We start from the raw sequence: 220,324 nt of genomic DNA on the forward strand, positions 1-220,324 counted from the left end.
ATGATAGCGTAAATATAGACAAATTAAAGAGCCAAGTGCCACGTCGTGTCTCTGCATCATTGCCAAACTCATACTATTTAAGATTTTAACAAGTCGAAGAAAAAAATCCTAAATACACTACAATGTAAGTTTTATTAAATAATTTAAGAGTATGTATACATAATTCGTAAATATTACTTTTTAAAATTACGTGTTCCACATGCACAATATTTGTTTTTTTTTTTTTTTTTTTTTGTAGTTTATATTTTTAATAATAAAAATATTGCATTTGGCAAACTTCACTCATCCGGAAAATATGGTTACGACACACAAAAACGCCAAACAAATAAAAATTAAATTAAACAAAAAATTTAAAAAATTCTCCACCTACTCAAATCGAGTAGCTTTTTAGATCTTCTTTTTTGACTTAGAAATATCATCCAGCTCCTAAAATAATATCATTAAACTACAGAGTAACTCTACTGCATCATGGCGCATTCTTCATCATCGATCTCGTCAATTTGAATTTCATAAAATTGATGTTTTTCTAAAAATTTTGTATAAGTTGGTCTCTTAAACGAAATCCTCTTAAAAACTCCAATTACAGAAGAAGGTATCAAAGCGTTAAGTTAAGAGTGACTAGTTGAACTTTCTGTAAAATATGGATGCTGCATCGCCTGTTCGGCACTTATTCTCTGATTGGGACGACAAATGAGTAGTTTTTGCAGCAGATCACGTCCTTTGGAATTCAGTCGGGGAACAATTTGACTCCATGAAGTTATTGGAGGAAATGCTGAAAGAAAAAAATGTAAATTTTTAATTTTGATCTAAAAGAATTTTATTTTATACTCACATGGCAGCGATACGTAATCGGATAGATGCGTAACTCCTGGCCAAGATTCTTCTGTTGGTGTACCCAACACTCGGAATATACGCAACAATTGATCAAGAACATCCGAACCTGGGAAGAGTGGACGTCCAGCATCGGCAAGCTCAGCAAATATACAACCCGCTGACCACATATCAATGCTGGTGGTGTAGAGCTTTGCTCCGAATAGAACATCTGGTGGACGATACCACAAAGTCACAACCTCGGCTGAGTAACATTTTACTGGAATACCAAAAGCTCGCGCAAGACCTTAAAGTTATTAAAAAATACAAAAGAAAAAAGTAATGAGAATTAATTTAAGAAAGAAACCATAAGCATCTTGGCATTAAAGTGCTATATAATACACATTTAACTTTATTTGTAATTTAGCAGGGCAGATATTCAACTTCAATCAAAGAAAACTTTGGATCTTGTATAATTTCGGATTGTAAATTTCCATAAATATCGAAATAAGAAAACAAACACTTTTAGAGTCGGGAAACCAAGATGGAAAAAACCCGACTATAGCAATAATTTTATTTATAATAAATACCGTTACATAAGGATTTTGTACTCTGTACGTTTCTTAATTACTTCGCATTATAAATTCTATATTCTGTACGTTAAATCACATTATATATATTCTATATTCTTATATTATTATATTTCTGTACTCTGTACGCTATTAACTTTATACAACTTTTTATTTAATTATAAAAACTCGACCGACATGCTTAATACGTCTAGTCGGTACCGGGCTATAGAGAGAACTGAACTGAACTGAATTATATAGAAGTAAGAAAAGGTAGATTTACTAATATTATCACAAACAAACATGGTAGACATTATTTAATACAGATACAGATACAAATACAAATACGTTTACATTCTTTTGTATTGCATGTCGGTTCGATACAGATCTATTAACACTTGAAATTCCAGCTATATTTTCTCAAAACGAGGAATACTAAATTCATCCAAGCAGTTTCATAAAGTTCACTGGAAAACAATGCCAACATAGGACACGACGGTTTTTCGTCAAAGTAGAGAAAGACAAAAACAAAATGTCGCATACTTCGCTTATATTACTTATGCTAGGTGAATAACAAAAGTGTGAATAACAAAACTATCACCACCTGTACATTTTGATGTTTTCACGAAAAGTTGGCCTTGAGTATTTTAAATAAACTTTTGGAAACAAATCTCCTAAGCATTTCTTCTTTTTGAGCGGCTATTTTGAAGATAGTTGCCCTTTTATTCGTTTTTCGTCGTCGCAGCACTAGCAGTCGGGGTAGACATTTTTATCCAGCTCCCAGTACAAGTCTTTTTTTTATTCTTTTGTTGAATTTAGGCGCTCTTCTTCTTCTCTTCTTTCTTGGATCTATATTCTACTTCGAGGCGTAACTTTTCATCTGTATGATGAGAAAAGACCAATTTTGAATACCATTTTCTTTATACTTATAACTGCTTTAGCTTCATCATTCCACCATGTTTCTGCTTTGCTTGTTTGTTTTGTTCTTTTAAACCATCTCTTTGGGGTTTTTTTTTTACTAATATTGCACTGGCCAACGCATACAAATTTTGCAAAGTGTTGTTTATCATTTCCTACTAAATTAAGGGTGCGGATTCCGAAAACAACATTAGTTTTTTTCTAGCAGCTCTAGTTCTTGAGTTATTCATACATGAAAAGGCATAGAAATGCATACAAATTTTTTTTTGTTAAATTTTTTTGTATGTAAAAAAATTTTTTGTATTTTTATTTTACTTACTGATCCAAAATACAATACATTCAAAATAAATTTTTCCTGCTGAACTTTAAAAACGCTTGTAATAATAAAATCTAATAAAAATAGTATGAAATCACCCCAAAATGTGTAAAATGAAAATATCTAAAAAAAACTAGAGCTCCTAGAAAGCAACTAGTGTGATTTTTAAGCTTAGCAAGCCCAAATGCAATAGGTTCGACAAAAAATTTTCTGGAAAATCTTAACAAACATTTAAATTGAGCATAACTTTAAAATAAGTACGAAATTACTGTGATTTTTAGGTTTACTAACCCTTTATACATTGATTTTAATATAAATTTTTCTTGAAAATTCGAATAAACGCTCAAAATAACGAAAACTGAAAAATTTGTATGAATATTTCCCAAATATGAAAAATTAAATATTTCAAAAACTAGAGCTGCTAGAAAGAAACCAATATGATTTTTGAGTTTACTGAACCCAAATCTATAAAATTAGATACAACCATGGACAGAGAAATATCACACTATTGAGAAAAATCATGCGAATCGAATTTTAGATATTAGGAATGCTTTTTATAATTTTTTTTCTTTTGGTATATTGTCGAAATAAAGTGATGGAGACAAAAATATCTTAAAAGTACATTTATTTTCTATATTTATTTGCACTAGCAATATAATGCTTTTTTTGTCTCTTTTGCTAGTGGACAAAGAAATAGCACACATTTGTTTAACCGTTAAGTTTTTATTCCGCGTTCAAAACTTGTAGACGAAAATGCATTTATTTTATTGCTACTATTTAATTAACAAGTATTTTTGAAAAAAATAGGCAGAAAAAATTATTAAACTGCGAAAAAGGGAGAATTACTTTGATCTTCATAGTCAAGGGAAAAATCCTTTTCAATTAGCTTAAACTCTAAATTTTTCGAATAAATGATGGATAAAGCCATTTATTTAGAAAGAGCAAATAGAAATTTAAACTCTGAAATTAAATTGCGTTAACTTTTTCCCCGCAAAACTTCTATACGAGTGGATAGAGCCTGTGGGCCTTTTAAGTCATCTAAATATAGAATTCGGCGAAAAAAGTGTCAAGCAGACTTTTAAGAAGGATACTTAATGATGCTGAGTTGTACAGACAGGTAAGCAAGAAAAATCCAATGATATAAAAAGACACATGAAAGATCACCTTACATTAGCTTAAAAACATCTGAATAAAAACATGCAGTTTTGAATGAGAGTCTTTTGGAGTGATGAAATAAAGGTTAACCGCATTGGAACCGATGACAAAACATTTGTCCATCGCCTAAAATGTTAAAAGGACAAGCCAAAATATTATCTCAAGACGATGAAACTATGAGGATAGGATTTGATGGTCTGGGGCGCATTTTCCTGGCATGGTAAGGATCCATTGGTTAGGTGGATGGCAGAATTGATAAATTCTTTTGTCTTAATATTACATTAGAATACCGAGGAACCATATTTCTCGCCAGTTAATTAGATATTCATACATTACAATGACCCAAAAATGCATCAGAAATAGTACAAGATAGGTTTTCGGACGAAAAAATCGATGTTTGCACCTAGCCATCTCAAATTCACAATCTTAACCCCATAGAAAATTTATAAATTGATGTCAAGGTTAAGCGTGGGAAAAGAAAATTGAAAAATTCAAAAGATCTTTGGGCCAGAATCAAAGAAGCGTGGTACCGTACTCCACAAAGTGGATACCAAACATTAGTTGAAAGTTTAACAAAGAGGTGCGAAGGAACTTCGAAAACTGTGGTCTACTAACAAGTTACTAACTTAGTAGTATTTAATTTATTGGAAATGGTAAGAATTTTTGCTTAGAAATGATTATTTTAATGATTTTCGGAATGTGTGCTATTTCTTTGTCCACAAGAAAAAAGGATATTCTCTACAAATTATAATTTTTTAAAATTGAATTGAAATAAAATAAATTATAATTGTTAATTTTATGAATTCCCATAAGCTAATGCATGTCCTGATATAAAAATTATAATATATAAGTTAATAGGTCCCAAATAAATCCAATTTTTGTAAGAAAAATAAAAAGTGTGCTATTTCTTTGTCTATAGCTGTATAAGGCCGATTTTCTTCACTATTACTCAACTTGAAGCAAACTCGAGCGTTGGCGAACTTGAGAGTTGACATCAACTCGAAAGTTGAGACACAAGTTGAGAATTTGTTTTCTTCACTATTTTTTTCTCAACTCTCGAGTTTTAAAAACAGAAGTTGGCCAACATCAAGTTTGAAAAATATCCCTGGGATATTTGTGACAGTTAATAGAAATCTGTCAGTTTTAAATATGAAAAGCAATCGTGTATGTCATTTAAAACGAAGTTGTGCATTTTTTGTTAGTTCAAAAAGTAAAATTCGTTTTTAAATTAGAAATAAAATTATATCGTTGTTTAGAATGCATTTTTCTTTGTTTTTTTTTGCTATAAATTAATTTTAAACATATCTCTCTTTTTGTGTAAGTTTGTGCTTTGTGTGTGTGCCTCTCAATAATTTTGAAATAATGTTAAAGGAAATCGGTGGAAAAGGTGTGTCATAGTTTTTTATCTTATCATAACTGTTTGCCTTAGAAAAATATGTTTTCATAAATTTGATTTAAAGTGCATCAATGAGCGATTTAAATGAACGTGGAAGTAAACCCTTTGATACGTGCATTGCATAATGTACGTAATGTGTAAATTTTTCTTTAAAAAAAATTCCTAAGAGCCATTTCATGTATTATTTTTCAGGCATACAAAATATTTTTTTTTTGTTTTTATCGCGATATTCAGCATAAAAAAACGTTTGAAACAAAAAATTGAAAGAAAAAACATGACATTTCATAAAAAATCTCAAGTTTGCTCTCTCAACTTCTACTAATTTCGGAAGTTGAGAAAACCAGAAGTTGATCAACTCGAGAGTTGAGAAACGAAAGTTGAAACTGTCAACTTTTAGTGAAGAAAAACAAAATCACAAGTTGAGAATAAAAATCCTCAAGTTGAGTTCAACTTGTAGTGAAGAAAATGGCTCTAAATCTTTCTGCTTTCTGGAAAATTTTAAAAAGTTGAAAATTGTTGGCCAGGTCCTAGGTCCCTTCCATTTCTGCAAATTAATTACATACACTCACACAAAAATGGTTGAGAATTGTTAGCCACTAGCCCTTGCTCCTTCATGGGATGACGTGCCCAACTTTATCCCATGAAAAGCTTTACCATTGTCCACACTTTGCTACTTTACTTTGAGCATTCATTTTTATCTTCACTAAATTATCGATTTTTCTCGTTTTCTGATAAAAAGTCAAGGATTAAATTCATTATATTGAAAATTCTTACCAAAATCAGCCAATTTAAGTTCGCCATTTTTATTGATTAATAAATTCTGTGGCTTCAAATCACGATGCAGGACATTGTGGCTATGACAGAATGCCAAACCACGCAACAGTTGTAACATAAAACTCCGACAAACTGACATGTCGATGTCTCCATTCAAACTATCAAAGTATTTCTTCAGATCCTGGTCGCAATGCTCGAAGACTAGAGTTAATTTTCTGTCAGAATGGAGGACATCGTAAAGACGGACAATATTTTTGTGCTTTAATTCCTACCAAAAAAGAATCTCATTAAAATGATGAAGATTTTTATACAAATTAATTCTCAACTTTAAGGAGACAAATTTCACGCAAAGCTGAACTTGGAACACCTTCGTCGTCTTCATCTAATCGAACTCGCTTCAGAGCGACAATTTCCATAGTTTCACGATTTCGTCCTTTGAAGACTGTTCCGTAGGTGCCTTCACCGATTTTTTCTAACTTTTCATATTTTTGCATTTTTATTTTTATTGTTGATTAATTACTGGAAGTTATGGAGGGTTTTTAGTTTAAGATTTTTCTTTTATTAAATTTTTTTTAATTGGATTTTCGGCAAAATAAAATCTATTTTCAACCACTTGAGTGTGCAAAAAAAAAACAAATTTCTGTTGTAATTTTGTCTGTCAGCTGATTTGTGATGTGCGTGCGCTAGAGATGTGCTGAAGATGAACAAATAAGTAGGTTTGAGAAGTTGTGGCTTGGCAAAACGTTATCGATTTTAATCAAAAAAATAGAGGGTGTCTCAAAAACAAAATTTATTATTACAAAAGCAACATTTTTGACAGACAGCTGCCAAAGTATATGTACAGTGGTGCCAAATGTTTGCATGGATTTCAAAAATCTCGATGTCGTTTTTTTGCACAAAATCTATATAGATAAACAAAAAAACACAGCTAATAGGTGTGTTTTTTTGTTTATCTATATAGATTTTGTGCAAAAAAACTACATCGAGATTTTTGAAATCAAAACAATTTACGTGTTAAAGCCTGGTACGCTGCTCGAGCTAAATTTTAGCCGAGATAAAATTCCCATACAAGTTATCGATAATTTGTATGGGATCCATTTTAGCTCGGCTAAAAATTTTCGATAATTTATATGGGAGCTAAAATTTAGCGCGAGCAGCGTACCAGTACTAAGCCTGGTACGCTGCTCGCGCTAAATTTTAGCTCCCATACAAATTATCGAAAATTTTTAGCCGAGAATGGATCCCATACAAGTTATCGATAACTTGTATGGGAATTTTATCTCAGCTAAAATTTAGCGCGAGCAGCGTACCAGGCTTCAAGCCTGGTACGCTGCTCGCGCTAAATTTTAGCTCCCATACAAATTATCGAAAATTTTTAGCCGAGATAAAATGGATCCCATACAAGTTATCGATAACTTGTATAGGAATTTTATCTGAGCTAAAATTTAGCTCGAGCAGCGTACCAGGCTTTAAAAACAACAAAAACTTTATCTGTATAGATTTTTGAAAAATCCAGATAATTATCCAGATTTTACTTTCTCTCGATAAAAACAGTAGTGCCAAGGTAGTTTAATTGTTGTGTTCATACAGAAATATCTGAAAATATTAACAAAAAAAAAAAAAAGCGGAGAAAACGAGGTTTGGAAAAAACTCTCATAGAAAAAAATAATCAAAAATTTGTTTGACATGGTTGCATTGAAATGTTAATATCTCGAGATATACGCAATGCACTTTTCAGATAAAAGTCTTAAATGGATCCTTATAAGATTGTTGAACAGATATGTATATAAAATTACCAAAGTTTTTTCGAAAAATTAGAAATAAAAATAAAAAAGTTTTTACATTAGATTTTTTAAAAATCGACAAAAAATTCAATATGGCTACCTTAAAACGCTTATAACACAAGAACGACGCAACTAATGTTAATGGTCATGGTCTTAAAATGTAGCTAAGAATATACAGATAATTTTTGGTTGTTTTGTGAAAAAATTTTTTTTGAATCCAGCATGGATGCCATGGCCATATGAAAATTTTTGTTTGCATCCAACATGGATGAAATGGCCTTTCCACTTCGGAGTTAAAAAATAAAAAAACAAAAGCAACATTTTTGACAGACAGCTGCCAAAGCATATGTACAGTGGTGCCAAATGTTTGCATGGATTTCAAAAATCTCGATGTCGTTTTTTTGCACAAAATCTATATAGATAAACAAAAAAACACAGCTAATTATCCAGATTTTACTTTCTCTCGATAAAAACAGTAGTGCCAAGGTAGTTTAATTGTTGTGTTCATACAGAAATATCTGAAAATATTAACAAAAAAAAGCGAGGTTTGAAAAAAACTCTCATAGAAAAAAATAATCAAAAATTTGTTTGACATGGTTGCATTGAAATGTTAATATCTCGAGATATACGCAATGCACTTTTCAGATAAAAGTCTTAAATGGATCCTGATAAGATTGTTGAACAGATATGTATATAAAATTACCAAAGTTTTTTTGAAAAATTAAGCCTGGTACGCTGCTCGCGCTAAATTTTAGCTCCCATACAAATTATCGAAAAATTTTAGCTGAGTTAAAATGGATCCCATACAAATTATCGATAACTTGTATGGGAATTTTATCTTGGCTAAAATTTAGCTCGAACAGCGTACCAGGCTTAAAGCCTGGATAAATTTAAACCCATTCTATTCACCACGCTAGTGTCAAAATTTAACAAAACGTCAAATTTTAACCAACATTTTAAAGCAATTCGCACACGGCTTTAACCAGTCAAGCCTGGTACGCTGCTCGCGCTAAATTTTAGCTCCCATACAAATTATCGAAAATTTTTAGCCGAGATAAAATGGATCCCATACAAATTATCGATAACTTGTATGGGAATTTTATCTCGGCTAAAATTTAGCGCGAACAGCGTACCAGGCTTCAGGTTGTATGCAAGAGGGATAAGGATTTTCCTCTTTTTGAATTTTGTTCCTAGAAAATGTAAATTGGAACGTGATTGGGCACAACATTGGGGCCTGGCTACACCATGGTATAAAAAGAGAAATTATGATCATTAGAAAAAACTCAGTATCGAGAACTGTCAAAACTTATGGCTACTTAAGGTTTTGACAGCCCAGCCCAGCCCAGCCCATTGAAATTGTTGTTGTAAACAAATTTGTCTTGGAAGTTGTTGTTGCTTTTGACTTTGCCAAATGCCAAACGTCAAAACCTTATTACCCCATTTTGTAAGATGGCGGCTCTAATGATCATACCTTGTCTTTTTATACCATGTGGCTACGCAGTGTTGTGCCCAATCACGTTCCGATTCACATTTTTTAGGAACAAACGTCAAATCGAGGAACATCCTCACCCCTCTTGCCTACAACCTGACTGGTTAGGCAACTAAAAAATCACCGTGTAGCCCGGCACTTGTGTAGCCACGGCCTACCAGCAATAATAAAAAAAAGAATAATCTTCGACATTTTAAAAATTTTCTAATAGTAGTTACCCAGCAAACGCAGAACTACAGAAAAAACCGGTGAAATATGTACGTAAAAGAAGTACTTCTTTTCCACTGAAAAAAGATAGGAGCTCGGGAAAAAACTCAGTTATATACTTTCTGTATATAAGAATACGTGAAGCAGCTATCTCTTTCTTGCATGCAAGATGAAATAAATTTCCCCTCCATTAATAGTACAGACAAATGTACTTCAAAAGTGCATCAGCGAAGCACTTCTGGAAGTGGTTCCGATGTACATTTTCCAGTACTTTTTTACCTAAAGAAAAAGCTCTGAAACTTGTACTTTTAAAGTACTTATTTGGAGCACTTTCATGGGTTTATATCCGTACTGCTAAAATCCATAAAAAAATAAATAAAAAAATCTTCAAAACAAACAAACAATTCTTTTTAACAACTATTATTTAATATTTTTTTGGAAAAACACAAAATAGTTTTTTTTAAAAACAAAATACATAAAAAAAAGATCCTTGGGCACGCGACTGCGTGGCCTGGCCAGTTGAGAAAAATGAAAAAGAAAAAAATACTCTGCAGTCTGCACTTTGGTGGTAGTTTTTGTATCTTGTGTATTTGTATTTATGTGGCGTGCTGAAGAATTTGTGCGGTAGATTGTTTTTTTTTAGAAAATAGTTTTCACAAATAACACTGAGAAGATTATTTATTTTTTTAAGTTAAATTGTTCTATTTATCTATCAAATGGAGCACAGAAATGTTTTTTTTCTTAACAAATATGTTGCTGCGGCTATCAAGGTTTCACTAGAAAATATAAAATGCACGAAAAGTCAAATCAATGGCGCGCCGCCATTACCAAAGAGACAAAACTTTGTGCATTGCATAAATCGCGCTCTTTTCCTCCCATTTACCAAAGAGTTTATTTTTTTCAGGAGAAACAAAACTACAATACTTTGAGGGGAGAGATTTTGGTAAATAAGGAAACACATACACCTACAAAGTATAGACTTTGTTGGTGGTTGTAATTTCCCCTAAACTACTGAGGTTTGGTTTGCAGGGTAGTACCGATCCTTAACACTATACATTTTATCGATAGCTCTTATCTACTTCGATAACAAAAACAAAATCCAACTCATCACTATAAACCATCGCAATTTTTTTTTTTTTCTGATGCCCACCAAATGTCATTTTTTTTTCTTCTGATGAGTGCAATTTTTTTTTGTTGTGACTTTCTCAAATGATTTTCTGTGTAGTGGACGACAAAAAAATATCCAATAAGATTAAATTATAATCAAATTTCTTACATAAATTTATTAAAATCATCAAATATAACATTTGTTAAATGTAAATAACAATTTGCATTGTTGAATTTTATCCAAAAACATAGTCAATTTATCAATTGAAAAAAAATCTTGTCGGTTCTCCTCAATTCGGTATTTTTTTCAGTCGTGACGTTTCCTCCCCTTTTTTTTCTGATTTCGTTGTATTTTTTTTTCTTGTTCACCGTTTTTCAGAGGAGATTTCTTTCATTTTTTGCAACAACAAAGAAGAAGCGCTCATCAAAAAAAAAAAAAAAATTGATGGTGCCATTCGGGAGCCTCTATTAATCATCTCTTTCAATTATTTTTGAACAATAAATTCTTTTGAAAATATTTTTGTTTAATCATAAAGTGAAGAAATCACACAATTTTCTGTGTGGTTATCATTATCAACACGAAAAAAACGAAGACACAGATTGTTGATTTTGTCTTGATCTTTTTTTTTGTGTGAAGAAGAACGCAAAGCGAACGTGGGTCTCTTTTTTGGGTGGTGGTATATTCAATTTAATCGAGTCGACAAGTTCTATGTTGCCAACAAAATTTGCGATTAGCAAAACCGTACAGGAACTAACAAAATGGTTCCATTGAAAGACAACATCGATTTGGAGTGTTTTTTGGTAACAAAACACTCGTGGAAAGGCAAATACAAACGTATTTTGTCCATTGGAACTGCTGGTGTCTCCACTTACAATCCGGACAAGTTTGATTTGACCAATCGTTGGTCATATTCTGATATTGTTGCTGCAGTTCCCAATAAAGCATCAAGTGTAAGTGTTTATCTAGTTTGTTGTTTTGTTTCAGTTAGAGTTATGATAAGCTATTATTTGTTGTTTTTCTAGATACCCAATGAATTTGTGTTGACAATAAAGAAAGATAAAAAGCTTGACACAATTAAACTATCATCAGAATATAGGAATGATATTTTGAGTTCAATATTGAAAAATTACAAGGAATTTGCTGAAAAGCCAAAAAATGTTCAAGTAAGCATCTTCTCTCCCCGACTACTACTATAGTCCAGTCAAATTAGATTAAAAATAAAGCAAACAGACAAATTAATTAGGTAAGCGGTGAATATTGGTGGAGACCTATAAATTAAGGGATACTTTTGAACATAGTAAAAGTTCTGGGCCCTATTTCACCAACTACAAGTTACAAGCAGAAATTTGTAACTTGTAGATCACAAGTACAAAGGAGACTGGGCACTTTTGTATGGGACGTGGCCCATCGGTGTAACACATTGTGACATACATCAAATGAAAGGTCTTGATGAGTGTATTATTTTTTTATATGGTCAAAAGTGCAGTGATGCATTTTTTGTTCAAAAATGTATGTAATAAAATTCAGAAAAGTATACATTTCGACTAGATGGTCGATTAACTTGAATCAAAAACATTATAATAGCGGTGTTTTCACCCATGACCCAATGCATTTTTCGGTTTTTAGAACACATTTGGACGTGACTCATTAGTGTAACACATTGAGACATATGTACATCAGATGAAAGATCTCAATGAGCGTATTATTTCTTTGTATGGACAAAAGACTCTATCTCGTGCAGGGAAAGTGCAGTGGTGCATTTTATGTTCAAAAATGTATTCAAGGTTATTTTACATGTTTGTGTTTTTAGAACAAAAAAAGGTGAAGAAAAGACTAAATCCATGCCGTTTAAATTCATAATACCTACCAACATTTTATTAGTAATAAAACTTATAGTTTGAGTTGCATTTTTGAAAAATTAGTCACAACCTTTGTATATTTAAATTATTTTAAAACCAAACAAGGTAGTTTCGCACACGACTTCAAAGTACTGAAAATCATATAATTACTCAAACATTTTTTGTTATTGCATTTCATAAATCCATAAAAACAGATTAATGGATTTTTTTTTTGAAAATGAAAGCAGTTGATGGATTAGTCCAATAGAACATCGTTATTATAATGTTTTTGAATCAAGTCAATTGAGCATCTAGGCAAAATGTATGCTTTTCTGAATTTTATTAGATAATGCACTTTCCCTGCACGAGATACAGACTTTTGCCCATATAAAAAAATAAAACACTCATCGAGACCTTTTATTTGATGTATGTCTCAATGTGTTACACCAATGGGCCAAAATGCCCAGTCTCCTTTGTACAATGGAATTCTGTTTCACAAAGTACAAATAAGTAATTCACAAATTTGTGATTGCTGAAAAATAAAAGTTAGTAGTAACTTTTAAAAACCACAAGTTTGTAGAATTACCGTTTCACCAATTAGGTATATTTTTTTCTTGTAAACAACAAGTTTTTCTAACAAACTTGTAAAACTCGTTATAGTCTTAGCGGTGACCATCAAGTTACTTAACTCATAAGAATAGATGTTAATATTAGTTTAAAATGAAAGATAAGTTGGTAGAATTTGAACAAATAGGATTGCCACTTTTCAAACTGGAGCTCTTATGTGGCAATTCTATTTTAAACGAAAAATTGTCAAATAACTAATGTCGTTTTCGATTGGCAGTCCGGAATCATTCATAAGCCTTCTGAAAAAAAAAAAATTAATGCAAAATGCAAAATTTGTCCATACATAAGTTATTTCAACTATACTTTTCAATCTTATGTAAGACCAAATAGTCAAAATTGTAAGAAATTCGACGAATATTAGAAAAAAAAAATATTCAATGCAGAAAATTTTTTATTCGCATATAATTTTTTTTAATGCAAAAACTTTTATTTGCAATAAATGTTAATTTTTTTAAAATTTCAAATGCATTTTTTTCACATATACATACAGCCTTTCTAAATATAATAATCACTCGCTGTTCTTATATTCGTTCGAGCTTGAAAACGGAAACGAAAATTGAATCCGTACGGATTGAAAACGGTTGTTCTGATTTTCATTCGACTTTGCTACCCGTAATGAAAATGGCAAACAATTGTAGGATTGTAGCAGGCCCGTTCGTTTTTCGAAACACCTATGAATTCGACAAAATATGTTCGAATACGGAATTTAGAACAGCTAAAATTTGAAAACGGGAGAAAATAGAATTCAAACGGAAATCAGAACAGCTGTGAATTAGGGCCTTCGGCGTAGGGCCATTTTAAACACACTAATCACTCTAAATACAGTTTTTACAAATTTGTATCAAAAATGACATACGTCTTGACTCTTGTAGAAAATTTTCACAAATAAATAGAAACTTGTAATTTTTTTTGTTTGGTGAAACAGAACCCCACAAGAAACTTGAAAGCTCACAAATTTGTTACTTGTAAAATACAAGTTTCGGTGAAACAGAAAATGGATTTTTTCACAAATTTAATATTGTAGTTTACAAGTACAATTTTGCAATCACAAAAAACTTGCTAATCCCTTTGACATTTCAAAAAGTCAATGTTCTTACCCCAATACCGCAAAAGAAGTAAAACTTCAAAAACTGGCTTGACGCCTCCTTTTTGTCAATATTGCCGATCCGGACCTGGAGGTAGAGGTCAGGATTCTTACTATGTTCAATAATATGCCTTAATTTAGGTCTCCACGAATTTTCAGCTTTTACCTAATTATTTAAGCTATTTTTGCTAATTTGACTGGACTACACCTACTTGGGGAGAGAGAGAGAAATTATTTATATTTTTGATTATTTATTTATTCAATTTTTTCATCTGTTGCAGAGATTCCAAGCATACAAGTATCATTGGTCAGGTATTAGTTTGCCGGCAATGTTGGAAGTTACGCCATGTTCGTTGGATCAATTGGACCCAACGACCAATGAAGTATTGGCAAGCTATATGTACAAAGACATTGAGGGAATCATAGGTACAAAGTGTTTTGTTGATGTTTATAGGATTCATTTTCTCATGTTGCTTTTTTTTATGTTTGTTTGTTGTTTTTTTTTTTTTAATTCTTTTGGAAACTAAGAATGATTAAGATTAGTGGTGAATGAGTAGGAAGAAGAAGTAAGGGAAAGTATAACTAACTACGCACGGAATAGAAGATAGAACTTCTATATATTTTTTTAGGTTATTTTTTTTTAGAATGAGTCATTTTAGTAATCTCTTGAATTCTTACAAATTGGATTAGGTTTGTTGGAAACTAATCGTTTTTGTTTGTTATACATGGTCTCGCAAAGTATGCTTTGATAGGTTTTGTATTTAATTTGTTGCAAAGATAAATAATATGAGGTTTTGTATTTTGTTTTTGCGTTAGGTTAATCTCAATGCATCTAGTGGTTTGTTTTTGTATTGAAAACAAAATATTTACTTTTTGATTCGAGAGATGGTATCAATTTTAGGGATCGAATTACGGCACACGACTACGATTAACGTTAACGTTTGATCGTAAACGTGTGTCGTAAGTTAATCGTAATTTGGCTGTTTTTTGAAAGACAGTAAAAAAGGCTACGTAATGAAAATACTAGTAGTCTAGTCCTATTCATATGAAGCTCTTTTGTGGTATCACAATGGACCCATTTATGGCTAAGTGAGTCGAATCTTCGCTCCACAGCCACTTTAACCTAACCTACTTTTGGCAGTCATTAGTACTTATTTGTTCTAAATTCACAACACAATTCAATGACATAAATCCATTTTTAATGTTTGCTTGGAAATATGTATAGCTAGACAGGGTTTAGTTTAGAACTTCCGTTGCGTCCGTCATATCCTTAACAAACAATTTCGTTATTAAAAAACGAGTTTGGGTTACAAAAATCAATCAAATTCAAAAATTGCGGGTGTGCCGCCCTTCTTCTCCAAAACTGTTAAAAAGAAAGACATAGAATCAAGCACTAAAAGAAAATTAAAATAGCTTCATATGATGTCTCTGAACTTTTTATTCTAGATCACGTCATAACTTGTAAAGCATTAAAACTTGAACTTTCCGGTATTTTTTCAAATTTAAGTAAAGATATTTTGTGTTGTTAAAATTACCTTCAAACATGCAAAACAATGCCAAGTACCCTAACAAAGTAAAAAAAAAATCCTCTTTGTTTACTGAATTGATATTACTTAATATGAAATCCTGCCTTATATTTACGGAAATTCCAAAGGAAATTTCTGTTTTGAATTATGTTTTTGGTTGTCATAAAAAATAACATGCACGATAAGATCATAAGCAATTTTAAATTAGTTTACTTGAGGATTATAAGAACTGTCTATATAAAAAAATTTAAATACATATGGTTGACATACGGGAAGTGTATATATGTATAAGAGACACATTTTTTTTAACGAAAACACCATTTATTTGGGGTTTGAGTTTTATTAAGAAAAACTAAAAATGCAGTTTTGTTCGAATTACTTTGAATTTCATGTATGCAAAGTGTGCCGTTTTCCAGAAAATTGCAATACCTTGAAAATGTTGTATGGGAGCTACACGTTCTAAGCGAGATATAAAAAGAAAAAAATAAACTTAAAATTATTACAAAAATCATCTGCACCAAGTTTGAAGAAAATCCGCCCAACTTTTTAAGCAGTGGGAAAACCAGTGGAAAAACCATAATCGTAATATTTTTGAAATGGAACTTGACTATAGAGCAAGCAAAAATAAAATGAAAGAACAAAAATTAAAGTCAAATAAATTCAATTAAAAAATTTAACACTTCGCTATGCTAACCGTTGACCTGCATGCATGACGCAACCATACAACAAAAGAAACAATATCGAGTCAGATAAAAGAATTCAAAAAATTTCGTTCATCTGACTCGAATCATTGTAAAATAAAAAAACAATTTAAACAATGAATATTAACATTTATTTACATCTTCTTCGATCAGTTTTATACGGTTTTAAATTACTACCTAAATATTTTGTGAACGAGAAACTTAAACTGCAAAATGTATTTAAATCTTCTCTGGTGCCATTGCATGCTTTTTTTTAGTTTAAATACAAAACTGCATTTAAATAATTAAGGTAATAAGATTGGACATAATTTGATGAAGATTTTAATTAACATTTTCCAAAAATTTAATTGATTTCAACTCGTTGCACAACAAAATAATTATTTTCAGTTTAAAATGCACCTAGAGAATAGAAGATAATTATTTTAGATATCTCAATTAGGGCCAATTTTTCAATAGTCAGATAAACTTCAGATAGAGCTTATTCCTAGGAGTAAAAGTTTTTTTTATACTGACATTTATTCTTCTGATAGTCTAACTGATGATTGAAAAATCAGGGCTTAGTGAAATAAACGAAGTCAAAAACAAATTTCAAAAAAAATCCATATTTTTTAACTAGTCGTATATGGATGGTACCGGCTTGTTTCAAGCGAGAAGAGATCGTATTTTATTTGTTATTTAAAACTAACAATAGTTCAGGGACTTCAAAACAGCAACCTATAGATCTCTGTGTCGCTGTGGATCTCTGTATCTCTCGAATTAGAACACAAATTTTCATAAGCCAAAAAGTGTTGGGGATTTTATAAGTTAAGTTGAAAAGTGCACACAAGCACTTTTATAATTTCTTTTATAAAGGATGTGTTTTATAAAAACTAGTTCAATGAAAAGTCATTAATTTGACTTTTTTGAATTTTTTTTTGTGATTGTTTGTTACAAAACCCCTTTTTGAAAAATGTTAGTTTGATAATTATACTTCTAAACTACTACTCATCACCCAAATTATCGTTAATCATGTTTCAAAATTGCCGCATTTGTGTTATGTCCAACTTAGATTATTATAACTTAAATATCCGTGGTGTATTATCTTTTCGTTTTTCGAAAAATAATTTTAAGCAGGCATACAGGACTATGAGGGCGGCATTGTTATGGCCTATGGTGGCTTTTCACGTTTACATCTATTCAAAGCTTTAAATCATCATGAAATTGTTCAAAATATTGCCCAAAGATCAGCACAATTTTTGGGTATCGATACGAAAATATTAAAAAGTCAAATAACTTTGGAACAATTTGAACGACAAAGATTTGGAAAATATAGGTAAGCTACTTAAAACTTGGATAAAAAGTTTTTAACTGATATTGATTTTTCTGTCTTCTTCTAGTGGAGATCAATTCCAGACATCAATGACTGAATTTACAGTTCAAAAAGTTACTCCACGCCATCCAGAACCAGTGAAACGAATCTTATGTTTAACAGAGACTACAATACTTGAACGTGATCCACAGACTTATAGTGTAAGTTACTAAAAAATTCCCTATCATATTTTGTGAAGCTGATGGTCTTGTTTTATTTCCTCAGGTCTGCACCCTCCGACCACTTGTTGATGTATTCGCCCTAATCCGAGACAAAGACAATATTCAACAATTCTGTATCGAGTATAAAAATGGCGTTGTCCGCAAATATATCACAAACGATAGAGACTCCTTGCTAGCCACAGTATTGGATGCGGTCCGTTCGAGTGGTAATCAAGATGTACACGTTCGTATTACAAACACTCCGCGAGGCAAGCGTTTTGTTCCCCTCAATAGTTGTGTAGATGAAGAGACTGAAGCGAATCTCCTTCGTTTAGTGATAAATAATTTCCAAAATCCCTCACGTAGATATGAGATTTTGGAGAAATTCAACGCCAACATTCCTCATAGTGGTCTGAAGTATAGTGTCACACAAGACGTAGGTTTTTGATAAATGATTTTGATTGGATAAATCTGACTCTCTAACCAAAGTTTCAACTTCAGAGTTTATTTGCAGAAAACAAGGAGAAACTGATTCTAAGTGCTTTGCAGGCTTTAGCACAAAAAGAATTAGACAATCCAACAGCTCAACTAACGAATTTGGAATTAGAAGCTATATTCCATGCTTTGACAAGACTTCTGGCAAGCAAAGTTGGTTATGCTGCATTCACAAACCTTGCGGGGTAGTTTTAATTTAAAAAAATTATCGAATTTAAATTTTATTTAAGTTTAATTGAAGCTTCCGAGAAATAATTGGCACAAAAATTGTGGCATCATTGCGTCGCAAGGACTTGGCTGTCACTTATTCAGCCATCGATATGATAAACTCACTGATGCATTCAATGAATGCTGATCATGACTTGAAGCAGGAACAAATGAATAAATCATCGATTCTCTCGTCTAAGGGTTTTCTTGAGACTTTATTAAATATGTGGACTAATCATGTCGTGAGTAGAAAAATCAATTCTCTATTTAGAACCTCGGTAAAATGATTTTCTTTCAGAGTCATGGAAGCGGTGCTCTTGTCTTGTCGGCGATGTTGGATTTTCTTACTTTTGCTTTGTGCGTACCATACAGCGAAACAACTGATGGCAAACAGTTTGATATGCTTCTAGAGTTGGTTGCCGAACGGGGAAGGTATTTATACAAACTATTCCAACATCCATCTTTGGCAATTGTCAAAGGAGCTGGATTGGTATTGCGTGCCATCATCGAGGAAGGAGAAGTACCAGTTGCCAAGCAAATGCAAACTCTTGCCTTGGATGAGGCAGCATTGTGTCGTCACTTATTGGTGGCTTTGTATACACCATCTAATGATCCCACCTTGGCTACTCATCGACAGTTGTCTCGTCATCTAATTGGATTGTGGATAACTGATAATGATGAGGCAATGGAGTTGTTTAAGAGAGTATTTGTAAGTCTAAGCCCATTTCTTTGAAATTTACTCGCTTAATGATGATGATTTCTTCTCTTCTCTCTAGCCTGCTGGTTTATTAATGTTTCTTGAAAGTGAAGATGCAGTTCCACAGACTGATGTTGAAGAAGATAAATTAAATTTTCGTGATAATCTCAAATTTGCAATTCAACATTCCAATAAAACTAAGAAAAATGTGATTGGAAAGCATTTAGAGGTTTGTTCTAAACCGTGTATATTCCTTAAATATTCTTATTATTGTTTTTGTATACACAGGGTATTAAGCATTGGGGATTAAATCTGCTCGATCATCAAGAGAATCATGCACAAGCTTTAAAAAATCGCCCAGTTGTGTTGCGTAATCGTAGACAGAAAAAGAAAACTGGAGATTCTATTGTTAATTTGCCTTATTTCTTTTATAATTTTGCTAGAGATCATAGTTTACCAAATTTAATTTGGAATCATAAGGTAAGAAATATAAACACATAATATGTGCCTTTCAAAAAATACTTTTTGGTTTGATATTTGTAGACAAGAGAAGAACTGAGAATGTGTTTGGAGAATGAATTAAGACAATTTATAAATGATCGTGATTTAGCTGGAACTTTGATTGTTGCATGGAATTATCAAGAATTTGAAGTTCAATATCAGGTATTTTTTTGTAATACAATTTGATTTTATGTAATCTAAAATATTTCTTTTATTTTTTTTTATTTCATTCAGTGTTTGGCAGATGAAATACAAATTGGAGATTATTATATTCGATTAATTTTGGAAAAAGACGATTGGCCACAGAATCTTGTTAAAGATCCGTAAGTAATTGTCTTTTCAAAACAAAACGTTATATGATATCATTAGTTATATTACATTCGTTTGCCTTCATTTATTGGGGGCGTTGCTTAAAAAACTGCAATAATAATGTACATAGTTTCTTTTAATGATTAACATATGAAAAGAAATTATTAATTTAAATTGTTTTACTTGTTGTTATCTGCTTTTAAAATGCAATTAAATATTTTCATTGCATTTTGTGGACAGATTACTTCATGTAAACTTTTATAACTAAGTTCACTACCGTACTCACCCGAACGTTTCGCTTCATGAGCTTGATCAGCGGGAAACTGCCAGCGATGTGTTAGATGCCATTTTGGCTATGCAGATTGTAGCGGGGAGTCGGATTTTTGTTGTTGTTGTGGTTTTGCAAGTTGCGGTTTGTTCACTTGTTGATATGAAACGGCAATTGCATAGATTGTGAGGAGTTAATTAAGATATCCCACGTTCGAGACAGCTTTAAACTGTCGTCCATTGAAATGTTGGTGTCGTTTTATTTCAATAGTTTCACGTTCATCTGGATTACTCACATATGGCAGACTTTTCTCTTTGTTTGTTTTTGCTTACAAGGCTGGTGTGCTTTTCCAGACGTGTAGCAATGAGTCTGTTCCACATTTATGATGAACCACAGCTGCGTGGTACCGCATACTCCGGGTGTTTGGAGTAGTAATTGATCTTTGGCTGATTGCAAATAACTTATCTTTTCACCTTTTTGGTAGGTAAAAAAAAGGATTTTACACCATATCGCGTTAAGATTTTTCCTACTATATCAGTTACACCCTTAAGATACATTTGACTGGAAAGCTTTTTTTTAACGAGTTGGCTGTTGTTCTGTCCCTATGATGAAAATGGCTTCCACGATCTTCGCTTTTTATTATAGTACTAGGAATTCGTCGAAAAATGAAAGCTCTGTGTATGTGTTGAGAACACAATACATATAAACATCAACATGTAGGCAATGAAGTTAATTTCTGGGTACAACGCCGGGGAAACTTCTCAACATTCATCTGAGTGCGGAATTTTGCTTGCTTTTCTGGGGTGCCCAAGTCAACTATTTAGCACGTCTTAGCAAGCCAGTTTAAGTTTTTAAGTTTACAAACCGTTTTTGTCGTTAATAAATTTTCCCGATAACATTCCTGAGCGCTAAGTTTGTATTTCTTTTTTCAGTCCAATTTTGCTGTAAGCAACTCACAACCTATAGTAAAAAAGCCTGACTAGGTCACTACCATCAGCAGATAGCTTCTATAGGTGTGAAATTTAATGAAGAAGTCGCATGCAACAAAAATTTAGTTGGTCGTATCATTCAAACCTGCATAATTTATCGTCTATAGAAAACCAATACGAAATTAATTTGATGCTATGCCTAAATTCATCCAAAAAATTATTTTCTCGCAATGAAATCATTAATACTGAGTTTTCAAGAAAAAAAAATCAAGAGTGTCCAATTAGAGAAATTTCATGACTACCTCGAAATTATACCTATCAATAGGCGTGGAAATTGTAATCCCGTTGATGATGAACTTTTACGCTGATTTCGGAATCAAAACTAAGCCAAATTTCCGTGGTTTAATTTTTCAGCAAGGTGATCCGGAAACCGCCATTTTTACCAATTTATTTACAATGTTCTTCTCCAGTGAGAATGTTTGGGTTCTCATTATGTAGGTGAATCGAAGGCTCGTTTAACTGCGAACGATTATATTAGTGAATTTTCGCTACTCCTAATACCACGGTAAGAAAATTTGCTAGCATTTTTATAATTTAAGCCAATCTTTTCCTAGTGGATCAAGTTTGCAAGTTAGTTTTCTAGACTTGAACCTACAATGAGAAGGTTCAGTTAGACTTATAAATAGACAGTGGTGCCAGCAAGTAAAATGTAGTCAATTCGGACCAATCGAGCATAGGTTCAATCGGGAGTGGAATTTTTTTAGGGCAGATAGTATTTATTGAGGTTCCATTTGTTTGGATATACTTCGTATTTTGAAGCCCTATTTTGCACCAGTGTTATGGGGTTTTCTTTTTTTTCTTCATAGCTCTCAAGAATACATTATTTAAAAGCGATCGAAAAATACTCAAACTATTTTTTTTTTTTAATTTCAGAGTGGAATTATTCAATGCTCTCTATCGTCGAGTTCTGTGTCGTAATCGCGTCAATGATGATCAGTTAACAGTAACATCACTACAGGCATTGGCTAAAGTGTACAAACGTTATCACCAAGAAATTGGAAAATTCAGTGACATGACATACATTTTGCAACTCATTGACAGGGTAAGTTTTTCTCTAAACAAACTACTTATTAGAAATTTTAAAACTTAACTTTGATTTTTTGAAATAGTGTTTATCACCATCCTTACGGGACGCTCTCATCGGCTTAGTATCATGTTTGGTATTGGAAAAATCAAATTGTCGTGCACTTGTTGACCATGTGCAATGCCTTGTCGATTTAATAACTTTGGCTCATCTGCACAAAGGACGAGCCCAACCTAATACAAAAACCAATGTCATTGAGGCTGGTCCCAATATGCATGCGTATGAAGAAAAAGATTGGTATTATAATATTGAAAAAGATGGCATGAAACCTGAACGTCAAGGGCCAATCACATATTCAGAAGTGAGTCTTCAGAGTCCTCTCATGTAAAAGAAAGTTATTAACTTTTGTATTTTAGTTGAAAGAACTCTGGATTAAAGGTGGAATTACACCAAAAACCCGTTGTTGGGCTATTGGTATGGATGGATGGCGTTCACTTCAACAAATTCCTCAACTCAAATGGTGCCTTATCGCTAAAGGAAGTCCAATCCTTAACGAAACCGAATTGGCCTCAACTGTACTTGATGTCTTAATCAAATGTACTAGTTTCTTCCCAAGTCGAACACAAAATGGAGCTGCTGTTCTTATTCCTGGTCCTAAACTATCGAGGAAACTATCTGAATTTATATGTTTACCGCACATAGTGCAGGTTTGTTTGACTCATGATCCTGGACTTCTGGAGAGAGTTGCTACTTTACTTTGTCAAATTATGGAAGTAAGAGAAAAACCATTTTTTTTTGTGGAGAACGTTGTAATGCCAAGTTTTCTTTCTTTTTTATTTAGGACAACCCAGAGATGCCAAAGGTCTATCTAACTGGTGTATTTTACTTTATGTTGATGTACACTGGAAGCAATATTCTTCCCATAACCAAGTTCCTTAAAATGACTCACATGAAACAAGGCTTCCGAAGTGAAGAGACTTCACAATCTGGAATAATGCACCGCAGCATTCTTGGTCAGCTTCTTCCCGAAGCAATGGTCTGTTTCCTGGAAAACTATAGCGCTGAAAAGTTTGCTGAAATATTCCTCGGTGAATTCGATACACCCGAAGTAATTTGGAGCTCAGAAATGCGACGTTTGTTAATTGAAAAAATCTCGGCACACATTGCAGACTTTACACCTCGACTAAGAGGCCACACAATGGCTAGATATCCTTACTTAGCAATCCCAGTTATAAGCTATCCCCAGCTAGAGAATGAACTCTTTTGTCATATTTACTATTTAAGACATTTATGTGACATACAAAAGTTCCCTAATTGGCCAATTTCAGACCCAGTGCAATTGTTGAAGCATACGTTAGATGCATGGCGGAAGGAAGTGGAAAAGAAACCACCACAAATGACAATTCAACAGGCTTATGCCGATTTGGGAATTGATGTGACAAAGAATGCTAGACCAGACGAGTCTTTGATTAGAAAGAGCTATTACCGCTTGGCTCAGATGTATCATCCGGATAAGAATCCCAATGGAAGAGTAGGGTTTTTTGTTTACTTTAATCTTAAAGTTTGGAACTAATTTTGTTTTAAATTTCAGGAAATCTTTGAAAAAGTCAATCAAGCTTATGAATTCTTATGCTCTCGTTCAGTATTGAGTAGTGGTGGGCCAGATCCCAAGAATATTGTGCTAATTCTGAGAACTCAGAGTATACTTTTTGATAGATACCCAGATGGTAAGGTCCCTTCTAGTGTCAAATAAAAACCTTTTTTAAATAATTTTGAACTCTTTCAGTGCTGAGACCTTACAAGTATGCTGGCTATCCCCAACTAATCAAGACAATCCGTCTAGAAACCAAGGATGATCAGTTATTCTCGAAGGAATGCGAATTGCTAACAGCTTCATCAGAACTCTGCTATCATACAGTTCATTGCTCTGCTTTGAATGCCGAAGAATTGCGTCGTGAAGAAGGTATCGAGGCACTTCTTGAAGCTTACACACGTTGTGTGTCCATAATGGGTGTTGATTCGAAACCAGAATCACTTCATTATCAAGTCATTTCGAATGTGACCAAGTGTTTTGAGGTTGCATGCAAGTTTGAGAATTGTAAGCAAAAGATCATTACACTACCCCAGCTTTTGTCGGATGTCTGTCGAGTTGTGTATTTCAAAGTAAGTTTTCCAGAGTGGCTTAGAAAAAACCTGTGATTGTAATTTGATGTATTTCCAGCACACACTGTCTGTTAGTCTTGTGACAAATTTAGCAGCAAATAATTATGAATTGCAGTGCAATTTGGTGCGCAATGGTGTTCTATGGTCATTGCTTCTATTCTGCTTTGAATACGATTACACTCTTGATGAGAGTGGTGTTGAAGCTAGTGATAAAACAAATCAACAACAAGTTGCAAATAATTTGGCCAAAATGGCTGTATTGGCATGTATAGCTTTAGCTGGCTATGGCCTAGATGCTATTGAACCTAGGAAGCAAAATAGTACTGAACAGCAATCGACACCACCTCCGCCGACAGCGACGACGACCACATCAACATCAACAGTGGTCGCAACTACATCAAAAGCATCATCACCATCGTCATCGTACACACAAAATGCTCATAATGTGATTGCCTCTAAGCAATTGACTCTAAATGACCCAAGTACGTCATCGTCAGCAATTGCGAAACAAGATTCAATTGATAAGAAATCTTTGCATGAAAACGATGCTGGCTCACCGATTGAAAGAGAAAAAGAGAATGTTGTTAATAAACAGAAATATGTGATAAATAGTGAGGCGAAGAATGTTATAGTTAAACAAATACTCGATAGGCTACTGACGGCTTATATTGCCAATAAATTGGCTAAAGAGAGAGCAAGTGATGTAGGTTTTTTTTAAACATTTTAATTATAGTTGTTTTCTCTTTTTAACTTTCTTTTTGTTCTTTGTAGGTTTTGAAAATACTAACATCAAATACAAGAAACCCATATTTGATATGGGACAATGGAACTCGAGCGCAACTTATGGACTTTTTAGAACAACAGCGCACACATTCTACTAAGGAAACTTATGAGGATATTGCAGTGGTGCATGATGTAGCAAAAGAATTTGAATTTGATGCTCACAAGTAAGTCTTTTATTTTGTTAGTTTAAAAAATTTGTTTTTAAAACTTTTTTTTATATATCCTTAAATTTGATCGATAAGAGTTAAAAAAACTGTTGCCATGGAACAGTTTTATTTAAGAAGTTTATTTAACGCTATAGCTGGGAGCTAAGTAAGCCATTTTAATTTTCAATATTGGTCCTGTCCTCATTATCTGATTTTATTGCATCACCAGAAAATTATCTTTTTCGCCACTATCTGCGTCAACAGATTTAGAATTATCGTCGTCCCAACCTTGTCGTTTGTGATCGACCTGCCTTTTTTCATTATTAAGTAGTGCACGTTCTCTTTTCCTCATAATTTTTCTCTTCAAGTTTCAAAAACATATTACATCTTGAGATGTCTCATCGTGAATTAAAAGAAAGAGCTCTTGTAAGCTGCTTTTTGTTCTTATATTGTCTGTAGTATTACGGATAGCAATTAAAAAAAAAAAAATCACATCTATTATAAACAGTTGCATTAGTTTTATCCCAATAAATTTGAATTTTCATAATAAAACGGGAACATAATGTTGCCGTGGTTACTGGGATGGACTAAGAGATTTTTTTCGGAGGTACTTTTGCTTTCTTGGAATTGACAAACACTCACTGCCATGAAAAAAATGAATCTCTGCTTAGTAGTTTGGACTTGTTTTTTTTCATCCAGGCAACATTTGCATTAGACTCTATTGTCCAGAATCTTTTGGATTTTCTCGAAGTAACTATTTTCAAAATCCAATTAAAAGTTTTTTGACCATTTTCCGAATTTCTCCTTTCGTTTTAATCTTAAAAAGAAAATAATATGAACATTACCTTCGGATAGGATTTCTCTTTCACTCTTTAATTTTGAATATAAAAAAGAAACTTTTGCTAAATTTTCTATTACTCTTTGAAATCCGCAATCATATGTATTTGTTTTTTTAAAGCCAGTGTTAGTGCTTTAATTTAATTTGTCTCAAAATCCTAATCTCTAAAACTGCGTATTACTAACAAAGTTTTCAGTATACACACTTGTTGGAGACATATTTCATTATGAAATTCTTCATAGAAGGCGTTCTCATACTTTTGCTGTATTTTTTGGGCCTAAAGCTTTTAAAAAGTTTATTGTTTAACTTCACAATTGACTCGTACATAGCTTTTAGAGCCCCTATTCTGGTTCTATGAGAAACTGAAATGATAAATTTATCACAATTAAATTTAAATTGTGAAAAGTTTTTTCATTGAATGATACAGTATTAAGCACCTCGAAAGTCAACGATGCACAAAAAATTTCTTTATTCTGATGTACGAGTTGGTAGTTTTGAATAATGATAGTTTTCATGTTCCTCAGTATTTAATTTTTTCTTCTTGAAATCGAAGATTAGCACGCATGGTAAGGAAATAAATTACTCTCTATAATTGGATGCTTCATCATAGTTTCTCCTTTTTTGAACAACAATTTTTCACATTATTTCAGATACAAAAAAGTTGTCCGTTATAGAGTCTTAGTTAAATTTTTTAAATGTTAGCTGAATCGCCTATGTTGGTACAAATCTTAATATTTCCAGAAACCCTAGAAATTTATACAGCTTCTTTTTAATCGTCGTTGTTCATTAAAGGGCAGCTTGGGATTTTGTCTGAGAGAGTTATTCCTCAAAATACTGTACAACATCCCGAACGCAGGTTTTGCCTTGCGTAAACGACTTTACTAGAGAAAATATTGGAAACTCTAGTTTCTCTAGTTTCGGCTATTGATATATATTTATGTGAGGGGATGTTTGAGTACCGAAACTGATCATCTCCGTTTTTCCCGTATCGATATTTAGCCCTTTGATAACATTTGGCGGAGGTCCTTGATCTCGTCCGCGTAATGTAGATATCGGAAAAATTGTTAGGGTCCATCCAATTCCTCCGTCACCAAAAAACCAAATTGGTGACAGAATTCAGCCCTGCCTGACTCCACTTCAAATTCATCTGACAATCACAATATCAACCATACAAGACGTAACATGCAAAGCAATGAACATAAACTACCTGACGCTGGCTTAAACAATCAATGGTTTGTTTTTCGTACATTCAATATCAACACAGAATCTATCAGTTCCCCTTTTTTCCTGGAGCATTTTATATTTAAATAAATCAGTTCTTTAAGTTTTCATAAATAAATCTTAAAATTCTGTACGTATTCTATTCTGGTTTCCCATTTCTAATGTGTTAGACAGGCTATCTCGTGTTTTATTTATCTTTTTATTTGAGATAACAGAAAGAAGCTTTAACCTATCTTTTTTTCCCTTGATATAGTCCTTGCATTTATAACGAAGCAATATTTTATTTATCATTTTTGTCTTATAGAAACGAGCTTCAAATTGGTGGTGTCTTCATTCGAATCTACAATGAAATGCCAACTTATCCTATTATCAATCCAAAATCCTTCATCATTGATCTTCTGGAATACCTAAAGCAAACATTTAAATTCCTGAATGCCATTAAAACCAAACATAATCCCCAAGTAATAACCCACACTCTCGATGGCATTCTTCAACCAACTCTTGCCCCCAACCATCCCCAACTGCAACAAGAAAAAAAAGGCACAACCATCGATGATGTCCTCAACGCATACAATCGATCAAAACATCGCAAAAAGATCGAAACCAATACCATCGATGAACAAGCGCAAACCAAGTACAAATATAATTTCGAAGAGGATAAAAATATCGAAGCACATACAATAATGGTTTTGCGAGCACTAATATCTGTGATAAAAACCAATGCCGAAGTAGATATCCAGTGTATTGGTCATTTTGATATGATTTTTGGATTTTTGGCTAATAATATCTTTAGTGATGTGAGTTAAAGTGGAATTGTTGTTAAATTTTATATTTAATGGTCTTATTTGGGTTTTCTAGAACACTTTGGTGAAGACAGTTGCTCTAGAGGTTGTCGCTTTAGTCTCACGCAACAAAGAATGTGTAAGTGAGATTGCTGCTTGTGAAATTCTAGGCAATTTCTTAGTGGCACTTCGTGATCCCGATCTACGTGCAAGTCAAGTTAAAGTACTTGAAACTCTCTCTGGCCTTATGAATGTACAGGAAATGATTAAGGAAGCCCAAAATAAAGGCGCCGTCATCTACCTCCTTGATATGTTCTGCAATTCAAGAAATCCACAAATTCGTGAACTTTGTGCTGAAATAATGTCAAAAATGACTGCTGATCGATTAAGTGGACCAAAGGTAATATAATTTAAATTCTATCCAATAAAGAGATTATCTTTAATGTTCTCATATTCAAGGTTCGCATAACAATATGTAAATTCCTACCGCCACTTTTTGTTGATGCAATGATCGAATCACCACAAACTTCTGTCCAATTGTTCGAATCTATTCATGAACATCCCGAACTGATATGGAATGATACAACTCGGAGTCGAGTTTGTGATGCTGTCGGCGATATGTGTGGAGGGTAAGGATTAAAAATTAACAACTTGAATGTCTTGAAATTAAATTTCTTTTCCCTAGATTCTATAAATCTCAAAAAGTCAATTCAAAGATTCTTTGGAAGGATCCAGAAATTCTTAAAGACATTGTTACAAATGAAGTTGTTGTGGCTGGTGTTTATTTGCGACTTTTTGTTAGTAATCCTGCGTGGACACTGCGCAAACCAAAGCAATTTTTATCTGATTTATTAGATTTTGTTGTTGATCAAATAAGTAAAAGCTCCTCAGAGGTATGTTTACTTTTTATTTCAAAATCTTATGGTTTTTGGTTATTTTTTTAAAATTTTATTTTTACAGAAAGACGTTCTTGATCTCTCAACAACCGCCCTTGTTGAACTCCTACGATCTCAACCCAATTTAGCAGATGAAATTCCAGTTCTTGGCCATATACCAAAACTGTTTAATTTGCTAACCGTTCAACCAAAAAATACGTTATCAGTATTGCATCAACTTTCATTATCAGAGGTAATAAGCTTTGATTGATTCATATGGTTTTTTTTTTTTTTTATTTATAAATTTGAATTTCAACAGTTCTGTGTGAGTGCAGTTTCTCAAACGGAATGTATACTGCCACTTAAAAAGTGCATGGAATACCACAGGGATTGCATTGAAAAGGCATGCGAGACTTTAAGTCGCCTTTTCAAGTATCAACATGTAAATATAAAAAGTTGGGTAGGTTCAAAAAACTTGGGGACTAAATATTTAGTAAAGTTTCGCGTTTCTGATTGGTTAGTTGTAAAAAAAATCCTTACAATTTATGTAACTTTATTGGAAAGTGGACTGGAAATTTAGGCACTCTGCCTAACTCGAAATATTACCTTTATAAAATTCAAATAAAGGTTTTTTTTTCAAACGGTAATATTTCAAAAACGAAGGCTAATAGAATATTTCAGATTTTGGATTCTAGTTCAACAACCCTCAAACCTTTAGAAAAATATATTTTAGTTGTTGTAGCAAAAATCTTGTTGACCAATGACTTAAACTTTAGATTAAGTTTGTTTTTGGCTTATTAACTTAGACTTAAACAGTTTTTGGAAGAAGAAAATATGTTCCGGCACCGTTACAAATTTAATTGTAATGAATTACCTCACGTAAAATTATAGCCTCGAAAACGGCCAAAATTACGTTTTTGGCATTTTATAACATTTTTCAAAAACGGACGCCAATCATATTTTTGCGACCTCATATTCGAGTTCAGCACTTAAAAAACCTTCAGAAAAGTATACTTTTATTTGTATTAAAAAAAGTTCAATTTTGTCGACCAGTGATATTTAGTCCCTAATGATTTCTGAACGTGCCCAATTGTTTTGCTCTCAAAAACAGTATTTAATGATTTCTTTAAATTTAGGATTCCTTAATAAGTCAATCATTGGAAGTAAGTTTGATTCCTTTCCTACTAACCCTACTCGAAAGCCGTTTAGAATTTATCGACAATCCATCGACTGTCAAAGCTCAAATAGTCGCTGCACTAAAAGGGATGACACATAATTTAAATTACGGTGATCGTGTTACACAACTTCTTCTAAAACATCCTGTCTGGTCAGAGTTCAAAGATCAACGTCATGATCTATTTATAACTGATACTAATGTCAGAGGCTATCTGACAGGTAAATTTGAAATTCATATTCTTGTATTCCAATTCTTAAGTTAATATGATTTTTTTTTTATAGGAATAAATCCAACAGCTGGGTACCTAACGCAAGGACCTACACAAAATGTTGAAGTTCTAACATCACCACCACCGATGGATCGCGATGATCCGTCAGCAAGGCCTTCTGAATAATATTTAAAAAAATATGTTCCGTTAAAAACTGGAATAGTTAGACATATAGAATTTTTATCTGATAGTTTTGTTTCTAGATATTTAAGCGATTGTCCGTATAAAATGAGGGTAAACAAACAAAAATTTATGATTATGATGAACTTATTAAAAAAAAAAATCCCACTCGTATTTATATATAAACACAAAATGAAAAAAAAAGAGATTTAACGCAATTTTTTTTCTTTTCCATTAGTTTCCTATATCATTTTTTAGTTTTTCTTTTTTTAAATATTCTTAGATATAATTTCATTATTGCTAAGATAAATGATACAAAATAAAAAAAAAAACAAAAAAGTAAATAAATACACAATCATGGATTTTTTCATTGCGCTTTTTATATTTGTATATAATATGAGTAATTAAAGTTATTAATGCAAAAAAAAAAAAAAATGAAATATTTAAATAAATTTTTGAAACTAAATTTTTTAACAAAATTATAAAGAAATATATTCAGTGAGTTTTTTTTTATTTAATTATTATTTTTGTTTTTCTATGTAAATGATAATTAAATCTGTCTACATAAAATCATTTTTATATTTGTATGCATAATTATTATATGAGCGAAAAAAATTATATTATATATATAAAAATACACGGAATGATATAAAGAAATTGAACATAAAATATTGTTTTTATTTGAAATGTTTTTATTCGACTTTAGTTTTTTTAGAAACAAAGCTTTCGATACTGCGAAGGATTAAATTAATGCTCCAAAGAAGCAAGTGCGACAAGGGATTCGATATAGTTTGGCTATGATTTTGGTGGCAGCGATTTTTACTCGGGTGAGTAGGCGATTTCAAGCGAAAATGGTTGAAGCAAATTCACGGTACACAGTGGCCAGATTATGGAATACGCATTCGATCGTTAAAGATTCGATACCTCCCTTTCGACTCGCCTCGAAATTTCTCAATTATGGAATTCGAAGCGAATATTCCAATTTTCCAGCCAAATGACAGCTGCATTCTGTGAAATGCTGTTCTCTGAAAACACGTACATATTTTCTTTAGCTCCAAAATACAATAAATATGTACAAATAATAAATTAACAAAAATTGTAATTTGTGTATGCCGAAAGTATATAGTAATATTGGAAGTAATATTGGATCCACTCTAACCATTCCTCGCTTTCGAACTTCTAGATTTAGAAACTTTTTTTCTATCGTATCTCATAAATTGTTTAATGCCCTCCCGGAAAATATTCGAATCGTTAGAATTTTATTAATTTTTCTGAAGGAAGTTAAGTTATGGCTTTTGAGCATTGATTACACTGAAGATGAAAATTTGATGCGCTATATAGTTTAATTTAATTGTAAATTTGATTGATTATATTGTTTTTGTATCTTTTGAATTAGTTTAAAAACAAATTTGAAATGTAATTTTCTTTTTTATACTCACCCCACACTAAAAAACATATAGGGTAGAGTTGCTTATTTTCGGCCGTCTCCAGTTTCCGGCTACCTTTCGGAAAATCGTTATAACTAGTGATTTCGTAGGATTTATTCCAAAATTTTGCTCTTATGCTGTTCTCTTATATTTTAGAACAGCATACGAGCGAACATTTGGAATAAACCCCCTTGAAATCACTAGTTATAACGATTTTCCGAAAGGTGGCCGGAAACTGGAGACGGCCGAAAATAGGCAACTCTACCCTAGGTACGTAACTATCAATTTATTAAGTGGCATTAAGCTCTATTTTGAATTAATTTAACTAATGCCTTAAACTATTCCCTTTCATTCATCTTATATATATAATCTAATATATAAAAATCTCATGTCGCAGTGTTTGTTACCAAACTCCTCCGAAACGGCTGGATTGATTTTAATGAAATTTTGTACACATATGGGGTAGGTCTGAGAATCGGCCAACATCTATTTTTCATACCTATAAATTTTTAGGGTGGTCCAGCCAAATTTTTTTATATCTTCTTGGAACGATCTTTTCGAAATTTTTTGTGTACCTATGTCGGGAAGTTTGAGAATCGGCCATTCGACCAACATGAATTTTCATATGATAAATGGTTAGGGTGGTCCAACCAAAAATTTTTTTATATTTTATTGAAATGATTTTTATGAAATTTTGTATATATATCGGGTAGGTCTAAAATCAGCCAACATCTATTTTTATACCACTAAATGGTTAGCGTGGTCCACTCAAAAAATTTTTTAAACGATTTTTTCAAGTCCTGGGTTTATATTGTTTTCAAGGGGTTCAAAAAAGTTAGTTTTTCAACTCACTATAATAAAAAAAAAAGAAACTTTAGGCCTACAAACATCAATCTTGATAATGCGATCAATAGAACTCAAAAAACACATTCTTTTTATTTATAAAGACCAGTATTTGATATTGTGACCCGATTTTTTTTGGAAAAGACACCCTCCAAAATTGGAAGTAAATAACAGAAGAGGCGTAACGAAGTCCGCCGGGTCAACTAGTTATTTATAATATTTTATTTACTTTGTAATAAATTGAATTTTGTATAATGTAATGGAGTTGGAGAATAAAGAAAAAAAAATATATATATAAAAAAAATGCATATTTAACAAAAAAACACCGTTTCAAACGTTTCTTGTGATTTTCCGCGCATAAGTGAGTGTTTTTATTTTGTGTCTATTATTATTATTATTATTTTGGAGTTTATTAAATAACTATTTGATGAAAGAAAATATCTTTCAATTTTAAAGTTCAAGTGACCTCAACTCCAAAGAGTTTCGCGAACTTGAACTTTAAAATTGAATTATATTCAATTGCTCCACTTAAAATAAATATAATTTTAATAATTTTTTTATTATTTTTGTTATTTTTTCTTCGTTATGAAAATATCTTTCATCGGTCGAAATAGAATCCACAAAAAAAAAGATGTCGTAAATCCATGGGAAGGTAAAACGATACGGTCGAAAGCGAAAACAATAATACAAAACTTCAAATTTGCCTCCTTTAACGATTGACTTCGTGTTTCATAATTAGGCCACAGGTTTAATTTCTAAATGTAGCTAGATTTTTTCAACAACATTTTCCAGCCTGATTAAACAACCATCACTACCTCATCTAGCCAAAAGGGGGACATTCCAAATCGGCCTTATAAGGTGAAATTCTCCGGCAATTCTACTCTGTTTTATAAAAATGCGATAAGTGCTAATTTAAACATTTAATACTTTGGAGAGAAGGCAAACAAAATTAAAGATTGTGCAAATAAGGTGACTTGTCGCGTTGTCGCCCGAGCATGTCATGAGCATGCTTGGGACATCTTCGAGACATGTTCGGGAACTGATCGGGGCATGCTCGGGACATGTTCGGGACATGCTCGGGACAAGCTCGGGACATGCTCGGGATAAGCTCGGAACATCTTTGGGACAAGCTCGGGACATGCTTGGGACATAATCGGGACATGCTTTTTGGGACAAGCTCGGGACATAGATCGCAATAAAAAAAGATAACATGTTCTCTTTTAAAGAGATAGGATGAACACCCTACGTTATGGGACATGTCTCATGCGACATGTATGTACCTATATCCCATGAGACATTAAAGATTGTTCTCAACTAATCCGAGAGCTCACAGCTGGAAGTACCTATAATCAAAATCGAGAATATAAGAATCTATATTTAATTATTTTCTTTGAAATGCCCATTTGTATCTATATCTCTGCTAATCAATCACAACACTTTCATTTTTATTTGGCACACATTCTAAAGTGAATTTTTGTGTATAAAATTTCTTACCTCTCTCTACTTTTTCACAAAAACTCACAAATAAGCAAAAGAAAAATTGTTTGGCAAGCTAACAAACGATTTGAAAAATAGCAAACTTTTCATCAATTTGAAACCGATATTCCGTATAAGGCTTAACATAATATGAGCCAGAGGATCGAAGAGTCTGGGAAGTGGAATAAAAATGCATGACAAACAATCGATTCATTGTTCTTATTATTTTTTTTTCCTTGATAAACACAATATATCTACATCAATACATACTGTCAGAAGTCAGGATACAAAAGCCACCTCCCTCCAACAACCCACTATACCTAACCTAACCTATACCATCAGAAAAAAAAGAAACACCATGCACTTTCAATTGTATGACAAACGTGTGTCCTTGGCAGGAGTATTGATTTTGAGCCTTGATTTTCAAAAATTCTCTTGGCAAAGAAACAAGGCGCCCGTTTGGCTCTCCAAGGATGTTGATGATACGTAGTATTTCGAATTTCAGGGTTAACACGAGTAAAAAAGAAAGGGAATAGTTTGGAAAAATAAAATGCCATTTCCATGTTTGTTTTTAAGTTTTTCACAGAAAGGCAGAGAGAGTCTTTGTGTAAAGGATTAGCCAAAAAATTATTCAGAGAATATACAAATACACAATACCTACCTGCTGCTGCTCCTATAGTTTTGCAATTTAGCAGGAAAATGCTGACAACATACAACCGGAAGCTAATTTGGCTTAGGAATTTGGTTGTTAACATGATGATGATGCATTTTTTTTTGTTCTGTGAGAATGTTGAAATGTTTTTAAGTTGTTGTTTTTGAGTCCTTGTTATTAACCTATCTCGTTTCTTGGTATTTTGATGGAGCTTTGGATCAAAAACTATTTTGACTTGCACCTGACATGTAGCTATGGTAATTTGGTGTTGGAAACTATTAGTACTTGAAAATCCCTTTTAAAAAATCTAGGTTTAGGTACTTTGGGATAAAGTGTTTCTGTTTTTAACATGCAGTTTGGCAATGACACTAAATTACAGATACTTTTTTTTAATAAAGGTGGGGAACAAACTACCCTTTCCCACCTCCCCGCTCTGTTTCAAGAATTTATTTTTGAAGTGAAAACTTCTTTAGTATCTTTGTGATTTGAAACATGATAATACGAAAAATTGACAGTTAAAATTGATGATCAACGCACAGCTTGAACTATTACAGGATATAAAGATCGTTAATATTTATCTTATTCGATAGGTATAAACTTGAAAGTAAGCACTAAGAAGGGATTTTTCGTAATTCTAATATTTAATAGGGTAAATAGGGGTAAAACGACATAGCGAAAAAATGGCTATTTTCTAAATTTTTTTAATCGATAAATCGATAATAATCGATAACAAAGGTATTGAAAAAATTCTTAAAATTTGAGAACTAAGTAATGAAAGGTTTTTTAAAATAAAAACATGTGCTAGACCTTTGACAAAGTGGTTTTTATAGATAGGGAATTTTTTTTTTCACACTTTGTAAGATTCCATTAAAAAGTTAATACAAAAATTAGGTGTCTTACACGGATTTTTTTCAAAAGCGTTGCATTTTAAAATATGAATTTATGAAAAACACCTACTTCTTTAGGGGTATTTTTGAGTGTTTTTTTTTATTTTTAAGAATTTTTCTGGGCATTTGAAAAATCTCAAACTTATAGGATTACATAACGGTACATGTTGTTAGTACAAGATACATAATCTTAAATTTAAAACCCTCAAAACTATCATAAAACATCCGTGGAGATCTGTTGCCGAAAGCCAACCATCAGTGTATAGGAAGTACCGTAATCTCAGTTTGAAATTTCGACGTGGTGGGGTTTAAAAAATTGTAACTTTTTTGTAGACGTCGTATCTTTTCAGTGATATAAAATTTATTGTAGGTTGTCATATAAAAAAAAGGAACTTTAGGTAATTGATGGAAGAAAACAAAATTTGTTTTGTTGCTTTTTTTGTTGAAAATTGATTGCATTCAAAAAATTACAACTCTTTTTGTAGACTTCGTACAGACATGAATGAGGTGATTATTTTGAGCTGAAGTAAAAAGCTTTAATCTTATATATAAAAATGAGTTCGTTTAGTGTGTGTGGCCGATAAACTCGCGTTTGGCTGGTCCGATTTTGGTAATTTTTTTTTTTGTTTGAAAGGTATTAATATGTAGATGGTTTGTATCAAAAAAAATAATACCTTTCTCGCATCTTTACATAGCTGTCAATTTGTACGAGTAAAAAAACAGATTTTTGTGAAATTTTGTGTTATGACAAGGTTCATTCAAGACAAGTTTTGTTTCATGATTGGACCCAGTAGTTGGCACTGTTGTCAAGTTTTAGGAAAATTGTATATTTTGAACGAACGACTGGACAGTCGTAAGTAGCGCTGTTGTCAAGTTCTAGGAAAATTGGCTATTTTGAACGAACGACTGGACAGATTTTTGTGAAATGTTTTGCGTTTGATAAGGTTCATTCGAGACAGGTTTTGTTTTATAGTTGGACCTGGTACGTGGCGCTGCTGTCAAGTTATGAGCAAATTCAATATTTGGGGTTCAAAGAGCTCATATTCAAGGCTAATAAAAACAAACATGATTTAACTCTTTAAAATGTTATTTCCTCAATTAAAATTGTTTACAGTTGAAAATTGGTATGATAAACTGAAACTTAAAATTTGTTTAATTGCATTAATTTAAAATGATTTAACCTTTTTAAGAAAATATTTTAATATTTAGACGTATGCATAGAATTTAGACGTAATCTTTTCATTTTAAGTCGTTTTCTTTACAATTTATTAAAAGAGATCGCTACTTTTTGGATTTCCTAAATAGCCACAAAATATCAAATTTTAGTAGCGATTGCAAGTGATTGAGAGAAGTTCGAGACACATAAGATTTTGTTTTTAAAAACATTTTTTTACTATTCGACGCAAAAAAACCTTTGCCAATGCCAGAGAAGAACAGTGGCATGCATACAACATATCGCACCCTCATCTCAGTGCAAAAGAGCGAGAACTCAAAAAAGTTCATTTCGAGAAAACGCTTCTGAAAAATACATACTGACTCTAAACTTTCCCCTATAACTTTCAATGGGACAGCAATTTCCATAATGTCAAAGCTCTATTACAAGAACCATTATGTTTATTTTGTAGTTTTAATAAATTAATTTTTTAAAATTGTTTAAATTAGGAAAGAGTTTGACTTTTAATATACATAGTAGGAATTGGATAAAAACAGTCATAATCTTTCGAATTTTTCGTTTACGTTAACAACAAGCCCTTCAAAAGAAAGATATATAAAAAGCAACATTTCCTCATCATTATCTCAAAAATGTCATTTTTTGACTTATCGCTCTTCGTTTCCCGGATCATTGAGATAGAAATTTGTGAGAATGTGGTCTATAAAACTTTGTTTTTGGGTGAAAGAAGCATACCAATATGTTCTTTTGAGAATTCAGTTTTTTTCAATTTTTGTTTTATGAGATAAATACTGTATTATCTTTCCATAAACATGTCAACGTCAACGTCAAAGTCAACGTCGAAACGAAAATGGTAGATAGGGTAGGTGGTGACTGTTATCAGAAAAAATAAAAAAAAAAAATCGCAGTTATATATTTTGGGAGTTATGGGCATTCGAAAAAAAAAAAATTGAAAAAATAGTCACCCTGTGACGGTTTTTCATGTGCCGTGACTACAAATCTTAAGTTTTCTCAATTTTTTCTTTTGCTACGGAACCTTGAATAACCTTGCTAACAAGTGCATTCAAAAATTTTAACTCAGCTGCATCAGTTTTAAAGCTAATATCACTTTTTTGTCCGACTAAAAAGTCAAAAATTTTACATCACCTTAAAAGTTGGTGTGTTCAATTTTCTTTTCAAAATGGTATAACATTGTTGAGTATATTTCATTTGCTTACCCATAGCAGGTTCGAATTTTTTTTTACTTTTACCTATGATGAACAAAAGTCGAGATATTTAATAAAAACTAAAATCCAAGATAGCGGCCAAAAGTGAATTTCACCCAATTCTCTATCGAATGAGCAAATAAAATTTGGGGCAGGTACAAACTGCTGGGTCAAATACTCAAATTATAAATGCACTGGACTACCCGCACATGCACATAACAGTTTCCTCGGTACTTTGTTTGATTTAAATTTTTCAGGTATCAATCAAAAGGTTTCACTTCTACCACGTGTGAATTGCACAGATGAATTTTTTTTTATTTTAATTTGCACTTGATGCAAAGGTTAGGTACCTAATAAGGCATAAGTGGATTTCTGTTTCTCTATAAGTTTTCACCTCGTTATATTGTTCCCCACCACTTTCATTCACCTAAACACAATTATTCCATAAATAATTAAGTAGCCATGAACGTGAACGTTGGCGTTGCCTTGCCTTGGTCATGAAAACAGAGAGGTTTACCCCGTGCACCACATAAGTATCATTTCTCATGGTTGATCCTGTGAATGGGTAGGAGACGAGAACTATAGTGGAATTCTATACCAAACTAAAGCATGTGTGTGGATATGTTTTTGGAAGAAGATATAAATAAAAACGAGAACAACCTTGACCTTGTTGTCAAGGCGAACAATTTTTGCGCTCTTGTGTATTTATTTGTCGCCAGTGCGACGGACTGACTGCCAAAGAGTCACAAAACCAACAACAAGAAAAACAAAGGGAAATATAACCCATAGAATAGTTTGTAGTTAACATTGGCAGTGCCACATGTTTGAATGGAAGAATATCCTTTTCGTAATACGAAAACTATGAAATTCGGAAAAGGAGCTCGCTGGTTCTTTGTTTGTGGCTTAATAGTTTTTATGGCTTCTTGGCTTTGTTCCAAATATTTAATGGAAGAATTTTTTTTGGCGTAGGTATACCTACATTTTATAGATATGAAATTGGGAATGGGAACATACATATAAAATATTGATGTTGTTAAAACTTCGTCTTTATAGGTTATAAGTGAAAGGAATCAAGAATGTTTATAGGAAAAAAAAAAAATAGTTAGAAACAAATATAATAGGTAAGGTACAGTCAAACTTAAATAAAATAGGCTTTTTGAGATTGCAGTAGTTTTGAAAAAAAAAAATTTAACACTGATGTAATTCGACGCCACGTTTTTAACCTGTCAGTATTCAAGTATTTCAAAATGTGGAATCAACATAAAAAAGTCGTATACAAAAATACGGTTTGGTTAGACAATGATTTTCATTGCAGGCCAATGTAATTTGTAGACCGCTCCCCAATAACCCAATCTTGCCTTTTTAACTTCTTTTAAAATGATTTCAGTTTCTGTTGATCGGAGAGCGATTGTGTGATGTACGTTACGTAACGACTATTCAGCTTAAAATTTTAAACATTTGATGTCTTAAATCAATAGATCAACAAAGATCAAAAATAAAAGAAAATAAAAAAAAAAAGAAATGAAAAGAAAAGTGGTAAAGGGAAAAAATCGATTGATGGATCGCAGCAGACGACCGGAAGTAGGGTTAGGAAAGAAACGGTTTTTTTTTGACGATTTCTGGCAAAAGAACCCCTCTTATCAAAAAATGTTTGAAATTTGTAGAAAATTTAAAGATCTACAGCTTTTGTATGGATAATTATTTACATAACATAAAAAATATAGTGAAAAATGTCGAAAACTAATTTCTCGGTTTTTTATCCTTGACATACTACATATACATATGGATTTTAATAAAATTTGTAAAAATCAAATTTTTGAGTAAATGCCAGAAATGAAGTGGATTATAATTTTTTAGTAGTATATTTTATTTTTACATCATAAAAACTTTAAAAAAATAAAAATCCTTTTAGTGCACAGTTTTTAAGACAACTTTTGGAATTAGGCATTTTTCAATAAAAAAAAAATATTTTTTATTATTGCGATTTTACATATTATACAGTTTTTAATTTTTTTTTTTACTAATTAGGTAAACTCTTTTTGTATTAAAAACTTTATTTAAAATACAAAAAGAAGAAATTTAAGAATTAAAAACTAATTTCTATCCAACTTAATTAAAATTTTATCGTGGTAAAAAAAAACACTCGCCTTACTTTTTTCTTATCTGCTATACAATTACGTGCTACACGGAGAAAAAAGTGTTACCTTAAATTAAGATCATGCGCACATTAAATTTCACCACTTTAAATTGAGGTGATATCCGCTTAAAATAAGGTGATTCCACTTAAACTCAGTTAAATTTAATGCACGCACCTTAATTTAAGCGGATTTCTGCATGGTTTTTTGCTAAGATGACTGTCACTTTAAATTAAGTTGACAATTTTTTCTACATGTATAATTACTGCAACACAAAATTTGGAAAAATTGAATTTTTTAAAATAATTTGCTGAGAATATCCCTGCTTTGATATTGGGCGAAATTTATAAAAATTGAAGTCATTAAAGTCAAAAATTAAAAAAAAAAAAAAATCGGGACACTGTGGTGTATGCGCAACATTCATTTTTTTTCTGTACGATGGTACACAATATAAGCATTTTAAATTTAAATTGAAAATTCTTTTTACCGACTTCAAAAAAGGAGGAGGGTTTCAATTCATCTGTACCTATTTTTTTAAATTTTTTTTATATTTGTTGATCCATTGAATTCGGTATTGTTTTTTTTTGATAAAAATGATTATTTTAAACATTATCAGTAAGAATTTGAGTTTGATTGACACCAAAAAAGGAGTTAAAAGTTGCACTTGCAAGAAAAGTCGAACTTGACGTGAATTATACCAAAACGAAAAACACGACTGTGGGGCGCGTATGGAAGAATGTGGAGCTAAAGAAGTTAAAAATAATTGCGTTTAAGTTTTTAAAAATATGCTTACACAATTAAAAATCCTTTTTACCTTAAGCCTAGTATGCAGCTGAACTGAACCGAAAATTTTCATACAAATCGAAATGGTAAACTAAAATTTTTTTATGATTTTCATTTCACAGTACATAAAAATTAATAAGAAAAATGTAAGTGCTACTTTTTGTATGTTTATAAAAAAAACTACAAAGTCGTAAGATATCATTATTGCCTTCAGCCACTATGTCAATCTAAAAATATCTTTCGAGCTAAGCACTTTAAGAATGTCAAATGTCCACTCTTCCCACCTGTTACCTATACCCTATAAAGGTAATGCATTAAAGAAACCTCTTTCAGTCATGGGTTAAAAGTTTCAAATATATTCACACAACATTATTTAGCTGCTGGTCCTGCTACAAACTTCCGTTTCGTTTACTCAATTTAAACAAACACATATAAATGCTTCCGGCTGCATCAGCTGCCATTTACCATCATTTTAGGGAAAATGCATGCCATAGTTCCTGAGCAAAATATGTGTGTATTCTATCCCACAGTGTGATATACATGAATATCCGGTCCATAATGTTAGGTATAATAGCAGCATCCTTCCGAGTTGTGAATTCCGACAATGACGAAGGATATAATATGCAACTCTTATCATTTCAAGCAACTATTTATAAGCTTTTGGTCATCATCATCACACGTTCAAGGAGTTGGCATACACACTTGACAAAACCCTATAATCCTGAAGTGATATGCAAACGTTATTTCCGGTCAAACATCTATCTATAAGTGTTGTATATGTGTATATTGTTTATTGTAAACAATCTAACCAAATGTTATCTTTCCTCCAAAAGGATATCAAATGATACCCAATTTAAGTGTTTCTATTTATTCAACCATATTATACAAACACACACATACATAAATATACTCAGATTAAGGATTTTATATGTCAGTCTCTCAACTCAAGCTCTCTCAATAAATTGCTTTCAGCTTTAATTTTAAACCTCAAAAGTCAAAATCATTCCTTTAAGATCTGTCCCAACTGTCACTTGAACAAATTAAGTTGCCTACACAAAGGAAAAACTAATTCCCCAGATAGCCAAGCCTCAAACCAATCGAATTGCTTGGACCTTGAATTCATACAGGGGTGGGGATGGGATGTCTGTATGAAATAGATATGTGCAATCACTCACTTTAAATGCATCTTTCTGGAAAACACTTTAAACCTGTGTAACACCCATCTGAAAGGGGAAGGAATTGAATCTTTGTGTTTTTTGTTGTATAAATGACATAATAAAAGCAATAATAGTGCGCCTCCTACAAGTATGCTACATAAAATGCACCTAAATGTATGTAAAGAAAAAGATATTCACTTAAAAAAGTGTTATATGTGTGTATTTTGAGCGAGGGGGGGTAACTCACTCACCCAAAACCTAGCCCCCTCCAATTTTCAACCATTATAAATATCCTTTTATACTGTGATGTGTGCATTTTATAGTGGGTGCATCCTCTTAGGGTGTATCGTCATCGTCGTCATCATCATCAACATCGTTGTCGTCTTTATATTGCTGATGTGTTAAATGTCAACATCAGTGACACAAAAGAGCTGCCGCATATAATGTCAGTTTTTCTGATGCCGGAAATTATGGCAGCGGCTCACTGCTCAAACAGAGAAGAGAGAGAATATAGTTGTGGCATCAAAAAAAAAAAGCAAAAAAAAAATAAATAGGAAAAATGGACGACACACAAGAAAGAAAAGTACTGTGCTGGGAAATTAGGTCATAGATATAATAATGAAAATGCGGCCTTTTTTTTCTCATTTTCTTTTTTTCTACTTGCTTATTTCATTCTTTTTTTTTGACCTCGTTTTTTTTCTGCTTTTGTCTTCTATTTTTCAAGTATATTGTAGGTAGTTGTGAGAAGAAAAAAAAGAAGTGTTGAAAAAACCTATGTTATGGACATTTTTTTGCAAAAGCGGGGGAAACTATTTAAAGTGACCTTTTGGGTGATTGGGTTCTATTGGATGGAACACTGATAAAACATATCAGGGTAAATAAATCGATTAGGGTTCTTCATCAATTTTATCGTTTTTAACCTAAGGGGTTTCTTTGAAGATATAATGTTGATGATTTGTTTAAAAAAAGTTTGAGTTTGACATTTGTAAGAGAAGATTCAAAAGGAGGCAAAACTCAAATAAGAAAAAAATAAAATCTATGAGTTTTCATTTATTTTCATAGAAAAACGTATAGTTTAAGGGTGTCAAATGGCTGGACTCCCACATAGAATCTAGCCTTAAAGTTTATTGGAGATTTTTGCATGACCTTGTGACCTTGCTTATATCAGAAGCCGGTCTTTTAAAGATTCTATAATATGTACTTTAAAAGATGGCACTTTTACTTTTAAGAGTTCGTTTTTATTAGTCAAATTGGTTTGAGGCATATTTGAGGCCTAATTGCATGTTCTAGGCTCAGTTACATAACCTATGACCAGCGAGCGAGTAAGATGCTTCTAACGATTTTTCATTTGTCAAATTACGATGTTAAGTTAAGATGTTATGATGGAACAGTTGAACACATAACCCTCCTTTTGGCTTTGCCATTGTTTTTTAATTATTGTTTTTAGAATTTTAAGTCAAATGGAGTGTAGTATATAATACGTTTTGTAATTATTTTTAAGTAAATTTAAAGAAATTAATTTAATATATTATTATTATATTGTATTATTATATTGGCTTTGGTTTATATCCTGGGATGGTAAAAAAAAACAACATTTTCTGAAATAAAACATAACAAAATAAAAAAAAGTTAATCCATAATCGTATACATTTATAATGTTTCACACCACTGAACCGAATTTCCACGTTTCATTGGTTTCCCAAAAATAAAAGCTTTATACTATAGTAGTTTGATACAAATTTGCTCCATATGACCAACAACTCATCATTTATTTATTATTTTTATTTGACTTGCCACTTAACCAGAGCAGATTCCTACATCCGGTCCTGTCGTCTCCTAATTCTCATTGGTATTATTCAGAGATACATGCAATGGGACAGGATATTATTATTTTTTTTTTTAGTTTTCAATACTTTGACTGGTAGGGGGCGCAGAGTATGGTATCTCATATAATAACAAACAAAGAAAATTTCATATGCTTTTACAACGAACTGTTCAAATTTTCGTGGTTCAAAACGTTAGGGATGAAAAACTAGGTCAAGATTTGGGTATCTGACTGTTAAAGAAAATCTCTCAATTTAGGCAATTGGAAAGTCGACTGAGAAAGTAAATCAAGAAAAACTAACAGACAGTTAAATTCAAGTGCATATTCAAACACATTTTTTATTTCTGATCTCCAATTTGTAAATAAAAACTTGAAAGCGTTTTTGGATTTAGAAAATTAAGATCCTTAAGGTCCAATTTATTCACTCTCCATTATATTTAAAGTCTCCATTAAAAATTATAAATTTGTCAAATCGCATACAAATTTTAAAATTTCCCTTTTTTAATGGCGACTTTAAATTTAATGGAGTGTGAATAAATTGGGCCTAAGAGCATTTAAATGATTTTTGACAATAGAATTCATAAAAGGGACTACTCTGTACGCTGCGCACAAAAGAACAAGGAATATTACGCATACGCCACAGTGTCCCAAAAAATTTTGGGATTTGTCACTTGTATTCTATGACATTTGTGAAGACTTTTTTTTATCAATAATAATTTACCAATGTAAAGATGCTGTTACATGTTTTTTTCCGCGATTGGGGCATTTTTGTAGTCTTAATTATGAAAACATCCTTCATTTTATTTGCGATTAAATAGTTTAAGAACCGTCATATAACAATTTGCATCATAGAGTGCGGAGTTAAAAGATAATAAGTGGACAACATATGTATAGTCGAAATAAGCAAATAAGAAAAACGTAGATAATCTGAATTCATTTTAATAAAAAAAAAAACAGTCTAAGGTCCAATTTATTCGCACTCTCCTTTATTATTTTTTTAAATCGCCATTGAAATTTGAAAATCTATCAAATCGCATACGAATTTAAAAAGTTCCTTTTTTAAAAAGTGACTTAAAACTTATTGGAGAGTGAATAAATTGGATTTTAGAAATTTTGAGTTTAAACAGTTTTTTCTTCAAAATATATTTTAATTTCAAAATATAAAAAAAAAATGATTATCATAAAAAGGTATATAGCATGTAAGCAATATTGTTGTTTTTATATAGGTACCTACTTTTTTTCAGTTTCAAATCAATTTTAACAAAATGGGTACTTCCTTCTATACATTTACAAACTGCAGTCGTAAAAAAAAAGTTCTGTTGAAATAATTTTTTAGTTTTACATAATTTATATTTTTTTGGAGTATAAGATTTACATGGATTTAGATTGATTTATTTACAATTTAATACTTTTTGGGCCACTTGCTGGAACGAAACTTAAATAATTTAAGTAGGTCATAAACTCCATTCTATACTTTTTGCACTAATATCCCCAAAATTAGGGCGTAGATTTAAAATCACCTCCAATAATATAATAATAACCTAACTTGATATAGTAAGAAGCTGGCACAAACAAATGAAACTCCAAAAAAAGACGAAAGAGGGATTAAATAAGGATGAAGTTCACAATTCTGAGATAACAGTCAAACAATACTTTTAGCCAGAGTTTCACCTTAAACCAAAGCTAAACCTCAGCTTAAAAGATATTTCGGAAGATAGAACTTTTTGAACCATGGTTTTATTATTATATGTACAACTGACTCCTATGATTGCCAAGTGTAAGGTTGTCTTGAGTTTGAAAGTAATGACATTTTCCTTAAAAGTCCTTAAGTAATGGTGTGGCCTATAACATACTAGGTACTTATACCTGTGTACTACATGTGACACTGAATTATTTAAAAAAAGTCCTCATATTCGTCCATGAATAGAGTCCTTGCATAATGCATAATCGATAAATTCAATGCAGTCTTAAAAAAAAAATAACACCCACAATATTCAATCTTACAACCTTTTCCAATGTCAATGGTAGATCTATAAAAAATTCCTTTATCATAAAACGCAAAATGCAAACACACACACACACCCAACAAATAAGTTAAAAAATCTTGCCTCCACTTTTTATAATGTTTCCTATATTTTCTTTCTTTTTTTTTTCGTTATTTTGTTCAAGGATTGTTTTATTAGTCGGTATATCCTTCAGTTTAAGTGCTACACATACACCCAGTTGCAGTCATCATCAAGAGGTAAGTGGCATCGAACCACTAACCAATTGTCCACTTGCTTCGTTCGTTACTTAGACCCTTTAATAAATATTCTTATTTACTTGACATTGAGGAAAAGAATACAAAAAAAACATTCAGTTAAAACGACTCTAGTTTTCTAGCAGGCCACCTTGACATTCGAGGCTCTGCTGAATGCCTCCTGTAGAACGAAGAAGAAAAAAAAAAAAACTCAGTCAAGAATGGCTCTTCATTGTACGCCATCTATATTCCTCTGTATATAGTCTCTGCAGTCTTTCAACCCAACCCAAACCCCAACTCGACCGCCTTTTTTCCTTTTGAATTCTTATATACCTTTCAATTATTATCATGGTGGCTTTTTTCCATTGTGTTATTAACAGAAGCAAATGTTTGCATTGCATTATTTTTTGGTGTTGAGGGGAGTCTATAATATGAATTGCATAAAATATAATATAGAAAGAGAGACAATACAAAAAAAAAAAAGGATCACGTGGCTTTGAGAGAGAGAACATACAAAAGAACTGTCATGCGCACTTTGACATCTGTCACTTGTCAAAATTGCATATTCACCACACAATGTATCACTTATTCACCACGAATCAAATTTAACAGTGATTTTTGGTCTAGCAATGTTATGTTGACTACGTTCAAAGTTCAGTTAGAGGAAACATTTGGCGACATTCGGTTGTTAAAAGGACCTTTTATTGAGTTTCTTCCGTTTTCGAGGACTGTCAGAACTGCGGAAAAATTTATTTAAATAAGTTCTAAATCTTCTTACCCATAAATTATGATTAATAATTAAAGGGAAAATGGAGGAAAAAAAAGAGAATAAACCAGACGAGAGAGAGAGATAGAATTAATGTTATTTAATAATCGGGTGTAATTAAGGAAACTCGATTATTGTGGCTTTAGTAAAAAAAAAAAACTGATGCGGTTTTGGTTATTGTACATCAGCATAACGGGCGTTAAGAATTAACTAGCCCCCCCGGGGGGTTGCATAAATTAAAAGAGGAGGCACTTACACTCTGTACCACCTTACTAATAAGTACAATCGATAGCGGGTATAATTTGATTAGACGGAAAATATATTTTATTTTTAGTTTTTTTTTGTTTTGCTGTGTATTTGCTTTTTTCAAATCGAATTGACTTGGAATTTTGTGTAAAAACATGAGTTGTGTCACAGAGAATTTGTGTTTATTTAAATAAAAACATAAATTCCAATCCATTAATCAATATCGTGGTTAAAAAAGCTTAACCAAGGCTAGACCAAAGTGTGACCATTGATAGACCACCATTATTGATAGTTCCCCGGAGTATAAAAATCATTGTGGAACCCCCTCAAAATTTATCTGGACCTGGATTTGGACAAAATATTCTCATCAAAATGGCAAGGTAAGTGTGTAGTCATTGCGGGTGTTGTTATAGAAGCCCAATAGAACTTTTAAAGGGTTGCATAGAATTCGTTTATATGGCTTCGTTCAAGGGGGGACGATGACAGTTTATATTTTTCTTTTGCCTGAAACGTGTGATATACAAATTGACTGATGTCAGAGAGACGACTTCTGTCAGAGTTCTAAGTACGTTCGTTGGTGGTTTGTCCCAGGGTTGCATTAGTGTGCCTTCTTTGTTTATTTTTTTTTTCTTTTTCTTTAATGAAAGATGGGAGTTTTTGGTCGCACACCCTCACTTTTTGTCCAAGGGGATGTTTATTGCTTAAGGGGTTGGTTGCGACATAATCATTTCCTGAAACTGCCTTTTCTTATATTATACATATTTTTTTTTCGGCTTCGTCAGTATTTTTTTTTTGACTTGTGGGTATTTTTTTTATTTCATTCGATACTAAGTAAAAAAAGAAGGCAGAAAGACCTAAGCTTTTTAATGCCCAAATGGGTATTAGAAAATGGGGTGTAAGGATTGGTCGGTTATTGATGTTGTTGTTGTGTGCCTACCTACCTAGAAATAATATGTAACATGGATTAGTAGCTAGTACCTTTAACCAAACATATATGTATATTTTTTTTTGAACCTACAGTACCTACTCGTGCCTACTCGTGTACAACGACTTCTATATGAAGCTTATTGCTATGAAAGGTGTAACAAATTGCTCAATGGAATGGAAATAGGAAGTCTACCTATATTTTGTGTTATTATACACAGAGAAACGACAGACTTTTACCAGGGATATGTACTTACATGTAGGAAGAAGAGGTTATAGTTGAATGCGAGTATAACGTTAAAAAGTTCATCACGAGTTAAAGTCTTTTAGTTTTAGGAATTATAACCAGGTTTTTTTTTTTTTTTTTTTTGAGGATTAGAATTAAGCTTTGAACGAACATAGAGGGATGAAGAGAACGTTATGAGAAGTTGACTTTAAAGTCTCATTATAATACCTACTGTTGGTTAGGAGCAAAATAAATGAAGCATGGTAATTTTTTTTTATATTGAGTTTAGAAATGTATCCTAAAGGCATAAGGAAGTGTAAGCTCTTTTTGGAATATAACCTTAATCTGCATCATTTAATGGAATTAATAAAAGAATTTTTTGCTTCCGGATGCGTGTTGGTAGTAGGGACAAAAAAATTTGTTCTTTGATCTGGAGACTAAATGGATTAGGAGGGGTTTATTGTAGTTAATCCATCGAAAAGCTGTTGATTTGGGTTGATTATAAGATTGATTAAGAAATATTTAGCATTGAGGAAATGTTATTCTGAAATTGGTCATCATTGAAAGTAGTATACCTACAAAGTTTTTAATTGAATAATTGATTTATTGATAACTATCTAGGTATTTGGAGTATTTTCTGATGACTTTAATCAGGAAATAAAGAAATATATTTTTAACAAAATCCTGAGGATTTAGACATTTTTTTTTTTTTTAGATTGGGAGGTTTTACTTTTTTTTTCAAAAAGATAGAAGGAGAAATAACATCTTGTATCCCCTTCTAGCTCATTGAATTTCGAAAAGAGTCTAGTCTCAAAAGTCCAAAATTAAAAATGATGTTTCGAAAAAAAAATCCTTTATATTGTGAGCTCTTCAATAGGACCAAAATATCTAAAAAGTATCTAAAAAGATAAATTTTCATAAAAAAGGCTGCTAGAATTTTAATATTCCAAGCAACTTTTAATATAAAAGCAAAAACGTGCGACGCAGTCGTGCATTTTATTTTATAAATCGATTACAGCGGAGTTGAGAAATGGTAGATATTTGTTTCGAAAACCATTATCATTTAAATAGCTATATGACCCTTTTTAAACGTCTAAATTTCTCCCAAGCGACCGACGTGTTCAATTTTAATTTTTGTGTGTGTACAAGCTCTAAATAATAGATATATATCTATTATTTTAGTACACATAAATAAAAAACTAAGTTTTAAAAAATATTTTTTGCATTTCTAAGAAAATTGAAATTGTTATTTTTTTTAATAAAATCAATTTTCCAAAAATGAGCGGTGATTGTTTTTTTTTATTTGGTTTAAGGCTGATTGATTTTATTACTATCAAATGGTCAACATTTTTTTTTTTTTTTTTTTCAAAAAATGCCTCTTAAAAAAAGAACTCTAATTAGATACTTTTGTCGGAACTCATATTCGTTGCAAATGTTTTGATGTTTGATGTTTAAAAAACAATATGTTTTTATTTTTACATTATTTAACAAAATTTTAACATGAAAAGTTTAAAAAATTGAACTTTTAGAGCAAATTCATGCAACCCATACGTGCGATTTATTTTACTTTGATATAAGTCTGTCTGTCTAAGGAGGTACAGCCTATTAATGGATGGGTTTGATTCTCTTTAAAAAAAATTGAATAAATACATTTTTGGATGCTTGATTTTTTTTTGAAAAACTAAATTTTTAAAAACCCAAAATTGTTTTTTTTTTTTTGAAATTTTAGTTATAAGTCCGAATATTTTCCTTCTTTTATGTAACAAATTTGTACACAAAAAGTTTTAAAATGTAAGCGACTTGAATTCTTAGAATAATTTCGTGGGTCTGGTAATTCTGTCTGTCTGCACATGTCCTGTATACCTAGAGCTACAGCCTGGGGAGATTTTCTTCAAAATTTGTAATTAACAGTGATTGATTTTTTTAGGACCAAAATTAAAGCAAATAGAATTTTTTTTCATGAACGATTTTGATTAAATTTTTATTTTTTACTAATAAACTTATCTTATCTTAGGTAAAAAACTTTTTTGCTATAGTATATTAGAACTAAATTTTTTAAAATAATAATTGTAATATTAAAAAAAAAAAATATTTTTTTTTTGAAAAATCGATTTTTTGAAAAACAAAGTTGATGAACATTTGAAAAATTTCTTTATTCAGGGTCTATTAAAATTTTCTTAATAATGGCGTACCAACGTTTTGTTTAATGTTAGAAAATTTCTGTACAAAAAAAAATCTCTTTTTATACTAGAAATAAAATGGCTAAAAAAATAATGCTACAGTATATTGTTCAGATTATCAAAAAATTCCTATTAACATTAAAAAAAAAAAAGAAACACATAACCATGAAACATTCTAAAAATCCTCATCTAAGGTCAACGTTCAATTAATTCTTTTACAATTGCGAAAAAAAACAAATGTCATTCTATTACTTTCAACAGCATTTCAAAGCTATGATGAATCCCTATAGACTTTATAGTAGACTATAAAACGGATTACTCTAATGGATTAGTAAAATAAAATAAAAAAAAAAGTTCTTGAATTACCTACTTCATTCTATAATATCCCTATCATCAACAATATCAACTTCGCTTTGATGATGATGTCGTTTCTCGTTTTCTATTGAATTCAATATACCTATCCCCAGAAAAAAAACGCACGGGTTGAATGTCCACATTTTATGCACACCAAAGCTATACTCGTAAAGCCTCTCAACACCTCGGTTTTTATTTTTGTATATTCTCCATTATTTCAAAGCCCTGCCCTGTATAAAGTCAATATAAAGAGATGTCTACTCGTAGCCATAGTTAGTAGCGCAAGTGATTAGCCATAATGACCCTTTACTGTGTGGACGCCTATAATAAACGTTTAGCCTCTAAATTCGACTAAGCCCTAACCTTTGGCTTTACTCTTTTGGATTTTATATATACCTACTCGTCGTAGTAGTAATAGAAGAAGAGGATATATTCCGTAAGCTTTATGCAAATCCACTTGTCCTCTCATTTGGAAAATGAAAACATGAATGTGACGAGAATCGAAAACAAATATAAAGAAAGACATACCTAAACTTCCACCCTATGTCCCCCCAAAAAGCTACAGATTCAGGACACAGAGGACCACCAGACGAGTGCCCTCTTTATATTCAAATGGATTTTTTTCATCGTACCGAATAGACTGGACTATTTTTCGTAATTCTAGACTTTATATATATCGAAAGGATAATGCTCAAGCTCATGTACAGAAAAAAGAAAGTCTAGCTCTCTCAGAGGTCAGAGAAAGAAAATTAATTACCAAAGGTTTTTCTCCTGTCAAGTCTTTAGTTTCTGCTTCAATTTACCCTTGAGAAAGGTAGTAGAATAGACGACAAAAGACACAGAAGCTTAGCACCACATTTTCAAAGTACTTTAGTGTAATCCTTTTAGTTGATAGTAACATGCAATAATGCAATTGGAAACTTTTTATTTTTTTTTTTTTAATTTAACCTTAGAGAAAATACCTACTCTTCGTTGCTATATCGTAAGTGTTAAGAGCAAGGGATTGTAAAAGGTATACAAATACAAAAGTGTTGTATATATTCAGGGTAGGTTTCTGGTTTCACAATATCCAACAGATAGTTGTTGTTGAAGAAGAAAATTGCTATTGGAATGGGAATAACAATTTTCGTAACACATGACTCTTAAAAACCAAACAAACAAATCAATTGAAAGGATTCTATGGATTTGGAGAAGCTATATGGACTGCGATGGAAAACAAAACAGTTTTTTAATCGATTCTTGAGAATTTATTTTTAAATGAGATTTAAAGAAGTTTTAATACCTTGGACAAAAAAAAACTTGTTGAAGAAAATTTACGTTGAATATTTAAATTCTTGGATGATTTTCAACGGATTCAAGTCATTGTTGTTTTGAAATAGTCTTGTTTGCTGATTTCAAACTTCAATCAAAATTTAAATTGACTTTTGGATAAAAATGTAAAAACAATAAATATAATCTATACACTGAGGGGAAAAAAAAACAACTTAAAATGAACGAAAACCACTTTGATTTAACTATTTTTCGGAATTATTTGCAGATGATAATTTCAAAATCAAAGTAGAATGACATTTGTTTTAAGTGGTTGGTTTTTAACCCTCTGTAAGCACACCTCTTTTTTGTGACGTGATAGGCATACGGGTGCGAATTTGGTTTATACTATTTCATGTCACTAGAACTTATTTCGGTCAAAATATTTTATAGAGAATCAAGTATGAAATTGATGTAGAATATTCCGAGGAATTCGAATATTGTGTTCAAAATTCCGAAACAAAATATTTTTACCCTTATAAAGAGACTTTTTTGTGACCACTTTTTTGAAAAATCCTAATTTTTTACTTGCTCAATAGGGCAAGTATTGGTTTCGTGTCGAAAAAAAAATTTGAGGTTTTAGTCAAAACCAACATTACGATGATGGAGAATTCCAAAAAAGTGGGTCCCGCAATTCCGTCTGTGCGTCTGTACGTCCATTTCCACAGCCTAAACGCGTAGATGGATTTTCTTCAAATTTGGTACAGATGATTTTTATAGAATTTTGAAAATTGGTTTTTTTTGGTTTCTTTATATCTCGCTTAGAAAGTGTACCTCCCATACAAATTTTTCAATTTAACCAAATAACTCGGAAACGGCTCTAACGATTTTGATTAAACTTTGCAGACATAATATTCAAAGCTATTGCAATAAAACTGCTTTTTTATTTTTTCCAAAAAAAAAGTCAAATAAAAAAAATTTTGTTTTTTCATATTAAAAAAATTTGCCCTAAATGTCGGCTCTTCCCCTACCTCAACAAAATTTCTTAAAAAGTTAAGTAAACTAACATAAAAATGCTTTGAACTGCAAGAGCAAGTACGTGCGACCCCATTCGTGCATTTTATTTATTTTTGCCCTGCCAAATTCGCACCCGTGTGCCGACAGAGGGTTAATTATAAAATATCAATAAATGAATGTTGTTTTTACTTGTTTAGATTGAATTGATTTTCCAAAACGAATTCCACTCTATTGCGAATTCATTCCTGCAAATTCACCTGTTTGCAAATCAAATTCACCCTCTGAAACCAGATATTCTCAATTTGTTTGAGATTTGGACTGTAGACAAATCAACCTAATACATCAAATTTATTTTCTTCGAAGTAATTTTTGATCTTAAAAATTCAAATACGCTTAAGGCTTAAAAATTCAAACTAGTCGTAAAGCTTGATACTAGGCCAAATTATAATTTTTGGTTGTATGGCAAGGAGCATTAAATGTACAATTTCCACCACAAAACTCCAGTGCAGCGTACTCCAATACGTTTTCCTGAACTCTAGTTAAGTTAACTTCTGCAGTGACTTTCTATTCTGGGAGCAGCATTCTACCTTTTTTATCTCCAAAGAAACATCCCCAGTACATCAAAATTTCAGATCTGGGGTGTATCTCTTAAAACGCTTTCAGAGCTCAATCTTTCAATTGGTTCTCTTTGTATAACAATCCCCCCATCTTTAACTTCGATTCATTAAAAAAGACATCATTGTTTCTCACGTCTTGAGCCCAATCAAGATGTTCCTGAACTAAGATGAATGTTTTTTTTTCTAACTCTTGTTTTAAAATCTGGCTTTCACAAGCTTGACAAACTTACAAATTTCTTGCAGCTCGACGCAGCTAATTTTTAAGATCCATCAAAGTCTTGAACCGATGCATGCCTACGACTGTACAGAACAAAAAAACGATTTTCCACCGGTCTAGTCTTTTTTGGCCTCCCTGAGCCATTATTGATGCTGGTAGTCGTGGGCTTACGATATTTTTTAAATAATTTCATACTGCAGTTTTTTTTGAAGTGAAAACTTCTTTAGTATCGTAGTGATTTGAAACAAGATGAAACGAAAAAGCGACACGAAAAATCAATTGATCGTAACTTTTTTGTTTTAATAGATAGATGAATGAAATTTATACAGTAAATAGGTAATTAAAAAAATATGATTGTGCAAAATTTCAATTAATTTCATATTCAAAATTCTGAGATAACGGTGAAAAGATGTTCTTTTTCTAAACACGTTATATCTTTTGATCTAGAGCACATAACAAATTTAACTTTAATACGCATGCTGATAATATTACCTTTCGTTTTATATATATCACACATAACGGTACGTGCTCTACAAGTTATATAATCTTTAATTGAAAAACTTGAAAAATACCTCAAAACACCTGTGAAGATTTGTTGCCGATGACCAGCCAGCAGTAGAGGAAGTACCGTAATCTCAGTTTGAAATTTCGACATGGTTGGCTCTAAAAAATTCTTACTTTTTTTTGTGGGCATGGTAGAAATATGATTGAAGAGTCTTATAAAAGGTGAAATAATAATGATATCAAATTTATTATAGGTTGTCTTTTAAAAAATGGATTTAATGGCGTTAGAAGAGAAAAGAGATTGATTTCTTTACTTTTTTTATGAAAACTAATTGGGTTAAAAAATTGGTTTTTGTAGATGTTGTATAGACATGGTCGATATAAATATTTTGAGCTGAAACAATAAGCTTTCAGTTGGTATAAAATTTATTGTAGGTTGTCATATAAAAAAAGTGATGGCATAAAAAAAAGTTATATTTTTTCGATTTTTTTTAAATGATTTTTGAGGAACGGAGTTACGAATAACAAAGTTACGCGCGACAGAGTTACGGCCGTCAAAGTTACGCGAAACCGAAGTTACGAAAAACTAGAGTTACGAATTCTAAAGTCATGTTAAGCTATGACATGTGATTTTTGGGTTGGCAACAATTTCGAGGAACGATATGGAATTATGGAAACATAAATAAGAGAATATCGATTCTCATTAGTTATTTTAATAGATTTTAAAGAAAATGATTGTGGTTTAATCTTTTTATTCAAAAAACAACCCCATTCCTTGTTTATTTATTTGACGCATAATAAGTTAAAAATCAAACAAAAACTCCACCTAATAAAAAGAATTCTAATATACCTATATATTGGCCATATGGACAGGTCTTTTGTGTCATATTTACATATGTACCTGCCCAACTATCAGAATTTTATGTTTTTTTTTTGGTTCGTTAGAAGATTGTCACCATAATTGCTATTGTCAACTATAGTTGATGTATATTAAAATTTAATAATTGAGTTTAAAAAGACAACTAATTTCAGTATTTATCATCAATTAATACCTGACAATTGCAGTAAGGATGACCTATCCAATCAAAATTTTACAAGATTAAATAACAACCATTTTCGCTTTACTCATTTAATCTCTTGTTTGTGTTTCCATAATTCCATATCGTTCCTCGCAATTGTTGCCAACCTAAAAATCACATATCATAGCTTAACATGACTTTAGAATTCGTAACTCTAGTTTTTCGTAACTTCGGTTTCGCGTAACTTTGACGCTCGTAACTCTGTCGCCCGTAACTCTGGTATTCGTAACTTCGTCGGTTTCCCATTTTTGAGGTTTCACTTCAACCACGTGTGAATTGCACACATGATTTTTTTATTAACATCCAATATCTTTGAAATTTCACGTATTGTCAAATTGTGACGTAACATCTATAAAATTCTGACTTTGCACTTAGAACAGATTTTACCCATTTTTTTTTTCACTAAATTACTTCGGCTCATTTTGGACTGTCATCACGATGCACTTCTTATTCATAACAACGTGTAATTATTTATGCACATCAAATCTCATGAATTCCAAGAACTGGGTACAAAATTGTCTGACCAAAATTTTTCACAGTAGATATGTTCCTAATCAGTGAAAAGTTCGGGACGTAATTAAGAGAATTTCTTCTTAGTGTCCTTAGTTTGATTAAGAAGTAAATATTTACATAATTGATAAATCGGACAAAATCATCGATGCCATTTAGAAAGATCTTATTTGATCTTGGGGTGTGTGCGTGTGTCTCAAGCTTATGACAAAATATATGTATGTCAAGGCTACAAAATCAAAATTTAAGAAAGTTCTGCCTAAAACAGACTATACTGTTTATAATGAATATTTTTAAATAAGAATTTTTACAGAAGGAAACGGTGCATGGTTAGATTGTAAGGAAATATTTCATATTTGATGGAGTACCACAAGGTAGTCTCCTTAGTCATATTTAGTTCTTTTTGACTACACGCTTTATATGTTTCATACGCTTTTATAGCTTCGTTATAATTTTTCCAATGTGGATACAAACAAATGTTTAGAGAATTAATCAAATTTTTCAGTTGGCATAGTTTGGAGACAGAGATATAAGTCTAAAATATACACGTGTAAGACTTTTGTTTGTTTTTTTTTTGTAAGGATAAAAGTAGAACAAAAGCAAAGTAGCATTTAACCTCATTTCTATGCACTAAATAAAACTAACTATTCTATAGATGTTTTTAAGTGTCAATTCCTACCTTGACAACAACAAAAAATTCTACGTAAATATGTATATGAACCCCACCTTAGATGAAAAATAATTGAGATCCAATTTAAGAAGTAACCTTCGTGTGAATAACAAACAAACACACATTCTTCGTTCTCCTTAAAAAACAAAAAAATAAATTAAAAAAAAAAATACTTAAAACAATCCTTCTTTGTACAAAAGTGCAGGTACAGGTAAAGGTACCTACATCTTATATACACAGGTACTATAAGGAATTCATTCCAACATAGTACATATAACACATTTCCACTTGACGTCAACAAAATTTTATAAAATATTCAAGAACTCATCATGTTTCAGAGAGAGAGAGAGAGAGAGAAAGCAGAAGAAAACACAAAACATTCGTCGTCGTTGACGTTAAAGTAGTTTTGTCGTCATCGTGTCATATATGCAGTTAGTTTGTCGTCGTGAGAAAAAGGAAGTTGTTTAAAAACTACACAACCCTTATATTTGCTACAGCTAAAACTACTACAACCCCCTCCAATTCTAATCCCATACCATCCACTATGTGCAGCACCCAAGTTGGCACACACCATCAAAAATTCCACTTCAGGCTGTATTTTTTTTTTTTTTTGTTTTTTTTTTTGTAGAAAATCTAGAATAAGCGCATATAAATATTTAAACTTTCTCGAAAAGTCAAGTGGTTAATGTTCATGTTGATTACAGAGTTGCTATATAAAAAAAAGGATAATGGGTAAAGTTGAGGTCGCACATACTCACTCTGTGATATAGTACAAATCTTCAAACTCTGTATCAAAAAAAGAGGACGGAAATAACGAAAGAGTAAGTTCCACGTTGGGCGCCATTTTAGTTGAAATTGATTTCTATGAACCATTCAGCTATAAAACTATAAAAGTTCTTTTGTAAACTCAATTGATATTCCGGGTAATAGAAAATCCCCAAAAATTTAAATTGTGGCTTAGATGGCTCAATGACCCTAAGTTTTATTCGAAGATGAATGGGAGCGATTTAAACACGAACCCAATACTTTATCCCAATATAATACTGGTACCTTTGAACAAGTATAAAAATAAAAATACAGTCACACAAAAAAAGGAAATAACAACAAAAAAAGAAGAAATCCCCTTTGGGGAAATACTTCAAGACATACAAAAAGAAGAAGAAAGAAGCTCAGGGAATTGTGGGTATTTTTGAAAAACAGGAAACATTCGAAGAGGATTATCCATGGTTCCTTGATTTTTTTTTTTTTCTGATGATGAGGAGGGTGATATAACGGTGACGTTCTGCATATGTATAATGTAAGCTCGTGAGACTTTAAAGTGTTAAGAGTTGGGGGACGAAAGTTGTTTTTTTTTTTTTTTTTTTTATTTAACTTTAGCTCCCCGTAATGATGCTGATTTCGCCCTCTCTTTAAGTCAATGCTTAAAAAGGAGGGTGAATAGTATTCCATTTTTTTATTTTTCTTTTTTTTTGTTATTTTGATATTTTGTGTAATTTTATCGTGCTTGCGGTTGGTGGTTTTTTATTTTATTTTTTTTTTTTTATTAATTTACAGAGGGTGTGGAAGAAAATCTCTTCTGGTTGTTAATGTAAGCAGAATTCACTTAACTTTAAGTTTTGGGATAAAAGTTAACTTTGGGCTGTTCAGTTCATGATAATATAACAACAGAAAAAAAAAGAGAAAGTTTTGAGAGTGATAAATGTATGTTTAAGTAACAAGGGTATTTTTTTTTGTTCTCTCTCTTTGAAATAATGTATAAAGTAACTGGAGTAGAATAATTGGTAGACATATTTCTTTCTATGAAAAAATGTTGATATTTATTGACATGTCTTGGAGTATGAAGAATGGAAGTTTTCAAAACTTGAAACAAAGTTTCAGTAAACAAAATAGAAATCTGGTGAATGTCTACGAAGTTTCAGAAGTTTTGGTGTTATTCTGACAGTTACAAAGATTTTGTAATAATTTAACATAAAATTGCGGTAACACTTAAACAACTAACCCAGTTCACAGAAACTCACTTTTTCCACATTGTCTGTCAGTGTTTTATTTGAAGTGTTGTCAGACTTGTATTCATACGTTACACGTGCTTTACCAATTTCAGCCTATTTAACTTGATTGTAATTGCTATAAGGCACGTACACAGAGAAAAATATGACCCGCTAAAAACTAACAGATTGCCATATTGTTTTACCGTCCATACATTTCATAAGGAAATCTTATTAAAATCAACGATTAATAAGGTTTTTTTAAGGAGATTTCTTATTATTTTTATAGAGAAAATCTTATTAAAATTTGACTGAAAAGTTGATTTTTTTTGCAAGTTAGCACTTGAACAAAAATCGCGATCAATATTTTCATGGCAGGTTGGTTCAGGTGGTAAGGTGTGCGACTAATGATTTGAAGTCTCCAGTTCGATTCCCAGCCTGGTCATCGTTTTTTTTTTTTATTTTTTTGCAGATTTTAAAACAATAAGGAAAACCCGATTATTTTAATAAGGTTTCCTTCTTGGATGAAAACCATAGATAAATCTTATTGTTTTTGTTCTATTTTATGTGGTCTATTTTTCTCTGTGTAGGACTTTGTTTCGTGTCCTTTTTCGATGACATAAATCATAGACAGAACTGGTAAATAAAAAAAAAATGATCATTTATTTCCAATCAGAAAGATCTTTGGAAATTTTCTGTGTGACAAGTTCTCGAGGTATTGAGACTTACCCATTTTTCAAAATGGCGGCTGCCCCACAAGACCAATCAATACGCAAAGTGATATTTATACTCAGAAAAAAACCCTCTTCAATGTTGCATCCCAACTTATCTGACGTCACAACTTTTTTCCTATCCCCTGCATTTGACTCCTTAAATTAACTGAACTATTAGAACGCTTTGTTGGTTAAGTACCTTTTTCCTCTATTCGGGGCTGCACACTGAAAGAACAGAGAATCAATTTAGCAATGATTTAGACGAAGAACAAGCTAAAAATTTCAAGGCTTTTTCCGATCTTTGTAGTACAGGTAAAATAGGCATTTAAAAAAAGAATTGTTACACTCATGAAACTTGTCAAAAAGTTTGCTTTTAGGATAAGAACCAAGTACATAAAAAGTCTATAAAAAAAAGTTAGGTGGAAGGGTGTTTTTTCGCGGACAAGAGGGAGGATGTGAAGGTCAAAAATATACTGAACAAAATTGTTTGTCGAATATAATCATATGACATATGTTTTCAAGGTATTTTTTGATGCTGAATCTAATGACATACAAATAAAGTCAATACGATTGCTCTAAGAAAAGTTATTGCCGATTAAAAACAAGGTAGCTTGTTTTTTGACTTCAACAAGTAAAATATAACCGAAACCCATGTGAAAAAAACATGCTTCACTGATTAAATTCGGGATGAAGGTTTAAGATAAAATAGGGACAAAGGATTCATAAAGTTCTTAAAATTATTTTTATTGAAAGGGTGTTTTTTGATGGGTTAAGTTGTGTGTGAGGAAGGTGTCATAAAAGCTGACTTAAATTTTATTAATTTTTAAAACTTGGTGTAGGGGAAAGTGGCCTAAAATGGCACCCCAAGGTAAAATGGCCCCCTTGCCCCCTGAAATCATAGAATCGAAAATAATTAGAAAGTTTTATGAACGCAATTCTTTAGTTTATCTGGCAAAACCAACATATACGAAATTTCAGCAACTTCAAGCCATTATTTGAAACTTGACAGGTCAAACTGTTTCTATCCACCTCAAAAAGTACACTCGTTAAAATTTTGTAAATTTTTTTTTGCAAAAAAAAGTATAAAAAATATTGTATTTTGGAAAAAGAAGTTAATGTATGTACGCATGAAGTATTTCTTATTAATTTACTGAAATAAGTTGGATTAAAACGATTTTAAATTTTTTTGGTGCAAAAATTAAATTGAAAAAACTCAAAATGGGCAAAATGGCCTACTTAGTGCTCGGGTAAAATGGCATACCTATTTCACATGTCAATTTAAATTTTTTTTCACATTTGCATTTTTTTAAAGTGAAAATAGTTGCTATTTATGAACGATGTACAAAGTGGAAGTCCTGGACTGAGGAAAGCCCTTGATTCCGTCTAAAACCTGGAAAAAAGCATCAAAAACATTCAAAGTTCCAAAAACTACAAAAATGAGACGAGCAACCAACATGAACTGGGTTTTGAGTGACACGTAGAAAGATTTGGGATGATTTAGTACCACTTGTTCCAAGAAAATGGAAAAGGAGCCCTTTGACTCAATTTTGCATTTAAAATCACGTATGTTTGGACAGTGTGCCATTTTACCCGGGTAAATCTGATCAGTGAAATTTGTAGACGTCTTGAAAATTAAAAAAATTAAATACTTTTTGGAACTTTTTTAACTCGCAAATGAAAAAAAATGTGAGAGTAATATATTAAACTTTGAAAAGTAGCATTTAAGTTTTAATGCTGCTGTTTTTCGAGATATAGGACATTTTCCTTAGGGGGGCCATTTTAGGCCACCTTCCCCTATATGTTTTGGTTGGTATAAGAATTAAGAATCTATAAAGTTTACAAAATTATCTTGAGTGAAAGGGTGTTTGTTTTTTTTTAAGAAATGATGAAATTCGGAATTAGTACCACAAAAACTAGGAAATGATTGTTACACAAATGAAAATTGGTAAAAATTTATCATTTATAACAGAAACCAAGAATCCGAACAGTCTATAAAGGGTTGAAGGGTGTTTTTTTGGGAAATAGAGAAAAATCCGCACTAAGTCCGATAAAATCAGTGGTATAAATGGTACCCTTACGAAATTCATTAAATATGTTCTCTTTCAAATGGGAATTACGAATAATGTAAGTCTATAATTTTTTTTTATGTGAAAGGGTGTTTTTTTTTAGAAGTAAAGAAAATATGGGTATATTTGAACAAGTGTGTAATATACTAAAGTAATATTAGTGGTACCCTATTGAAATTTAGCAATTATGTTACTTTTAAGATAAGAAACAAGAATCTAAAGTGTCTATAAAAATATCATGGTCAAAAGGGTGTTTTTTTGAGTGGAAACAAAAAAGATAGGTCACCCTTATGAAATTTGGTAAAAGCATTGATTTTGACATAGAAAGCAAGAATAAAAAAAATTTTGGTGAAAGGGTGTTTTTTTCGAAGAGACAGTAAAATCTGCAAAAAGCCAATGATTCGCGTAAAATGAATCATTGGCTTTTTGGGACCAATTGCAGATTTTACTGTCTCTTCGAAAAAACACCCTTTCACCAAAATTTTTTAACATTAAATAATCTTATACAAATTTAAAAAAAATATAAATAATAGACAAATACACAAAAACTGTTTCTAAATGATTTTGATCACCAAACGAAGTATGGCATTTGGTTTCTGGTATAATAACCAAAGCGCTGGAAATTTCGAGATGCGAATTATAAAAAAGGTGAACTTTGTTTTATGATAAATATTTAATACTCAAAAAATGTTGGTCTGTCATTTATCGGTTTTTAAAACAAAGTGTTTTCTTCAACACCAAAAGTAGTATACTACAAACTTTTAATGAAATTGTTGCGATCTCGTAAAAACGACTGTGGGTAGACCCATTTTTCCATAATGCATTGTTATATTAAGAGCACTATAAAGCATTTTGGTACAACGCGACATATTTTTTGGAACAACTTTTATTAATTATGAATAGTGATTATGTTAACTTTTTTTGTAAGACATGTGCAAATATGTATAATTGGTGTTAAGAAAAAAAGTATTAACGGGTTCCGTTAACGCTTTTTTTGGGATATATTAGATCGGATCAAATAGAAACTATAACTTTTCTTATTAGAACAAATATTATATTTTTAAATGCAGTCTATTATTTGAATCGTTAAATGAGTAAAAATATTGATTTAGAACTAGGTATTTTGTTTAAAACTAAAAATTTCTGCAACTCAAATTTTCAACCTCTATGATTTTGGCGCATAAGAACTTTTCTTCATTTTTGCTTTACCGAGAGATGAACTCAAGAGGCTTAATGGACAAGTTTTAATGAATTATGAAGTATAATACAAAAGAAAATCCAACTCATTGTGCTGATATGCTATCATTCCAACAAAACAATTGAAATTCAACCACTTGACCGACTTTTGCGTCGATTTATCCGTCTTAAAGTTTTCGCCTCAATTCCACCAGAAAAAACACTCTCAGCCAGCGAACACTGAATTAACTTCCTTTGTTTATTGCTAATGTCTTATCACTGTCAGTCACTTAACTTAACAATTAGTAATAAAATGAAAATTTCATCTCTTAGCTTGTCGGTCGGCGTCGTCGTCGGATTGCAGAAAGGATTTCAGCTATACACAACACATAACATTCTTATAGTTAACTATGCCAGTCCAACCATTTCTCTATTGTCTTTGTCAGTTAGGGTGGTATAAAGTGAGTCAAACATTAAATTAAAATTAACTCCTATAAGAAGTTAACCTAGCTAATTGCTCTGACGGTTAGTTTGCTTGCTTTTTTTTTCTTGTAATTTTTTTCATCCTTCGAGATGTTATCCGTTCAATTTCCTTTAAAAAACCACAAGAAAAAGGAGCAAGGATTAATGGGACTTTTTTCCATCTCATGCAACACATAGCAAAAACAAATAAGAAAAAGAAAAAAAATACGACAACTTACGTAAAAAGGAAGGAACGAATTAGATTTTTCTTTGTTTTAGATGGAAGGATAGAAATGGAGATGACATAACCCTTAAGGGAGTTCAACTCTACCACACTGTTCCTAGTCTTCGTATATTATAACACAGCCTGTTTCTCAGCCTTATAGCCTAACTATAAAAAGGGTTAAAGAAATGGCAGCAAAATTAAATGGGATTAAAATGCGAAAGGATTGCCTTGAGGGATGCGATAATGAAGTTTTCATTTAAGGAAAAGAAAAACTATGTCAAGAAGTCGGAATGTTTTTTTGGTTTTATATTATTTTAGCTTCACCAGAGAAGACAGGGAGTGTGATAGGGGAAAAGGGTTAATAAATTTTGATAGAAGATTTAGATTTTCGTCCTCTAACAAAAAAAAAGGTGACCCTAAAGGGTTCTTGTTCTATACTTCATGGTTATTAAGATTAATAGTTTTGATGAGGATATAATTTTTTTTTAAACATTTTTTGATTGACAAAACTTAACAAAAATGATTTGAGCTTTTTATCTTTAAGGTAAATTGATGCTCACGACGTCAACTTTAGTGGGTTTTATCTGTGAATCTATCACTTGTTAGGGAGCATTAAAAGTTTTTTTCGAGACATAATTAATGATAAAAATGTAGGTACCCATTGTGTTATTATCTGCCTTAAAATATAATCTTTACAATGAAAAGCAGCCAGTTTTAAATATTATTTCTGACAAGTTGTGAGATTTTGAGAAAAACAAGAAATCCTTGAAAAGTTCTACATTTTTTTTGCTTAAACTTTGTTTTTTTTTTTATGCAAAACAATCTCTAGAAGTTACCTTGAAAATTTGAATTGAGTTTCTTTTTAATTGATTGCATTCGACTTGCGATATTTTAAAATAGATATTCAAAGAAAAGAATTCGAATTAAGTTGAGATTCTCAGAGAAAAAGTTAAGATAACTATGAAAAAAATATGTCCCCATAGAGTTCCTAAAATAACTTACATCTTACAAAAAAGTTTCACGTATTGCATTATTAAAATATATCCATTTATATAATATAAAGTGCATATTGCATAGACTAAGTTTTTATTCAAACCAAATGAATTGAAATAACGAATTATACTTAGAAAAATAAATCATAACGAAATTTGTACATACATATATAGCTCAAGGATATAGAAAATTCGTGAAAAAATTATTTCCCTCATAATTTAAAATCTTCTTTTTGTTATACAACCTTCATAGACTAACATTCCTAAACTAGTAGTAGAGAGGATTGTGATATCTTTAAAGGATCTCATATTTTCTTAAGAAATCTTATTTTTCTCTCATTTGCATCACATCACAGTCATTCCATAACTACATTCACTATACCTACCTTTGGCAATGAATATTATTTCATTTTACTCAGAAATTCTTCAAATTATTACGCAAGAACCCATTTTATGTTTATACATAATATTTGAACAATTTTCTTTATTTATTTCCTTAAATAGATCCTTTATTTATCTATGAATAGAAATTCCATGTTTATTTTTTATGAAATGTTTGTGACGTTCACTTGTCTTTTTCTTTACGGAGTTCAGAATGCCTTTAGAAACAATTATAAAACTTACTTGATATTTGAAAAATTTACAAGAAAATGATAAAAAGTTTTGGAAGAATTCAAAACTCTCCATGAACCTCAAAATACCACTCTTGTACACCAAGTGGTCAAATTATTGGAATTTCCTAATAGTTCTATACATATGTTTTTAAAAATGTAAAAACGTCGTATATTTATTTTTTTTTGGATTAAGTTCTTGTATTGAACAATTAATTGAACACATAAAATTACTAATCAAAATATATCATTCATTTTAATGTAATTTGCTATTTTAGAGATACCTTTAGTTAAAATATTACTCAAAGCTAAAACAACGGTTTTTGAAATAGTTTTGTTTTTTTTTAATTTTGCCATCTTGGACACTTTTTCAACAGGCAGATATATCTCATTCCTAGGAATAAAACTATCTGCTTCTTTCAAAGACGAATAAAAATTATTCTATGGAATAATCTCAAAAAAAATATTGTGTCAATTGTCAAAGCTGTTTTGAAAGGATTTTGATAAAAAATACAGGGGAACACAAGAAAACAAAAACAATTATCACTGGTCTGCAAGGAAATCCTCCTTTAAATAAAACTATACTTTTCTAAAGGATTTTTGTATGCTGATTCTGAATCCGAAGTCAGAATTGACCTAGCACGTCACGTTTTTTTTAGATATTTCCGTTAGAAAATCTCAAAAACCCATTTTTTTTTTGCTGTTTTCGAAGAAATATTTTGGCATAATGTAATCTTTTTCAATTAAAATTGTTACGGTTTATGAAAGAACTTATTTTTTTCTTTCAAATTCAGTTTTAGTCTTCTCAATCTTCTCCGAGATATCTTAATTTAAGTAAGTTTAGTAGGTTTGGCATATCTTACCTCTTACCATAAAGAAACTGATCTCTAAAAATTAATACAATGGTCGGAAAAAGTATTTTGACAAAATTAACATTTTTCTAACTGATGCGAATAATCTGTAATGGTTATATATAAAATTAGGAAGTTGACGGTTATTTAATAAGTATATTATGGTGAATCTCATGATGGTCAATGTCAGTCATATAGTTGGTATTGTGCTTCGAGGCTGCATTTTTTGTAAACAAAATGCTTATTTTTGAGGGAAAAAACTATTTTGACAACCGTTCTTTTTCAATGTTGGTAAGGTAAGGTAATGCATTTTACGTGTTTCAAGCACGCATAAAACTGACAGACTTGTTAAGGCTCCGATTTGTAAAAAAGTGGGCAAAACGGCGGAACTTAGCATTGAAATTAGTGCATCTTCTGTTGCAAGTCATAATTTCGGTGTGTCTGTTAAAAAATCTGTGGAGAACTGAATTTATCACGGGAAACTAAAAATTACCAAATATGAAAACACAAAAATATAATTATGCAATTATACTATTCAAAATTTACCATAAATGCACAAAAAATGAAAAAATGCACTAAAAAAAATAGACGCATTTTGAAGAATTCACTTCAAATCGGGGATTGACTCCAAAAAGTCTGAAATGCCATTCTTTCATCAAAAACTTTGTTAGCAAAAGTACCCTTTGCATTGAGCTCGAAGAAGACAATTTTACCATGTTTATGGGAAGATAATACAGTATTTATCTCATAAAGCAAAAATCGAAAAAAAATTGAATTCTCAAAGGGACATGTTGTTGTGCTTTTCGCTTCTGGAACAAACATGACCAAAATTATACGGAGCTTCGACAGTTCCTTTACGTTTCCCGGATCATTGAGATAGAAATTTGTGAGAATGTGGTCAAAAAAACTTTGTTTTTGAATGAAAGAAGCATACCAAAATGCGTCTATTTTTTTTAAGTGCATTTTTTTCATTTTTTGTCCATTTATGGTAAATTTTGAATACATAGTATAATTGTATAATTATATTTTTGTGTTTTCATATTTGGTAATTTTTAGTTTCCCGTGATAAATTCAGTTCTCCACAGACTTGCAACAGAAGATGCACTAATTTCAATGCTAAGTTCCGCCGTTTTGCCCACTTTTTTACAAATCGGAGCCTTAACAGATCTGTCAGTTTTATGAGTGCTTGAAACACGTAAAATGCATTACCTTACCTTACCAACATTGAAAAGGAACGTTTGTCATAATACTTTTTTCCCTCAAAAATAAGCATTTTGTATACAAAAAATGCAGCCTCGAAGCACAATACCAACTATATGACTGACATTGACCATCATGAGATTCACCATAATATACTTATTAAATAACCGTCAACTTCCTAATTTTATATTTAACCATTACAGATTATTCGCATCAGTTAGAAAAATGTTCATCTTGTCAAAATACTTTTTCCGACTGTTGTATATCTTTCTCCCTAGAACAAAAGTATACTTTTCTAATGGACTTTAGTGTCCTGATTTTGAATCCGAACTCAAAAAATGTCGGTCAGCTCTGGTTTTTGTGATACTTTAATGAATATCTTAAAATCCTGACGTGATAGAATTTTTTTGACTTCGGATTCTAACTCAGCACATCAAAAACTATAAGAAAAGTATACTTTTGTTTCTTGGAGAAACAAATCTGAAGCTTTACAAGGCAGTTTATCGAATGGTTTATTACAAATAAGATATTTCTAAATAGAAAAATAGTTTATAAAATTACAAAACACGTAAAAATTTTGTTTAATGTATTTTATTATGGTTTTCTTTACATATTTGACTTTTTAAATATAATGGGCATTGATATTTTACATTTTCCTTAATTAAGGTGCTTTTGTTCATGTAGGATTTACTAAAAAGTGAAGAATTTCGAAATGTCTGCTTTTTTTGTCAATCAGTATTTTAAAATATGAGTAAACATTAATATAAAAAGACATATTTGGTGTCAATCGATAGGTCATATAATGAAAAATAAGTCCACCAAATTTGAGCTCAATGCGACAAATAGTTTTAATTTTATACAAGTTCAAATGAATTTAAAAGGGTGATTTTTTTAGAAACTACCCACATTTTTCAAAAATAATTTTTACAAAAATGGTACCTGATAGTATTTTTCTGAAACCAGATTTAGATTCAGGAAAGTCTAATCTTTCATAATATCAAAAAAAATTGAAGGAGAAAACAAAAAGTTAAATATTGCAGACCAGTGTTATGAATAAAAATGACGTTTAATTTTGAATATTATTGAATTTGACAAATTTTTTTTGCTTTTCTGTAGAATAAATTATCCTTGATTAAAAAAATTCAATGTTGTTATCTGATTGTTAATGAGCCTAATAACTTTTTTGCTGAACAGTTAACTGACTGTTTATTAGAAGATTGAAAAATCGGCTCTTAATAAAATTGAAACGCAAGAAAAAATTATTTTTAATTTTTTTTCGAAAATATTTATTTACTCAGTTAAAAAATATCAATTTCGTTGTTTTCATGATATTCATGTTTTTTTTGACTGAACATTGTTTAAAAAAAATTCTAAAGTTTTTTCTGGATGATGAAACAATAACTACGACGAATGAACAAGTGTCTTAAAAACGTTATTTTATGCATTTGTGAATTGGAACGAAAGCCATTTTTTATGAATTTCTTTCCTTCAAACTTAAGGAATTAGACAAATTTAGAAAAAAAAAATTCAACCAACCGCTATAATATCCCTACATGTTTGTCTTTTAAAACCTTCAAGTGACTGATCCGGAAAAGGCATAAACTTTCAAAAATTTCTCAAGTCATTAGCATAAACAAAATCTCCAAAGCATTACTGGAAAAGTCAAATTAATTAATTAGTTTTATGTATAATTTTTTCTGAGTCCGAATTCTTCGAAGAATTTCCATGGTTCTAATGGTTGAGAATTTTCACAAACTTCACTTTGATTAGCTATTCTCTTGAACGTAGGTATATTCATTATATGTATACCTAATATAGTTTGTAGATTTCAAAATCAAGGTTATAAGAGTTATAAAGTATTTTACTTAGGTATAACTTGTCGAAATTCTACAAGTGTCTATGAAATGACAATTTTTCTCAGAAAAACAAATTAATTTATTAATCGACCTGTGGAAGATATACAATATCCACTAAAAACCACTTATATCATTGAATACAAAATTCCGTGAATTATTTCACATTGAAGAAAAATAAAGAATATTGAATCAAAGAACGAAAACTTATCTCGTTGAAATAATTTTTATATAATAAAATAGTTCAAAGCTTAAAGATAATAAATGGAAATCGTAGTCTGTTCCGGTATCATGCATTGAATAATGATGATGATGAATTCTCATTCCGTTGCTGTACTCGTCCTTCCATCAGTCCGTGCCGTCGTCGGTCGTTTTTCTTCCACCAACATAATTGAAATCAAAAACAGATTTCGAAAAAAAAAAATTCATTGAATTCATTGATCCACTTTCTGCACGATACTCACAAAAGGAATCACATTAACCACATTTCTAGGTCTCTTTTTTTTATGTATTTTATACCCAAAAAATATATACGAAAATCGAGGAAAAAAAAATATTTGAAATTAATTCAATTCCAACTCGAAGGATATCTCCCCCCTTTTGCCAATGCATTCGTTTATCGATAAGTTTTTTGAATTGAATAGTCCAGAGAGGTAATGTTGTCTTTATGGGTAGTCGAGTTGGGTTTTATTCCCTTATCATTTTGTTAAAAATTTAAATATCACAAGAAGAGTCTATTGTTCATTGCTTTCAACTGCATATTAACCTCCCCCTCCCCCCCTTTTTTACTCTTTGTGTGCCCTTTAACTCCTTTAATCATCATGTTTCGGAATTTATAAATATAACTTAGCGTTTTATATTTTTATTTTTTTTTTTACATATTTAACCGGATTTTAGGAATGTGAGCATGTATGTTCCTTCATAACTTCTATACAACAAATCACAACTCAACATATGATACATCGTTCGAAGCGTCTCGCTATGCCGTTGGTTATAAGCTATAAGGTGTTCTTTAATATGGCGCCTTCTTAAAACAAAAGTTCTGAACTAAAAATTTTGTAAATTTTCCTTAAATATCTTAGATCAAAAACTAAAACCAGATTAATTCATGGGTTTTTCTTTGATGTGTACAAAAATGAAGAATGTAATGAAGAGGCCGCCATTTTGGATTGGTACAGTAGCCATTTTGCTTTCCAACTGAATAGTTTAATAATTCGAAAATTTCAGTATTTTGTCTGGTCTGTGAATTCAAAAACTCGAAATTTGTAACAATATCCCTCAGACTATTCCTGAGTTCTTGTATATTTTATATGCGAAGTGGTGACGGTGATAAATTCCATTCCATAACAACAACAAAAACCATAAAACCCAGCCAGTCGAAATAAAATAAATAATATTCCTTTGATTACCCCAAGACCATTTTAAGTTTGGGTCTCTCTTCTCGCTCGCCAAAAATTCCTATTTATTTATACAAAAATGAAAGGGATTTTCCAAGAAAATTTATAAAGTTTTGATTTATAATTTCATTTGTCATTATTTAAACATCAAAAATACGACTTTATGTATACTTTTGTGTGTCATCTTTGTGGGTATAATTTAAAGGCAAAAACCCACAATATTTATCGATAAAATTATATCCTTAAAAAGTCTAGAAGGAGTTGAGAGTTAGATTTAATTTTATTTTATATCATTTTCATCATCAGCGTGTTTGAGGGGAGGAATTACTTTTACCTAATGTATTTGATTCTATCAGGACTCAGGAGCTTTTCCTTTTCTCAGTAAGAAAAACGAAAAAAAAAAAAAAAAAATAAGAAGAAAGGAGCTCGTTTCGCATTAATGACACGGAAAAACGTCTTCCGCTTGAATTGATAGACACTTTACAGTGGCACTTCGCGTGTTGTTACATCTTCAAAATTTCGTTATTTTATTTAAAAAAAAAATTGTGTGAAAAGATGGAGGAGGGAGAGTTAAATTTTACGCACGTAAAATTTTTAACTTGGGTTGAGCCCCCCTCTTAAAAAAAAAAATGGCAAATTGAAAAAGGAAAAAGGATTTCTTTCTTTTTTTTTGTTTGTTGTTGTTGTTTATAGCTATGTCACTCTTCTTTTTAAGAGGGTTAAAATGTTAAACGTTAAACAAAAAGATGAGAGGATTCCTAAGAATTAAATGTAATGGAAAACCAGCGCAGGTTTTTTTTTTTTTTTTGTTTTGTTTTCCTAGGAGAAAGGAAAATTAATGGCTAAATGACTTGTAATTATTTAAATTTAAGTATTTTTTTTATATCTTGTTTTTGAGTAAAAAAATAAGAAAGGTGTATCCTTTGAGATATTTTTCTTAATTTTTATGGAAAATTTTTAATTAAAAATTTTTTTTTGGTGAAGGAAAAAGGCATATTTTTCTTTGTTTAATTGTTTAAGAAAAGTTGGGGAATTCAAATGAAAATTTATTTTTTATGGTACGTTTTTCCGAAGTTCGAAGGTGGATCTTTGACTAACTCAGTTATATTAAGATGCACTTACAATCAGTCAGCACTCAGCAGTCTTTATTTCTAGTTACATAAAGCAAAGTTACTTGAGGTCATTCTCTAATGGAACACTAGGGCGTTCGTTATTTTTGAATCAAGTTCCTAAGTGGAAAAACTGTTTCTAAATAATAAAAAAAAAAATTCTCTAATTTTTTCAGATTTTTATTTTGACACTAGATGGCGCCCCAAAAGGGTTAAAGTTTTTTCTCATTTGAAATAGGTATGTGTTGACTTATGAGGCCATTTTTTTTAGATATAGATTTAAAACAAACATTTTTGATGAGGTTCTTTTCTACATTAAACAACGTTTTCAAAAAAGTATAAACCATTTTTCTAGCACCAGGCGGTTCAGTCAGGGCTTGCTTTTGTAATATCAATAAGCCCTTATCCACAAAGCAAGCCCTGTTGACACTGTTGAAAGTCTTCAAACAGTCAATAAACAACAGATTAAGTGGTGGTCGATATTTAATGCACTACTCGATTATGATTTACAGGGTGTTGATGTGATCAATGCTGCAGTCTTGTGCTTGCTCAACACGAAATAAGGCCTCCAAGCTCTGCTAAAATTTTTGTTGTTCGTTAGTGATTTGATCGGAGTCTAATTTCTTCTTTTAATAGGAAATTTATTGCTTTGGTCACTAACTATCAGTTGAACATTCGTCAAAAACACAGTTTAGAACTGAAGAAAAATACTCCTTCCATCTACTGAGCTGGTCCCCATTCGAACTTAGCAGAGTATCGTCAATAACTTTCACCTTGGGTGTTCTTGTTTGGACCTCTAAAGAACTTTTAAATGTCAACGGTCTAAGTACCTATTTCATCTTCACATGTGAAATGTCAAATGTCATTTCAATGTTGATTGTCACATTCAAATGCCATTCGTGAGAACATTCTAAATGGCTCTGTTCACACCTTAATTATACTCAAAATACATTTCGATATCAGTTAGTTCTTATAAAAAGTAGAAATTCTAGTTCCTAGAATATGTCACCTACTCTACAATTGTACGTCAATGCAAAGGTAATTGTAAAATACGCAACAATTCTTAGAATCACTTTTCCATTTATAACAAAAGCATTGTTATGTCTTTGATTATGCAATTGACTTTTATAGTTGTAAATTTTCAGAGTTGAAGAACTATTCTAATTAGCGACATTCGTCGAATAATTACGGACATTATTCAGAAATATAATAATAAAACAAAACGTCTAACTATCCTTTTTTTAATTATTTCCAACTTATTGTTCTGCTTTTTTTTTCTTTTTTTTTCAACATTAAACACGGGATTAATATAAAAATACCACCTCTCTAACATACCTCATAATTTTATATATCATATCCTATCTAGAGAAACTCATTTCAATGGTTGAAAAGCTTTCATGAGAAATGAAATTCATAAAATATTATACCAACATACCAAGCTTATAATATCCAAGGACATGCCATACATGCACGAGCAGAGAAGCCTAACATTCTTCTTCTAAAGCAGCTGTCTTTCCTAAGAATTAAAATAAAGGTTCTCAATTGGATGTATTAACTTGCTGGAATTTTGTTTGTTAATCTTATAGGATCAAAAGCTTCTATAGGCTCTCTTAAGGAAAGTCACTGTGCGACGAACGAAAAAAATGTAATCGATTTTTTTTTCATTAGAAGTTATCGATTTATAAATATCAAATCAGGCAACCAATTTTATGACAGTTCAGAATTTGACATCTCAAAGAAAATATAATTAAGGCCAGACCACATGTGATTTGAGTCATATCCAAACTTGTGTGATAATTTTTTTTGACTAAATTGTCAACGCCAGTGAAAAAAAATGCCAAACGTCAACGTTCGGGTGTGGAGTTTTTTCACACCAAAACGCTTCTGCGGCGTTTTTTGTCGCCGCCGGTTTTCGTTGGTGTAGGACAGCCTTTCCCGAACCAACGATGCAGAACTACATATAAACACGAGGATGAAGGCGTCTTCTTGGTGTGGAAGCTAAAATTTGACACCTGAACGCGAGACTGTTGCACCTAGAGATTAGCGATGGATTGAAATGGTTTTTAGTTTGCTTAAGTGGACTTTTCCCGTATCGATTTCAAGTCAACCGGTTTTATTTACTGCGTGTTGAATGGTTGCATCGCGAATTGCGACCTGTCAAATTTACAGTTTCTCCTCAGGGCGAATCCCGCCATTAGTGAAAAAGAATGAAAATCAGAGACGCTGTCTTTTAAAAATTGGTCGTCTTTCAGACAAGTTCTCAAATTCTTTGCAATTTGATATTTAAATGGAACAGCCCTTCTATATGTCAAAATCTTTTGTTTCCAGAATCCATTACATACCTTTATTCTCTTCCTTCTCCCTCCCTCCTGTCAAGTAAATCACGTTTATTTCACAAATGAATTAGTTAACGTAGGAGGACGACTGAAATTGTCTTCGTTGTTTTTCTTTAGACCTTAATGGATTTTATGACCAAACGTCAAAGAGTTTTTCAAGAGTTTCATTTTCATCAAAATACGAACGATGGATGACGAGGTAAGGAATTTCAACTTTTCAACGAAGATTCTATAGGGATTTCTATCTCTAGAATCATGGGTAAAGGTGATGACACACTCCAAAGCCCATTTTTGTTTTTTTTTTTTTTTTTTTTATTTTTGTTCAGCTTTAAGGAAGTATGGGGAGTTGGGTTACGTTTTACCTTTATACAGAAAAGAGTGATAGAGAATCCCAATGCTGCCTGCTATGATAAGTTTATGAGCGTTCGTGCTGAATTACGTGCCATTAAGAATTCTTGTCTCGTCGTCTGGGAGCAAGATTTTCATTTTATTTTTGTTTTTCTACTTTGTTTTTTTATTTTATTTATTTTTTTGTCCAACCAAGCAGTTTTTTTTTTAATATTCCACAAACGACACATCATCATTTCCAAACAATCTAACCGCAATCTGCTTCTGCTTGCAGCTACCAGATATACGCACTAGAGGGTGTAAATGTGTTTACGTAGGCCATAAACATGGTTGCTATTCTTCTTTAAGAGTGGCGGTGCTGTGGTGACGTACGCACGACGCGACGGGACGCACTTGGTGAATTCTTAAGGTATTCATACCGTGCGATAGGTGGAGTTTTGTAGGAGTATCTATAGATTAAGGGGGAATTTCAATTTGAAATGTCACCTGAGGTTTAGCGGGTAGATAAGAGTGTTACGGAGCAGAAAGTGTAACGATATGTTATATGAGAATATTTCAAAAAGGTTATTTCAGAAATTTAATTAAGCACATACTCGTACATTACAAAGGTATATATGTAATGTTGTAGGTATTCATCTGACTTGAACATCTTTGTACATGATTTCCACAGATATATTGCTAAGAAAATGAAGAATGCAATACTCTAGAAGCGCATGCATTCGATTCAAAGAACAGTTCATTTTCCTTCATAATCTTGTAATGGAGTATGGAAATATTTTTTTCCCACACTTTTTTTTAAAACAATTTGAGGTATGAGGAACTGAACAAGTTGAAATTTATAAATGACTTTTTCTAAGGCTTGTACGTGTATCCCTTAAAAAAATATTGATTCAAGGCCTTAAAAATACAGTCTGGCAGCCAAATACAAAAATATCGTTTTGATAAATATTTTCGGATTTTTTTTCCAAATTAAAAAAAAATATTTGTACCGTCGCAAATAACGTCCTATTTTTGAAATAAAAAAACAAATATTTCTCTAATCCTTTAACGGTACCTATGTATAACATAATGGATTTCAATGCAATTTTATGTAAACATTTTTTGAAACCGTACCTAATGTTAAAATTCAGAAAAAAATTAAAAAAAACAATTTTCTTGGATTTTTAAAAATAGACTAATAAAGTTTTCTGAAATTTTGATTTTTAACTTTGATTAATTTTTATTGAAAATATGCACTGCATCATTTGACAACCATATTTTCCACGGCATGTCGATCCGTTACTTTTATTCTAAGTCAAAAGTTAGTGCTTGGCGGATCCACTTATTTTTGTGCGATTTTGTTTAAAGATGTTTTTTATAATGTGAGTTTTTTGTGTGTTTTTTTTTTTTAATTTGAAGCATATTTTTTTTAATTAAAAAAGTTTTTTTTTTTAAATTTTGAATTACTTTGTTTTTCGAGTCACTGTGGCGTATGTGTAACTTTTTTATATTGAAATATCTTATTGGTTAATACAAATTGTAAAATTTGTAAAATAAGTAAGTAATTTTTGTATTTATCAATTACATCTTTTAAGAACCATTTTCATTTAAAAATACCGATAAATAATTTTGATTACCTTTTTGGGTCAAATACCCCTATGTGCAACATAGGAAATTTTGCACAATTTTTTGCTTTATTTTTGCATTTCCTACTTCCAAAATGGGGGAATCCTTTCAGAAGAGTCAGAAATGGAAAGTTTAATATATTTTCAAAAATTATAAGATAAGTCTTCAATTTTTAGATTCGAACACTCTAACTCGATTACCGAGTTTAACTCCGTTTAAGTTACTTTATGGTTCTGCTAATGAAAATGAACTTTACTTGGAAGAATATCAGCAGATACATATTTTGTATCAGCAAGTGTCTTTTCCAACATTCTTTCAGTGTGTAAAATCGTTAAAAATCGATTTGAAACTATTCCACAAACTATAATTCTTCAAAACACTGTCACTTTTCCGGATTTTGACATAGAATTAGAATAATTATGTCAAAAGCAAGATTTTGGCGCTTTTATAAAAAATGAAAATCAACACGAAACCAAAAATATAAATTTGCTGTTTCAGAAAGCTTTTAATTGAAAAGCTAACTTATTCTCTAGATTATGTGTGAATCCTACTAAAGTAATGAAATGATTAAGAAACTATTGCCATGTGACCCTAAATGTTCAAAGTTCATTTAATGTTGAAAAAACTAACACGAAACATCTTTAAATTAAAAATGAAACAACTTAAGAAATTTTTTATTTCTGTCGGACTTCAGGTTTTGTTGCATTTTATCACCAAAATTTCCAACAGTGAGATAACACGTTGGTATAGCATTCGCCTAGTGACCCAAGTGTTGAAGGTTCGATCCCCCAGTGGCTGCCAATTTTTTTTTTTTTTAATAAATTGATGCTGTTTTTTTCAAAGTTGAAACAACTTTGATTTAAAGATGTTTTTTAACGGCAAACCAGTTTAAACTTACGATGTTCTACTTTCATTTTAAAACGTGGTTTTCGTTGATTTTAAGTATTTTTTTTTCGCTCAGTGTAGTCTAATTACAACAAATTTCGAAAGTTTAAAGTTTTTAAAGTGTAATTAAATTTGTATGTAAAATTATAAATCTAAAGATTTTGTTTGCATTTATTAAACACCTTTCTATCCAACTAAAAATATTTATACAAAAAAATAGATAGTCACTTCCTCCAGCCCTCTTTCTTCACAAAGAAAATCACTCCCTTAAAAAAACCTTCCTGATTCTCATTTATCATTTTCAAAAATACTTTAAAGTGTCATGAACGGCGCATATCCATAGCTAACATCCTGCAAATGTAATTCTTCCCACAAAACACCCATTTAAAGGACATAACACTGCTCGTGAGAGAGTGTAAAAGAAAAACACTGCAAATGGGCAGCAAAAAAGATACTTATTACACCTCTCATTCCACTCTTAACAAATAATCATTCAAGTCCAGTGAATTCTTCTTCAAAGTGTATAGAGAAAAGAAGAGTCTCCTTAGAAAGGTGGTAGATAGAGGAGTAGTCTGTGTTTGTAGACACCATCATCCGTTTAATATAGAGTCTGATGAGCCTTCTGCTGCACAGTGTTTCCTGTTTTTTTCTTTTTTTTTTCGTTTTTTGTCTCCATCCTCTTTAGCTACCTGGACTATCTCGTTAAATGAGTTCCAGTTTATCTTTGTTGTATTTCTCCATCATTAAGCTTTGTGTGTATAAAAGGGAAAATGGGAAATTCCGTTGCGATGCCAACCGAACGGGACCGGAAAGACTAGGTACTCCCAAGGCTTCTTCTTTTTTAAAGAATCCATCCAAAAGGAAAAAAGGTGTGATACCTACCTGCTCTGTGTTTTTTTGTTTGTTTTTGATTGTCTCAAGGCTTTTAAAAAACGATGGTCTACTGACTACTGATAGAGGACAAAGTGTTTATGTCCTTTTTTAACGTTCCGCTTTTGGAATATTATTTCATTTTGACACAGTCATGCTTTGGTAGCCGTAGCTCTAGGGTGTATTTTTCGATTTTAAAGAGGACACAATTCCAGGAAAAAGATATACAAAAAGGTCTATTAAAAACGTGTCCTATTGGGTTCGTTTTAAAGTCTGGTTTTGCCCCACAAAGTTGTTGTGCGGTTGAAAGCATGGTTTTTAGTTGTGATACCATTTTGTTTTCTACCACCCTACTACCACATCATCATATTGACAGAAGGCCACATTTTAAGCTATGGAAGTCCCTCTGCCATCATTAGACTTGGTTTGTTGAGTTTTAGTAAAATACTGGTGTATGTACTGGAACCACAAATGGGAATTAATTATTGAATTTTTTTTTTTTTTGTTTATTTAAAGGTAAAGGTGGATGAGTAATAAGGATATGGAGGATGTGTGTCGAATTTAAATAGTTGTTTTAATATTATGTTGTGGCATGTGTGGACAGTGAGCTAGACATAAGCCTTTTAAGTGTGAGGGTTTTTGGCAAAATTATGGTTTTGAATTAATTTTATGGTTGTTTCTTAATATATTTTTTTTGTTTGTTTAATTTCAGGTAAGAACAATGAGATGCAAAAAAAAAAAACACATTACAATTTTATTTTCTGGTAAGTAGGTACATAATTTTGTTAGTTTTTTTGTTAAGTAAAGGACATAGAAACCATTAAAAATTACGAACTTAGGGAGATAGCAAATCTACATTAGATTGTTAAGTAAAGGACATAGAAACCATCAAAAATTACGAACTTAGGGAGATTGCAAATCTACATTAGATTCTGGAAGAATCATCAGTTAATACATTTTCTTAAATAAGAATCTGACATGTTTTTTTTTGCTTAGGGCATTTTGAATTGTGTTGCAATTAAAATTATAAGAAATAACGCTAGGGAGACGCATGTGATTTTGGTCGGGGCACTATTCATATTCAGTTACGGATATGGATCACAAGAATTTCAATGCGATTAAAAATTTGAAAATTGTCCCTTAAGTCATTGAAATCCTTGTAATCTATTTTTCCTAGAATTAGTCTAAGCAAAACAATCATTAAGAGTTAACCAATATTACTAAAGCATTTTTATTTTAAGAAAAAAAAAAAAAAATTACTCATACACCCCAGTGACTCGATTAATTTATCAAAAATTACTTGTAAGACATAAAGTTATTTTTATGGAAAACAGTTTACTTTTGGAAACTTCCATTGCTTTTTATTCCTTTTAAACGACTTGTTCACTTTTAAGGAAATTTTGTAGGCAAAAGTTTTTATGTTAATAAAAAAAAAAAAACAAAATCAATTATTTACAGCACCTATCAAATTTTAAAGTCAAAAATTGTGTCATATACAAATTATTTATAAGAAATACTTTTATTAAAACTGTTCCTATTACTCGGAAATTTTTGTTTTTAAAAATTCCATCTAAGTAAAAAAAATCAATAAATGCACGTCAATTGGAGATCAAGTTTTCCTAAACATTTTTTTTTTTCATTTGAAGAACAATAATAAATTTATGTTCGATTAAATTTTTGACTTTGAATTTACCAAATTTGTATAGGAGAACCAAAAAAAACAACATTTCAAAATTCATTTAAAAACAAATTTTTTGTGATTTTGTTAAATTTAAAAAAAAAAATTTTATGATTTATCGATTTTGATTTTTTTTTTTTGCATATTTGGAGCAAGAGCATTGTCTCTGATTTATTCTCATTTCCTTTTTTTAGCTGAAATCTTCAAATAAACCAGATAATTCCAAATATTAATTGAATTTTTATATTTTATAGTGAGCGGTTTAGTGTTTCCCTCAATAACTTAGAAGTATGAAAAATGCAGTTAGGGCCTTTACGAAATTATAAGTAGTAACTACTTAAAAATTTTACCTATAAGATAGTTTTAGATTTGAATCGTTTATTTCAGAAACGACATAATTCCATGAGCATAAACTTTTCAGGAGCAACAAAAAACTGTTTTTTACTTAAAATTCCACAACACTTCAAATTTAGAGTATACCGAGTTATAATCTAGCCTAAGATGCATTTAGAAACCTTTAAAATATAAACTTTTTTTAGGTCTTAGTGGGTTTTTAAGCATTTAAAGTCGCTGGACTTATGTCGTTTCTGCTCAAAACGAATTTTTTTTGGTAAAACTTTTGTTTTTATTTAGCTATAGCTTTCGAACCCAGGTTTCGATTTTAATCAATAGTTGTAGATAGAGTAAATCTTTACTTTTTAAATAAATGTATAACATAAAGGCTTGCGTGTCATGATGTTTGCCAAAATAATTAAAAACTGGTAAAATGTCATATAATTCAAGAGTTAAAAATGCTGCCACAGCGAGAAATCTGGCTATAACTTTTGAGCCCTGAGTTCAATTTTAATAAATTTAATAGATATAGATAGAGTAATTCCTAACCTTTAAATGTATAACAAAATGGTGTGTGTGTCAATATTGCTGCCAAAATAATTTAAAATTTGTAAATAGTCATCTATTTAACAGTCAAAAATGTTGCCACCGCGTGAAATCTTTCCATATATTTTGAACCCTTTACTTTCAGCTTTCGTATTTTGGGGGGTCAGACATACCTAATTTTTTTCAGAAGATGAATAACTATACATAAATGAGAAATTTCAATAAAAAAAAATTTTGGAAAGAGTGGACTTATGTTCTTTCTGAAATAAACGATTCATTTATTATATCTTTCGAACAAAAAAAAATATTGAAATCGATCTCAGCACACTAAAAACTCTTAGCAAAGTATAATTTGGTTTCTGTAACAAAAACCTTGATGACCAGTTTTATCAAAAAAAATTTACCTCCGTGACAAGCTAAATTTGTGTTGTTTATTATTTCATTATGTAAAACCTTTAAATGACTCTTCAATTAATTAACATTAATTATTATAAATTATATAAAGTTAACTGGTTTCAATTCGTTTAATTATTTTTTAGTAAAAAAAAAAATACGCATACGCCATAGTGACCACTTTTGTTTTTAGAACATGCAACGAATTTTCGCATACTTTCTGATGACTGATAGACTTTAAAAATAAGCTCTTTAACTTTTAGATTTTAGTGGTGATTTGACAGAAAAATATCTGAAATCCTTCCCAGATTTCAGAAAGAAGAATCTTTGACAGTAAAACGTTTTTATGGGATCGGGTCAAAATTCTGGCTTCAAAATTCTGCTTTTCAAAATTCTGCTTTTTCAGCGAAAATTCTGTTTTTCAAAATTCTGCTTTTTTTCTATTCTGTTTTTCAAAATTCTGCTTTTTAAAATTCTGCTTTTCAAAATTCTGCCAGCATTATATTTGAACAAAAAAAATTCTGCTAATTCTGTTTTTTTTTTATTGAATATGCGCTGGCTAAAGAAAAATACACCTCATCAATGTAATTCAACATTGGTACTTTCCTAAATTTTTTTATTTAAGTGTCGCAAATATTTTTTGAAATGCATATACTGACTTTCTTTCAAATAAAATATGTATACTAATTGGAACCGATGTTGTATATTCCTTTTCTTATTCAAATTTTTGAATATTCATCTTTATTTGATAAATTAATAAATTTTTAGTTATTTTTGGAAATGTTTAATATTAAAAACCTTTTCTTAATATTTTCAAATTTATTCATTTATAAAACAAAAATTAATTCGCATTTAAAAAATGTGTGTAAGTAATCAAATAAGCAGATAATTTTTCAAAAAGATGATTTTACAGAATTCTGCAAAAAATTAAAAGAGGGTTTGGAAAATGTTTAAAAGCGCGCGCTTTTTAACATTTTCCAAACCCTTTTTTAATTTTTTGCAGAATTTTGAAAAGCAGAATTATGAAAAGCAGAATTTTGAAAAACAGAATTTTGAAAAACAGAATTTTGAAAAGCAGAATTTTGAAAGCAGAATTTTGTTAAGCAGAATTTTGAAAGCAGAATTTTGACAAAAGAATTTTGACCCCAGCAGAATTTTGACCCCAACCCCGTTTTTATCCTAAAAAAAAAACTTTTAAATCCCTTTTCCAAGAATACATAAGATGCCCATTCCAAACTCAATTTCGATATCCTACATTTAACTAGTCTTCTCACAAAATATTGGCATAATAGTCCAGCTTATTTCTTCAATAAAAAAAAATACAAAAAACATAAACAAATTTATGTGAATAGATATGTGTTTTGATACAAAATTCTGAAATAAACTTAACATTTCTATGTTATGCCTATATTTGCGATCCTATAAGTCTATTTCAAGTTATTATTTACACACTGATGTAGAAAGTAAAATAAACTTTCTGAAAAGGCGCATTAACTTTTATGTCAATACAAAACCTACGAACAACAACAAGTGACAACTAATAAACGAAAAAGAAGAACGAACCAAAAAAAAAAAAACAACAATTCCCGGAACTGTCAATACCAGGAGAATTGCTATAAATTTACTTCTTTTGCAGTTTTCGTTTATCGCCCGTAGATTCTTCCTCTCTCCATGGCAATGATAACAAAAAAAAAATATATATAAATAAACATCAATAAAACCGTCTTTTGACCTTATCAGGGAGTACACAGGCGTACCAACCCTAAATCCTTGTTTGTCATACTTTACCTTCTTCATCAACACCAGCCCACAACAACACCCCCTCACCACACGTGACCGAATTTATTTTTGGATGATGTCAATATTCAACCAAGTCGTTCAATGTTGTAGGGAGAGTTTTGTGGAGGAGCTGCTGATATCTATACGTGGTGATGTTTGATGGTATGTGTGATTGCATTATCAGCAGCCATTCCCGATATAATATACGAGAGGGTTGGAGGGATCTAATGAACGGTATATTTCCCGAAGCCCATTAGCCACCCCATTCTCTAATATTTGGAATTTGGAATGAATAATCATGATTCCCCACAACAACAACAAAAAAAAAAAACACCCTTTAGCTCCCAGCTGTATAATTTAGATAGAAAAAGGATGTCGTGGGTGGGTTTGTTGTAAATTAACCTTTAAGGCAGCCGTTTTGTTTGGGGATCTGTCTGCGCTTTATTTGTTCACACGCATAAAGCTTCGACTCCTTCCATTCGATTCGAATATTTTTTGTTTTTTGTTGTAGGATGATATTTCTATATCACACAGATAGACTATTATAAAGGTTGTTGTAGGTATATGAGGTATCATTATCTTGCAAAATTTATTGATTCCCCCCTGCCTTATGTATAGTATATTTTAAAGGCCACTTTTTTTACTTGATTTATGGGAAGGCATGTTCGATGGAGCAAATATTTTGCAAATGTTTGTTTTTATTTTTTGTTTTGTTTTTTATACTTTTCAGACTTTGAACAACTGCTAACGAAAAAGTTTTCCAAAAGAACTTGAACTTTTTCAAAAAAAAAAAAAAAACGAAATGTCGATTTTTCAGTTTAAATGTGAATTTATTTGGACACTTATTAAATTGATAGATCATTTTATCAAGGTTTTTTTTTGAAACGTTTAATAATGCTAAAAGTGGATGTTTTAATGAAGTGATTTTTGTAGACTTTACTTTAGATATTTAATAACGGTCTATTTAATTTTTGTTCAACTTTTATATTTAAATTTTACAAAATTGGGGAAAGTAGCTTGGCAAATAAATGTAAAAACAAAAACAAAAAAAAAAAAAAAAAAAAACAAAACAAAATTCAAACCATTGAAAACACAATAGAAAAGTAAAAAAAAAATCTTTCCTCAATGTAAGTAGGTACCGTGGACTCTCATGGCTTTCTCTATTTGGCTTACAAAGTTTTCACTAGCATTCAAGACTTAATAACAACTCAATTTTGCTTACTTATGTATTTTTATGTTAAGAATTCATTTTGAGAAGAAATGTCAAACTCCAAGATCTCAGGACCTCTGTTTATGTTAAACTTAAAATTACAAACGACTTATACTGTTTAAAAGGTAAATGAATGATTCACAAAGGTGAACTAGTTTTAAAATTTGTTTGGTCGTATAAAGCTATTTATCTAAATAATTAATAATAATTTAGATAATAATTATCCAAATAAAAACCTAAGCGGTCACTGTGGCGTATGCGTATTTTTTTATATCGTAAAAATTTAACGAATTGAAATCAGTTAACTCTTATTGGCCATCTCATGGAATTTATGAATACAAGGGTAAACTCAAATTCGAGTTGCAGAATGACCCCCGTAAGATGCGTGTTATCCTCTGATAGAAGTGCAGTAGTGATGAAAGTAATAAAGAAGACAGAATCTATAAGAGAAGTTGAAATCAAATTAGTTAAAGTAACCAAACATCTTTTAATTAAAAAGGAAAGCAATAGTTTTAAAGACAGTGTCTTAAAGCTAGACAAAGTAAAGTAGTCATTTCTGATTTTATATTTTGTATTATGAGGATTAAAATAGAAGAAGATTTTTAAAACATGCTATCGAATCCAATATTAAAAAGATAATAGAATCAAGACGGTTTTAAAAGTTTTTGTTTTTTGGGAGGAACCCTCCAAGAGAATCACTATTGTGGCAAACCATATTTCAACTTACGCAATTGAAATCAGCAGAAAACTGTAGGTCCCCTAATTATACCTAATGGAAAACAAATTAGACTCGTTTGTAAGTCATTAGGCCTTGATTCATCGTGAGCTTGTCATCCGATAAATGCATTTATTTCTAGGATTTCAGGAGTAAAAAAAAGGAACGCTTCAAATTTGGTACCTAAATGTTAATTAAAATGGAAATACAAAAACTGAGCACGTTAAACGCAATGAACACCTTCTGAATAGTATTTGAGCTCCAAAGGATGAAGTCCCGATTTCGAAAAACTGATTTTTCAAAAATCGGTTAAGAATAAAATCTCAAAGATCGCGAAAGACCTATCATAAAATATTTTACGTTTTTTTTTAATATAAGCGTTGAAAATAAAAGTTTTTGGCGTAAAACTTTTAAACGATAAATTTGATTGACAACATTTTCTATACGATTTCTATATAACCTATTCGTCTATTTGATATACATACATCAATATTTTTTTTTATATCATTATTTTTAAAATATCATTTTTTTTTTTAATCAAAAAAGAATGGTCAAAAATTTGACAAATAACCAAAATTGAAGAGTGAAATGGAGAATCAATAACAGATTTTTTGACTTTTACTGTCCACGAGATTTATATAACAGCTGAAGACTATATACCAAACAAAATCAAAAATATATCCCACTAAAATAAAAAGCACAAAAACTCAAATTCTATCAGTTCCTGTAAAACTATTGCCTCAAATACTTTTTTTTCTTTCAATTTTGTCCATTTTTCGCAGCAAGAAAGAACCATATTCAAAATACTCTTTTTTCTCAATGGACACCATCTGAAGACATAATTCAATAGCTTCTGTCAACCTCAAAATTGAATTTCCTTTTATTTTTTAAGACAGCTCTATTTCTATACATAATCTGCTGTCCAAGAGTTCATTTCGAATATAATTTTGCAAGTTTCGTTATTAAACATTTTTGCCTCTGTCATATATCTTTCAGCTAGAAAACTATTCAATTCAATTTGAACGCAAATTATTATCACTTTACGAATAGAATGAGGTCAAACCATTATCTTCACTAGCTCTTTTGTATCCTTTTCATTCATTTTATACGACCACAGAGCCCAACATAGTTCGCTCACACATATATCCTCCAGAGTCAGGACTCTATACAAAAAAAAAGTAGTACACACCCTAACTGAATGAATGCACTTTTATCCTTCTGCCTCACTTTCAACAAAAACCAGAAACCACACAATCTTTATGCTCGTATTTTGTGTATCATTTAATTTCCCCATCAGGCTATCAAGTAGAGAGAAAGGCATTTTGAAAGCGATTGGAGTGTTAACGTCCTGTCGACTCGATTTATATCGTGTAAATATATTACCACTCCTACGCTTCATCGCATCGTTCTTTGCTTGTTTCGTTGTTGCAACGCGTCGTCAGCCGTCGCATCGGTCGGTCATATAAATTTTGCAGAATGAAATTATAAGTGTTCTGAATTTGCGTTCATTTAATTGTTGAAAATTATAAAAACACAAAAAGAAGGGAAAATGTTCAGAAAAGTTAAATGCTGCGTTGTGACACACTTATTACATGGTCGACATTTTGTAAAAGGAGGCCAAATAGGATGGGGACAAAGGAAATCATAATGGTATATTGAATTCAGGCACAGGCATTAATCATTACAACGCTGACTGTGGTGTTTTTTTGAATATATTTTTCACATAAAGGTTATTTTATTTTTATCATTTTAATGGGGGATTTCCTTTTTGGCGCGAAATTTATGTCGAAACAATATTGTGTCGAAATTGTTGAAAGCTTTACAATCAACTCTTTTGTTTCAGTTTTTTGTTTTTTTTTGCAAGCAGTGCCGGTTTAAGCACTACCGGCGCCCCTGGGCAAGATTGCAAGTGGCGCCTCTAAAAAAAAATTCATGTAAAAACAATTTTTTAAAATCACGAAAAAAAGCAATAGCAGATTATGTCTTAATTCTCATATACTTGTTAATGCATTTATTAAAAATGTGCAGTGTATTAACTTAAAAAGGTTAACTTAAGGAGTAATAACACCTTGTAAACCACGAAATCGAGCGTCATTTTCATTATCGTATAAAACAAAGAAGAAATATTATTTTCTTTTGGTGTTTGTTTAGTTTAGTTAAGTATATTAATAGGTAACAGAATAGGGTAATGTTAAATTTTTTAATGTTGTGAAATTTTTTAAATGGCGGTGTAGTTCAGGATGATAGAAAAATCCTGTGCTTCCATCCGGCGACCAGGTAACTCCTACAGTTTTTAACCGATTGAGCTTAAATTTTGTGTGGAGATTAACATTACTATTCTCCAGTGAAGTACGTAGGATTTTTTTTGAAATATTACAATTTAACGATTTTATGGTCTTTTTTTCATCGAATTTTGTTTTTGGAATGAAATAATTTTTTCAAAGTTGTGCCATTTTTAAAAAAATTAATATTTCAAAAAAATCACTGGAGAATAGTAATCTTAATCTCCACACAAAATTTTAGCCCAATCGGTTAAAAACTGTAGGAGTTACCTGGTCGCCGGATGGAAGCACAGGATTTTTCTATCATCCTGAACTACACCGCCATTTAAAAAATTTCACAACATTAAAAAATTTAACATTACCCTATTCTGTACCTATTAATATACTTATAATCCAGTTAAATAAGGGTTTAACCTCGGAATGAATGTTAGTAGAAATTTTTTTTGCTCAATATCTTCCTTTTGCCATTCTATAACATATCTCAAAAGTCTAGAAAAATCTCATGTCCGCTTGTCGCGATTTCAAGGTCATATCGCGAAATGGAGATTTTCAAAATTAGCAAAAATAGGCTATGGTAGTATATACACATATGATACATGATTTCAAGGTATTTTTTAATGCTGATTCCAAAAAATCTAAAATTAAGACAATCTGACGTCTCTGGAAAAAGTTATACCTGTTTTTCATCTGTCAACTCATATTATTATAACAGTTGCAAACTTACTGCCGAAAAACCCTTAAAAGTTATGGTAGATATACCAAATTTTGCATGAAGATTTTAGAATCCGTCATTATTAAAAATCAAAACAATCCCTTACAAAAAATATATATACCTACGATATAATGGTATTTTTTGATGGAGAGGCAAATTTTAGGATATGTACTAAAGAAGATTCTTGTTCATCTTAGGAATAAGTGCAAATAGGCTAATTTTTTCATTTTTATCTTTGTTTGGATATTCTTTAACTACCCTCAAAAATCTAAAAAAATCTCATGTCCGCAAGTCCTAATTTTCTTGGTTTGAAAATAAGGTGCAGATTTTAAAAAATTAATAAGAAAAGTTTAAATTTGTATATGTATACCAACATAAGCGACATGATTTAAAGGTATTTTTTAACACTAATTCCAACAAAACTCACAAACAAGTCAACATGACGATCCCTGCAAAGTAATGCACCTTATTCATGTTGATCTGACACAAATATCTGAAGTGTAGTTTTCCAATTTTTTAAAATCTGCACCTTATTTTCAAACCAAGAAAATTAGGACTTGCGGACATGAGATTTTTTTAGATTTTTGAGGGTAGTTAAAGAATATCCAAACAAAGATAAAAATGAAAAAATTAGCCTATTTGCACTTATTCCTAAGATGAACAAGAATCTTCTTTAGTGCATATCCTAAAATTTGCCTCTCCATCAAAAAATACCATTATATCGTAGGTATATATATTTTTTGTAAGGGATTGTTTTGATTTTTAATAATGACGGATTCTAAAATCTTCATGCAAAATTTGGTATATCTACCATAACTTTTAAGGGTTTTTCGGCAGTAAGTTTGCAACTGTTATAATAATATGAGTTGACAGATGAAAAACAGGTATAACTTTTTCCAGAGACGTCAGATTGTCTTAATTTTAGATTTTTTGGAATCAGCATTAAAAAATACCTTGAAATCATGTATCATATGTGTATATAATACCATAGCCTATTTTTGATAATTTTGAAAATCTCCATTTCGCGATTTGACCTTGAAATCGCGACAAGCGGACATGAGATTTTTCTAGACTTTTGAGATATGTTATAGAATGGCAAAAGGAAGATATTGAGCAAAAAAAATTTCTACTAACATTCATTCCGAGATTTACCCCTTTTTTCTCCTTATTTTACTGTATTATTAACTAAACTAAACAAACACCAAAAGAAAATAATATTTCTTCTTTGTTTTATACGATAATGAAAATGACGCTCGATTTCGTAGTTTACAAGGTGTTATTACCCCTTAAAAAAAAATTAATTATTCATGTCATTTAGGCTCAATTGACAAGACTACCTTTATCTCTGACTTTTTTGTTTAAACACATTTAAAGATTAGGTACAGTTGGTTTTATTTGAACAATATTTTTTCAAAAACTTTTTCAACTAGGTACATTAATGTCGTTTTCGATTGGAATCACTCAATGATTCACTCATTCTGAAATCCAATAAAAAACTCGCTTCCACCCAATTCTAAAATTTAATATCTGTATTTATAAGTATTTGGTTTGTTCGTTGTGAGCTCTAGGGCACTCTGGGTCGCTCCGAATTCGTTGTCAAGCGTTTTTTGTAGCTCCTTTTTCAACCAGAGTAATTTCCTCTGTGTTCGATGTTCGCTGATGAAACTAAAGCTCTGAGGTGTTCGATGTAAAATGAAAACCCGAGAAACTCTGATTTTTTTCACAGTTAATTGAAATGACTTAGAGTGCCCTGGAGGAGGGAACAACGAACAGACCTATTTTTTTATTCTCACACACAAACGTAGTTTTTATGAGAAATGGAGAAGCTGTCAGTTTTTGGCATTTCTGGATTTTGGGTTTTCGGGATTTTGGGATTGTGGGTTTTCGGGATTTTGTGTTTTTGGGTTTTCGGAATTTAAGGGTTTCTGGATTTTGGGCTTTCTGGATTTTTAATTTCGGGATTCTGTCCGTCTCCCTTCTCTTTCCTTATTCATTATTATAGGGGCACCTTTGCAAAAATTAAATTGGTAGGAGGAATATAAGGATTGCTTTAGTCTTTCAAAAGTAATTGGGGTGCCTTGTTCTTCAAAGATGAACGAAGATTTTGGACACCATTGACCTTCCGGAAGCCAAATAAATTAACCCAAAATTGGGGGGCGCCTTCATTCTTCAAAAAGTTTAGGACAAACAATACGAGCGCCGTTGAAAATGTAAAATAGAAAAAAATTGGGGCTGCCCCCCCCCCCCCTAAAACCGGCTCTGTTTGCAAGCTGTGATAAATTTATTTTTATTTTAAATTTACAACAAAGGCTTATTAAAATGTTGCAATCCAAATTGTGAAGGATTTTTACAAATGAATTTTTGATATTTTAAAATGGATCCTTTAAGCATGCAGTATATCGTGCAAACTGAATTGAATAGGAGGAAAAATGGTTTGCCATACAATTTTTTGTACCTATAGAAAAGAATTTTTAGAATTTTTGTTGCAAAATCGTTAGCGCCATTTTATAAAAAAATGGTATGCTAATGAAAAAAAAAAATATAAATCGAAATATAAAAATTAACAAAAGAAATTATTTTTTTTTAACAGGATTTTGTAGAAATTTTTTTTTTTGAAATCAGTTATGTCGTTCGTTAGAAAATTGGACATGAAGGCAGTGTTGCCAGGACTGGCTATTTATAGCCAAACCGGCTCCTTCAAGTTTTCTCCGGCTCCTTCAAATTCTGATTTCCGATTTGGCTCCTTAAGTTTTCAATTTGGCGATTTTTGGCTCCTTCTACATTAAAAAATTTTATAACGAAAGAACTTGATTATTATGATCACGCCTTAAAAGTCTTCGAATTAGAATCTGACGTCTTGCTGAAAAGCGCAATTATGAATGTACCTACTTCCATTTTCATTCATATATTATGAGGCGTTCAGAATTATAATGGGTCAAGTGCACTTCTCCTTAGGTTGGATGTTTTAAGGTCTTAAAAGTTAAGATTTTCATTTTATGTCAAATAAAATAAAAGAAAGATATTTTGGAGCTATCGATCTGTGAAACATTTATTTCAAAAGTTCCTTTAGTTTCTGAGAAAAAGCTTCTCAAAGTTAAGAATAATACACAATTTGAAATGGACTTGACCCATTATTATTCTGAACGCCTCATAAAATAAAAATTAAAGAATCTAACTTGACGTCTGATAAATTTAATACCGAGTATTATTTCTTTTTTATTATTTTTTTATATTTTTTGTTTATATTATCATAATGTATATATCTAAGTTAATTTGAAGTTTGAAAAAAAATGATGAGTTTTTATGAACAATTTTTGAAATTGGCGATTTTTGGCTCCAAGACTTCTAAAATTCGGCTCCTTGCCTCTAAAATTCTCTGGCAACACTGCATAAAGGTACCGTCAATAATAGTGCAAAAAATTTGTTTTTCATATAAGAACATTGGATACTTTTATACATTTTTGAAAACTGCAGTAGCTTGACAAGTTTTTAAAACAATAAACACCATACAAATTTTTTTTTGGCTTGTTGCTGTGGAATAAAAGTAAGAAATTTAGTTTTGAATTTGCATTAAAATGGCGTATGAAAAAAAATTGTTGTTTCTAATTATTAGGAAATGTTTTAGTGAACAAATTGTAAAAAACAAAAATCAGTTATGGGCGAAGGAAGCAAAATACTGTTGCAAAGTATGGATTTTTCGAAATTGCACAAAAACTTCGTTTAATCGAAAAACGTAATAATTTTGTTGTTTGTTATGTTACCAAATTCTGACAGCCCTTAAGTTCGCCTATCAACATATTTCATTTGATCCATTACTTTTGGGATACCCTGTATATAAAATCTAAATGTTCGTTTGTACGCTTTCTTATCCTTTATATTAGGGTGGACCAAAAAAAATCTTTTTTTCATTATTTTAATTTGCTCTACCGATAACTTGTTTTTCTATACAAAATAAAGTTAAAACTAATTTTTTAGAATTTAATATAAAAACTGGAATTTTATATTGCTTAATTCATCTAAAATTGATGAAAGAAAAAAAATTCTTAAAAAAGATGGTACCAAAACAAGTAAACACAAAAAAAGGGGGGGAGGGGTTGGGGGAAGTACGATATCCTGGTCACCTATTGAAAACGGTTTGTTGTTTTTCTACAGAAAATATCGTTATTTCAAAAACATAAATTGCCGAACACTATGAATCTTCGTTGTAAATAAATAGGTTTATTTATTTGTAAGAAAATTGATTATTGAAAAATTTTGCTTTAAAGTATTTTCAGCAGCATTGACGGTTTATGAGCTATACCTAATAAACTGATACCTTCGGCAAATTATTATTATGCAGCTAGCTACACTCAAAACCAGATGTCAATAAAAAAAGTGTTGTTTTAAAAAACCCTGTTTCTTAAATCTCTTAGCTCAAAACTGAATTTTATGGCTTACGCCATTATTGTTCTCACAGCCTCATAATATGATCTATACTTTTTGCATATCGTCGGCTTCATTATTTCCAGTTTTCAATGGCTTCAAGATTATCCTATTTGTACTCTTAAATTGTTTAAGAATTACAAGAACTTAGACTCTAATCAAAATGAATGAATTGATCTATAAACACACATGTCTTTAGATGTCTAAATGACTCTTTTTGTCTTGTTTATAAAAAAATCGATTATTTAAAACCGCTGCAATTTGCGGCATTTCTCTCTTTCCTCTTACAAATACAAAATGATCTTTTTATAAATCTATCAACAACAAGAAAAATTAACATTCTGGCAATGCTATACACTCTCATTATTTCTTTTAAGAGAATCGTTTAATTTTATTGTAAATAAACATCAATTGTCAGTTGTATTGTAATTTAATTTTAGACAAAAACAGAACTGATCTCCCACACTATATTTCCTTCGTCCTCAACTCTTTACGTCTACATTAAGAGCATTACAAATTATAAATACTCATATTTCGTAGTTCATTTTGAGTTAATTCAGCTATCAGACAGCTTTTAAACAGAATGACGAAAGAAATGCAACATTGTCTTAAATAAAATTTGGCTGATTTCGAACACATATATGTATGTTAATGGTGTTCTTGCTTGCTTATTTGATCACTAAACAATTGAGTTATGCGTTTTGTTAGCTCAATTATGGTTACCACTTTGGATTATATTGATTTTTTATAAAATTATTAATTTTCTTATAAGAAATTTTTGTATTATTTTTATTTTCCTTGCTTTATTTCCTAAACTTACCTCAGAACGTCAGTTTACTTTACATCTATAGTTTTAATTAATCAAGACAATGAAGCGCGATTGCTGAAAAGTTTCCCTTTAAACTATAATGAAAATATTGTACCTTACATCTATTCAAATAGTGGATATTTACCATCCACTATTTAAACAAGATGCATGCTGAGGTTATTTCGAGAAAACTAATCAAACTGAACAAAAATGTAGTAGATTACCTTGATGATGATTACATGATTGCAAATTGATTTTGACAAACAATTCACATGAGTTGTTTTCCACTTTCCAATACTGCGAATTTGAAATTAAATTCGAACGAATTACTTGCTCGTAATTTCTTGGAATGCGTTAGTTTGTAGAATGATTTTTGTTGGAATAGTTCAAATGGTTTGTTTATTTATTAATACCTAATAACTAATGGATTTTTGCTTCCATCCTTGGTCCCTAAATTCGCTTAACAATGTACAGGTAACACATCAAAATAATGTAGTTCATCACAAAGCTTCTTTGGTGACAACTGACAAAATCATTTTTCTTGAATTCTTAACAAGTTTAGGTTGCATTAATTCATCCGTTTCTGTACCAGTAAATAACTTCTAATTAGGTCTTTATGCTCAAAAACAACTCTAAATTTGCCATGAATGAAATTTTGGGCATGAATTTAATGTACTGTAATTAATGGTTCTTCAAAGATTTTCTATTAGATAACAATCCGAAAAATTTGCATTCCAGAAATATTATATTTTTGAGCTTGTAACTATCCCAACTCAGCTAACTGATTTTACTCGCCTCATTTTTTTTTTTTTTTTTAAGTCATGATAAAATTGTAGTTCTTGCCTTTAAATTATTTGACAGGTTTTCTAAGAATTTCTGCGTCTTGGCTGCTTAACTCAGTTTTGTGGGTTTTTGTCGAGAAGAAGACAAATGAAAGCTTAGCGTCAGCGAAAAAAAAAAATTCTTCAAAAATAAACTTTGGTTATATCTGTAAATTGATTCAATACTGTCCTTTGATCAGATTTTACGTAGGTATAAAACCAAAGTTTTGTGAAGTTGAACATCGTTCGAAATTTTGATACAATGAAATTTTTTCACTGACGTTTAGCTTCGATTTGCCTTCTTCTCTGTGTATTTGAATTTTTTTTTTTAATATTTCAATATTTATTTTTTGAAAAATCAATATTTTAAAACGGGTTGATGAATTTTTTTAAAGTTTCGTTTTTTACAGATGATAAATATTTTCTTAAAAATCACATGTCAAATTTTTATTTGCAAAACGTTAAAACATTTTATATATATAAAAAAAGGTACATATTTTCAAAAAACACAACAAAGGTGGCAATCATATACACAAAACTAGTTCTCTAATATCCACTCAATGTGTATTCTCAAGAAAAGATCACTCACTCATTTACACACTTGCTAACCCATGTTTATTTTATTTTTTTTTTATTTTTATTTCAACACACACTTGATCGTATGAGTCCAAATCCAGCAGACTTGTTGTTTTCATTTCACATTTTTTTTTTTTTAAATGCTTCCCTCTCAAACACGCAAACACGATCATTTTAACTCAGTTGAGTTCAACATTTCATCCGCAAATGTTGGATGTGGTCGTCATCTACTATATTTCGTTATCGTCGTCGTTGTGTTGTGTGTCTTCTCGCACATTTTTTTAATGAGTCACACTCAAATTAAACGTCAAATGTCAGATTTCGCTGTCAAAAAATCTCTTCTTCATCAATAAAAATATATTGCGGCTGTGAATTATAAAAAGAAATAAAAATAATTAAAAAAAACGTGTTTTTTTGTTATTCACATTAAAGTGAAACTTAAAGGAGAGAAAACTTCCATAAAAAGTATGAGATGAGATTAACAAAGTGAAACAATACTCAAAAACAAACATACCTAAAATATGCATGAAAATATTTCACACAAAACAAAACATAGGGCAAAATAAACGAACAAAAACCTAACAAGAAAAGTTGTTTTGATTGCAAAATATATTTTTCTTCATTTTTTTCTGTGCAAAAATATGAAGAAAAAAAACTCGCACAAATAAAGTATCTATCTTTGAAAATAAATTATAACAGTTTTGTATTTTCTTACTGAGAAAAAAAGATACAACCAGAGGCAAAATACTTGCGCATTAGAAACGTTTCACTATATTTTTCTACCTCAAACAGAACTAACTAAAAAAAAAAAAAAATGAAAACAAACCCAGAGAGAGGGCGAAAAACTGTGAGCTCTTTTTAGCCTGAACATTTTTCCGAATGACAGTCGACCAGGACAGGAAAAGGAAACGTTCGGGAGTAACACCCTCTTTTTCTGTCCAGATGCAAGCTGTGAATAGAGCACAGATTTTTCACACAAAGATTCGTTCCAAAGAGAGAGCAAACGAACGAACGAACGAACGATTTCTCTGGGTTTATATTTACATTGATTCTGATTCTGGTAGAGATACTCTACTCTGGTGATAGTGCATCTGTATGTGCTGCGTTATCTCTTCTACTATAGCTTCCAATCCAACTCAAATCTCACAACTCCAGCAAAATCCTCTACAAAATTTTAACTTCACAACGAATACAGACATTCTGTGTGTCAGTTTTTGACATTTGCATCGGTCGTGTACCTACACAACTCGTGTTGAAAGTTTTTGCAAAAAAGAAAGTGTAAACCCAGCAATTTTTATTATTTTAATAGTTTTCCAATTGAAATTTGTGGATTCTGAAGTATTTTTGAAAAGTTTTTCACCCAATTAAAGGCGTTTTTTTGTTCGTTCTGAGAATATCAGGCATTGCGTTTGCGAAATTCCAAGGTGCGACAGGTCAATTATAACAGTTTTGTTCGATTTGTAAGAAGAAATCGGGGAAAATATTAATCTCACCATAAAAAGTATAACACTTTTTATTGAGAGACATCTTTGTTTTTTTTCTCTGATTGTTTTTTTTTTTTTACCATAAATAAACATATGTACCAAGTTTATTGTTTTTTTTTCTTCTGTTGTTTTGGAATAACAAAGTTTTTATGCAAATTTATGTTTTTTTTTTGTGTTTTTTGTTGTGAAATATTTTCAAGCAAAAATTGTGTCTGTCTGTCCGTGAAGGTGAAATGAAGCGATGACATTTTGTTTAGTTTGACAACTTTGTTATTTTATGAATTTTCACCTTTTTTGTGGTGAAAAAACGCAGATTTTTGTGATTTTTTTTTTTATTTTGAAAATAATTTTCTTTTTTTTGCGCGAAAAAGAAAATAGGAAAATTTCTCTCTCCCGCATCTCACACATTTTGTATTATAGTTGAATAAATAAAGAGAGAGAGGTGTGTTTTTTTTTGTTTTTTTAGATTTCCAATTTCCAAATGTCAATGGATACATGAATGAGTGAAATCCTAGTGTGGTGAATTTAGAAAAGCAAAAAAAAAAAAAAAAAAATAAATGAAAATACAAATCTCATAAATTATAACGAGAGAGATAAATGATGTGTAGATAATTTTTTGTGAATTTATTTGCAAAAAATAATAATTAAAAATAAATAAGAAAAAATAAATGTGTATAAATAAAACCAGAAATAATTTAAAAAATAGTATATTTTGGGGTCTTACGTTTTCGCCCATTATGCAAATTATACCTACCTTATATATCTACTCAATAAATGAATAAAGAAAGTTACCAATAATAATAATAAATAAAAAAAAAATGTTTATTTAAAAAATTAGGTCAGGAAATCGTCGTGTGTGAAATCAATGATGGTTTTTAAATTTTACAATTAAATTAATGCAATTTTTGATTGTTTTAACATAATTTGTGAATAATAAGAGTGAAAATATCCATTTTTTTTTCTTGAGAGAGTGAAATTTTTTTTATCAGTGGAGTTGGTTTTAATACATTTTATTTCATCTGAGGATTTTATTTATAAATTGGATACCTATAAAATAATATTTTAAGGTGAGTTATAAACAACTGCAGTTACATTACAAGTTAAAAATTAAATTTATGTAGGTACATAGGTATTATAGAAGTATTTAAGGAATACAAAACTTTGAATACAAATCAAGGGGCACGGTAGTGCCCAGCCAAGTTCTATAGCAACTTTGGCACTACACCCTTATTTACAGGAAACAACTCAGGCCATTTTCGACCCCCCTCCAACTTCTATACCAAATATGTCAGAAATTTCAAACTCGCTCCATTTGTTGAACTAGTCGAAAACAAACTCCTTATGAAATTTCAGCTGCCTAAGATGAGTAGTTCCTGAGATATAGGGCTTCGAAAATCTCAAAAACCGTAACTGACTGACTGACTGACTGACTGACTGACTGACTGACTGACTGACTGATTCACTCACTGACAGATCATCAAAATTATGGAGAACTTCCCGTTATCGTAGAAACTTGTAATTTTGCACAGTGATGGGGATTGAGGTGCATACAAAGAAAAAAATAGAAAATTTAAGATTTTCAATTCAGGGGGCGTGGTAACCGCCCATTTTCGCTGAATTGTCATCAATTATTTTAGAGCACTTCTAACTATCGTAGAATCTTGAAACTTGGTAGAATGATAGAGCTAGTGGTTTATACAAAGGGAAAAATTTGAAATTTGAGAATTTTAGCCAGGGGGCGTGGTAACCGCCCATTTTCACTAAATTTTATCAAATTTTTTAGAGCACTTCTGACTATCGTAGAATCTTGAAACTTGGTAGAATGGTAAAGCTAGTAAGTTATACCAAGGAAAAAATTTTAAATTTGAGAATTTTGGATAGGGGGCATGGCAATCGCCCATTTCTGCTGAATTTTCATCAAATATTATAGAGCATTTCTAACTTACGTAGAATTTGGAAGATTGGTAGACCTGGTAGTTTAAACAAAAGAAAAAATTACAATTTGAGAATTTTAGACAAGGGGCGTGGTAACCGCCCATTTTCTCTGAGTGTTCATCAATTATAGAGATTTTAAGTTCTACAGCAATACCTTGCAAAAAGTAGTGAAATCACAACAAAAACATTACTGTTAAAAAAGGAGCCAAGTTCTAGTATATTTAAGTTAAGCTGGCACAAAAAGTTCTGAAATGTAAAAGTGTACCAAGTTCTAAAGCTTGGCTTTAATTTTGTATAAATAAAATATTGATTGTTTGCTTGGCAATTTTTCAAATAGCTTTAAAAATTGGTAATTTAAAGAAAAATTGTCAAGAGAACAATCAACATTTTATTTATACATATTTAAAGCCAAGCTTTAGAACTTGGTACGCTTTTACATTTCAGAACTTTTTGTGCCAGCATAACTTCAACATAGGAGAACTTGGCTCCTTTTTTAACAGTAATGTTTTTGTTGTGATCTATCCTTACTGCGTGGAAATGATAACAGAATTTTAAATTTTTTTCACATTTCATATCATAATAAATATACCTATGTATTAAAAAAGAGTGTAAACATAGGGCAAAGTTGGATGACTATAGTAAATATGGGGTAAAGTAGGTGAAGTTGGTAACAAATTATAAACTTGAAAACTTAAGATACAAAAATATTAACACTCGATTAAATAAAAATTAGAAATGCTTTCAGAAGAGCTCAGTCGATATACCAAAAATTAAAAGTCCATGAAAATGCAACTTAAAAAAAAGAACAAAAGTAAAAAATTTGTATTTCTTTTTAGCGCTATTTATTTTAGGAAAAAAACTAATAAAATTGTTTTTTCGACCAAAAAATAAGCTTTCTGCATCATTATGTTTAATTTTGTGTTCGGAAAAACTGTCACAAAATGAGTTTGAAAATTTTCACTTTTTGACTTTTTGCAAAAAGTGGCCGTTGTAGTTATACCTTAATCCTTTAGGATAGTGGGCACGTTGAGAGAAATGTGATGAATGACGTATACATCCCTTCTTTAGATCTATCGAACCGATTTAATAACTATGTTTTGAATAAACTTTAACTGATGATAAACATATGAATTGCATTGGTAAAGAATTCATCTACCAAAGATGATTCAAGCATACAAAATTACCCCAATGTATTCCTTTCATTTAAATGACAAAGTAAATAACTTTACACTTTATTAAATTGATTCTTGGAGTTGTGTGGTTCTTGCACCGTTTTTCATATAAATTGAAAAAGAGATCATCGTTGTGCGAATTTAAAGTAGTTTTACAGTTCATTAAAATCGGTTAGTATAGTTTACGAGAATGTTAAAAAAAAATTTAATAGGCGAAATGTAGAAGAAGCGCTTGTCTGACATTACATTTGCAAATCTGTCAAAGCTTTAACAATAGCTGCCATTGGGCTGCCAATTTCTCTGATCAGACATTTCGATGATTATTTTGTCCAAAATCTTACAAATTTATGATTTGACAACTGTCTTACAATAGAATGGGCAGGTTCAGAAACGTTAGGCACTAAATATTTAGGTAATTTCTCGACCTCTGATTGGTCAACTGTCAAAAAAATTCTTTCCAATTTAGGTAATTTTATTGCACAGTACACATAATAAGGTAATATATTCCGAAAAATGTCAAAATTTGTTTGTCAAAAAATGGGCACCAATCTGTCAGGCCGGCCTTTAATTTTTATATTTCAATCGCAGTAAACAGGAAATTTGTTTTTGTTTTAACTTATAAAATGTCATTTGAAAAATAACAAATTTTCTGCGTGTTTCGTCTCGGAAAATGGTAAATATATGTTAAAAAATTAGTTGTGTGCGTGGTTTTTCGGTTTTTGTGCGTTTTTCGTCGGTAGATTAAACAATTGAGAATTACGGTAGTTGACGTTTAAATTTATTTGAGTGAAAAACGAGTAAAAAGTGCATAATCGGTTATAATTAATATTATTTATTCATTAAAGTGAAGTGAAATTTGGTGTCTGTTTCAAGTAAATTTAGAAATTTGACAATAATGGCGTATCCAAACTAATTTAGTCAATTTACTCAAATTTCCGTTCAGAAAATGACTTTGCCTATAAATATCTAGTCCCTAATATTTCCTGAACGTGCCGAATTACAGAAAATATTGTCAGATTGAAAGTTTTCAAATTGAAAATTTTTGGTTCTCAAAAAATAATTGATATTGTGTTTCTTGTGCATTTGACAATCATTCTTTAATTTTCATCATTATTTTTGAATTTCAAAATAATTGTAAATTCGCAACAAATAAACTGAACTGGAGATCAAATGAAAATTGAGAAACAACAAAATGGTTTAGTGAGGAATTGAATCTTTTCGCATCAATTTTTTCGCATCAGAAATCTTCGACCACAAATTTTTCCACAAAAAAAAAAAAATCAAACCCTTACAATTCTTTTTTACATTTTAAAATTGTCTCACAATTTCCAAATCAGTTGAAAATCACTAAAATTGCCTGTTCAGATTACTGTAAGATATTCCAAAAAATGTAGTTGTTGTCTGATTGGTAGGTATTACAAGTATCTAACAATGACATTTTTTTTACAAAATTGTCTGAAAAAGTTGTATATTCATACGGTTGTAAGACGTTTAAGAGAAATTTGTTACTGATAGTGTTTTGAATATGACATTTATTTCAATATATTTAATTTAGCCCACTAAAATTACTTTATCACTTTAATTATAAGAAAATACTCTTTTTTAATTAATTAGTTTTTATTTTACAAAATAGTAATATCTAAAATTTTGAAACAGAAAAACATTAAATAAAGTATAAAACTTAAAAAAAAAAAATTTCAATTTATATTTAAAAAATTTAATCAGGTTATATTTTTTGCATTTTTTTTATAGTTCAATGTGGTCAAGGTCATTAATTTGCGTTTTTTTCTCTAAATTTATATATTTTTGTTGCACCATTCAAATTATTTTATTTTTTATTTAATTTTTATACAAAAAACAAGAAACTGTTAATAAAAAAAGTAAATAAATAAAAATCCAAACTTGTTGTTCAAGTCTGCCTTCTCTATGACGCGGTGGCGTCAAACAACACATAGTAAACTAAAAAAAAAAAATCAAAACATCTGATAAGTTGTCTTCCGATGAAGAAATTATAATTTTGCTTTGCTAAGATTTTTATTAAAAGAAGACAAAAAAAAAAATTAAATGGCGAAAATTAGCAAATACATTTTGTATGTGAAGTGCGGAGAAGTTGTTGTTTGTTTTTTGTTTGAAAGGCGATGATTTATGTAGGCAGACGGTCAATGAATAGAAATAACGCCACAGCTCCTACCATGTATTCCATTAATTCCAGCTTTAGATCTACCCAAACAAATACAAAAACAAAAAGTTTGAACTAAATATTTTGTCTAACTTTTATTTTGCTAGCACGCAGATACTTCGTGAGTACCTACTTTTTTTTTTTTTGTTTTTCTTGTCTACGAGTATTTCGCATCCATGAGATATTTCTATACTTTTTTTTTGTAGCTCATTAAAGTTTGTCTTTGGTGCTGACGCTGAGACTAGGAATAAACAGGTAAAGCTAGCATTTGCGAGTGGTATATCAAGAAAGGGCCAACAAATGGTAGTTGGACACTGGACAGCGTAGGTATTGCAAAATCTTTTTAACAACTTTTTGTTTGTTTATTTTTGTATTTTTTTCGCAATAAACCTACCTTCCAACAGCATATTTATGTATCTACGTATTTTATTGAACGAGTTTTATATTTTTATTTGTATTTGCATTTCTGTGTACTTTCAAATTTTGTTTGAGAAACAAGTTAGTGACCTTTCACAAGGTTATTTTTCGAATTCATAAAATTATACATCGAAATGAGGTTGGCCATTTTATAATTTTTGTAATTTTAATTATAAAGTTGTAAAAAAGGTGCATTATTAAGTTTTTGCCTTTTTGATTGACAGCTTTCAGATGAAAATTCGAAAGGTTTTTTAGGTTACACCTCATTAAGAGTACCTAGATATAGTAATTTTGTGTTTTTTATTTTTTGATTCGCATGTGATAAGGTAATAAGAGTGTTGAATAATTGAGTTAAATAGTATTCTGACGTTTATGTAGTTTTTTTTTTGGGATACAATACATTAAAAAAGTAAACATGCATGCATCACAATAGGGTTTTAGTGACAGTATTAACTGGGTTATATAAATATTATTCAAAATCAAACAAAATCTTTTCTGTTTTGTTGTTTTTTTTTTTTTTTTTTTTTAAGGCATTCATATCAGTGTTCATCTCAATTTATGGTCAATTTACAAAAACTTGAAAGTTATTGTTAAGTACAAAAATTGTTCAATTACTCCTCCTATCATTACCTGTCAAAAATATTAAAGGAAATTGTTTAAAAATTTCAAGCCAACCGGTTATGCATGCCGTTTCAATTAAATTTTCCTCACCGACTTTGAAAACACTGTTTCGAAAAAAAAACGCGTTTTAAGTTCTTGGAACGATTTTAACTAAGCTAAGACATCAGACAATATTCTATAACATATTATGTACATTCAAAATAATATACAATAGGTAAAATTACGAGTGGATTTTAACCTTTAATGCAATGTAAGTAAGATAATGTGATCATTCCAGCTTAACCTAGCATCCAATATAACTCCAAGGTACTTAAAATTGTCAACACGTTCAATATCAAAACAATCCTTACAACAACTTCCGCTAGAAATAAATGTATTTGGGTGAAGATTGTGTTGACAAGAGGTTTGTAAAATATATTTCGAACAACAGGGAGAATGGTATCTTAGGGTAAAATCATCACAAATTGGACCTGAAAGCTTGCATATCATATATTTCGTTTTTTTGGCTTATAGAAAGCTTATGGAAATGAAACCAATGATGAAGTATTTCCAAATCATTATCAATATTGATAAACATGTTCAAACTGTTTTTTGTATAGTACGTTAATGCCGTATCGTCCGCGAAGGCCGCAATATTTCCCTTAAAATTTTTTACGAAAAGGGAATTAACAAAAATTAAAAACAATATTGGGCGAAATACAGAACCTTGTGGGACACCTACATTTAAAGTTCTTTCTTCACTGAAAGTATCTTTAATTTTTACTTTTTGTTTCCGGTTATTGAGGTAAGATACAAACCAGTCATAGACAAAACCCCGAAATCCTACTTTATAGAGTTTGTCGAGTAATAATGCATGGTCTACCATATCAAAAGCTTTTGTTATGTCAATGAAGAGCGAAGCTGAAGTCTCAGATTCATTCAACGTATTATATATTTCATCACAAAGCTTCAAAACGGCATCTTCAGTTGACTTTCCTTTTCTGAATCCAAATTGCGAAATACTAAAATAATTGTATTTGTCCAGAAATGCCAACATTCTTGATTTTATACCTTTTTCAAACACTTTTGAAAACACCGATAAGAGCGATATAGGTCTGTAGTTGTATAGATGAGTTTTCTCACCTTTCTTGTGCAGCGGAATAACAGTTGCCAATTTCAGTGATTCTGGAAAAAATCCCTTATTTATAATTTGGTTAAAAATATAACTCAAAATATCTGATACGGTACATAATAAGAAATGTTTTTTAAAAGCTTTGCAGAAACCAAATCACCCGGTGTTGAATTAGACATTTTTAGAGACATGATAATTTTATGAATATCTATAGCTGAAAAATTTTCAAAGAAAAAAGTTCCTGAACAAATATTTTCTTGAACAATAGGGCCAGTACATTCACAATTGTTAGAATTAGTGGACGAAACAGTGTTCTGAGCAACATTAAAAAAAAATTTTTTTCTCAAACTAATGTGTTTTTTTCTAAATTAATGTTTGAATGTATACCTAAGAGTTTTCGTTTATCGTTTCCAAAATAATTTTTTAATTTAATCTTTTTTTTATATATAAAAAATTTTTCAAAAAAAAGTTCTTTTGTTTTTTTAAAATATATTAATCAGCCTTTATAAAATAAAATCATTGACCTGTTTTAAGGATATTTATTACCAAAAAAAATATTAAACAAAAAATACAATAATGTGTTCTTTGAAATTTTATAAAATTTTAATGTTATGGTTATTTAAACGCCTTTGTATAAAAACTTTCGTTAAAGAAAAATTATAAAACCAAAAAAAGGCTAAAAATTACAAAAATTTTAATCAAAATCGTTAAAGCCGGTTTTTAAAAACAAAAACTCTTCTTTTGTAGATAACAACAGACTTACAGTCTCTTTTGGTTTAAAAAAAAAACTTCAGTTTCTCCTCGATTTAATCAAAACAGTTTGAAGGAAATCAATACAATAGTTTAGGCTGCAGCTTGAGATACTCGTGCATATTATCATTTTAGAAGTAAACTTAATTATTAAAAACTTACTACCTAAATTTTTTTTAAAGCTACGCATCTACAAAATGTGTACCTATATAAAATTTCTTAACATTTTAAGTCTATCGATAAGAAAAGACTCACCATATTGTATAATCTTTGCAAAATTTTATAAGTATTATCTCATTAAAAATGCTATTTGATAAAATAGAACATATGTAACTAACTTTGAAACAGGGTTAAAATTTGTATTTCAAAGATGCAATCATTTCTTTATTATCAGTTATTAAATAAAACACTGTTTACTAATAGAAGATTGCGAAATACTTAAATCCCCCACAAACATCACGTTCCAATGGAATACTACTTTATTATGTATTTGTATTTGTTTTGTTGCAAACTTGCACAATGCATAGGTAACTAATATAATTCCTAAGCTTATCAACTAAAAACGTTTATGGCAATAAATTTGTATGTGAAATAAGATAAGATGAGATTAAACATTTTACCTGTCTGTATAGTTTATGATTTATATTTGACTAATGCACTTACGTAAGACAAAAATCAAACAAATATATTGTTCTAAAGTATGCGAGAGAAGAATAAATACAAACGAACTTGAACAAATCATAACAACTCTCGCACTTGATGTTTATTTCCTTTTCAAAGACAAATCCCATAGCACCAGAGATAGATTGGAAAAAAACATTTTTATTGTTTGTTGGTTGTTCTTCAAATGGAGTGATTTTTATCGGTTGTAAATACAGAACAATGATGTTGTTTTTCATTTTAGAGAAATAAAAAAAAAAAAAAAAAAAGAAAATTGCAATCTATTTCATTGTATTCTCTGTAAAACTGAAAATGTTTTATCCTGATTGAAAATAAAAAATAGGATGTGGTCGATCCTTAAAGCAATTTACTAGTAACGCATAGTAACTTTCTGATGCATTGTTCTTTTTAAATTTTTTTTTATTTGAATGAAAAAAAAATGGTTTTGTCATTTCCATGGGGAGCGAATGATTTAAAATTGCAAAACCATTTTTTTATTTATGTTTTCGAAAATTTTCAAAAATTAATACAGCCTTTAAAAAAAATCTTCTCAGTCTCCATTGTAAATAAATCAAAAGTTTTAAGTGAATCACCAAAATTTAGATCATCCATATGGTTCCAATAATTTAATTTTATTTATATCTACACACAAAGATCCAAACTGATAAAATTAATGGACCAAACTTTTCTTGTTTTTCAATTTGATCGTAAAATCAAATTTGATTGGAATATTGATGTGATGTTGATTATTTTTAATGCAAAACAACCATCACTCAAGTCCAAAATGAATCATCATCATCTTCTAGCTTTTCTACGCAAATAAAATATAATTTCGACGCAAAATCAAAATTCAAATCCAAAACAAATAAAAAATCTTTTCAGAAATCTTGAATTGTATATTTCTAATATTTTATGTACATTTATGGATATGTGAATGAATTTTCCCATTTAAAGCAAAGCAATAAAATTTTATATATACGCATCATTTTTGTCTTCAAAAAAAATAAAAAAAAAAAAACACTCAAAATACTCTTAACAAAGTGTTAGACTTATTCTTAAGTTTTTATTTGACCTTCACCGAGCATTGATATTTTTTATTAGACTTGTTTTGGATGTTTTTTTTTTTATTTTTCTTTATTTTTTTAACTTCAAGCAAATATTGTCATTCTAATTGTATTTACCCACAAAACTCCCAAGGATATAAAAAATAAAAAATAAAAAAAAATAAACACTTGTGGATACACTTGTTTGTAATTTGGTATATCTCTCTGTTTTTTTGCTACTCTCACGAGATATATTCGTTCTATATGACAATCTAAATGTGGAATATGTGTGACACAGGCACGTTTTAACCTTCAAAACAAGTTTTCATCAAATAAAGCTTGGATTTGTGTGTATAAACTTTGTAGATATATAAAAATTATAAAAAAAAATAAACCAACTTGACTCTGAATAGTAATCAGAAAGAATTCTAATCAATTAATACACTCATGCAGGTGAAGCCATGAATTTTGGTACTCCCCGATGGCAACGAAAATAAAAATATAAACTGTTTTTTTAAACTGGTTTTACCTAGAATCGTGATTTTTAACACGTAGATACAGTACAAAAAAAAAAAAATATAAAAATACTTGTAGATTAGAAATAATAAATTGCAAAAAAGTTGATTTGAAGTCATAAGTCATGCGGGGGAGGATGTTTAAATCTTTTGTTACCTCGTTTTAATTACACGGTGTAACACTCAAAATATACGCGGGCGGAGACCTATCAGGTTTTGTAGAGCTAGTCGCACTGAATACGAAACGGTATTTGAAAATCCCCTAACACCCCCAAAATCTGGAGTTACGGGCAAAAAACGGTTTTTTGGACCTTCACCCATTGAAAAAATTCTAGCTTCGACAATTTTTTACCCATTTTTACAGTTTCTGATAGAAGATAAATATACCTTTTTAACATTGTATAAAACATGTAACTCGGTTAAACCACTTAGAATTTATAGGATTTTGAAAAATTCAATTTTTTTTGTCATTTGCCCAACTTCGGCATCAATTTAAAGTATATGTTTTCAAAACAACATGCTATTTAAAAAATATATTCTAAAACTATATCTATTTCCCAATTGATCGAGGTATTTTTTATGAAAATCACTTCAAAATTGGCTTAGAAAAAAAAAATTTTCGATTTCAACCCAGATACAGAAATTGGAACTTTTAGGTATAGAACAAAAATGTTGTTTCGGCACGTAGTAGGATAAGTTGGGCGCCAGGATTTGATGAAAGGTTTTTGTAGAGGAGCTCAATACAAACATTTTTTTTCTTTAGGAGGGGGGTCTATCTCCCCCCGTTTAGGTGGGAGGGGCATTTTTCTAAAAAAAAAATTATCAAAATAAAATAATAAATGATACCATTTCCAAAAGGCAAAATTGTGCATTTGATTCTAATTTTTAAATCAATATAATATTCCCAATAGTTTTTGAAATAATCGATTTCAAAGTTAAAAATAGGGGAAACAAATTTTTTTAAAACTCATTTTATACTATTTTTGTCCAGACTGTGAATTTTAGTAAATAAATTACTTGAACAGAAAACTGCCTCAATTAATTCCTTATCGAACAGTGAAAACTATATGTTTCTATGTCTTCTAGTTTTTGAGAAAATTGAAAAATAAAAACAAATAAAAACAAAAAATATTTTGAAAAAAGAAAAATCTGATAAAATAATTTTTCAATTTTCCCAAAAACTAGAAGACATAGAAACATATAGTTTTCAAATTGTCGAAGCTAGAATTTTTTCAATGGGTGGAGGTCCAAAAAACCGTTTTTTGCCCGTAACTCCAGATTTTGGGGGTGTTAGGGGATTTTCAAATACCGTTTCGTATTCAGTGCGACTAGCTCTACAAAACCTGATAGGTCTCCGCCCGCGTATTAAGTGTTATTTTTAACACTTAAATTAAGTCTTCATAAAAGTCCAAGTAAAACATTATACTCCACTTTCGCCAACAAGCTGCTACGACCTTTTTTCAATGTAGCGAATTTTGCGACAAAAAAGCGACAAACCTAAATATGTCTTGTCGTTTTTTTGTCGCAAAATTCGGTACATTGAAATAAGGTCGTTGGCGAAAAAATAAATATACATATTTTATTTTACCAAATCTAAGATTTTTGAATCATTTTTGAAAGTTTTTTACATTCTGAAAAATCATTACAAATTTGAAAAATTTTACTTTTCTGCTTTTTAAATTTTAAGGTCAATAGTTAAGGCTTTAAAATAGGAATATTTACGGTCATATTATTCACTAGTTTAAAAAATACATCTGGATGTAAAATTGTCAAATGTCAAAAATAAATCCAATTCCAAAATAGTTATCCCGATTATAACTATGAAAATAGTTAAAAAATAGTAAAAAATGACTATTTTTTTATCTGTGGAGATAGAGAATATTATGGATTTGGATTTATTTTTGACATTTCAATTTGCTTACATCCATCCAGATGTAGGGTAAAGTCGGGGGATATGGCACCCATTTTTGTTTTTCGTTATTACTTGAGAAATAAAGAAGACATCTATTTCAAACAAAAGCGGATTTATTTTAAAACTATTTCTTAAATACAAAATAGGTAGATAAGTGTAATTCAAAGATAATTTCTTGTTATTTTTTGCAAAAATAAAAAACATTAAAAAAAACATGATTGAAAAAATGGAGGGTGATATGGCACCTAATCGAGGGTGATATGGCACCCTATTTCTTTTTGATATTTTTTTGTGACACTTGTTGCATGTATTGTTGAAAGACGTACACGAATCATGAGACCAAAAGTGACATTATGATTACTGCCTTATTCCGCACTTTTCTGCCAATCTGAAAGCTATTTGGCAAACTTTTAGGCTCTGGTCATTTAAGAAGCCTTTTTAATGTAGTGAAGTGTGAAGGGAATCGCAAAATGCTTAGGTCCTGCTTTTTTTGACATTCAGCAGCTCCAACGGCTGCTGTGATCTGGGTTTTAGTCCACTTGGCCTGGTTTGCTGAAGTTTTTTGTAGATACAATTGTCAGTTGAAAAATAAATAGGTTCAAAAGTAGATGCGGGGGAAATGGCACCGGTGCCATATATCCCGATGTTTTTGGGTGCCATATCCCCCATTTGACTACACTTCTGTTTTTTTCCAATGACACGAATAATCACGTTTGCTTAGTTATGGTAATGAGCAAACACAAGAATATAACCGTTACCGTTCTTTTTGTGTTAAAATGAACCCTCTGCATCAAATACTTTTGGAACCACACGTACAACAATTTTACACAAAAAAACTTTTCGCTCAATATGAACTCACTTTTTTGTTTGTCCATTTTTTAAATTTTAGTGGCAATGGTTACTGCGGATCCGAATGCATCCACTGATAGCTTACGTCAGACTTAATTCTTTTTTGCTCATTTTGCTTTGAAAAGAAGTCACTAAGTGGGAGATATTGAAAGGGTGCCATATCACCCGTGGTGCCATATCACCCGACTTTACCCTATTTTTTAAACTAGTGAATAATATGGCCGTTAAACAATGAAAAAGACCACACAAGTTTACACCAGACATTACACAATTCGATAAATTTGATTTTGAAGTTGAGCACAAATTTATCGATTAAGTTAGGAAAACCTGGGGTCGAATTACCTACCGCACACGATTACGATCATACGCTAACGTTTTGTTTATTGCTCTCTCTATTTAATTAGTAGAAGAAGATAGGGACACATAGCAAAAATACGTTAACGAACGTATGCCGTAGTTCGACGGTTTTTTTTTTTTTGTGCAAAAATTGTCTCTTGAACGCAGTCTCTCACCAGTAACATTGCTTGTCCACACTGATTACGATAAGGTATAAACAATTTCATTAAACCTTGAAACCCTAAATTTAGAAGCGTTCAAAAATTTTGATACAAATTCTTATTGACTCGTGAATTTTTAAATTATTTTAGTTCTTTTTTTTTACCGTTTTAGACATTTACCTACTGAGAAGTAGATATTGATTTTTTTTTTGCATTTTTGAATATATATTTCCATAGCAACGGTATGTTTTTTTTAATATCATTTTGAAGTAAAAATTGTAATAAGAAAAAATGCAACCTTAATTCATCAAAAAATATAAAATTTTTGTATCAACTTTTTTTTAATGAAAATTAAGATTTTTTTCGCAAAATTAATATTTTTTTATTTCAAACTAAATTAATAAACTAAACTAAATTGATACATGAAAATGCACATTTTTAAAAAATTTTACTAAAATCGAACTTTGCTTCTGTTTCTGATAATTTTTGAGAGACCTTAAATTGAATACATTACATTGTATATTTTTTAAGTTTTTGAGTTTATGTTCCACTTTGAAAGTTCCCATAAAAAAAGGTATCCCGCATGAAAGTTTCCACTTTTAAAATAAAAAAACATTCATCATCAAAGCAAAATGTTTGTATGATTCGTCATACAATCTATCCAACATTCTTTATGGTCTTTGATGTTTCCAAAATACACAATTTTTTTTTATTTCCAAAATTTCTCAGAGGAAATTCACATTCTCTGGTTCTCTTTGATAACACTTTTGCCTATATCCCCGTGAAATAGAAATGGCTTAAGCATGAGTGGAATACACTATACTGGAATATATCATGTCTCTATGTGAAGTAAGAATGAATATCTAAATTTTTTTTGTTGCATGTTGTTGTTTTATGTAGATACCATACCATACCACACTTTTTACTTCTTCTATATGGAGTAAATGTAACTACGCTCTATCAGTCATGTGGAAAATGTGCAAAATAAGCAAAACGAGAGCAATTCAAACAGAAAGTGGCTCTGCCACAAAATTTTACAACTCTCAACTCAGCCAATATTATATGCTATTGGCAATATCTTCGTCGTCGTCTAAAAACTTAACTATAAAAAGCCTCTCTAAGGTATATTGTGCTTGTGGTGTGCCGAATGCTATGATGACTGCTGACTCTTTTGCCTCTATACAACATAGGTAAAAGAACCTTGATGCCATTTTGTTTTTTATTATTTTTTTCGAACAACAACTGACGAAACAATGTATTTTACCTCACAATAATACATATACATTCAAACGACCGAAGACGGTATTACACAGAAATAGATACTTTGTAGGTTTTTGATAGAAGAAGTATAGGTTTGCGTGTATACTATATCGAATGCAATAAAATTGAACAAAAATATTGAAGCTTCGAGTCTTCGTTCGTCATCATCAATAAGATTATGGTTGGTAAAGTCTTTATAAGCTTGAAGCTTTTGTTTTTTTTTTTTCTGTTTTTATTGCTATCAATGACAGTCAAAGAAGTGTGAAATTGTGAAAATATATGATTCGCGTGGTTAGTACACCGAGTAGGTAGGAAAAATTACCAAACTATTGGAAAAGAATCAAAATAAAAGCGAATTCACATAAATTGAAGATTTTATACAAAATGTTTTGGTTGCATGATCCTTTATTACGAATTCGTGATAACTTTTTAAATGGATATATGTATTTTATAGGAAATCTGGAAAAAATGGGACAATCCATGAATATTATTCTTATTTTTGTATTCAAAGTAAATAAGTTCTTGAAATTATGAACACTATTCGAAATATTGACTTCATTATTCAGTTTCATGATAGCGTTCATTCAGTTTGCATATTATTTGTTAACATCAATTATAAAATAGTCATATCTCGAGTGGCCTAAGCCACATAGCTTGTCATCCATTAAAGAAGTCAATAGACTTTCACCTAATCAATACTCATTTATTATTATTTCACCCACAATTCAAGAAGTTGTACCTAAGAGAGTACAACAACCTATAAATAATGGTCAATGAATGAACAATGCCATCATGAACTTGTGTGGTTTATCCCAGATCAAATATTAAAGCTACAAGTAGACAACAATTTGTTTTGCCTTATGCATGTCTGAAGTTTTAAGAGTTAAAATGCATTCAATTGCATTCGTTTCTTCGGAATGTGTCCTTTGTTTTGTGACACAAGTTTGTATAAATGCATACATGACAATACACATACAATTTTGAAGACTAATCGATGTCACAGATGCTTTTGTTACTCATAGTTATGCTTGTTACTCATAATAGCTTTTATGACTTTTGTTTTATTTTTAGCTCTTGTTTTTTATTGTAATAGCCCAGTAATTTTTTACGGTTGGTTTTACAGAAAAATGCATAAAGCAATAGCTATTTGTAGATAATTTTATGACGAACAAATTTTTTACAGACCTATATCTCGCAACAGGTCGCGAGATATGCGAAAAACTGATTTTCGTGACCTTTCGACCTCTCTAACTTCTAACGCCGCACATAGGAGTATTGTCATCAAAAACCTGGCCATAATTATTTTTCGTGGTTTTTGTTATTATTTCTGTTTATAATGAGTATTCCTACAAGAAAATACAATATAAACCTAGTTTTTGTTAAAAAACTATAAAAATTGATTACCTAATGGCTTGTACTCCGCCTGTCGACATTATTTTTCTCAATTTTTTTTCCTCATCCCTAATACGCAATTCTCAGTTTCTTTTCTCTCTTCCCCAACCCAAATTAAGATCACCCAAAATAAAATACACTAATAACATCAGTAAATTTATTTTAAAATAAAAAAAGTTGCATAAAGTAAGGAGTATTTTCTATCAGAAAGTGAAAAACTAATTGATCCTTAATTCTCTAAAGAGCACCTAAGAGCAAGCAATTTTTATTGCATTGTGTTAAAGAATATATAAACTAACTCATAAGTTTCAATTCATCGCAGAATAACGGGGTATACTTAATCAAAATATCGTTAATAAATAACTGAAGAAGAATTCTCCATTTAATTTTTTTTTAGATTTCTATCACAACACTTCGATATCGCATATAGAATAACACTTACCAAAATACTTCGCATTCAAATAAAAATGAGGTAGATGTAACAGTTAACTTTGAACTAATTTTTTAACAAGACACGATCGAAAAACAAAAAAATTAGTGCAGCATATTGACACATGTTTATTTTGCACCCACTTTGCCAAAATTTTTGGTTTCAATTTTGATTTTCAGAAAATCGACTTATGACCAGGTTTTTACTGCAAATACTCCTATGTGCGCCGGCGCGATATCAATGTCGATTTTTCACATCTTCATAACAACGCCGTAACGAAGGTCTAGCCCAGTACCAATTTTTCCGCAGATAAAACCTAAAATTACTGGACTATAAGGAATTGTAGACAAATAGAACGTTTATACTAAAGTTCTTAAACGAAGTAGACGAATCTTTTTGATCTTATTGGAGAATTTATTTCTTTGAAAAAACACCCTTTCTCCTAAAATAATTTTATGATTTGTCTTATCATTTTTATCGTAAATGTTAAGTTATTAGGTACCAAATTTCACTATCCCATCCATTTTTTTTTTTTTTTTATCAAAAACCCTTTCATCTAAATATTTTTTTTTTTGTTTCTTATTTATTTATTCGTTCCAATCCTTAATATAACATAATTGTTAGATTTAAAAATGGTAGGTATACCATTATTCTTTTTTAGTTTTTTGCAATAGGTATGCAAACATTTTCTCTAAACCTTCAAAAGACATACTTTCACATGAAAAAAAGAGATATTATTTCATTCGTAGTCCACATGGAAAATACAACTTTTTTAATAAAGTTCATGAGGGTTCCGTTTATACCAATTTTTGCGACTTATGTATCTCGGATATTCTTTATTTACAAAAAAAAAAATTAAACCATTAAAAAGCTTACGAAATTTTTCTAAAGAATAAAGCCATACTAAAATTTTTACAATGCGCAAAAAGTATAAAAATAATTTATTGAAAACAATCATTTTCATCAAAAAAGCGAAAAAAAATTTTATACCATCTGAAAGCTTATTGTCCAAGCTCAAATTATATGTATCCATCAGGTCTATGAGACATCTACAAAAAGATCTAGAATTTTTTAAACTCGATGAAATTTCATCAAAAAAAGCAACAAAAAAAACATTTATTTTTATGTTCTCATGCTATTAAGTCAATTTTTTGTTTGACAACCTACAACAAAATTGTATATTATGTGAAAGCTTATTATTTCACCTTTCATATGACGTATCAATCTCATTTCAAAGATGCCTACAAGAGAAGTTAGAATTTTATAAAGTCAACCATGTCGAATTTCCAGATTGAGATTACGGTACTTCCTACACTGGTATCTGGTCATCGGCATTCGGCAACAGATCTCCACAGGTCTTTTAAGGTATTTTTCAATTTTTTCAATTTAAGATTGTGTAACTTGTAGAGCACGAACCGTTATGTATAAATAAAATAAAAGGTTATGTTATCAGCATGTGTATTAAAGTTAAATCAAATTTGTATGTGCACTAGATCAAAAGATATAACGTGTGTAAAAAAAGAACATCTTTTTACCGTTATCTCAGAATTTTGAATATGAAATTATTTGAAATTTTGTACATTTATATGTAGTTTATTTAATAACCTATCTACAGTACAAATTTCATTCATCTATCTATTAAAACAAAAAAGTTATAACAAGTTGAATGTTCGTGTCGCGTTTTCGTTTCATCTTGTTTCAAATCACTACGATACTAAAGTAGTTTTCACTTCAAAAACACATTTTCACATAAAATATTGAAAAGATTGCTTAGATTCTTGGTTTCTGTGGTAAATGAAATATTTTTACCAACTTTCATTGGGGTACAATTTTGTAGTTTTTTTTTTGTAACTTATTCTCCTATATCCTTAGGTATATCTTTAAAAACAAAAAATCACTCTTCACTGAAGAAAATTTTGTTATATTCTTAGTTCTTCTAACATACGTTACATTTACCAAGTTAAGAAAATAAACAAAATTTCTTATAACACAAAACTCTAAAAAAATAAAACCCTTTAAGAAAAAATATTTCATAAAGTCTTTGTCTCAGGTTCATCTTAAACCTTCATCCCGAATTTCAACAGTGAACCTAGAACAGAAATTGAAATTTGTTTTAAGGACAAAAATAACTGTAACTGTTATTTAACGAAAATAGAAAAATTTAATTGCTCCAAAACGACTCAAACGATTTTAATTAAAATTTGTGTGTGTAATAAGACGGTGCATTTGTGATAAAAGACTGTTTTGAACAGTGCCTGTGATAGAACCGGTTTTTAGATTTCTTAGCTTATAAATTGCTTTGTGTACATTGCTAGTAGGTACATAAACTTCTGAAAAATGTTAAATTTATATTTTTTAAATAAATAATTTATATAAAATTTGTATTATTTCGTAGTCTGTAGACTATGTATTGTAACTCAATTGATAAAAAACAAATACAATTATTAAAACTCTAACCAAGTTAAAAACAAACAAATATTTTTGGATTTAAATAGAAAGTTTCAAAATTTTAGTTTTAAAAATCAATTTTTGATCATAGTCCTCCAAATTTTTCTACATTAAAAATAGAACACGTCATTTGTTGATTGCAAATTGCTATCATATCAAAAATTTGCCAAGAAAACTTGCTGGCAACCAATTGTCTAGCAAGAAATTGTATTCTTTTCGAAAATAACGAAAAAATTGCTCGTTTAAATTACGAACATTAAAAAAAACAAAATAAAATCAATACAAACGAGAACAACGCTGATAAAAAATTCACTTTCTGCGAAGTTTTGTTGTTATCGGTGGTATTTTACGTGCAGCTTTATTTTAAGAATTTAATAGGAACGCATGCACAAAAATACGCAACAATAACTCATATCATTCCTGATTATTTTATGTACAATTATATGTTTTTTTTTTTCATGGAATTTCATGATTACAATAAAATATTACTCGCAAAAAACAAAAACAAAAATGTATGAGTTTTCTGACCTTTGGACTTTACCCAATTCTCATCATCACAAACGAAAAATAATGTTTTTCATGTTGTTTTTCCTTATGCTTGCGTTCATTAATTTGGTTTTCTCATGTTTTTTTTTCTTCCGTTTTTCTTTTTATTTATTTTGTTTTGTTTTTGTTGAAATTATTGTGAAGTGTGAAAAAAAAAAAATAAAAACAAAATAAACAAAAAAATGTTATTTTATTTTTGTGGCGACTGGCGACTACGACGAAGGCGAGTGCAAGGCAAAACATTTTTCGCTGATCATTGAGAAATTAAATTATATATATTTTTATAGCTTTATGAGTCATTTTGTTCAGTTTGTAGAAAAGTTTATCGGCAGATGTGCATGTGCACATATAAAAACATAAATGATATGTGTGCTTCGATTTTAATAGTGCATCGGAAGCATTATCATTTTTGAGCAAATTAGTCATTTCATTAATTTTGCACAATTTGGAACATTTGACATTTAGAAAGTCAACTAATATGACAGACATGTTCACATGTCAAAGTACATGACGACATGACATGCAATTTGACATGAGATTCCACTTGAACTTTGCATTAATCTTCACAGCTTTTGGATCACGCACTTTTTCATATTTAACATGACATTAATTCCACTTCACATTGACCTGTGGTTAGGCCTTACGGAAGAATGAAAAATGTGATTGTCATTAACACAAGAGTGATAATCTCAGATATTTCTCTGAGACTGGTGACAGAGAAAGAGAGAGAGAGTTAACTGAACTTATAAGGTCAATGATTTGGCATTGTATAACCTTATAAGCCTATACCTAAACCAACACACAAAAGTCATTAACTTTGTGTTAAGAGTTAAGTACAAATGATTAATCTATAAAGGAATTGTTGTGTGTTAATGACACTTCACATTCGCACCCTTCGAATGTCAAGTGAAATGTTTAACAGAATTCATGTTGTTGTTTATCTTATATTAGTTCATTCACACTTAACTTGAAGGACTTTATACATACTCGTAAATGAAATCACAAATACAAAAAAAAAAACAACACTTACTATCGATAGAAAAAACTATTTTTTAATTAGCATCAATCATTCACAAAGCTAAGTCTGCCCAATTAGATCTTAATTTATTTTTATTTATTTTTTTTTTGCGGAACAAAAAAAAATTGTAATCAAGGTCAAATCATTGTTTGCTTGCCCTCAACTCTCAGCGTATCAGTGTCAGACGGAATAGAAATATGCGGAATGTTATAAATTTAATCAAGTGATACAAATTGTTTCAACAAATGGGAAATAAAAATAGGAAAAAAAAAATATAAAGAAATTGAAAGTTCAAACACCGGGTGGTAGACAAAAAAAAAACTATTTTTAAACATTTTTGTTTTTTATTTGAATAACAAATAAAAACAAATTAGAATTTGTTCATATTTGCATTGTTTGAAATACTAATGAACTCCTAAATTGGCATTCATTTTGTAGACGTTATGTAAATAAAAGAACCTTAAAAAAAATTAAAATAAGTTAATATTTTATTAATTTGCAAAAAACACATTTTTGTTTTGAAACTAGATGGTGTTTTATATGTATTTCGTTTAGATTTAAGAGTAAACTCAAAGAACTCGAAAAATTGTTATAGATAGGTTTTTGAAATGCCTTGTTGCTCAGAGCTTGAGTTTTACTACCTAGTTTTGAAAAACTCCTAGTAACAAAAGTTCAATGCAATCAACTAGTGCCAATACAACTTCTCGTAAACGATAGCACGTATTCAAAAATTGTATCCAAGTATATTTTTATTCTTGAAGTGAAATAAAAAATATTTTGTAGAGTCAAAATTTTCTTAGAGAAAAATCGGAAAAAGTATAATAATTGCTGGTAACAATTTTTTGCTATTTGAAATTTTTTTTGATGTTCTTACATTTTTACTTGCGATATATAGTACATATCAAGTTATGCATTCGTACAAAAAAAAAAGTTGAGATAACATTTTTCCATGACATTACGATGGTAGACAATGCCAAAAAAGTGGGTCCCGGAAGTCCGTCTGTCAGTCTGTCTGTCTGTCTGTATAAGGAGCTACAGCCTAAACGGATGGACCGATTAATGTCAAACTTGGTATGTAGCGTTATTTGGCGACTCTCCAGAGGGGTTTTTGGAATTAATTTTTTTGGACCAAAAATAACGGTACTTGTCATATACCGATTTTAGTAAAATTGAAATATCTCGAAAACGGCTCTAACGATTTTGTTTAAAAAATTCAAATGTTAGTTTTAAGCTAAAGTCTATCTTTCAATAGAAAAAATTTTTTTTGAAAATCATTATTAACGGTACCTGCCATAGAACCGTTTTTTTTCAAATCCGATTATCTCCGAAACTGCTTATTCGATTTCAACGAAACTTTTTGTGAAGAAGCACTTACATAATTTAAATATAAGCCAAAAATAAAATTTTGAAAAAAATAATTTTTGGATTTTTAAAAAAAATTTGAAAATTTTTTTTTGAAAAATCAAATTTTCGAAAACGGGACATTGAACTTTTTTGAAATTTTGTTTTTAGATGTTGATTAATGATTATTACAGAATGGCATACCAATTTTATTTTTAAACTTTTTTTCAAAAAAAATTATTTATAAAAAATTAGTTTTTTAAAAAACGGCTCTAACGATTTTGAAAATTTTTTTTCTAAAAATGCATGTTAATATATCAATCAAAACTGCATACTTGTTTTGGAGAGCAATTTAATTTCAGATTTTATTTTATTTTTTTTTCAAAAACGAATTTGTTTTTTTTTCCAAATTTCTATATAAAAAGTCTTAAAAATTTAAGCAACTTTAACTCTAAGAGCAAGTTCGTGCGACCCAGTCGTGCATTTTATTTTGACAAGTCGAGCTGTCTCGATTAAGGCCCTGGAAGTCTAAGAAAAATTTTTATAAGAAAAAATTTTAATAAGAAAAAGCAAAGTTTTAATTGGTATTGGTTGGTATCGATGCATTATTTCGGGCATTTTCTAGCATGTTCTAAATCCTCCTAATTCCCCATATTGGATTTTTTTTTTTAACCGAATGCAAAAGGAAAGATTTTTCGTTGGAAAACCGACTCACATAGGAGTATTTGCAGTAAAAACCTGGTCATAAGTCGATTTTCTGAAAATCAAAATTGACGCCAAAAAGTTTGGCAAAGTGGGTGCAAAGTAAACATGTGTCAATATGCTGCACTCATTTTTTTGTTTTTCGATCGTGTCTTGTTAAAAAATGAGTTCAAAGTTAACTGTTTCATCTACCTCATTTTTATTTGAATGCGAAGTATTTTGGAAGTGTTATTCTATATGCGATATTGAAGTGTTGTGATAGAAATCTTAAAAAAATTTAAATAGAGAATTCTTCTTCAGTTATTTATTAACGATATTAATAAAGTTTTGAAAATTTTAGATGGTTTTTTCTATTTTATTTCGGGCTTAGAACTAGTATCTAAAAACGTGATATTTTTGGTAAGTTATTATTTGAACTTTTATGATTTTGTTTTAGTATACCCCGTTATTCTGCGATGAATTGAAACTTATGAGTTAGTTTATATATTCTTTAACACAATGCAACAAAAATTGGGTGCTCTTAGGTGCTCTTTAGAGAATCGAGGGTCAATTAGTTTTTCACTTTCTGATAGAAAATACTATTTACTTTATGCAACGTTTTTTATTTTTAAATTAAATTTACTGATGTTATTAGTGTATTTTATTTTGGGTGATCTTAATTAAGGTTGGGGAAGAGAGAAAAGAAACTGAGAATTGCGTATTAGGGATGAGGAAAAAAATTTGAGAAAAATAATGTCGACAGGCGGAGTACAGGCCATTAATCAATTTTTTTAGTTTTGGGTTAAAAAATAAAAATAACAAAAACTAGGTTTATATTGTATTTTCTTGCAGGAATACTCATTTTAAACAGAAATAATAACAAAAACCACGAAAAATAATTATGGCCAGGTTTTTGATGACAATACTCCTATGTGCGACTGTTGGTTTTCTTAAGGTTCATTTTCGGAGTGGTATTAAAGTTTGCATACACGTCTTTATTTGCTCTCGGTAATAATGTTTAAAACCTATTATTTTAGTCATTTTAGAAAGCAACACTTTCCAAAACTGGAATAGGTCAGCTATTTAAGGATAGATTTGAAATGTTAAAGAATTATAAGTCCTTATGATTTGGATTTGATGATCAGTTAAAAAATGTTCGCACTCAAAACTGAAAGCTGTCTCTGATAAAATTTGGCCATCGAAGAATTAGATAAAAATTACATACGAGAAATGTAAAATTGAGTATTTTGTTCAATATTGTATTCAATCATTTGAGAAATGTTCTCTTTAAAAAAATAATTATAGTATATTGAGTTTCACATCTAAAGGGGCTTCTCGTTAGACTTAAAATATTTTTGTTTTCAAAATTAACTGTTACTAGTAATAGTATCTTTTAAAATTAAAGTTGTTAATTTGAACGCTTGCGAAAAAAGTGTCCCAATCTGCAAAGTTAATATCGTTTTTTCTCGATAATGTGTTTTAAATAAATTATAATTTACCCATTATGAATATTAAATCACACATTTCCCCTTATAAAAAAAAATGAGGAAGATCAATGCAAATGTACTTTTTCGTAAGATCAAAGGTATCAGAGCCCTTTTACATAAACAATTTCGAAAGGTGAAAGTTTACCTATAAAATAACAACTTGAAAATTGTTTAAATCCAGTCCAACAAATTGACAATTTTCTATAATTCTTGGGAAATCTTAACAAAATTGTCAAAATTTTGGATGATAAAAAAAAAAAATTTACATAGCAGAGATTTTCTGCGAATTGTCACGAGCTGCCCGACAAATTTTTAGGGGTATGAATGGATTAATATTACATTCAGTAAATTCTAGAATTTTTTTAATCAATAATTCTGTAGGTATTCCAAAATTGTGTAAATAATTTAAGAACAATTGATTTAATAATGGAAAAGTGTACATAGTTTTTGGTAACAATAATTTTTTCTTTCCGCACTCTGGAAGTACTGAATTTTAAATTTCAAACAATTTTTAGTTGAGCTTTAACTAAGGTGTGCATTTTAATATTATTTTTTTAAGAACTTTGAAATACAGAATGCTAACTCAAAAAAATTTTAAAACAATTAAAAGCAGAATAATGTTCATATAGAATTTTTAATACATTTACAGAATTTTGGTCATTCTGTACTGGAATGCAAATGCAGACTTGTTCCCAAATATGTGAATAAAAAAAAATATTTCAAAATTTAACTGACCCCTGTCAACGGGGGTTTTAATTCTTTGTTCTAAAATTCTGTAACTATGACCAAAATTCTATATATGAATCAAAAATACCGAATGAACATATTTTTGTATTGGATTATTTTGCGTTTCCATTATTCTGTATTCCTAAATTCTTTTGTATTTCAAGATTATGTAAACCCATAATTCTGATTATTAAAAATTCTATAAACTAGAAATTAAAATTCACACTTTCTTCCAAATTTAAAAAAATAAACACATTTTCTGACTTGTAAATAATTCTTTGATTTGTTAACTTCTTTTCCTTTATAAAATCAATTTTTCTTGCCTCACTAACCGAATGCAGAATTTTGGAAACCGAATTTTGGCATTTAAAGAGTTATGACCCCAATGACAATATTTTGAAAATTCATATAAAATATATTGTATCACACAAAACGTACCCTATTATTGTAGAAAAATTGTTTTGTTCTTACACAAAATCAATAACTTTTAAAATTGCATGAAAATGCAATAAAAATACAGTACAAAATAACAAAGTCTTGTTGATTGCTCAAAACATTATACAAAAATAAGTAAAATCAATTTGCTGATGACTTTGTTCTGGGTACTAAAAAAATTTACTATCTAAACGTAATTGCCACTCATAAAAGGACAACTTATATTTGTCTATTTAAAATGAGTTATTTTTATTATTTTTCATTACCTGGTGTTGTGTGGTGTTTTCTTTCAAGGCTTATTAAGAAAATATTTATATTTTTTTGCATATACTTAACCACAATGAACACTAATAATGTGCTAAGGGTGTGCAAATATATTACAACATTATAATTAATGTTTTGCCAAGCCCCTTTAACCTTGCAAAAGGGTCGACTTCTTAACGCCAGTTGATAGATTAATTTATTTTTATTAACATGAAAATACTTATTTTTATCAAGTATTTGTTTATTTTTTAAATAAATGTTATTGTTTTTTTAAAAGTATTATTAAAATTATAATAAACAAGTTAATAAATCAAGTGAACCTATAAAATATTTAATGTCTTTTAATTATAATTAACTATATTAACAAGTTCAATAAAATTATCTCGTAATATAAAGATACAAAGTTTAAAAAAATACTGCACAAGTGATTGGGGAATTCTGCGTAGATATATCAATAAAATGGTTCTCATTTTGTAATAGGCTTAAATTGAAACCCTTCAACTGCATCATTTAATAAATTAGAATCGTTCCTTTCCTTTTAAATTATATAAATACATGTAGTAAAACTATTCCCAGAAATTTGAAATAACATTTTTCTTTTGAACAAAATAATATAAAAAAAACCCTTTCCTCATGAAAAACTAAAATCAAAGTTGTTTAATTAAAATTATTCATTGTGGGTAATACTATGAAATATTGTTGGGAATATTAAATTCAAATAATTACCTAGCTGTGGAAATTTATATGGGTTTTTTTCTTAGAGTGAAACATTTTAACCCACATAAACTTTTAAAATTATAACTTTGCATTAAAAAGTTGTACTTTTTCAAAGAAATGATCTTTTAATAATCTAGCTCATTTTTCATTCAGCTTAAAAACAAGGAGAAAACTATTCTTAAAAATACAAAAATTAACATTCATCTTTTATGTATTTTTTTTTGTTGAAATTCATAAAACCAGGTTAATAGTTTGTGTTTGTGTTTATTTTATTTTTTTGTATTCACTAAAAAGTTCATCTTTGCCATAAACAATACTCCTAGTGTGAAATTCCAGTTCTTAGAGAATATGGAGCAAACACCTAAGCAAACTAACATCATAACTTAAACAGAGCTGTCGTTTCCATTACTCAGAGATGAATAAACTGAATTTTGAATGAAGCATTCATAAAATCAATATAACTTCTAAGGAGCTACACATCCATCCTTTTTTTGTTGAATATAAAAAGTACGCATACACCTCAGTGATCCATGCTTTAAAAAGTGCGCCGGTTATAGCGATCAGGAAAATGGGCGGCTACGCTTTGAGTAGAAATTAAATTAAATTTGCTTCAGTAAGAATATTATTGAAAGATTTGTATCAGGTCAAGTAACGTCACAAAATAAACTGTCACTACCAAGCTACTTTAATTTATGTACATCCTACTTTTAGGGATTTCTTTTACCTTCACTTCAATGGCATATTTTTTTTCATAAGCATAAATTCAAATGTGTGTCCCATTTAAGAGTTAAAAGTATCCGATTAAGTAACATGTAGTTTCTACTCCGATTGTACTGTTTTCGGCAACACTGACATTTCTTGCAAACCTAAACCAAACTGACCTACTGCGAAAAAATTTCCAACACACAAAACTACATTATTTTATGTGTTTGTGTATGCGAGAAGATGAAGAAGAATTCCCACAAAAGTTAATTACTTGACTTTTAATGAGTGAGGGTGAAATAAAAATAAACGTCAAGTCAAAGACAACATAGAGAGATGACACAGTGTTGAAATAAAACTAAGCAAAAAAGCACTTAGTTTTCTCTTCTCTTCCGAAAACCATTAAAATGTTTAAGGTTTTCATTAAAATATAAAAAAAAAAGTTGAAAATCTCAGCAGCATCCTCACCCAAAGACCAAACCCTCACTAATATCGTCATTAAAAACTTACTCTTGACCGTAATACAGTAATGAAGAAAATAGTTGTTTTTTTGTCAATTTTGTTTTAAGATTTAAAGTACAAAAAATTGTTTTTTTTTTTTGGGTAGCTAGCTACTTAACTACTTATTTGATTCTGAAATTGAAAATATAAATTAAAAGCTTTTTATTCTCATGGCGATGACTATAATGGTTGAAGTGAAGGTTGATAGCAGCTGACATTTATGTTTTTTTTTTTTTATTTGTTTAGCCCTTTTAACTTTGTCTAGTTGAAAAGGTATGTAGGTAAAGTATGTAGGTAAAATATTGAGGGTTAGAATTTTAATTTTTTTATTTTATAATTAGTTTGTTAGACGGAAGGTAGGAAAATAACTAACAGGTCGAATTTATTATTATTTTTGGCTTTCGGTTGATTACCTTGGAATTGTTTTTGTTTTTGTTTTTTTTTTCTTTATGTTCCGGAAGGTATCGATTGACCTTATGATATTGTTTTGTTTGTTTAAAAATTTAAGGTAGAGAAATAATAATGTTTAAATTAGGCATAGGTATATTTTTAAGGGTCTTATATAAATTGATTGAAGGACGATCCGTATTTTGAAGGTTTCTATTAAGGGGAATATTAAAATTCATTATAAGGGTTATTATAAATATCTTACTCGTATTACAAACAAAACAAAATCTTAATTTTAATATTATTTTTATATATTTGTTTCATTTCAGGTAAATATTTCATGGAATATGATTTAAAATTTTACACACATAATTATAATTGTGAGTATGGACTTGATATTTTTTTTCTAATTTTTGTTATAAATATGTTGACGTCAATGTGAATCGAAAAATTCCATTGTGCAGAACATTTTCTAATTTCGAATATAATATTGACTGTTTATCATAAATAAATATGAATAATGCAAATTTATTTAACAGCTGCAGTCTCGTTTAATATTGCATTAAAAAGGATTTGACGCAAATGGGTTGATATTTATTTCTTCAAACTTTAACCTTTATTGAGAACGACGATGTCTTAAAAAAGAATGGTAACCCTCAGGTCCAATAGTCTCATGGGCAGGATATGTGTCAAACTTTTATTTGAAATTTCGACAAGCTTTACAAAACCTGGGGTCGAATTACCGCATTCGATCGTTAACGAATGGTTGCTATGTGTCCCTATCGTTTTCTAATAATTAAATAGAGACAGAAATAGTCAAAACGTTAACGTATGATCGTAATCGTGTGCCGTAATTCGACCCCTGTTTTTTCAATCCTTCACTAAGTAAACGTTCAGTTTCCAATTTAATAATTTTTTTAAGTTTTATTGAATTTTTCTGAAGCGGATTGGGAGATGAAATATACTCAATTATGAGTCCTAAAGCTAGTTTCAATTTCTATTTATTGAAAGTTGAAAAATATTCAGGTAACCATTTTTATTTATTTATGTGAAGAGTTCAATGTACTTTAATTATTGTTCCTTGAAAATATAGAGAGCTAAGTCATATTGACACCTTTTGAAAAAAAAACAAGTTTTTCAAAATTGGTTAAAATTTTCTAAGGAAGGAACTTGAGATGTTGTCATAGAACAGTTTTTCTGATTTCTAACATTCTCGTAAACCGATTTGAACTATGAGGGAAATTGTTGCAACCCAACATCCAAAAATATAAAGGGTTTTTAGCTGGTCAAGATTATAAAATGTTAGTCTATTCATTGGCGTTGAAAACCTACAAATCATGTTACCAATACTCATATCAAGTTCGTAGAGAAAAATAAGGCACTTTAAAATAAGAAGAAGTCCGGTTTAAATTCTATCTGCTTAAAACAATAAGATTTCTTATTTAAATAAATGGTATCCTTTTAAACTTTGTTAAATTTAAAATAAACTTTTTGTCATTTAATAAGTGCTTACTTATTATTTAATAAGATTTCTTGACAATTTAATGTGCATACTTAAAGTTTTTTTTTTATATTAAATCATTTTTAATTAATGTGAAAATTTGCTTAAAACGTTTATGTTTGTTAGTTATTTATTTATTCATTTTTTTTTTGCAAGATAGATTGCTTAGATCAGTGCAACTAAAACCTTTAAAAATGTATTGATTTTTTGTAAAGTTCAATTATATTTTATTTTAAGCTTAAACTTATAGAACAATAAAACCTTTCGGGAGATACAAAATAAAAACAAACTTTATTTATCTTAAAATTAAACGGTATTTTTTATAAACTTCTTAAGAGAAAAATTGACAAGATGTTCCAATTATACTTACAAATTTTCCCAGTTTAATTTTTATCGAATTTTATTTTACTATTTAATTTATCTATCAGGAGTTTGAAAAAGAATCTATTTCCAGATAAAATTTATCTAATAACGTATAATATCAAAGTTTTTTTTTTCTACATTTACAGAAATCTTTTTAATTTAAACAGATTCTATTTGTTTTGTCTTTTTTGTTAGTAAGTTGTTTAAAGTTTAAACCAAATCAAAAATTATACTAGAAAAAAAAAACGAAACCTGTCAAATATAAAAATTCAAATTAACCTTGAACTTGAACGGAGAAATGCAAACAGTTTGACTAAAATGTGTTCAAAAGATCTGCATTTCAAAATTCCTTATGCATACGTCAATATTCCCATCTTATTTACACAGCATTCTTGAAAAATAAAAGTATAATGACCCCAACCCAAAATACATTGTATTTAACTAATAAATGCAATTAGATACCAAACAATTTCAATAATATTCTTTGAAACATACCGAAACCATTTTATTATTGTCGTCAATCTAGGAATTCCTCGAGGCCATATTGACTCCGTCTTGTGTTTTAATGATTTTCTCATTTTTGTTGATTTTGTTAAACCAACAAAAACAAGCAAAATTATATGAAAACTCTATTCGGGTACGGTTCAGCGCAAAAACAACAAACGATTCTATTTTATATTATGCGACTTATCAATCTTCAATCTTAGGAATTTTATTATTCACTTAAGAAAATTGACTCTGTTTAAGCAAGTGTATCAATCAAGGTTTTTTTTTACTTTCCGTTCAATGTCTTCACAAAAATTGACAATAATATAAAAAAGATTCGCCTCTTTTTTCTTTTATAGACCCTACCATATAATACTGTGACTCCATTGTCTTTATTCATTGTCATAAACAATATGGAAATAAACCAAGCCAAACGAAACGAAACAAACAACGAAAAACCTTCCCTTATAAAATTTCTTGCTGTATATTTAGCCAAGCGTTGAAATACAAATTACTTCAAATTATTATTGTTTACAATGGTTTTTGGCAAAATTTATATATACGAGTAAATTCAACCAAATTACACTCATAAAAATGAAGATACACATCCCATCCTGCTGAGTAATTGCCTTAAATAGCTTAAGGTTGTTTGTGTATAAAAAATGTATAAAATATATACAAAAAAAAAGCACTCCTTGAAATAATATAATATTTCTTATAACATTCACACCCATCATGGCGGCTGTCGGTATGTTTGAGAGGATTACATTTTTATAAAATTACATTTCTCCAAAGACTCATTTGTCATATATACATAAGTTTGTTTGTTTTTTTGTGTTGAGATAAATTATTTCAACACGTTCTGGTTCCCTTTTTGATTTTATTCTCTTTTCTTTAATCCAGAGCATTCAACTGAACACGTTTGTCGTCATTTTAAGGTCATTTCATGAGTCTATTTCGGTACAAACAACTTGTTTCCGAGTTGAATGAACGCCACACATCAGCTCCTTGTGGGACGCAGCGCACTCTTTTTAATTCATTTTCATTTGACTTGGAGGAAAAATATACAAAAATTTAATTAAAATATTATTTTTCTCAAGCAAAATTGATGTGAGTTAAATTTTTTTTTTTTTTTAAATAGATTTTTCACTGATGGAATATGTAAATATGCATAAATCAACGAAACCAAATTTTAATACCAAGGATGTTTTCATTCCTTGCGAACTTTTAGCCTTCATTGAAATTATTTGTCTGCAGAATTTGTATGTGAGACAAACATTTGCATAATATTCTATCACTCATATCTGATGTGTATACGAACAGGGTGTTTCAACTTAAAGTTTATTAAGGGGGGAAATCCTTTTGGAATTTTTTATTTTTGCATTATTTTTTTTTGCGTAATAAATTTATTTATCAACCGAAGAAACTATTTTCAGTGGTCTTAGCCTTAAATGAAGCCTCAAAAGTGCCTGGATAGTCCCGAAACCAATGCGAACATACCATAGTACGAAAACGAAATCTTAAAACGCATTTTTTTCGAAACTAGTTTTTTTCCGCGCCGCGCCGTGCAATGTAACTCAAAAACTAATGAAGCTATCGACTTGAAATTTGAAGCAAATTACTCCTTAACTTATTGGCCACAACATGAACCTAAAAGTTGAATAAAATTTGTACAGTAAATATTTTTTTTTAACTAGGTACTTCTTTGTAAAAAAAAACAAGGTTTTTTCGTTTTTTGATTTCTAATTTTTATTTTTCATTTAAAAAAAATAAATTTAGGTTCATGCAATGCGTACTAATATCATCTAACGGAAAAAAAATTCCTTTTTTAATTTAAGATGATTTCCTGGACCTGTGCATTGCACCGCGTAAACTAGAGGCGTCAACTTTGAAAGGCTCCAGAGCCGCCATTTTGGTATTTTTTCATTTCAAAAATTTTTTTTTCAATACTCAATAATGTCAGTAATATCTTGTCTTTTTCCAAATTTTAATAAGTGCTTTCAGTTTTTCATAAAAAAATATTGAAAAAGGTGTCGTCCAGAGGGATTTCCCCCCTTAAAGATTATTGAAAAAGCAACGAAACGAATTTGTTGTTCAATTTTTTGAAAATTCGCAACAGAGTATTGATTCCACTAAATTAATTTTCTTTTAAGAACTAGTCAACTTTTGTACTAAATTTTGGCAAGTAGGTATAAGAAAAGAAATTATAGTTTCTTCTTTAATTCAAAAACAGAAATGTTTTTTTTTTTTTTTGAGCTAGCTGAATTAAATACTAAAAAGCTACTATTTATATACTATAATATGTATAATACTAAACGAGTTTTAAATATGTAGGTACCTACTGAAAATAATGTAGAAAACGAACAGATCAATTTCTCGTTCAAATACAAATACCTACACTTGATAAAAAATAGGATGCAGATTTGATCAGAAAATAATATTATTAAAAATAAAACGATATTTTGCATTTTAATGGCATTAAATTCTAACAATGGAGGGCAAAAGTAAATAAAATGCATGACTGGGTAGCACGTACCTACTTCCTCTAGTAGTTTAATGCTTAAAATAGGTACCTATATCCTAGACCTAGATAACCATCGGAAATTAAAGCTTTTCATTGAGTCATCAGAAGAAAAAAGATCGAGGTTACAAAAACTTTAATTTTTTGGGAAATTTTTGTTTTGAAAGTTTTAATTCATTTTTATCTTAAAAAAAGATAAAAAAACATATATCTATTAATTTTGAAATAAATTGGTTCAGCATTTGAGAAAATGTATACGAGATTAACTATATAAAAAATATGTCAAATATGCCATATTTCTGTTATCTGACCTTTTTCAACAAATTCAAAATACAGTCTTGTTATAATTACTAAGACCATTACGTGCATGACAATACAATCAAAATCGTTAGAGCCATTTTCGAGAAAATTACAATAGGTACCTCCAAAACGTTATGTGAGAGAAATGCGTTAAAAGGAAATATTAAAATAATAAACAAAACAAAATGGGCCCTGGAAATTACGCAAAAATCACCTGTACCTAGTTTTAAGCTAATACATCAATTTTGTAGGCCCTAGATGTACAGATGAACACACAGAGAAACAGCCGGAAAACATGACGAAATTTTTTTAACTCCTTTAACATTATAATTTAGGTTTTAACCTCGATATTTCGGCACGAAACCAATACAGATCTTTAAAACAACTTTAAGTTTATTAAGATTTTAACATCAATTTCGGAAAACAGTCCATTTTAGTAAACTTTGTTTATTTTATTTCCTTATTTCTATAATTCAGAGTTAACTGTGGGCTTACCTAAGATGAGTTTAATGATACGAAATAAAACTAAAGTTAACTCAATGGCAGTATTCAGTTCAGGATTAATATTTTTTAAATTTTCAAAAATATGTGCATATCAAATAAGAGTCAATGTATGAGTTTCATGATATCTGTGTTAAATTTTGTAAAATAAATTCCGTCATTTCCAACGTTATCTTAGCCAATTCGATGAATTAACTTTGAATTAACCCCGTGAATTGGCAGAAAAACTTTATTAAAAATTATTGCTAACAAGAAAAAACAACAAAGCATTCAACACTGTTCCATTTTCTTTAAAAAAGTCTAAGAGTTATTGGCCAAGCAAATAAAATTAAAGATAAATCAATTTAGTTATCATTTTTGTCATACAAATTCATGAGAATCAACAAGAACGAACATTAAAAATAACTAATTGAACATAGAATTCTTAGGGCCGGTTTGTTGACACTCGATTATCTTTTAATCAAGGATTATTCCATACAAAAATCCTTGATTAAAAGATAATCGAGTGTCAACAAACCGGCCCTTACTGATTTCAAAAATCGACTTATCCTTCAGCAGACTAAAATACTTAGCTTAATTTAGGTTTGGATACATTTTCAAGATATTTCCTTATTGAAACCTAAATGCGGTTGATTTTTGAATTTTACAGTTAAATAAATTGCACGACTGGGGTCGCACGTACTTGCTCTTATGCTTAAAGTAACTATAATGTTAAACCTTTTCATTCAAGAAATTTAAAATTTGATATTTTGAAGAAATTTCATAAGTAGTATAAAAAAATTAAATCTGTTTTTATATTTAATTAAACTCCGTTTTAAATTATCTTGAAAAAAAAAACAAATATGCCATTTTATTTCTTGTATAAAAAGATATTTTTAGAAAAAAAATTTCGAAAATTGTAGGAGCCGTTTTAAAAAAAATAATTTTTTATATATAAACATTTTTTAACATTTTTCAAAAAAAAAGTTGGTATGCCATTTTGAAGAAATAATTAATTTACACATAAAAACTAAATTTCAAAATTTTTCATTGATCCGTTTTCAAAAAATTGATTTTTCAAAAAAAAATTTTGAAATATTTTTTAAAAAACCAAAAGTGCGTTTTTTGAAAATTTTCTAAAGTTTTAATATTATCTTTACTTACACACTTTTGTATAAAAATTTTCATTTAAATCGGGTTAATGTTGTACGAGATATTCAGAAACGAAAAAAAAACGTTCTATGACAGGTACCGTTAATAACGGTACAAAAAATATTTTTTTTATTTAAAAAGTTGGCTCTTATGTGTAGTACTACACACAAAAATTTTAATCAAAATCGTTAGAGCCGTTTTTGAAAAAAATTAACTTTTCTATTTCCGTTATATGGCAGGTACCGTTAGTTTTGGTCATAAAAAAAAAAATTTTAATTTCCCCTCTAGGGAATCACCAAAAACTGCTAACTACCAAGTTTGAAGAAAATCACTTCACTCGTTTAGGCTGCAGCTCCAGATAGAGACAGACAGACAGACAGACAGACAGACAGACAGACAGACAGACAGACAGACAGACAGACAGACAGACAGACAGACAGACAGACAGACAGACAGACAGACAGACAGACAGACAGACAGACAGAATTGCCGGACCCACTTTTTTGGCATTCTCCATCATCGTAATGTCATGTAAAATTGTTATCTCGAGTTCGATTTTTTTTACGAATCCTAAACTTGCCCTATAGTACCTATATCGCAAGTAAAAATTATACAGTCACAATGCAGGACCTCGTTTTCCGTTTTATTTCTGTTTTTTTTTTTTTTTTTTTTTTTAATATGAAGGCAATTTTTATGATTGTTATTTTCCTATATCCTGGGTTGTCATGGTCACCCTGTAAAAATGATAAGATACCATATTGGTGAAAACGAAGGTGGTTGAATACATTTTGATAACATACAGATATAATATGTTTGACGTGCCTATGAGGGAGCATCATTAAAGTAATGTAGCCATTCTAAAATATATGTCAGTGGATCACATTCTGTACTAAAAGTTGTTGAACTTTTCATATCAATTGAAGTTACAAAACTGTGGCAAGTAATAGTGATGGAACAGAGTGAGCATGATACATATTGGTTATAAAGAGCAGTGAAATAAGTTATATGCATTATGTAATATTATATCCTGTGTTCATATGATATGAAAGTTTATGGAATTTATGAGTACCTACATCCGTTTCTCCTTTTTATATCATTTAAGGTACGAATGAGATGAGATCTTTTACATTTGAAGAAAGAAAAAGTTTGCAAAACTCAAACATTTTAATATGAATTCCATATATATTCTGTTAGGGTATTAAGTCCACTTGAATGTTAATAGAACCAATTTCAAAATTGTCAAGGATTTTAAACCGAAAAATTGTATGGAAATAATTTCAACCTCATATAGAAAAAGGTATCAACACAAATCATATACATTTATTTAAATATGAAATGATGATGACACTTGGTATAGCCTTGAATTTCCTTTGTTGTGAAAACAATAACATACATAAATTTAGAGTAATATGTATTTATGCAAACAAACACACATACATTTCCTCTTATTATTATTTTAGTATTTTAAATTTATTTTTTACTTTGTTTTTTGTTGAAAAATATAATTAATTTTTCCACATGTCAACGAGTTTTCAGTAGAATTTCATATTTAATAGAACAATAAACAAGTATGTTGGCAAGTTACGTAAATATAAAATAACAAACAAAAAACGTTAAACAAAATTGCAGTAAAAAAAAAAACCATAAAAATAAATAATAAACACTCGACGTTTAAAATTTAGTAATTTCGTTACGTTTTATTTTGTATAATTGATTAAAATGTTTTTTTGTATAGAACAAAAACAAAGAACAGTTCTAGGAAATGTGCAAAAGTTGGAAATATTTCTATTTAAATATTTCCAAATTGAATTTGTTTTTAACTTTTTTTCAATGCGACAGTTATATAGAAAAAAAAACACATTTCTATGTATTTTATTTTACGTCATGGCCAATTCATTCGAAATCCGTACTATAACAAGGAGCGGTTTTATTTAATTAAAGAAGAACGAGGATATTATTGTTGAGAGGTAGATTCATGTGGAGGTTGTTAAGTGTGTTATGTTCACTAATTGAAAGAAAAATAATACGAAATTCTAGTTCAAAGGTATAAGATGGTACTTGAAAGACATTGAAGATATTTTACGTAATTTAGTATACACCGACACATAAGTATTGTTACCTTGGAAAGTAATATAGGACAGGTAAATAGTGTCATTATGAGAAGGTAAAATAGAGAAGAACTCTTTCCTCAACTAAATTAAAAGACACCGCCTGACCTTCTTTCTTGGTTATCTTAAAAAAATAACCTAATCGATCACTGCAAGAGGTTCTTTGGAAAAAAGAATTTAAACTAAAATTTATGATTTTAATCTTTTGATTTTGAATCCAGGAAAGTACTTACTTCCTACATAATGAGAATTAATTAGTCACAAAGAAGGAAAATACCCCAAGCTATTTATTGGTTTCAGAAAAATTAAACTATGTTTTGAACAGCATAAAAATTTCCAAGGTAGGTCCAGTGCAACCAGTCTTTTTGATGGAATAGAGATGTAAACACTATTCAACAACTTTCTGGAGATTTAACAAACACTCATGTTCATTACTGAAGTCTTAATTTCTTTCAGTCCAAAGAAGAGCTAACTATATCGCTTTCACTTTGTAACTTCTGATTCCAACAACTTTATTCAATTTTTAAATACTTTTTTTTTGTTACGTTATCAACAGACTTGATTTGTTATAATTCAGTATTTTTATTACACTCTTTGGATACGGCCACGTCCTGAGCGGCTGAGCGGCAAAACTAAATTAAAACATATGAAAATGTATGGGGGTGGCCACATAGACCCTGAGCGGCAATCCTGAGCGGCTGAGCTTCAATCTTGCTCAGTAGGTCTGCTCTATTTTTTACTTGCGATATAGGTACTATAGGGCAAGTTTAGGATTCGTAAAAAAAATCGAACTCGAGATAACAATTTTACATGACATTACGATGATGGAGAATGCCAAAAAAGTGGGTCCGGCAATTCTGTCTGTCTGTCCGTCTGTAAGTACCTCGAGCTGCAGCCTAAACTAATGAAGCGATTTTCTTCAAACTTGGTAGTTAGCAGTTTTTGGTGATTCCCTAGAGGAGAAATTGAAATTTTTTTTTACGACCAAAACTAACGGTACCTGCCATATAACGGAAATAGAAAAGTAAATTTTTTTCGAAAACGGCTCTAACGATTTTGATTAAAATTTGTGTGTATAGTATAACACATAAGATACAACTTTTGAAATAAAAAAAATATTGTTTGTACCGTTATTAACGGTACCTGTCATAGAACGGTTTTTTTGATTTATGAATATCTCGTACAAGACTAACCCGATTTTAACTACAATTTTTATACAAAAGCGTTCAAGTAAAGGAATCGAACTTGGGACTCGAATCTTTGTCTGTTTAAGAAGCTACAGCCTAAACGGATGGATCAATTCTCTTCAAACTTCGTATGTAGCAGTTTTTGGAGATTGTGAAGGTGATTGTATGGAATTAATTTTTTTAGAACCTTAGCTAACGATACCCGTGATGAACCAATCCTAGAAAAAATTTTAATTTTCTCAAAAACTCTTTTAAAGAATAAAAAAAAAAAAAACTAAGTGTGGGTTTTTGAACAAGGCCTATCTTTTAACAAAAAAAAAAAGATTTTTTCGAAAGTCATTATTAACGGTACCTGTCATAGAACCGTTTTTTTTATCTTAATTTCTCTCAAACGACCTATTTAATTTTATGAACATTTTTTATTTATATAGTCTTATAGCCCAGTCATTTTAGTCATTTTTAAGCCCAATCTGCGGAAAAATTCCTACTGGGCTGAATTTTGGTATAGAGCTTAATGACGGCTTTGTTATGAAGATGTGAAAAATATCTCGCGACTTATTGATCGGAAGTCATCAGAGGTTATATAAAAATTGATGGTGGTGAAATTATCTACAACATTATGTCTAGCACATTTTTCTGTAAGATGAACCGTTTCGCGATCAGAGCGCAGAGAAGGTGACTAGATTGCACTCACATACGAAAAAATACATATTTTTGGTTTATTTTGCTAGATTTTTTAGGTTTTTATCGAAGTAGCTTAAATTTTTTTAGTTTTATTAACTTATCTTATTACGTAAATACGAATTAACTAAAAAAAATAAAAATGTACACATTGGGATAAAAAATATTATGCAAAAGGGGGAACCATGTTTTTTGGAAATGTTGTATATTTCCCTTTTTTGTACAATAAGTGCCTTCATTATTAAGAACACACTTTTTAAACATGGTTCAATTTTAGTTTTGAGCTTGTTATCAATTTTCCAAACATAAATTCCATAGAAAATGTCGTTTGAAGCTTCTCAAGAGAAATTGTTGCAGAATACCTTATAACAGTACAAAATTAGCTGCTGAAAAAGCTTAATGGTAATTTAAGGTTTATACCAAGCTCAAAACCAAAATTGAACCATGTTTAAAAAGTGTGTTCTTAATAATGAAGGCACTTATTGTACAAAAAAGGGAAACATACAACATTTCCAAAAAACGTGGTTCCCCCTTTTGCATAATATTTTTTATCCCAATGTGTACATTTTTATTTTTTTTTAGTTAATTCGTATTAACGATAATAAAACTTAAAAAAATTTAAGCTACTTCGATAAAAACTTAAAAAATCGAGCAAAATAAACCAAAAATATGTATTTTTTCGTATGTGAGTGGAATCTAGTCACCTTCTCTCCGCTCTACTCGCAAAACGGTTCATCTTACAGACAAATGTGCTAGGCATATGTTGTAGATAATTTCAAGACCATAAATTTTTATATAACCTCTGATGACCTACGATCAAAAGATCGCGAGATATTTGCGAAAAACTTTTCGTGACCTTTTGACCCCTATAACTCTTAACGCGGACACGATATCAATGTCGATTTTTCACATCTTCCTAACAAAGCCGTCATTAAGCTCTAAACCAAAATTCAGCTTAGTAGGAATTTTTTCGCAGATAAAACCTAAAATTACTGGACTATTAGTATAAATCAAAAATAAAATTTTGAAGAAATGCATTTTTGGATGTTTGAAAAAATGTTATTTTTTTTTTTTTGAAAAATCAAATTTTCCAAAACAGGTCATTAGATTCTTTTGAAATTTTGGTTTTAGGTGTTGATCTATACTAACTACATTATGGCATATTAACTTTATTGTATTTAGGGCCGGTTTGTTCACACTCGGTTATCTTTTAATCTAGGATTATTCCATACAAAAATCCTTGATTAAAAGATAATCGAGTGTGAACAAATCGGGGCTTAGAATTATAAAATAAAAAAAAATTCGCACTTAAGAATCGAACCTGGGACTCCCACGTGTGAGCCGAATACTCATCAAATATTTGCACTTGTAGGGTTTTGAAATTGCCGCTCAGGATAGCCGCTGAGGATGTGGGATGTGGCCACCTCGTCGCTCAGGATTGCCGCTCAGACGCTCAGCCTCTCAAGACGTGGCCGTATCGTAGCCTTTCAGTAATTCATGATTATTTCCTTCCAAAGCCAAAAAATTTAAAAGTTTTTTTTCTTAAAAATGTCACGGAATTTAACAAATTATAAGCTCATCCCAAAATATTGAACTTATTCAAATGAAAATAAAAATGCAGTGCTCTAGTGTTTTACTATGTTGATTTTTTAAATTATAAAAATGCTAAAGAAAATATTTTTCAAACTTTACGATGTCCACTCAATTCCTTCTCAAAGTTAGCAAAAAAATTTAGAAGCATTAAACTCTTCAACTTTCAAGAGCTTCAATATAAATGAAACACTATAAACTATATTGCAGCATAATTTATGCCAATTTCATTCTCAATTGATTGCTTCGGAATTGAATTGATTTTTTTTTTTTTTAATTTTTTACTCTTTTTTCTTATGGCACAGTATTAAACTTTCATTCTACTTTCGTTTCCATTTTAAAACCTTCAACGCTTTATTAGGCACAAACTTCAAAAGTTTCTGGTGTGTGCGCCTTGTTAGAAAAGAAAAGCAAAAAAAAGCAATCACTTGAAAGAAAAATTGAAAAAGAAAAAAAAAATATATATCGTTTCAAAATCCCTGCAACACGTCAATCTTTCTCGAAAAGGGTAGTGAAGCGGAAAATGTCGTATACATGTATAAAATATTGTAACTCTTGTATGAATGTGTAGTAAGTGTATCGTTTTATACAAAAGCCAATATACAATTTTTTTGAGGCCAACAGCAGTTATGTATAATATTGTGAATTGGGGGGCTTTACTTCCATCAACTTTTTTTTTGGATTGCCACTTTCGCGCATGAAAATTGAATTGAAAGTCAATCGAATTTATCGAATGCGGCTTAGTTCGCATCATTTGCTTTGATTTTATTGTTGTCGATATATCGGTCGTCGTCGCTGTCATTTTGTCGCAATGCGTTTAGGTGCTGTAGATACAAGTATGTATGGCTTAGAGAGTTGAATGATATGGCTTTAAACTTGTTATAAACTAGTTTCAACTTATAACCAACCCCACCTTCAGAGCCACCTCAAATATTGACTAAAAATATTTTAGACATGAGCGGATTCACCAAAAAGACTATTATTTTCTTTAAAAATGATGGCAAAATAGAAAACTATTTTAGATCGATTTGAAAAATTGTTACTTAAAAATGAGTTTTTCACAGGATTTTGATGATGGAACTTAGCTTAGACCTTATTAGTGTTAGAAATATTAGAAAGTACTAAGTTTTTCAATTTTTAATTTGGTAACTTAAAAATTTAGGTTTGTAAATACGCTCCTGGTGGCCAGATACATCGAATTGAATTTAACAAAATATCGAGTGAAGACAGTACACCGTAACACATCACCAAGACAACAAAAAATTAACGTGGGGGTACTTAAGGTGAGTAAATACAAAATGAATACACGACAATGAACTCGACACATCATTAACGTTTATTGAACTAAATATGAGTTCATATGGCTTGAGATTAAGATACTTTTTTTTGTATTTGTTTTGTTTTGTATCTTAATTGTGTTGGGCAATGAATCAATATTTCCTGAATTTATGTACAAGTTTTACAAAGAGATACATTCTAGAGGCTTACTTCATTGTATTCTACAAAAATTTTTGACTTTTACAACAAAGCAAAATTCAATAGTTATAGAGTTAAATATATATTCAATTCAATGATTCACATTTAGAAAACATAGTTTTGGTACATACATAGATTAATTTTAATTTTTAAGTTTAAAATTGAAAAGAGTTACAAATCGTATGAAAAATAAATTCTATTTTAAATTTAGTATTAAAATATAAAATTTATGAGCTTAAGTATGTTTCTATAAACAAAAGTGTCAACTCTGATTTGGGTCTGAATTTTCAATGAAATCCACTTCAAGACATTGTTTGTGTTTGGGCTTCTTTTATGCTAGCTAAGATAATCTTCAATAAGCTTGTATCACTATCAGTTCCGGTTTCTGAATGAATAAAAGGTGAACAAATCGATTGAACATACAGTAGGTGGCCACATGTTTATGAGCGATGAAAATTTTCGATTGTCACTAATTCTTTAACTAGAACCCTAAAAACTAATTTAATTTTGTTTTTTCTGTACAATACAGTATTATAACGGCTGAATAAAACATTATGCCACTACGATTTTATTTTTTAAAGAGGTAAAGTCAAAAAAATTGATAAAGATTCTTATTTGCGATAATATATATCAAGTTATGCATTCGTAAAAAAAAAAGTTGAGATAACATTTGTCCATGACAGTACGATGATAGAGAATGCCAAAAAAGTGGGTCCCGGAAGTCCGTCTGTGGTCTGTCCGTCTGTCTGTCTGTAAACGAGGCTACAGCCTAAACGGATGGACCGATTAATGTCAAACTTGGTATGTAGCATTATTTAGCGAATCTACAGAGGGATTTTTGGAATTAATTTTTTTGGACCAAAAATAACGGTACTTGTCATATACCGATTTTAGTAAAGTTGAAATTGCTCAAAAACGGCTCCAACGATTTTGTTTAAAAAATTCAAATGTAAGTTTTAAATTAAGGTCTATCTTCTAATGAAATTTTTTTTTTTAATCATCATTAACGGTACCTGCTATAGAACCGTTTTTTTAAATCCGATTTGCTCCGAAACTGCTTATTTGATTTTAACGAAACTTTTCGTGAAGATATATTTCTATAATTTTAATATAAGCAAAAAATAAAATTTCAAAAAAAATAACTTTTTGGATTTTTAAAAAAATTTTGAATTTATTTTTTTTTTTTAAATCAAATTTTCGAAAACGGGACATTGATTTTTTTTTGAAATTTTGTTTGATTGTGATTTGTTGAACTGTGATTTCTACAAAATTTCATACCAATTTTATTTTGAATCTTTTTTTCCAAAAAATTATTTATAAAAAGTTAGTTTTTTTTTTAAACGGCTCTTACGATTTTGAAAATTTTTTTTCTAAAAATGCACCTTAATATATCAAATAAAACTGCATGCTTTTTTTGGAGGGCAGTTTGATTTCAGATTTTGTTTTATTTTTTTAAAAAACGAATTTTATATTTTTTTTCTTCAATTTTTTTTTTGTTTTTTTTTTGTTTGTTTTTATATAGGTACCTACATTTCCCAAATTTCTATATAAAAAGTCTTGAAAATTTAAGCAGCTCTAAGACTCTTTGATTGTGCCAATATTTTTGATCTTTAATTCAATTAAGTTCACATTTTTGATGTAATTATATATTTAGATTATTAACAAGAATTGCATTACTCCACTGCGTTACCATATGGAATATATTAGTAAAGAGTTGTTTAAAAGAAGGTCAGAAATCAAGAAAACCGTAAGGTTAAAATGGTCCAAAAAATATTTCTTTTATTATATTTTCTTTTTGAATTGCTTTCAAAAATTGTTATTTATTTGCCACAATACATGTAATTTTTTGAGCAAAATCGTAAGAGCCTTTTTTCCATTTTGGTCGTATGGCAAGTATTACGTTAATTTTGGTCCTATAAAGAAATTTCAATTTCCCCTCTAGGGAATCATTAAAAACTCCTAATTATGAAATTTTTAAGTAAATTGCTTCATTTGCTTAGACTTCAGCATTCAGCTGGAGATTGGAACAGACAGACAAACAAAATTGTGAGACCCACTTTACTTGTAGGTAAGTATTCTCCATCATAGTAATGTCATGTCTGATTGTTATCTCGAGTCCGATTTTACGAGTTCTTTCTTGCCCTGGTGCCCTTTCATACTTCAAATCTCAGGTTTTTTTTTCAAATCTTTTGCAAATATACGAGAATATTGGGCTTCTCTTTTAAAAGTAATATTTTAATTAAAATAAATTCTTCTCGAAATGGCTTACAATTCAAATATTTTGAACCTTTAACTAATTCACATAATTATATTCTAGCTTTTTCAAAATATCACGAAAAACTTTCTGAAAACAATTGAAGTTCTTGTTTTTATAAGTTTTGTATAAACTAGGAGCTTGACATTCATTTTTATCCATCTAAAATTAAGTTTTAAGTTTTTAAAATAGATACTTATTTAAGTTTTAAAGTGTTAAATAGTTTTTTTTTAAATTTACTTTCGTTTTATGCATTCGTTGAAGCTCATTCTAATTTATCAAAAATGACAGGAAAAATTCATTTCAATTTAGTTACCTATATCTAATTCTAAAGTCCAAATGTGTTTTTAGTCTTTTTTTATTAATCGTTAAAAAGTCTTTATAGTAAACAAAAACAAATCAACAATAAATGTCCACATATTTAATTAAGATTTATAGCAAAAGTTCATAATACAAAAATCTTACAATTACTTAAAATGAAAATAAATAAAAAAAACCTATTTCCATATGCAAACTATTTACTACTTACATATAAAAACGTGCGTCTCATTTAAGTACATGTGACAAAAAAATAACAATGACAAATTAATATAAATAACACTGTTACTAATGAGTTATATCTTTATATTGAAAAAGTAATCTTTTTCAATTATTTATATTAATTATTCAAAAGCGTGCAAGTATAGCATTGAAAAACCATGCTTGTATTTTTTCTTGATTTATTAATTTTTATCAAGTAAATCAAAACAAAACATAGATATGTAATTAATCAGAATTAAAAAAGAAACCAACGAAAAAAAAATTCAAGTCCATTGCGATTTAGCCGTTTTAAAATGTAAATTTAATTATTTAAGGTCCTCTTAATTGATTGTTATTGCTACAATATCGATACTTAGTTGAAACCAGTTTTCTTAATAACATCGATAAATTATCTACTTGATTTATTTGACTAAGCATAAATGTTTTCGATAAGATTTTTTTTTTATATTTAAATGGTTAAGTGGTTTTTCATTTTCAATAAAAAAAGAGGAAATTAAAATATTTCATAAATTTGCTCATTGAAATGTCGAATATAACCTACAAAATTTAATTATGAAATTCGATATCTAGGCCAATGAAAACCATATCCGTTAAATTACAAAAAAAATTATCTGACAGAAAAGACCACAAAATCATGTTAAATTTGTGTGTAAGACACAGCAGGACAGCATCCAGCAGTCTTTGTCCAAAAAAAAAAATGTCATAAAATTGTCCCAACTTATAATGATCTGGTCATTAAAGTGCCATTTAAAACACTAAAGTTCATCCATTTTAGTCTCTTCTTCAGATGAACAATATAAAGCCAATAAATGGCAACAAGTAACATTTTTTTTTGTAATAAAAAAAACAGTAAAAGGAAACACAGACTATTAATAGCTTTTTGTTTCGATGATGATTTTTAAGCTTTTGCACGTTTCACGTTTAGGTAAATAAAATTGTATAATTTTGTTATTGCTTCACTAAACACTGTCAACTGAGATTCAAATTAACATTTCATTGATAGCAATTTAGCAAAAAAAAAAAGCTACCTTTTTTTTCCTTTAACTTCATTAATATTCTTCGATAGTAAAAAAGAAGGCTTGTTTGTAAGGTATTTATTTTTTTACTTTTTTTTTCATAGAAAAAAAAATTGTGTTTCCACCCTTCAAACAGTCTCAAGTGTCAAACTGCTTCAACATTATTTGTGCAAATGGCTACCTTAAAGCACTGTTTTTACTCTACTACTTAGAATGCCACTTGACAGATGAACTTTTTTATTCCGTCAAAGCAGAAAATTATCATCATCACTCTACTCTATACACTTTTCTTTGCAATGCGCACCCAAAATGCAAAGAAAATAAAATAAAAATGCATTTAAAAAAAAAAGGAAATAAATACAAATATTTTGAAAAGAATTTGAAAGGCTCTTGAAAAATTTTTCGTTACGTAAGTTGCATTTAAAGTTTGTTTAGGATTAACTCACATAAATCAATAATAAATTAGTAATTCAGTGTTAATATCACAAAGAAATGCTTTGAATGAGAAGATTCAATTTCAAAAGATATGCAGGTTTAAGTAATTATTGAAGGGTAAATTAATTAATTCATTATTATTATTATTAACCTTGTTAACCTTTGTAAGGTAGAAAGTATCTGATATCTTATTGTTAGCTAATGTTTATCAAACTACAAAGACAAAGAGAATATAACTTATAAATGATTAAAGAAAGATATTTTTTTTTCTTTTTTGTACTTATCTGTGTTTATCTTGTGGATCTGAATTTACAAAGATAAGATAAAACAGCTAGTTCATTTGTTTAACTTAGGCTTAGCAACAAGTTATTAGATAAATGGAACGATAAATGTATTTTTTTTTATCTTAAAGGCTCCGTAGAAATTTTAAAAATACGCACAGTGAAATGGTTTTTCTTTCTTTTTTTTTCTGATCTGAAGTAAGCATTATGTTGTGTAAATTAATAGGGTTACCTCGTTTCCGGCTACAGATGCTTCACTATATTTTTTTTTTTTTAATTAAATTTTGAAGTCACACAAAACACGATTGCAATTGCATTTACACCAAACAAATTTTTAACAAAATAAATTATTTATTAGGTAAAAGGCTGATTTGACCAATGTAAAAAATTAAATATTTCAGAAACTAGAGCTGCTATAAAGAAACTAATATGATTTTTGCATTTTATGAACTCAAATCCATTTCACTTTAAATGTCCAAAGATTCCCTATTATTACCTTTTAATTGCATTTTCAAATGTTGAATTTTTGAAATAGACTAAGTAACTAGTCAAATTAGTAAACAAAAAACTTCAACTTTTTAACTTTTTTTCATTGAATTTTAATTTAAACTAATAAAAAAAAATAAGTAATAATCATAACTATTTTTTATAGAATATTCAATTTCCTATGGAACGTGTCTTTGTTTTAACCATTATGAATTAAGGATTGATTTTCAAATTAAATTAAGAAAACTAAAAACCGATCAGTGTTGATGCTCAGAAGCCTAATTTGTATGGCAAGTAATCATATCGTCGACACAACGCCAAATCCGCGCATTTGCATTTTTTGACATTTTCACTTTAATGTGTCATTTTACTTGTTATCGGTCCCTTTATTCACTGCTCCAATTCTAATCCTTCATTTGGTGCCTAAAAGTCTAAACTATCAATTTCCGTTGAACAAGTTTCCATGTAATTCCAAAATTTCGAAGCCGTTTTTCTCAATTCTTGGTTTTGGCTTTGTGCCCACGATATCCAGCAATAAAAATTCTTGAAGAAGTTTCTTCCATTCAAAAAGTTTATTCAATAGACTATTGTCGATATATGTACACTCCTGCTCAAAATTAACGCACGCTTTTTTCTTCTGTAGTTATAACCCTGTATTTTATTTTAATTGACTTTAAAATTCTTTTGTACATTTTTTTGTGTTTGCTTATTGTTTAGCAAGTCGCCAAAATGCTAAACTGCAACATTATTATTAACCAAAAAAAGATAAACCAAATTTAACAACTCAACGTCTGAAAACTGATATTAAAATAATTTTTGTTTTTTTTAAGGAAACATTTTTTTTAATAGAAGCAAGTGACAGTTTTTTCAAATAATTTTATTCAATACTTGGTATTGTCTCCTCTATCGCATATGACAACTTGAAGTCGTCTGTTCAATCCACGAATAAACTTTTGAAGGTTTTGTTGTAACTCTTTTTTCACTGCAGTTTTCAGTTGATCAAGACTGCTTGGAGGTGGATTTCGGTTGAAAATCAATCTTTTTAAAATTTCCTAGACATGCTCTATTGAATTTAAGTCCGGATTTCTGTGTGGTTGAAAATATCCTCAAAACACTCAAGCATGCATTATCGTGCAACAGATTATACTGTGGACCGAATCTAGTGGTAATTGGAACCGCATGCTTTTTGTCGATATCTGTCAAGTAATTTTGGGTACTTAACGTAGGTCTAGGAGGGCTCATTAACCCCGTACGTGTTGTTAAGCTGATTTTACTCCATGAAAATTTATGACTCTTCTCTAAAAGGTTCGCAGGTTGACAGACAGACTTCAGCAAATCTCTCCAAGTCTTCCCCACAAACATTTTATTCCATACCTTGAATTTAAGATCACTCCTGTCTCATTTGAAGAAATAACCATGATACTGTGACATAAAGTAACAATAGAACTTTTCTATTAAATAATTATGATGTGCGTTAAATTTGAGCAGGAGTGTATAAGTCAGTCAAAATCAAATTTTCAAGTAAATATACTTACATACAAACAAATTAATATGGGTCACTGTGGTGTATGCGTAACATTTTTTTTGCGAACAAAAATTAGTTAATACATACATTACATAAAAGAAGAACTAATGATATGGGCCCAAAACTCGTTTTATGACTCCATTTTGGTTTTATAAGCTTCTAAGTAAACTAAGAAAACCATATTTTAGTACCTCATACAATGATTTTGAACTCTTACAAATAATTTACCACCAAGATATCGCCCGAATTACACAGCTGACACATAAAAACGTAGTTAGAACTATGTTTTGAAAAAAAAAAAACTGTATTAGAAATCTTGCTCTTGAAGCTTAAAATGTAACGCTAAGTAATTCGAATATGGTAACGTTTGCAGTTTACATTTCCTGACGACTCCTTAAAAAGTAGTATTTTTTGGATATAATTCAAAATAATACATGAACAACTTCAAAAAATAATAAAAAATTGTTTCCTTTGAAAAAAATTATCAAATAACTTAATTTATTGCAATGAGGCTATTCCAACGTTACAGAAATAACGCTAAGAGATTAAAGTTTTGTGAATCCCAGGCACAGTATAGTATCAACTTGTTGCTTGGTAAAAATTTAACTTTGTTCTCGTCAAGAATGTACAAAAAAAAAAAAACCATGATACATACGTGAACATACATACGGGCTGTATATTTATTAATAATTTAGATCTTGACAGCATTGTCCTAAGTCAACCAATCATATCGAGCTTAATTCTTCAAAAACTCCTTTATAGAAATTCTCGAAAATTTGTCCTTAAGCGAATTTCAGAATCAATTTCCTTTAGATTCAATCTTTCTCGGATTACAAATAACAACGAGTTCATTGACAAGAATTTAATTGAGCTATTTAATATCAAATATTAACATTTTTCATCAATTTTCCATAAATAAATTAACAATCATAGTAAAGTTGATTATCATCATCAGTTCAAACTACACTTTAAGTGTTGGGCTACCCAAAAGCTTTTATAAAATTTAAATACTGGTTACTTTGGTTAGTTCCATCGGGCATACCAAAAGTGCTTATGCACTTTCAACAAGAGAATATTGCCATTTTCCATCAAATTTAAAATTTTAAATTAAATTAACTGCACATATACACCCGAACCGATTCCATAACAAGGTTTTTCGCTGATACTCAAATGTGTGGCGGTATTTTAACTTAAATTAAAAACTGAAAAAAAGCACAAAACTCACTTAAAAGGTTTCAAGTTCAAGTATAAAATTTAAATTTTCATTTCATTGCATTTCAGTGCTGTGCTGATGTGCTACATCATAGAAAGTCCAACAAACTATACAAACTCATGTGCTTCGCAAAGGCAAAGTCTATGAGCATCCAATTCAACCCCAAAAACACTCAACCCTACCTACATCATTGCAAGCATCAGACATCATCACAGGCTGAACAGCAACAGTCAATGTTGTAGTGCAAATTGGTTGTAATGCAATATTCAAAACGTTTAGGGAACATTTTCACTTTAATTCGGTTTCTGTTTTTGCTCTCTCTCTCTCTGCGATGATGATGATGACGATGAGTAAACCTCTACCTATACAACATACTTTCGATATATACTCTACTCAACTTGCCTTGTAAAATGAATGAAGTTTCCAAATTGAATTTTAGTGTTCTCTCTCGATAGATAAGAATAGACTTTTACCAGAATTATGTACATGTTCGTAATTTTTGATTATAATTAAGTTTGCACTTGTAATTTATTTGCATTTAAGTTTAAACTCTTTTTTTTTTACACACATTTGAGTTTTTAGGGTGGTTACTTTTGCTGTGGGAAGGTGATGTTTTTTTTCGAAGAAATTGCTGTAAAGCGTTTAACTTTATTCATTTCGATGAAAAATTGTTCTAAAAACTTTGACAGAATCAATCTAAAATAAATTTGTGATTCCACGTACCAAATTCAATCTAAAATTTCATCAAAATCTACTTGGTTGTTTAAGAGATTTCGGTGTTATTTTCTTATTGAAAAAAAGATGTTTCACATAAAGTAATAATTTTGCTGTAAAAAATGTGAAATGCTTCTTAAATTGAAATTGTTTAAAACTACACAATTTCCTGAAAGACCGATACTCAATTTTGTCATTCGTCATTGTTCACTTGAACTACTGTTTGTTTTGCGTACAAGTACATGTTTAGTGCTCAGAGACTCACAGTCTAAAGGTTAATTGACCATGCACTCAGTTGAAAGATCAATGAAAAGCGTCTTCATTTCTATTCCAAGGTAAACTGTAAACTGTAAGCACCAAGATTAAAATTGAATTAAAAAAATAAATTAAAAAATTTAAAAATAACTTTTTGATTCCTCATTCCCTTTCCCATCAAAAAAAAAAAAAACAAACAAAATAAATTCCATGAAAAGATGTAAAATTACTAAGAGATGCAATCTTAGTCACAAAAAAGACTCACATTTTTGGAAATTTAATTTATTTATTTTTTGTTGCTTTCCGGTTTCACCAAAAATAGCTTAGAGAGGAAATCTTATTTCAGCAAGTAAAGGAAAAAACAATTAAAATAAAAAATATTCAATTCAATTGGCAATTCAAGTGATGCCATCAAGCATTTCATTAAATTATACGTTTACACTTTCTAGGTACATTTCCGTTTCGTTTCTCCTCATACGCATATCCCATCATATATACAAAGAGACAGCAAAAATTGTCAGAGACAATCCACTTGTTTTTTTGTTTTGTTGTTTTGCTCTGTTTTTTTTTGTGTTTTAATTAAAAATCATCAATGTCTATTTTATTGATGATTTATTGACTTATTGATTAAATCATGAGCACCTCTAGTAGTAGAGAGAATTGTTGTCGTCGTAGTCGTTAATTTCATTCGCGATATTGGACTTTTGGCCTGATGTCGACGATACGACAATGATGTGAGTCGTTGACAATTTTTTTTAGTTTGAAAGGTAGTGATGGTGCATTTCTCTTTAAGGTTTTTTTTTTTGGCCGTGACAATTAACTTTTTTATAGTTCACATATATGTATTTCTTCATCTGTACGTGACGTTTCTTTGTTTATATCTTATTCTGTTAAAAAATTGTGTTTAAAAGGAGTCAAGTTTTTCTGGTCGTGAAACTAAAAACTTTAAACTAGACAGCAGAGTTGAATTAACTCTAATAAGACAGATATTTGTCTGTACGTGACGGCATATTTGTGTAAATGAGTCACGGCCCTCTCCAGTTTTCCACTAAAGTTTCATATTTTACCTGATTAAATGTTTTAAAATAAGTGCCGTTATACTTTTTGTGAATTCCAAGGAATTTCAAAAAAATTTGAGAAACACAATTCAACAAAAGAGCAAAATATTAGGCATATAAACATGAAAAGAAGATGTTTTGTTATCGAACGTGATGGGAATGAAAATTGGATGAAATGTGGACTTTTAAACTATTTGTGTTTTATTTTTCACGATTCGGATATTGATGTTATCTCTTCAAAAAAATTTTTGTTAATCTAACAACAATTTGTTTAAAATCAGATATAACATATAATTTAAATCACTAATTGAGAATTCATTTCAAACAGCAAAAACAAATTTCGAAAAAAAAAAATGGTACGTATACACCACAGTGACCCAAGTTTATATAATAATAATAATAATTTTTAACTATGTGTGAACCAATTTTTAACCACAGTGACCCAAGTTTATATTATCTGATATATCCTTCAAAAATTTGCGTGGTTAAATTGTCAAAATGCTGATTAACTGGTTATAATATATTATTTAACATTTATTATTAAGTTAGTAAATGCAATAAGTATCTTTTATATGGTAACATTTTTAATTTGTATCTACAAAAAAGGTATACAAAAAACCCATAAGCATTTACAACCAATCACCATAATTTAACCCAGACTCATTATACCTTGTTTAAAATAAGATTTATAAATAAAGATAACCTTTTTTACTACAACGACGCGACACTATAAAAAATTACATTTTATCTAAATAATAAAATACAAATTATATTCTGTTTATAATGCTAACAAACAATATAAAACTAATAAATTTATTTTTCAATTTTTCTTTCAGGTAAGATGCAAATTTCTAATCAAAATTCATACCACAGACATGATAATAAAGGTAATAAATTAAAGTTATTTTGTCGCATTTTGTGATGTGAAATGTAGAGATGTATATAGAAAAAAACAATATAAATCATAAGAAAATTATCTTTTTTAACTAAGAATAGAACTCGTTAATTTACTTGTATTTATTCAAAAATGTTGTAGGGGTTTCTACTATTTAATAATCACATGATGTTAATACTTGGAATAATAATCATAAATTAAATTATTCTCTTTCAAGTTTAAATTTGCATCAAGTACTCGTTCGTTCTTACTACTTTAATACTTGAACCAATAACATTTTTGCTAAGAATTATAATATTGTCTCTTGTATAAATTATTGTAATTGCAAATGTTTATCTTAAGAAAACAACTTTTCTTTTCTAAAAGGTTTAAACTTTTAAGTAGATAAAGATATTAAGTAGAAAATTATTACAATCAATCTGTTTTTTTCCTTATTAACATCTTCAAGGTTGTATTAAAAGGTCTGTCTTGCAGAAATAAAATTCCAGGTCGACTTTAAAGACGATAAATACGTATTTGCTTTTGATTAATATTGAAATTGATATTTAATTTTATTAAGGAAATATTGATATTATGAGTTATTTTATGCTTAAAAGAAAAATATCATTGAAATGTTCGTTCTTGTTGATTCTCATCGTTTTAAGGGAGGTATTTATAATCAAAATTAAGGCTAACAAATTTCATTCGTACTCAAATTTGTTGCTTTTTACCAAATGTTGAGTATTTTTCAATTTTCTAGGCACTAATAAACATTCAAAAGCTGACATTTTCAGAGCTGTATTTTTTGGTCAGAGTATCGGCTCGATGTGAAACGTGCTTAACATTACCGCATGTTTTTTTTTTTTAATCCTTTGCTTTATTTTATCCCAACTCAGTTAATTAAAACCAAAAAAAAACATAACTTCTAACATTTCATTCCACACAATTTGTATACCTTACAAGCTTAAAGGTGTTTTACGATCACAAAAAGGCACGATTTTTCTTACAAATTACAACCCTTTGCCGATAATTTACATTCAACATAATACTTATGCCAACAATAAAACAAACAAAAAACACAAAAAAAAAAAAAAACAAAAACAAGAAAACAACGCTAATAAATTACCTTTAACATAATTATAAGCTAACACGAAGCACAAATTTTAGTTCTCCATCCAGCCCCATTTCCAAAACTTTCTCGCCACCTCTACAACAGAACTATATTATATGGGACTTGGGCTGGACTTTTGTATATCATAGTCAATGTTGTTTGCCTGCCAACAATGTCCAGAGGCAAATTTCAATAAAATAGAAATGATATTTTTCTCAATGTTTGCGTGTGCTGAACACGCTCATATTTCTTCCAACAAAAGAAGAAAAATATGGCGACCAACGAACTTTTTAACAAAAACAGAAACCTCATAGGTACATATAAAAATATTATACCTACCTACAAATAGTCATCAGAAAAAAATAATGCCTTCAAGTCTGAAAAAGAAAAAAACGGAAAAGCTTTTGTGAAGGCACAAAACTCATTCCGTTTGGCGTGCTATCAGTTGATTCTTATCTTTTATCTAAATTAATTCCAGTCTGGAATCGAGGGCGTGTCGTTGCCGTTCGTAGTCGAAGTCGTACATAGTCATCTCTTCTGGCACAAGGAAGTTGAAAAAAAAAAACAAAAAAAAAAAAACTGTCTCAACCCCCCTAAGGACCTCTTGGTCTGTATTCTCTTAGCAATGTTCTTGTTGTTTTGGGGTTTTGAGTAAGTACCAGAGGAGGGTTGGAAATTCACATTTGCAGAAATGTCGCACTCTCTGGATGGAGAATACATTCACCCATAATTGGAGGCACTAAACACAAAAAAAAAAAAAAGTTCTGCATCTCTTCTGCAGTGAGCATAGAATACGAACCGTAACGACACGATGATGATGATGATGATGGCAAGCAAAGCAAATGATGATGCATATAATTCAACCCCTCTCTTTTGTCTCTTGCCAAAACCAACCCCCTTTTTCATCTATTTAGCAACACACATTCATCATAAGGCACATTTTAAAATCTCCATTGCAGTGGAAATTCCTTCACATATCCTTGTGAGTAAGCCAACCATTAAAATGGTTCACATAGATTTGAATGAAGTGTGCACTCAAATGTCTAGACTCTAGACGCATCGTAGCCCAGCATCTGGGGCTCTCTTTTGCTGGCTTCTTCTTTTTCTTCTTCTGGGGGTTGAAATATATATGTATAAATGGGGGAATTGGTTTTAGAGGCTTCTCTAGTAAAAGTCAAAGGCAAGGCACACATATATGCATAATATATTATTGTCCAGGGAGAGCTGTTTGGGGTTGGTACTTGATATTTGTCAGTAAAGTTAGCAAAAACCAAAGAAGGTTTTTGAAGAGTTTTGGTTTTTTTTGTTTGTGCGAAATGAGAACATTCATTCAAAAAAAGTTGACATAGAAGAAGTGTGTGTGGGGTGTAATGGTATAATGCAATTAAATTGACGTCCCATGAGTTGATATTTATTCATTTTTTTCTTTCTTTTTGAATTTGTTGATACTTTTTTTTTTAATTTTTACGGAATACACAAATACGTCTCGGAGCTCACGTACTACGTCCCAAAAGAAAGCAAATTCCGTAGCAAAATAAAATGCATGGCTGAGTGGTACTTATTTGTTTGAATGAAGTAGCTGAGAATTGAAGGCTATAAGAGAGACAGATACAACTAGAAAGAGAGAGAAAAGGAATTAATTTAGGAAAATTCTTTATAAAGAAACACTTTTTTATGGAGTTGATGGTTAACAAGGAGAGACAGCATCGTAAACATGAAGAAGTGTCAGTACCTAATAATAAAGTTTTTTTCGGTATCAATTTGCAAAATTAAAATTTAGAATTTTGCAAACAAAAACCATCAAGATTTAAGCAGGTATAAGCAAACTAGTTTCAGTTTTAAATATAAGTAACAAACAATTCAGCAGTTGCATTAATTCTCATCCAGTTCAAAGTATTAAATTTTGCTCATAGAGATTTAATTTTAAGCAACTTTTGAATCCTTCTTTTTGCTGGTTTTTTAGAAACTTCAATTTGTTTTAGCGACAACTGTTTTTTTTATCAGAAAAAAACTTGTAGTTTTCAAAAAAGTTAAAAAGAAGTTTCTAAATTAGAACTTGAGCTTAAGATATTGCAATTTGAATTCAACCATATAGTTCACCCTGTTTCATTTAGACCATTATTTAATACGGACTTTAAACTAGGGTTTAGATTAATTTTATATAGATTGTTGGCTTAGAAGTGACCTATTTAATTACTAATGTCTAAAGGGAAGCTTTTAAAAAAATAATCACATATTTTTCTTTTAGTAAGCGGTGTAGATGTTGAAAGAAAAAGGTCCTAGATTTGACCCTTGCGGTACTCCAGCCTAAATATGTCGTAATCCTGATTTTTCGCTAGAAACCTGTACAAAAATGAGCTGTTTTATTTACTTAATACTGAGTCTAATGATTTAGACGGCGGGCGTAAAATATCTTAGCAAAATAGTGACTTAATGTTAATAAAGATTCCTCTTCCATACCCTGATGATGTTCATAGACATGAACGAAACGTTTTGACAAAAATATAGGTATTTGTTTTATTTGACCTGAAAAGCCCGTTTCACAACATAAAAAGTCCTGGAAATGTGTTACATTACTTAATTACATATCAGATCCGAATATGTGCTATTACATGCCTTAAACAAGTCCCACAATCTGACTAACGACCAGTAGCAAAATGTACTAATTCTTGCATTTAGTTCATCATTTTGGGTATTACTTCAGTTTGGACCTAGATCATTATCAATTTCTGGGCATATTAAGTTTAAGGTCTTGATAATGTTAATATTCATTCAAAGAATTACCTACTAGATAAAACTTTTATTCTTGATTGTTCAGAAAAAAAAAGATGAATTATCTAATTACACTGTGTTACAAAATAAAAATCATATCAATTACTTTGGAAATGACCTAGCCGAGGTTGTAGGTATTACTGAGTACATCATATTTCGGTACTTGAAATTTTTCGTAGACCCTCAAAATTTTAAGTTATCGCCAAAAAACAGTTCATTTTTCAATTTTTTGGGACAATGAATGAAATGAAAATATATTTTTTTCTGTTCATGATAATGGTACAAAATTTTGTATGGTCTTAATTTTTAGAAAAAATTTTATTCTTTGTAAGTACGTTTAAAAAATTTTGATATAGATTTTGGTTGCTCAGATATATATTTTAAATACTGTTCATTTTTTCTTGCCCTTGATAACACAATCCAAAAAAAAAAAAAAACGGTCAATACTTTTGACCGGACGTGCCTATCTTTATGTATTTTCTTGTGCTGAATCCGAATCTGAAGTCAATTTTGCGCGCAAACACCCTCAAAATTTTGATAAAATTTCAAAAAATCATGAAAATTGGGGTTTTTTGCAATAAATTGGAATTTCTTTCTCGGGTAAAAAACCATAACTTCCACAAATTCTAACTGTTTTTAATGAGTAAAAGCTTTATTGATTCAGCATAAATAGTACAATAAAACTGTTTATAAAAAATAATTTCCAAAACACAAAATGTAGCTTAAAACGGTCTCTGAACTCTAAAAAAGCTGTGAAAAAATGTTTCAGTCCATAAAATCTACACCCAATTAGTTGCTTGAGCATAATAAAAAAATATTTTCAAAAAGAACAAGTACTTTTCTGTTTAGAACTGTTAAAAATCTGAAATTGACCGAAAAATGGCTGCGTAAAAAATCGTTGAAATCTGAAAACATTGAAAAACGGTTTTTTGACGATAACTTGAAATTTTGAGGTGCCGAAATATGATGTACTCAGTAATACCTACAACCTCTGCTAGGTCATTTCCAAAGTAATTTACATGATTTTTATTTTGTAACACAGTGTTATTATTTAAATTAAATTAAAATTTAACTCAAAAATCTTAGAAGTCTTTATTCACTGTCTTCGAAATATAGACAATTTATCTCTTTATAACACTGTCTCAAATCTTCTTAAAAAAATTGTTTATAATTTGTACCGCCTAAGGCAAAATCTATATTTAACTTCGTGTGGATTTCCCCAGTTTCAGTCTGAACCATTCATTTAGGATACCTTTAAATTACGTATTTGTATGTGTTTAAGGTGGACTCACTGTTTTTTGTTTATTTGTTTTCAAATAAAAATTCAATTTAATTCAATATTAATCTTCTTCTAAAATAGCCGGAAGGATACACGTGCCGCTTAACAACGAACAAATAAACAACAACACAGTCTAGTAAAATTCTCTTTATAAAAGTGAAGGTATTGACTAAATCCAGTTAACCAAATTCTAATCTAAAATTCTTATTTTTTACTGAAATTTGAAACTTGTTTTGAATTCATTAAAATAGGTACTTAAGTGAATAAAATCAGCATAAGAAAAAAAAAAATAATAAAAGAGAAATCTTTAAAGAAAACAAATAAATATTTAAAGTTCAAAATACTATTTTGTTACTTCAATAAAAAAAAAATAATTAAAATAATTTACACATTAATACGAAGTTCGCTTCCATATCGGAAATAATTGGTTATTTTAATTTTATCACCATCCATCAACCCACACCAAAAAAAAATAGCAAAAAAAAAATAAATTTAATTAATCACTTGACACATTTTGCATATTATCTCAATAAAAATAAAAAAAAAAAGATTAACATACAAGTAACATTTTAGTTGAAAAAAAATTATTATTATTTACTGATAGTAAAAACAAAATTACTCATAACACTTTTTTTTATAATGAATAAGTCAAAGCCTCATGCTGTTTTTCCCCGAGAAAATACAAAGCCCCTCTGATATACATATGACATCGAATGAATATTTCATATTATTAAAGTATTCTTAAAGAAGAATTGTTTTGTTATTTACAACTTTTGTTTGATGTATTTATTCCTGTGTTTGTGTGAATTAATTTTCTGTGAATTGATTGATGGTATGAAATGTCCTTGGGGGTAACAAAATCGCAAAAAACAAAATCACACAAGAAAGTTGTTTTTTTTTTTTTTTTTTTGTTTCTTGAGACGCCACACGAAGTCAAATATATACATTTCGCTTTAGGCGAATAAATTGTTAACATTTTGTTTTGAGAGAAAACTTCAGATAGTCTCTTGTATAAAGAGATGGATTGTTCTTATTGAATGTGAATGTCTATGGATAGAGAGAGACTTCTGAATAAAACATTAGTTATATTTTATTTACAGATCGTATACGACATTATCTCCTAAGGAAGTGATTTTTTATTCGACCGACAGATTTTATGTAATAAATTTCATTAAAGTTTCTTCGGAATATTTCTGGGTCAAATTATTTGTGACTTAAATTCAAAGAAATAATAAGCAGAAGAATATTTAAAGGTAGAATAGAAGTTGTATTTACTTTTCACTTGATTTCCTTTGCGACGGATTATTATTTAAAAGCTTGCAAAAATTCCGATTTAAAAAAGTTATTGTTGCTGTAAAAAGTTTTAATGTTTTTAAAGGGTCACGGACACAATCCCGAAATTTTGAATCCAGAAAACCCAGAATCCCGAAAATCCAGAATGCGGAAAATCCAAAATCCCAAAATCAAAGAAACCCGAAAACACGAAGAACCCTAAAATCCAGAGAAGCCAAAATCCGAAAAATAAAACAGAAAAAGGAAAAAAAACTCTTAAAAATTGTCTGTTCATTGAAACTTTAATTCGGATTTTCTGGATTTTGGGTTTTTGGAACTTCGTATTTCATGATTTTGACAATAACTCATTATTGAATGATTCTTTAGAAATGAAATCGATAAATTTCTTTAATATTGAGGGTTCCTGTCCTAGCAATTACAGAAAAAAAGAACTGAGTGGCTGTTACGATCAATACCACAAAACATAGCACATATCATCATATAGGCTATTGATTACACTGGTTTACAAGGTTTTGTTGACGAAACAAAAATATACTTTTCTGAAGGTTTTTGGTGTGCTGAACTCGAATCCAAAGTCAGAAACAACTAATCAGCTCCCGTTTTTGAGATATTACCGTTAGAAAATGCAAAAATACGTTTTTTTGAATTCTTCGGACCTTCTTCTTTTGTATAAAGAAAATTGTTTGAGCATATTTAGAACTGTTTTCCATCTTTCGACACCTGTTTAAATCTTTTCAATATCTTTTATATTGCCCGAGATATCTCAAACTGAAGTAAGTGGGTTTGGCTTCATATATCATAAAGAAGATAATGACGTTATAAAATTTATAAAAATACCAAACAACTTAGGATATCTTGGGCAGTAAAAAAGATATCGGAAAAATTTAAACAAATTTAAAAAGGTGGTAAATAGTACTTAAGAAAACCGTTACTAAATATGCTCAAAAAATTTTCCTTATATAAAAGAATAAGGGCCGAAGTACTGCATTTTCTAACGGTAATATTTCAAAAACGGGAGCTGATTAATTTTTTTTGACTTCAGATTCGAGTTCAGCACACCGAAAACCTTCAGAAAAGTATATTTTTGTTTCGGCAACAAAAAAAAAGTTTAGTTTTGTTAACCAGTGTTATGTAGTTTAGAAAGGAACTAATACGTTCACGGGTTTTTATTGCAGGAATCGTTCAATGGGTTATAAAAGAAGATAAAACCGCAGAGTGCTATTCTTTGGAGCAATGTTTATGTCTGCCTCAACCCAAAAAAAAATGTACAACTAAAAAAGCAAAAAAACTCAAAAAATCGATTTTTTTGATTTTTTTAATGATTGTTTCGACTATTTTGGTATGGAAATTTTTTTTTTCAATTTTTAAAAAACATTATTCCAATTAGAATTTAATTCTCTGCAAAAAGTTGTATATACAATATATCAAAATTTTGCTTGGTTTACGAGGTATATTGAAAAAACCAAAAAGGGGGCTTTTGCACCCCTATCTTCAGTTTCCACCCTCTCATTTAATAGCACTCCGCGGTTTTCTTCTTTTATAACCTTCCTGCAATAAAAACCCGTGAACGTCTTACTTCCTTATTACCCTGTTTTTTTCGACATACCTAATCAATAGCCTAATAGGATAACTCATCATGTGCAAAAAGGTATCACTAGGTTCGATTGGAACAGATTAATTTTTAGTTCATATTACTTCAACGGTTTTCTTATGGAAAGGGACATTTTTTGTAAGTTGTTGTTTTTATTTTGTTTTTAATAATTTGTTTCCTGTTGATATAATCCCATGTGATGAATTGGCCTTTAATGGATAACTCATGACGACTTGTCCTTTTATCAGCTGTTTCGAAAACCGTGCAGTAAAAAGCAGAAAACGGAACGAAATACGAGTTCTAATCACTTCAAAATGGCAGTCCTGCATTTAGTTTTAAAATTATTTTCTTTAAAATATTCATTGGAACCAGGACTTGCAATAAAAGCATTAACATATATTGGAGGTTTTTTAAACATAACGTAACAGAACAGAATGTGACCTAAATAAAAATCATTCCAGATGTCACTTTCTGTTTATTTGTCCCTTATGTATTATTATCATGTCAAAAAAAATATTTGTTTGTTTTATTTTCCTCCTTAATTTGATGTTGATATGCCTAAAGAAAGTAGGTATACATATACATTAGGGTGGGTCAAAAAAATCGAAATTCTTTTTTTTTTGATTTGGTACTCCGAAAATCGATTGCTAGACCCCTCTAGAATATACACACCAAATATGAGCTCTTTATATTAATGGGAAGGTCCTCCGCTTTTCAATTTTCCATTTTTACATCAAGCTTCTACTAAAAAAAATATTTTTTTTATTAATTGACTTTTTAGCAAATTTCTTTTCTGATTCTTGTAGGAAATTGAACGCTCTACAAAAAAGGCCTTATACACTTTTTTCGTTTATCTAACCGTTGAATAGATATTTGAGGTAAAAAAATCGAGAAAATCTTTAAAAATTCGTTTTTTGGTCTTAATTTTGTAACAAACTGAAAAATTATAATCATCAAACGCGCAAGACATATTCTTGTTGGAAATTGACTGTTCCACAAAAAAGGTCTTGTTAACTTTTTTCATTAATCTAACCATTCTAAAGATATTAGAGGTCAAAGTTAAAAAAAAATATAAAAACTTTTTATATTTTTAAAAAAATTCCAATTCACCGAAACTTCATTATTTTCAAATTAGCAAGATATATTCTTGTAGGGGCTTAAACGTTCCACAAAAAATTCCTTGGCATCAAATTGATTGCTTTAACCGTTTAGAAGATATTCGTATCCAAACCAATGCCCACTGATTTCAATAGTTTTCTTATGACATGTATGCATTGCGATTTGGATACGAATATCTTCTAAACGGTTAATGCAATCAATTTGATGCCAAGGAATTTTTTGTAGAACGTTTAAGCCCCTACAAGAATCAGAAAAGAAATTTGCTAAAAAGTCAATTAATAAAAAAAATATTTTTTTTAGTAGAAGCTTGATGTAAAAATGGAAAATTGCAAAGCGGAGGACCTTCCCATTAATATAAAGAGCTCATATTTGGTGTGTATATTCTAGAGGGGTCTAGCAATCGATTTTTCGGAGTACGAAATCAAAAAAAAGAATTTCGATTTTTTTGACCCACCCTAATATACATACTCGTGTTTCGTTATTAACTCCATGTAAAACACCAACGAAACAGAGATCCTTGAGAAAAAAAGGACAAAAACCAATACGGGTTGCTGTTCGCTTGTATCCACCGAACAACCCACAAAACGACTTCCGCCATATTGCAGCGAAAAAGCGATAAATTTTCCTAATTTTTTTTTTCATCCCTACATATTTTTGATGGCACTGAAAGACCAAAAAGAGATAAATAGAGTTTGAGTACATTAAGGTGCTAATAGAAAACCGGGTATTTCTTTTGCCGTTTGTTTTCCCGGCTCCTAACCAGCCATCGCCATATATACCCACTCTGACATTAAAATCTCATTAGAACCCCAAACCAACGGCTGGTTGGGGAATAATTTGTACATTTCCCACGACCACGAGACTGGTGATGAGCATAAATTTTGTCGGCCTTAAGAGGCCTTTACCATCAACTGAAGATACACACATAAAGGAGCGAGCATGTGCCTACAAAATTTATATCGCTCTCCATCAGGTCTATGGGGACCCATCTCGAAGGACCGAACCTTAATTTGCACAGCACGAAAGGCACACATCCGGGTGCTATATTTTATCAGGCCTTCAGACCTGAGACACAACCATTTTTAGAGAATCCAAAGGCAAAAGAAGAGGTTCTCTGTGACACAAAAGACATTGTTAAGAATAAATGTAAATAAATAATAATTTGTGCAATGGAATTAACAAACTACTCTACAACTTCTAGTTGTCATTGTGAATTACACGGAGAAGAGGGTTGGTTAGAGAGGGTATAGTTTCAGTGTCTTGTCTTGAGATCGAGGCTATTTATATTCTCTTTTCATTCTCACTCCCTTGCTTGTGACAAATTATCACTTGAATTCTTTTGGAAGACGACACTCTTCTATTTGTATACTGGGCGTTGTATTTGTCTTCCGTCTTTTGGCACCCTCAGTGCCTCAGTGCGCCTCAGTGCAAAAGCCTTGAGTTGTCTGAGACACTCTAGAGAGCGAGAAACTACGGAAAATTTATAGAAATGACAATGAGTCCACGAGCACCCACTATAACATCACACTCTTACGGATACATGTGTATATATAATGAATCTTCTTTCCGTGCTCCAGTGCACTCTTAGTCGGGCTTATGAACACGAGAGAGAGAGAGAAGACATTAAAGAGGGTTGTTGGGAGAGAGAGCGACTCGGGGGGATTTGTTAAAATAAACAAAACAAATACAAAAGTAGTCTCGTGAATCTTCTAGCTTGGAGATTCTGTGTATAATATTCGTGATTGTTTGGTGTTTATTTAATTTTGCAATTGTGAACATTTGTGATTTCTGCTACTTATTCGTAGTTTAACCTTCGCGTTCGGTTCGAAGCGAGTAGCGATATTATGATGATGATGTTGTGTGGTTGTGGCGCAATGACAAGTCGGGCAGCAGCAGTTGAATTAATTTACGTAAGCTTACACTAGATTTATTGGATACAATCACTTAAGCTCAATGAAAGATCTGTATCTATTTCGTGCTGGTGGATGTTTGGTGTATAGTTTTGAGAGACTTGAGAGTGATAACACATGTGGAATACTTTGTATAGATAGTTAGTTAAATTCAAGGGTAGTTTCCAGGTTAGAGGTGATATTAGTTATTATATGCATTTATGAGTATCTTGAGTAGGTTTTCTTAGAGTTTGTTTTTATGTTTGTTTATTTTACAGAGAGTATTCTAGGTATTATGAAAGATTTTTTTTTAAATTAAGTTTGTCAAATTGCTCAAATTTTGTTACAAAGTCACAATATGTGCATTAAAGCTCTCTTTAAAGAGAAAACAATTTAAATTATTATCAATTGATATTTATGCAAAAAAAAAATCATGTGTGCAATTCACAAGTGGTAGAAGTGAAACCTTAAAAATTCATTTTTCTTGAAAAAAAAAATCGAAAAAATCTAATTTTTTTTTTTCTTCCATCACCTTTAAATCCATTTTTTATATCACAACCTATAGTAAATTTTATATCATATGAAAAGTTATTATTTAAGCTTTAAATATTTTCTTCAATCATGTCTGTCCGACATCTACAAAAAGAGCTAGAATTTTTTGAAGTCAATTAATTTTCAATCTTAATTTCTTCCATTACCTTAAAGTCAATTTTATATCATCTGAAAGCCTATTATTTCAGCTTTAATAGGATGTTTCAATAATATTTGTACAAAAACTAGAAAAAAAGTAACAATTTTTTGAAGCCAACCATGTCGAAATTTCAAACTGAGATTACGGTACTTCATAAACTGGCAGCTACTCATCAGCAATAGATCTCCACAGGTGTTTTCAAGTATTTTTCAATTTTTTCAATTTGAGATTGTGTAACTTGTAGAGCACGTGTTTATGTGTGATATATCAAATGAAAGGTAATATTATCAGCATGCCTTAAAAAATGTGCTCGAGATCAAAAGATATAACGTTTTTAGAAAAAAAAACATCTTTTTACCGTTATGTCAGAATTGTGAATTTGAAATAAACTGAAACTTTGTACAAATAAAGTCCTGTTTATTATCTATCTACAGTAAACATTTCATTCATCTATATCTAATAAAAATAAGATATAATCAATCATTTTTTATTGTCCCTTTTTCGTTTCATTTTGTTTCAAATCTTTACGATACTAAAGAAGTTTTCACTTCAAAAAAAATGTTCCAAAAACTTAGTACCTAATTTTTCAAGTGATCAATCAAAATTAAAGGACATTTCAAAATGACAGTTTTTCCCATTATCACTAATTTTCATATTTTAAAACTTCCTTTTTCACATGGTTCACTATTTTATCTCTTGATAACTTTATTAATGATAAGTTCAAGAAAACCTCTCCAGTCAATGCACACATTTGTTGACTTTTAATTTCTCTAACTTTTAATTAAAATACCTTTTATCATTTTGCTATCTCTTCAAATTACTCACATACCTTTCGTCGTGTAATATAAAATCTTTTAATATATAATAGATGCAAGTTATAGATGTATGAGTAGGTACCTTTCAGTTTCCATCACAGAGAAAAGCCAACAAGTACAAAGTACCAACTTAATTAAATTGTAGGAGATGGAAATCTCTATTATTTCCATATTTCTTGAAAACGTTTATAAACAACAACTCGCTTTTATCACACGTTGTGTTTATATAGAACTTTTTTGAATAACATTAATCTCCCATATATAGTGGGGGAGTAATTGTTGTAAGTTTGTAATTGAAATCAAGTATTAACTTCGTTACATAAGGCACAGACAAGACAGTTTTATAGGGAAATAATAATAATATACAATAAGTGATGTCGTCGTCATCGTAAATCGATTGGTTTAGAGGTCGTTTAGGAGAAATTAGAATATTTTTTCTTAGAACTAATGAAAATAAAAAAATCAATTTCATACAAAGTAAACTTGCGGTTTTAGTATATTTATTTCGTTCAAACGAAAATAAAAAAATGCACAACCTTGAAATTATTGATTTTCCCCGATTTTCTACGCCTTAGTTTTCTTTTATATTTTTTCTGACTATTATACCCAGGCATTATTCTCTGCAATTATTTATCATTTAAATGAGCTCAACTATTAATTTCTAAAGCCTGACCTAAGCTATACAGAAGCCTAGAAAATCAAAACTAATGTATTTTTCGCACATTATTCCAATATAAGAAAAAGTTACTCATACACCCTAGTGTCCATGGTATTATATTGCATGGTCGATACTATATATAGTAAATCATTCAATTAATTATGTCAACTTATGGGGGATATTAGTATTGTTGTTGTTATTTGAGGAGAAGAAGAAAAACTGATGCTAGCCATTACGAGAATACAACAAAATCCCTATAGAGGAAGTCAATAGAGTAGGTTGAACTTTTAGTAAATCTTATACATCACGATGATTTATGGGGATAAGAGCGCAAATTATAATTAAAGGTTGGTGATAAAATATTAACACTTAATGAGTGACTATTCATTCATCATGTCATGGTATTAACGGTGTAACACAATTTATATGAGAGTCTAAGTTAATTTGAACTTATAGGTAATTACATAGATTAAATTTAAGTTTTGTTGTGGCTTAACATTGGCAAAATGTTCATGCGAAAGGTTTAATGGGAGATATATTTGAGAAGTCCAATATCTTATTATTAGCTCTCATTTCTGAAATTGATTATTTTTTCTTACTTAGGTACTCTTTATCTTCATAAAGTCAAATGAACTAAATTGTTCTATATTAAACTTCTGTAGGGTAATTTTTATTTAGTTGTTGGAATTATTATTTCTATAGTACTTCCATTAAGCTTGTTGATAGTAAAAGAAAGGTTTCATAAAGAAAGTATTTAAAAAAAAATTTTAAATATTATTTAAATCGTATTTTCTTTGATACTTTATAGAAGCTGAAAAGTTTGTTCATCTTTGTCTTCTAATTAAAAAAAAAACGAGCTTGATTTAGATTTCAACTTTTGTAACATATTGTTTTACAGTTGTTGAAATCTCAAAATCAATCTCTTTTTTAATGAAAGAAAAGACCGGTATGAACAAGCTTTTCAGCTTTTATAAAGTATTAAAGAAAATACGGTAAAAAAGTGGAAATCTAAATCAAGCTCTATTTTTATTGAAACAGAAGTTAAGTTTCTGTGTATTGTTAGGAAGTTTAAGTCCTTAAAAAAAATGTTATCTTTAGGTTTATACAAAACTAAGAACGGGTAAACTTATTAAAAGCCTAAAAGAAGCAATTAACGAAGTTATAACTTCTATAAAGAACTTAAATGATAATTTTCTTAGAAGAATAATCTTGTGAAATTTAGTTTTTTTGCGTGTTAACAAAGTTATTGGGTTAGTTGAGCTATTGATCTAAACTAGAAAATCGCTTCGCGAAAGAACCTATACAATTTGAAAGTCGCAGCCAAATTATATAATATTGCAGTTGAAACTAAGAAAATTGCCGCCAAAGCTGGCAATCCTTGTTGAAACCAAAATTGGTATATTTTTTAGGATTTTTTACAAAATTCTTGAGTCTAATATGACATTTACAGCTAAATTATTAATGATTGTCTCAAATTCTCTGACCTTTTTGCCACTATTGGTTAGATTTCTTCTAAATAAAAGTATCTTTTGACAAACCCTTTACCATATCAATTTCCCTCTTCGACATAATAAAATAAATGTACACACAATTTCCGTTTTCTTATGCTACAAAAATAAAAAAACCTCATAAAAATGTATCATTCCCAAAAACCCAAAACCAAAAACTCCACATACAAACACACAAAAAGTCATTTCCTAGATAAAAAAAAAATTAAATTATAGAACTATTAGATCCTTTATAATGCTCTAGGTTCGTGTTTGAAGAATAGAAGAGAATAATATGAAGAAGAAGAAAACCGCACAGCACATCCTTTACAGATTTGCGCAAGCTCTACCGCAGTATGTCTTTTTCACTAAATCATGTCACATTCTCTCGGTATAAAGTCGACACGGGATATATAGAAGGTGTATTGCTATAATCCTTTTAACTCACCCACCTATAACTCTTTTTATATCTATATGAAGAAGTAGATTTATATATATTTTATTTTATTCCAAGAAAACACTATCATCTGAACATTGAGCACACATCTGCTTTCTTGCATTGAATTTATTTTCATCTTTATCTTCTTTAAGCTATCGCCAAGCAAAAGGAATTCAAGAAATATATAGATATGTGTGTATGAATTTACCTCTGAGGTGTATTTATACATTCAAAAAAGGACCAACAGCGGTCCATCAAGTCAGCACTTCTAGTTTTCACTCAGTGCTGGATTTTATTAATATAAATATAAATCTGAACTCAAAAACATTTCTAGTTTTACCCCGAAATATTTTTTTTTGTTTCTCGAAAGGTTCACCTTCGTCAATCGCATTTTCATGTACTTAGCGAAATGTATATTCTAATAAAAAAAAGGTGGTTTGTTTGACATTTTGTTGCCAATTTTTACAGCAACTTTGATTTGATAATTTAGATTTTTCGCTCAGTTCATACGAAGTAAGCGAATCATTAGTACAAATTTGAGGTAATACAAAAAAAGAAACACGAATCAATTATTCCGTAACCAATTACCCTTAACTTGACACTGAAAGAAGACATTTCGCTAACTTTATTTGAACTCAGCGATGCATTCGGAAAAAATAAAGCGAAAAGTAAAAAATAAAAAAAAATCTGCAAATGAAATCCAAATAGTTAATCTCAATGATCAGCAAAGAGTTTCGCTGAATTTATATAAACTTAGCGAATCGTCCTAAAAAAAAGAAACATAACCATAAAGAAGCAAACAATTGGTTAAAGCCAGAAATCCGTCTTCAAATAATATACCGAGTCGATATAAAAAAGGTGTTTCGCTAACTTCGTATGAACTGAGCGAAACCTTTCGAAAATACACATTTAAATCAATTTTTTTCTAATTCGTTAAAAAATTGCTCCAAAACGTGATTATGAACTTATAAGTTTTAGCTTTGGTGTTTCGCTAACTTTATATGAACTGAGCGAAATTCGATTTCGGAATCAGATATATACAAATTTGCATATTGAATGACTATTTGTATTGATGCGGTCATCAGATTCTTGGGAAAGCATTTTCAAATCCAGCAATGTAATTCTTCCCACACATTTCGCTCTCTCTGTCTCTCTACCTCCTCCATATATTTAATGCAATTTTTTCGTTATTTTTCAAGCATATATGACCTCATTTCCTGGTTCTTTGTTATCGTATTCTGACATTCTGGAGGAAATGCCATGCCATTCACTTCTTCTTCTTCTTCTTTGTATCATTTATATTCTGAATGGTGAATCCTTTTACTTGTGGAACATTGCATCCTTTCTCTGAATGTTTTAATCCAAAAATACACATTTCACTTCCATTTTTCATTTTATGCAAAATGTGTCTTTTTTTTCTCTCTCAACAACAGCAGAATGATCTCTATTTATATGACACACAAAATCTTACCTGGCAGAGAAATATAGAAGAGTTTTGTCTCCGGTCGCATTGCTGCTGTTGAATGTGATGGTTATATTTCCTCTCCTAGAAAAAGGATATCACACAGAAAGACACACAAAGCTTTAAGTGTTGTCTTGTTCAGTTGTTTTAAATTTTTTTTTCTATTTTATTTTTGTCATCAAACGTTAAAAAATTGAAAACATAAAAAAAAATAAAATAAAACAATGAATATCGAAGGATATGAACATTTTTATTGGCAATATTGTGCTGCTGGACGCAAATAGCACCAAGTGTTTTGCTTTTTCTAGATATATAAATTATTCAAAATGCAACAACATTGCTAGCCTTTCGCCCAGTGAAAAATTGAATCTCCCCATAACAAAAGGATGCTTCAATTCTGTGCTTGATCCAATGCCAACATAAACCGGAGATATGAATGGGCCACTTCCAAGGAAGAACCCAGAATATGGTCGACATCGGGGACAAAATCGAACCAACGAACAAACGAACGGATTGAACCAATTTGTGAAAAGTAAATTTTCACAAAATGTTTGTTATTGATTTTATATCCTTTTTGGTTGTGTGTCACTTGGGATGGACATTTCGCCTGGATGGGCTGAGCTGGACTGAATGTGTAGGTGGATACTATTGCCATTGTGGGCTTTGTGTTGAATTCAAAGTAAATAAGGACAAAAAAATAAAAAACAAAAAAAAAAAACGGATGGATATTTGCTATGCAAGATGAAATTTATTTTGAACTTGAGAAAAAGCGCATCGATTTTTTTTTTTTTTGTATGAAAATAAAATCGTGCAAAGTGGTACTCCAATATCAATAACTCGAAGCAAGGCTTAGAAATTTGATTGTTTATTTGTCATCGTAAAAAAATACAAGCTATTTACATTTATCTAAAATTGAAAAAAAAAAAAACGAAGTTTTCAATCTACAATACAAATTATTCTGAACTGATACCATTTCATTGAAAAAAACTGGGAAAATTATCAATTTTAGTGCACTTTGTTAGTTTTATTAATTTTATGTAAGCTGGAATTGCACAACAAATTCAGTAATAAGGAAAATACCAATCAAAATATTTCTTTGCTTAATGAGTTTTTCCATGTCGAACGTTTCCGATAGTATCGTTCAAATTTATTCAGAAATAAAATTCGAATGGGCTAACAGCATCAGAATGATTGGTATGCATAATTGTCTTGTTGCTGGTTTTAGTCACATTCAAGTTCTATTAAAAAGAGGTTTTTGTTTTTTGTTTGTATATTTTAAAATAGGTCAACCAAATTTAATGGAATTTTCAAAATTGAAAGTAAGGATACTATTTTTTAAATAACCCCTACATTAAATGATGAAGGTACAGAATAAATGAAATACTGGACATTCATGTTATTTCTTCAAAACTTTTCTAACTTCTCTGAAGCTTCAATTAGATTTCTGTGCATTGTAAAAAGAGATGTTAAGCAGTTTGTTTAAAGGAAGCCTTACGGAAGTTTTTTTGTATTTACTTTAAAAATTATGATTCTACTTTTGTTCTAGAACTATAATAAATTAATTGTATATCGTCGGCTTAGAGTGTAAACCTGCTAACTCCCACCTGCAAACTCCATAAAAAAAAAATAAAGCAAAAATTGACATTCATTTCCAAGTTTCGTTACAGTGCTTATACAATCGTAATAAAAAACAAAATGCACGACTGGGTCGCACGAACTTGCTTTTGTAGTTCAAAGTATGGATATTTTAAATATCTATTGGAAATTTATGATTTTGTTGAGTTTCAAGAAAAAAAATATAAAGTTCAAAAAACTTTATTTTTTTATTTTTTTTTTTTTTCAAAAACTTTTTAAAGAATTTGTTTTACATTTTACGCTTCAAAATTATAAGAAATACCTGTCTGAAAATTTTTGAATAAAATTGGCTTATGCTTTGATGAAATAAATGAACCTTAAAAATATGTCCATTTTTGCAAAATGTGCAACAAAAAGCAAAATTTTCGATTTCGTTTAGTTGGTTTCATAAGTTTTAAAAAATTTTTGAAAATTATTTAGTTCCACCTTGTGTTTGTCAGGCTGAAAAGCTACATCTTTAAAAGTTTTTTGTTCGAATAATGGGCAACAAATAAAAGAATAAAGAACTCAGCTAAATTTCAGAACTTTTAAGCATGTTAAAAGTTGAATTAAAGATTATACAATTTCAAATCATTTGAAATATAATAAAAATTAAAATAATGATAGTAGAAAACAGCTCTCCCGTTTTGATTAAAACATATTATATATGATAATGACATAAACAATATTATTATTCTTAAACCGCTTTTTTGATTTCTGATCGAGTTTAATGATTTCAAAGAAAATGCTCCCATAAAATAGTTTAATAGTTTAAGAAATCTCATATCAAAATAAGAAAAAATTATGAAAACTCATTTTAAAAAAATTCAATTTTTTTTTAAATTTTGAAAAATCAATATTTTCAAAACGATCCAACGAATTTTGTATTCCTCCCGGGTTTTGCTTGTAGAAAAATTGTCAAGGTTCCTATAGAGCAAGTAAAAATCTATACACTTGTTGTTATAGAAGTTTTTTCGAAGTCCAAATGGAATTTAGTAGAAGCTTTTTTGAAGAAAAGTGTTTTATTTGTTTGAGTTTTCTTAACTACATTATGTATAATTTGGTTTTAATTTAAAATACCTTTTGATTTTTATAAGAATTTTCTTTTTTTAAGCAGGCCTTATACAAGCTTTATACAATTGATAACGTGCGAAATTACAATTGTTTATTGTTACAGAAATTATCAAATTACTAATCAAATTTTCTAAGCCAATACGAACCAACCACAAAAACTATTGATTTTTATTCAATAAATCCTCAATCATTTTGGTTTGTTACAAGAAAAAACTTTTCCCTTTATGAATTTTCAAAAGAAAAAACCCACAACACTTATTAATACATGTATTTGACTTGGATCAGTGCAATCCTTCAAATGTCAAAAGAAAATTCCTTTGAATGCAAAAAAAAAAGCGAACCTCATTTGAAATGGAAGAATCGAGAATACCATCAGTCATCGGCCTTCTTTTTTTTCATTTTATATTTTTTTCATTTCCCCTATGATAGCTGTCAATTTATCGCGACTTTATGTGCTCTTTGTTTAATTGGATGTACAACATAGATACAGTTACTCCCTCAACACACTGCCTGTCAAGCATACGTCCTCATGTCATCACACAGGTAAATCCATCACTCGCATACTTGTATCTATGTGTGTTGTAAAAAATTCCATCAGAATCAGAAAAAAAAAGAAACATCAACAGCAACATCAACTACTCTCGTTCATGACGAGAGAAATAAAAAAAAGTATGAGTTTTATATCATTCTTTTGTTTTATACCTCACTCGGGGCACAAGTATCCTGCTAATTGGAGTGCATGTGTTGTGTGATCTTTTGATCTCTCCGACCGACGACTACGACTACGAAGAACCCTCGTGACATGTCAACATGCATAAGGGACCGCCCCTAGTCATGTCATGTCCCGATTTTGTTGGGGCATTTTAAAAAAGATAGATGAGATGATGAAATCTCAATTTACCAGTAAAGGGTGTCTTTTTTTAAGCGAAGCAATTAAATTTATAAATTTAAAAAATGTTTCAAATAGTAAAATAGGTATATTCTGTACTGGGACTAAAGTAAGTTTTTTTTAACTTGTGAAAAAGTGATAAAACTGTCAGTGATAGTTGAAAATCATATGGTAACCGACTTTTACCCAAAAGCTTTACTTTAAACTAAAAAAAAAAAACAGACCTCAAAATTCAAAATTAAGTTCTAAAACTGGTTAAAACAAGCTTACAAATAGAATTTTTCTAAATCTAAATTCCCCCAAAGAAGAAAAAAACACCCTTTACACAAAAAAAAAAAACAATTGAATGCATCGCATTCTTCTGCTCAATTCGTATTCCTGAGTTAGTTCTTTAATTAAGTTTTAATTCGTACCTTATGAAGCTCCAGAAAAACATACAAACATACCCAGACTATGACAACGTACGTCGTAAAGTCTGTATATTTAAACCCAACTCCCTTTACTTTCATAAAATCACAAAAGTGCACTCGGATTCAAAAAAGGGCTTCCTTTTTACCAAACGCACTTTGCAGGGATTTTTTCTCCTCTCATGTTTTGTTTTGTATCTTCTATAGGAATTCCTTTTTCCTATTGCAACAGCAACAAAATTTCTGTTACATCCATATCCGTTCATTGCATCCATCAAGCACTCATCCAAGACAAAAAACGATATGACGAAAGTATGTATACAAGAGTACTTAGGTGAATTAAAAACATTTCAAGTAGAAGGCGATATATACCTACCCTACACTCTTGCAAAATGGAAAACGGATATGTTTTATTTAAGTTATTCAACAGCAACGATGTTGCGTTTTATGTACCTTTGCTGTGAGTTTATATATCCGTAACTTTGATGATGACGACGGTGGTGATTGTGATTGTAAGGTAGAAGTAAAAAGTGATATTAGAATGCACATTGATAGATTAAATGTGGGAAAATTTTGAACTTCCTGGTTTACTGTCACATAGTTAGACATTATTTTATTCAGGAGAGTTTGGAATGAGCTCAATTCTTGAAGGAATATTTATGGTTTTTTTCCCAAAACAAAATTATTTATACAGATTTTTTCACAAGCAAAATTGAGACATTTTGTAAAGGAATTTTATTCCGATCCCTAAAATTCCTGAGTAGGTACCTTAAAATCTCTGAAATCATAGCTAGGACTCGGACTCGGGTATAATTGTCAGTCAGTCTTAAAAAAAGTAAGACACATGTTTCGAATAAAGTAATTGCAACTCTTTAATTTGCATCTATTTTTTATATTTTTGCATTTTTAACAATATTTCGTTCTAAACTGGTATCCGGAAACTTAGGACATTCATAAGGCCAGTCTCAAATGACTTCTTTAAAGCTTTACAGATGCTTCTGTTGTTCCTATAATGCTTTATGAAAGCATAATTGTTTTGTGATTTATAATAATTTAAAAAAACACTGACAAAAATCAGAACTACATCGAAAAAATTCCATTATGATTTTAAAATTTTTTAAATATCAAATTAAATATCTTATCAATTCAGCATGAAATGCTGGAAAAATGTGTTTTATGATAATTAAAATATCAAAACAATATTTTTATTATAAGGATGATATTTAAATATCAAATTTTTGATTTTTCTTTTTTTGATATGTTATTAACAATTAATTATATCAATTTTTCAACTGTTTCTCATTCCAATTAATTTGTATTAATTTAAAGGCGCTTTGTGTTTTTTCAAAGTAAAAAAAAATGAATTACTAAGAAAATTTTATCATTATTTTTTGGAAAAAAAGTTTTAAAATAAAATTGGTACCTATGCCATTTTGTAGAAATCACTAATCAACATCTAAAAACAAAATTTCAAAAAAAATCAATGTCCCGTTTTCGAAAATTTTATTTTTCAAAAAAAAAAGTTCAAATTTTTTTAAAAGCCCAAAAATTATTTTTTTCGAAATTTTATTTTTGGCTTATATTAAAATTATATAAATTCTTTTTCGTTGAAATCGAATAACAAGTTTCGGAGCAAATCGGATTTAAAAAAAAAAAAACGGTTCTATGGCAAGTACCGTTAATAATGATTTTCAAAAATAAATTTTTTTTATTATTTTATTATCAAAATATTTTTCGGTGTACTACTACGCCACTGCTAACAACATTAGAGATGAATCCAACTGCAGATAAAATATTCACAAAGTATGTTAGGTTCCTTTTTTTCCGAAAATTATTCCTGCCATGGAACAGTTTTTAAAGTTTTGAATTTCTCTCAAACAATGAATTCAGTTTGGCGAAATTTAGTATACAAAAGAATTTATATAGTTTTACTTCTAATGTATGTATTAAAACTATATAACTATATAGTGATAGACCAACTCTTTCTCAGAATCTTTACGGTTTTCAATAAAATACAGTTTTTGTTAAGTTTCAAAAAAACCCTATTTTTAACTAGTATTTCGCTCCCCTGTTCATGAGAAACATTTGTTTTTCTACTTTAAAAGTTTTTTTTTTTTTTTTTAATTTTAAGGACAAAATTGTTATTTTGTTTATCTTATTAAATTTAATTAAAATAGTTTTTATTTTTTAAAGAATTTCCACATAAAAACTTGAAATTTTCAATATAAGCAATTTTTAATATAAGGACAAGTTAATGCGACCAAGTCGAGACAATTAATATTCCTATTATATAATCTTCATTTGGATATCGTTAATTCTTGTAACTTTTTTTTCCAAAAAAAATTCAAGCATTTTTGATAAAATCTGAATTGAGTGATCATTTTTTTTGCATTAAACACAAGAATATTAACTAGCTTCTGCGGTAACCAGTTGAACAAAAAAAAAAAAAATCACGAAAACTAATATAATACATACATATTTAAAAGTTTAAATAAATCACTTTCTATATTTAAACTACTGACATAACTTCAACTAAGTATATTTACGTCAAACTCAGTCAACTCTATTTTATTTTTAAAAATCCAACCGCAAAATAAAAACAATTTGTTTTATTAAATCTTCTTTTAATTTTAATTTGTTTTATTTTTTGCGTAAAATAAAACCTTGATTTATAAGAAACACCTGGCTTTTGTATTTATAAACCAAAACATTGCTTAGCGCGTGTGTAGGGGGGGAATATAAATGAGTCTACATAAAAAGACATTTAAAACACTTGTGCTTCTGCTTTGGGTGCAATTAAATTTAAATATAAGGCATCCAAAGCTGAGTAAATATTTGAAGAAAAGACTCATGGTTGACATTAATAATAATTTATGTAACAAGAAATGCTAAAAAAGAACATCTTCTTTTAAGTGAATTATGAATAAGGATTTAATGTATAATAAACCAAATTATTCCTGCTGTTTCATCAAATTTTTCGTTTTAATTTTCCATATTGTACTTTGTTTTATATTTGAAGAAAGTTAAAGAAAACAAAAAAAACAATAAAAAAATATTCAAAACGACATGCTCAAACATTTTTGAAACATTTTAATTGATAATTTGATCAAAAATATTCTCGAAATTGCATAGTTTCAAAATCCAAATAAAAAATTGTTTTGAAATTAACGAAAAATTGTTTACTTTTTAATTGAATTCTAAATAAAACTTTTTCAAAGCAGAAATCCTATCAGCAGGACATCAATCAATTTCTATTTCATTTGAAACAGTTTTTTGTTTCAATCTTTTTATTTTAATTGAATTTCGAATTTCGAACAAAATACTCCCCAATTTTTTCATGAGAACACACATAAACTTCCCCAAAAACAATTCAATTAAATAAATTTAAGTGTATTGCATTTATTATTGTTTTTTTCACGTCCTACAACATTATAACTAAAAAGAAAAACCAAAACAAAATAGAAGAAAAAATAAAGACTGACTACATACCAAATTAATCAATTAATACCCACAGAGTGATTCATTAGCATTTAAGGCAATTAAAGCGATTCATGATTTAATTTCACGTAATTAGCTATGAAAATCATTTATGTACATTCGCATTTTTATTTTCACTAGGTAATTATTTTGAATTGCTAATTGTTTAAACAAAACACATGAAAGAGGAAAAAACTAGCTAAAGCTACTACCAAATGTAAACAATATGGAAATTAATCTAAACAATCAATCCCTACAAGAGTTGTGGTCTATGTCTGTTTATGAAAAAAATAACATTTTTACACAAGTTTATTTTTCTTGAAATAAATGTTGCTTTCAATTAGTTTTGTATGTTATTTTTAATTAATTTTTGTTTATTTTAATTATGTTAAAGTAATTTGTAAAATATTTTTTTTTTATCTTTCATTTCAGATCTGGGATATACATTCCAAATCGAAGGGTTTTCTTCGTGGAAATATTAAACAATGGTAAGTGTTATTCGTTATAATACTATACTAACTGTTTACCAACACTCCATTACCATTAGAATCACAGTAAAATAAAACCATCAAATTACTAAAAAAAAAGCTTAGGTATACAAAAAAAACTCATTAATTTTATTTCAAAAAAGTTTCAATCACTTTTGTTCTAGACAAAGAAAAAGGCTTTATAAAAACAAGCGGATTTCTGCGCATGGTTTTTTGCCTGGATGACATCCGTCTTAAAATAAGCGGAAATCAGCTTAATTAATGATGAAAATTTTCTTATCTTTAATATAATACCTAATTAATTAAAAGACTTTCATCTTAAATTAAGTGGATTTCCGCAGACAGAATCCATCTTGGCATAAAACCATTTAGAAATCCGATTATTTTTAGACGGTCTTTTTCTCCGTGTAAGACTTTATGTGACAGTTTACGCAGAGAAAAAAGTAGAGAATACGAGGTTATGTTCAACATAAATTATTTAAGTTTGCATTCAGCAAATGGCCCTAAGTGTTTTTATGCAGAAATTTGGAAACTGTAGTAGTATGTACGAGTTTATTTTCTTTTCTAAAGATTTAAAAAAAAGTTAGTGTGCCATTTTATAGCAACTACTAATCAACACATAAAACCAAAATTTCAAAAAATTCAATGTCCCGTCCCGTCAAAATCATTGTTTTCAAAATTTTATTTTTGATTTATATTAAAATTAAGATATACAATATACAATACATATAAATATAAATGCTTCTGTATAGGAAAAATTCGTTGAAACTGAATAAGTACTTTGGTAGAAAATCAGATTTAAAAAAAGGGTTTTATGGCAGGTACCTTTAATAATGATTTTCGAAAAAAAAAATTTCATTAAAAGATAGACCTTATTTGAAAACTTATATTTGAATTTTTTTAACAAAATCGTTAGAGCCGTTTTTGAGAAAATTAATCTTCTCCGAAATTTGTGTATGACAAGTACCTATCGCTATTTTTTGTGTCCAAAAAATTAATTCCAGAAACCCCTTTGTAGGATCTTCAAAAAACGCTACGGACAACAGACAGACGGACCCACCTTTTTTGCATTTTCTATCATCGTAATGTGTCTGATTGATGTCTTACAAAGAGGATATTCTCGTTATTTTGGACAAAATATTAAACAACATTTTTGCTATTGGAAATTGTTGACAAAATTGTTTGCACTCATCTTTATTTAATGATAATGAAGCCATGTCAATATGACTACCTATTCTTAGTTAACTTCAAGGAGCATTTCAATATATTCTCCAGATTCAAGTTATTTAATGGAATATTTTGGGTTTCATTTCATAACTTAGTCTTAAAATTAGAAAGAAAGTCCTAAACTACATTTTCCTACAAAAATGTGAGTCGCTGTGGCGAATACGTAACATTTTTTTCTATAGAAAATTTATTATTATGAAACTTACGTTTTGAAAAAATCATCCTGGCAAATGCTCTTCGATAATTTTTTGATAAGCTTTATTTGTGTAACAGAAAAATCAAAATCTGGCATACAAATCTGGCAATCAAAGAAAGCCATACTTAAATTAAGACATCAGATATAACTCAAACGGTCATTATAGTACAGAGCTATTAAAATTAATTGTTCTCACTTTATCTTGCCTTTATTATCGTTAATCTCTGTTAAACCCCGTTTTTTAAATACAAACCAAAAGAACAATTAATAAACAATTCCAGGCGTATGGATGTCATTATCATTAGTATTGAACATGTGGAATAACTTACCATTAACACATTCCTTATTAGCATTCAAAACTTTAGCGATTTTTGTTAGTTTTTTTTTTCTACTTGAAAAGAAACATCCTACATCTACCAAAATAATAGATTGATTAATTTGTAATTTTTTTTAGCATTATTAAATCTTATTCACATTTTGTATTTAGTTTTTCGAGGATATTACGAATTTTTTTTTATTGATCCATCAAAATTATCCCCAAGTCTCTCGACAAGCTGTCCTTGAAGTCAAAAAGTCTGAACGAATTTAATGTTTTTCTTTTCCTTTTTAACTTTTTTTCCTTTCTTTCAAAGAAAGAAGATTATAAATTGGCTTTCTATAAGTGAAGCAAAAAGTTCACACGAATGTTTAATAAATTACATGGGACATTCGCTTGACACAAGTGAAACGATTTTTTCACAAGTCATTAATCTTTTGTTCGTTTTTTTTTTGTATTCTTTGAGGATGAAATAAACCTTTTAAAAAATAAACCTATTCATCCATTAACATCACACAAATTGATAAACAACTTTTTATGTTCAACAATAATATAATCGATTTTAATTTTTTTTTTCTTTTTACAGGCTCGTGTCAAAATGGCTACCCAATTATCTATTAAACCATCACTTGGTGAAACAACAACACTTGGAACGCAAATAAACCATCAAAATGCGTCCGCCATTGATAGCGACTTCTGCCAAAAATGAAGTGGTTCAACCACTGGCATTACCATCACAAAACAACCATAAATCTCTATTAGAGAATCAACAGCTTTTAACAACTTCAAATAATAACAATATCCACATCGGAGATTTTGATCCATCCGAATTTCGTATTGTCGATCTCAGTACATCACCACCAGTCACACCCGAAACAGCATTTGACAGATCACCAAATCATCAACAACAACAACTATTCCATCATCATCAGACTGCCCTACGTTCGAACTCGAATTCGAATTTTTTTGTGAATAATCTTGACGAGAAATACGTTCTGTTTGAGTCATTTGCTTCATCAGATGACACATCATTGAATATTGAATCAGCTGCTAATCATCATCATCATCATTTGCCGTTGTCTGAAACAGAACCTCTTCTAACAAACATCGAAGCGACTGTTTCCGATCCGGATCGTTCGATTTGCCTCCACAAGAATAGTGCCTCATTGATATTCACCAAAAAAGAAGTTTCATCAAATAACAGTCGTAGACATCATCATCATCACCACCATCGTGTAAATAGTTACACGGATGATCAAAGTATTGAAAGTCAACCATTTTTATCGTATCAACGTCAATCCATTGGCGCAACTGCTAGCGAATACTCTGCAAATCAAACCAAACATCTTCATAGTCACCACCGCAACAGCAGTAACCATCATAATCATCACAATTATTTGGAAAAAAGCAGTGGAGGACGTGTTCAACATCATCGACGAAGTCTTCCTTTGAATTATTCAGGAGGTACGAATAATAGTAATAACGCTAGTCAGCGATCTGGAAATTATTCAGCCAACAAACAGACAACAAACACAACGGCTGCCAATACAAGGAAACAGCACGCGTACTCTTGGTACGCTCCGGTATATAGCGCCCTCGAAGAAGAATTAGAGCAGGAATCAAGGGTAAGTTTATTAAAATGCTTACAACTTAAAAATGTCTGTATAGAATTTGAAGGTTATGGCCTTTAAATGTTGCCATTGAATAGGAGAATAACTTTATATAAATTTTGTTGTACATTGTTTAGCTAATAAGCGAGAAAAAGCTCTGAGCAATTCGTCGTTTGATCAAAAAAGTTGTTGACATTTGACATGCGTTAAAATGCTTATCATTTTAAAACTTCTCCATAGATATTGAAGATTATGGTCTTAAAATGTTGCCATTGAATAATAGAATTACTAGTTATCAACTTTGGTGAATATAGTTAGGCTAATAAGCGAGAAAAAGCTCTGAGCAATTCGTCGTTCAATCAAAAAAGTTGTTGACATTTCACACGCATTCAAATGCTTAGCATTTCTAAACTTCTCCATAGATTTTGAAGATTGTGGTCTTAAAATGTTGCTATTGAATAAGAGAACTACTCGATATCGATAACATTGTTTGGCTAATAAGCGAGAAAAAGCTCTGAGCAATTAGTCGTTCAATCAAAAAAGTTGTTCGACATTTAATAGAAAAGCAGACAGAACCCGTCCACTAATTACTAGTTATCAATTTTGGTGAATATAGTTAGGCTAATAAGCGAGAAAAAGCTCTGAGCAATTCGTCGTTCGATCAAAAAAGTTGATGACATTTGACACATATTCAAATGCTTAGCATTTCTAAACTTCTCCATAGATTTTGAAGATTGTGGTCTTAAAATGTTGCCATTGAATAAGAGAATTACTCGATATCGATTTTAGTAAACATTGTTTGGCTAATAAGCGAGAAAAAGCTCTGAGCAATTAGTCGTTCAATCAAAAAAGTTGTTGACATTTGACATGCGTTAAAATGCTTATCATTTTAAAACTTCTCCATAGATATTGAAGATTATAGTCTTAAAATGTTGCCATTGAATAATAGAATTACTAGTTATCAATTTTGGTGAATATAGTTAGGCTAATAAGCGAGAAAAAGCTCTGAGCAATTCGTCGTTCAATCAAAAAAGTTGTTGACATTTCACACGCATTCAAATACTTAGCATTTCAAAACTTCTCCATAGATTTTGAAGATTGTGGTCTTAAAATGTTGCCATTGAATAAGAGAATTACTCGATATCGATTTTAGTAAACATTGTTTGGCTAATAAGCGAGAAAAAGCTCTGAGCAATTCGTCGTTCAATTCAAAAAGTTGTTAGACATTTAATAGAAAAGCAGACCGAACCCGTCCACGTTTATAAGTGTCATCTTCTTCTTCTAATCAAACTTGCAGGTTATTTCTGCTTTCCCATGTCCTATATATCAGATTAGAAAATTCCAATCTTCCTAAATCAATTTTGTGTCACTATCCTCCTTCAATTAAGTATACCTATTCCCCCTCAATTTCACTATGTTTTGAGATACTATCCACATATTTAAGCATCTATATGTACATAATCTGTGGCCACTTGCAAGTCAACCAAACATAAATGTTTGCCAACAACTTAACATTTTCACTTATCGGTCTCTAAGCTCTCAGCTTACCCATCCGTGTGACATCTTTTTGCACAAATTACATTCGATGTCATCTTAACCTTAATGGATTTTTTTTTCGTACATCTACTCGAACCTATTACTTCCTGCTCTAATTTCATATAATTTGTCTTCTTATTTAATGACATTGTGGACAGAATGGTGGACTTTGCGGATTTAAGTATTTATTTGATTTGTTGTAATGAACTTGTATTTTTGTTCTCGTTTAAGAACATAAACTTGAGTTTGAATTGCTCATTTTCGTATTTATAATAAAATAAGACTAAAATGTCGAGAATAACAAAGTTGACTTTAAATGGTGTCAAACCAGTCAACCGCATTCAATCCTAATCAGGATTATATTGGTAATTTTGTTGGGATAACTGATTACCTTTTATAGAAAGTTGAACAAAAAAAAAAATCCAGACATTAAAATTTCATTATACCTATGTATATGGCTTATAAGTATTTTTAAATGCAAATTAAATTTCAAGACATTTGCGATTTGGATTTCTTTTTTTGGAAATTTGATCAGACTAGCAAACGTTGTGGTCATTTTATATTGAGAACATGAATCCAATTGATGTTGTTGGAATAATTCTATATTATTAAAATCAAAGTTCAAAGTTATGTGTCACTTGATAATTTTGTCTGTCAAGTGTAAATAAAAACAATGACTCAACTCACCCTTTTTTTTAGAATTGTTTCTCAAACCAAATTAAAGTGAAGTTTCGTTGCAATTCAATTCTAGGTAACAGAAGAAAACACCAGAAGGGTAGTTTTGTATAAATCTATTAATGGTATAAATAGAGCTGTCATTATTAATTTAATTGTGACAAGTTTATAAAGAGTTTATAAGTTGAGTAATTGCTCAGTAATATTTAACAACTACCAGTTAACCTGGTTTTAATATACATTTAATAAAATTTAGAAATTAAGGAATTTCTTGAATATATAAGTCAATTCTTAATACTAAATCAATACTCGATTCAAATTTACCCTAAAATCACTTTTAATATTAAAGTAACGAAACTCGTGTTTTACTTCAAAGTTAAGTGTGAACCCTGACTACTAATATTTCAAGTGATGTAAAATAATACATTTATGACAATTTTTTTAATTTGGTCTTAAAAAAGCATTGAGGACAATACTTCTTTGAGACTTGATTAGGTTATGTTTTGAAATTATTTCATCAAACCAAATCTTAGAAGCTTAAGTTGGTAACAGGCATTCTATTATATTTAAGTTTATGCGTTGTTAATAATTTTAAAAGAATTCGATATCATCGAACCTGCAGGCTCACAACATCCCAGACTTATGTCACAGAAAAATACAGTTTTTGAATTTTTCCAATCGGTTCTTTATTGCTTAAGATATGACCACTTGATTATTCTTCTGCTTTGGCATTTTTCATTTATTTATAAAATGTCAGGAAATCGCATAAACTATTAAATTTCTGAACCCTAAACACATATTCAAAACATCTTCATATTGCAATTACCTATTGTCTTAAAATTCATCCGCAGAAAAGGTGCAACCTGTAAGAGGAATTATAGGGAAAAGTATATTCAGTATTTTCAAATTAAAATATGGATCATAAAGAAAAATTTTATAAGATCATTTTTGTCAAATGTCAAAAATGGCCGAGTTATTTACTAAAACTTGTTTTTTATTAGATAAATCCGAGACGGCGATAATGTATCAATTTCGATTTTCCCTAAAATCATTATCTTAACAGCCCGAAAAATCGGTAAAAAACGACTATTTATCCAGTTGACATATATAACATAGTTAGACATAGATGAAACATTAGCCCCATTTGTTCCAAAACAGCAATCAGTACTTTATATTTTTTAATGGCAAATCTGTAAAGTTTTCAAAGACATTATTTAATTATGTAATTAACTTTGAGAAAATTCCAAAATTTGCCTTTGTTATGAAATCTTACCGAATTTCTCGATAAAGATGGTAGGAAGGTTTTAATGATGTTTAACTGGGAATTACTTCAACTTTTTTGTTAAGTAAAAATGAATTGATACAATAATCGAGAAATTAAAGGTAGCTTTGAAATGTTTTAGGTACTTAAAAATTTGATATAAGGTATTGCTTTTAAAGTTGATAGAAATTTTTGAAAATTGGTAAAAATCTTCTGTGCTATGAGGAGTGCAAGACAAAATTATTTAATTTTTGTTTTTAATTATTACCCATATGAAAACGCCGTTAATTTCGTTGTTTTTTATGATATTGCTGATTATTTTGTTCTGGCTAAACATTAGGTGTGTTTTTTATTACCACCGGGCTTAACTGGTTAAAAAAAACGCCTCGGGGCTTAGCGAAAAAAATTGGCAGCACTGCATACTAAATGTTCCGAAATCAGCTGACACAAAAAAATATAAAGTTGTCATATTTTTCGCTTTTGGGGTTTCTTGTGTGTTTTTGAAAAAAAAAAGTTTAATTAACTATTAAATAAATATTTAAAATAATAATTGTCCTTCCAAACATCAGTTTTGATGTTTTTAAACAAATTCTAAACAATTTACGAACAAGTTGAGTTGGTAGCACAGATTTAAATCTGTTGAAAAAGTTAAGCCCAGAGAATTCTCCGGGCTTAACAGCTAAGTCCAAGGGGCTAAAGTGTTGTTGCATTTAACATGTAAATTCCTTAGCCCCAACTGCGTTTTTTTTGTCCAGTTAAGACCGGTGGTAATAAAAAACACACCTATTGATTGTTTGCTGGTTTATTTGCACTCCTTAAAGCACTGAAGATATTAGTCAGTATTGACAACCGAGTATTAACGAGTTTAAAAATAAAAAAAAAATGTACCTATATCAATACACATGTTTTTTATCAAAACAGATTTCTTATTGACTAAGACCCCCTGAAGGTTTTCCATAAAAACTGTGCGTTGTGCAAAAACCTATTCATAGATCATAGGGCGAATCATCTTTTTCCAACAACAGTACCTAACAATAAAGCTTCACTAACCAAATGCAAAACTTAAGAATCAATTTTGGAAAATGACTTGTTTTTCAATTTGAGTATTCATTCATTCATTACATTCAACTGTCCCGTGGTCAACTTTTTATAACTTAGAACTTATTTATTTCTATACAATCAGGGATTCATTGTTTGGATAATGTCCGTCTATTTTTCAATTCTATGGAATAAATAACATCATATCCAAATGCGTTTGTCAATGCCGATGTCCTGCTGTATAACAAATTTAGAAATATTGAAACGTGTCTTGCATCAAAATATTAACTATTTAATGATTGTTATGAGTGGAATTTTTGTTTATTATTAAGCTTAAAACTTTTTTAAAATAGAAAGCAAAAACATATTCTTATCATTTATTCTTATCTTTTAGGACTCCTCACCAATTCACAATCTGGCCAACGCTAAGAAAACGCCCAGCCATCAGGTGCCATGTTCGGAAAATGAAACAGTCTCCCTATTAGATTCGAAGAATCAACTTAACATCCAACCACAACTTCATTTAACTAATTTGCGGGCACGTCGTGCCATATCATCACCACAACCACCAACAAATCTAACTCTTCCTCTGACTTCAACTACAACAACAACCAACAACGCCACCTACCCGCCACCATACAATAACAATAACCTTGTCAACGGCATCCACAATCAAACAAATCACCACCAACAAAATGAAAACGAGGGCCCTCATGCAGGCTCACTACTTGCTGGGGGCCCAATACCAAGGCGGCGACGTTTTGAGAATTTCCTGAAATCCCTGGTCGGTCGCAAACCATCCAAGGATACATCATTTAGTCCACCGTTGCTACCATCACCCGAAATAACTATCACACGAACTCCATCCGATCAGAATGTAATCTTAAGAGATCCATCGGGAATGCGACAGCCATTGCATCCGGAATCGGTTAGCTATTTGCCCGACAAAGTACCAACGACTAGCAGTACGACATCATTGAACACTGCTGTCCAGCAGAAGCTATGGAATGTGGTGCCACTGTTGCGGCGAGAAGGCAGTGCTGCCAGTTTGCATCATGAAAAGTCCCAGTCGATTGTACAGTATACGGGAATGCGAAAGTGCGAAACCGTACTCGCACTCACGCGTCAATCATCGTCAGTATGTTCGCCAGTGTCTGATACCAGTGGCACGCCACTAGGTGGCAGTCGCACCGGTGGCATACGTGACAGTGGCGGTGGCTGCAGCATTAACGGAATCGAGCAAATAAGACCGCTCAATCGATTGCGAAATAGTATGTCGACCTCGAACGCTACGTGTTCGCGTTGTTCTAGTCTGTTATCGTTGGCCGTGTCCGGTTCACGGTATTCCTTGAATACCGCTAATAGCGGATTCGTAAATGTTAATAACAATTCAAATAATCTAAACAATAACTTTAGCAATCTAAGTAGTAGTAGTATCATAAGTAAGACCAACGATTGTGTAGATGGCGGTAGTAGTAGTAATGGTAGTTCGAGGAAGAGTTCCGCTAACGATAGTAGTAACATTCCGCCATCGAATGTGACGACTGCGACATTGAATTCCACATCATCGCCGTCGTCGGGTTCGAGTCCATTGTCGCCGATTATTGTGTCAAGCATTAGTGGAACGGCAGTGGCAACACTTCCAGTTGAATTGGAAGAGTTTACATGCAAACTTTGTCTGGTGGATGTGGCACCGAAGGAGGCGACAACACTGGCGCAATGCGGATGTCGATTTTGTACTGAGGTAAGTTTGTTTACTTATTTTGTTTTTTTTTGTACTTAATTTTCGGACTAAAAAACAAGACAATTTACCTTTTGTCTGACAGTTTTTTCTCCCAGCTATTGATTTGAAAAACAAAACATTTTGGTTGATTAATTAATCTAACGAGACTCGCATTCATTTATTAAAAAAAATTAAGAGACATTTATTTGACATATTTTTTCAGACAAAACAATCTTGAAACCAACATAAAATATTCCTATTATGATAAAATTATCTTAAAATAAATTATGTCTTTTCATACATACCTTTCTAAATATTTAGTCTATCTTACCTTACCGTACCCTCACAATTAAATTCAGATTCGGGTTGACATATTCTACACAACCAGGTTTCTGTCAAAATGTCACTCAATGTTTCGTAACCTCTTATCATCAAATTGGAAATGTTTTTGACATAAGATAATAGTGTTTAGCTACTTTACCTCACTATCCTAAGCATGCTGGATGTTATATTAGCTATTAAATTTAGAAGTGTTTTTTTTTTCTAGATAAACCTCTTCTTAAGGGTTAGGTAAATAAGGGTTCTTAAGTTGAATTAATACAGAAAAGAAAAGACAGTTGCTTGTTTTATTTACAAATCAAAAGCAAACGACTTTTTCTTATATTTTTTGACATATACATTGAACTAGATAAAAATTAAAATGGTAGTTAATGGTATTTGAACGCCAAGTCTAGATTATTTTGGTCATTAGATATATCAGTGCGTTTAGTGAATTTGGGGCCAGTTGTATAAACGTGGTTTAGCCTTGGTTAAAGAATTTAACCTGGCGATTTCAGTGGACAAGCTATGGTTTAACTTTGGTTCAAGCATAGATTTGGCTACTTTAACATATATGAACCTTGAATCAAAGCTAACCCTCAGCTTTCAGAAAATAAAAGTTCCTAAACCAGGGATTAAACATTGGTTCAACGGACCCTTAGATTATAACTATAGAATTCATCTCGTTGGTCCCTTTCCTTTTCTGTGATGTTTATTAATTATAACTAACTTTCAAAGAACGAATCGTGCACTAAATGTCAATCGGGTGCCCAAAAAATATAATTTCAATGGCACGATCAAGAAACTATCAAAGACTAAATCTCTTAACTCTTAAGGTTCTATCATAAGTATTTTGCCTCACAAGAACGCTCACATCATTTTCTTGTATAAAAATGTTAGAATTTATACTTTACAAAAACCTTATCTGTCATTTTATCGAACAGACATCATCATCGACATGAAATAAAATACTAACTTTGAAAGTCAAAAAACCTTCACGTCAAAATATAAACAAACAAAAAAATATAGAAATATTCTCTATATTTACCATCTGCTTTAGATATTTTTTCTTCAAATGCAATGAGTGCAATTATACTGTTTTTTCTTTGAAATAGAATGTGTATATATGTGCAAAAGACAAATAATAGAGAACACACAACAATGCGTATGCAAATTAAATCAACAACACAACAATGTTGAGAGAGAGCTCACGTTGTTTTGCCACGCAAATACAAATATTTGAAGTTTCCTCTCTAAATTGAGGTCAAAAATGGTTAACACTGACATTTTAAATGAATTTCAATTCATTAACACAATGTTATACGGATATTTAAGTACAACAACATTTTTTCTGCACTCTCTGGGATAGTATATTTTATAAATATAGTTTGACAGTAGTTGTAGTAGTTTTTTGTTCTAAGTACTTTTTGAATGACGTTTCAAAAAAATGCTTGAAGATGCTTATGGTGCTTAAGACTATAAATGCGTTGGATCAAAGAGACATTAGTTATGTAAAAGTAAAGATGTTAAAATTATATGGGTAAGTGGGTGTTTAAATTAAGGCCTTAATTAAAAAAAAAAAAAAATCTACTACAAAAACAAAATTTGCAATTCGACTTCTTCTTTATCTTAACTTAGCTAAAAGTTTTTAAAAGTGCAGTGGTTCTTAAGTGGTTGGTAAAGAATAAAACAATGGTTCTGCGTTTTAAAGAAAACGTACGCCAGGTACATAAATATTTAGTATATAATGAACAAGTACATACAGTTTGAATTAGTCTTCATGAATTCTAGTCACGTTTTTTTGAGTCTTAAATGAGGTTCATACCTTTTGTCGTATATAGCAAGCTAAAACCACAGCCATAATAACAACGTAGACAATAGCAAAACAAAACGGATTCAGTTTGATTATCTTTTTATTTTTAGATTCGCCAAAAGCTTTAAATTTAAGTAGATACATAGAATTATTGAGAAAATCAGACGTTTGCCTTAAAAAGTAACATGGAATTCTTTTCAAAATCTGTTCAAGTACCTAACTTGATAAATGCTACAATAGCGGCGAACTTTAGATGGTTGGTTAAGATTTCCAAAAGATTTATTAACATTTTGTGGGGGAATAGCTACTTTTGTTTTGTGCGGTGTTTATAGGTAATGTCAGAGGTTGAAAATAAATCTTTAAAAGATTTTTTTAGCAAGGGAGTCGTTTTGCAATTGAAAGGGTAATGGAGCGCTACCAAGAATTATGTTTTGCTGTTCATAATGGCTTCTGGGTTTGAAAAGGTAACCATTTTGTACATAAAAGTGACATATATTTTGCAACAATGAGCATTAATGGTTATTCAATAAAATATTATAATGTCACAGAAAGGAGAACAGCCCAACCAAAATCGATAAAGTCGTTACACAGTTAGGTACATTCGCGAACTATATTTTAGGCAATGATTTTATATTTTCTTTTTTCTAATTTGATTGATTTGTTGCGCAAAAAACAGGGATAAATGTACTAATTTGTTTGCATTCCTTTGTAGGTTTTTTTTGCTATCGTTCTACTCATGAGTAAAAATATATTACTAGCAACATAAGATTCATATCTACTCGAGTGGGTCATTTGTACTAGATCTACCAATCACCTACTCAGGAGTAGTCTACTACCTACGAAGGAAAGCGGCTATTGCTGTAACAACGTGGTTAAAATAAGCTGACATAATTACCAATTAAGTATGCCATTGTACTTTAAAGGATAGCACTCATAAATACAAGCAATTTACAAGTAATCTAGTACAATTATGTGCTTTAAATAGCACATTCACCACCTCAAAAAAAAAAAAAAAAACGCGCCTTTAGTTTGCATTTTTTGCAGCTAAAAGAATATGGAATAAATCGAACCATTTCCGCCATTTTATCGTAGGCGATTACCAAAAAAAAAATAATGTATCGTTAATATTTTTCATACAAAAACGCTGTTGTCAAGTTTTTTCTGTCTAAAATGAACAACTTTTTTTTTTCAACAATATTTCTTCAGCGATAAATATTGAATAGCGCTCACTCATTCCCAAGTGAAATTATCGATTTTTGTACTTGCCGATAAAGATGAAAACTTTATTCGAACAATACGGAAGCAACTAAAAAGTTAATAGTTATAGATTAAAAGCAATATTAAAAAATAAATTTAACTACATAATTATGCCATTCCCCACTTTACTTTGTTGCAAAATTTATTTATGTACTGTTTGTCTACTTTGTTTATCTAGCCATTTGCGTCATTTCAATCTATGAGGCTTTAAGGCATTTCTATGGCATTTTCATTTTGCCTTTATTCAACTTTAGTCCCCGTAAAGATTATATAGAAAAGAAAGAGAGAGTTCGTTATTGTATTTCAATTATACTCGCACATTCCATAGAATCACCATCAGCACCACCCATAATCAAACATACCTAACCTACAAAGCAAAATTTTAGTACATATATGTATAACTTTGCTATATGACTACCTACTGGACTGCCCTCTGTCATTTATATACAAAAGCTTTAAATATAGAACCTTATATCCCGTAACCATAGAAAGGCAATAATGTTATCTAATTAAGTTAATCAAATGCACCGTGTAACCTAATCTCGACTAAATAATGCCGGCCGCCAAACAATTAATTGACGACTATACACAATACAAACGACGACGACAACAACATTCATATAATAATCATCTAGCATTGCTTGTTGCTTTGTGAAATTGTATTTTTTTTTTCTTATGATATATTTTACATGCGATACACAATACGAGGTTATCTAACCGTACACATTGCTAATTTTCCACTTTACTCTCTCTCTCTAACTCATACCCACATTGTCATGTCAAAAGGTAGGAAAGGCAAATAATACACGCGACAACACTATAACACCCCCTATCGTGTTATAAATGCATTAAAATTAGTATATTTTATAATTTTTGTAAAATAAAAAATGTAATTACATCTAGAATAGAGGATTTATGTAGGTTTGAACTTTCGTGTAAATGGTTTGAAGTTTGCCGGTTAGTTTCACATATGACATTTCACACTGGTTAGATTGTTGAGAGCGAAAAAAAAAACTTAGTAGGAAGTTGGGTTATAAAGTTTGAGCCTTTTTTTTAGATTTAAATTTACAAAAACTTCCGTGCTTGAGATTTAGCCATGAAATATCTAAATTGGTAAGAAAAAAGGGCGATTAAGATTATGAAATTCTATACGTTAGCCGCATCCTTGTGGAAGTTGTGACTACTCTTGAGTAGTTGATCTAGTACATTAATATGTTATTCTTCACAAGTAAATAGGCATTTCATTGATTTTCTTGAACATTAGTATTCATGAGCTTTCTTTCTGAAAGTGTAGTTGAAGATATTTTGTTATCACCTTTAAAACGCCGCTGACAGTGTTTTTTTTTAGTAAAAAAAATTCGACACCTAAACGTCGACGTTCGTGTAGAAATTTTTTTCATACAAAAACGCTTTCGGCAGGGTGATTTTGTCGTAGGTCGTCGTTGGTGTGTGACAAGGGATAACCTTTATGTCATCGATGTACCCATCAAATTTTTAGTCTTATTTATGTTTCTCTTTTGTTCTTTTTAAAGAAAACTCGTTTAAAGATACAAATTCACCCATTTGTTTGACTTATGACAACATTTCCAATGTGTCATATTTTTCTGCTTCAGGATATAATATTAGAGTGGTATCCAAATGTGAGTCGTAAAGACATATTAAATTATATTTCGAGTTTTCCTTCATGTTCTATTTCAATCTAAAAATTCAATTTTTATATATCAAAAGAATACAAACTCTTCTTGCTGGTTGCACGTTCTCAGTATAAATAATTCAATTTTTTGTGAAATACTATTTTGACATTTCACACCTGAATTTCTCTCTTGAAAAAAAAAAACCCTATATTCCACTTCTCATGTAGGTATGAGACTGTTGTGGGATGTTTTTCGATGTGTAATTTGAAAATTAAATTGAAATTTTTAAATTCTACATGAAAATGGAATAGATTTCTCGAGATGATTTTCTAAAAAGCATGCAAATTAAATGTATTAAAGGATTTCAATCAATTTTTCATCATCTCTATGGAAAATGTTATAATACCCGAGTTTCTTTGGAGGCGGTAGACTACTCATGAATACAAATCTATTACAAAAACTATACATTCCTCTCTCCTCAACAGAAATTCATGTGTTGATTAAAGTACTAGAATTACCAATAATCATGAGTAATTTTAATGTGACTAATGTTATATTGAGACCTTGAAATCGATGAAATAGACACTGTACAAAGCCCCATTGTGGAAGCACCTTAAGCCTTCTTAACTAAAAAACTTATGGATTTTAAATTTGTAGATAACTCATGGTTTAAATCGGTTTTAAAATCTCAATTTATTCCTACATCGACAGTGATCCCTTACTTACTTTATGTAAATAATATTCAAGCTATATAAAAACCAAAAGGCATAAACACAATAATATAAAAAAGACCTTTCAAGATAATTCTTCGACCCCACAACAACTAGCGCCAATAATTCCCATGTAAATGCTGCCAAACTCAATTATTATAACTTATATACACATCACCATCATCAGAGAGTTAAAAGAAGTTACTTACGCCCTATGTAGGTAGATACGCCTTATTCACTTAATCCGTTATTATCATTATTTTCAATTATCCTTCATCTCCTCTTATGGCTTTAGCTATATGCTAACCAATTTTTTTCCAGAGAGTCTTTGATTAATTTATCGCAATTTTTCAGCACACAATATCAATTAATTATAATTTTCATCGACAATTTATTCGAATGAAAGAGAATTTTGAAATCGCAGCTATATTATTTTTTCGCCGTTTCATTTTGTACCTTAAAGGAAGGTTAATATTATAGCGGTTGCGTTGCGTTGCGTGTGGTTAGTTTTCGATTCCGAATGCAGAACGGAAAAAATAAAATTATCAATTTGCATCGAACAACGATGATGACGACGCACGGCGACGTGTAGAATCAATTGAGTACTTAATTGAATATTTAACTTGAAACCCATCTGTGGCCAAGGTTGGGACTTATACGAAGTAGCATTGGAGAATGGTGCTGCCGCAAACCGTAATACAATGCCTCCTCTTATTCAATTATTATTATGTCTATACGATTGTTCAACAATTATAAACAAAAATAAAATATGTACAAAAATAATTATTAATCGATGATATGATTGAAATGGAAATGAAATACGAAATTCGAAATCGAATTAAAATTGGGGCCTGTGGCTTTTCTCTCTCTATTTATATCTGTCACAGTGAAATGTCATTGACAAAATGACTCGAATTTGTTTAAAATGTTGATACAGTAGCGGCCACAGCACACAACAAGGACTCTCTTTTTGATGGGAAAAACATTGATTAATTGGTGCATTGTGTGTGCAGTCCCATAAATTGGACGAAGTGTTTGCATTTCGAAACACTTAACATAACCACTGTTTTTGGGTTGGGCGCCATTTATAAAACATTATTGCCTACAAAGGTGGAAACGTGAATGGCCTCAATTTCCGTTTAAGTGGGTGCAATGTTTTATCCTCTTGTCATAGTATAATGTGTATAGTTGGCTTCCTTGCTTATGCATCGGCATGCTAGAGTATGGAGTCTTTTTTCATCCTCGTCATCATCATCATCATGTTGTGTCTGCTCTAGTTGTTTGAATGATGAGTACGCTTATGAAAACAGTGCTGTGTGAAAACTCTATCTACCAATTTATGATGTGTCAGGTAGCTGTTTGGGATAATAAGTAAACCAGGTCGACTTTTATCCTTTTCTTTTGTTGTTTTTTTGAACCGTTATATTTTATAGGGAAGACAAATATTGATTCCATCCATTTTCATTCGATAAAAGGTTATTGTTTTTTTTTTGTTTTATTCTTTTATTATTGCGTTTCAGACAACACAGCAGTTGGGTGTTGTTTGTTGTCAGAAAGCTCAAGGTTGGTGTTTTTTTCTTTATTGAACTTCTATAGACTCTTTTCGTTCAAACTTGACAATAAAAAATACAAATAACACTTGAGATCAAAAGAAATTTTTTAAAGAACACCAATAAATACAAAAAAAAAATTTGCTGTCATAAAGAAAACAATGCCAGGGATAATAAACTCAATATACGATATGCTTTATACAACACTTATGTCGGTTGTGTCAAGATCAATCATTTTGTTAAATTTTTAGAGGATACAGTTAAATAATAAACTGTTTGTATGCACTTTTTGCAACTGTTTTGAAGGTAAAAGGTTGAAGCGGTCGGTTTTTCGAATTAAAAAAAAAAGTGGGCCAAGTTAAGGCCGAACAACTAAAGGCTTAAGAACTATCCATTTATTTTACAAGCAAGATTGAAAAGAAGTGATTTTTCAGGACATCCTGTCAATTTCACTGTGTTACCTCAAACTCGTTAATTTTAAAGATGTGATGAGTAAATTTGATCGGAGTAATCGATTACTTTTATTGAGAAAGCTAGTCGATCTTATCTGCAGTTATGTACATATATCGATTTCACTAAGAACTAAGTGATAATGTTGATTTTACTATAGGCAATAAATAATTTGTACCGAGCTAACACGTTGTTTTAAATGAATATGCAGATTATTTTAATCAGATTGATCCGTCGCTTTCACTATGGAAAGAGCCATTATATTTATTTATATTAATAGTTGAAAGATAATGCTATGAACTTTCGGCCATAAATGTTCTGGATTCAATTCCCAGTCTCGGACATCCTTCAAAAGGTACTGTCTGTTGCGAGGAAGTAACAAAGCCTAAGACTACTTTTGTCATGAAAAAGTTCATTTCTAGGGAGCGTATCAGAATCCCGCTTTTTAAAATCCCGTTTTTCAAAAAAGTTTAAAAACCCCGTCTTCTAAAATATCGATTTTTAAAAGACGTGTTTCTTCCAAGTAAATGCACAAAAGACACGAAATGGCGCTGGCGCCAAACATGGACCTTCATCTTCCTGTCAGTTATGCCTATGAACAACACATTGTAATTTTAATCGTTTAGCCTTGTTTATCTAAATCTACCCAACCTTATGCTACTTATCACCTTATTACGGCTTACGAGCTGCCGCAAAATTAATAACATATTTAGAAGTAGTGATGAAAAATATCGATAGAATGAGTAACTCTATTATTAGGGACTAACGAAAGAACGTTTTAATTGTACCTTATTCGATATCGAATTAAGTGAACTCAATAGCAAGGAATAATTGAATAGTTATAAAAAATCGATTAAAAAAATAATCAAAAAATCGATAACTTTTTATCGAAAGTCCCCATCTCTTTTTGGAAGTCAGTAATTATTTTCTAATTAATCCCCCAAAGATGTTTTTCCTTCCAAAATTTTATAAATTTTTGAATTCGTAGTTTGTCAAGAGAAACAATTATAGCTCGTTGTAAAAGGTCATAAAACTCCATCTCGATACAGTTTTCAGTAAATTTTATTATTATTTCGATTTTAATAAATTCATTTAAATTTGCCAAAATATTGATACCCTTTGGGCTTTATAGTGTCTGTTTTTGACATGTACTTTATACCTTTACAGTATATACAGGGTGTCCCGGGATAAGGTAAGAAGATTTTGAGGAATGATTCTTGGGTATATTCTAAGAAAAAAATTGTTCTAGAGTAACTCTCTATCTGCAAAGTTGATACCCTTTAGCGATTATTGTAAACAGAGGTAGAGAGGCAGGTTTTCCTAAATATCATAAAATCTATGAGTTTTCTGGCAAACTTGTAAACTACATTTTTGTTCATTATTGTTTTCTTCATAACAATAAACTTATAAAACACTATGTTTATAATATATTTATCGAAGAAAATCGGCTCCAAAGTCAAAAATTATCATGGGTAAGAAAAAAATAATTCCATTTAAAAATTAATATCTGAGCAATTAAAAAAGATGTTAACAGTTTTTGAATGCAGGTACAAAGAATAGCATTTCTTCTAAAAATAAAGACATTAATAAAGTTTTTATCATAAGTATTAACGGAGTTATTAAAATTAACATGAGTAAAGGCATACCAAAGTAAGCGTTTTTTTTAAATCATATCTAAAGGGTATCATCTTTGCAGATAGAGAGTTACTGTAGAACAATTTTTTTCTTAGAATATACCCAAGAATCATCCTTCAAAATCTTCTTATCTCATTCCGATACACCCTGTATACTTACTTATGTATTGAAAGGCACGTGTTTTAAGACTGTCATGAAAACCCTAAAACTGTGATCTATCTCCTCTGACCATTTAAAATGTAATTATTTTGGAATTATGTATTTTTTTTTTCTAACAGACACATCCTAACCAGACACGAACTTATATAAACTCAAAATACACCCATTTAACTTATGCCTCCTGTTAGCTTATGTTTTCATCGTGTAATTTATTTTTCCTAACACAAAAACAAACACATATAACTTAAAAGCTTAAAGTATGGATATTTTCCCTAAGCTCACAATGTTCCATCCTTTCTTCTTGTCTTTTTTTTTGTATTATTTTTGCGCCGAACCCATTTGTTGGACTACTATAAGGCTCTCTCGTATAACTAGGTCGCACTTTAATTAAAGTTTTCCGTCCAAACATCTGGTGAGTATAGTTGACTAAGTCGACTCATCGTTGTGTTCCCTCTCTCTAGAAATACAGGGGCGGTCTTAAAAGTTAATGATATAGGTGATATTGCTAAGGTTTTTTTTAGGAAGAAATAAAATTTCTTACTCAATAATATGAAAAATAATCGTTTGTTTCCAATTCAAAGATTGTTTTTCTAACGCTTTAATGATGTACGAAATAAAAAATCTAGTACAATCCGTACAAAATTAAAAATCTACTACAATCCATGTTTTATGAAATATTTCGATTTCTAATTGGAAGCGTTCCTTTGAAGATGGTAGACAACTCATGAGTACAAATCTAGTACTACCAACCAACACATCCTATTTTCTGGACCAGAAGATTATGTATTTATTGTAGTACTAGATCTACTCATGATTAGACTATAACTTCCAAAGGAAATTGACTAACTTCTCATATTTATATTCTTTTAAAAAGGAATACAGGAGAAAAGGAGCCCTTCATTTATTTAGCCCTGGCTAGTTATAGTATAAGATTCCACCCCGTCAATCTATTTGATATGTTGTTAGGAGAGAACTCAGACAAGTATACACCAGTCACTAGGGATTATATGATTACAAATTGCATACATTTGTAGAGCATGGCATACGTTTATAAGGATTTTTCTTAAAGTTAAAAAAAAAAAAACAAACACAAAAGAGTGAGTGCTTTGCAGCTTCTTCAACTTTTATTTTGACTCATCATAAAGAGAACAAAGTTAAGAGCTGTGTGAGTGGGTGCAGTGGTTCATTCAATTTTCTAGAGAAAATCCACTTTCCTTTATAAATTCATGAAGTTTGCCAACATTTCTAGTTTTCGCATTGAAATAGCTTAAAAAAAAAACTTTTTCTTATCGAAAGGAAATCAAATCAAACATACCCAAAGTTGCATTTTGCACATTTTTATATTTTATCGATTTTCAATGAAAGTTCTCAAAATTTGATATTAAAGAAAAGCCATGATTCATAGTGTTTTTTCTTTTTTTAAGGGTCTGACTACTTAAGGGACTGTTTGTTTTCAAATTAATATTTCATCCAGAGTTCGTAATTATACAAATAAAAATGAGTGACAGTTCCTCTACAGCTCATATTATCATGAAACTACTACATTTTAGCAAACTCATTATCGAGCAACTGAAATTTTTTGAATAAATATGCAAATGACTTTTGGGACGTGATGTAAATTATTCAAAAATAAAAATACAAAACTGACAGAAGAGAACAGAGAAATGACGTTATTAAAGTTTTTTTTTTTTGTATATTTTATTTGAAGGTATCTACATGTGTACATTATTATCATTAATAAATTAAATGTTATTATTCACAGTTATCACTCTTGCTTCGCATGAAATATTATTTATAAAAAAAAAAGAGATGAAAATTATCAGACTCATGATGACGGAAATGTCAGTGGGTATCTATTTATGTTTCTTTCATTATAAATTGCAAATTTGCGGGGAGATGATATCATGCAATTATCATACGCAAAATTTTAAGAATACAGTTAAGCAAACATAACTTTATTATAATAGTATGAGAGTTAAAGTTTAAAAGTTAGTTTTAAAAAAATCAATACAATCTGCACTATGTTTGAAATGCTGTCACTATGTATTATCAGCTGTCAAAAAAAATTAAGATAAATTGACAAATTGACTATGATATTTTTAAAATCTTGACTTTTAGTTTTGAAAAGACTTTGATTTAAGAAAAATTTTTTTAGAAAAATAATTTAACTTTTCTAGAAGGATTACGAAACTTTTGTTTTACGTACTTACTCTTCAGCTTCTATAAGGTATTACAGAAGCTACAATATTACTTCGGTAAAACTTCGGTAAGAGTTTTTTACTTCACGAAACGAAGAACGTTGCATAAATTTAAGGATTTGAAAAAAAAATGTCCTTGCATAAGATCTTTGGAAAGCTATTTATAAAAGTCTTATCGAAGTTATTCAAAAATAACGAAAATTTGAAATATTTTCATTTAAAATTAATTAGGTAATCAAACATATAATAAAAAAAATAGTGATTTAATTTTCGTTAAAAATTCTTAAGGTGCTTACAAAAAACTTTTTCGAGTTCCCTGCTTTATTAATATTCTATAAGCTAATTTAACGAAGTAAGCAAAGTTCGCTTAAAACTCTTTAAACTCTTCATGTTATTCTGTTATTGAAATTTTGCAAATCGGTTTTGATTAAAGCTTGAAGGCTTATAAGAGCTTGAACCTATGAGATTTTAATTTATTCTACTGCTCTGTTATAAAACTTTTAGAAAATAGTTAAACTTATTTTCTAGAAAACTCTGCCTCATTGAGCTTCCATATGCTTACTTACCGAAGTTTTATCGAAGTTTGGCAAGACTTCTATAAACACTTTTAACAACTTTATACAAGCGATTAACGGCATTTAGGCTGGAGTTACGAATTCTAAAGCGATCTGAGATCTGACATTCTTTTTTAATAAGTGCGAAGTCCTATAGAATAAATTAAGAAAGGCATTATGATTAAATTAAGAAGTCATTGATTAAATACCAATTGAAGAATAATAAAAGAATGAATTAAAAGTAGTTATACCGAATGAATTCTCTTGTGTGGTACTACTACAAGTTCTTGAGTCCTTATATTTTATGATAAGTTTTAAGGATCAATAAATTGATTTCATGTCATCGTCTCTTTTGAACTAGAAATCATGACATAAAAAAAAACTATTCAATCTTGAAATGTCTTAATAAAAAATATTTAAACAAATCTCATAAAGACGAATAGATTGATATTTTCGTCTTCATAACTCATAAAATTTTCTCAAACAAGAAAAAAAAAAAACTTCAACCTTCTTCCAAAAACAAGAAAATTACCCGAACGTATTTTTTTTTCTATATAATCAATCATCCTTATAACAAAACCATACTCCTGTTAAACTTTCATATATCGACAATTTGATCTGTGAACGGTAATAAAACAAAAAAAAACACACACACACGTTTATAGGTATGTGAAAATGTGTGTGAAACGTTATCCTCTCTTGTTCCACAATGATGTCCTTCCTTATACCTATATTCGTGTCCTTCGGATAAACGTTTTACAAGGGAGATATGCCAAAAGTTCATAATATCAATCTTTTTAACTTTATGACTTTTTCGTGAGATGCTTCACGATTAAGGACATTTGAGTATTTTGCAGAGGAATTTTTAACTTACATATATACGTTACGTATACGGAAACTGGAACGAGCATAAATCGATATTGATGTGGTGCAATCGAGTAGAAAGAAGACTTGTCTAGAGTACAGCATAGGTAGGGTAGATACGGGCAATTTAGAGTTTATTAATAGCTCCCATTTGGTTGTAAAAATTTCGCTTAAAAAAAAATAGGTCGAGTAGGAAATGTCAAAAATCCACTCTCTCTATATAGCCCAGGTAATGTAGTGATTTATGTGGGTTTGCTAACGTGCTTAAACGTAGGTACGCGAATCTTTTATTAAACCCATTAAATGCCTTTAGGTGTGAGAAGAAGTATAAAAGCAGCTTTATAGGAGTATTTTTTTTTTAATAAATCCACACACGTGTATGGTTTTGTTTGAAGCGCCCATAGCACTCTCATTAACTGCGTCATGCATTACAGTAATGTCAATAGGATAAAATGCCAATGGCGCTATGAAGGCTATAAACTATTTTTATACTTTATACTCTCTTCATGATTGTAATTAATTAGGTGACTCTGTCGGAGATAGAATAATGTAAATATATCACACTAGCCTTAGCCTAGCATTATTATTTGTTCACGCAGTGAAAGTTTTAATAGAGACGACACATAAAGATATTTACACACAAATAGGTATTATAACCTTTGCACAATTTATTCGCACAAGCTCTTCAAAGCCAACGAGCAATTAGGTTTTTTTGTTTTCTATATGTAAATAATGGTCAGGTCACTTCATGGTGAGATGTATAATGTAGAACTGCCAGATCCAGAGTGTGCCCACAAAAACAATGTTGACTCTTTTAATTAATGCATTTTGCATGAAACGCCTTCGCAGTTTTACTTTCGTTGCGGGTATGCGGGCTAATCCGTATTTGCATTTCGAAATAGAATTTTGAAAAGTTTTTTTTTTTAACTCGTGTTTGGTTTGGTAAAAAAAAAAGTTTTTGAACAACCAGCAGGGAATTTGTTATAGATTATAATATTCTTTTTTATATAATAAATATAAATAAATACATACATAGTAGGATTGTAAATAAAAAATGGTAAAAAAACATGTTTGGCATTGGAATTAGGATGTCAAAATAAATCAATATTTGGGGGTCCAGGATATAACAACACATGACATTATGTTTTGTTTGGTAATGACAATTTTTTCAAGTAAATCGGTTGAATTATTATTTTGTTTGTTTAACTTAAATTAATACGAATGGATGATTTTGCACAATGTTGTTATTAATTTTACTCAGGAAGGCAATTTTCACTTGTTGTGTTGAAATTCATACAAAACACATTTTTTTTATACACAAACGCGTTCCTGGAAAACTATGATTTTACAAAAAAAATAAATACTTTTTGTGTTCTTTGTTATTTGGGTTTAATCATTATTTTTCCGGTTCAATTGAAATATTTTTTTTTCCATAGAAATTTAAACAAATTTAAATATTTGGCCTTGCAGTTTGTCATTATTTTCGTGAGGGAATTATCCATAAATTAACTCCATAAGCATGTTTTTCGTTATACCTATTTTGATATCGGAGTTAACTCACAGTTTACTCATTAAATTGGCTTATTGATAAAGCCCCATTTTTTTCATTGAATCGAAAAACCACCATTTAATGGCAACAAGGAATCATACTGATGTCGGAGTTAGCCACGAGTTAAGACGGGTAATACTCAGTGCTAACGCATTAAAGTTGATGAGTTAATGAATGAATGAAAAAATAAATACGCTTCTGCAATATAGATTAAAATTAAGAACGACACCGCCAACAATGCTTTGAATGAAGTGTTTGACATTGGAAAATTATCTACAGTTTACGCTTAATTTTAATTTCAAATGATTAACAAACCACAGTTAAAGCAGTTTTAAATTCGCGTTAACTCTGCTCTTTAAAATTGACTTGGGCCTTGTTCGGCAGCAGTTATAAAACTTTGGTAAGGTTTGGCGAGAGAGAGAGAGAGAGGATAGAGAGAGAGAGAGAGAGAGAGAGAGAGAGAGAGAGAGAGAGAACAGACAGAGACAGAGAGAGAGAGAGAGAACAGACAGAGACAGAGAGAGAAAGAAAGAGATTTCCATTCTTCTAGATCTTACCCGTCATGATCAGTTGACATTAAAATTCCTTGAGATTATTTGGTATGGAAATTATTGCTGCACTGTTAAGGTCAATACAAGACCACCACCAGCACTTGTTTGGATCAGAAATTGTAGGATCTTAATAAAAATTGGTCATGTGCAAAGCTCAAAGTGGTTAAGAATTAAGTATCTCATAAAAATGTATATCTTGAGGTTAAAGCTTCGATAAGACTTCTTTAAATATTTCCCAGTTACTTATTTTCATATAGAATCAACAATAATTCCGTTAATAGCTTTTATAAAGTTGTTAAAAGTGTCAATTGAAATCTCGTTAAACTTCGATAAGACTCCGGTAAGTAAGCATATGGAAACTCAACGAGGCAGAGCTTTCTAAAAAAATTTCAAACAATAACTATGATAAGATTTTTATAAACAGCTTCCCAATGAAATTATAAAAGGGCATTTTTTCAAATCCTTAAACTAATGCAAATTTCTTCATTTCGTGTAATAAAAAACTCTTACCGAAGTTTTAGTAAGAAGTAATATTGTTGTTTCTGTAATAATTTATAGAAGCTGAAGAATAAGTACGTAAAACAATAGTTTCGTACTTCTTTTAAAAATGTTGAAGTATTTTTCTAAAAAAAATGTTTCTTAAATCAAAGTCTTTTCAAAACTAAAATTGATACTTTAAAAATTTCATTGTAAATTTGTTAAGATTCTTGTAATTTTATAAAGCTGAATTATATAAATTTTTTTGACAGCTGATAATAAACGTAGAATGCTTCAACGTCTTCTGCTTATATTTTTGCATGGAATCTCATAGTTACGAGCACAGATCGTATGCTTTTTCGTTTACCAAAAATAAGCTGGCAAGCACGCTTTAAAAATGTGTTTTCATCGCCCTTCTTGTTGTTTTTCTTACATACGTCTACGTCCTCATTTCTTTAGAAATTACCTACAAAAACTGTACCTCTAAAAAAAGTCAACGATATGAAACTATGGATGTCCTTGATGAAGTAACAAGAGTAAAAATGAAAAAAAAAATTGTTCTGTTTTAAAGTTATTGGCGGTTAGTCTATTTGCCCCTGGAGCACACTGTCCCGGTTACCCCTACTTTATTGTTGCGATCTTCACATTTTTTTTTATAAATGCTCCGGCGTTTTTGTTAAATACTTATGTCAAATCGCCTTACAGAATGAATTTCCTCAGTTAAACTCAAACATTTGAAACACTATTTGAAGCATTCAACAAGTTGATATTCGTGTAAATGTTTTATAAGGTATCTGTACATTTGAGAGTAAAAAAGCTACGAATTGTCGTCAAACTCCCTGACAACTGAGACTGAACTTATCCTTAAAGAAATATTTCCTCCAATTCTAAAACTTGACTAATTTGTTCTGGTATTTCAATATATAGAGTTATTTCATGAAACTCAAAGTAGAATACAAAGACAAAAAGTAAACCAATGAAGCAAAATATAAAAAAAATATCATCAAAACACAAGAAATGTCCGCACTTGTTTTTGCAAAAGAAGAACAAAAAATTAATCAAGTCCAACTTTTTCTTATTCCCGTAGTACTCGTATACTGCAAAAGAATTTAATTTCTATGCGGAAGTGAAGTACTAAGCCAAGCAATAAATTAAAGGATTTTTGTTCCTTTATTTCAAATTTCAATTTCCTTTTGAAAAAGCTGCTTTAAAATATCAACTCTCTATTTCTATCTCTTTCTGCATTTCCTTTAGCTGACATAAGGACAAAATGTATATATAATGCAACAACAGAGAGTATGGAAGGAAGTTTGCAAAAGAGATGAAATATAAAATTAATTTTGCTCCTTAATCGTGTTGGAACCATTCATCAGTCTTATAGAAGAAGAAGAACTGTGTCGCATACTAAATTAAAAACCTCACAGCCCACAACAACCCAACGAAAATAATCCCCTCCTTAAAAAACCTCATTTTGTGTTGAAGTTAAATGACACGAATCCTCGCTACATTATACACTTCTTAATTCAACCTACAAATAACTATTCCTTGTTTGCTGCCGCAACGAGGTCAGAATAAATGAAAAGCACCATATTAAGTTCATAATATTCAATGACATAGTAGTGTGAAAGTATTCATAAAAATACAAAAAAATACAAAAAATGACGGAGGTGATATTATGAAAGCTTCCCGGGGCAAGATAGTGTAAAATGAATTCAAATTTATTCAATCAAAAATTGTGCAGTAGTTAAGTGCAAGTAAGGTACAAATGTACTTAAAAACATATCATCACATTTTTTATGCATTTTTGAGGACGTGAGTACTTTTGATTTTTTTGTTATAAGTCAAGAATTCACATGGTAGGGTTTGCTTTTTTACTTGCGATATAGGTACTATAGGGCAAGTTTAGGATTCGTAAAAAAAATCGAACTCGAGATAACAATTTTACGTGACATTACGATGATGGAGAATGCCAAAAAAGTGGGTCCGGCAATTCTGTCTGTCTGTCTGTCTGTCTGTCTGTCTGTCTGTCTGTAAGAACCCCGAGCTACAGCCTAAACTACTGAAGCGATTTTCTTCAAACTTGGTAGTTAACAGTTTTGGGTGATTCCCTAGAGGAGAAATTGAATTTTTTTTTTTAGGACCAAAACTAACGGTACCTGTCATATAACGGAAACAGAAAAGTTGATTTATTTCAAAAACCGCTCTAACGATTTTGATTAAAAATTTTATGCTTACTGTAATTGATAAGAGCCGCCTTTGATAATACAAAAAATATTTTTTGTACCGTTATTAACGGTACCTGCCATAGAACGGTTTTTTGGATTTATGAATATCTCATAAACGACAAAACAGGTTTCGACCAAATTTTTAATACAGAAACGTTTAAACAATCATTATTTAAAAAAATTTTTAATTTTTCAAAAAACACATTTTTGGATTTTTAAAAAATCTTTCAAAATTTTTTTTTGAAAAATCAATTTTTTGGAAACGGGTTGGTGAAAAATTTTGAAATTTCGTTTTTATGTGTAAATTAATTATTTATTCAAAATTGCATATCAATTTTTTTTTTGACAAATGTTAGGAAATTTTAATATATAAAAAATTAATTTTTTAAAAAACGGCTCTAACGATTTTCGAAATTTTTTTTCTAAAAATTCCTTTTTATACTAGAAATAAAATGGCATACTTAGTTTTTTGTAAAAGAGCATTTAAAACGGTATTTAATTATTTATAAAAATAGATTTTATTTTTTTGCACCACTAACGAAATTCAGTGAAAATATCAAATTTTAATTTTTCCCTTATTTTGTTCAATTGAAAACTTTAACATTAGAGTAACTTTTACCATAAGAGCAAGTACGTGCGACCCCAGTCGTGCAATTTATTTTATTACAGAAAGGTGTTTTTTTTGTTTGTGTTGTGTTTTGAAAGGAAAATGACATTAGAGTGTATTTGAATTGAATTTTATGTTTGAGATTTTATGAAAGGATTTTATTATAATTGAAAAAATCATTTAACATTTCTATATCATAAATATGTGGAACAAATTACTTTTAAAAATAAGACCATTTGTGGATTTTTATAGCCAGAGAATATTAATCAAATCCTTACTTTAATTTTTTCTATCACAACAAAAGTTTAAATATACTTAAATCAAGAATTTTATTTTTGATGAAGTTTTGCATGAATAAAATAAAATCTGTAAAACATACTGGGATGAAGCATAGTTCCTGTGATGTTTTGCATACAAATTTGTGATAAGTACCTACCAAAGCAAACCGTGATACTTACGTGAACAGTCTGTGATACATACCTGCTATAATACGAGGCGTGCGACATTTACCAAATACTTCTAGCAGTGATATGTCTAAGACCAATATGTTATTTGCAGAGTAAATAGATTGATTCATCATATTTAATGAAGTAATTTGTGATATTTACCAAAAAACATCCATGATACGTATCAAAAATCTGTGATATTTACCAAAATACTCGTCGAAATTGTTTGTGATATATGCTAGAGCAATTCGAACTACAAAACAGTAGTTCTCTGTGATATTAACCGAAGAAATATGTGATATTTATTGGTGAGCAGTCATACATACGAGAACAGTCTGTGATACATACTTACCGTGCTAAATACCATGCGAATATCATATTTATTGAAGAAATACGTGATATTTACCAAAAAATACATATCAAAAATCCGTGATATTTACCTAAATACTCGTCGAAATTATTTGTGATATATGATAGAGCAATTTGAATTAGAAAACAGTACTTATCCGTGATATTTACCGAAAAAATATGTGATATTTATTGGTGATCAGTAATACATATGATAACAGTACTTACCGTGCTAAATATCATGCGAATATCATGTTTATTGAAGAAATACGTGATATTTACCAAGAAATACATATCGGAAATCCGTAATGCTTATTAAAACACTCATCAAAATTTTTTGTGATTTATACTTATTAAAACACTCATCAAAATTCTTTGTGATATTATGCTTGAACAATTCGAATTTAAAAACAGTAGTTCTCTGTGATATTTACCGAAGAAATATGTGATATTTATTGGTGATCAATAATACATACGATAACAGTACTAACCGTGCTAAATACCATTCGAATATCATGTTTGTTAAAGAAATACGTGATATTTACCAAAAAATACGTATCGGAAATCCGTGATATTTATTAAAATACTCGTCAAAATTTTTTGTGATATATGCTAACGCAATTCGAATTACAAACAGTAGTTTTCCATGATATACTTACCAAAAAAAATATTTGATATTTATCGGTGAGCAGTAATACATTCGAGAACAGTCTGTGATATATACTTACCGTGATAAATACCATGCGACTGCATGTTAACCAGACCAATGCGTGATATTATCGTCATACTTAAAGAAGTTATCATGTATTATTTACCAGAAAAAGACATATCGGAGATGTTTGTGATAAATATCATTGCATTCCGTGATATTTACTGAAATTGTCAGTGAAGCGTAACGGAATTGATCCGTAATATGCTCGACCAATTTGTGATACAAATGGAGGTTCTCTGTGATATTTGCAGGAGAAATATGTGATAGTAGCCCGTGATACTTGCGGCAAAAGTCTTTGATATATATATGCAGAGATATAATTCAGATTAAGGTACTACCGTGATTTATACCAGTCCAATGCGTGATATTAAGCGAAGTTATCTGTTTTTTATTGGAGTAATTCGTTATAATTCAAATTAAAAGTTCAATTGACATTTAGTCCAAATGCGTTTCGCCCAGATATGATAGTCCGCTCATCGGTAAAATGCTGTCATACCCTTACTAAGACGCAAAATTTTGGTCTTATAAAAACCCCATCCTGAATAGACTGTAAATTTTAATGTTTTAGAGGAAGATGGTTACATTCTTTGCACCTAAAATAAAAGTTATACTTAAAATAAAAAAAGCACTGCTTATGTGTGGTGTCTTTTCAAGAGTTTATTTAAGTTAAATCAACACTTCCAAAATGTATCACCAAATCCACTTTATCTCTCAAAATATAAAATATAAATAGCTATGACCTCTAAAAGTGACTTTAAAGCCTATAGAAATTATTGCTCATAAAAGTTAAACGAAAAACTTGAAATGCCAAAAAGATTTGAATTTTATTATCATTTAAAGTTTTCCATTAAAATCCATTAAAAAAAGCCCTTAAAAATTCCCTACATTAAATTTCATTCATTCTTCATGAAAACATAAAAAAAAGTTACGTATACGCCACAGGTGCCAAATTCCTTGAAATTCTGGTTATTCTTTAAAAAAGTTTTTTTTTTTATTAATAAACCTAACTTTTTAACAAAACCTCCAGTTTTATCCAACACAACACACAAAAAAATATCAATAAATTGAAAAAAAAGAACCTTAATAAAAATATTCCACGGTATGGATTTTGGTTTTGGTAAAGGTTACAACATTTTTTGATATGCTTCATCAGCTTCAGCACCAACATATATAATATATATAATATATATATTTTGCGAATATATAAATTTTCGCAGAAAAGAAGCTTTACATTATTGTACGCATCACAGTTCAAAGAATCCATAAAACGCATCTGAACCGTATTTCGTATAACGCAAAAATGTTACATTGTGTTATTTAAATCAAAATAAATATACATTATATTGCAATCGAATTTTGTTTTCAATCAATAAATTCGGAGAAAAAATGATTATGAAGCCTATATTGAACGTAACACGTTAAAGCTTTTGGGTGTGAGTTATTGATATGAAAATGTATAAATCAAGGAATTTAAGGATTTTGTCTATTTCCTCTTAATATTGCACAAGTAAAGAGTTTTCAATTTACGAATGTAATTGGATACTAGCAACCTAATACACACCCTTATTCGATGGCCATCATTTCCGGTCTAGACGTGTTATGATGAAAAATTACATCACAAAATTTCATGTAATTGAAACATTGACAAAGTCATTTAATGGATTTTGTGAAATTGACATTTCTACCTGCATAATTTAAATGAACGAATGAGAAGCATTTAAGGTTTAATGTTATTATTGTGTAACCACTTAATTTGTTTATTATAATGGTCAATTCTAAAAAATTAGATAAGTAAATAAAATTATTTTGTACGCAATTCGTCCACAGAAGACTTTGAACTTGTAGAAGTAAAAATAATCTGGTTTCAGTTAGATTTGAGTCCTTATGAACTAAGCTCTTTAACGCGAACGGTTTTCGAGATATTTAAGCCTGATTACTGTGTAGTACTTTCTTTTTTTGACTTGCTATGGCGGGCGTAGCAAAAAAGAGGTTTCTACCTAGTTTTTTATGAATTTAAGTATGTATGTTCTCTCATAACTTCTAAACTACTGCTCATCATTAGGTAAATGAGGTATCGTTTGAAGCGTCTTCCTTGTCCACTAGTTATAGGCTAGGAAGCATTATCTAATATGGTGCTCACTGGAGGCAATTAAGGAAAGTTAACGGAATGTTCTTTCTTTCATTTTCGAAATATTTTGGTTAATATTGTATCTAGCAAGACATCGTTTAAGACCTCAGTCGTTTCCAGAATCTGTCAAAATCTTCCTTAAATTTTTTTAATTGAATTCATATTAAGCTAACACTCAATATTTTCCGCTTCTGCACATCCTCTTAAACTATTTTCTTTTAAATTAAATTGAACCTTTTATTTCCTCTGCAAGTTTTTCTATCCTGAAAACACCACCTATTAATTCTTTGTAATGTGTTTGATCCAATTGAACCTCTTTTAACACCAATTGAATTACACAAAGACTAAACGAATAACCAATTGTTCAAGCCTTAGCCACAAACAATCCATATCGTTTCGTTAGTTGCTGGAAAATCCAATACGTCAGAATGGATGCAGGCAACAATTGATATTAAATTTGCCAAAAAGCCAAATCGAATTTACTAAAGCTGTTCACCCGTACGAGAGTACGTGTTCTCCAATGCGGACATTGATTGCTAAATTTTCCCAATAGAGGGATTCATTCAATCCTGCACCAGATGTTGGATGGCATGGTACTGCTATTTGTTCGGATCGAGAGAAAGTATAGTTTATGTGAAAATAGAGAAATTTGGTGCCGTTCGCCAGATGTTTTGTTAGAAGTTCTTTTTTTTTTTTTTTTTGGTTTAATCCTTTTTGGAAACTGATTATTTAAAGTGAAGACGAAATAAATTTCAATAAAGCAAGTCCTTTTAAGATCAAATAGAGTGAAGTTGTATAAATTGTTTGAATATTAAATCATTAAATTCTTCCAGGCATCACTTGAAAAACTGTCATTTTAATTTAATTCAATACTATTAATCATAAGCTCTTGTTCAACCAAGCCATCAGCATCAGCAGCCTCCATCTTTCACTCTAATTAGTTAACTCTTCTTGTCTCCCATTTCGCACGAAGAGTAAATAATTAAATATTTCCATTCCTTTTGATTTATTAATAATAATTAACTTCGATTGCGTGCTTCAAAAGGTAGTTGTGGTTGGCATCACTGTGCGCGAGGCATTTTGTCATAATTGGAAACTTTTTATCACTCTGGATGTGACATTCTGAAACAATAATCATAATCAAATTGTGTCTTCTAAATAAAAATGTCATTGCAAACAATAAATAAATTTAAAAAATCCCTCACGTTGGGCGCCATTTAATTAATCAATTTTTCATACTCTTTATATTTCCAGTGTATGAGAGCTTATGTGGAATTTGAAATATCAGAAGGAGCTTATGACATATCATGTCCCGATGCACAATGCCCATCCCAAGGTGTTGTTGCATTGAATGAAATCGATAAGCTGACATCACAAAATCTTATGAAGAAACATCATCGATATCGATTAAATCGAGGTAAGTTGTTGTTTTTTTTTTTCAATTTTATATTTAAATCTATTTTTTTTCTTGCTTTCATTGCAAATGACAGGGGTCAAAACTTTGATAGGGTATATTTTTCATAGTAGGTAGATTTTTCTTTTTTGATACTTTTCCTCCTCTTTGTTGCTTATATAGCAAGCAGGGGGCGGACATTTTAATTTAATTCAAATTGATTCTATATGTGCACGTCTTGATGGTTTGCGAGTCATGAGTATTAATTAAATCAAGAGAATGGCGGTGGTACTATCTGTAAAGTCGATCAATCAATTCATTCTCTTGACATTGAGTTACAACAAATGTAATTATATACTTAAAATACATACATAAATGTTCATTGTATAAAAGGCGCTTATAAGAGTTAATTGATTGAAAGTAGGTTTCACATTTGAGATGATAAAATGTGGGTAGGACATCAAATATTTTAATAGAAATTTAACTTGGCAAGACAAACATCTTTTGGTTGTATAAAGGAAAGTCTTTTGTGTCTTTAGATACCTTTGCGATAGATTGTTGTAAGCTAATAATTTTTCAATAAACAGTTATGCTTAAATTAAACTATTCAATGTAGAAGTATGTAGGTGTACGTATTTATTTGATTTTATCAAATTTGAAATGGTTAATTTTGTTATTTTTATTCTTCGAAAAGGTCCGCTCAAATATAAGCTAGCTTAGTGATGTGAGCACACTGAGCACAACTTAAAATCAACTAAAACCAAGTTAATTCAACTATTTTTCGGAATGATTTTGCATCGCTAGTTTAATATGGTTTGCCGTTATAAAACATCCTTAAAGTTGTTTCAACTTTGAAAAAAGCATAAATTTAAATAAAAAATGCAATATGCTAAAGTCCGACAAAAATTAAAAATTTCTTTACGTCGTTGTTGCAATTTTGTTTTGAAGATGTTTCATGTTAGATTTTCCAACTCAAAATCATTGTTGCATACATTAAATTTTACGTTGCGTTTTTTTCTCTCAGTGCAGTGACCTGAACCAAGCGATAGTGAGCTTTTGGAATCATCTGATCATAAAGTGCATTTGCATTTGTATTCTTTTATGTAAGCAAAACTCACCAATTACTTGAACACGGCCATTTTAAATGAGACTTTCATATAATTTATCGATAACTTAAGCGAAATCATGTTTGCCTCCTTTGTATAAAGGTTCAGGCTTGAAAATTTGATGATGCAAGTTAAAGTTGAGTTCAACTGAACTTAAAGCTTTAACAGAATCGATGCTACCAAAAAAGAGTAAGTATTCATTATACTTAACATGCCTTACCGAAGCCTTTTCAAAGCGTAAGCCGAACGCACTTTGATGTTCAAATAATAACGTTAATGAATTCCTAACTAGTCATCTTTTGTAAGCTCATTAATAGATGGTTTTTGCAGAAATATTTAAACCGTGGTTCCAAATTTAAAATGGTTGTACTCTTGAAGCCTCCGGGTTTAAGATTCTTATAGTAAAATATCCAAGTAAAGGATTCTACCAGAGTTGAATCATAGCTTAACCATCACAATCGGTGAGTTAAAAACTTAAACTCAAAATGACGAACGTTTACAATTTCTTTCTGAAGACAGATGTATCCGTTTGCTTACTTCTTCAAAAAACATGAACGAATCGGAGAGCTATAACGACTTTTCATGAGTTAATTTTTGCCGTATGGCAAAGCTTTTCAGTATAAAGCGACTAGTGTGAACTTAAACCGCAGGTGCCTAAAGCGATAATGTCCATATAGGAGTCCTTGTTGACATTAGCCGTGACAATCGGTGAGTTAAAAACTTAAACTCAAAATGACGAACGTTTACAATTTCTTTCTGAAGACAGATGTATCCGTTTGCTTACTTCTTCAAAAAACATGAACGAATCGGAGAGCTATAACGACTTTTCATGAGTTAATTTTTGCCGTATGGCAAAGCTTTTCAGTATAAAGCGACTAGTGTGAACTTAAACCGCAGGTGCCTAAAGCGATAATGTCCATATAGGAGTCCTTGTTGACATTAGCCGTGCGGCATATTGTGCGGCAAAAATCGATTCGTTAAAGGCATTACAGTCGAAGCATATTCTAAAAGTTAAAAAAATTTTTATTGAAAAAAAAGCATCCTTAGCCTTCTCCTTACACGAGATCTGCTTATGACAGACACAATTTCTTCCAGTTGTCTAATTTCTCTACAGTATAGAAATAAATATAATATGTTCATATTCCACCGTGGCATATCAAAAAAAATTAACTTGAATATTTGAGTTAGTTTGTATTTGAATTCTGATCATGTAGGTTTTGGTGTATTCAATTTTCAGGTCTAATTTCTTTGAGATCTTAAGGATCTTTTGCTACTCTTAGGGGAATACCTTAAGCACTCACTTTGAATAAATTCAATAATTCGCTAGGTGCCGTTGGTGATGATTGGTTCGCATCCAAAGTAATATTTAAGCTGCGTTCACGTTATGTTGAGCAACACGGTTTTTTTTTAACTTTTTGACCAGCTTGCTACTCGTCTACACTCTCAGTTAAGTTTGGACGTGTTGTTGTTCATGTCAGTGAAATGTCATTTCTTAGCAATGGCGTAACTAGCCCTTTGGGGGCCCTGTATCCACATTTTCTTGGAAGCCCCGTCATCTCCTAGACTTGGATACAGCCTTAAGCCTTAACAACGCATTGGTACGAAAAGTGAAAATTTCCAAACGCATTTTTATATAGTTTTCCGGACTGTTTTGCACAAAATTTGAAGTAACCCAGACCGAAATGCAATGCTGAAACCTCGGATTTGCAGCTAAATTAGTTTTCTACAAAATCGGGAATGTAAGCGATTCATTTCGGTCTAGGTTACTTCAAAATCTGCAAAAAAAAATTTAAATTTAGCAAAATGCTAAAATCCTTGTTAAATTTAACCCATCGAAATATGTATGTAAACGTTGACTTTAAAGTAAGATTCTGGATTTGAAATTCTTATTTAATTACTTCTGTCAACTCATCAAAAGAGCGCTTCGTTATGATCCTGCTTTTATTTCTGAAAACATGTCTCACTTCCATGAGAAATTTTTAATGAGAAATGTCTCTAGATAAATGTCTCTAGATAAATGTCTCTAGATAAATGTCGCTAGATAAATGTCTCTAGATAAATGTCTCTAGATAAATGTCTCTAGATAAATGTCGCTAGATAAATGACGCTAGATAAATGTCTCTAGATAAATGTCGATAGATAAATGTCTCTATAGATAAATGTGGATAGATAAATGTGGATAGATAAATGTCGCTAAATAAATTTCGCTAGATAAATGTCGCTAGATAAATGTCTCTAGATAAATGTCGCTAGATAAATGTCCCTAGATAAATGTCTCTAGATAAATGTCGCTAGATAAATGTCTCTAGATAAATGTCGCTAGATAAATGTCTCTAGATAAATGTCTCTAGATAAATGTCTCTAGATAAATGTCGCTAGATAAATGTCTCTAGATAAATGTCGCTAGATAAATGTCTCTAGATAAATGTCTCTAGATAAATGTCTCTAGATAAATGTCGCTAGATAAATGACGCTAGATAAATGTCTCTAGATAAATGTCGATAGATAAATGTCGATAGATAAAAGTCGCTAGCTAAATGTCGCTAGATAAATGTCTCTAGATAAATGTCGATAGATAAATGTCTCTAAATAAATGTGGATAGATAAATGTGGATAGATAAATGTGGATAGATAAATGTGGATAGATAAATGTCGATAGATGTGTGGCATGATTCTGGAGGGTGGACCCTCCAGAACTTTTTTATTTATATTTTTTTATTTATAAGCCTACTTCCGATACGATAATCGGAAATAGGCTAAAATTTATTTGGGGTAATTTGACCCCCCAATACCCCTCCTCTATTAATCAAGTTTTATTTGAGGTTTATAGATTAATGTGAATTTTTTTATAAACGTCTTGTGCTCTGGTCTCATGGGGGCCCCTATAATTCGGGGGCCCTGTTACATTGATACAGCTGATACAGCACCAGCTACGCCTCTGTTTCTTAGTTTAACTGCCATTTGACTGTGAACAAGATGGAACTTTCGCAACATTCTTTGATCTTTCCCCATTTCAATTATGTTGCGTTCAGGTCAACAAAAGTTGAACAGCGCTATTGATCAACACGTCTTCATTTACTCCACTTTGTTGATCAACTCTGTTGATCATCACTAATCAACATAATGTGCACGCAGCTTCAAATCTTTCACTGAGGATTGTTTAAGGTTTTCCTATCGATAAATTGTATAGAAACGTCAAAATATTTGTATGTTATCGAATAAAACAAATATTATCACTAAACACTAACCCCTTCATTTGGAGGTGATAAAATACACATGAGTACTTTAACTAATTATTTTCGATAGATAGAACTTTCGAGGAAATCAATACAATTTGCATTGATGTCGAAGTTGAATTTTTGAACTTTGTAAGCTTATAAGTTCTAGGTGGTTTAATCGAACCAAATGTTTTATATTTTGTTGAAATGGTCTTAATGTCTTCTATCCAAAACTGTTAGAATATCTAAAATGGGTAAAAACTTGACAATTTTGTCAATGGGTGAAGGAGTGAAGGTTCGAAAAACAGTTTTTTGCCCTAACTCCAGATTTTTGGGGTGTTAGGGAGTTTTTAAATCAGTGCGACTAGCTCTACAAGACCTTGCCTGCTCAGAAGAATAAATTGCTTTACAGATGTCTCTTTAACTTCTGTTGAGCTTTATAGAAGCAAAATAATAGTTAGCTATTAGTAGAGGTGCATATACACGAGACGTTTAAGTTGAAAAGCAAATCAAACAAAAACGTTCAAACATTTGAACCTTCAAGGAAGTAGGCTTGCAAGAGGATTGTGCCACCTTCTCACACTAACTACGGATATGAGTTTGAAAGATTAAGCACATGTTAGTTCCTTGAGTCTCAGAACTTAATTGAATGGTTGCAGGTTTAAGTGATTTATATTGGAATTTTTAGTGATAGTGTAAAAAAGTGCATCAAGCGCTCATATAAGGAGTCTCATAATTTAAGTTTTTCTTTCGAAATTTGTGATCATGAATTTAGAGTGGACGAAACCACGAATATTATGTTAAATAGCCTCATAAGTTAAGTAGTTATAAGCGTTAAAAAATACCGACCTTAAGAGCCCTAAAAGTTTTTTAAGATCATTTTTGTGATTTTTTAAATTTAAAATTTGAAAACGCATTTAATTTCATTTTTTTTTTTTTTGTGTTTTGTCTATTTAACAGAAATAGAATTGGACAAATTCCGCACTTGGTGTCCAAGAGCTGGTTGTGAGACTGTATGTTTGGTTGGTTGTACATCTGATTCGGCGCTGGCACCATCATCTTCGTCAAACGAAGATAAAGACAATGCAATCCTACAAGCTGCGCTATGTCCGGTTCAATGTCCTTCCTGCAAGGATGAATTTTGTTCCGGTTGTAAAAAACCGGTAAGTTAACAAAAATCATCATTCATAACCTTAATATAATAAATCATCATCTTTTTAAATTTAGTGGCATCCAAACATGTCCTGTGATGAAAACAATCGGCGATTGGCAGCCGATGGCCAAGATGATATTGGCATACCATTTGATAATGATTTAATTAAATGCTGTCCAATGTGTGCTGTTCCTATTGAAAAGGACGAAGGCTGTGCCCAAATGATGTGTAAACGTTGCAAACATGTCTTCTGTTGGTATTGTCTAGCTAGTTTAGACGTAAGTTAAAAAAAACCTCAATTTTATCTATAAACCAAATCATCTAAATGATTATTTCTGATTTTATAGGACGACTTTCTTCTACGTCATTATGACAAGGGACCATGTAAAAATAAATTGGGACATTCCCGAGCTTCTGTGGTATGGCACAGAGCTCAAGTGATCGGCATCTTTGCTGGTTTTGGCATTTTACTGCTAGTGGCATCACCATTATTGCTATTGGCAGCACCATGTATTATTTGTTGCAAATGTCGCATTTGTAGTGGCGGCAATAAGATGGAAGAAGGCGAAGGTGATATGGAAGAAGCTACAGCGCTTCAAAGGTAACATTTTTAGTTTATATTCTTATTTTAACATTTTTTAAAACTGTTTTTCTTGTCATTTTAGCTAATATCCACCATCAGCGCCATCTAGTAATACATCAATTCAAAAAAAGAAGAATTGCAACACTAAACACAAAGTTGGCAAAAGAGAATCCGAAAATATGTATATGTATTATTAAGTGCTTATTTTTGCAAGCTCATATAGGATTGAAGAGTTTAAAATATAAAAATATCGAGGTTTAGCAAAACACGTCACTAAACAGGAGACAACAAAAAATTTATCAATGCAAGCCACAACGAAAAACAAAAAACAAAATTTAGTCACATTTAAGAAATTATTTTGCGAATTATAAATGCAACAACAATTAATCTTAAAAAAAAAACTAAATTCAAAATTCTCATCAAACATTTTGTATAAATTATAGAAGTAATTGCTCCGATAAGAAAAGATAATTTGACATTTCCATACAAATTATCGATAACAAAAAATGATAATGTCGAGTCTGGCAGCACTGATTGTATCAGCGCTAAGAAATTTTCTGGACTTAACTAAAGTCTGTAAGATATAAAAGTAAGCTGTTGTTGCATTTTACACATACAAAATTATTAACCACGATGTAATGTAATGTTTTTTATTTTCAAGAAAAATCCTATAAGAAATTACAAAAAAATACGCCTTTATTAGACGTGTATGTACAAAAATTGCATACTCAAAAATAAAACAAAAACATAAACACATCCATTATGAACTTAATTTTATTAAATTTGAAACTTTTAAGATTAAATTTTTATTCTTTCTCAATTAAAAAAAAATAAATTTAAATAATATATAATTAAATTTTAGATAGTTTCTTATTTAAATCAAGTATACTTATAATATAAACAAAAACCACTTTTTTCTTAAAGTTTTAATAAATTAGATTGGGTTGCAAAATATTGTATCTATAGATATTAGATAAATACATCATATTTATACATTTAACTAAATTGTGATATTTACAGTGATTCGATTTAAAACAGATTGAAAAAAATAAAAAAAAAAAAAAAATAAATTCGTACAGTTAATGACGAAGAAGATTTAAAATTGAGATAGAAAAATAATTTTAAAGAGTGCAACAAGTTTTAGTAAAAAATAAAAAAAAAAATAAATTATAAAAGTAACAAAATAATATTAATCTTGTTTGTTTTTTATTTTTTTTTAATACACACATAGAAAAAAAAAATGGTAAGGAGAACAAAAAAATATATGAGTCCAAGTCCATCCTTTCTTTTTACATTTAACAAATTGTAGATAAAAAACTTTTATTAAATTATAGGTATATTATAAAGAAGTAGATTTTTTTTAAATTAATAGTAACTTAAATAAAGAAAAAACACTTAGAAAATAACATTTTAATATGTAAATCATTGTACACGAAAGAAAAAAAATTAAATGTTTGCATTTTTTGTGAAGAAATGCTTTTATGATCTAGGTAGGATATCCACACAAAACACACATTGGAAGTGTTGAATGTTTTTATTATTATTATTTTTTTTTTCTGCAATCATAATTAAAATAAATTATGATCTACATATATAATAAATTAATACTTATAATTATAATTTAATTTAAAATAAAAACAAAAAAAAAATATTTATGTAAATTTAGAAAATATATACTATCTATACTGAACCATAATATAAAATAAAATAATTGTTTGCATATTTAACATGAAAAAAAAATGCTATAACTATTCTTATTGTATATATGTATTATGTATAATTATTATTAATATACATAATTATATATATTTAAATATATCGTCATGAAAGTAATATATATATAAAAAATTCATACGCTCTTATGCGGAAAAAAATTCAAATAAAAAATTTAAAACATACACAAATTGTTTTAATAGCTTTTTTTTGTCGGAAATTTAAACAAGCAAGTAGGTAAGTTGGTTTGCAAATAATCTTGCAATGCAAGTGATGAACACAGTTACGGGCATAAATGCGCCATCATACTTTAATAATGTAGGTACTGATAGTTTCTATTGAACAAAGTATAACAATTGCCGGTACAGATATTTTAGCAGCTCGTCTTTCATTTGAATTTTTACGATGTTCACTTCATAAGTCACATCACTCAACTTTCATATTCTTCAAGGGCATACTTACCGTCTTTAGCAAGGAGTGAAAAATGTCAACAGATTAACTTACCTTAAAATTTCTATATAATTTCCCTGAGGAAATTACAAAAAAACCATTAATCAAATAGTTTAGCAGCATAATTTTCATACAATTACAAAAATTTACAACTTACGTTTTCAAACTATGTATCGAAAACCGTGAAATAACGCTGAGCGAAATAATTCGGCGTTATTTCACTTCACTAAAGCGAAATAACGCCGAATTTCAACATTCGAAAAAAATTTCAACATTCGGAAAAATTTCTATGTAACCACCTGCAGTCAGTTTGGTATTGAAATGTCATATTCTTGGCACAGGGACATAAGGCCCATGGAATAACAGCCACTATTTATTTGTGGGGCTTACGTCCCGCTTGAGTGAGACATAAGTTCCAAATTAAATGTGGTTACCACAATTATGATTTGTTTTACTTTTTTTTAAGTCAATTCATATCTACATGATAAGTATAAAAAAATTAGACAAAAAGTATCAAAGTTATTTCGGCGAAAACTGTATATGCAAACGCTAAACAACGCTACACAATGCTACTCTGCGACTCAAGTCGCCGACTTTAGTTGCCGACTTTAGTCGCCGTCTTGAGTCGACTAAAGTCGGCGACTAAAGTCAGCGAATAAAATATAGCGACTCAAGTCGGCGACTCAAGTCGGCGACTTAAGTTGGCCACTCAAGTCGGTGACTAAAGTCTGCGACTAAAGTCGGTGACTAAAGTCTGCGACTAAAGTCGGTGACTAAAGTCTTCGACTGAAGTCGGCTACTAAAGTCGGCGACTAAAGTCTGTGACTAAAGTCGGCGACTAAAGTCGGCGACTAAAGTCTGCGACTAAATTCGGCGACTCAAGTTGGCGACTCAAATCGGCGACTAAAGTCGGCGACTCAAGTCGGTGACTCAAATCTGCGACTCAAGTCGGCGACTAAAGCCGGCGACTCAGGTCGGCGATTAAAGTCAGCTGTCAAAAACCACGTGATGTTTCTTAAATGTATTTTGTACTAGATTAGTCAATTCCCCTTCATTTTTTGACACAACTATCGATTAGTTAATCATTGTGGAAATTCGATTATAAATACTAAAGCTTATGTCGTTTTCTATTGACGAATCTCAGAATGAGATTTGTGAATTTGACAGCTGAAAGGGGGAGTGAAGAGGGGAAATAGTGGACAAATCTCAGATTTCATGATCTATTTGCGTCTTGAGATTCAAAAAAATGACAAAAAAATGAATCTGAGATTCAAGAATCTGATTCTGGATTTTTATCAAGATTCACGCATACAAACACACGCACTTTCACACACACTCCTCTGTTTGACATTTGTCTGAACATTTGTTGTTGTTTTATTTTTTTTATACGCACAGATTTCGCACACAATTACAAAACTAGATTTCATATTCTATTTGCAGTGGAAAATCTGAGAATTTTACACAAAAATCTGAAAAGTCAATAGAAAACGACATTAAAGCCTGGTACGCTGCTCGCGCTAAATTTTAGCTGAGATAAAATTCCCATACATACGGCTAAAAATTTTCGATAATTTGTATGGGAGCTAAAATTTAGCGCGAGCAGCGTACCAGGCTTAACTAAACAACCTTTGAGAACCAATTTAAGCAAATCTGAATAAATTTATCATTTTTCGTCTAGTTATCGATTTTTGTCTACATTTCCATTTCGATTTTCCGTATACGGAATTCCATATTTAATCTATCGATTGAAGATGTTGCCCATCACTAGAATAATTTTTTGACACATTTAATTTTAGCCGGCTGTCAAAAAAAATTGTTTGACATTTCTTAAAAGTTGTTTGGTTTCTATCCAATTTGAAGAATTTCCACTTAAAATTTCTTCAATTCTTCTAAATTACTCCATAAATTCCAACCAAATACAAATAACAAAAACCAAAAACATGGATGAACAAGCCTGTCCACGATGTAAAACAACAAAATATCGAAATCCCTCTCTAAAATTGATGGTAAACGTTTGTGGTCATACACTATGCGAAAGTTGTGTTGACTTGTTGTTTCTAAAAGGTTCCGGCTCCTGTCCGCAATGTAATGTCCCTTTACGTCGAAATAACTTCCGCGTCCAACTTTTCGATGATCCAATGGTTGAAAAAGAAGTCGACATTCGACGAAGAATCTTGCGAGATTACAACAAAAAAGAAGAAGACTTTGAAACGTTGAGAGAATACAACGATTATTTGGAAGAAATCGAACATATAATTTTCAATCTATGCAATAATATCGATATCATAGAAACCAATAAGAAAATCGAACAATATAAAAAAGAGAATCGGGAGATTATTATGCGAAATAAAGCCAAATTGGGAAGAGAGGAATACGAACTCGAGGAAATGTTGGAAATTGAGAAGCAACAAGAAGAAGAGAGACGTTTGGAACTCTTAGCTATCGAAGAAGAAAATAAAAAGAAAAAGATTCGCGAGAAAGAAGCTTTAATCGATGAATTAGCTAGAAGTTATGAAGATGCTAGTAAAATCGTGAGTGCCTTTGCTGAGCAGGCAGAAAAACAACGAGAAGAAGCCAAAGTGGTGCCGGCACCTAAAGCAGCTACTCAATTCTCGACTGGTATTAAATTCTCTCGTGGCGGGGAACAATTATTTCTGCCAGTTCCTAAGCAAGATGAGGGCCCATTGTATATTCATAAGATTCTAGAATTGTACAATGAAGGGCCTCCGGCTCCACCGGAGAGAGATATCGAGACAAAGGGTTACATTTCACATGTTCGTGGTGAGAATTTGACGGAGAGAGCGGGTGGTTATAGGGCGACAATGGCGTGTCAGAGAGCACTGCAGGAAGCATTGCAGGGCTTATTCCATGGAGGATGATAATACCGTTAGATGTCTGTTTACAACTTTTGTTAACTACCTCCTTGAAATAAAATTAAAGTTATTGTTTCTAAAACAAAAAAAATGACTTTTATTTATTGTATTTTGAGTATATTCAATTTATAGGATGAACTGTAGCAGATCTAATTACCTACTTTTAAAGATAAGATCAAATGAATCCTTCTGTTGTTGGGTCACAGTCTCACAGTAGTGAAACTTAATGGAAGAATCACAGGTTTTCAAGTTTGAGAACTATTAAAAAAAACCGTTACAAAATTTGAATTCAAGACTTGAGATGGATTAAAAAAAAAGTACATATTTCCACATGTAAACGTTTTTCATAGGTAAAATAAAAATGGGTTTTCAATCCGCCTTTGTGTGGGAAGGGTATAGCCCGACTCAGGACAACAGGGCTTTGTACACCAAAACTCACGACCAGTGTTGCCAAAAACTATGATTTATCATAGTTTTCATGAATTCTGAACTCAAATCATGAAATCATGTTTTTTTTCTCAAATCATGATTTTTTTTTTAAATTTTTTTATATCCTAAGCAATTAACTTCAGAGCATGCACATCTATTGCTCTTCCAGCTTTTTTCCATAGGTGCCTACGTTGTCTATGAAGATGATAAACCCCAGGGTTTGAACTACGGCATACGTTCGTTAACGTTTTGACTATTGCTCTCTCTATTTAATCAGAAGAAAATGATAGAGACATAAAGCGTCAATACGTTAACGTACATATGCCGTAGTTCGACCCCAGGTTTTCTTAGAAGGGACAAAGTCACAGCTTATGAAAGATCTATTAATATGGCCCAATAGGTCGTATTTAGACCCCCGTTTATCTTAGACAGGGGTAAATCCAATGTAATTTGAATAGGAAAAACTCCAGTCTTTCTTAGAACCAGCTTAGATGTTAAAAATAACACTTTTCAAAACTTAAATTAGAAATCGACTTGATACTGAATCACCAATTGGTCTTTTACACACGAACGAAATTGTCAAAAATCATAATTGCTTTGACTTTAAAGTGGAAAAAATTATAAAATGTATTGGGCCATATTCATAGTTCTTTCATAAGCTGTTATTTTCTTGGTTCTAAGATAGACTGAGGTTTATCTTATTCATAGACAATTTAGACCCACTTCTATATCATTTTTCTTTGGAAAAGAGCTGCTGGCTATAAGCGAAGTACACCCTCCCATGACCGATCTGCCACACGATCTGTGGCAGAATGAAACTCAACGATAAAACTTTTTTATTAAAAGTATTTACCATAAACAAAAAATACCAAGACTGGAAACTCGGCGGTCAACTGACGTTTGCCTACAAGCTGCGAGGTGCGGCGAATGTCGTGAACCTATCGTTGTGTTCGTGTCCGATGTGTGGTGAATGTCGTGAATCTATAAATGTGTGCGTGTTAACGTCATTTACCAACGTGGTGGCTTTCACATATATTCACAGACAGCACTGTACACAAAAGGGTTTTGGGGGGAAAGACGTACGAAAGTTTCCAGTCTTGGTATTTTTTGTTTATGGTTTATGGTATTTACAATACATAAGAGTAACCATTGGTAAACTTCCTTCATAAGCTACTCCTTTTTCTATTATTTTTCTGAAAGAGCTTTCAGGATTAATGCTTTTTCAAGCTTTTAAAATGAAAAAAAGCATTATGTGTTGTCGTGGTGTTGGTGGCTGTTTGTTTTTTATTTTGTGTATGAAGGAAAACAGTTGATGTCAACATTTTGACATGCATTTTAACATTTCAACAGGAAAAATAGTTTACCCTTGCTTGGGGTCGGGCTGTGTTTTAAATGAGTGAATTTTTTGTTTTGTTTTGTTATTTCGGTGTTAAACGAAAAATTAATTTTTTTTTTCGTTTTTGTGAAATTTTACCGATAAAATGGTAACGCTGGTACCTTTTCGAAACATTTTTTTCGAATAATACGGCATCGCTGTGTGAGCTTTTTTATGTGATAGACATATCCAGAAGGCGTGAAGCAGAGTGAGATGCAAATGCCCTATCTTCCCTGTACTGCCAATTTTTATCGGACAGAGTATAGTAACTTTAGACTCCAGACTAAGTTATGAATATGGCCTATTATATTGTTCAGTACCAAGTACATTTACGTTAACATAAAAACTGAAAATTACAAACTGAAAAAATATTTTTAAAATTTTATTAAATCCGAAACACGTTGTTGTTGTTTTATTTTTCCCAAATCATGATTTTTTATTTTTTCATTCGGCAACACTGCTCACGACAGCCCGATTCAACCCATAGCCCGACTCAAGATAACCCGACTCATCGCAACTCGACTCAGGTCGAGTTCTTACCTGAGTCGAGTTGCGATGAGTCGGGCTGTGGGTTGAATCGGGCTGTCGTGAGTCGGGGTGTACAAAGTCGTGTTGTCCTGATTCGGGCTCTGCTTCTACTCTTTGTGTGCCCCACTATTTGAAATGTCAAACTTCAAGACTATTTCCGATTCAGAGTACTCGCTTCAATTGGTCGAAAAACTGTTGTGCTGATCTTAACAGTTCGTATGGCTCATTTAGGGGCCCCTGCAAACCACACATTCAAATTTACTCGGTTTCAATGCTGATTCAATAATCATCCGGACTTTCCATAACCCGACTCAAGATAACTCGAATGAGGTAGGCGTGAATTGTTTGGGGCTTTAAGAATTCTGAAGCATTTTCTTATTGGATGAAAAGTGAGGAAAAGGAAAAATATGTGCGAAGAGACAAAAACAAATCGATCAGTTTTTGTTGATTGAAAATCTTTAGTGTCAACTGAGAAAGTGTATTATTTTACTATTTTTGGGGAACAGAAAAAATATCATAATGGACACGGACAGTTTAGTCAGTCATATTTCTCATAAAGTGCGCACACTATAACGATTAAGTATCGGTCGATCAAAAAGTTCGAACGATCGAGAAAAAAGTCTGTTGTATTAAAAGTTAAACAATTACTTTCAAATTAAATGATTTTCTACCTACATAACAATTTAGTCATTCCACCGTGCGAAAACTGACTGAATTATCAGTCGATTGAAAGTCTGTAGGGTGCTGGGGGTCTAAATGCCATCCAATATCAAAAGGTTACAAGCGATGGAGTAGAACTTCCTACAGCAGAATCCATTTCTATTTTGAAATAGGTTGGACGGACTGTCTTTTTAAATTGATGTCTACCAAACGATCAATAAAGTGTGTTGTGTTTAAAAACTTTAACCTTCCTAAGATTAACCGTTTCAATACAGTAACAGGTAATTCTGTTACTTCCCTTGTATTTTTGTCCGACAACTTATTCACACTCCATTAAAAATCGCCATTTAAAAAAGGAAATTTTAAAATTTGTATGAGATTTGGCAGATTTCTCATTTTTAATAGGTGGTTTAAATACAGAAGTGGTCCACAGTTATCTATGACGGCAAGCATGGGTTCCTGAGGTAATTATAAGTCGAAAAACTTAATAGGTGATTTTCTCGTTTTCCCACTTTATTTAAGTAGGTACATATATGATTTAAAAAGAATAATT

The 220,324-nt window shown here is 30.3% G+C and overlaps 4 protein-coding genes across 8 annotated transcripts; 3 read left to right on the top strand and 1 right to left on the bottom strand.

The window, feature by feature from the left end:
• Window positions 1–584: 584 nt before the first annotated feature.
• Window positions 585–6,605, bottom strand: LOC129906207 (cyclin-dependent kinase 5 homolog). Its single transcript, XM_055981881.1, has 4 exons — window positions 6,265–6,605; window positions 5,939–6,206; window positions 833–1,117; window positions 585–772 (listed from the first exon to the last, which is right to left on the bottom strand). Exons 1-4 carry the CDS (start codon window positions 6,430–6,432, stop codon window positions 609–611), a joined length of 885 nt encoding a protein of 294 aa, XP_055837856.1. The 5' UTR covers window positions 6,433–6,605; the 3' UTR covers window positions 585–608.
• Window positions 6,606–10,622: 4,017 nt separating this feature from the next.
• On the top strand, window positions 10,623–30,880 carry LOC129919385 (dnaJ homolog subfamily C member 13-like). Of its 2 annotated transcripts, none has more exons than XM_056000246.1 (29): window positions 10,623–11,476; window positions 11,549–11,689; window positions 14,357–14,501; window positions 17,413–17,614; window positions 17,679–17,811; window positions 17,876–18,247; window positions 18,313–18,491; window positions 18,548–18,755; window positions 18,812–19,222; window positions 19,290–19,439; window positions 19,499–19,690; window positions 19,754–19,873; window positions 19,946–20,034; window positions 22,151–22,319; window positions 22,387–22,662; window positions 22,718–23,074; window positions 23,143–23,832; window positions 23,893–24,028; window positions 24,088–24,464; window positions 24,523–25,167; window positions 25,236–25,411; window positions 27,757–28,249; window positions 28,311–28,634; window positions 28,694–28,863; window positions 28,920–29,127; window positions 29,195–29,362; window positions 29,429–29,551; window positions 30,246–30,504; window positions 30,568–30,880. In XM_056000246.1, the coding sequence occupies exons 1-29, from the start codon at window positions 11,285–11,287 to the stop codon at window positions 30,678–30,680; spliced, it is 7,218 nt and encodes a 2,405-aa protein (XP_055856221.1). In that variant the 5' UTR covers window positions 10,623–11,284; the 3' UTR covers window positions 30,681–30,880. The 2 variants fall into 2 exon arrangements, with proteins under 2 accessions (XP_055856221.1, XP_055856229.1); XM_056000254.1 differs by having other exon boundaries at window positions 17,416–17,614.
• A 16,272-nt stretch (window positions 30,881–47,152) lies between these two features.
• On the top strand, window positions 47,153–212,332 carry LOC129907123 (probable serine/threonine-protein kinase DDB_G0282963). Of its 4 annotated transcripts, XM_055983192.1 has the most exons (10): window positions 94,156–94,457; window positions 95,943–96,543; window positions 172,468–172,523; window positions 174,849–175,887; window positions 180,777–182,126; window positions 205,545–205,707; window positions 210,968–211,170; window positions 211,235–211,438; window positions 211,508–211,761; window positions 211,826–212,332. In XM_055983192.1, the coding sequence occupies exons 4-10, from the start codon at window positions 174,934–174,936 to the stop codon at window positions 211,827–211,829; spliced, it is 3,132 nt and encodes a 1,043-aa protein (XP_055839167.1). In that variant the 5' UTR covers window positions 94,156–94,457; window positions 95,943–96,543; window positions 172,468–172,523; window positions 174,849–174,933; the 3' UTR covers window positions 211,830–212,332. The 4 variants fall into 4 exon arrangements, with proteins under 4 accessions (XP_055839166.1, XP_055839167.1, XP_055839168.1 ...); XM_055983193.1 differs by lacking the exon at window positions 211,826–212,332 and having other exon boundaries at window positions 96,315–96,543; window positions 211,508–211,794; XM_055983191.1 differs by lacking the exons at window positions 94,156–94,457; window positions 95,943–96,543; window positions 211,826–212,332 and adding an exon at window positions 47,153–47,866 and having other exon boundaries at window positions 211,508–211,794.
• Window positions 212,333–215,717: 3,385 nt separating this feature from the next.
• On the top strand, window positions 215,718–216,857 carry LOC129921482 (CDK-activating kinase assembly factor MAT1). Its single transcript, XM_056003322.1, has one exon. It carries the CDS (start codon window positions 215,847–215,849, stop codon window positions 216,783–216,785), a length of 939 nt encoding a protein of 312 aa, XP_055859297.1. The 5' UTR covers window positions 215,718–215,846; the 3' UTR covers window positions 216,786–216,857.
• Window positions 216,858–220,324: the final 3,467 nt, after the last annotated feature.

The sequence above is a fragment of the Episyrphus balteatus genome, chromosome 1 (assembly GCF_945859705.1).
Source record: "Episyrphus balteatus chromosome 1, idEpiBalt1.1, whole genome shotgun sequence".
Taxonomy (NCBI): domain Eukaryota; kingdom Metazoa; phylum Arthropoda; class Insecta; order Diptera; family Syrphidae; genus Episyrphus; species Episyrphus balteatus.

Coding starts and splice junctions, on each gene's coding strand:
- LOC129906207 (XM_055981881.1), bottom strand. CDS start 6,432: ATGCAAAAATATGAAAAGTTAGAAAAAATCGGTGAAGGCACCTACGGA. Junction 6,207..6,264: donor GTGAAATTTGTCTCCTTAAA/GTTGAGAATTAA, acceptor CTTTTTTGGTAG/GAATTAAAGCACAAAAATAT. Junction 773..832: donor CGATTACGTATCGCTGCCAT/GTGAGTATAAAA, acceptor TTTTTCTTTCAG/CATTTCCTCCAATAACTTCA.
- LOC129919385 (XM_056000246.1), top strand. CDS start 11,285: ATGGTTCCATTGAAAGACAACATCGATTTGGAGTGTTTTTTGGTAACA. Junction 18,492..18,547: donor GCATTCACAAACCTTGCGGG/GTAGTTTTAATT, acceptor GTTTAATTGAAG/CTTCCGAGAAATAATTGGCA. Junction 28,250..28,310: donor CTAATAATATCTTTAGTGAT/GTGAGTTAAAGT, acceptor TGGGTTTTCTAG/AACACTTTGGTGAAGACAGT.
- LOC129907123 (XM_055983191.1), top strand. CDS start 174,934: ATGCGTCCGCCATTGATAGCGACTTCTGCCAAAAATGAAGTGGTTCAA. Junction 205,708..210,967: donor TCGATATCGATTAAATCGAG/GTAAGTTGTTGT, acceptor TCTATTTAACAG/AAATAGAATTGGACAAATTC. Junction 211,171..211,234: donor GTTCCGGTTGTAAAAAACCG/GTAAGTTAACAA, acceptor TTTTAAATTTAG/TGGCATCCAAACATGTCCTG.
- LOC129921482 (XM_056003322.1), top strand. CDS start 215,847: ATGGATGAACAAGCCTGTCCACGATGTAAAACAACAAAATATCGAAAT.